At 45.3% G+C, this 243,793-nt stretch overlaps 2 protein-coding genes across 2 annotated transcripts; one reads left to right on the top strand and one right to left on the bottom strand.

Moving 5' to 3' along the window:
• Window positions 1-4,379: 4,379 nt before the first annotated feature.
• Window positions 4,380-18,006, bottom strand: LOC138669763 (uncharacterized). The gene is made up of 4 exons (XM_069756492.1): window positions 17,710-18,006; window positions 17,547-17,629; window positions 17,314-17,460; window positions 4,380-5,388 (listed from the first exon to the last, which is right to left on the bottom strand). Exons 1-4 carry the CDS (start codon window positions 17,800-17,802, stop codon window positions 4,470-4,472), a joined length of 1,242 nt encoding a protein of 413 aa, XP_069612593.1. The 5' UTR covers window positions 17,803-18,006; the 3' UTR covers window positions 4,380-4,469.
• Window positions 18,007-18,453: 447 nt separating this feature from the next.
• Window positions 18,454-136,741, top strand: LOC138669762 (choline/ethanolaminephosphotransferase 1). The gene is made up of 9 exons (XM_069756490.1): window positions 18,454-18,584; window positions 69,216-69,588; window positions 79,409-79,556; window positions 93,004-93,145; window positions 104,231-104,315; window positions 124,158-124,289; window positions 132,425-132,583; window positions 133,790-133,915; window positions 134,382-136,741. The coding sequence occupies exons 2-9, from the start codon at window positions 69,250-69,252 to the stop codon at window positions 134,499-134,501; spliced, it is 1,251 nt and encodes a 416-aa protein (XP_069612591.1). The 5' UTR covers window positions 18,454-18,584; window positions 69,216-69,249; the 3' UTR covers window positions 134,502-136,741.
• Window positions 136,742-243,793: the final 107,052 nt, after the last annotated feature.

Raw genomic sequence — 243,793 nt, 5'->3', positions numbered from 1 at the left:
GTCTGTCTTGTCCAAACACTGGCCAGTCTTGAAAACGGACCCTGTTCTCAGCCAACATCTATCAATCAACCCACTCATGACGGCCAGACGGAGCCAAAATTTACGTGACATACTGGTCAAAAGTCACTATGTGGCAAAATCCCCCACTATTTTTGGGAATAAAAACCCAAGGATAGGTTTCTTTCTATGTATGGATTGTTTGGCGTGCCAAAATCATCAGAGAGCAACATCTTTTACGTCCTCGGAAGGGTCGCAAAATTTTAAAATCAGAGAATATATTTCTTTTAAAAGTACATATGTTATATACTACGCAAAATGTACTTGCGATCTAGTCTATGTGGGACTGACCACACGTGAATTGCGTGTGAGAACACGCGAACACGTGAGAGAGATTATGGCAGCCAAAGATGAAAGTGAGGTGGATAATTTGAAAACTATCCCGAGACATTTTCGTGAGAAACACAATTGTATTCCGAATGATCTTAAAGTATGGGGGATCGACAGGATCCATGCTGGTATAAGAGGTGGTGATACTAAACGCCTTCTCTTTCAGCGAGAATGCAGGTGGATCACGGTTCTTAATACACTGGTCCCCTTTGGGCTCAATGAGCAAATTAGTTTTGCCTCTTTCCTCTAGTCTCGTTTAATTTTGGTATCTGGACTTGGTTTTTAAGTCTGTGTGTGTCCGTGTTATGTTATATTCATATTTTGTCTTTTTATCTTTATTTTTAGTTATCTAGTATGGGACTATCTTATGACCAAATGTCTACCTCACCGTGGAATATGACCATGAAAGCAGCAATTATTGTCTTACATTAATATGTGGACATCTGGAGCATGTTTTTTAGACACTGTATTTAATATTCGTTGTTGCATTTGCTTTAGTATTGTTATTATTATTATTTAATGTGTATATTTGAAGTATATGTATGTAAAATATGAATTTTTGTGATTATACATATTTTGCACAAGCACTTTAGTGAGCCATATTTAGTGTATTAATTTATATGATTTATTTACATATGAAGTGTACATTTCCATTATAGATACCTGCTCTTATGATCTCTATACTAGGTTGCACAGCACTTCGCACTTTTGTTGTATATGCAGCGTTCATCACTTCATATTGAGCGCAACACCGATCTGCTTCTGAGTTCGTAGGTACTGTGGGGACGTGTGCGCATGCCTGTGACGTCGGAGTGACGGTGCATCTTTGCCGGCGCCCATTGGGTGAGGCGGGGCTGTCATGGTTGCCATGGTTTTGGCTTCTCTGGCGTCTCGCAGCGCTCGGGAAGCCGCGCGATGATGCTAGTTCCGGCGCTGACGTCGGTAGCGCATGCGCAATTCACACGTCTCCGCAATTATTCCCAGGTGTGGTAGCATTATAAAATCCGGGTAGTGACACACGCTGTACGGCCCCCCGAAGAAGCCTACGCGAAACGCGCGTAGGGGCTGGCAATCCTCACATCCACACCACGACTGACATGGGTAAGGTCCAGTCCTGCATACTGTCTGTGACAGCTATTTCTACATATGCTCCTAGTGGGACTGAATGAGGAGTTCTTTTCACCTTTGATAGACTTGTTTTACGCTTCGAACCTTGGACCTTAAGTCACACTAACTTGTTGGTGTGGTATGTGATTGTTATCTGAACCCTTCACATAAGTAACCCTACATATACTATAGAATTTTACTTATTGCTCTGTTGATTGTATGTTACCATTTAATAAATATTTGAAATAATATTTTTCTATTTGGCAGCGTTTGGACTCCTTTTTTCTAATTATTTATAACCTGAAGAGCTGCAGTGCACATGGACAGTGCACATGGACACTTCTGTGGTGCAGGGGAGGCCCCTGCACCACAGAAGTGTGTGTGTGTGTAATACATGAGCGTATGGTATCTGTAGTGTGTGTGTGTGTAATGTGTGTTATCTGTAGTCTTAGTGTAATCCATGTGTGTATGGTGTGTAATACTTATGTGTGTGTGTGCGCTGTATCTGTAGTGTAATACTTATGTGTGTGTGTGCGCTGTATCTGTAGTGTAATACTTATGTGTGTGTGTGTGCGCTGTATCTGTAGTGTAATACTTATGTGTGTGTGCGCTGTATCTGTAGTGTAATACTTATGTGTGTGTGTGCGCTGTATCTGTAGTGTAATACTTGTGTGTGTGCGCTGTATCTGTAGTGTAATACTTATGTGTGTGTGTGCGCTGTATCTGTAGTGTAATACTTGTGTGTGTGTGCGCTGTATCTGTAGTGTAATACTTGTGTGTGTGCGCTGTATCTGTAGTGTAATACTTATGTGTGTGTGTGCGCTGTATCTGTAGTGTAATACTTGTGTGTGTGTGCGCTGTATCTGTAGTGTAATACTTGTGTGTGTGCGCTGTATCTGTAGTGTAATACTTATGTGTGTGTGCGCTGTATCTGTAGTGTAATACTTATGTGTGTGTGTGCGCTGTATCTGTAGTGTAATACTTATGTGTGTGTGCGCGCTGTGTCTGTAGTGTAATACTTGTGTGTGTGTGCGCTGTATCTGTAGTGTAATACTTATGTGTGTGTGTGCGCTGTATCTGTAGTGTAATACTTATGTGTGTGTGTGCGCTGTATCTGTAGTGTAATACTTATGTGTGTGTGTGCGCTGTATCTGTAGTGTAATACTTGTGTGTGTGCACTGTATCTGTAGTGTAATACTTATGTGTGTGTGCGCTGTATCTGTAGTGTAATACTTGTGTGTGTGTGCGCTGTATCTGTAGTGTAATACTTATGTGTGCGCTGTATCTGTAGTGTAATACTTATGTGTGTGTGCGCTGTATCTGTAGTGTAATACTTGTGTGTGTGCGCTGTATCTGTAGTGTAATACTTATGTGTGTGTGTGCGCTGTATCTGTAGTGTAATACTTGTGTGTGTGTGCGCTGTATCTGTAGTGTAATACTTGTGTGTGTGTGCGCTGTATCTGTAGTGTAATACTTGTGTGTGTGTGCGCTGTATCTGTAGTGTAATACTTGTGTGTGTGTGCGCTGTATCTGTAGTGTAATACTTATGTGTGCGCTGTATCTGTAGTGTAATACTTATGTGTGTGTGCGCTGTATCTGTAGTGTAATACTTGTGTGTGTGCGCTGTATCTGTAGTGTAATACTTATGTGTGTGTGTGCGCTGTATCTGTAGTGTAATACTTGTGTGTGTGTGCGCTGTATCTGTAGTGTAATACTTGTGTGTGTGTGCGCTGTATCTGTAGTGTAATACTTGTGTGTGTGTGCGCTGTATCTGTAGTGTAATACTTGTGTGTGTGTGCGCTGTATCTGTAGTGTAATACTTATGTGTGCGCTGTATCTGTAGTGTAATACTTATGTGTGTGTGCGCTGTATCTGTAGTGTAATACTTGTGTGTGTGCGCTGTATCTGTAGTGTAATACTTATGTGTGTGTGTGCGCTGTATCTGTAGTGTAATACTTGTGTGTGTGTGCGCTGTATCTGTAGTGTAATACTTGTGTGTGTGTGCGCTGTATCTGTAGTGTAATACTTGTGTGTGTGTGCGCTGTATCTGTAGTGTAATACTTGTGTGTGTGCGCGCTGTATCTGTAGTGTAATACTTGTGTGTGTGTGCGTGCGCGCGCTGTATCTGTAGTGTAATACTTGTGTGTGTGCGCGCGCTGTATCAGTAGTGTGTGTAATACTTGTGTATGCGGTATCTGTAGTGTGTGTAATACTTGTGTATGTGGTATCTGTAGTGTGTGTAATACTTGTGTATGTGGTATCTGTAGTGTGTGTAATACTTGTGTATGCGGTATCTGTAGTGTGTGTGTGTAATGTGTGCGGTATCTGTAGTGTCATCTAACAAAACTGCCACGCATCAGCCTGGGATGTGTCTCCTGGTAAGTGCTTCCCAGCCATAAGACGCACCCCCATTTTCCCCAAAAAATTTTTGGGGAAAAAGTGCATCTTATGGTCTGAAAAATACGGTAACAGCCGCCATCTTAATTTGTTCCTGGCGACCCTGCCGCCCTGTGCCACCATCTTGTGACCGATACTTCTGACCGAGTAGAATCAGAGGTAACAGTAAGGGCTCATACTCACTTGAGAGCAACTCGGATGAGTCTCGCACGGCAATACCAGGCACTGCACCTGGCACAGAGGAGCGGAGCGTGCAGCTGCATGTATTCCTAGGCGGCCACACGCTCCGATCTGAGAGCCGGGTTTTAACATGCGAGACTCATCCGAGTTGCTCGCAAGTGAGTATGAGCCCTAAGTGTATGAAAGACCTGTTCTAGCTCTCATAGACTTACATTGAGTTGTGACTTCTAGATTGCCCAGCACTGCTGGACACTGTCAGAATAACAATCAACTAAAATAAAAAAAAAAAATAAGAACGGAAACGAACATTCAGGTATTAAAAAGGTTTATTAACGTGACATATTTACAACATTCTTTTACAAAAAAATACAAAAAGTTTATTTTTTCTCATCTTTTTTTCAATTGTGTTCCATTCTTCTCTGCTGATCAGGCTGCACATCATCAACACAGGAGTATTGCCAGTGCACGGCACCTTCTGGACTCATGAAATAGTCAGTAAGGGCTTCTCGCACCCAGTCACTGGAGTTGGATGGCTGTCCTGGACCCACGTTGATCACTGGAGTAAATACTGCCTGCTGTGACTCATCTACCTCAGCGCTGTACTCACGAGCATAGTTATGGAGTACACAGCATGCCTTAATCACAGCGTCAACAGTGTCTGGTTCCAACTGGATGGGTGTGTGAAAGATCTTCCACTGACTAGTCATGATTCTGAAGGTGTATTCCACATATCTGCGAGCACGACTCAGCCGATAATTAAAAATCCTGCGCCGGGAATCCAGTCCCCTTCGTGGGTATGGGCACAGCAGATTGGTCATTAAGGGAAATGCCTCATCCGATACCATCACAAAGGGAACTGGAAGTGTAGAACCCGGCAAAGGTTGTGGGGCTGGAAGCGTTCCGCAATCTTCAAGAATTTGCAGACCAATCTGTGATGTACCCAACAGCCGAGAGTCCCCAGTACTGCCATAGGCACCAACATCAATGGCCACAAATTTATAATGTGCATCAGCCACCGCCATCAGGACCACGGATGAATACTTCTTATAATTAAAGACATGTGATCCTGATTGTGGTGGTTGCTGAACCCTTACATGTTTTCCATCAATGGCACCTATGCAGTTTGGGAAATCGGCCACAGTCTGAAAACCTGCTGCGACCTGCAGCCAAGTCTCGACAGTTGGGGAAGGCATCACGATGGGCTGCAACTTCTGCCAGATCACGTTACATGTGCCCCTCACAATTTGGGAAATGATGGATTTGCCAACCCTAAATTGGAGGTACAGTGATGCATAGCTCTCTCCTGTGGCCAGAAATCTATAAAGGAAAAGTAAAGATGATTAGAAACGCCACAAAACAATTAGTGAAATACAAGGCATAACTATTTAGGCCGGCTTCACACTTGCGAGTTTTACGGACGTAAGAGCGCAGAAACTACGTCCGTAAAACTCGCAAAAAATACGGCACAATTATTCTCTATGCCCCTGCTCCTATCTGCCGTATTTTACTGATCAGTATTATACGGCTTTCTACGGCCGTACAAAATCGCAGCATGCTGCGTTTGTCACCGTACTGCGCAAGAAATACGCCAATGAAAGTCTATGGAAGCGTGAAAAATACGGATTACACACGGACAAGCAGTGTGACTTGCGAGAAATACGCAGCGCTGTTAGAGAGAAAAGCCGGCAATTCAGTGCGGTATACAGTAAAATCACACTGACAGCTTACAGTAGAATAGGTAGAATAAATGTGTACACATAGAATAGGTATATATATATATATATGTCAGTGAGACACATATATGTATATATATTACTATTTTTTCCAGCGCTATACAGCTTGAAAGCCGGTAATTCAATTACCGGCTTTTTCTTTCTCCTTCCTAAAACCCGACATGATTTGAGACATGGTTTACATACAGTAAACCATGTCTTCTCTCCATTTTTTTTGCAGATTCCACACTACTAATGTCAGTAGTGTGTATCTGCAAAATTTGGCCGTTCTAGCTATTAAAATAAAGGGTTAAATGGCGGAAAAAATTGGCGTGGGCTCCCGCGCAATTTTCTCCGCCAGAGTAGTAAAGCCAGTGACTGAGGGCAGATATTAATAGCCTGGAGAGGGTCCATGGTTATTGGCCCCCCCCTGGCTAAAAACATCTGCCCCCAGCCACCCCAGAAAAGGCACAGCCTGGGAGCTTTCTAGGAAAATTCCCACGATCTATGAACAGCCAGCAGAGGGCGCCTCACCGCAAATGAAGCTAAATATAGCTCATTGATCTATATTTAGACTCATTCCCCGGGGTTTTGCAGCAAGGAGTAGCATTGCATTAGCAAAGCTCCTTGCTGCAAAATGTTTTAACCCCTTCAGAAGGATTTACATCGTTGGACGTTACAGATCTGCGGAGGGTAAGTATATTGTTGGTTTATTATGTTTTTTCTTTCACAGAACGAGGGTCTTCAGTGACTGGATTGGGCGTAGAATAAAATACTCCAACAACCATTGTTTTTATTTCATTAAAATAATTTTAAATAATGTGTTTGTGTTTTATTTAACCCTTTACTACAATTGGATTAATAATGGATAGGTGTCATAATTGACGCCTCTCCATTATTAATTAGGCTTAATGTCACCTTACAATAGCAAGGTGACATTAACCCTTCATTACCCCATATCCCACCGCTACACGGGAATGGGAAGAGAGTGGCCAAGTGCCAGAATAGGTGCATCTTCCAGATGTGCCTTTTCTGGGGTGGCTGGGGGCAGATATTTTTAGCCGGGGGGGGGCCAATAACCATGGACCCTCTCCAGGCTATTAATATCTGCCCTCAGTCACTGGCTTTACTACTCTGGCAGAGAAAATTGCGCGGGAGCCCACGCCAATTTTTTCCGCCATTTAACCCTTTATTTTAATAGCTAGAACGGCCAAATTTTGCAGATACACTCTACTGACATTAGTAGTGTGGAATCTGCAAAAAAAATGGAGAGAAGACATGGTTTACTGTATGTAAACCATGTCTCAAATCATGTCGGGTTTTAGGAAGGAGAAAGAAAAAGCCGGTAATTGAATTACCGGCTTTCAAGCTGTCTAGCGCTGGAAAAAATAGTAATATATATACATATATGTGTCAGTAGACACATATATGTATATATATTACTATTTGCTATTGTAAGGTGACATTAAGCCTAATTAATAATGGAGAGGCGTCAATTATGACACCTATCCATTATTAATCCAATTGTAGTAAAGGGTTAAATAAAACACAAACACATTATTTAAAATTATTTTAATGAAATAAAAACAATGGTTGTTGGAGTATTTTATTCTACGCCCAATCCAGTCACTGAAGACCCTCGTTCTGTGAAAGAAAAAACATAATAAACCAACAATATACTTACCCTCCGCAGATCTGTAACGTCCAACGATGTAAATCCTTCTGAAGGGGTTAAAACATTTTGCAGCAAGGAGCTTTGCTAATGCAATGCTACTCCTTGCTGCAAAACCCCGGGGAATGAGTCTAAATATAGATCAATGAGCTATATTTAGCTTCATTTGCGGTGAGGCGCCCTCTGCTGGCTGTTCATAGATCGTGGGAATTTTCCTAGAAAGCTCCCAGGCTGTGCCTTTTCTGGGGTGGCTGGGGGCAGATATTTTTAGCCAGGGGGGGCCAATAACCATGGACCCTCTCCAGGCTATTAATATCTGCCCTCAGTCACTGGCTTTACTACTCTGGCGGAGAAAATTGCGCGGGAGCCCACGCCAATTTTTTCCGCCATTTAACCCTTTATTTTAATAGCTAGAACGGCCAAATTTTGCAGATACACACTACTGACATTAGTAGTGTGGAATCTGCAAAAAAAATGGAGAGAAGACATGGTTTACTGTATGTAAACCATGCCTCAAATCATGTCGGGTTTTAGGAAGGAGAAAGAAAAAGCCGGTAATTGAATTACCGGCTTTCAAGCTGTCTAGCGCTGGAAAAAATAGTAATATATATACATATATGTGTCTACTGACATATATATATATATATATATATATATATATATATATATATATATATATGTATATATATATATATATATATATATATATATATATTTGTTTTTCTTTTTGGGACACATGGATCATTTCTATAGCGGTATGTTGGTTTTGCAAGCCTGCGAGAAAACCACGCAGTACGGATGCCATACGGATTACATACGGAGGATGCCATGCGCAAAAAACGCTGACACACCCTGCCTACGGAGTAGCTACGGACCACTATTTTCGGGACATTTCAGCGTATTACGGCCGCAATATACGGACCGTATTTTCATACGCTGAGTGTGAAGCCGGCCTTAATGTAAAGCATTTGTAGATTGCCTCTTTTGGGAAACATGACCAAAAATACATGAAATTACTGATCAGTCATCAGAGGCAGGTAACGGCTGTAAAGCAGTTACATTCTGCTATCAAACTCTAACATTCGGCGGATGAAAGCGCGTCCTGCCGGCCACCCGTCACCAATGCATTGCCATGACAGCATGGGGTCAGATGATGACATGGAGACCCTTCTCTGTACAACGGCCCGTGGGCAGCATTCAGGGGAGACGTTCGCTTCTGCTGTCCACAGCACAGATTTGCCACATTTAACCCTGGAGCTTTTTTGGATTTGCGTTTTTCGCTCCCCTCCTTCCCAGAGCCATAACTTTTATATTTTTCCATCAATATGGCCATGTCAGGGCTTATTTTTTGCGGGACGAATTGTGCTTTTGAACGACACCTTCAGTTTTACCATGTTGTGTACCAGAAAATAGGAAAAAAATTCCAAATGCGGTGAAATTGCAAAAAAGTGCAATCCCACACTTGTTTTTTGTTTGGCTTTTTTGCTAGGTTCACTAAATGCTAAAACTGAACTGCCATTATGATTCTCCAGGTCATTACGAGTTCATAGACACCTAACATGTCTAGGTTCCAAACTTTGCTAAAAAAAAAAAAAAATTCTGATACACTTAGCGTCTCCATTTTTCATGATCTCGGGTTGGGTGAGGGCTTATTTTTTGCGTGCCGAGCTGCTGTTTTTAAAGGGACTCTGTCACCTGAATTTGGCGGGACTGGTTTTGGGTCATATGGGCGGAGTTTTCGGGTGTTTGATTCACCCTTTCCTTACCCGCTGGCTGCATGCTGACTGCAATATTGGATTGAAGTTCATTCTCTGTCCTCCATAGTACACGCCTGCGCAAAGCAATCTTGCCTTGTGCAGGCGTGTACTATGGAGGACAGAGAATGAACTTCAATCCAATATTGCAGCCAGCATGCAGCCAGCGGCTAAGGAAAGGGTGAATCAAACACCCGAAAACTCCGCCCATATGACCCAAAACCAGTCCCGCCAAATTCAGGTGACAGGTTCCCTTTAATGATACCATTTTGGTGCAGACACGTTCTTTTGATCACCTGTTATAGCATTTTAATGCAATGTCACGGCGACCAAAAAAGTAATTCTGGTGTTTTGACTTTTTATTGCTATGCCGTTTAGCGATCAGGTTAATCCTTTTTTTTTTTTTTATTGATAGATCGGGCAATTCTGAACACGGCGATACCAAATGTGCAGGTTTGATTTTTTTTTTTTCCATTGCTTTACTTTGAATGGGCGAAAGATTGGCGTTATTATGTTTTTTTTAATTTTTTTCATATTTTTAAAAACTTTTTTTAAAACTTTTGCCATGCTTCAATAGTCTCCATGGGAGGCTAGAAGCTGGCACAACTTTTATCGGCTCTGCTACATACAGGCGATGCTCAGATCGCCTCTATGTAGCTGAATTGCTGAGTTGCTATGAGCGCCGTCCACAGGTTGGCGCTCACAGCAATCCGGCATCAGCAACCATAGAGGTCACAAGGAGACCTCTGGTTGTCATTCCGATGCACCGATGACCCCCGATCATGTGACGGGGGCTACCGATGCACGCACTTCCGGCCGGATAGCCGGAAGCGCTTGTTAAATGTCGCTGTCAGAGTTTGACAGCGGTATTTAAATAGTTAATAGTCGCGATTGGATCACTTTTCAACCTGCACCCATTGCGGGCACATGTCAGCTGTTCAAAACAGTTGACATGTCCCAGATTTGATGCGGTCTCACCGCAGGAGCCCGCATCAAAGCAGGGGGGTACTGTCATCGGACATACTATTCTGTCCGATGGCAGAAAGGGGTTAAAATAAAACACAAAAAAACATACCGTATATACTCTAGTATAAGCCGAGATTTTCAGCAAACTTTTTGGGCTGAAAGTCCCCCTCTCGGCGTATACTCGAGTCATACCCAGGGGTCGGCAGGTGAGGGGGATTGGGGGCTATCTAATTATACTTACCTGCTCCTGCCGCGGTCCCTGTAGGTCCCTGGCTTCCCGGCGCCGGCAACTTCCTCCTGTACTGAGCGGTCACATGGTACCGCTCATTACAGTAATGAATATGCGGCTCCACCTCTATGGGAGGTGGAGCCACATATTCATTACTGTAATGAGCGGTATATGCGGCTCCACCTCTATGCGAGGTGGAGCCGCATATTCATTACTGTAATGAGCGGTAACTGTGACCGCTCACTACAGGAAGAAGCTACGGCGCCGGGAAGCAGGGACCTGCACAGCGCCAGGAGCAGGTAAGTATAACGGCGAGGGGAGCACTGCGCTGCGTGATAGTCACCTGCTCCTCGTTCCGGCGCCGCTCCATCTTCAGCAGCGACCTGCACAGCGCCAGGAGCAGGTAAGTATAACGGCAAGGGGAGCACTGCGCTGCGTGATAGTCACCTGCTCCTCGTTCCGGCGCCGCTCCATCTTCAGCAGTGGCGCTCAGGTCAGAGGGCGTGGTGACGTAGTTAGTGCGCGCCCTCTGCTGAATGTCAGTGCTGAAGATGGAGCGGCGCCGGAACGATCAGCACGTGAATATTGAAAGCGCCGAGGCCTGAGCAACGGAGAGGTATGTGATTTTTTTTTTTATCACAGCATATGGGGCAAGTGTCTGTATGGAGCATCTCTGGGACCATAACGTTTGTGCAGCACTATATGGGGGCCATAATGTTTGTGCAGCACTATAAGGGACCATAACTTTTTTGCAGCACTATAAGGGGCCATAACGTTTGTGCAGCATTATATGGGGCCATAACGTTTGTGCAGCATTATATGGGGCCATAACGCTTGTGCAGCACTATATGGGGCCATAATCTTTGTGCAGCACTATATGAGGCAAATACTATTAGGATTATATGGGGCATATTTTAATATGGAGCATCTTATGGGGCCATAATGAACTTTATGGAGCATTATAGGGGGCTCCTGATTCAATATGGATATTCAAAAACGCTTAACCTACTGATGTCTCAATTAATTTTACTTTTATTTGCATCTATTTTTACTTTTGACATTAACCGGTACCTGCTGCATTTTCCACCCTAGGCTTATACTCGAGTCATTAACCCCTTAAGCCCCCGAGGGTGGTTTGCACGTTAACCTTTCATTCACCCCCTACATCCGATCACTGGCTCGCTCTTCTTACCTGCATCTCAAAAACATTTCTAGAATTCGCCCTTTTCTTACTTTCGACTCTGCAAAAACTCTTACTGTTTCACTTATTCATTCTCGTCTGGACTATTGTAACTCTCTACTAATCGGCCTCCCTCTTGCAAAACTCTCCCCGCTCCAATCTGTCCTGAATGCTGCAGCCAGGATCATATGCCTCACCAACCGTTACACCGATGCCTCTACCCTGTGCCAGTCATTACACTGGCTACCCATCCACTCCAGAATCCAGTACAAAACTACTACCCTCATCCACAAAGCACTCCATGGCTCAGCACCACCCTACATCTCCTCCCTGGTATCAGCCTACCACCCTACCCGTGCCCTCCGCTCCGCTAATGACCTCAGGTTAGCATTCTCAATAATCAGAACCTCCCACTCCCGTCTCCAAGACTTTACACGTGCTGCGCCGATTCTTTGGAATGCACTACCTAGGTTAATACGATTAATCCCCAATCCCCACAGTTTTAAGCGTACCCTAAAAACTCATTTGTTCAGACTGGCCTACCGCCTCAATGCATTAACCTAACGATCCCTGTGTGGCCTATTTATAATAAAAAAAAAAAAAAAAAAAAAAGGTTCCTCGCATCATGTTCTCATACACTTTATGCAGTATTAGCCCTCTGTGTCTGTACTGCTACATACTGGTTCATGCAGCTTTACATGAACACCTGAGCCTTACACTATAGCTGGTCCGAATAACTAAAGCAATTGTTACCATCCACCTCTCGTGTCTCCCCTTTTCCCCATAGTTTGTAAGCTTGCGAGCAGGGCCCTCACTCCTCCTGGTATCTGTTTTGAACTGTATTTCTGTTATGCTGTAATGTCTATTGTCTGTACAAGTCCCCTCTATAATTTGTAAAGCGCTGCGGAATATGTTGGCGCTATATAAATAAAAATTATTATTATTATAATGACCGGGCCAATTTTTACAATTCTGACCACTGTCCCTTTGTGAGGTTATGACTCTGGAACGCGATCTTGGCGATTCTGACATTGTGTTCTCGTGAGATATTGTACTTCATGTTAGTGGTAAAATTTATTCGATATAACTTGCGTTTATTTGAGAAAAAAACGGAAATGTAGCGAAAATTTTGAAAATTTCGCAATTTTCCAACTTTGAATTTTTATGCCCTTAAATCACAGAGATATGTCAGGCAAAATACTTAATAAGTAACATTTCCCACATGTCTACTTTACATCAGCACAATTTTGGAACCAAAATTTTTTTTGTTAGGGAGTTATAAGGGTTAAAAGTTGACCAGCAATTTCTCATTTTTACAACACCATTTTTTTTTAGGGACCACATCTCATTTGAAGTCATTTTGAGGGGTCTATATGATAGAAAATAACCAAGTGTGACACCATTCTAAAAACTGCACCCCTCAAGGTGCTCAAAACCACATTCAAGAAGTTTATTAACCCTTCAGGTGTTTTACAGGAATTTTTGGAATGTTTAAATAAAAATGAACATTTAACTTTTTTTCACACAAAATTTATTTCAGCTCCAATTTGTTTTATTTTACCAAGGGTAACAGGAGAAAATGGACCCCGAAAGTTGTTGTACAATTTGTCCTGAGTACGCCGATACCCCATATGTGGGTGTAAACCATTGTTTGCTAAAAGAAAGAACCTGGCACTCAACTTAATGCTCGTGAGATTTTAATGGTAGTAGCCAAAAAAACGTTTCGGTCCTATATCTGGACCTTCATCAGTTACGTACTATGATGAAAAAGTGAATGACTGTAGTGTCATATAAGGCACAGCATGGTCTGCGTCTGGTATTTGCGCAGATAGGTTTAGGCACACAGACTGGACTTATTAACGCTGATAGGTGCTGTGCTTGTGTCCAGACACGGAATCCCCGCTTGTGTCTTGACAAGCGGGGATTCCGTGTCTGGACACAAGCACAGCACCTATCAGCGTTAATAAGTCCAGTCTGTGTGCCTAAACCTATCTGCGCAAATACCAGACGCAGACCATGCTGTGCCTTATATGACACTACAGTCATTCACTTTTTCATCATAGTACGTAACTGATGAAGGTCCAGATATAGGACCGAAACGTTTTTTTGGCTACTACCATTAAAATCTCACGAGCATTAAGTTGAGTGCCAGGTTCTTTCTTATAGTATCACATGGTGTGGGAACCTACCTGGGCACCACTAGTAGTAGTGCACACGGCTTTATCTTTGATAAACCATTGTTTGGACGCATGGCAGAGCTCGGAAGGGAAGGAGCGCCGTTTGACTTTTCAATGCAAAATTGACTGGAATTGAGATGGGACGCCATGTTGCGTTTGGAGAGCCCCTGATGTGCCTAAACATTAAAACCCCCCACAAGTGACATCATTTTGGAAAGTAGACCCCTTGAGGAACTTATCTAGATGTGTGGTGAGCAATTTGACCCAACAAGTGCTTCATAGAAGTTTATAATGCAGAGCCGTAAAAATAAAAAATCATATTTTTTCACAAAAATGATATTTTTGCCCCCATTTTTTTATTTTTCCAAGGGTAAGAGAAGAAATTAGACCACTAAAGTTGTTGTGCAATTTGTCCTGAGTACACTGATACCCCATATGTGGGTGTAAACCATTGTTTGGGCGCATGGCAGAGCTCGGAAGGGAAGGAGCGCCATTTGACTTTTCAATGCAAAATTGGCTGGAATTGAGATGGGACGCCATGTTGCGTTTGGAGAGCCCCTGATGTGCCTAAACATTGAAACCACCCACGAGTGACACCATTTTGGAAAGCAGACCCCTAAGGAACTTATCTAGATGTGTTTTGAGAGCTTTGAACCCCCAACTGTTTCACTACAGTTTATAACGCAGAGCCGTGAAAATAAAAATCCTTTTTTTTTCACAAAAATGATTTTTTAGTCCCCAGTTTTGTATCTTCACAAGGGTAACAGGATAAATTGGACCCCAAAAGTTGTTGTCCAATTTGTCCTGAGCACGCTGATACCCTATATGTGGGGGAGAACCACTGTTTGGGCGCATGGCAGAGCTCGGAAGGGAAGGAGCGCCATTTGGAATACAGACTTAGATGGATTGGTCTGCAGGCGTCACGTTGCATTTGCAGAGCCCCTGATGTACCCAAACAGTAGAAACCCCCCACAAGTGACCCCATATTGGAAACTAGACCCCCCAAGGAACTTATCTAGATGTGTTGTGAGAACTTTGAACCCCCAAGTGTTTCACTACAGTTTTTAATGCAGAGCCGTGAAAATAAAAAAAATTTTTTCACAAAAATTATTTTTTAGCCCCCAGTTTTGTATTTTCACAAGGGTAACAGGATAAATTGGACCCCAAAAGTTGTTGTCCAATTTGTGCTGAGTACGCTGATACCCCATATGTGGGGGGGAACCACTGTTTGGGCGCATGGCAGAGCTCGGAAGGGAAGGAGCGCCATTTGGAATACAGACTTAGATGGATTGGTCTGCAGGCGTAACATTGCATTTGCAGAGCCCCTGATGTACCCAAACAGTACAAACCCCCCACAAGTGACCCCATATTGGAAACTAGACCACCCAAGGAACTTATCTAGATGTGTTGTGAGAACTTTGAACCCAAGTGTTTCACTGCAGTTTACAACGCAGAGCCGTGAAAAGAAAAAAATCTTATTTTTCCCACAAAAATGATTTTTAGCTCCCAAAATTTTTATTTTCCCAAGGATAACAAGAGAACTTGGACCCCAAAATTTGTTGTCTAATTTGTCCCGAGTACGCTGATACCCCATATGTTGGGGTAAACCTCTGTTTGGGCGCACCGGAGAGCTCGGAAGGGAAGGATCACTGTTTTACTTTTTCAACGCAGAATTGGCTGGAATTGAGATCGGACGCCATGTCGCGTTTGGAGAGCCCCTGATGTGCCTAAACAGTGGAAACCCCCCAATTATAACTGAAACCCTAATCCAAACACACCCCTAACCCTAATCCCAACGGTAACCCTAACCACACCCCTAACCCCGACACACTCCTAATTCTAATCCCAACCCTAATCCCAACCGTAAATGTAATCCAAACCCTAACCCTAACTTTAGCCCCAACCCTAACCCTAACTTTAGCTCCAACCCTAACTTTAGCCCCAACCCTAACCCTAACTTTAGCTCCAACCCTAACCCTAGCCCCAACCCTAACCCCAACCCTAACCCCAACCCTAGCCCCAACCCTAGCCCTAATGGGAAAATGGAAATAAATACATTTTTTTAATTTTATTATTTTTCCCTAACTAAGGCGGTGATGAAGGGGGGTTTGATTTACTTTTATAGCGTTTTTTATATCGGATTTTTATGATTGGCAGCCGTCACACACTAAAAGACGCTATTTTATAGCAAAAAAGTTTTTGCGTCTCCACATTTTGAGAGCTATAATTTTTCCATATTTTGGTCCACAGAGTCATGTGAGGTCTTGTTTTTTGCGGGACGAGTTGACGTTTTTATTGGTAACATTTTTGGACACGTGACAGTTTTTGATCACTTTTTATTCCGATTTTTGTGAGCAGAATGACCAAAAACCAGCTATTCATGAATTTTTTTGGGGGGAGGCGTTTATACCGTTCCGCATTTGGTAAAATTGATAAAGCAGTTTTATTCGTCGGGTCAGTACGATGACAGCGATACCTCATTTATATCATTTTTTTTATGTTTTGGCGCTTTTATACGATAAAAACTATTTTATAGAAAAAATAATTATTTTGGCATCGCTTTATTCTGAGGACTATAACTTTTTTATTTTTTTGCTTATGATGCTTTTTGGCGGCTCGTTTTTTGCAGGACAAGGTGACGTTTTCAGCGGTACCATGGTTATTTATATCTGTCTTTTTGATCGCGTGTTATTCCACTTTTTGTTTAGCGGTATGATAATAAAGTGTTGTTTTTTGGCTCTTTTTTTTTTTTTTTCTTATAGTGTTCACTGAAGGGGTTAACTAGTGGGACAGTTTTATAGGTGGGGTCGTTACGGACGCGGCGATACTAAATATGTGTACTTTTATTTTTTTAGATAAAAATGTATTTATGGGAATAATATTTTTTTATTTATTTATTTAGTAATTTTCTTTTTTTTTTTTTACACATGTAGAAATTTTTTTTTTTACTTTGTCCCAGGGGGGGACATCACAGATCGCCGATCTTACAGTTTGCACAGCACTCTGTAAGATCGGCGATCTCACTCACATCGCTGCAGGCTTACCAGCACCTGCAGTCGACCCGGAAGTACTCTCTGCAGGACCCGGATGCAGCCCCGCGGCCATTTTGGATCCGGGGACTGCAGGCAGAAGACGCTTCGGTACAAGGTGAGCACATCACCTTGTACTGATCGTCTCAGGGAAGCACGCAGGGAGCCCACTCCCTGTGCGATGCTTCCCTGTTTGATGCTTCATGTTTGATCGCGGTGTTCCGGGGGTTAATGTGCCGATAGGCAGCTGACACCCGGCCGCGCTCCCCCCATTAGCGCGGCCGATCGCTATGACGTACTATCCCGTCGGTGGGAATTAAGGCCCACCCCACCTCGACGGGATAGTACGTCATATGGGATTAAGGGGTTAAGTTTTCCCAGTTTTTTGTGGCATAATTGGGGGGGGTCGGCTTATACTTGGGTATATACGGTATTTGGTATCGCTGTATTCAGAAATGGCCAATCGAAAATTAAAAAAAAAACTAAATTATTCTCAAAAAATAATAAAAATAATTTGATTTACCGCAAGGTGATGAGCAGCTGTTCCTCAGCAGAAATCGCCTTTCTCATTGCTGTATCTGGATAGGTCAGCTCCGGGCCCAAGATCATTAACAGACGGTCAAATCCCTGTATGGGTATTCTGCAGAAAGAAAGAAATTTCTCTGGATCTCTGAAAAAAAATACAGAAAAAATAGTTAGGACACCATGGTGCTATTTTTTTTACACACGATCGTATCTTTACCCACGGTAACTTACCGCCTTAAATCTCTGTATAAGACATGGAAGTGCCCCTTCTTACTGCGCAGCTGCAGCGTTCTCAGCCTTCGCCTCGACTGCTCCTATAGATAACACAATGGGTCACTGCGCCACAGGGAACACGGAGACAGACTTATCACAGTAGTTACATACGTCCGCGTACCTGCCGTCTGCACCGCAGCAGTATGAGTAAGAATACGCCTAACAGCAGGTTTCTATAAGGCCGGCGGAGCCGTAATGGCTGCTCTGTGCTCATCTTCACTTCCAAAATGGAGACTGAAAAGAAAGAGGTCGAGCAAGGAAATTACATCACAAGTTTTTTTTTAATTTTTTTAAGTGTATCTTTATTTAGCTCTAAAGCATTCATGGCTGTACAAAACCGCATGCGGAAACGCAGCGTTTTTTGCTGCCAGGGGCTGCAGACATTACTGCACGCATAAACTGAGCATGCGCAGATAGCCTTAAGTTCTTTCCGTATCCCACGAATGATAGCGCGCAGTGTTACGCTGTTCCAGTCTCACACTGATGATGTAGAGCTCGGTGTTACGCTGTTTCCGTAACCCACGGATACGTAGCTTGTAGTATTACGCTGTTTCCGTAATTAACTAATTGTGCGTAGCTCGAGGTGCGCTGTTTCCGTATCTCACTAATGATGTGTAGCTCGGTGTTACGCTGTTTCCGTATGTCACTAATGATGTGTAGCGCGCAGTTTAACGCTAATTCCGTAAATCGATTGATACTTGATAATGAGACTGACGGAAACAACGTAATATGCCGAAAAAGTTTATTCGCTAAAAGGAAGCCCACTAGCCAATCCAAATGCTCGTCTCATTTGCGGGCATGATGTAGTAAATACCAGAAGAACGCTATTGGTGCTCCTTTTGAAGGCCGCTAATTGGCTGTAAGTGTGAGGTGGGCGGCACTGAGCGCAGCAGGAAAGCGTGTTTCGGAGTTGCCTGTAGCACCGCTGCTTCCGGCGTACGTACGCTGTAGCGGAAAGCGGCACTCAGCATTGTCCTGGTTGGCACAGAAGCCAAGGTAGGCGGCAGTGGACGGGCACAGGCTGTGCTGGCGGCTACACGGTGACCGCAGCAGTGGATGGCGCTGTTACTGCCCCGTCATGTGCATGCCTATTGGACGAGGTTAATGAGGTTGTTCCACCTTAAAGGGGTCCTCCACTGCTGGGCACTCCTTGCCTAATGGCTTCAGTGCCATGGAAATGCAACACCTTGGCTACTCCCCCCTCTCTAGTGATGTCAGCGCCCCTATACCCTGCAGCTCGTGTGACCGCTGCAGCCAATCGCTCGTCAGTATTCTGTTAGGAAATGCTAAGGGATGCAGCTGAGCAGTGCTCGCTGATTGGCTGCAGTGGTCACAAGGCCTGATGGAACCAGGGCTCTGACATTACTGGAATGCCAAAGCTGCAGGAGGGGAGCGGCCGCTGATTAGTTTTTTTTCTCTGTCACTGAAGTTATTAAGCAGGTGATGTGCAGATGTGGGGCGCCCCTTAATGTCACATCCTCCAGCAGACTGCTCTGGAATTCTCTGTGAAGCCCTTCTGATTGCCTGGAGTAGAGTTGGCAGGTGACGGGCCGTTCTGTCCGCTGCAGGCGATCACAGGGCGCAGTTGAGCATAAGATGAGCTGTCATCACTGCCTCTGGTGCGATGAGGGGAAGAGCTGGTGAGGATACCTGAACGCTAATGATACCCGCTGTCATTGTTATCAATGGCTTTAGATGCCTATCGGGGGCATTCTTTTTTTGGGGGGAGGGGAAGTGGCCATCATTCAAAATGTTGCCCAGTTTGCCTCCTGTAGCCTCTGTGTTGGTGTATTGGTAACTGCAGAATGAGGCAACTGAGAATCTTCCAGTCAGCGCTATCTAACTAGAGATGAGCAAAGTGATTGCAGGATCTGGTAATGTGGGGCCCACTAATTAGAAGAGGAAGCTGGCATTGCTCTGGTCCGGCTGCAGCAGGGCACTAATGTGGCCACTGATGAGGGTGCAGTCAGAAGGAGAAGCTGGCATTGCTCTGGTCCGGCTGCAGCAGGGCACTAATGTGGCCACTGATGAGGGTGCAGTCAGAAGGGGAAGCCGGCAATTACAGGAAGCTGGCATTGCTCTGGTCCGGCTGCAGCAGGGTACCTGTGTGGCCACTGATGAGGGTGCAGTCAGAAGGAGAAGCTGGCATTGCTCTGGTCCGGCTGCAGCAGGGCACTAATGTGGCCACTGATGAGGGTGCAATCAGAAGGAGAAGCTGGCATTGCTCTGGTCTGGCTGCAGCAGGGCACTAATGTGGCCACTGATGAGGGTGCAATCAGAAGGAGAAGCTGGCATTGCTCTGATCCAGCTGCGGCAGGGCACTAATGTGGCCACTGATGAGGGTGCATTTGTTTTGCTCAACTGTCTCCATAACTCCTGTTATCTGCTGATTTTTCAGATTTCCTCTACTGATTTATAACCACAAACTAAATCACATTTGAATGTGCAGGGGAAGCAAAAAGCCTATCAAATCCAAACCTTGCATAAGTTTTTGTGAAATCTAATTGAAAAATTGATTTTTAGGCCACAATATATTAAAGGGATAATCCACTACTAAGACAACCCTTTCTTATTCCCTTATGTCTGGACAAGTTAAAATAAAAATACTTTGGTTATGTTGACACGTTGTTTTTGTTGCCCTTTTTCTGCAGGCAAAACCTACTCTTGGCCGTAAAAAAAATTTGCTTACAAAGCAGGTTTTCCTGAGGTTTTTTTGTGCATATTGATAACGTTTAGTGCATAAAAAACCATGATGCAGCTTCCTGAGGTTTTTGCACTTCACTGCTTTCTATGGGTGAAAAAACGCTGCAAAAACACTGAACGAAGTGACATTGTGTAGTTTTCAAAAATGCATCAGTTTTTCAATTTAGGGTATGTGCACACGTCAGTATTTTTTCCTGACAAAATCCTGAGAATTCTGCCAGAAATCCGCGTGCTTTTTTCGTGCGGATTTCTCGCGGAATTTGCGGATTTTTAGCGTTTTTTTTTTTTGTAAATTTTCCGGAATGTCCTTTTTGAAAGGAAATCCGCAGAAAATCCGGAAAAAGATAGAGCATGTCCGGATTTTTTGCGGTATGCGTTTTTTTTTGCGGAAAAAAAACGCTAACATATGCACAAACAATGCGGAATGCATTCTAAAAGATAGGATGCATAATGTTAGCGTTTTTTTACCGGATTTATAGCATTTTTATGGCGAAATTCCGCAAAAAAAAACGCTAAAAATCCGGACGTGTGCACATACCCTTAGTCAGTAGAAGGTGTGGGTGTATGAGAATTCAGAAATCGCATAGCTTTTTCTGGGACTGTAAAACACAGCTTAAAATTTGCAGCAAAACTGCAACTTGTGAACATAGGCTTATACTCTCCTCCTGTGCTGACGTCGCTCCGCTGTTGGCATCCGGGTTCCCGGGGCTCACGTTAGTCCTGCTCCCAATCAGCATCGGCTTCAGTGTCTCCTTCAGACGTATTGATCATAAACGGGAAGCCGGGACTGCTGCCGATCTGACTTTCTCTTGATGTTGGATTTGTCAGAAGGAGGGGACAGTGAGGTCGTCTTCAAAAACACCCAATTTACTGAATGTATGTCTAGTCAGCCCCTCCTCCTCACTGCTCTCCTGGGGGCTTGCGGCTAGGCAGTATAGATGGATCTGTTCTAGCTCATGTCTTTACCACATGCAATGACTGCATATGCCAGTAGCTCCATTCTTATAGCTGACGTTCTTAAGTGACCAGGGGAATGGCAAATGCATTCACCAATACGGGGTACAGATAGTGGAGACACTGGCAGCTAATGTGGCCCTATATTCATTCAGTTAGGACTATACCTCAGTATAAAAATGTGTTTCCTAATCCGCCTGACAGCACCCAAGCATGGACTGCCCCCCGTAACGAAAAGTCTCGCCCTCTCCAATCATGTCTCCTGCCGCTGGCTAGAATGGCTTATGGCAGCCTCTGTCTCCTAGCAGATGTCCCCTGTCCAAGTCAAGGACTAGGAGGAACAAGGCTGTCTAATCAAATTGGGGCCCCCTGCAGCCATTCTGGGCAACCTCTGACTGGGACTGTGCACAAAAACATTCTCAATAACCTCTGTTTTAATACTGCTCTATATAGAATCTTCAAACTAAACACGTTTACTCTCTGAAGCCTAAGTTGGTACAAAAAAACTGGAATGTTATTTTTTCTTCTTTTTTTTCCCATGCAACCTATATGCAGTTTTTTTCCAGCCAAATCACAGCTTTAAAGGGAACCTGTCACCCCCAAAATCCAAGGTGAGCTAAGCCCACCGGCATCAGGGGCTTATCTACAGCATTCTGTAATGTTGTAGATAAGCCCCTGATGTATCCTGAAAGATGGGAAAAAGAGGTTAGATTATACTCACCCAGGGGCGGTCCCGCTGCGGTCTGGTCCGATGGGCATCGCGGTCCGGTCCGGAGCCTCCTATCTTCATGGCATGACGTCCTCTTCTTCTCTTCACGCTCCGGTGCAGGCGTACTTTGTCTGCCCTGTTGAGGGCAGAGCAAAGTGCTGCAGTGCACAGGCGCCGGGAAAGGTCAGAGAGGCCCAGCACGTGCGGACCTGGACCGCGACTCACATCGCATCGGACCGCCCGCCCAGGTGAGTATAATCTAACCTGTTTTTCTCATCTTTCAGGATACATCGGGGGCTTATCTACAGCTTTACAGAATGCTGTAGATAAGCCACTGACGCTGGTGGGCTTAGCTCACCTTCGATTTTGGGGGGTGACAGGTTCCCTTTAATAGACTTGCACAGTGGCAAATAGGGAGAGAAAGTAGCATAGTGTGATGGCCAGTAATGTATCTCACCTGCTGAAGTTGTGCAGATCAGGCACCACTCCGTGTATCTATATGCTGGAGCCGACCTGGTGTGCTGTAGGGAGGCTCAAATAGAAGGTAAAGGGTCCAGGTGCTGAGCGCTCCCAAACTACATGGGAAAATAATCCTGTTGGTGAATCAAAAATATGATAAAAAAAAAAAAAGAAAATCTTAATTAGAGCCACAATCCTATTAATGTGACCGTGCTAACGGACAGCGTTGCACGGCGAAATTAACGCCGTGCAACGCGTGCGTTAGCACGCTCATTAACAGCAATGGGGACGCGCATCACTAGCGCGTGCCATTTTCGGCACGTGCTGGCGATGTGCCGGTGTTTTGTGGCGCGCCGCGGACGCTGCTTGCAGCGTCCGCGGCGCGCCCGAGGTCCGTTTCCCGCTCTCGCAGATCGGAGATCTGCTAGAGCGGGGACGTTTAACGCGACCCCATAAAACAACATTGCGTTAGCGCAATCTGCTAGCGCTAGGCGATAAACGGATTGCACTAACGCAATATGAACCTAGCCTAAGTGCCAAGACTGCTGTAGACCGCTGGAGCATTGGTGCTGGAGCCGCAGGGGAATGATCACTTCTGTGAAAATTTGTTTTACATTCTTAGAAACCCTTCTTAAGACGTGTCTATTTCTGGACGTTTCCTACCTTGAATAAAGCTCGCAAAGCAATGAGGACAACTACAGCAGACACCCGAGGAAGGCTGTGAAAAAGGGTTGTGGTTTTAAGTTTATTCCATCATCTTTTCAATTCATCAACTTGTATTCATCTAAATGTTTTTTTTAAATTTGTTTACTAACCGTAGAATAAACCATACAACATACACATTTGCATTCGTCATTGTCAAGTACAACATGAAGTACAGATAATGATGTGCATTGTTAAGTTTCTAATAAAATGCAAAATTCTTAACCAAAATATTATTTATTATATGCAATATTTCAAGAATAGCAAATTGTGTATATCGAACTACCAATATCACTAAATTATACAGGTAGAAACATGGAACCATAAATCTTAAATTATAACGACGATTACAACAACTATTAGTTCGCCGCTTAAAAGAAAATTTAGCATTATACCTTCCTTCATGTGATGTCCTCAAAACAAGAAACCCAACGCCCTGCCCCGACATCCAATCATGGTTCTATAGAGTAAGGTTGGAAGAGTTCCATCTGCCCCAGATTTTTTTCAAACTTGCCCGGACACCCTCTATTTTGGTACAATGTACGTTCATATGGAATAACCGAATTTACCAATTCGATCCAAGCTCTAAGAGATGGGCATGAGCCACCCATCCACCGTAGTGTCAATACCTTGCGTGCCAGAAAGAGTCTCGCGTAGAAAAATCTCAAGGTAATGATCCCAAATCTCCTCATCCCATACTCCAAACAAGCACGTCAGTGGTTCAAGAGGGACAGGGATTGACAGCAGGGATGTCAATAAGTGACGTCACTTCCCTCCAATAATGAAGAATAATAAGGCACTTGCATATCATATGAATAAAATCTGCATCTAATGAGTGACATCTCAGACATGCTGATGATTGGAATCGACCCATTTTGAAAAGTTGTGTCTGTGTCATGTATGTACAGGTCCTTCTCAAAAAATTAGCATATAGTGTTAAATTTCATTATTTACCATAATGTAATGATTACAATTAAACTTTCATATATTATAGATTCATTATCCACCAACTGAAATTTGTCAGGTCTTTTATTGTTTTAATACTGATGATTTTGGCATACAACTCCTGATAACCCAAAAAACCTGTCTCAATAAATTAGCATATCAAGAAAAGGTTCTCTAAACGACCTATTACCCTAATCTTCTGAATCAACTAATTAACTCTAAACACATGCAAAAGATACCTGAGGCTTATATAAACTCCCTGCCTGGTTCATTACTCAAAACCCCCATCATGGGTAAGACTAGCGACCTGACAGATGTCAAGAAGGCCATCATTGACACCCTCAAGCAAGAGGGTAAGACCCAGAAAGAAATTTCTCAACAAATAGGCTGTTCCCAGAGTGCTGTTTCAAGGCACCTCAATGGTAAGTCTGTTGGAAGGAAACAATGTGGCAGAAAACGCTGTACAACGAGAAGAGGAGACCGGACCCTGAGGAAGATTGTGGAGAAGGACCGATTCCAGACCTTGGGGAACCTGAGGAAGCAGTGGACTGAGTCTGGTGTGGAAACATCCAGAGCCACCGTGCACAGGCGTGTGCAGGAAATGGGCTACAGGTGCCGCATTCCCCAGGTAAAGCCACTTTTGAACCATAAACAGCGGCAGAAGCGCCTGACCTGGGCTACAGAGAAGCAGCACTGGACTGTTGCTAAGTGGTCCCAAGTACTTTTTTCTGATGAAAGCAAATTTTGCATGTCATTCGGAAATCAAGGTGCCAGAGTCTGGAGGAAGACTGGGGAGAAGGAAATGCCAAAATGCCTGAAGTCCAGTGTCAAGTACCCACAGTCAGTGATGGTGTGGGGTGCCATGTCAGCTGCTGGTGTTGGTCCACTGTGTTTCATCAAGGGCAGGGTCAATGCAGCTGAAATGCTTTATGGTGAGAAGATTTCATTTTTCAGCACGACCTGGCACCTGCTCACAGTGCCAAAACCACTGGTAAATGGTTTACTGACCATGGTATTACTGTGCTCAATTGGCCTGCCAACTCTCCTGACCTGAACCCCATAGAGAATCTGTCGGATATTGTGAAGAGAAAGTTGAGAGATGCAAGACCCAACACTCTGGATGAGCTTAAGGCCGCTATTGAAGCATCCTGGGCCTCCATAACATCTCAGCAGTGTCACAGGCTGATTGCCTCCATGCCACGCCGCATTGAAGCAGTCATTTCTGCCAAAGGATTCCCGACCAAGTATTGAGTGCATAACTGAACATTATTATTTGATGGTTTTTTTGTTTGTTATTAAAAAACACTTTTATTTGATTGGATGGGTGAAATATGCTAATTTATTGAGACAGGTTTTTTGGGTTATCAGGAGTTGTATGCCAAAATCATCAGTATTAAAACAATAAAAGACCTGACAAATTTCAGTTGGTGGATAATGAATCAATAATATATGAAAGTTTAATTGTAATCATTACATTATGGTAAATAATGAAATTTAACACTATATGCTAATTTTTTGAGAAGGACCTGTATATATTATAGCTGGGGCATCCTATTATTGATTGATGGGGATACTCTAGTTGGAGATTCCAAAATATCTTCCCATTCTTCTTCTTCTTGCACATCAGAGAGAAGTCCCTCCCATTTCCCCTTAATAGATCTTATAGTAGATTCGACTCCCACTGACAGTAGATAGGTATATAAAGATGAGATAAGGCCCTGAGGACCTTGCGAATTAAAGGTACCTTCACACATAACGATATCGTTAAGGATATCGTTGCAACGTCATGCTTTTTGTGACGTAGCAACGATCCCGCTAACGATCTCGTTAGGTGTGACAGCGACCAACGATCAGGCCCCTGCTGGGAGATCATTGGTCGTGGGGAATGATCAGGACCTTTTTTTGGTCGCTGATCACCCGCTGTCATCGCTGGATCGGCGTGTGTGACGCCGATCTAGCGATGTGTTCACCTGTAACCAGGGTAAACATCGGGTTACTAAGTGCAGGGCCGCGCTTAGTAACCCGATATTTACCCTGGTTACCATTGTAAAAGTAAAAAAAAAAAAAAAAAAACACTACACACTCACATTCTGATGTCTGTCATGTCCCCCGCCGTCGTCCACAGGGTTAAAACTGCTTTCGGCAGGAGCGCTGCTAATGCACGCGCTCCGGCCGGGAGCTTCCCTGCACTGACTGTCAGTGCCGGCCGCTGTGCTCTGCTTTACGGCCGGCACTGACACAGTGCAGGGAAGCTTCTCGGCAGCAGCGCGTGCATTAGCAGCGCTCCTGCCAAAAGCAGTTTTAACCCTGTGGACGCCGGCCCTGCGCTTAGTAACACAATGTTTACCCTGGTTACCCGGGGACTTCGGCATCGTTGAAGACAGTTTCAACGATGCTGAAGTCTTTCCCCGGATCGTTGGTCGCTGGAGAGAGCTGTCTGTGTAACAGCTCCCCAGCGACCACACAACGACTTACCAACGATCACGGCCAGGTCGTATCGCTGGTCGTGATCGTTGGTAAATCGTTTAGTGTAACGGTACCTTAAGAATCCCTATCAAAGGTAAAGACGAAATAGCTCGACCTGCATCTTTACTTCTCATATGTAATTGAAGGGCGGATCTTAACTGTAAGTAACGAAAGAATTGAGGTCTCAGGATATCGTATTTAAATTGTAATTGTTCAAAGGACATGAAGGTCCCTTGGTCGTGTAGATTGGCTGTTGAAAAGACCCCGTGTGAGATCCAAAAGTCGGTGGATGGATGATTCAACAGCGCTGGGAAATAATTATTTTTCCACAGTCTAACCATTTATTTTTTTTATTTTTAACATTACTATTGATGCTGCATACCAGTGCAGGAGTAAAACCCGCAGCGGAAACCGCAAGACAAAACGTGATAAATCTGCAGGGATAACCGCAGCGGTTTTGCCCTGCAGATTTATCAAATCCGCTGCGGGAGAACCCGCAGGGACCCGAACCTACGTGTGCACATAGCCTTATAAGTCGTTCGGAGCACGAATTTGCAATATTGTGTTAGATGTATTATGCTGGCGCACCAAGTAGGCCAGAAATTTACTTGCTTGGTTTCCCAGTTCAAAATAGCATTGACGAGTAAAGAATAATTTGCGTTTAGATTTAGTATCTGCATGCTGAGTATATAACCTCTGAGAAGCTAGCCACTCGACTCTATTGCCATTAGTCTGGTTAGATATATATGCAGCCTCCGAGTCTTTCAGCCGTTGCGCCACCTCATCTGTTGTGAATTCTGTGGCTGAATTCACTCCTGTGGTCACAAGTGGTATTGCAGCCTCTGGGCTTCCTCCCTCAGGTGTTTTGGTGAGCTCGTTGGCTGCCTTGCTATTTAACTCCACCTGAGTCTGTCTTCCTTGCTCCTTGTCAATGTTCCAGTGTTGGATCTGAGCTTCTGCATCTTTCCTGTGGCCTGCTGCTCTGCTTAGATAAGTGTTACTTTGTTTTTGTTTCCGTTTTTTCTGTCCAGCTGTGCTATTCTCTTTTGCTGGAAGCTCTGAGACGCAAAGGGTGCACCGCCGTGCCGTTAGTTCGGCACGGTGGGTCTTTTTGCCCCCCTTTGCGTGGTTCTGCTTTAGGGTTTTTTGTAGACTGCATAGTTCTCTTTGCTATCCTCGCTCTGTCTAGAATATCGGGCCTCACTTTGCTGAATCTATTTCATTCCTACGTTTTGTCTTTTCATCTTGCTAACAGTCATTATATGTGGGGGGCTGCCTATTCCTTTGGGGTATTTCTCTGAGGCAAGTCAGGCTTATATTTCTATCTTCAGGCTAGTCAGCTCCTCAGGCAGTGCCGAGTTGCATAGGTAGTGTTAGGCGCAATCCACTGCTGCTTTTAGTTGTGTGAGGATAGGTTCAGGTATTGCAGTCTGCAGAGATTCCACGTCTCAGAGCTTGTTCTATTGTTTTTGGGTTATTGCCATATCACTGTATGTGCGCTGATTACTGCACACTGTGTTGCCTGATAGCACAGCATAACAGTACAAGGAGCCAAACCAATGATTCTCAATAGAGGGAAAAAAGAAGTCCTGACATCATTTTTTTTTCCTCAGCTCTGTCTTCAGTTTTTTTTTTTTTTTTTTTTTTTTTTTTTCCCCCTAGACATTAGAGTGCTTCAGGACACAGCTGTGGACATGGATATTCAGGCTCTGTGCTCCTCAATGGATGATCTCGTTATAAATGTACAAAAGATTCAAGATACAATTGATCAGAAATCTATGCTAGAACCAAGAATTCCTATTCCTGATTTGTTTTTTGGTGACAGAACTAAGTTCCTGAGCTTCAAAAATAATTGTAAGCTATTTCTGGCCTTGAAACCTCATTCTTCTGGTAATCCTATTCAACAGGTTTTGATTATTATTTCTTTTTTGCGCGGCGACCCACAGGACTGGGCGTTTTCTCTTGCGCCAGGAGACCCTGCATTGAGTAATGTTGATGCGTTTTTCCAGGCGCTTGGATTGCTTTACGATGAGCCTAATTCAGTGGATCAGGCTGAGAAAAATTTGCTGGCTTTATGCCAGGGTCAGGATGATGTAGAAGTATATTGTCAGAAATTTAGGAAGTGGTCAGTACTCACTCTGTGGAATGAATCTGCACTGGCGGCTTGGTTCAGAAAGGGTCTCTCTGAAGCTCTTAAGGATGTCATGGTGGGATTTCCTATGCCTGCTGGTTTGAATGAGTCTATGTCCTTGGCCATTCAGATCGGTCGTCGCTTGCGCGAGCGTAAATCTGTGCACCATCTGGCGGTATTGTCTGAGAGTAAACCTGAGCCTATGCAGTGCGACAGGACTATGACTAAAGTTGAACGGCAAGAACACAGACGTCTGAACAGGCTGTGTTTCTACTGTGGTGATTCCACTCATGCTATTTCTAATTGTCCTAAGCGCACTAGGCGGTTCGATAGCTCTGCCGTCATTGGTACTGTACAGTCCAAATTCCTTCTGTCCATTACCTTGATATGCTCTTTGTCATCGTATTCTGTCATGGCGTTTGTGGATTCAGGCGCTGCCCTGAATCTGATGGATTTGGATTATGCTAAACGTTGTGGATTTTTCTTGGAGCCTTTGCGGTGTCCTATTCCGTTGAGAGGAATTGATGCTACACCTTTGGCCAAGAATAAGCCTCAGTACTGGGCCCAGCTGACCATGTGCATGGCTCCTGCACATCAGGAAGTTATTCGCTTTCTGGTACTGCATAATCTGCATGATGTGGTCGTGTTGGGGTTGCCATGGCTACAAACCCATAATCCAGTATTAGATTGGAACTCTATGTCGGTAACTAGCTGGGGTTGTCAGGGAGTACATGGTGATGTTCCATTTTTGTCTATTTCGTCATCCATTCCTTCTGACATCCCAGAGTTCTTGTCTGACTTTCAGGATGTATTTGAAGAGCCCAAGTCTGATGCCCTACCTCCGCATAGGAATTGTGATTGTGCTATCAATTTGATTCCTGGTAGTAAATTCCCTAAGGGTCGTTTATTTAATTTGTCCGTGCCTGAACACACCGCTATGCGCAGTTATGTGAAAGAATCCCTGGAGAAGGGACATATTCGCCCATCGTCATCACCATTGGGAGCAGGGTTCTTTTTTGTAGCCAAAAAGGATGGTTCGCTAAGACCGTGTATTGATTACCGCCTTCTTAATAAGATCACTGTTAAATTTCAGTATCCCTTGCCATTGATATCTGACTTGTTTGCTCGGATTAAGGGGGCTAGTTGGTTTACTAAGATTGATCTTCGTGGTGCGTATAATCTGGTGAGAATCAGGCAGGGAGATGAATGGAAAACGGCATTTAATACGCCCGAGGGTCGTTTTGAGTATCTGGTGATGCCGTTCGGACTTGCCAATGCTCCATCTGTTTTTCAGTCTTTTATGCATGACATTTTCCGTGAGTATCTGGATAAATTCCTGATTGTTTACTTGGATGACATTTTGATCTTCTCTGATGATTGGGAGTCTCATGTGAAGCAAGTCAGAATGGTTTTCCAGGTACTGCGTGCTAATTCCTTGTTCGTGAAGGGATCAAAGTGTCTCTTCGGTGTGCAGAAAGTTTCATTTTTGGGGTTCATCTTTTCCCCTTCTACTATCGAGATGGATCCGGTTAAGGTCCAGGCCATCCAGGATTGGACTCAGCCGACATCTCTGAAAAGTCTGCAGAAATTCCTGGGCTTTACTAATTTTTATCGTCGCTTCATCTGTAATTTTTCTAGCATTGCCAGACCATTGACCGATTTGACCAAGAAGGGTGCTGATTTGGTTAATTGGTCTTCTGCTGCCGTGGAAGCTTTTCAGGAGTTGAAGCGTCGTTTTTGCTGTGCCCCTGTGTTGTGTCAACCAGATTTTTCTCTTCCGTTCCAGGTCGAGGTTGATGCTTCTGAGATTGGAGCAGGGGCGGTTTTGTCACAGAGAGGTTCTGGTTGCTCAGTGTTGAAACCATGTGCTTTCTTTTCCAGGAAATTTTCTGCTGCTGAGCGTAATTATGATGTGGGCAACCGAGAGTTGCTGGCTATGAAGTGGGCATTCGAGGAGTGGCGTCATTGGCTTGAGGGAGCTAAGCATCGCGTGGTGGTATTGACTGATCATAAGAACTTGACTTATCTCGAGTCTGCCAAGCGCTTGAATCCTAGACAGGCCCGTTGGTCGTTATTTTTTGCTCGTTTTGATTTTGTGATTTCGTACCTTCCGGGCTCTAAAAATGTGAAGGCGGATGCTCTGTCTAGGAGTTTTGTGCCCGACTCTCCGGGGTTATCTGAGCCGGCGAGTATCCTCAAGGAAGGAGTCATTGTGTCTGCCATCTCTCCTGATTTGCGGAGAGTGTTGTAGAAATTTCAGGCTAATAAACCTGATCGTTGTCCGGCCGAGAAACTGTTCGTCCCTGATAGGTGGACTAGTAAAGTTATCTCTGAACTTCATTGTTCGGTGCTGGCTGGTCATCCAGGAATCTTTGGTACCAGAGAGTTAGTGGCTAGATCCTTCTGGTGGCCATCTCTGTCACGGGATGTGCGTGCTTTTGTGCAGTCCTGTGGGATTTGTGCTAGGGCTAAGCCCTGCTGTTCACGTGCCAGTGGGTTGCTTTTACCCTTGCCGGTCCCGAAGAGGCCTTGGACACATATTTCGATGGATTTCATTTCTGACCTTCCCGTTTCTCAAAAGATGTCGGTCATTTGGGTGGTCTGTGATCGCTTTTCTAAAATGGTCCATCTGGTGCCCTTGGTTAAATTGCCTTCCTCCTCTGATTTGGTGCCTTTGTTCTTCCAGCATGTGGTTCGTTTGCATGGCATTCCTGAGAATATTGTTTCTGACAGAGGTTCCCAGTTTGTCTCGAGGTTCTGGCGAGCCTTTTGTGGTAGGATGGGCATTGACCTATCTTTTTCCTCGGACTTCCATCCTCAGACTAATGGCCAGACCGAACGAACCAATCAGACCTTGGAAACATATCTGAGATGTTTTGTTTCTGCTGACCAGGATGATTGGGTGTCATTTTTGCCGTTGGCTGAGTTCGCCCTTAATAATCGGGCCAGCTCGGCTACCTTGGCCTCTCCATTTTTCTGCAATTCTGGGTTCCATCCTCGTTTCTCTTCAGGACAGGTTGAGTCTTCGGACTGTCCTGGTGTGGATTCTGTGCTGGACAGGTTGCAGCAGATCTGGACTCAGGTAGTGGACAATTTGACCTTGTCCCAGGAGAAGGCTCAGCTTTTCGCTAATCGTAGACGCCGTGTGGGTCCCCGACTTCGTGTTGGGGATCTGGTTTGGTTATCTTCTCGTCATATTCCTATGAAGGTTTCCTCTCCTAAATTTAAACCTCGTTTTATTGGTCCGTATAGGATTTCTGAGATTCTCAATCCGGTGTCTTTTCGTCTGACCCTCCCAGACTCCTTTTCCATACATAATGTATTCCATAGGTCGTTGTTGAGAAGATACGTGGCACCTATGGTTCCATCTGTGGAGCCTCCTGCCCCTGTTTTGGTGGAGGGGGAATTGGAGTATATTGTGGAGAAAATTTTGGATTCTCGTGTCTCTAGACGGAAACTCCAGTATCTGGTCAAATGGAAGGGTTATGCTCAGGAGGATAATTCCTGGGTTTTTGCCTCTGATGTCCATGCCCCAGATCTTGTTCGTGCCTTTCATGTGGCTCATCCTGGTCGGCCTGGGGGTTCTGGTGAGGGTTCAGTGACCCCTCCTCAAGGGGGGGGTACTGTTGTGAATTCTGTGGCTGAATTCACTCCTGTGGTCACAAGTGGTATTGCAGCCTCTGGGCTTCCTCCCTCAGGTGTTTTGGTGAGCTCGTTGGCTGCCTTGCTATTTAACTCCACCTGAGTCTGTCTTCCTTGCTCCTTGTCAATGTTCCAGTGTTGGATCTGAGCTTCTGCATCTTTCCTGTGGCCTGCTGCTCTGCTAGATAATAATAATAATAATAATAATAATAATAATAATAATAATTTTATTTATATAGCGCCAACATATTCCGCAGCGCTTTACAAATTATAGAGGGGACTTGTACAGACAATAGACATTACAGCATAACAGAAATACAGTTCAAAACAGATACCAGGAGGAGTGAGGGCCCTGCTCGCAAGCTTACAAACTATGGGGAAAAGGGGAGACACGAGAGGTGGATGGTAACAATTGCTTTAGTTATTCGGACCAGCTATAGTGTAAGGCTCAGGTGTTCATGTAAAGCTGCATGAACCAGTTACCTGCCTAAGTATGTAGCAGTACAGACACAGAGGGCTAATACTGCATAAAGTGTATGAGAACATGATGCGAGGAACCTTTTTTTTTTTTTATTATAAATAGGCCACACAGGGATCGTTAGGTTAATGCATTGAGGCGGTAGGCCAGTCTGAACAAATGAGTTTTTAGGGCACGCTTAAAACTGTGGGGATTGGGGATTAATCGTATTAACCTAGGTAGTGCATTCCATCGATGCTAGATAAGTGTTACTTTGTTTTTGTTTCCGTTTTTCTGTCCAGCTGTGCTATTCTCTTTTGCTGGAAGCTCTGAGACGCAAAGGGTGCACCGCCGTGCCGTTAGTTCGGCACGGTGGGTCTTTTTGCCCCCCTTTGCGTGGTTCTGCTTTAGGGTTTTTTGTAGACTGCATAGTTCTCTTTGCTATCCTCGCTCTGTCTAGAATATCAGGCCTCACTTTGCTGAATCTATTTCATTCCTACGTTTTGTCTTTTCATCTTGCTAACAGTCATTATATGTGGGGGGCTGCCTATTCCTTTGGGGTATTTCTCTGAGGCAAGTCAGGCTTATATTTCTATCTTCAGGCTAGTCAGCTCCTCAGGCAGTGCCGAGTTGCATAGGTAGTGTTAGGCGCAATCCACTGCTGCTTTTAGTTGTGTGAGGATAGGTTCAGGTATTGCAGTCTGCAGAGATTCCACGTCTCAGAGCTTGTTCTATTGTTTTTGGGTTATTGCCATATCACTGTATGTGCGCTGATTACTGCACACTGTGTTGCCTGATAGCACAGCATAACACTCATCATCCTCCCTTGAGGTCACTTTAATATAAGAAATTGTGGAGGACAAACATCCCCTTAAGTATGCCTTAAGGGTGTCCCAAAACATATTGGTGTTCTGAGGCTCCGGGTGGGTAGAAATGAAACGGTTCAACTGGTCAACCGTTCTATCATTAGAATCTATTAGTTTTAACCAGAAAGGATTTAGCTACCATACCATACCATTATTTGACTGCCCATATCTAAGTTTAAGTATAAGGGTATGTGCACACGTCAGGATTTCTTGCAGAAATTTTGTTGACAAAAACTGGACATTTCTGCGAGAAATCCGCATGCGTTTTTTGACGTGTTTTTGTGCGTTTTTTTTTTTTCCCCCCAAATGCATAGAATAGCTGGAAAAACGCAGAAAATCCGCAAAATTAATGAACATGCTGCTTTTTTACCGCGATGCGTTTTTTTTTTCGCGGAAAAAAATGCATCATATGCACAAAACATGCAGTATGCATTCTAAATGATAGGATGCATAATGTATGCGTTTTTATAGCGAAAAAAAAGCAAAAAAAACCTGAACGTGTGCACATACCCTTACTAGGCTATGATCTGAAAACCCCCTATTACCATGTTCAACACTATGCACCCACATTGCTAATCCGCTGGATCCGAATATATAATCTATACGGGTCAGAGAACGCCTGGTGGATGAGTGGCAAGAATATCCCTTAAAGGGAACCTGTCACTGCCAAAATTGATGGTGAGGTAAGCTCACAGTCATCAGGGGCTTATCTACAGCATTCTGTAATGCTGTAGATAAGCCGCCGATGTTACCTGAAAGAGGAGAAAAAGAGGTTAGATTATACTCACCCAGGGGCGGTCCCGCTGCGGTCCGGTCAAATGGGCATCTCAGATCCACTCCGACGCCTCTCATCTTTATTCCATGACGTCTTCAACATTGCACCACTGCTCCCAAAGATTGTGTTCAGTATTGATTACTACATTACTGCTCCCATAGGAGTGGACATAGCAGGGTCACACATTAATTGTCCCCCCTTCCCCACCCAAAAAATATATATTTAGCGGAGTCACAAAAGCGCAGATCTCGAAACTTTGCAGTCCTTACAAAGTAATATTTGTCCTATTGAGCCCCATAATTCCCCATATAGTATAATGAGCCCCACATAGTGTTGCTCAGTATAATGGTCCCATATAGAAGTCCTGTAGATATAATTTCACATGCCCTCTACATATAATAAACTTGCACCCTTTAGTGCCTTTCATGTAGCACAAAAGGGTGTTTAGCCTTGTTTATCCTAATAAATAAAAAAAAAAAACACTCGAGAGTCCCCCCCCTATTTTTGATAACCAGCCAAGGTAAAGCAAACAGTTGTTGGCCAAAATTCAGGCTGGGAAGGTCCCTGGATATTGGGCCCATCCCAGTCTCAAAATACCAACCTGCAGTCGTCACAAAAGTGACATTTTACATTAGATTAGAATTCTGGCGCTTTGCCTGGCTCTTCCTGATTGCCCTAGTGCTTTGGCAATCGAGTAATGGTAGTTTGGGTTGATGTCTCCTGTAGGGTTGGTAATGGAAAAAAAAAGTCAGACAGAAAAATGTATTTACAGTTTTTATGTATAGTACCTGGATGATTCTAATTCTATTATAATAGTACTAGATGGTGGCCCGATTCTAACGCATCGGGTATTCTAGAATATGTATGTATATAGCAGCCACATAGTATATAGCACAGGCAACGACATATTCTTGAATACCTGATGCGTTAATACAGGCCACACAGTATATAACAGTGGCCATGCAGTATATAACAGTGGCCATGCAGTATATTACACAGGCCAAACAGTATATAACACAGCCCACGCAGTATATAACATTGCCCACATAGTATATAACACTGGCCACGTAGTATATAGCAGCCATGTAGTATATAACGCAGCCCACGCAGTATATTACATTGCCCACTTAGTATATAACACTGCCCACGTAGTACATAGCAGCCATGTAGTGTATAACGCAGCCCACACAGTATGTAACAGCCCATGTAGTATATAGAAATGTAGGCACCATATTCGTGGTTAAAGACTTAAAATAAAAAATAAACACATACTCACCTTCCGAAGGCCAATTGAAGTCCTGGCGCTTGTGTGCGGTGTACGCGGCAGCTTCCGGCCCAAGGGTTGGTATGAGCGCAGGACCTGTGATGACGTCGCGGTCACATGACCGTGATGTCATGGAAGGTCCTTCTCGCATAGCATCCTTGGCACCGGACCCTGCCGCTTGCACTGCCGAGGACACCGCGCCACGTCGGAGGGTGAGAATAACGTTTTTTTTTTTCATTATTATTTGTAACATTAGATGTTTTTACTATTGATGCTGCATACGCATCATCAATAGTAAAAAGTTGGTCACACAGGGTTAATAGCGGCGTTAATGGAGTGCGTTACACCGCGGCATAACGCAGTCCGTTAACGCTGCCATTAACCCTGTGTGAGGGCTGACTGGAGGGGAGTATGGAGCAGGCACTGACTGCGGGGAGGAAGGAGCGGCCATTTTGCCGCTGGACTGTGCCTGTCGCTGATTGGTTGTGGCTGTTTTGCCGTGACCAATCAGCGACTTGGTTTTCCATGACAGACAGAGGCCGCGACCAATGAATATCCGTGACAGATAGACAGACGGAAGTGACCCTTAGACAGCTATATAGTAGATGATTAATTGTTACTAAAATTAGCATGTACAATTAAGTAGAAGTTTTATAAATATGTATAGATTTTCTTTTAGGAAAGATAGCCAGCAAAATGTACACACCCACTTTTAGGCCTTTTTTTTAACTCATAGGATTGTTTACTACTTAGTTATTCCCTTAATGGATTTTTGTGCAATAGCGCTTGTACCAACAAGCATTTTTATAATTTAACATTTGCAGCAGTCCTTGATATGTTAAAGAGATTGTCTGATTACATGGTATTGATGACTTATCAGCATGATGGGTTCTCAATAGCAGATTGGTGGGGGCCCAACACCCGGCGCTGGCAGCGAATGTTAACACTTTGAATGGACCTTCTAAGTTCAGATCCATTCAAACTGTAGCGGCCTCTATCGGCCTACTAGTAATGAATAGGTGTCCTATAGGCACATGAATAGGTGTCCTATAGGCACCTCTCCATTAATAAGCAGTGGGCTTGATGCCACCAGACAATAGATGCGCCATTTCTGGGTGGCTGTGGGCTGCTATTTTTAGGCTGGGGGGGCCAATGTTCATTGCCCCTTACCAGCCTGAGAACACCAGTCCCCAGCTGACAGCTTTAGCTTGGCTGGTTGTCAAAAATGTGGGGGGTGGGACTTGCCTGGCTGGTTGTCAAAAATACAGAGGAAGATACAGTTGTTTTTGTATTTTCTTCTTTATTTAGAGCACAGGTGTCGGATGGTAAATACTCCCATCAAGTGCTCTTGGTGTTATTAGCTGCAACAGGCGTAGGCTGATGGACGCAGTATTCCCATCAGCCCGACGCTAAAGACCAGAGGTAAGCTTTTGCTGACTCGTGTCATTTGACAGTGTGGGAACCTCAGCTGTCTGACCAACGGTAATGATTTCACCTCCTATTAGAAGCGGTGTTTGCAGCAATATCATGCACATAATAGCGTGGCAAGCAGTGGATGTTCGGGGCCCCCATTCAAGTGAATTGGGTCTGGGTATTGTTCTGGTACCCGAATGCAAACTTTTTTTTTTTTTTTTTTTTAACTGTTAAGCCGAACCCGACTTTCCTGGGGTTTGCCCATCTCTACTCTTAATAGCTTTGCCCACAATGTGTTTAGGGCAAGCTTCTGCTATCAGATTGCCCATTGTCACTAAGGACAATGAACTTTCATTGCAGCATCTGGTCTCCATCTGGTGTCGCCCACATGCTCCTGGGATTATGGTGTTGTGGCATAATGTACAGTAGCTGAACGTAATCATTCAAAGTACATTAATAGCTCAGCATTACATCAATTTGGCGGTAGAACCAGTGGTAACATTGTGCCAAAGGGTTCCAGGAGCTGCTTTCAACATGACAACATGCTGCTGCGATCAGCCTGCATGACCTAAGTGTGCTACCATGGCAAGTAGCATCTGTTGGCTCATTTCCCATCAAGTACATCTGGAATGTCATTGGTCAGCAATTGCAAAGGTAGCTGCCAGCAGTGGATCTTGATTTGTATGTGCAAGTACATTCGTTGTTGCAAAACATTCCTGAGGCTACGTTTACATTAGCGTTGTGTGGGGCAGCGTCGGCGTTCACAACGCAGCTTTTTGTGACGCATGCGTTCATTTTTGCATGATTTTTGGCGCAGAAAAAACTGCATCATGCAGCGTCCTCTGCGCCCTGACAGTTGCGCCAAAATGAGGCATACGTCACAAGACAATGCATGTCCATGCGCCCCCATTTTAAATATAGGGGCGCATGACGCATGCGTCGCCGTTGCTGCGCCCGACGCTGCCCCGCACAACGCTAATGTGAACGTAGCCTTAAACAACCATTAATAACCTCATTAATAGCATACCACGGCGTGTGATTGTGTGTATTTTTGCACTTGGTGGTAATATTTGCTATTGAATAAGTCGATGTTTTGAAAGGTGTTTTTTTTTTTTTTCTCATCTCTTGCATATTAACATGTTTAATGATGCTACGATTTTTATAATTCCACAACCTTTCCTTGTCGGTTTTGTCATTTCAATACTGAGTGTGTGTCAAATGCTAAGAAGCATGCAGTGATCTTGGGGAAAGCAGTCACTTCATGCTCCTTAACATGCTACATGCAAGCAGTGGAGGTGTAGGCAGAGTTATCCATGTTGATACACATTATGCACGGTCATTGTTTTGTTCTGTGCTTTTTGCTTTCGTCTCCACAGCTTACATGTGAATTGTGAAGTGATCACAAGGAGAGCTCCAAGGTGTGTCAAATACAAGCTGTGATTGAAGCAGGCAAAGACCACAGATATGATTAGGAGGCAGAACAGCTGAAACGGTCATGGGGCGTGGCTGACGTTAAAGCAGGTGACGGGTAGCGGTGCACTCCCATTGATCTGTGACTTCAGGGATGGAGACGTTATCAGGGATCTGGCTTGCTTGTGGAGCAAAAAGTAAGCTACACCCCTGATCTGTGACTCCGTGTCCGAGAAGCGAGGTGGAGCAGTATCCGTGAATAGTTCTAAACTCATGATGTGCTAATTGAAAACCATAATATTGAAATAAATATATAGTTTTTTTATGTTGATAGAAATACAACTTAATCTCCCACAGTACCTCATCTATTACAAAAATGACCAAATTATGTACTGCTGCATCTGAAGTTTTAAACTCTAAACCATCCAAAATCCTCTATCCCATAGGGTGATCATCTCAAAATATTTTATTTTTCATGCCACCCTGCTTTGAAAAATAGGATAAAGAGATCAAAATGTCATATATATCTCAAATGGTAACAAAAAATACAGTTCTCTGTGTAAAACAAGACATTACAGTCTAACTCGCCCAAATAAGGGTATTTTCCCACAATCAGTAAATACTTGGTGGTTGAAAGCTGCGTCCATCCCGCAGCATCCATCCCACAGTGGCCAGATGTTACAGCACAGTGGATGTGATTTCAAGAAATCCCATCTGCACTAGCTTGCAGGGAACCCTCCGGCATCTCTGTGGAGACGGACATACGGCGTGTCTTTCCAGACCGCAAGCATGTCTATTTATGTAGAGGAGAAGCTTTGTCTCCATCACGTAAATTACCCATACACTTTAATTAGATGGGGTAAAACCGCATTATCTTCTTAGTCACATGCATATTAAGTTCGGGAATGCAGCTTACTGCACATGTGCTAATTTAAATAATGTCGTGCCTGGTTTCAGCCGTAAGTACACCTACACTGCAGTTCTCGCGATGAGCTGGCCCTCTCCGGTCACTAGCCAAGTTCTCACAATCAGCTTATCGCGAGAACTGCAGTGAATGTGTTCGCTGGGGACCAAGGTATCTCCGGTGATCATGTTCAAGCTCCGCTGTGTCTGGATGTCAGGCTGTATGGTGGCATAATGCCACCGTTCAGCCTGACATCCAGATGTAATAGAGCTGGATTCGTCATGGAACAGTATGTATATCTTCTTGGCGGACAGGTAAGGATATTGTTTTTTTTTTATTTTAATTCTCTTACAGGAGAACGAGTGGGTCGGTGGAATGGGCGATGCAGTAACTATAGTTTCATTAAAATTATTAAAGGAGTTTGTCATTATTTCAATTAGAGGACTTTATTCTGGCTGTGTCTTTGCCATGTAACTATAGGATTAGTCTGACAATACAAAGGTGACATCAACCCCACAAATATTACCCCACTTGCCACCGCTACAGGGCAAGTGGAAAGAGCCGGGTAAAGTTCCACAATTGGTGCGTCTTTGGATGTGCCAATTGTGGGGCGTCTGCGGGCTGCTATTTTTAGGCTGGTGAGGGCCAATATGCATGGGCCTCACCAGCCTGAGAATACCAGGCCGCAGCTGTCTGCTTTTTTGTTGGCTGGTTAACATACCGTATATACTCGAGTATAAGCCGACCCGAGTATAATTTTGCCACAAAAAACTGGGAAAACTTAGACTGGAGTATAAGCCTAGGGTAGGAAATGCAGCAGCTACCGGTGAATTTCAAAAATAAAAATAGATGCACCATACCGTTCATTATTGCCCCATATATGCTCCATATAAAGCTGTGCCACATATAATGCTCCATATCGTTCATTATTTGCCCATAGATGCTCCATATAAAGCTGTGCCACATATAATGCTCTGCACCGTTCATTATTGCCCCATAGATGCTCCATATAAAGCTGTGCCATATATAATGCTCTGCACCGTTCATTATGGCCCCATAGATGCTCCATATAAAGCTGTGCCATATAATGCTCCATACTGTTCATTATTGCCCCATAGATGCTCCATATAAAGCTGTGCAATATGTAATGCTGCTGCAATAAAAAAAAAAATCGCATACCTCTCTTCGCTCAGGACGCCGGCGCTTTCAATATTTACCTGCTCCTCGTGCGGCTCAGTCTCCAGCACTGACGCTCAGCAGAGGGCGCGCACTGACCACGTCACTGCGCCCTCTGACCTGAGCGTCACAGCCAGAGGACGCTGGAGACAGAGCCGCACCGGAACGAGGAGCGGTAAATATCACGCAGCGCTCCCCGTATACTTACCTGCTTCTGGCACGGTCCCTGCAGTCCCTGCTTCTTCCACCGCTGCATCTTCTTCCTGTATTGAGCAGTCACAGTTACCGCTCATTGCAGTAATGAATATGCGGCTCCACCTCTATGGGAGGTGGAGCCGCATATTCATTACTGTAATGAGCGGTACCATGTGACCGCTCAGCACAGGAACAATCTGCAGCGCTGGAAGAAGCAGGGACTGTAGGGACCGCGCCAGCAGTAGGTAAGTATAATTAGAGAGCCCCCGCTCCCCCTCACCTGTCGACCCCCGGGTATGACTCGAGTATAAGCCGAGAGGGGGACTTTCAGCCCAAAAAAATGGGCTGAAAATCTCGGCTTATACTCGAGTATATAGGGGACCCCACGCCATTGTGTGTATTTTTGCACTTGGTGGTAATAAGGAAAAAATGCCGTAAAAAGGTCCTCTTTAGTTGGAAAAATTCCTGGTTGCAAAGGCCTTGGGTTGTATGGGGGTAGATTAGTGTCGGTCTTTTTAAAGCTGTCCTTAAAATAAAGGAGGTAACCACTAAAGTAGACTAGATGGTTTACTGTAGAGTCCTTGTTCATTCTATTGCTCGCTGTTTAGTGCCGCTTTTCACTATAAAGCTTTTTACATTTTTCATTGTAGTCATTGCACCTTGCTATTTAGACTATGGTATATTCCTAATGCCCTTAGGACATTGACTGTTAAGGCCACAACTATAGGAGGACACATGCCTGAAGTGAACAGTAGTGTTGAGCCACCTCCCTAGTGTTCGGGTTCAGTTTGTCGAACAGGGACGTGTTCGACGAAATGTTCGTCGAACGTTTGATGAACACCGTCAAACCCAATTGAAACAAACCAATGGCAGGCAAAGACATGGAAAACACATAGTAAACACCCTAAAAGATGTCCAAAAGCTGACAAACTGCTCAGAAGACACAACAAACACATGGAAAAGTCACAACTACATATAGTCATGTGAAAAGAAAAGAGGTGGAGGAGTAAAAGGAGGAGGAGACACAGATATAGGCATGTCATGCCCTTCTAAAATCAAGAAAGGCTGGAGTGAAAATGTAAACTCACTCTACCAACACGCAGACGTCTTGACAAAAAAAAAAAAAAAAATCTTTAGGTAGAATGGCGGCGGGTCCATTCAGAACACTTTCCTTAGAAGACGTAGTGGTACCCCCGTTGGGAGTTGTGCCAAAAAATGAACCCAATACATTCAGACTAATCCACCATTTGTCATATCCAAGGGGCAGGTCAGTAAACGACAACATCGACGCGGAACCAAGTACAGTACTATGTACTGTACCTCCTTTGATGAGGCAATCAGGCAAGTCAAGAAGTTGGTAAGGGGCACCCTAATGGCCAAAACAGACATTGAGGGGGCGTTCCGGTTACTACCTGTGCCTCCGAATAGTGTCCTCCCATTGGGCTGCTTCTGTGAAGGAGCATACTACATAGATCGCTGTTTGCCCATGGGGTGCTCCATATCATGCTCACTATTTGAGGCGTTTAGTTGCTTCCTCGAATGTGTCGTCATGGACGTTTTGTAAGGCGGCACATATTATCCATTACCTCGACGACTTCTTATGCCTGGGCCCAAAAGATTCGCCACAGTGTGAAAACCGCGGTAGTCCACCTTTGAGGAGGAGAGAGTTGGAAGGAGAGTGGACACCCCGGAGCCGAGGGGTTAGATTGAGAAAAAAGAAGGCGGTGTAGCTTGCTTCATGGGTAGGGTACTCTGCTGAGTTGCACCAAATTCTACTAGGCCCAAAATGATTTCCTGGGCTAGATGCCATTAAAAAATAGTACTTAGGTAAACAGGCGGTGGGTGGCTGGGCTACTCTGCTGACTAGCAGACACTGAAGCTTTGGAGCAGACCTCTGAATCCCAGGCCATAGTATGAGGAAGCAACTCTGCAGATGACCTCACCCACCTGGAATTGACGATGGCAAAGTCATGTAAAACTCTGCAAGGGGACTAAATAAGTCTCCATTTTTTCCCAAAAATTTAGCCACAGACACCACTTAAGTGGCATCAATTTCGCCAGTTTTTTTAAAACAGTTGGTGAGGTGATTTTCAAAAATCAAGCTTTTATTCTCCCCAAGATGACACAGGGGTTGAAAAGTCCTTGCAGATCCAGGATTTGTTCATCTTGATGAACGTTAGTCTGTCTACATTGTCACTGGACAGCCGCGTGCGCTTATCTGTCAGCACACCACCAGCAGCGCTGAACACACGTTCAGAGAGAACGCTGGCTGCGGGGCACAACAAGATCTCCAAGGCGTGAGTGGCGAGCTCAGGCCATTTTTCAAGATTGGAAGCCCAAAATGAGCAAGGGTGCAGTTCCACAGTCATGGCATCGATGTTAACTTGGAGATACTCTTGTACCATCCTCTCTAGGCGTTGGTTGTGCGTCAGACTTCTTGTCTCCTGTAGCCTTGCAAAGGATGGTCTCAAAAAATCTTAAAACGATTGGAAAAAATTGCTGTTACCACCAGATACGATGTTACTGTTACGGTTTCAGTGATGATTCAATAGTCCCACGGTTGGCAAGTTAGAACTCAGAGATTCACTACGTGCACCACTGGTGTTTTGTGGAAAAGCAGATGTTAGATTCTGTAACAGTCTCTGCTGATACTTCTGCATGCGTGAATCCCTTTCTATGGCAGGAATTATTTTGCCAAATTTGCTTTTGTACCGGGGATCTAAGAGTGTGGCGCAACCCAGTAGTCGGCATTACTTCGGATTCTGACAATCCGAGGGTGATGTTGCAGGTAGTGCAGCAAGAAGGCACTCGTGTCTTGCGCATCCAGGAGGACCAAGTCCTTGTTGTCTTTGTGGTGGTGAGGTGAGAATCATGCTTCCTTCGTCATCCCTCTCCCCCCAAATTCGCACAACAGAAATTTGATCAAGGTCTCCCTCATCTGATGAGTCTTCCATGCCCAGCTCCAGTTTGTCCTCCACTTCTTCCTCGCCTCCTGCACCTTCCTCAACAGTTTGGCTGCTACCATGCGCCCTCGGTAATCCCTCTCCCCCAGCCTCCAATGCCAGCCGCCTTGGTGCTGCCAACCTTCTTGACCTTGGAGATATGATCCCTTCCGCATACGACTCCTCCTCCTCCTCCTCATCCTCATCTGAGACCACTCCTGCAGTGTGATTTGCCTCACCTCTTGATCTCGTTGGCCCAGGCTATACGTCATAATGTATTGCACCAGAGCTCGTCGGTGCTGCCACAGTCACTGTAACATGTGCAGAGTTGAATTCCGCCGTGTGGGCATATCGCATTTCAGCTGGTGAACTGGCAGGCCCAACGACTTCTGTAGAGATGCAAGTCGTCAAGCTGCGGGATGCGAACGGCGGAAGTGAGCACACAGCGACCGTGCCCACTGCAGAAGCCCATCTAGTCTGGGATAGTGGGATAAAAATTGCTGGACAACCAGGTTCAAAACGTGAGCCATACAAGGCACGTGTGTGCCATTGCCCCGGCGAAGGGCCGCACCCAGGTTTGCAGCATTGTCGCACTCAGCCTTCCCAGGCTGCAGGTTGAGTGGAGGCAACCATTGATGGAACTCGGTCTCCAGAGCTGACCACAACTCCTCAGCTGTGTGACTCCACGTTTCCCAGACATTTCAATGTAAACACTGCCCTGGTGACAGCATAGTGAGGTGTGCAGGATTCCTTCTGCGCAGTTACAATGCGGGTGGCATTACCAGACAGGCTTTGGTTGCAGGTGGAGGACCGAGAGGAGGTTGAGGAAGCAGAAGCAGTGGAGGAACTTCTAGATACAGAGGATCGACGAGCAACTTGTGGCAACGGCAAGACTTGGACAGCAGCCCCTTCTCCTGATGTCGCCGTCGTTAACCAGTGCCCAGTCACGGACATGTAACGCCCCTGTCCATGTCTACTCATCCAAGTGTCTGTGGTGAAATGCACCCTGTCACACACAGTTTCTCAAGGAAGCGGTAATGTTGTGTGCGACATGCTGGTGTAGCGCAGGCACAGCTTTCTTTGAGAAGTAGTGGCGACTGGGCATCTGGTACTGGGGCACTGCGACGGACATAAGGTCTCGAAAATCCTGTGTGTCCACAAGGTGGAAAGGCAGCATTTCTGTAGCCAACAGCTTGCAGATGGAGAAATTCAACCTTTTACCTTTGTCATGGCTAGGAAGAAATGGTCTTTTACTTGTCCACATCTGTGGGACTAAGGGCTGGCTGTCGTGCTTAGACGGAGTTGAGTAGGGTGTCCCCGGCAAACTGCTGGTCTGTGAGGATGGTACAGGTGGAGATGTTATGTTGCCTTGATCAAAATGTGGTGTCGATGTCCGAGAGCGCTCAACACCAGCAGGTGTTTCCACTTGCAAATGTCCTGACGACCTGCCAATCACACTGGCTGCTGCGGGTAAAGAGGTGGAAGGTCTGCATCCAAAACCATGTGCGACTGCTGTCCCCACAGTCACAGAGGATGAAGAGGACACGGATGCACTTGATGGGGCAGACGGTGGTTGACCCGGCCCACTAGGCCGCATTGTAGCACAGTGAGCTTTCCACTGCAACTTATGCCTCATATCCATGTGACGGTTCATGCATGAAGTACTCAAGCTAGTGATTTTTTTTTTGGCCTCTACTGAGATTTTGTTGACAAATCTTACAGACAACATGAGTTGGGTCATCCTTTGCGATGTCAAAAAATGCCCAGGCTATGCAAGGCTTAGAGCCTGTGTGACCTGAAGAGCCACTACGACTTCTGGTCTGAGGCACAGTTGGGGTTGAGGATGCAGTTGTTGACGTGCTTCCAGTACTCCGTCTCTGTCCAGGAAGGCGCACCGTTACCTCGTCGTCAGACTCGTCTCTAGCATCCTCCTCCACCTCCTCTGCTGACCTCATGGACTAGTAGACTGGGGGTTGACAGTAAGTGGGGTCTACAACCTCGTCATCATCATCCTGTGTGTTCTCACACCCGTCGTCCTCAGAGCCAACCTCTTTCTGCCCCGACCGAAAAGTCAAGTTTTCGTTCCAATCAGGTATGTCAGTCTCATCATCATCTTCCTCATTGTCTCCACCAACAGGTTAGTTTGTGAACGAGGGTCTACATAATGCTCAGAACCTTCTTCATCTGGGCCTTGATCCGACTCATAAAGATTCTAGGCATCAGCGCAGATCATTTCCTCATCTGGATTCACAGAAGCTCTGGAGCAGACCTCTGATTCCCAGGCTATAGTATGCGTAAACAGCTCTACAGACTCAACCATGTGTGTTACCCCATGCTCAGACGGGCAGCTGGAGACTTGGGAGCTGTGAGGATGCAAGTGCGATTGGGGTGACAACTCTGAGGACTGGAGTAGTTGTGATGTTGAAGTTGACATGGAGGAGAGCCCACTTCAACGAGCACTTGATATCCGTTCAAGCACCTGCTGTTTTTGTGCCTCGTCTGGAATGTTTGGCGATGCTTGTAGCAATGGTCGTAAGAGATCATATTAGATTGTCCACGAAAAGAAGTAGACATCTTACTTTGGCTGGAAGATGGTCTTTCTTCTGCAGATGTTACTGTTGCTTTACCACCTACCCCGCGGACACAACCTTTCCCCTTTCCACCAGCAGCAGGCCTTTTGCCACTCATTTTAGTGCTTAACTAATTGGCAACTCTGTATCTGTAGTTGTTGGCACAACAACCAATGGATGAACACCGAGCAGAACTGACTGGCCAAACTGTGGTACTAGGCCCAAAACTAATAACTGGATTAGATACAGTGAAAATTGAGATACACAGGCGGTGTAGTTAGTTTCACATGCGGGCTACCCAGATGACTATCAGACAATGCTACTAGCCCAAAAGGATTGGCTGAGCTAGATTACACCAAATGCTGTGATAAACACTTGCACAGCACTGGCACAGACCTGCCTGGCAAACAGTGCTATGAACTGCTGTAACCTACCCTGAAAAGGGCTGATATTACAACTAGTCCCGACTCTTCCCGACTCCCTAGACCTATCTCTCTCTGACAATTCACTCCAAAAAAACACTCTTAGGCTGTATAGCGCCCACAGCAGCAGCGGTGCCGTCTAACACTAAGCTGCAGCAGTGAGGAAATGGTGGCGACGGGGCAAATGGCTGGTTCTTATAGGGCAAGGAGGACATGTGACATACACAGCCAATGACACATGCCCTTGCTTGTGTGCATCACATGCACATTGCTGTGTGTGTGCACTGCTGATAGGCTGAGAGACTGCACTGCCCCACTGTAAATGCGGGAAAGAAAAAAAAAATGGAGATCGGTGTTATTTCAGCACAGATCTATCCCCCGCCCCCCCCCCCCGACCCACTATACACTGAAACAGTCTATTAACAATGATAAACCGTTTTAATGTGCAAATGAAGCGAGGCTTTTGCTGAACGAACAGTTATTAAACAGAAACTCGAACAGCTGAATTTTAAGCAAATTGTTCGGGATCGACAAACGACTCAAACACAGCTCAAAACAGCTCGAATTTGAAATTGGCTAACAGTTCGACTCGAACACCGCTCATCTCACGGTGGCACAGTGGTTAGCACTGCAGCCTTGCAGCGCTGGGGTCCTGAGTTCTAATCCCACCCAGGACAACATCTGCAAAGAGTTTGTATGTTCTCTCCGTGTTTGCGTGGGTTTCCTCCGGACACTCCGGTTTCCTCCCACATTCCAAAGACATGCTGATAGGGATTCTAGATTGTGAGCCCCATCGGGGACAGTGACGATAATGTGTGCAAAACTGTAAAGCGCTGCGGAATATGTTAGCGCTATATAAAAAATAAAGATTATTAGATTATTCTAGTGAAGAGCGCATCCTTCACTATGTTTGGAGATCTGCGTTTATGGTTCCTTTTGATAAGAGATTTCAGCTTGTGTGTGTGTGTGTGTGTGTTTTTTTTTTTTTTTTTTTTTTAAATTCTGGTGGTTAACTTTCAACCACTCCAAAGTATGTCTGTCATGAAAGATAAGGCGAGTACCCACTTGTATTCCATCTTTTTTTTTTTTTTTTTATCAAAAAAGAAAAACAAGTGTATTCCTTTCTCGGACCATTTCATTTAATAACTAAAAAGATTTTTGAAAACTGTCAATTTTCAAAATGTAATTATCCATGTAATTCAGATGGCCAGACCAAACAGAATAATTAATAAATAACATTACCACATGTTTGGTCCATCAGCATCATCAGTAAAATGTTTTTTTGTTTTCTTAGGATGTTAAAAGCTTTAAAATTGTAAAAGTAGATTTTCACTCTTTTTTTCAAGGAAATTAACAAAGCTTAATTTTTTAGAGACCTATTCCGTTGTAATGTGACTTTGGGGACCTTTAAATTGGAAATTGGCAAATGTGAGACCATTTTAAAAACCGTATCCCTCAAAATACACCAAATTGCTGTTAGCTAGTTTATTAACCCTTCAGGTGCGTTTCAGGAATTGATGCAAAATGGTATGAACTTAAAATTTTTATTTATTACAACCTAAATATTGCTAATTTCTGAAAAGGCCACTATAGCAGACAGACTCTTAAGGTCATGTCAACCATCAAAACCAGACAATCATGATCTCCGGGTTCCATTGGGGTTAAAGGGGATGTCCGATACAAATGGATATGTCTGCAGTCACTCTGTGTGACTGTAGACTTATTAATTCCCCCCTTCCCGCCCCCCCACCAGTGCACTTGCTGTGGGGATTCGCCGGCTTCTGGTCCAGGACTGGGAGGGTATGCATAAGTTAAAGTTTATATTGATCACTATGGGAAAAAAAAGTTCCGATTTTGGTCCAGAAAAGTTGGACTAGTGTCATGCAAGTACAATAAGATTTTTAACACCTAGCATCTGATTTACATGCAAGTGCGATCCAATTTGCAATGCAATTTTTAAAATGAGCTTTTACATAGAGAGTTGTTCTATGTAATTTGCACAGTTCTCCAAGGAGATATGTGCTTTGTGTGTAGTTCATTGTACATGGTTTTTTTTTTTGTTTTTTTAGTAAATTCTTTTTGGAAAACAAAAATGGAATGGGATCCATAAGATCCTCCAATTCTCGCACTCAGCCTTGCTCTTGGGGTGATATGGGGGGAGGAGGGGGTTGATGTCACCTTTGTATTGTCAGGGGATAGTAATGGAGAGGCATCTATAAGACGCCGCCAATACTAACCCCATAGTCATATTGTATAAAAAAAAAACCCTCAGATTAAAGACCTTTTAATTGAAATAACACTCCTTTAGTTTAAACCAAAGCAGCTATACTCAAATCAGTGCCCAATCCCCTGAAGCCAATGTCTCCTGTAGCAGAATCTATAATATAACGGTAGGAGCGTCACTTTGTCCGAAGCCTTTATAGACTGCGCAAGCGTGAAGCTCCTAGCGTTAGATTATAGCCAGTGTCCGTATTCTAGAAAAAAAACAAATTGCGCCGGAAAGCGCGGACTGCGCAGGCGCCGATTCTGGGAGCAGGGGGACATTTATGAACCGTAAAGAGGGGACGTGGGGACACTGTGGACGTGATCCCGCCCTCATGATGCTGTGGCAGTTCATGATACAGCAATTTCTTACTTACGCCACCTGATTCCGGGCCATGAATGTCCCCCTGCTCCCGGATTCAGCGTCTGCACAGTCCGCGCTTTCCGGCGCCATTTTCTTGGATACTGCAATGTGTCTTCAAGAAAATGGCGCCGGAAAGCGTTACTGCGCAGGCGCCGATTCCGGGAGCAGGGGGACATTTATGAGCCGGAAACAGAGGGTGTGTGGACACGATCTCGCCCTCATGACGCTGTGGCAGTTCATGATACAGCAATTTCTTACTTGGGCCCCCTGATTCTGGCCCATGAATGTCCCCCTGCTCCCGGAATCGGCGCCCGCGCAGTCCTCTCTTTCCGGCGCCATTTTCTTGGATACTGCAGTGTGGCACCACATATTGTGAGATACGCACATGTTTACTCAGGTTCTATTTTATACGAGCACCATATCACAACATGGAAGCAGCACATACAAGGATGGGGACGTAGGATGACGGCACCACATCACAAAACGAGGGCGCAGGATGGGAGCAGCACATGACCGGATGGAGGCGCAGGATAGAAGCAGCACATGACATAATGTGAGCATCACATAACAGAATGGCAACATGCAGACGCACAAAACAGGATAAGACCACAAGATAGGGGCTGCACATGACAGAAAAAGAGCGCAGGATAAGAGCAGCATATGACAGGATGGAGGTGCAAGATGGTAGCAGCACATAACAAAGTTAGGACACAGGATGGAAGCAGCACATACCAGGATGGAGACCATATACCAATATAAATGCTCGCCACCCGGGCGTAGAACGGGTTCAATAGCTAGTTAAAATAATAAGCAACCATGTTCCTCACCTGTCTGCAGAGAAGATAATCAATTTGTCACACGACGTGTCTAGTTCTGCTACATCTAGTTGGCAGGCTGCATTGTTAGGTGATACGACTAAACAGCCTGCCATCCATCAGATAAACAGCTGCGCGTTCTTGCTCAGCACCTCGCGGTGAACTCCTTTCACCTGACTGATGTCACCAGGAGCGTGAGAAAGTTATCACGCTCTTGGTGCCGTCTGAAAGGTCATGCGAGTTCACAGCCAAATTAACTGAGTTCAGTTCGCTGATGTCAGTGCGAGCACCTTTTAGAACTTTCCCCACGGCGCTTGTATGACAGTGAGTTGACATCAGTGAGGTGAAAGGAGTTCACCACGAAGCACTGAGCAGTGGTAGCATGCGCAGCGCAGTACCTCTGCTGGATGGTAGGCTGTATATTCACATCTAACAATGCAGCCTGCTATCTAGATATAGCAGAACTAGATGCATCGCGGGACAAATGGAGCGATAGGAAAGTTAGAGAGGGATGATTCCTGGTTGACCTCATACGGATCTAAAACCATATTGCAAGCAGTTTGGCTTTCACATTACTGGGTTGTTGGCTATCTGGTCTTTTTGACCCTAAAGAATGATTAACTCTATCCATATCGACATGGGTCTGACAGGCAATGCGGATGTTGCTATGGTGACTTATTTTCTGCATACAGTACTCTAGTTTTAACAAAAGGGCCATTGTAGTCATCTTCAATGGAGTCTAATTCTTGGCCATGTGCCTCCTGTACTTTAATGGTAAGTATTTAGTACAGTTCTCGAGTTCACGGATCTTCTGTGTTAGATTGGCGCTCAGGGAGGTAGCAGGTGTTGCAGGTTCCTACTGAAACATTTCTTTGAACAATTGTAGTAAGTTTGTATCTCGTAGACTGAGACAGGATCTAAATCTGGAGGTAACAAGTTAGGCTACTTTCACACTAGCGTTTTTGGGCGGACGTCAAAAGGCGTCGACGCGACGTGTCGACGGATGTGTCAAAAATAGTGAAGAACGGATGCAACGCATACAGTATTTCGACGGATCCGCTAGATGTTCCGTCAGAAAACTGGATCCGTTGTGTCCGTTTTTCCACGTTCACAGAAAGGAAAAAAATACGTCTATGGGGACCTATATCCTTAAAAAAATTCACAGATTAGTCATAAAAACGGATGAAATGGATGGTAAAAACAGACACACAAAATTCACAGAAAAAAATCCCCAGTGTTGACTAGATAAAAATTACCTTTATTGTTATTGTATTAAAACCTAACAAAAATAAGTGCACTTAACATAAACCATCACCATGACAACAACATATCATAGAAAAGACCAGGGTGGTGCCTAGCCCTGTATTGCACTACCTGCACCCTGCCTACCAGCGGAGGTTGGCACCCTATAATCCTGCACAATTGGCGCCCCCGCTCACTCCTATCCCTCCTACCCCTATTGGGCCCTAACTGGATGGGATAGGAACACATAAACAGTCATACAAAACCACAATCGTCTGTATGATTGAAAAAAGGGGGGGGTCTATGATGCTATCTACTCTGCCCCTACCTGTCAGCGGAGGTTGGCACACTACTACGGTACGACAGTGGCGCCCCCGCTCCACGACGACTATCCACTAGCCTGTCCCTTGTTAGATGTTTAAGGGTATAATATATAATAAGGTGCTGTAGTGCTTGTCAACCATGTATAAATACTCCCAAGGGTTACACGTATATGTACGGATCCCCTTAAGGCTACTTTCACACTAGCGTTTTCTGCAATCCGTCACAATGCGTCGTTTTGCAGAAAAAACGCATCCTGCAAAAGTGCTTGCAGGATGCGTTTTTTCCCCATAGACTTGTATTGACGACGCATTTGCGACGGATTGCCACACGTCGCATCCGTCGAGCGACGGATGCGTCGTGCTTTTGCGGACCGTCGAGAGCAAAAAACGCTACATGTAACGTTTTTTGCTCCTGACGGACCGCTTTTTCCGACCGCGCATGCACGGCCGGGACTCCGCCCCCACCTCCCCGCACCTTACAATGGGGCAGCGGATGCGCCGGAGAAATGCATCCACTACCTCCATTGTGCAATGCGTTAAACGCTAGCGTCGGAATCTCTCCCCGACGCATTGCGACGGAAAGATTCCGACGCTAGTGTGAAAGTAGCCTAATATGACACTCATTCGTAATCCATGTACTCCAGACACAATGCAGTTTAATGTACAGAAGCTATAAGTATCTGGCCTAGTGCTCATCCAGATCACCCTGGTGTGCTGATTAGTCACAGAAATATGCAATCCAAAATCACTGGGTGTCACCACTAATCGGACCCCAAACAAAAAACCACAATCAATCGGTCTCCTTGCTATTAGCATACCGTCCAGAACCCTTGGACACAACAATGTATATTACTTGTATATCTGTAAAAGTATCCCTTATAAACTTAGAGTATAAGAGTTTCTATGCCTAAAAAAAAAATGGGAGTCCCTTAAATGTGATTGGCTACTGGAAAATAGGGAAAACTATATATTTACTGTTTTTACAGCCCATCTTTGACAGGGTTTAGAGAAAGTGGCAGAGATGGAAGGAGTGCTTGTGAAGATTGCAAACGAGGCAGCAGCAAGACGGAGGATTATTCTACAGCGACGTCGCCGGCGACGACTATGGATACATCCCATAAATGCACTGCGGATGACCCGGGGCGTCTATTCTACTCTCTACATAGAGTTGCGGCAGAACCCGGAGAAATTTTATAATTGTGTTCGGATGAGGCAGGAACTCTTTGATTTTTTGCTGGAACAAGTTGGGGATGTCATCCAAAGGCAGGACACTTGGATGAGGCTTTCCATCTCACCGGCGGAGCGGCTGATGGTGACACTGCGGTAAGCCTACTTGTTTTTTTTTTTTTTTTTTTTTTTTCTTTATATATCATTGTTCATATTTAATGCCACGTAAACATGTTTTAACCTATGGAAAACGACATCAGCAGTGAACATGCTGCAGAAAATAGTGCGCTGAAACACTGCGTTGCGTTTTCTGCAGCATGTTAATATTTTTGTTTGTGGCCATTCCACAGTATTTAACACCTGTTCCATAATAGGAATGCATCACAACAGAACAAAAACTTCTGCAGTGCCATTTATCGAAACTTAAAAAAAAAAAAATATATAATATTTGTGTAAATTGCTTAAGTGTTATGTTGGTCTTTGCAATTTTTACTAACATTTTTATTTGTTTTTCACAGATTCCTTGCTACAGGAGAATCCCTAACTTCACTACATTACCAGTTCCGCCTTGGAATATCGACAATTTCCAGAATTGTGAAAGAGACCTGTTTGGCTATCTGGGATACCTTGCACCAGGAGTACATTCCACAACAAAGGACATCTCGCTGCAGAGTGCTGAACATTTTGAGAAACTGTGCCATTTCCCAAATTGCTTGGGTGCCGTAGATGGCAAACACATCCGTATTGCAAAACCGGCAGGATCTGGCTCAGAGTACTTTGACTACAAAAAGTACTTTTCAATAGTACTCATGGCCAAAGCAGATGCCAACTGCAAATTTATGGCTGCGGACATTGGAGCCTATGGCCGGTCCAACGACTCGCAAGTCTTCAAAACTTCTCCGATGGGCCGTTGTTTGTATGGAGATGCGTATGATTTTCCACCAGCAAGACCACTCCCGGGAACAACTGGACCAGCTATGTCATATGTATGTGTTGGTGATGAGGCATTCCAGTTATCGCCACACCTACTAAAACCGTATGCAAGCAGAGACGTGACCCGAACAAAAAGAGTTTTCAATTACCGATTAACTAGAGCCAGACGAGTGATGGAGTGCGCGTTTGGCATTTTAACCGCAAAGTGGCGAGTTCTGCTAACTGCCATAAGACTGCACACAGAGACTGTGGATGAGGTTGTCAAGGCCTTTGTGGTGCTACATAACTATGTACTTTCCAAGGAGCCTGTTTCCATCGATGATTCTGAGACCACCTTGTGGAATTACCACAGCAGCTCTGTTCGCTCCGCAGGTTCTGTTTCCAGAATGAGGGACCACTTTGCAGAGTATTTTGTGTCACCTGTAGGCAGAGTGCCATGGCAAGACAACATAGTGTGAGATCTTTCTTTCATGTCTCGGTGATTTTTGTTTCAGCACAAAGTGTTTTTATTGACATCAAGTTTTATTCATTAGTTTGCAAATGTTTTGTAATAAACCAAATATGTTATACCTTTTAACATGTGGTGTGTAAGTTTTTTTTTACCTTTTTGTTTGTTACCATACCAGCATACCTAAATGAAGGCACTGCACCAAAAAGTAGTTTTTAAACCATAAAAAATTTTATTAAACCTTTTTCGTTTCAACAACTTTTTTAATATCGTATTTTATTTTTTTTAGAAATCTTTTTCTTGTAAACAGTTAAAACTTTTTTTTTTTTTTTAATATTTCAACATGTGATTTGAAAATGAAAAATATTTTCACATAAAACAGTTTCACAATTCTGTAAAGTGTGGGGTGGAGATACTAGCGGAGGGGCTGGAAGGTTGGACCACGTCGATAGGTGGGGAAAGCCTACTGGGTTGGGGTGTAGTGGAAAGGGGGGGGGGAACAGGAGGCTGAGCAGGGGGGGTGTTGTTGGGGTAGGTGGAATACTAAATGGGGAAGGAAAGCTTGACCAGGAAGAAAACATTGGGGAAGACATTGGGATTTGGGGTTGGGAGTTGGGCCTGGGTTTGGTATTGGGGCTGGAAATGGGGCCTGGGCTGGGAAAGTTGTAGTGGCTGTGTGGAGAGGTGTGGGTGTTGGAGGGGCTTCGGACATGACCTGCACTAGAGCAGCATGGCAGCATTGCATTACCCGCATCTGCTGGTCAAGAGTTAGCTTTTCCATGCTCCTGAGCATGGATTGAAAAAAAAAAAAGGTTGTTTGGAGATTGACTTGCATCTGAATGCAGCCTATCCAAGCGACTGCTGTGTTCACTCATGCGTGTTAGCACCATGCTGAACCCAGCAGTCACTTGCTCTTCCAAAATTTTGAAAGAGCTTTGGAAGGCTGCATTCAGATGCAAGAACTCAAAAGCATAGCTCCTTTCCTGACCCCTCTGTCGCTGCCGCCACAAACCTAACGGTGGTGTAGAGGTTGCAGAATCAGAGGGTTGGGGTAAAGGGAACGCTAACCGTTGACCAGCAACATCAAGTAACGAAGGCTGCGATGATGCTCCAGTGCTGGCGGCGGTGGAAGTGGATGGGCAGAGGTACTGGAAGGGTCAGACGAGGGGTCAGAGGGGTGGGGGTCTACCGACGTGGCCCTCGGTGGCGGACTCCTGAGAGATCACTCCAGAGGGGTCCAAGGTAGATGCAGGCGCCCGATGGCTACAGACGGTGCTGTGAAATAGGAAAAAAAGGCAATATATTGTTAGGAAAAAGCCCTGACTGAAACCAAAAAAGTTAGACGGGTAAACATGGTGATTTATTCAATGGGCTGTTGAATATTTACCTTCTACTCAACATCGTTGCCCGGAGGAAGGACAGGGCATGGCTGTATTTATACCGAGTCCTTCTCCGTCCTGCTGAGCCACTCTGGGCCTGCATCTCCTGGTTAAACTCCCTCTTGAAGCGATCCCTGAGTGACCGCCACCGCTTCCTTATCCTTTCACCTGTGAAGACAAGAATGAAATTAAAAAAAGGGTTAATTACAATACATTCCATTCAGCGCAAATTATTAATGAAAAGTGAATACTTACATTCTTGAGTCTGCTGCCTTGGCTGAAGGTCCTCCCACCTCGGCAAAAGATTTTGACAGACTAACTCCCAGCGCCGACCGGTCACATGTGTATCAGCATGCCTGCGGTCAGCCATGTTCCACAGCGGCTCCCGCTCGCGGACATCCTCGATGAGGCAGTCCACATCAATGCCGCCGTCCTCACCATCTGAGTCGGGAGCACGCTGTGAAGACTGTGAAAAGAAAAAAATAAATAGTACACTGAAACCCAAAACTACCAAGAGAAAAAAAGAATTACAACTTACTCCTGGCTGACCGCTGCGGCGATGATGACGCCGACTCTGGGAGCGGATGTGAGGACCTTCATGGCGTTGGCCGGAATGTGCAGCAGACTAAAACAAAAGAAAAAGAATTATCTTTGATGTAGGCATATGTTGTATGTGTACAGTGATGTATGAAGATCTGTTTTGTGTTGGGTGCACTGTGATGTGTGAAGCAACTGTTTCGCCACAACTTACACTCTGTGTGCCCGCTCCTAGCGTTTCTCCACCCATCTCGTACCCTTCTGAGAGGCCCTCGGCTGCTTCAGCTTCCTGTGAAAACCTAATTAATGCATAAAGTGATTAACAGAAATTTTAACTAGAACACCATAAAATAATTTTTTTTTAACTGACCGCTTTAACTACACGCTGTCGATCTGGAGGAGGGCTCTCAGAAGAGGACATTCTTGCTGTGCTCCCTGGTGGCTCTGTAAGTAAAAAGACACTTGTAATCTGCTATACACATTGAATTGGCAGATTTGTGGTTTTCAAAACTTACATCAGGAAATTGGCTTGCTGTGTGTGCATGGTCGTGGTGGTCCCTGGTGGCTTGCAAAGGTGGCTGTGGTCCCTGGTGGCTCCGTAAGTATAAAGAATTTATAGTTAGACCCACCCCCCAAACTAGGTAATCTAAAAGATTTAATAACCACCCTGCTCAAATTACCGTATGTGAGCAATGTTCATGCAGGCCAACACCAACAGTTTTGAGAAACAAACCCAAAAACAAATAGACCCAAGGCACACCAGTCTGAGCTGGATTACCTACTTCAATAGTATGTGCAAGATGTAAAACCTTTTCCACCCACCCAAACAAAAAAAACAAACAAAGAAAACCATGTTAACCCCTTCATGACCTTGGGATTTTTCATTTTTCCGTGTTCATTTTTCACTCCCCTCCTTCCCAGAGCCATAACTTTTTTTATTTTTCCGTGAATTTGGCCATGTGAGGGCTTATTTTTTGCGGGACGAGTTGTACTTTTGAACGACATCATTGGTTTTAGCATGTCGTGTACTAGAAAACGGGAAAAAAATTCCAAGTTCGGTGAAATTGCAAAAAAAGTGCAATCCCACACTTGTTTTTTGCTTGGCTTTTTTGCTAGGTTCACTAAATGCTAAAACTGACTTGACATTATGATTCTCCAGGTCAGTACGAGTTCATAGACACCTAACATGACTAGGTTATTTTTTATCTAAGTGGTGAAAAAAAATTCCAAACTTTGCTAAAATAAAAAAAATTTTGCGCCATTTTCCGATACTCGTAGCGTCTCCATTTTTCGTGATCTGGGGTCGGTTGAGGGCTTATTTTTTGTGTGCCGAGATGACGTTTTTAATGATAGCATTTTGGTACAGATACGGTCTTTTGATCGCCCGTTATTGCATTTTAATGCAATGTCGCGGCGACCTAAAAAACGTAATTCTGGCGATTCGAATTTTTTTCTCGCTACGCCGTTTAGCGATCAGGTTAATGCTTTTTTTTAATTGATCGGGCGATTCTGAGCGCGGCGATACCAAATATATGTAGATTTGATTTTTTTTTTAATTGATTTATTTTGATTGGGGCGAAAGGGGGGTGATTTAAACTCTTATATTTTTTTTTATTTTTTTCACATTTTTTTTTACTTTTTTTTTTAACTTTTGCCATGCTTCAATAGCCTCCATGGGAGGCTAGAAGCAGGCACAACGCGATCGGCTCTGCTACATAGCAGAGATCTGCTGATCGCTGCTATGTAGCAGAAATGGAGGTGTGCTGTGAGCGCCGACCACAGGGTGGCGCTCACAGCCACCGGTCATCAGTAACCATAGAGGTCTCAAGGACCTCTATGGTTACAATGGAGACACATCGCCGACCCCCGATCATGTGACGGGGGTCGGCGATGACGTCATTTCCGGTCGCCCGGCCGGATGCGGTAGTTAAATGCCGCTGTCTGCGATTGACAGCGGCATTTAACTAGTTAATAGGTGCGGGCAGATCGCGATTCTGCCCGCACCTATTGCGGGCACATGTCAGCTGTTCAAAACAGCTGACATGTCCCGGCTTTGATGCGGGCTCACCGCGGAGCCCTGCATCAAAGCGGGGCTTCTGACCTCAGACGTACTATACCGTCCGAGGTCAGATAGGGGTTAATTTTTTCAATTCTGACCACTGTCCCTTTATGAGGTTATAACTCTGGAACGCTTCAACGTATCTTGGCGATTCTGACATTGTTTTCTTGTGATATATTATACTTCATGATAGTGGTAAAATTTCTTCGATATAATGTGCGTTTATTTGTGAAAAAAACGGAAATTTGGCGAAAATTTTGAAAATTTTGTTATTTTCCAACTTTGAATTTTTATGCCCTTAAATCACAGAGATGTGTCACACAAAATAATTAAGTAACATTTCCCACATGTCTACTTTACATCAGCACAATTTTGGAACCAAAAATTTTTTTTGTTAGGGAGTTAAAAGTTGACCAGCAATTTCTAATTTTTACAACACCAATATTTTTTTAGGGACCACATCACATTTGAAGTCATTTTGAGGGGTCTATATGATAGAAAATAACCAAGTGTGACACCATTCTAAAAACTACACCCCTCAAGGTGCTCAAAACCACATTCAAGAAGTTTATTAACCCTTCAGGTGTTTAATAGGAATTTTTGGAATGTTTAAATAAAAATGAACATTTAACTTTTTTTCACAAAAAATTTACTTCAGCTCCAATTTGTTTTATTTTACCAAGGGTAACAGGAGAAATCGGACCCCAAAAGTTGTTGTCCAATTTGTCCTGAGTATGCTGATACCCGATATGTGGGGGTAAACGACTGTTGGGTGCATGGCAGAGCTCGCAAAGGAAGGAGCGCAGTTTGACTTTTCAATGCAAAATTGACTGGAATTGAGATGGGATACCATGTCGTGTTTGGAGAGCCCCTGATGTGCCTAAACATTAAAAAACCCCACAAGTGACACCATTTTGGAAAGTAGACCCCCTAAGGAACTTATCTAGATGTGTTTTGAGAGCTTTGAACCCCCAAGTGTTTCACTACAGTTTATGACGCAGAGCCGTGAAAATAAAAATTCTTTTTTTCCCACAAATGATTTTTAGGATAGACAACAGAAGCACCAAAAAAAAGCAGTCAGAGAACGTCCAGTAATGAAAATATAAACAACTTTATTGGTTAAAAAGAGACACACAGGTATGCAGCATGGCAGGCAAAACGGATCCCCTATACGAGCCCACACACACATCTCATCTCATGTAAAAGGACCGAGCTAAGGTGCACAGTTTTCCATCATGGACCATGTACAAAACACATCCATATATATTTTTAAATAGCATCAATAGTGCAAAAGTATCAATTACTGGTACTCATGACCCTAAAGACAAGTGTCAGATATATAGTACATACCACAGTGGTGGGTCAATAGAATGTGCACCGAAGTCCAGTCCTCCCCGACGCGCGTTTCGGCGGGTAGCCTTCCCTGAGGGTTAGGGTTAGGGTTAGGCATACCTGTGTTTCTCTTTTTAACCAATAAAGTTGTTTATATTTTCATTACTGGACGTTCTCTGACTGCTTTTTTTTTGGTGCTTCTGTTGTCTATCATAAGTCCTATGTCTGTCTTGGTTGATATGACTGTTATAACTTAGTGTACTACTACATGATCTAAGTAACCTAGACGGACTATGTATGCTTTTGATTTGTATCCAAATGATTTTTAGGCCCCAAAATTTTTATTTTCCCAATGATAACAAGAGAACTTGGACCCCAAAAGTTGTTGTCCTATTTGTCCCAAGTACGCTGTTACCCAATATGTTGGGGTAAACCCCTGTTTGGGCGCACGGGAGAGCTCGGAAGGGAAGGAGCACTGTTTTACTTTTTCAACGCAGAATTGGCTGGAATGGAGATCGGACGCCATGTCGCGTTTGGAGAGCCCCTGATGTGCCTAAACAGTGGAAACCCCCCAATTCTAACTGAAACTCTAATCCAAACATACCCCTAACCCTAATCCCAACAGTAACCCTAACCACACCCCTAAACCTGACACACCCCTAACTCTAATCCAAACCCTAATCCCAACCATAAATGTAATCCAAACCCTAACTTTAGCCCTAACCCTAACTTTAACCTCAACCCTAACTTTAGCCCTAACCCTAACTTTAGCCCCAACCCTAACCCTAACCACACCCCTAAACCTGACACACCCCTAACTCTAATCCAAACCCTAATCCCAACCATAAATGTAATCCAAACCCTAACTTTAGCCCCAACCCTAACCCTAACTTTAGCCCTAACCCTAACTTTAGCCCCAACCCTAACCCTAACTTTAGCCCCAACCCTAACCCTAACTTTAGCCCCAACCCTAACTTTAGCTCCAATCCTAACCCTAGCCCCTAACGGGAAAATGGAAATAAATACATTTTTTTAATTATTATTATTTTTCCCTAATTAAGGGGGTGATGAAGGGGGGGTTTGATTTACTTTTATAGCGTTTTTTTATAACAGATTTTTATGAATGGCAGCTGTCACACACTAAAAGACGCTTTTTATAGCAAAAAAGTTTTTGCGTCTCCACATTTTGAGAGCTATAATGTTTCCATATTTTGGTCCACAGAGTCATGTGAGGTCTTGTTTTTTGCGGGACGAGTTGACGTTTTTATTGGTAACATTTTCTGACGTGACCGTTTTTGATCGCTTTTTATTCCGATTTTTGTGAGGCAGAATTACCAAAAACTAGCTATTCATGAATTTCTTTTGGGGGAGGCGTTTAGACCGTTCCGCATTTGGTAAAATGGATAAAGCAGTTTTATTCTTCGGGTCAGTATGATTACAGCGATATCTCATTTATATAGTTTTTTTATGTTTTGGCGCTTTTATACGACCAAAACTATTTTATAGAAAAAATAATTATTTTGGCATCGCTTTATTCTCAGGACTATAACTTATTTATTTTTTTGCTGATGATGCTGTATGGTGGCTCGTTTTTTGTGGGACAAGATTACGTTTTCAGCGGTACCATGGTTATTTATATCTGTCTTTTTGATCGCGTGTTATTCCACTTTTTGTTTGGCGGTATGATAAAGCGTTGTTTTTTGCCTCGTTTTTTTTTTTTTTCTTCTTACGGTGTTTACTGAAGGTATTAACTAGTGGGACAGTTTTATAGGTTGGGTCGTTACGGACGCGGCGATACTAAATATGTGTACTTTTATGTTTTTTTTTTATTTAGATAAAGAAATGTATTTATGGAAATAATTTTTTTTTTCTTTATTTAGGAAATTTTTTATTTTTATTTTTTTACACATGTGGAAATTTTTTTTTTTTTTACTTTGTCCCAGCGGGGGGACATCACAGATCGCTGATCTGACATTTTGCACCGCACTCTGTCAGATCAGCGATCTGACTTACAGCACTGCAGGCTTACCAAGCGCCTGCTCTGAGCAGGCACTTGGTAAGCCACCTCACTCCCTGCAGGACCCGGATGCCGTGGCCATTTTCGATCCGGGCCTGCTGCAAGGAGGAGAGGTAAGAGACCCTCGCAGCAACGCGATCACATCGCGTTGCTCCGGGAGTCTCAGGGAAGCCCCCTCCCTGCGTGATGCTTCCCTGTACCGCCGGCACACTGTGATCATGTTTGATCTCGGTGTGCGGGGGGTTAATGTGCCGGGAGCGGTCCGTGACCGCTCCTGGCACATAGTGCCGGATGTCAGCTGCGATAGTCAGCTGATAACCGGCCGCGATCTTTATCTTTTTCTTTATTTTTATTTTTTATACAGCGCTAACATATTCCGCAGCGCTTTACAGTTTTTGCACACATTATCATCACTGTCCCCGATGGGGCTCACAATCTAGAATCCCTATCGGTATGTCTGTGGAATGTGGGAGGAAACCGGAGTCCCCGGAGGAAACCCACACAAGCACGGAGAGAACATACAGCGATTGGCCGCGCTCCCCCTGTGAGCGCGGCCGATCACATATGACGTACTATCCCGTCACTGGGAATTAAGTCCCAGGTCACCTTGACGGGATAGTACGTCATATGGGATTAAGGGGTTAAAAATTACTAAAAAAAACCTTTTAAAAATGTTTAATTACCTTTTTTTTAACCATCACAATTAGGAGCTAAAATGCTCTTTATTTTAAATACAAGTATATCAACTGGAAATGGTTTTAACAGTAAAACAAAAAAAAAATTGAAAAAAACAAACACACACCCAAGACACACGCCACACACTAAAACCACATGCTGCACAGACCACAATACTTGGTAAATACATAACATTAAAAAAAATGCCCGGGCACTCACCAAGTTGCATGGATGTATGCACCCGCAATCACCCAGACGCACGCACGCACACATGCATGAAAGCACACAGGTGCCTGCACAACGAAGCACACGCACACAGGCACAGGCATAACACAGGCGCAGGCATAACGCACGCACGCACACGCACACACACACACACACACACACACACGCACACAGCCGTACGCAAACACACACAGATGCGCACACACAAAAAAGCACACAGGCTTATGCAAACACATACAGATGCACAAAAGCACACAGGTGGACCAAAACACAAAGACGCACACAGACACACACATACAAAATGGCAGGACTCCCACTGTCTGGATGCTGGCAGGCCTCAGGCTGGAGCTGGACGCTGGCTGGCTTCACAGTGGCAGGCCTTAGGTTGGCGCTGGACTCTGGCAGGACGCTGGCTGGTGCAGGATGATGGCAGGCCTCTGGCTATATTTAGGTTTGGCTCTGGCTGTGTTCAATACATCATACAGACACAAACACATGCACACGCACACACAGACATGCACACAAAGACACACGTAAAAATGGCAGTACTGACACTGGCTGGAAGGCTGTAGCTTGATGCAATCTTCTGGCAGCACAGTCAGGCCTCTGGCTGCCTAGGTTCTATAGCTGGCAGGCCTCTGGACGCTGGCTGTCTTCAGGCTGGCTGGCTGGCTGTCTTCAGGCTGGCTGGCTGTCTTCAGGCTGGCTGGCTGTCTTCAGGCTGGCTGGCTGTCTTCTTGCTAGCACATTTGGGGTTGAAGCCCCAGGCCGGGTTTATATAGATTTGGGGGTGTCTGGCCAATTAGCTGCAAAATCCGGATTCTGAGCATGCTCAGTGTAAAAAAAACAAACAAAAAAAAACGTATTGCAGCGCTGGATTCCGTCATACGACGTGTCACGACAGATCCTGCGTCCATAGGCTTCCATTCTAGCCAACGATGCATGCCGCAGGATGCGTCGCGACACGTTTTCCCGACGCAGACAAAAACCGTTACAATCAATGTTTTTTCCAGAGGACGGGCCGCCAAATTCCGATGCATCCGTTACACGACGCGTGACAATCCATCGCGATGCGTAGCCAATACAAGTCTATGGGAAAAAACGCATCCTGCGGGAGATTTTGCAGGATACATTTTTTTCACAAAATGACACATTTTGACGTCCGCCCGAAAACGCTAGTGTGAAAGTAGCCTTAGGCTATGTGCATATGTTGTGGATTTGCCTGTGGATCCGCAACGGATTGGCCGCTGCGGATTCTCAGCAGTTTTCCATCAGGTTTACAGTACCATGTAAACCTATGGAAAACAAATCCGCAGTGCCCATGGCGCAGAAAATTCTGCGTGGAAATGTTGCGTTGTATTTTCCGCAGCATGTCAATTCTTTGTGCGGATTTACACCTGCTCCTCAATAGGAATCCGCAGGTGAAATCTGCACAAAAACAGCGGGTAATCCGCAGGTATAACGCAGTGCGTTTTTACCTGCGGGTTTTTCGAAAACTGTGCGGAAGAATCCGCACACGAATCTGCAACGTGGGCACATAGCCTGAAGGCCATGGCTTGAGAAGCCTAGCATATACTCTGAAATAAATCCCTGATAAGAGGGAGGGAAGGCAGGTGGTCCTCATAAGGCCTCTTTCAGTTGTTTGGCGTCATTTTCCTCAAATAACGGATCCGTCAATTTTTTTTGACTTATCCGTTATTTTCCCATAGACTTGCATTAGCGACGGATTGTGATGGATGGTCGTCCGTTCCATCCGCCATGCGACGGATCCGTCGAAATTTGGCGGACGTTTTCTGAAAATAGACGGACATTGAAACATTTTTTGTCAACGCCGAAATGGCGGATCACGACGGATCCGTCGCGTCCGCCATTCCATAGAATGGCCGCCTATGGGCGACGGATCCGCCGCAACCGTTTTTTCGGCTGATCCGTCGCCCCAATCCGTTTTTTCAATTGCGCATGCTCCAAAAAGTAGATACTTTTCCCAGACAACCCCCAAGTAACGGATCCGTCAAAAAAACGGATCCGTTAGAACCGTTTTCTCAACAATTGTGACGGATCCGTCAATCCGTCACTATGTCGGTAGTGACTGACGCCAAACAACTAAAGTGTGAAAGAGGCCTTACCTGCTGTCAGATGTCTGAAGTTTGGAATCTTTCTTGGCAATTCATTTGCTTTCTATTGTGAGACACTGTAGATGAGAACGATTAAGGATGGTGGGAAGTCTGATTTTGGTTCTCGTACTGTGTATAACAGATGGGTGCAAAAAGAGAAGAGCACTCTTAACACGAGTTTTGTCTGAATTGCTTAAAATTAACCAACACAGTTCCTCCTCTCATTTTTCATTTTGTCCGTTTTTAACATGGTTCTTGAAGCTATGGTTTACATGGATAGAACATGTTCGACAAAGTAGAAAACAAGTAAACTTATGTTAAACATATACAAAACACAAATTGAATTTCAATTAAAAGGAGATAAAGGACAGAAGGGGGGGACATGGCAATCCTGCTTGAAAAATGTCAATCTCATTGACAGTTAAAGATACATGATAAAAGAGCATTGCTGCATGTACAGTTGTGGCCAAAAGTATTGGCACCCCTGCAATTTTGTCAGATAATACTGAGTTTCTTCCTGAAAATGATTGCAATCACAAATTCTTTGGTATTATCTTCATTTAATTTGTCTTAAATGAAAAAACACAAAAGAGAATGAAGCAAAACAAGCAAAACATTGATCATTTCATACAAAACTCCAAAAATGGGCCAGACAAAAGTATTGGCACCCTCAGCCTAATACTAGGTTGCACAACCTTTAGCCAAAATAACTGCGACCAACCGCTTCCGGTAACCATCAATGAGTTTCTCACAATGCTCTGCTGGAATTTTAGACCATTCTTCTTTGGCAAACTGCTCCAGGTCCCTGATATTTGAAGGGTGCCTTCTCCAAACTGCCATTTTTAGATCTCTCCACAGGTGTTCTATGGGATTCAGGTCTGGACTCATTGCTGGCCACCTTAGAAGTCTCCAGTGCTTTCTCTCAAACCATTTTCTAGTGCTTTTTGAAGTGTGTTTTGGGTCATTGTCCTGCTGGAAGACCCATGACCTCTGAGGGAGACCCAGCTTTCTCACACTGGGCCCTACATTATCCTGCAAAATTTGTTGGTAGTCTTCAGACTTCATATGCCATGCACACAGTCAAGCAGTCCAGTGTCAGAGGCAGCAAAGCAACCCCAAAACATCAGGGTACCTCTGCCATGTTTGACTGTAGGGACCGTGTTCTTTTCTTTGAATGCCTCTTTTTTTTTTCTCCTGTAAACTCGAAGTTGATGCCTTTGCCCAAAAAGCTCTACTTTTGTCTCATCTGACCAGAGAACATTCTTCCAAAACGTTTTAGGCCTTTTCAGGTAAGCTTTGGCAAACTCCAGCCTGGCTTTTTTATGTCTCGGGGTAAGAATTGGGGTCTTCCTGGGTCTCCTACCATACAGTTCCTTTTCATTCAAACACTGACAGATAGTACGGGTTGACACTGTTGTACCCTCGGACTGCAGGGCAGCTTGAACTTGTTTGGATGTTAGTCGAGGTTCTTTATCCACCATCCGCACAATCTTGTGTTGAAATCTCTTGTCAATTTTTCTTTTCCGTCCACATCTAGGGAGGTTAGCCACAGTGCCATGGGCTTTAAACTTCTTGATGACACTGCGCACGGTAGACACAGGAACATTCAGGTCTTTGGAGATGGACTTGTAGCCTTGAGATTGCTCATGCTTCCTCACAATTTGGTTTCTCAAGTCCTCAGACAGTTCTTTGGTCTTCTTTCTTTTCTCCATGCTCAATGTGGTACACACAAGGACACAGGACAGAGGTTGAGTCAACTTTAATCCGTGTCAACTGGCTGCAAATGTGATTTAGTTATTGCCAACACCTGTTAGGTGCCACAGGTGAGTTACAGGTGCTGTTAATTACACAAATTAGAGAAGCATCACATGATTTTTCGAACAGTGCCAATACTTTTGTCCACCCCCTTTTTTATGTTTGGTGTGGAATTATATCCAATTTGGCTTTAGGACAATTCTTTTGTGTTTTTTCATTTAAGACAAATGAAATGAAGACAATAATACCAAAGAATTTGTGTTTGCAATCATTTTCAGGAAGAAACTGAGTATTATCTGACAGAATTGCAGGGGTGTCAATACTTTTGGCCACAACTGTACCATATAAAAATATCATATGGAAAAAGAATTGGAGTATTCGTTTGGCAAATTGTAATACCGCAATGATGGAACCCCATGTACGAGATCGAATATGCAGAACTAAAGTGATGATATAATAATAAGTATAATTAAATGGTATATCTAAAGGCTCACGTGCACATAAGGCAAAAAACTGTTTTAAGCGCTAAGACAAAGTTGCCATGTTCTGTATATTTGTTTCCCTTATGACCAGTGTCACCTTGTGGCAATAACTCTGGAACGCTCCAGTATATCTATTCTGAAATTATTTTTTTTCGTGACACATTGTACTTTGTTAAAGGGAACCTGTCACCCCGTTTTTTGAGATTGAGCTATAAATACTGTTAAATAGGGCCTGCGCTGTGCGTTACTATAGTGTATGTAGTGTACCCCGATTCCCCATGTATGCTGAGAAATACATTACCAAAGTCGCCGTTTTCGCCTGTCAATCAGGCTGGTCTGGTCAGGTGGGCGTGTTCACAGCGCTCTTTTCTTCCCCAGCTTTCCGTTGGTGGCGTAGTGGTGTGCGCATGTCCAGAGTTCCGACTTCCCTGCGCCCACGTGAAGACACAGCGCGCGATCTGCGCTGTAATCCCTTGCATCGGTGGGGCGGCCATCTTCCTGGGGCCGCGCGTGCGCAGATGGAGTGCTCTGCTGCACGGGGCTTCAGGAAAATGGCCGCGGGCAGCCGCGCGTGCGCATTAGAGATCGCGGCGGCCATTTTCCCAAAGCCGAGATGCAAACTCGGCTTTGGGAAAATGGCCGCCGCGATCTCTAATGCGCACGCGCGGCTGCCCGCGGCCATTTTCCTGAAGCCCCTTGCAGCAGAGTACTCCATCTGCGCACGCGCGGCCACAGGAAGATGGCCGCCCCCACCGATGCAAGGGATTACAGCGCAGATCGCGCGCTGTGTCTTCACGTGGGCGCAGGGAAGTCGGAACTCTGGACATGCGCACACCACTACGCCACCAACGGAAAGCTGGGGAAGAAAAGAGCGCTGTGAACACGCCCACCTGACCAGACCAGCCTGATTGACAGGCGAAAACGGCGACTTTGGTAATGTATTTCTCAGCATACATGGGAAATCGGGGTACACTACATACACTATAGTAACACACAGCGCAGGCCCTATTTAACAGTATTTATAGCTCAATCTCAAAAAACGGGGTGACAGGTTCCCTTTAATGGCAAATTTGTTGATCTTTTCTGCGTTTTATTTATAAAAATATTATAAATTTGACATTCTAAAAAAAATTAGCAATTTTCAAACTTTGATTATCCCTTTAATCCAGAAAATCATACCACATAAAATACCAGACTATAAGACAAACTCCCAAATTTGGGAGGGTCTTATAGTCCGAATGTAGTTTACTGGGGCTGTGGCAGTGAAGTGGGCTCACAGGAGGCATTGTCGCTGCTGCACTAAGACGGTAGCAGCAGGAGTGGGGCGATACTGCCCGGTCTTGGGATGGGAGGAGGGGGCAGCGCAAGAATGTGGACCCTGGGTTTCAAGAAAATGCCGGCATTGAGGCAGGAGTCCCCTCTCTGTACGTGGATTTCCCTGTGATGGGCGTAAGGAAAATGGCTGCTGGAGGCGTTGTATGCACAGATTTAGATCTTGGCTCATCAGTTTAGATGCACATGACAGCCGATCAGATCAGCTGTCACATGCAGGGAAAGATGTGGGCTCAGCGCCGGAGCCCGCATCAAAGGCAGGAACACGACTGATGGCATATCTATACATCATTGGTCATGAACGGGTTAAGGTAGTTTTAAAAAAAAAAATTCCTCCCCGGAAGGTTGTGATGCGTCTTGTGGTCTGAAAAATACAATAGTTAATAAATAACATTACCTTATGTCTGCTTTACGTCAGCACCATTTATAAAATGTCATTTTATTTTATGATGATTGGAGGTTTAAAATTGTAGCAGTAATTTTCAAGGGAATTTACAAAACACATTTTATGGACATATTCAATTTTGAAGTCACTTTGTGGGTCCCATATGTCGTAAATTCCTCCCTAAAGTGAGACCATTTTGAATGTGGCACCCCTCAACATATTAAAAACTGCTGTCACATAGTTTATCAACCCTTGAAGGTGCTTTTCAGGAATTAATGCAATGTCACATGACATTTAGCATCTAAAAGTTGCTAACTTCTGAACAGGCTACTATAGTTAGCAGATTCTTAAGACCGACATTTGGCAATTAATGGTCATGGCAATCGAGGCTTTGTAATCAATAGCAGGCGGATGTGCAGTACCCCGCAGCACAGTCCCTGCAGCGGCCACTATCGGACTGCCAGCTCCACAAGTGAGTACTTCTAGCCAGCAAGCGTCGGACATCGGTAGCAGCTGATTGGTGGGGGTGCTGGGTGTCTGACCCCGGACGATCAGACATTGGTCATAAATGTAAAAGTAGTGGACAACCTTTTTAAATGGATGTATCCGCTAGATTTCTTTTATGTTTAATACAAATTTATGAATGTGATGTCACTTTTTTTTGTCTTGACTCCAGATTTCTTTGGATTTTGGTTTGAAGTGTGTACTCCATGAGTGGGCAAAGATCATCAAGAAAAAGATGTGGAGAAATCCACTCCGAACTTCCTTCACACTGTGAGCAGGTCTCCAGAACAGCATGTGTCTTAAGCAAGCTAATTGAATTGCCAACACCACCTCTGTCCCGACACCAGTTAAAGAGGTTGGAAGAACATCGGTATAAGAGCTGCGGGAAGTCACTTTTGGAGCCGTTAATGCAAGGATTTTGGGAATGGTTGGTCGGTCAGGTCCCTTCATGGATTGCACCAAATCTTATCACCATAATAGGACTTTTCATCAATATATTGACAACAGTAGTGTTAGTATGTTACTGTCCAACGGCAACAGAGCAGGTAAAATATAACATTGTGCTTGTTTTCCTCCCCCAAATGCACCATATGAAGATATATTATCGAAAATGCTTCTAGAATTTATATATATTGTATGTCCTATTGAAGGAGTATTCAAATCTCAAACATAGGATACTGTATATGGCATAAATGTGTAAGTACAGATGATTCCTATTTTGGGTAAATGGAGATCCTGTGATCCCTGATGCTGTGCAGCTGCTTTCACCATTGTATTCAATAAAGATGTGACCCTCTGCAGAAGTCTGTGAGGCTAATGGACTGGATGGACAGATATCTTTTTTCGGCCTTGTTAACTATGTTACTATAAGGTTATACACATGGGAAGAAGGAATCAATATCACCGTTACACACTGAACAGGAAACCACTGGGTAAATCTGTCACGGAGAAGGATTTGGGGATCCTAGTTAATTATAAGCTTACCTGGAGCAGCCAGTGCCATGCAGCGGCTCCCAAGGCAAACAGGATCATGGGGTGCATTAAAAGAGGTCTGGATACACATGATGAGAGCATTATACTGCCTCTGTACAAATCCCTGGTTAGACCGCATATGGAGTACTGTGTCCAGTTTTGGGCACCGGTGCTCAGGAAGGATATAAAGGAACTAGAGCGAGTACAAAGGAGGGCAACAAAATTAATAAAGGGGATGGGGGAACTACAATACCCAGAGAGATTAGCAAAATTAGGATTTAGTCTAGACAAAAGACTAATGAGGGGCGATCTAATAACAATGTATAAGTATCTAAGGGGACAATACAAATATCTCTCCGAGGATCTGTTTATACCAAGGAAGGTGATGGTCACAAGGGGGCATTCTCTGCGTCTGGAGGAGAGAAGGTTTTTCCACCAACATAGAAGAGGATTCTTTACTGTTAGGGCAGTGAGAATCTGGAATTCCTTGCCTGAGGAGGTGATGAACTCAGTCGAGGGGTTCAAAAGAGGCCTCATATCTTCTTGGAGCGTAACAATATTGTATCTTACAGTGATTAGGTTCTTTAGAAGGACATAGAGCTGAGGATTTATTCTGACAGAATATAGGCTGAACTGGATAGACAAATGTCTTTTCGTCCTTGCTAACTATGTTACTATGAATGGACTGGCTGAGCAAGTAGCACTAGAATTTCCGCATTTACACGCACTCGCTCACTCACAAAGAAATTTTTATTTATTTCCACCCCCTAATTGATTTGAACCTGTCCAATTGTTTATATAAATACTGTTCAGCAATACTACCATATTGCCTTGTTGGCATCATCTTGGAATGTAAACTAGATACATGCATGTAATGGCGCTAATGTACAGATTACATTGCTACCTTTTGGTTCTGAAATTCGCTTTACTCTTTTTTTTTTTTTTTTTTTTTTTTTTTAATCACCATTTGATGTTTTCTGCCAACTAAATTTTATGCACAGGGCCCGGAATGTACACGGGGTCTTCTCCTCCCTTTCTGATTCCTAAGCCCCTCCACCTTTCTCCAGCCTTAAATACTTGCCTCCTCTGTTTGAAATCTTAGCACTGACCTGTCATTCAGATTGGAGGGGCCAGGGAATCATAGACTGTGAATAAAAGACACCAGTCTACATTCTGTAATGCTGTAGATAGACCCCCGATGTATCCTGAAAGATAAGAAAAACAAGTGAGATTATACTCACGCAGGGGCGGTCCCGGTCTGGTCCGATGGGCGTCACGGTACGGGTCCAGCTCTTCCCATCTTCATACGATGACGTCCTCTTCCTGTCGCGGCTCCTGCGCAGGTGTAAATCTCTGCCCTGTTGAGGGCAGAGCAAAGTACTGCAATGCGAAGGCCCGGGAAAGGTCAGAGAAGCTTGGTTCCTGCGCACTGCAGTACTTAATGCTGCCCTCAACAGGGCAGGGAAGAGGACGTCATCGCATGAAGATGGGAAGCGCTGGAACCGGACCGCGACTCCCATCGGACCAGACCGCACCTGGGTGAGTATAAACTAACTTGTTGTTCTTTCAGGATACATCGGGGGCTTATCTACAGCGTTACAGAATGCTGTAGATAAGCCCCTGATGGCGGTGGCCTTAGCTTACAGGCGAAAAATGGGGTGACAGATTCCCTTTAAAGAAGATCATAGAGCAGATTTCTTCACCAATGTATCAGTTTAATCAGTATGAGGCTGCCGTCACACTATCAGTATTTGGTCAGTATTTTAGATCAGTATTTCTCAGCCAAAACCAGGAGTGGGTGATAAATACAGAAGTGGTGCATATGTTTCTATTATACTTTTCCTCTAATTGTTCCACTCCTGGTTTTGGCTTACAAATACTGATGTAAAATACTGACCAAATACTGATAGTGTGACGGCAGCCTTAGGCTGTGTGCACACATTGCGGTTTTTTCATGGTTTTTCCCGATAAAAACGCTATAAAACTGCAAAAAAAGCATACAATAAGCATCCCATCATTTTGAATGAATTCCGCATGTTTTGTGCACATGATGCGGTTTTTTTTCCGCGAAAAAAAAACGCATCGCGGTAAAAACTGCAGCATGTTCATTATTTTTGCGGGTTTCCCACTACAAAATGCATTGGGAAGTGTCCGGAAAAAAACGTGGCAAAAACGCATGCGGTTTTCTTGAGGATTTCTTGCAGAAAATGTCCGGTTTTTCTCAGGAATTTTCTGCGAGAAATCCTGAACGTGTGCACATAGCCTTACAGCCCCGTTACCGCAGTGTCTTTACTTTTTACATTACAAAATCGCACTGACAACGTCTCCTTAAGAACTATTTGTAGATCTGAAGATACTGTCACTCCAGCTCTATTCCCTGCCCAGTGCCACCTCCTCCTGTTTGACTGACTTCTCCATTGCCTAAAGTCACACCGCATAGAGGCCGCTAGTCAACACGGAGGAGGAGGTGCTGGGTTGAATTCTCATTCATTCTGGCTGCTTTGTATTTGCCCTGTAGATGTTATAAGTCAAAAGCCTCAATTATGAAATCATTGAAAAACTTGTCATTAAAATGGAGTCTTGAAATGCACTTGCAGGACAGTGAGCAGGCTTGATGTAACGTCTGGTTCATACAGCTGTTTGAAATATTGGGCCATGCCTGCAGAATGCATTCTTTTGATTGGCTCCGTGTGCTTGTCTGCTTTGTGGACAGTTGCCGGTCCATAAAATGACCAGAATGTTGCATTCTGCAAATGTTTTCCACATGCATCATTAGTCCGTGTGGAAAATTGCTCATATGCCCAATCACATTGGTACCATTGGTCCATTTGTAGTCTGGTACACACTAGTCTGAAATTCCCCTGGGGCTACATGCCCATGATCAGGAATAGTAATGCTGCGTTCTATAGCCCGCACTTGTCTTTTACGACTTTGCAGATTTACCACATCTAGTGACAGTCTAGTCATGGAAAGTATGCAGATGAGCGTCTCCGCTACAGAAATTAACATGCTGCGGCTCAGAAACCTGCACCGCAGGTCCGTTTACGAAGCGTTAAAAAGAAGCACAGTGGGCATGGGATTTCTATAAATCTCATCTCCTGCTCTTGTAATGTAGAGCGCAGCGAGAATACGTGGCGTCCAAAACGCTACTGTTCCAGATCGTGGGCACATAGCCACATAGAAGGGGACGAGTCCACCCAACATGAGCAGCATGTTTTCTAAGGTGCAGTGCAGAACTTACTGAAATCATGAGCATCTCCCTTCACGTCGAGCCCACCTTCTTTGTAAGAAGGCTGACTGGGTTGGAGTAAAAATACCAAAATTAGCTGCAAAATGAAGGTTTGATTAAAAAAGAATTGCAACCGTTTTAAGCGAGAGAACTGTCATTTGACGATTCCTTCTCGTTTTTGTGTTTTTATTTGTTCGGCAGGTTTCTTAATCCTGTGTAAAGTGAAAGGAGTGTTCTTTGTTTGTGAGCGCAGTGCTCCACTGCCTCCCATCTCCCTGTTTGCCAGGGGCGGGGCGCTTCTGAGGACAGTTCAGACCAGCCGTACGGGCACACCGATGGTCTGAACTGGGCACGCTCCTGTGCTGCTCCAAAGGCACATGCCCAATATAGCATCAATTTGAGACCAAATTCTGCCACATTTTAGTAAATCTCCTCTAATGCTCTGTTCTCACTGACCTTATTGCTCCTGATTCTGCTCAATATAATGTGTTTTTTTTTCCCCTAAAATTAATTGATCTATTAGTCTCCTTTAAACTCTTATGTTGTAAAGTGTCCTGCTTGGATTAGACTCTTGTCCTCGGATGTGATGGTGTTGTTTTTTGTTTTTTTTTAGATTAAATTTACATAAGTGGCCATGAAATTAAAGGACTAGGTAGCATGCATTTTCACTATGTGCCAGAAGCCTGTTTGTAATGGAAGTATATGGGTTTAATAATGATTTATTGGGCAACTCAGGTTTGAAATGGTTACAAAAAAATCACTGTTACCAGTGGTGCAAGGTTTCCAGGTACCCAGATAAAGAAATAGTAATATTTGTAGGCAGTTATAGCAGGAAAAAGGATAAGCCATATGAGTATGTCGTATATACACTTCAAAGAAAAACAGTGTCGGCTCTTTTACACCAGTGTATAGCAGCTGGATTTTACTGTCTGCATTATGGATGCCATTTTTTGCCTAAATGCAGGTTGCCTTACCTGAGTTAACAGCTATGCCCTTGAACCTGTTTGTTCAGGTCAGGAGACCCTTGGTCTAGATGGAAATTGCAGCTGCCATTAGGCTATATGAGACCTTTTCATTCTCTGGATCACAGTAATCTGACTACTACATATCTATAATATAACGCTGGGAGCATCACTGTCCGAAGCCTTTATAGACTGCGCAAGCGCCGGCGCAGTCTGGACCCCACAGAGTGACGCAGCCCAGGAGATCGTGGTATGCGTAAGCACTGAACGCACACCGCGATCTCCAACGGAGAAGCAGGGACGTGCCAGGAGGGTGAGTATGCTATATTCACCTTTCCCTTTCCAGTGCTGCGTGCCGCTCCGTCTTGCGGGTCCTCTGCCTGTGACGTTCAGTTCAGAGGGCGCGATGACGCGCTTAATGCGCGCCGCCCTCTGACTAAACAGTCAGTCACAGCCAGAGGACCCAGAAGACGCACGCAGCAGTGGATCGGGGCCAGGTGACTATAGCAAGTGCCAGGGGCCTGAGCTAGTGGCGACTCCGGCACCTGACCCCCACAGCGCGCCGGTGTCCCCGCCTGCTCAGGCCCCCAAGCACTCGGCGCTCAGCGACGATAGGTGAGTATGTTATTTTTTTTTTAAATATATATCGCAACAGCATACGGGGCATATAATACTATGGAGCATTTTATGGGGGCCATCAACATTTATGGAGCAGTATACGGGGCATATACTATGGAGCATCTTATGGGGGCCATAAACCTTTATGGAGCAGTGTACGGGGGCATATACAATGGAGCATCTTATGGGGGCCATCAACCTTTATGGAGCAGTGTACGGGGGCATATACTATGGAGCATCTTATGGGGGCCATAAACCTTTATGGAGCAGTGTACGGGGCATATACTATGGAGCATCTTATGGGGGCCATCCACCTTTATGGAGCAGCATACGGGGCATATACTATAGAGCATCTTATGGGGGCCATCAACCATAATCGAGCAGTATACGGGGCATATACTATGGAGCATCTTATGGGGGCCATCAACATTTATGGAGCAGTATACGGGGCATATACTATGGAGCATCTTATGGGGGCCATAAACCTTTATGGAGCAGCATATGAGGCATATACTATGGAGCATCTTATGGGGGCCATCAACCTTTATGGAGCAGCATACGGGGCATATACTATAGAGCATCTTATGGGGGCCATCAACCATAATCGAGCAGTATACGGGGCATATACTATGGAGCATCTTATGGGGGCCATAAACCTTTATGGAGCAGCATACGGGGCATATACTATGGAGCATCTTATGGGGGCCATCAACCATAATGGAGCAGCATATGAGGCATATACTATGGAGCATCTTATGGGGGCCATCAACCTTTATGGAGCAGCGTATGGGGCATATGGATGGGAGCAGCAAATTACAGAATAGGGTAGCACATGACAGGATGGGGGTACAGGATGGGAGCAGCACATGTCAGAATGGGGGCGCAGGATGGGAGCAGCACATGACAGAATGGGGGCGCAGGATGGGTGCAGCAAATGACAGAATGGAGGCGCAGGATGGGTGCAGCACATGTCAGAATGGGGGCGCAGGATGGGAGCAGCACATGACAGAATGGGGCCGCAGGATGGTAGCAGCACATGAAAGGATGGGGCGAGGTGCAGGATGGGAGCAGCACATGACAGCATGTGGGTGCAGGATGCAAGCACTACATGACAGGATGAAGGCGCAGGATGGGAGCAGCACATGACAGCATGGGGGTGCAGGATGGGAGCACCACATGACAGCATGGGGGCGCAGGATGGGAGCACATGACAGAATGAGGGCTCAGGAAGAGAGTAGCACATGACGGGATGGGGGCGCATGATGGTAGCAGCACATGACAGGATTGGGGTGGAGTATGGGAGCACCACATGACAGGATTGGGGTACAGGATGGGACCACCATATGACAGAATTGGGGTACAGGATGGGAGCACATGACAGGATGAGTGCTCAGGAAGACAGTAGCACATCACAAGATGGAGGCACACAAAACAGGATGGGGGCTGCACATGACAGGATGGTAGCAGCATATGACAAGATTAGGGCGCGGGATGGAAGCAACACATACCAGGATGGAGACCATATACCAATATAAATTCTCGCCACCCGGGCATAGAACGGGTTCAATAGCTAGTCAGAATATAAGGGCACTAGATGGTGGCCCTATTCTAACACATCGGGTATTCTAGAATATGTATGTATGTATATAGCAGCCACATAGTATATAGCACAGGCCACGTAGTATATAGGAGTACTATGTTGCCTGTGGTATATACCATGTGGCTGCTATATACATACATATTGTAGAATACCCGATGCGTTAATATAGCCCACGCAGTATGTAACGCAGCCCACGCAGTATGTAACGCAGCCCACGCAGTATGTAACGCAGCCCACGCAGTATACACCCCTCCCCCTATACAGTTCAGATAATGGCCGGTATACACCGCTTCCTCCCTGCAGTGTCCGCACATTATTTACACCGCCGTGCACACGCTGCGCCATCTCACCATGTAATCTCACCCACACACAGGCCCACCCCCGGGCCTCCTCTGCCAGAAAATGGTGCCGGTTCAGGGCTGCTCTCCAGGCCCCTGGTATTTCTCTCCGTACTCGGTACCTATTAAGTGTCCGGCGCACATGTAAGCAGCAGGGGAGCTCCTCGGTGAGGAGAACGAGTCATCCTCGTGCCGAGGGTGCGCCACCGGTGGCCACTTTCCAACCCGTCCGACACAGGGCCCGCCAAGGAGAACCGGCGTCACGAAAGTTGCGCAGTGGCGCTGGCCGGATACATAGCTGCAAATGTAAGTGCTCTATTCACGACGACAATCAGCGCAAATGGCGTGGCTACGTGACGGATCAAAGGACTGAGCCGTCGCTGATTGGTCGTGGCTGTTTTGCGGCGTCAAATCAGCGAGTTGGATTTCCATGACAGACAGAGGCCGCGACCAATGAATATCCGTGACAGACAGACGGAAGTGACCCTTAGACAATTATATAGTAGACTAGATGGTGGCCCGATTCTAACGCATCGGGTATTCTAGAATATGCATGTCCACGTAGTATATTGCCCAGCTACGCAGTATATTGCCCAGTCACGTAGTATATTGCCCTGCCACGTAGTATATTGCTCAGTCACGTAGTATATTGCACAGCGACATAGTATACAGCACAGAGCCACGTACTATACAGCACAGATACGTAGTATATTGACCAGTCCCACGTAGTATATAGCAGCCAAGTAGTATATAGTACTGCCCACATAGTATATAGCAGCCATGTAGTATATAGTACTGCCCATGTAGTATATAGCAGCCATGTAGTATCTAGTACTGCCCACGTAGTATATAGCAGCCATGTAGTATCTAGTACTGCCCACGTAGTATATAGCAGCCATGTAGTATCTAGTACTGCCCACGTAGTATATAGCAGCCATGTAGTATCTAGTACTGTCCACGTAGTATATAGCAGCCATGTAGTATCTAGTACTGTCCACATAGTATATAGCAGCCATGTAGTATCTAGTACTGTCCACGTAGTATATAGCAGCCATGTAGTATATAGTACTGTCCACGTAGTATATAGCAGTCATGTAGTATATAGTACTGCCCACGTAGTATATAGCAGCCATGTAGTATATAGTACTGCCCACGTAGTATATAGCAGCCATGTAGTATATAGTACTGCCCATGTAGTATATAGCAGCAATGTAGCCCACGCAGTATTTAGCAGTGTGGGCACATATCCCTGTTAAAGAATTAAAATAAAAAAGTTACATACTCACCCCTGGGATCCAACGGCGCTGTGGCGATGGGCGCGGGGCTGCCGCCATCTTCCGTTCCCAGGATGCATTGCGAAATTACCCAGAAGACTTAGCGGTCTCGCGAGACCGCTAAGTCTTCTGGGTAATTTCGCAATGCATCGTTGGGAATGGAAGATGGTGGCAGGCGCGAGCGGCTCGGCTGACTTCGGAGGGTGAGTATAACAGGTTTTTTGTTTATTATTGTTAACATTACATTTTTTTTTACTATTGATGCCGCATAGGCAGCAACAATAGTAAAGAGTTGGGGACACACAGGGTTAATAGCGGCGGTAACTGAGTACGTTGCCCGCGGCATAACGCGGTCCGTTACCGCCGACATTAAACCTGTGTTAGCGGTGGCTGGACGGGAGTATGCTGGCGCCGGGCAGTGACTGCGGGGAGTAAGGAGCGGCCATTTTCTACCGGACTGTGCCCGTCGCTGATTGGTCGTGGCTGTTTTGACGCGACCAATCAGCGACTTGGATTTCCTTGACAGACAGAGGCCGCAACCAATGAATATCCGTGACAGACAGGAAGACGGAAGTGACCCTTAGACAATTATATAGTAGATAATCTAGCAAAGTGCTAGGAGTTTAGACCGGACACCCCCCTCCATCCCCCTGCTCTTTTAGCTTTTGATATCTGATAATTACCATAATAGATCAGTCACATCATTAAGAACCACTGACAGGTGCCAGATAACTGGGCTTCATAGGAGACCAGTCATTTTACAAAGTAATTGCCACCTGTTATACAGGCAATCAAGAAATCTCAAGTTCAAGACTAATAGTGTAAAAAGGCATTGAAACTGCTTTTAAACAATGTGTATTAATATCGCCTTCCTTTTCTTTTCCTAACTCTAAATGACGAAATCTAAAAAAAATTTGGTATTGCTGCCCACACCATAATCTTATGTAATGAAATATTTTTAAAAAATTCCAAAAAAATGCAAAATAGAAACATTGTGGATGAAGTGCAGTCTGCTGCACCTCCCCTTTCTTTTCTTGGTGGGGGGGGGTTTCAAAGTTCCACTTTTTCTTTTAACCACTGATACATTTTAGTTGGTAACATGAGCAGTATCATTCAAAATTACACTTGGTCCTGCAAGAATACATGCCCAATTTTTATTGGAAAAATAAGAATGTTATGGCTATTGGATGTAGTGGAGGAAAAAAAAATTGTCCAATTCTTAATGGGTTAAACCTGCAATACCAGACTTGGAAACTTGTACTGTCCTTCATCTCAAGCTGGTGGCAGTCATTACAGTGTTAAATAATTTTTCTTTGGATGTAATGAAATTGGTGTCTGAAAGTTAATTGCAACTCTCTATCGTCCCCACAAGGCCCCAACGTGGACGTACCTGTGTTGTGCCGTTGGGTTGTTTATTTACCAGTCTTTGGATGCCATTGATGGGAAGCAGGCGAGAAGAACCAACAGCAGCACACCCCTAGGAGAGCTCTTCGATCATGGATGTGACTCTCTTTCTACAGGTATTTTTATCTCTATTCTGAGATAATCTGCTATTGTTTACAGGGCTGTGGAGTCAGTATAAAATGGGCAGACTTCGACGATAAATAATAAATTGGGTACATAAGTTCAGTGCAGGATGTGCTTTTTTTCATAAGTTTGTGAAAGTAATGTCCTTTAAATGTCTGTTCTAATCCTGATCTAAGAATCTGCCTTTAGTTCAGGTGAATCTGTGCTGCACTTTGCTCACTAGTGAGGTGTGCTGTGGAGTCGGGAGTCAGAGATTTTGCTTACCGACTCCACAGACCTGATTCTTTATGGGAATAGTGATCATTTTACATTTTGTTTTCTACATTTTAATGAGGACCATGGTTTACAGCCTTCTCTGAACTACTTGTGTGTTGTGCCACCACCAGTCAGCTGTGGTGGGTAGAGATAGGCGAACCCAAACGGTAAAGTTCATTGTTCATACCGAACACCTACTGTTCGGGCACAGACACTGAACACGGACTTCACCAGGAAGTCCGTGTTACTGTCCGGGTTCGGCCTCACGAGTACCGGGTGTTTGTGGTGCTGTCAATGCCGGTCAGACAGACGTGGTTCCCACTCTGACAAGAGAGTGTGAGAGCGCAACTGTGATTTGGAGGTATAAAGTTTACCTCCAGTCACTGTTGTCGACTCGTGGGACTACTGCTGTCATGGGACTACTGCTCGGCATGAAAGTGTGGCAAACCCTGGATGTTTGGGCCCCCCAATCTAGTGAATAGGGTTCGGGCCCGGGTACTGTTCTGGTACCCAAATCTTGCAATAATAATAAGTTCCACAATTGGATGTGGTTAAATAAAATGTCCCTGTGCTGAGATAATCTTATACATGTGCCCCTTCTGTATACTTTGTAATGGCTGTGTCTGACCGGGCAGGAACATGGTCTGATCATATCACAGCTCCTGGGCAGGAGAAGAAGGAAATAAATATACAGGCATTACAGCAGGGGATCACAGCTGATTCTTTTTGTGAGGAAAACACTTCATTGCCTGTTTTTTAAACAATGTTTTACCTCAAAGAATTATTTGTGATCCCGTGCTGTAATGTCTGTATACTCATTTTCTCTGATCGCCCATGACTGCACCACGGAGAGAGGGGATCCGCCCACCAAGGACAGGAAACCTACGGATAAAAAGGTGGTACCACTCTCCTGCATCAGTTGATTTCCTGTCCTTGATGGGAGACCTACGGACTTACCGGTTCAACGTTGGAATTCCGGGGCCAACCAGTCCGACTCAAGCAGCTGGGGTCCCTCTGCCTCGGCTGGGGTGGTGACCCGAAGCACCAACGCTGGGGGCTAGTGGGCCTCCAGGGTGAGTGGGGGAGGTGATAAGGAGTTCGCGGTCACCTCCCCAGGTAAGATGCAGCAGCGGCAACATCCAGGGGGGTCCCTCTGTGGTTGCGGGAGGTGCGGCGCGGCCCTCCCCTAGCACGCGTCAGCCTGCACACTGCACGCCATCGGGCATGCAGAGCCGCGCGGTAGGGTCTGCATAGGACCGGGGGTGCCGGTCAGCAGCGCCATATCTGCACTCCGGGCGGCCATCTTGAGAGTACGGCGCATGCCCGGAGTTGCGCTGGTCTCGCGAGACGCTGGGGCTTGGATCTGCGCAGGCGCCGCTGGAACCCGACTGCGCAGGCGTCGGCGTTCGGCGCTCCTCGCCGTTGTCTGGACGCCACAGCGCAGGTGACGCCGACCTGACGCTTGGGCGTTGCAAAGGCGCCGCAGAAGCGTCTGCGCAGGCGCCGGCGTTCAACGCTCCTCACCGTCGGCTGAGCGCTACTGCGCAGGCGCCGGGGAAAAAGAAAAAAAAAAAAGAAAAGCGGCGGGAGCTTTAAAAGGGAGGATTTACTTCCTCCCAGTGGCTCTGCAGTATATCGGCAAGAGCCTTAGGAGCTACTAGTTGTCGCAGCATCAAGCGCAGCACGCGTTATTGGCAGTGACAGCAGACCAGCAGCAGTATGAGCGACCCGGCATCTCCCTTGCCTGAATCACCTCCACCTATAGCATCGCCTCAGCAGCAGCAGCAGCAGCAAAAAAGGCGACAGCAGAAAGGTCACCAGGACACCAGCAAAGAACGCCAAAGGTCTCAACACAGCAAGGAGTCCAGCATGGCGTCAGGGAAAAAGCCAGAGGCAGAGAATCCCCAACCGGTATTTATGGGTCCTGGAGGTGGTAAGTTGATCTTCGTGAAAGTTAGAGACAGTAAGATTATTATTTGTCTTTTAGGGGAGGAAAAGCGTAGGTAAAACAAAGCACAAAGCCTGTGCCATCTGTAAAGAGGATCTTCCACCCGCATGGGAGAAGCAGCTATGTAATTCCTGCATACAGCAGACGGTATCTGAAAGCCTGCCCGGGTTTGCAACAGATCTTAAAAACCTGATTAAAGAGCAGGTGGAAGACACCTTTAGATCTCTTAAAAGGGGAAAAAAACGGAGAAGGACCAGACACAGGTCCCCGTCCACAGTCTCTAAATCTGACAGCGATAGCACGAGTTCAGCATCCTTCGACTCCTCCTCCTCATCCTCATCATCCACTTCTTCCTCAGGAGGTCACAATTGTTTCCCGCTAGAGGACACCGATGGCCTCATAAAGGCAGTGAGGAGTACTATGGGATTAGTAGACTCCCACCCTAAAAAGTCAGCACAAGACATCATGTTTGGGGGCTTAGAACAAAAAAAGAGAAGAGCTTTCCCGCTTAATGAAGCAATTGCAGCGTTAATTAAAAAGGAATGGAAAAAACCCATGAAAAAGACTCTCCTAACCCCAAAAAGGAAATACCCCTTCGAGGATGAATCCTGCTCCTTTTGGGAAAAAGCCCCCAAATTAGATGTGGCAATAGCTAAATCATCAAAAAAATTCGCTCTCCCGTTTGAGGACATGGGGGTCCTAAAAGACCCTATGGACAAGAAGGCGGACGCCTTCCTCAAGGGCTCTTGGGAGTCAGCGGGAGGAGGCCTGAAACCGGCAGTGGCAGCAGCTTGCACATCCCGCTCCCTAATGATCTGGTTAAATCAACTAGAGGGTCAATTAAAGGGGAAAACTTCCCGAGACTCGATGCTGAAGACATTACCTGTAATAAGGGGAGCGGCGGCTTTTCTGGCTGACGCCTCGGCAGACTCTATCAGATTAGCTGCCAGGTCAGCAGTGTTTGCTAATGCGGCCAGGCGTGCCCTCTGGCTTAAGAATTGGCCTGGCGATCTGCAAACAAAAACAAAACTGTGTACTATCCCCTGCGAAGGAGAGTTTTTGTTCGGTTCCACATTAGACGACATCTTGGAAAAAGCCGGGGACAAGAAAAAGTCCTTCCCCTCTCTAGGTCTCCCCTCTTACCGGAAGCCCTTTCGGAACAAGAGGTTTTTCCGCAAGAACCCTGGGAGAGGCCAGGGAAAGTGGGAGGATAAGAGGAACAAAAACAAGGGGTTCATCTTTAACAAAAACCCCAGCGATAACAAGAAACCTTCTCAATGAAGGTTCGCCCCAGGTGGGAGGGAGGTTATCTCTCTTTCTTCCAGCCTGGAAAAAAGATTACCTTCAGTCAATGGATTCTGAACATTATAGAATCAGGCCTGAGGCTGACATTCAAAAGATGCCCCCGTCCCTCTTTTACGATGACATCTATAAGATCTTCGGCAGAAGAACAGCTGGCACTGGAAAACGAGGTCATCGAGTTAGTAAAAAAGGGTGTACTCCTGGAGGTTCCCCCACAAGAAAGAGGGCAAGGGTACTATTCCCCTCTATTCCTGAGGAAGAAACCAGACGGTTCCTTCAGGACTATTATAAATCTAAAGAAACTAAACGATTACCTGGAGGTTCAAGCATTCAAGATGGAAACGATAAAATCATCCATCAAGATGTTGTTTCCCCAATGCTTCATGGTGGTCCTGGACCTAAAGGATGGTTATTATCACGTCCCAATACACAAGGATCACCAGAGATTCCTCAGGATGGCAGTTCACATCAGGGGAGTCCTAAAACACTTCCAATTTTCAGCCCTACCATTTGGTCTTGCCATAGCCCCGAGGGTTTTCACAAAGCTGATAGCAGAGGTAATGGCTCACCTCAGGGAAGAAAATACCCTAATCGTTCCATATCTGGACGATTTCTTGGTGATAGGCTCCTCCCCGCAACATTGCGAGGATCAACTGGCAATAGTGATGCATTCTTTGAAGGAATTGGGCTGGCTAATAAACATGGGAAAGTCCAGACTAATGCCTTCTCAGGTCCAGGAGTACCTGGGTCTCACTCTGGACTCCAAAAAGATGGAATGTCGACTCCCGGAGAACAAGATACAAAAACTAAGGAGTTTAGTATCGAGAACCCAATCTCTCCCCTCCATAACACTCCGTCAGGCCATGTCCCTCTTAGGCTCTATGACCGCTTGCATCCCCGCAGTCCAGTGGGCCCAATTACATTCGAGAACTTCAATGGCAGATATTGTCGGAGCAAATCCATCTAGGAGGGCATTTAGACGGGCAGTTAACTCTATCTCCTCGCACCAATCACTCTCTGACATGGTGGAAATCGCAGGAAAATCTTTCCCAGGGAGTCCCGTGGGTAATTCAGATCTCGAAAGTCCTGACCACGGACGCAAGCCCTTCAGGGTGGGGGGCTCATCTGGGCGACCTAGTAACCCAGGGCACTTGGTCTCTGTCTACAGTGAACAAATCCTCCAACATGAAGGAGCTCCTTGCAGTAAAATTTGCCCTTCAGGAATTCTTGGGGGTCCTTCACTCTCACCATGTAAGAGTAATGTCGGACAATCGGGTGGTAGTATCTTACCTAAATCACCAGGGGGGTACCCGTTCCAAAAATCTAATGGAAGTGACCAAATCAATCCTGCAAATAGCCGAGAGCAACCTCTTATCCCTAACAAGCCTACACATAAGGGGAGTAGACAACTACAAAGCAGACTTCCTCAGCCGCTCCAGTCTAAAACGGGGAATGGGAACTAAATCAGGCGGTATTCACCCAGATCACAGAAAGATGGGGTGTTCGCAAAATAGATCTCTTTGCGAGCCATCTAAACAAAAAAGTAGCCTCCTTTTGCTCCCTATCTCCCCTGGGGAACCCAGTAGCTGTGGACGCCTTCCTGATATCTTGGGGTCACCATCTGGTCGATGCCTTCCCTCCTCTTATTCTGATTCCAGCAGTGCTGAGGAAGATTCGGGAGGACGGGGCGCTGGTCATCTTAATTGCCCCGTTCTGGCCGAAGAGACCTTGGTTCTCATGGATGAGGAAGTTATCAATATCCGACCCTTGGGTATTACCAGACCTCCAAGATCTGTTTTCACAGGGCCCAGTCTGTCATCCACAGGTCAAGAACTTGCACTTGACAGCTTGGCTCTTGAAAGGAAATTACTAGAAAGCAGGGGGTTCTCTCCGGGCTTAATCTCAACTCTGTTACAAAGTAGGAAGCCTGTTACAACAAAACAATATGGCAAGATATGGAAAAAGTTTCTGTCATCATCAGGTGCAAAAATAGGGAAATAAATTCCCCTTAATTCCATATTAGAGTTCCTACAAAACGGGTTGGAGATGGGTTTAGCCACTAACACCCTAAAAGTTCACGTGGCGGCTTTGGGAGCCCTATTCAATTTTGATTTAGCCTCAAATAGGTGGGTCTCTAGATTCATCAGGGCGGCAGGAAGATCAAGGCCTCTTCCAGTAAAAGTTGTTCCTCAATGGGACTTAAACTTGGTCCTTAAAGCCCTGACTAGTTCTCCATTTGAACCATTACACGAATCTACAATAAAAAACCTATCTCTCAAAACAGCTCTATTAGTCGCCCTTACTTCTGCCCGTAGGGTTAGCGATTTACAGGCTCTCTCAGCTAACCCTCCCTACACACAATTCCTAGAGGATAGGGTCATTTTAAAAACAGACCCAGCATATCTCCCGAAAGTGGCTTCAAAATTTCACAGGTCTCAAGAGATATCTCTCCCCTCCTTCTGTCCTAATCCTAAAAATAAGGAGGAACAAACACTACATACACTAGATGTAAGAAGATGTCTCTTACATTACCTAGAAGTCACTAGAGAGAGTAGGGAGGAATCCTCTCTGTTCGTGTGTTTCCAGGGTCCCCGGAAGGGGAAAAAAGCATCTAAAGCCACCATAGCAAGATGGATCACGGACGCCATCAGTCTCTCATACTCGGCAAGTGGGATGTCCGTCCCCGGGGAGGTTAAGGCTCACTCAACAAGGGCAGTAGCGACTTCCTGGGCGGAGAAGGCCGGAGCTTCCATTGACCAGATATGTAGAGCTGCTACCTGGTCTTCACCATCCACATTCTATAGGCACTATAGATTGGACCTAATCTCCTCTTCAGACCTTACTTTCGGTAAAAGGGTTCTGGAGGCGGTGGTCCCTCCCTGAATGTACTATCTATGCAATTCTCTCCGTGCTGCCGTCATGGGCGATCAGAGAAAAATATAGTTCTTACCGATAACGGTATTTCTCTGAGCCCATGACGGGACCCGTACATTCCCTCCCTTCACTCGTGGGTGCTCACATCAAAATAGTGCCATAGTCTACTCATAGTGTTAAAAGTCACGCGGTATCTAGTTATGATAAACAGTTAAAATTTAACAAATGTTTAGTAGTCTCCCATCGTTCTCTATGTAAAACAACTGATGCAGGAGAGTGGTACCGCCTTTTTATCCGTAGGTTTCCTGTCCTTGGTGGGCGGATCCCCTCTCTCCGTGGTGCCGTCATGGGTTCAGAGAAATACCGTTATCGGTAAGAACTATATTTTTCTACCCCGCTGCCAAGGAGCTGTGTATGATCAGACCATGTCCCTGTGCGGTCAGATACGGCCATTACACAGTACACAGCAGGGGCACATTTATAAGATTAAATAAAATGTCCCTGTGATGAGATAAACGCATCCAATTGTGGAACATATTAATAATATTATTATTCCAAGATCTATTGATTAAAATTACCTTTTGTTTGTGGAAAAGCCCCTTTAAGCCCTCCTCTGTAACCAAAACTTTTAGGGAATTCCAGCGCAGGTACCATGTAATATTACGCATGCTTTTACTGGTTTATTAACGTGTAGATCTAATCCTCTCTATTTATATGTAATTTTATATTGAACAACTGTCAGCTTCATGACGTGTGACAGCTGGAATATTTCCATTATTTCATGTGCAGCATGACAAATGTTTTCTGGCCGGCTGACCACTTAGGCCTGTAGGACCGTCACTTGTGCCTCTGTGCCCTTCTTGGAATGTATGCTGGGAAAGCTCCTGATGCACATATTAACCTTGAGGGTATGTGCACACGTCAGGATTTCTTGCAGAAATTTTCCTGACACAAAAACGGACATTTCTGCCAGAAATCCGCATGCGTTTTTTTTTGCGTTTTTTCATGCATTTTTTACGCGTTTTTGGTGCGTTTTTTGCATGTTTTTTCCCAAATGCATAGAATAGCGGGAAAAACTTAGAAAATCCGCAAAATTAATGAACATGCTGCTTTTTTTTTTACCGCGATGTGTTTTTTTTCACAGAAAAAACGCATCATGTGCACAAAAATTGCAGAATGCATTCTAAATGATAGGATGCATGTGTCTGTGGTTTCTAATACGTTTTTATCGCAAAAAAACCTGAACGTGTGCACATACCCTTAGGCTATGTGCACATGTTCAGGATGTCTTGCAGAAAATTCCTGAGAAAAACCTGAAATTTTCTGCAAGAAATCTGCATGTGTTTTTTGCGCGTTTTTGGTGCATATTTGATGCGGTTTTTCCGGACATTTCCCAATGCATTTTATAGTGGGAAATCCGAAAAAAAAAAAAAAAAACGCAAAATTAATGAACATGTGCTTTTTACAGCGATGCGTTTTTTTGCGGAAAAAAACGCATCATGTGCACAAAACATGTGGAATTCATTCAAAGTGATGGGATACATATTGTATGCTGTTTTTTTGCGGTTTTATAGCGTTTTTATCGCGAAAAATCAGCAACGTGTTCACACAGCCTTACAGCAGGACGTCTGCTGAGCTTATAGTTCTACTAACACAACAGCCAGCCGTACCATCTTGTTGGAGACATTTTTTTTTTTTGCTCTGGCAAAATGGCGCCGATGGTGGTGCCTGGGCAATAGCATCTATCGCGTTCAGAATTATGCTACTGCGCAGGCACGGCCGGCGCCATTTTGAGGAAGAAATCTTTTTTCCCTAAACAAATTTATATAACTAAATACAATTAAAATATGGATATTATAGATTCGATCATGCCACAGCATAGGTGCCGACGAGGGCGCCTGAATGATGATTTTTTTTTTCCAAACAAAAACATATACAGTATGTAAAATAGAGGGCCAGTCTGTGAGGGATCAGGGACCTGTCAGAAGCCATACAGATGAATTGGTCGTGACTGTTTTGCCGCGACCAATCAACGATGGGCACAGTCCGGCAGCAAAATGGCCGCTCCTTCCTCCCCGCAGTCAGTGCCCGATCCATACTCCCCTCCAGTCAGCCCTCACACAGGGTTAATGGCAGCGTTAATGGACCGCGTTATGCCGCGGTTTAACGCACTCCATGAACGCCGCTATTAACCCTGTGTGACCAACTTTTTACTATTGATGATGCGCATGCAGTATCAATAGTAAAAAGATCTAATGTTACAAATAATAATAATAAAAAAAAAGGTTATTCTCACCCTCCGACGTGCGCGCTGTCCTCGGCAGTGCAAGCGGCAGGTTCAGGTGCCAAGGATGCTATGCGAGAAGGACCTTCCATGACGTTACGGTCATGTGACCGTGACGTCATCACAGGTCCTGCGCTCATACCAACCCTGGGACTGGAAGCTGCCGCGTGCACCGCACACAGGCGCCATGACTACAAAGGGCCCTCGGAAGGGGAGTATATGTTTATTTTTTTATTTTAAGTCTTTTTTTAACCTGTTACATACGTGGCTGGGCAATATACTACGTGACTGGCCAATATACTACGTGACTGGGCAGTATACTACGTGGCTCTGTGCTGTATACTACGTGACTGGGCAATATACTACGTGACTGGGCAATATACTACGTGACTGGGCAATATACTACGTGGTTGGGCAATATACTACATGGGCTGTGCAATATACTACGTGAACATGCATATTCTAGAATACCCGATGCGTTAGAATCGGGCCACCATCTAGTTTAGTTATAATCGTGTTTCATTTTCTGTTTAGGTTATTTCACACTAGCGTCGGTACGGGGCCGCCGCCATGCGTCGGCCCGACATAGGTTGTGAAATAAACGAACAACGGGGGCAGCGGATGCAGTTTTTCAACGCATCCGCTGCCCCATTGTAATGTCCGGGGAGGAGAGGGTGGAGTTCCGGCCGCACAAGCGTTGTTGGAAATGGCGGACTCAACGCACAAAAAAAGTTACATGTAACTTTTTTTGTGCCGACGGTCCGCCAAAACACGACGCATCCGTTGCACGACAGATGCGACGTGTGGCCATACGTCAGCTAATGCAAGTCTATGGAGAAAAAACGCATCCTGCGGGCAACTTTGCAGGATGCGTTTTTTCTCCAAAACGACGCATTCCGACATACGTCACACAACGCTAGTGTGAAAGTAGCCTTAGTCACGAGCGGCCACTCAATTTGATTTCCATAATTGCTCCGACATCACTAGATTACTATGTTTGCACAGTGTGTAGTGTGGAACCAGACCAAGTTTATATGATAATGTCTTGGTCTTGTCAACTGAGAATGACAGGATTAGTACAGTTGAATTAAATTAGTGATATGTGCAAAGTAAACATTTGCTGACCAAGGTGTGAGATTGAACAATACCTGAACAACTCATGGGTTGACCAATGTGTGAAAGTAAACTGTGTCCAACAAACTCAACAAAACTCTGCCAGTGTCTTAAGGTACCTTCACACTCAGCGACGCTGCAGCGATACCGACAATGATGTCGATCGCTGCAGCGTTGTTGTTTGGTCGCTGGAGAGCTGTCACACAGACAGCTCTCCAGCGACCAACGATCCCGAGGTCCCCGGGTAACCAGGGTAAACATCGGGTTACTAAGCGCAGGGCCGCGCTTAGTAACCCGATGTTTACCCTGGTTACCAGCGTAAACGTTAAAAAAACAAACACTACATACTTACCTACCGCTGTCTGTCCCCGGCGCTCTGCTTCTCTGCACTCCTCTGCACTGTCTGTGAGCACAGCGGCCGGAAAGCAGAGCGGTGACGTCACCACTCTGCTTTCCGGCTGACCGACGCTCACAGCCAGTGCAGGAGGAGTGCAGAGAAGCACAGCGCCGGGGACAGACAGCGGTAGGTAAGTATGTAGTGTTTGTTTTTTTAATGTTTACGCTGGTAACCAGGGTAAACATCGGGTTACTAAGCGCGGCCCTGCGCTTAGTAACCCGATGTTTACCCTGGTTACCAGTGAAGACATCGCTGGATCGGTGTCACACACGCCGATCCAGCGATGTCTGCAGGGAGTCCAGCGACGAAATAAAGTTCTGGACTTTCCTCAGCGACCAACGATCTCCCAGCAGGGGCCTGATCGTTGGTCGCTGTCACACATAACGATTTCCTTAATGATATCGTTGCTACGTCACAAAAAGCAACGATATCGTTAACGATATCGTTATGTGTGAAGGTACCTTTAGGTAAACTATTTTCGACCAGTTCAATGCCAATTCTGTTACATTTATAATTGTGTATTTTTTCATGAACTCATGTGAATGTTTTTGTTTAGAATGGTTTCTGTTTTTTCAGACATAAAAAGCTTTTTCCACTAAATATTTTGATCAAATTTCCCTTTTTTCCCAAAAATGATTTCACTTATGTCTTGCATGGGTTCACCTATGTTTTTGCTTCTGTTGTGGAAGCAAAGCTGAACTTTTGTGATCCTGAAAAACACAGCAAAACTTGCTTTTTATATGCAGCTTCTTTACTGCCAAGAGAGCAGGTTTTGCCTGCAGAAAAAAAAATGCAGCAATAACGCAATGTGTGACCATAGCCTAAGTGTGTTAAAGGGACTCTGTCAGCACAAATGACTGTTTAAAGGGAACCGGTCACCCCCAAAATCGATGGTGAGGTAAGCTCACCGTCATCAGGGGCTTATCTACAGCATTCAGCAATGCTGTAGATAAGCCCCCGATGTAACCTGAAAGAGGAGAAAAAGAGGTTAGATTGTACTCACCCAGGGGTGGTCCCACTGCGGTCCGGTCAAATGGGTGTCTCAGGTCCGCAAAGCAAAGTACTGCAGTGCGCAGGCGCTGGGCCTCTCTGACCTTTCCGGCGCCTGCGCACTGCAGTACTTTGCTCTGCCCTCAACAGGGCAGACAAGGTACGCCTGCGTCGGATCCGCGGCGTGAAGACCAGAAGAGGACGTCATGGAATGAAGATGGGAGGCGCTGTTCCGGACCTGAGACACCCATCGGAGCAGGACCGCCCCTGGGTGAGTATAATCTAACCTCTTTTTCTCCTCTTTCAGGCAACATCAGGGGCTTATCTACAGCATTACAGAATGCTGTAGATAAGCCCCTAATGACGGTGAGCTTACTTCACAATCGATTTTGGGGGTGACTGGTTCCCTTTAAGCCAAGTACAGGTGGTCGGTTCTTCATGGCAGGGCCAAATACTTCAATGCATTTTCCCAACTGCTTCTTTTCCCTCAATCCCCACCCTTTCCTCCCCCTACCCTTACTTTGACAGCTCTGGCTTCAGGGTGGTTCACTTGAATGTTTAATTACGCCATGTTACAACGTGTGCCTGTACTTTGAACAGTCATTCCGTGCTGACAAAGTCCCCTTTAACTCCTTCATGACCTTTGACATACCCATACATCTTAGTCGGGTTGAATGTATGCGGCACAGGCGTTGTGCCAGCGAGAGCTTGACTTACATAATAGCAGAGCTGCGGCTGTCACAGCATTGCCCACACTGCCCCTGGCCATTTAAGAGCCATACTCAATAGCGAGCACAGCATTTGGGAAACATGGGTTCCTCTTCCCTTCCGATCATCGCCGATTGTTGCCAGCCATGGCAACCCAAGGTAGTCATGTGATATCCGTGTCAGCCCGTTATGGCAAGCCTGTTGGACTGTGCCAGAGGTTTCATTAGGAAAGGCCAGGTGATTTCAATTTCCCCAGCTTTATAAAAACCCAGCTACCTCTAACCTTGTGCCAAAAAACAGCAGCCAAGGGTTCTTCTAAGCAGCTGCCTAGCATTCTAAAAATGGTGGAGTCCCACAAAGCAGGAGAAGGCTATAAGAAGATGGCAAACCTTTTTCCAGTTGCCGTTTTCTCAGTTCAAAATGTAATTGAGAAATGACAGTTACATGGAACAGTGGAAATCAAAATGATGTCTGATGGCTTCTACAAATGGATAATGATCATAAACACACATCAAAATCCACAATAGACTGCCTCAAAAAGAGCAAGCTGAAGGTTTTACAATGGCCCTCACAGTCCCCAGATCTGAACATCATTGAAAATGTGTGGTTAGACCTCAAAATAGAAAAACATGCAAGATGACCCAAGAATCTCACAGAACTAGAAGTTTTCGAAGTAAGAATGGATGAAAATGGCTCAAATGAGTTGAAGGACACTTGGCTACAATAAGCGTTTACAAGCTGTGCTACACGCAAAAGTGAGTGCTGCTACTAGGTACTATTATAACCATAAAAAAGACCCACCTACTATATACACCATTTTTTAAACAAAAATATTGAAAAGGAGGGCTCTACAGCAGAGATAAGTCAGACGTGTGGGTGGGGATATTGTAGGGAAATGGCTAGATCTTAACTAGGGTCAATATCTCCACCCACCCATATGTCTGACTTCTCTGCTGTAGAGCCCCCCTTATTAATATTTCTGTTAATAAAGTTGTGTTTATAGTAGGTGGGTCTTTTTTTATTATCTGTGTTATTGGGATCCTTATTGTTATTTGGAACTATTTTCTGCTACTAGGTAGTAACCCTGCAGGGTACCAAATTTTGCATCAGCCCATTTTTCTTTTATCATTTTTAAAATGTAAAAAATGACTTTGCGTTTGTAAAATAAAAAAAAATGTCATCTTGACATCTTTAACGTTAGGCCTTGAAATTTTGACCCGGCGTGCATAGACTTTTACATGCCACTGTATGTGTTTATTCATCTTCGTCTCTTGTTGCACGTATGCGGTAGATAATTTTAGATATTCTATGTTGAACCTGTTGGGTGGGTTGGTTACTTTCTGTATCACTTCTGTTTTATGGTTTACTGTTGCTTCATGTATGGAGATTTAATCCCTTTGTTCCTTGGCAAACACAAATCTTGACAAGTTGACTTTTACTCTGGGGAAAAAAAATAAAATGTTACACAAAATATGCTACTGAATTTGCTTTGGTGAAGACTTTGACTAGTACTGTAACTATGAATACCTGTATATTTGCATGTGTTAATATATGTATTCTTTTTTACAGTATTCGTGGTTTTGGGAACATGTATTGCAGTACAGCTTGGCACACACCCAGACTGGATGTTCTTCTGCTGCTTTGCTGGCATGTTCATGTTCTACTGCGCTCATTGGCAAACCTATGTTTCAGGAATGCTGCGGTTTGGCATGTAAGTTACTGAATGTCACGTTCAATAATGTAAGCTTGCATTGTAATTTATTAGCTTACTAGATGGTGGCCCGATTCGAACGCATCGGGTATTCTAGAATATGTATTTATGTATGTCTATAGCAGCCACATGGTATATAGCACAGGCCACGCAGTAAATAGGAGCCATGTAGTATATAGCAGACAAATACTACATAGCTTGTGCTATGTACTATGTGGCTGCTATATACGTACATATTGTAGAATACCCGATGCGTTAATACAGGCCACGCAATGTATAACAGTGGCCACGCAGTATATAACACAGCCACGTACTATATAACACAGCCCACGCAGCATATAGCAGCCACTCAGTATATAACACTGGCCACGTAGTATATAGCACAACCCACGCAGTATATAGCAGCCACGTAGTATATAACACTGCCAACGCAGTATATAGCAGCCACGTAGTATATAACACTGCCCACGCAGTATATAGCAAATACTTAGTGGGGAGCATGCCAATCACTAAACATATATCATAAATCAAATAACAAAGAATATCTGATTGACTAGGACCACCTGGACAAACTGCATATACGTAAAACACACAAAACCCAGAAGAACACAGTCATAAGTCCAAATATACAAAATATATAAACTTTATTAAATACTAACTGATCGGTATACAGTAAAAGGAGGGAAACCCACCCATGTCATCAACAGCACATACCGAACGGACAAGCCCTAATGCACTATACCCCATAATATAAATATCAAAGCCAGGTAAATATACAGCATATATCAGAACATCATAGCCATATCTTGGCAATTAGTAACAATATTCTAGTCCATACATACCGGTAGTAAATGATTGGTGTACACGTGCAATCAAGACCCGTCCCCCCCAACGCGCGTTTCGGCAAGGTGCCTTTCTCAAGGGGTAACTGGTGTGTAGATACGGTGACCTATATACTCACAAACCCGGAAGTACAACAGTACCTGTAATTACCGGCAGCTGTCCCGCATGGCCGTCTCACCCGGAAGCACAGGGGCCCCATGTGATCACGGGCAGCGGCACCGCGGTGACAGGAGCCGGAAGAAGCATGTGTACTGTGGGAGTGAAGCCGCCAAGCCGCCATCTTGGTAGAGATAGAGGGCGGACATGCGCACATGGATCCCCGCAGAAGGAATAAAGGGGAAACTGCCAATGCCGACCGCGCGTGCGCAAACAGCCAACTGCGGCCATATTATTGGAGACTAATAGTCGCCACTGAGGAGGAATTACGGCGGCCATAATAATGGAGACAAATACAGAATATCGCATGCGCAAATGACCAACCACGGCCATATTGTCAGAGATTAATAATCGCCACTGCAAAGACCCCATAGCGGCCATAATAATAGGGACAAATCTAAAATAACATATATATATATGTATATAAAGAGGAGGTGAGGATGCAGAGTAGATATAAACATGGCCACCCTACAAAATAGCGGATTGACCAAGGAATGCATAAACAGTAACAAAAACCAATATCCACCATTAGTATCAATAAAGTATCACTCGTGGATAATATATATATATATAGACGTTAGTAAGTGTGCTACATATGTATATACCTCTCCTATACATCCTCATCCCACTCCATGCATGGATACAAAAAATGCACATATGTTAACAGGAAAACAGTATAATGTATACACCATATCAATACTCATAATATAGCAACTATCCCATATATATACACACTAAAGTGTCCAATCTTCGCATGGCCACCATCTGAAATGGTAAGCAGTGCTGTAAACTATGACATATAGCACAAGGCAGTATCTTCATCTCCCTATATGTCATAATAAGATGTCCATTATATCCTCTCCAAAAGCTCCGAATAAAAGTCCATGTAGATGATACGCTTCACTTTCCAACCACAGAAGTCACCAAATGTTTACTGTCGTAGTCCGTAATACTAAAAAGGAATAAAAACAATTAAAATAAAATAAAAACACACACGTATGCGGATGACGTACACAGGGAGGAAAAACAGCAGGCGGTGGACTACAGAAAGGGGGCAAAAGACAGGTTCTCATTGAGTCCGTCAGGATAAACGGTTTGAAGACGCCAAATCCATTGCGTCTCCAATTTCGCTAGTCTCTTAGCCAGCTGACCGCCCCTAATATTAATATGTAAGGCTTCAATGCCTCTCACCCTCAATAATGCCGCGTTACACTCATGATGTTCCCTAATCTAATGCGGATTTTTAGTTGGCGGGTGGTAAGGCCAACATATATTAACCCGCATGGGCACGTGGCATAATAGACTACATACCTCGTAGTACAAGTAATATGCTGTCTAATGTGGAAGGATTTAGTGCCCTTTGAGTTAGAAAAAGAGACACTCCTTTCAATGTTGGGGCACCCGCCAACTAAAAATCCGCATTAGAGAGCATGTGTTGGGGATACAGGCGGCCTCTGGCCACATGGACGGATCTACATTAAAGACTATACCGAGACATTTTTGGGAACATCATGAGTGTAACGCGGCATTATTGAGGGTGAGAGGCATTGAAGCCTTACATATTAATATTAGGGGCGGTCAGCTGGCTAAGAGACTAGCGAAATTGGAGACGCAATGGATTTGGCGTCTTCAAACCGTTTATCCTGACGGACTCAATGAGAACCTGTCTTTTGCCCCCTTTCTGTAGTCCACCGCCTGCTGTTTTTCCTCCCTGTGTACGTCATCCGCATACGTGTGTGTTTTTATTTTATTTTAATTGTTTTTATTCCTTTTTAGTATTACGGACTACGACAGTAAACATTTGGTGACTTCTGTGGTTGGAAAGTGAAGCGTATCATCTACATGGACTTTTATTCGGAGCTTTTGGAGAGGATATAATGGACATCTTATTATGACATATAGGGAGATGAAGATACTGCCTTGTGCTATATGTCATAGTTTACAGCACTGCTTACCATTTCAGATGGTGGCCATGCGAAGATTGGACACTTTAGTGTGTATATATATGGGATAGTTGCTATATTATGAGTATTGATATGGTGTATACATTATACTGTTTTCCTGTTAACATATGTGCATTTTTTGTATCCATGCATGGAGTGGGATGAGGATGTATAGGAGAGGTATATACATATGTAGCACACTTACTAACGTCTATATATATATATTATCCACGAGTGATACTTTATTGATACTAATGGTGGATATTGGTTTTTGTTACTGTTTATGCATTCCTTGGTCAATCCGCTATTTTGTAGGGTGGCCATGTTTATATCTACTCTGCATCCTCACCTCCTCTTTATATACATATATATATATGTTATTTTAGATTTGTCCCTATTATTATGGCCGCTATGGGGTCTTTGCAGTGGCGATTATTAATCTCTGACAATATGGCCGTGGTTGGTCATTTGCGCATGCGATATTCTGTATTTGTCTCCATTATTATGGCCGCCGTAATTCCTCCTCAGTGGCGACTATTAGTCTCCAATAATATGGCCGCAGTTGGCTGTTTGCGCACGCGCGGTCGGCATTGGCAGTTTTCCCTTTATTCCTTCTGCGGGGATCCATGTGCGCATGTCCGCCCTCTATCTCTACCAAGATTGCGGCTTGGCGGCTTCACTCCCACAGTACACATGCTTCTTCCGGCTCCTGTCACCGCGGTGCCGCTGCCCGTGATCACATGGGGCCCCTGTGCTTCCGGGTGAGACGGCCATGCGGGACAGCTGCCGGTAATTACAGGTACTGTTGTACTTCCGGGTTTGTGAGTATATAGGTCACCGTATCTACACACCAGTTACCCCTTGAGAAAGGCACCTTGCCGAAACGCGCGTTGGGGGGGACGGGTCTTGATTGCACGTGTACACCAATCATTTACTACCGGTATGTATGGACTAGAATATTGTTACTAATTGCCAAGATATGGCTATGATGTTCTGATATATGCTGTATATTTACCTGGCTTTGATATTTATATTATGGGGTATAGTGCATTAGGGCTTGTCCGTTCGGTATGTGCTGTTGATGACATGGGTGGGTTTCCCTCCTTTTACTGTATACCGATCAGTTAGTATTTAATAAAGTTTATATATTTTGTATATTTGGACTTATGACTGTGTTCTTCTGGGTTTTGTGTGTTCCACGCAGTATATAACAGTGGCCACGTAGTATATAGCACTGCCCACATAGTATATAACACTGCCTATGTAGTATATAGCAGCCACGCGGTATCTAACACAGCCCACGTAATATACAGCAGTGTGGGCACCATATCCCTGTTAAAAAAAATAATTAAAATTAAAAATGGTTATATACTCACCCCTGGGATCCAGCGAAGCTCCGGCGATACGCGCACAGCTGCCGCCAGCAAGTTTTTTTTATTATTATTTTTAACGTTACATTTTTTTACTATTGATGCCGCATAGGCAGCATCAATAGTAAAAAGTTGGGGACACACAGGGTTAATAGCAGCGGTTACGAAGTGAGTTACCTGCGGCATAACGCGGTCCATTACCGCCGGCATTAACCCTGTGTGAGCGGTGACTGGAGGGGAGTATGCGGGCGCCGGGCACTGACTGCGGGGAGTAAGGAGCGGCCATTTTCTTCCGGACTGTGCCCGTCGCTGATTGGTCGTGGCTGTTTTGTCGCGACCAATCAGCGACTTGGATTTCCATGACAGTCAGTTGCCAATGAATATCCGTGACAGACAGACAGAAGGACAGACGGAAGTGACCCTTAGACAATTATATAGTAGATTCATTGACAAATTGTTTGGAAATTTCTACAATTTGGCCATTGTGAATGTTACACCTATGAGTAATAATGATCCCCTAACCATAGGATATATGATAAATGTGTGATTGCTGGCTGCCCGACTGCTGTGGACCCCAAAGTCCTCTGTGTGAATGAAGCACCCTTAGAGCATGTGTGCGCTCTCCTTTAATAACTATATATTACTGATATTGGAAGTTTATGTAGTAGTAGTCACACATGCTTTGTAACATTTCATATATACAGGAGACTTAAACATCAGTTCTTGTGATCATTTATCACCTATGCTGTAGTTTTATATGTTTGAGATGACCCCTTTAAATATTAGGAGCATATTAAAGGGCAAATGGGCAATCATTGCTCCACGCTATATTTAGACTTGTACATGTCTTTCAAATGTGCACTAATTTTGTGGACTTCCTCCCACATTTGGCAAAGTTAATTGCCTAAAACTTGAGACATCTCCGTAGTAATAGTGAATACTGTATATGATACTCAGCCCAGTGATTGGCTGCAGGTGTGACATAGTTGCTGCAGACTATCAACAAAGACCGGGGCAGCAGCAGTGGGCAAGTAGACTTTAGCTCTTGCTTTTCTTTTAAATTATTATTATTAAGCACACTTGGTAGCACAATAAACAAAAAAAATGTTCTTGAAACGCTCCTCTAAAATCGCTCATGAGTTACCTGTTTTTCTTGTTGTTGAAGTTATAACCCAGTCATATTGGGATTGTTAACTTTGGCACATGTAAGCTGTTACAAAAAAAATTGTCATTTTTGAATCTAGGATTAAGAAAAGGTAACCTAGTCAGGTGAAGACTGGAACTCCATCAAAACTTTCCAACCACGTCTTGTTTTTAGAGTAATACACCACCCTCATATTTTCCTGCGAAAACTTCATGAAATCAGCTTTGAAATTGTCTTCAATGTGCCTTATCCTCCTTTTTTGGCCCTGTCTGATTCTCTTTCCAAAACCAAAAAAAATCAATGATGGGACTATATATATATATATATATATATATATATATATATATATATATATATATATATACATACATACATACATACATACATACATACATACATACATACATACATACATACATACATACATACATACATACATACATATATATATATATATATATATATATATATATATATATATATATATACATACATATATATATACACATATATATATATATATATATATATATATATATATATATATATATATATACACACACACACACACACACACACACACACACACACACACACACACACACACACACACACACACACACACACACACACACACACACACACACTCTCCTAGAAGGCTATTGGGTTGGGATGGTCCTCCATTACGTTATACATAACATATCAAGAGAGATTCTTACTACCAGAATGAAGGTAACACTTCAGTGTTATATAGCTACTAGATGGTGGCCCGATTCTAACGCATCGGGTATTCTAGAATATGCATGCCCACGTAGTATATTGCCCAGTGACATGGTATATTGCCCAGCCACGTAGTATATTGCCCAGTCAAGTAATATATTGCCCAGTCACTTAGTATATTGCCCAGTCACGTAGTATATTGCCCAGCCACGTATGTAACAGGTTAAAAAAGACTTAGAATAAAAAATAAACATATACTCACCTTCCGAGGGGCCCCTTGTAGTCCTGGCACCTGTGTGCGGTGCACGTGGCAGCTTCCAGTCCCAGGGTTGGTATGAGCGCAGGACTTGTGATGACGTTGCGGTCACATGACCGTGACGTCATGGAATGTCCTTCTCGCATAGCATCCTTGGCACCAGAGCCTGCCGCTTGCACTACCGAGGACAGCGCACACGTCGGAGGGTGAGAATAACCTTTTTTTTATTATTATTATTATTTGTAACATTAGATCTTTTTACTATTGATGCTGCATACGCATCATCAATAGTAAAAAGTTGGTCACACAGGGTTAATAGCTGCGTTAATGAAGTGCGTTACACCGCGGCATAACGCGGTCCATTAACGCTGCCATTAACCCTGTGTGAGGGCTGACTGGAGGGGGGAGTATGGAGCGGGCACTGACTGCGGGGAGGAAGGAGCGGCCATTTTACCGCTGGACTGTGCCAGTCGCTGATTGGTCGTGGCTGTTTTGCCGCAACCAATCAGCGACTTGGATTTCCATGACAGACAGAGGCCGCGACCAATGAATATCCGTGACAGACAGAAGGACAGACAGAAAGACGGAAGTGACCCTTAGACAATTATATAGTAGATCACAAGTTGAGAATAAGAAGTCATTGTTACATTAACCACTAAAGAAGCAATGGATCCTGATATAGTAACGCGAGTGTAAATTTTCCTCTATTTTGCTGCTGTAAAGTCCGTACAATTCCAAGATCTACTATCCCCTGAAGATTGTCTAAGGTGCAAATATAGAGCATATAAGGTACAGTATATCACAAAAGTGAATACATCCCTCACATTTTTGTAAGTTTTATTATATTGGTTAATTATGGATTGTACAATATAAGCACAACATATCTCCCCTGTTTCCTCATAGATTGTAGCAGGTGTGGTAAATGTGGTGTTATCGCGCTCACACTCTTCACTTGAACTTCATAATGGCATTTCATGGCAAAAAAAACCTCTGCGAATTAAAAAAAAAGAAAATAATAGATATAATGCTATACAGAAAGATGGCCTAAGTTATAAGAAAATTGCCAACACCCTGAAATTGAGCTGCATCATGGTGACATAGCGGTTTAACAAGACAGGCTACACTCAGAACTCGCCTTGCCATGGTCGATTAAAGACGTTGAGTGCATGACCTGCTCGGTGTCCTATCCAGAGATTGTCTCTTCAAAATAAACATACAAGTGTTGCCAGCATTGCTGCAGAAGTTACAGGGGTTGAGGCTGTCAATGCTCAAACCATACACTGCATCAAATTAGCCTGCATAACTGTCAAACCAGAAGGAAGATTCTTCTAAAGATGATGCACAAGAAAGCTCGCAAACACTGTACTGAAGACAAGCAAACATAAGGACATGGATTATTGAAACCATATCCTGTGGTTTGATGGGATCAAGATAAACTTATTTGGTTTAGACTGTCAAATTTGTGCAGCGGCAACCAGGTGAGGAGTACAAAGACAAGTGTGCTGTGCCTACAGTCAAGCATGGTGGTGGGAATGTCATGATTTGGGGCTGCATGAGTACTGCCAGCCATAAGGAGCTACAGTTCGTTAAGGGAATCATGAATGCAAACATGTACAGTGACATACTAAAGCAAAGCATGATCCCCTCCCTTCGGAAACTGGGCCGCACTATTCCAACATAATGACCCCAAACACACCTCCAAGACTATCATTGCCTTGCTAAAGAAGCTGGCCAAATGTGACTCACGACTTAAACCCTATTGAGCATCTGTGGGGCATCCTCAAATGGTAGGTGGAGGAGCGCAAGATCTCTAACATCCACCAGCTCCGTGATGTCTTCAAGGAGGAGTGAAAGATGATTCCAGTGGCAACCTGTGAAGCACTAGTGAACTCCATGCCCAAGAACATTAAGGCAGTGCTTGAAAATAATGGTGGCTGCACAAAATATTGGCACTTTCAGCACAATTTGGCCATTTTCACTTAGAGGTGTAGTCACTTTTGTTTCCATCGGTTTAGACATTAATGGACACCCAAATGTACACTGTTATACAAGCTGTACACTGACTACTTTACATTGTTTCATATATGTGTCATATTTTCAGTGGTTTCCCATGAAAAGATGTAACAGAATATTTACAAAAATGTGAGGGTGTACTCACTTTTGTGAGATAGTGTACATAGGCCTGTGACCTTTTCAGATGAGATTGCAGCTGATTTACAGATACACCCTTATGACAATTTAAAATATGTTTGAGTGCCAAACGACAATTACATTTGTTAGAGGCCTTGACTATATATAATGCAAATTTTATATTACAGGAATTAATAGAAACCGATGCGAAGCATTGGTAATGATTCTACAGTACTATCAGCTATGGAGAGCTACCAATATTAAAACTTAACCTTTAATGGAGATAACCTAAAATATAAGAACCCAACAAACAAACACATATACATATATATATACAAAAAGTGCCCAAAATAACCAGTGCTCAAAATATAAAAGAATGGAACGGTCTCACCATTCAGAACGGACACTTGGATCTTTCTCAGCCAATGGGGCTATGATGAATAATGGTCCAGGGGAGAAAGACGACGGGCTAGGGCATAAGTCCTGTCTACCCTGTAAATCCTGTGTAGCTCCTCCGCGTCTCCGAGTTTAGTGCTTCACCTATTTTGATGTATCGCACTATGAATAAGGGGTGCAACCTCACCATTTTGTGAGTCCAACTTTTATCCAGTTATGTTGTTTCCTCACTTATTTTGTGTGTTTTTTTTACTTAATAGGCTGCCCTATATATTTATATACTGTTTTGGGTTTGCAACTTGACTACTTATTTTGGGTGGTATTAGCATGACTATCAAGTAGTGCCCCCCCCCCCCCTATATACAAACAACTACATCTCCCCCGCATTGTCATATATAAGTCCCACGGTGTGGGTTACACTCACCTGGCAGGCTATGGTTGCCATTACACCGCTGTAGCGTTCTTAGTGTTACGCCCATATCTATGCGACTTCTGTGCGTTCCACGGTGTGGGGCGTTTATTTATGCACAGTTGTATTACGCATGTTATCTTGGCGCCGTTGCGGGGTGTATATCCTGTGGTGCGTCCCTACTGTGACGCCCACAGGACGACTATCGTTACGCCCACATGGCATGTAGCGTACACTACACATGTCATCGTGGCGTCGCTACGGTACATATTCAGCTACGCCTCCCGTGGGACGTCCCTATTGTGACACCCACATGATAACTACTGTGACGCCCACAGGATACTAGTGACTATGTTATATCTAGTTGGCGTCGCTCTTGCGACGCCCCTAATACGGCGACTATGCGTTCCAGTTTGGAACGCACTTCTCTGGCGCATGTGCGGAAGTTACGTGCGCAACATGGCGGCCGTACATCCGGCACACACACCGCTGCACGCCGTGTACGTCCAGTTGGCGTCGCTTATGTGACGCCCACAATATGGCGACTATGCGTTCCAGTTTGGAACGCACCTCTTTGGCGCATGTGCGGAAGTTACGTGCGCAACATGGCGGCCGCACATCCGGTACACACACCGCTGCACGCCGTGTACGAGTGAGTATTGACAAATGGTGATCTGGGCCACATTAGCCCACTACAGGTGACTTAGATATGAGGGGAGGTAACCAGTATTGTTATAAAAGGATGTTCTTGTAGGGGTTAGAGTGAGGACACATTATTGACTGCAAACACAGACAGCCATACCTTGCCTATGGGTACCCAGCCACTGCGGGACCCATTCTGAAAAAACGGACTCTCTCTTCTTTGTCTTTTGCATGGACTCTTGTGCCCTGTGGCACATACATATATATTTTTTCAAACTCCCCTGATGAGTCTCCTACATCGGTGATGAAACCCGTAGGGAGAAGAGGAAATTCATTTACCTACACCCATTCATCTGGTGGTTGTCCATAGCAGGGTCCACTTGGGGCCTGTCCTTGTAAGGACAGGAGCTACACAGGGTTTACAGGGTAGACAGGACTTATGCCCTAGCCCGTCGTCTTTCTCCCCTGGACCATTATTCATCATAGCCCCATTGGCTGAGAAAGATCCAAGTGTCCGTTCTGAATGGTGAGACCGTTCCATTCTTTTATATTTTGAGCACTGGTTATTTTGGGCACTTTTTGTATATATATATGTATATGTGTTTGTTTGTTGGGTTCTTATATTTTAGGTTATCTCCATTAAAGGTTAAGTTTTAATATTGGTAGCTCTCCATAGCTGATAGTACTCGTTTTCCCAGAGGGTGTTATATGGTGCAGATTAGTCTGCACTATTGCTTTTTGCGTAATGATTCTACAGCAGCAAAATGGTAGGATAATATTAAAGGACCATTTTTTATTGTCCCCTTTGTTAGCAATTGGAATGTGTGTAGCACGTGTACTACAATATATAGCAGTCACAATCTTTTGGCTCTACCAACTGCAATCCGCTCCAGCATCATATGACTGCAATTGTGACCTGCCTGCTCATACTGCACCTTCTATGTAATTCCACTTTATCATTCGATGAAAGTCTGTTTTTATAGCAGTATTCACTATTTAAGCAAAGATCAACTTACCTAGAATGAAATATGTTCTAATCATTTGCTTTGTCTTTTTGACTTCTTGCATGTAATCAGAATTGATGTGACTGAAGTGCAGATCTTCATAATTATCATGCACTTATTGGCTGTGATCGGTGGACCAGATTTGTGGCAATCAATGGTAATTTGCTGATTATAATTAATTAAAAATTTAATTGTAATTTACCAAATCAGACATGTTCTTTACACCAAACATACTTGTACCCATAATCTAAGACCAAGGTTCTCAACGCAGAGTCTCTAGTGTAGGTTATATGTGCCCTCATCTTCTTCAAAACAAAAACCTTATTAGTAAGTTGAGTAAAAATAGGTACTAATTAAATTAATGGGGTTCTCTGACAATGGAATTTTTTTTTATTTTGTGTGGGGTTTTTTTTTAAAGAGGTATAGATGGTTTTTAAATAATAAACGAAGGTGTACTCGCCTTCTGGCGCCCCAGCAGCTCTAGTGCAGGCTTCTCCGGATGTCTGTCGGCTCTAGAAGCGATATCTGCTCAATTCAGAAGATCACTGCAGCTAGATCCTCAGGGATGCTGGAAGGTGAGTATGCCATAGTTATTTTAAATCGAACATGCATGAGTTGTTTATAGGTTTTTTGTTTTTTTGCTTTTTTTTTGTCTCCTATCTATAGAGCCATAATAAAGGTTTTTTTTTTTTTTTTTTTTTTTACATGTGACCTTTTTGGTTACTGCTTATTGCGTTTTGGTTTTTTTGTATGTCTGCATGATAAGGCTACATTTTGCCATGTTTTTTATTTTTCGGTTTTCGCCAAACAGGGTTTTAATAACATAACTGGTTTTTATAGCTTACGTAGATCTATAAGCAGCGCCTTCAATTGTGTACTTTTTGTTTACTCTTTTTGCATAAAACCAGCCTTTTTGGTGTTCACAAAATGTTAATATTTGTAGTTTTTTTTAATTTTACTAATTTTGTTGGCTTTTTTTTTTTTTTTGGATCACTTGACTTGAAACCTTGTAATACTTCTGTATTGCACGTTATTAGACTGTCAGTTTTACACTTACAAGAGAACTGTTAGGCCCTGCCATAATTGTGTCTAAAAGGCCACTGTGGTTGATTCCAAGGCCATTACTTGGCTTTAGGTTGCCATGGCAACAACTGGATCACCACAATCGCGATGTCACTGAAAATCCTCCCTGGCATCTTCTGATTCTGTCTTAACAACTTGCACACTGTCATGCTTGCTTTTGTGTTGAATTTTTGCTCACAAGTCGTGTGAACCCAGAATATCTCGTGCTCAGTACTCTCTGCTTATTAATGAACATCATGTAAAGAAGTGCGAGATAAGGTTTTCTGATGACTGGGGACTGAGCACATGCTGGTCTCAGGAGTGTCCACTCTTGGCACTATGATCACATATTGGAATATATGAACAAAGTTACCGTATATACTCGAGTATAAGCCGAGATTTTCAGCCCATTTCTTTTTAGGCTGAAAGTGTCTTTCTCGGCTTATATGAGTCACCCCCACTGTAATGACTCTCTATAATATATGGGTTTCACTTTTTGTATTAAAGAGCTGAAATTAACTTTTTTCCCGTCTCCTATGACAGCACACATGAGAGAGGGGATCCGCCCAGTCAGGACAGGAAACCTACTGAAATAAAAAGGCGGTACCTCTCCCTTTCTTCTGTTGGGCTTCCTGTCCTGATGGGAACCCTAGTGCTGAAATCACGGCGGTTTTGAAGACTCACCCACTCCTGTCCCGGCACTGGAAGAACAGGCAGGATGCCTGTATGCCGGCCTTCAGGTTGTGGAAGCGCCGTTCACAGGTCCTGGGGCCTTTGCGCACGTGCGGGCGTTAGGCAGCGCAGTCCGGAGTCCTGTGGCTCCTCTTCGGCTGCCACGCCGCTCTCTGCCCCCTCTGCTGCTGCCTTCAGCCCTGGCCTGGCGGGTGCGCGGCAGGAGTTGCGCGCAGGGCACGCTGGGAATGGGCGTGCCCGCGTGACGTCACTGCTGTGCGCCGATCCAAGATGGCGGCGCCCATACACAACGCTGCCGATTCTCATGGACCTTCTGGTGGGCGCAGAGGTGGGGGAGGAGCAATGTTTTTACCGGATGAGGCGGTGAGCAGTGTGGATCACCCTTGAAAAAGGGGTGAGTCCACAGGAAAAGCGCTCAATCTACAGAGCTTCGCTATGGAGGATTGTATGGAGCAGCGCTCACATCAGTCATCACCACAGCAGCAGCAGCAGCAAGAGATCTTACCAGGTGCCATGTCTGCTCACCAGCATACTAGGAGGAGAAGCGGCAGTCGTCCGGATCGAAAGTCGCAGGACTCCTCAGCTTCTAGGAGGGACGTTATCCGTACTCCAGATCAGCCTCAAAATCCGGTACCCTTGAGTGTCAGCGGGTGGTGAGTGATCTTCGTGAATGTCACATTGGTGGTAATGGGCTACATTTCTCTGCTTGCTTGTCAGGCGCCGAGGAAGGCTAGTGCCAAGTCCAAGAACAAAGAATGTGCCTTCTGCAAAGCCCCGCTAGCAGTCCAATGGCAGAAAAGCCTCTGTGCGGACTGCATTCAAAAAACTATTCAGGCTGAATCCCCTGACTTTGCCGCTAGCCTCAGGGCCATGATTAGGGCAGAGGTTAAAGGGTCCTTAAAATCCGTTCTTAAAAAGAAAAGTAGCAAGATCCTAGAGACTATTTCGGATTCTGGTACCCGTCAGTCTGACGAGGAATATCAAGAGGGACCTCTATCTCCATGTTCATCCTCTTCTGTGTTCTCTGGTTCCTCTTCAGATAGTGATGTTGGGGGCCGACCATGCTTCCTAACTGAGAATACAGATAAACTGGTAAAATCAGTAAGGGCTACAATGGGCCTTAAGGATGAGAAAGAGTCCAGATCGGTAGAGGACGTTATGTTTGGCGGTTTGGAGGAGAAGAGGAAGCGTACCTTCCCAGTAAATGCTAAAGTTAAGACCCTTATAGAAAAAGAGTGGAAGAAGCCTGAGAAGTCTGGTAGTCTTCCCTCAGCTTCTAAGAGACGATATCCTTTTGCGGAAAAGGATTCAGAAATATGGGATAGAGCCCCTAAAATTGATGGTGCGGTGGCTAGGTCATCTAAAAGGTCATCCCTACCCTTGGATGATTCAGGCGTCCTAAGAGACCCTTTAGATAAAAAAGCGGATGCTTTTTTAAAACATACCTGGGAAGCAGCCGCAGGAGGTCTAAAACCGACAATAGCTGGAACATGTGTTGCCTGCTCCCTTATCGTCTGGCTGCAACAAATAGAGGATCAGCTGAAATCTAAAGTGCCGAGAGAAGAGGTCCTAGCCAATATGGCAATGGCACAAGGGGCGGCAGACTTTATAGCGGATTCCTCAGCAGACTCTGTAAGGCTAGCAGCTAGGGCAGCAGGATTCTCTAACGCGGCAAGACGTGCCTTGTGGTTAAAGGGGTGCCCAGGGGACTTACTCTCAAAAAATAGACTCTGTTCCATTCCGTGTGACGGTAAATTCCTCTTTGGTCAAAAGCTGGAGGACATTTTAGAAAAAGCAGGCGACAAGAAAAAAGGTTTTCCTCGCTTTCCAGTGGATATCAGAAGGCCTTATTTTCGGAGAGGAAGATTCAATAGAGGTCGCCCTCCTGGAGATATAAGGAACTGGTACTATAGAGATAGAAAAGGATCTGGGTACATGTTTAATGGCCCCTCCACATCCACAAAAAAGCCCTCCCAATGACGCCAAGCCAGAAGTAGGGGGAAGGCTCTTTCTTTCTTCACGCCTGGTTAAGTATTTCCCCCAGTCATTGGGCGTTAAATGTTGTCAGCGAAGGACTAAAAATAAAATTTATTCATCCACCTCGACAGACTTTTGTGTTGACACCACGCAGAAAACTTCCAGAGGAACAGCTAGCTCTGGAAACAGAGGTATTGGGGCTAGTTCTAAAAAAGGTCCTAGTAGAGGTTCCAAAGGAAGAAAAGGGAGAAGGGTTTTATTCCCCTCTCTTTTTGATACGAAAACCAGATGGCTCACTAAGGACTATTGCCAATTTAAGAAAACTCAATCGATCAGTAATAAATTACTCCTTCAAAATGGAGTCGGTAAGCTCAGCGATAAAGATGCTTTTCCTGGACTGCTTCATGGCAGCTATAGACTTAAACAATGCTTACTACCATGTCCCAATTCATCGGGACTATCAAAAATTTCTGAGGGTAGCAGTGTTTGTTCAAGGACAACTCAAACACTACCAGTACGATGCCCTTCCATTTGGTCTACCGGTAGCGCCAAGAATATTTACAAAATTAATGTCAGAGGTCATGTCCTTCCTCCGTTCCCGGGACATAGTCATCGTTCCGTACCTAGACGACTTCCTTGTAATAGGCAGATCAGTGGATCACTGTCTTGCACAAATAGAAGAAGTGACTACGACCCTAGCAGTGCTAGGTTGGGAAATAAATGTCGCCAAATCGAGGTTAACACCAGAGAAAGTTCAGTCCTTCCTGGGGTTGGTTCTGGACTCCACGCATCAACTCTGTCTCCTGCCGGAGAACAAAATATCCAAAATACAAAGTCTTGTGGAATTGGCGATACATCAGCCTGTAATGACACTAAGAAAGGCGATGTCCCTGCTAGGGTCACTAACATCCTGTATTCCCGCTGTAAAATGGGCACAGTTTCACCTGAGGCAATTACAGTGGGAGGTCCTGTCAACACAAAGGTTGTTAGAAGGGCGTTTGGAGGGAAAAATTCACCTCTCGATACGCGTCAGAGATTCCCTAGTCTGGTGGTCAGTAAGGGATCACTTGAGCTCGGGGGTTCAGTGGCTAACTCCGATAGAAGACGTAATCACAACGGACGCGAGTGGTACAGGATGGGGTGCACATCTAGGGACCCTTTCCATACAAGGATCCTGGTCCCATACAGAAAAACATCACACATCCAATATAAAAGAGTTATGGGCTGTAGAAAGGGCAGTAAGACATTTCCTTCCGATCCTTCAGGGTCGTCATACCAGAGTGAATGTCCGACAATTACGAGGTAGTAGCCTATATCAATCATCAGGGGGGAACAAGGTCCCTTTCACTCATGAGGGCAACATCGGTGCTTCTTCAGTTAGCAGAATCTCACCTTCTGTCCCTTACAGCTTTGCACATAAAGGGGGTCGAAAACACGAAGGCGGACTACTTAAGTCGCAAAAAGCTAAGACAGGGAGAATGGTCGCTGAATCCCAGGGTGTTCCATCAAATAGTGCAGGCCTTGGGCGAGCCGGTAATAGACTTGTTTGCCACGCTTCACAACAGGAAGGTGGAGAGGTTCTGCTCGTTAGACCCGGGGGGAACCCGGTTGCAGTAGATGCCCTCCGAATACCGTGGGAATTCAGCCTCGCTTACGTGTTTCCACCAATAGCATTAATTCCGGTAGTGGTAAGGAAGATCAGGATGGAGCAAGCAAGAGTGATTCTGATTGCTCCATTTTAGCCGAAGAGACCATGGTTTTCTCTTCTAAGGCAAATGTCGGTAACCGATCCATGGATCCTACCGGAGGTTCCGGAACTGCTTACCCAGGGTCCAGTATGCCACTCTCAAGTGAAGGGCTTCCATCTGGCAGCCTGGAATTTGAGAGGGCATTACTAAGCCGACAGGGATTCTCGTCAGGGCTAATCTCCACCCTGTTGAGAAGTAGGAAGCCGATTACATCAAGAATTTATGGTAGGACATGGAAGAGGTTTCTTGAGTTTTTAGGACAACCTTTGTCAGACAAGGCTCCTGTGGGTGCTATTTTAGAGTTTCTGCAAGCAGGCTTACAGCTGGGATTGGCTACTAATACGCTTAAAGTTCAGGTGTCAGCATTAGGAGCTTTATATCATTGTAATCTAGCCTCCAACAAGTGGGTAGCCCGTTTCATTAAATCATGCAGTAGGTCTAGACCTGTTGTAATTCAGAAAATTCCTCCCTGGGATTTAAATCTGGTGTTAGATGCTCTAACTAAAAGTCCCTTTGAGCCTTTGCAAGAGTTATCGATAAAATTTCTCACTCTAAAAACAGTGCTATTGGTAGCTTTGACATCCGCACGTAGAGTGAGTGACTTACAAGCCCTGTCCGTTTGTCCTCCATACACTCAGATATATGATGACAGGGTGGTGCTAAAACCAGATCCAGCTTATCTACCTAAAGTAGTTCTTAAATTTCATAGAAGTCAGGAGATTGTTTTACCCTCATTTTGTGTAAATCCTAAAAATCCAGGCGAGGAGAGGTTTCACACTCTTGATGTAAGAAGATCTATGTTACAGTACATGTCCTTAACTAGTCAGTGGAGGAAAGATCAGTCTCTATTTGTAGCGTTCCAGGGTAGCAGGAAAGGTCATGGGGTGTCCAAAAGTACTATTGCCAGATAGATTCGGGAGGCCATTAGCTTATCCTATGCTGCATGTGGCGTTCCGATCCCTGATGGCATCAAGGCTCACTCCACCAGGGCCGTGGCTACTTCCTGGGCTGAAAAAGCAGAGGTATCGATTGATCAGATATGTAAGGCCGCTGCCTGGTCCTCACCGTCTACCTTCTTTAAACACTACCGACTGAATTTATCTTCCTCTACTGACCTTACCTTTGGTAGAAGGGTGCTGCAAGCGGTGGTCCCTCCCTAAGGTGTTCCTTTCTCCAAAAATCTCTCATGTGTGCTGTCATGGGAGACGGGAAAACACCAAGGTTACTTACTGGTAGCCGTTTTTTCCGGAGCCCATGACAGCACCTGTATATTCCCTCCCTTTTTTCACCCTTTGGTGTGCACTTTTAGTTGGGTGTTTTTTTATTATTATTATAATGTGGTGGTAGATTACCATGTGAACTAACCAAGGGGGCCTCTCATGCTCTGAAATCCAACTGAAGCGATGGAGAGGTACCGCCCTTTTATTTCAGTAGGTTTCCGGTCCTGACTGGGCGGATCCCCTCTCTCGTGTGCTGTCATGGGCTCCGGAAAAACCGGCTACCAGTAAGTAACCTTGGTGTTTTCCAACTTTATTCCAACTCAAAACCAGGCTGATTCATTTACATTGTTTGCTCTTGGGTCCTTTTTAGCGTTAGGCACCATGATAAACAAGAAGCTGATGCCAGGTAGCTGGTTACTGTCAAGAGGTGAAGACGAAAAAAAAAGGTGTCAGTTTTGTTTTTTATGTCTATCACTGCAGGTAAAGGCAAGTATAGAATAAGAATGTGAACCCAGCAAAGTTGGTACAATTCATAGCATCTTTATTAACCTCTTAACGACATATGACCTATTTGTCATATGTCATGTCCCTGCCTTTGGTGTGGGCTTGCACGTCAAGCCAGCATCTTTCTGGGCAGATGATGGCTTATTTAATCAGTCATCATGTGCCTTTAACTGCCGTGGGTCGAGCCAAGCTGTTAAGCTGTTAAATGCCACTGTCAGCGGCATTTAACGCGCTGGCTGAGGCATTCTGTTTGTGTGCAGCATTATAGATTCCTTTGGTTCGCGATCTAGGTCAATCATTATCAGTTCGTGGCCCTTCCTTTCGGCCTGACGTCTGCCCCCAGGATGTTTCACCAAGGTCATGGCAGCGATCATGGCCATTCTTTGCTCCTGGGGGATCCTCATAATCCCTTACCTTACCTGGACGACCTATTAATCAATGGGCCGTCCCGTCGAGACTACGATCAGAGTCTTCAGGACACTCTGGTCCGTCTCGGCTGGATAGTCAACAGAGCGAAATCCTCTTTGATCCCAACTCAGCGCCTGCTGTTCCTGCGCATGGAGTTTGACATGACCCACGCTCGTGTTTTCCTTCCAAAAGACAAGTTCTCTTCTTTCTGCCAGGGAATCCACTCTCTAAAGCGACCAGTTCCTCTCCCCCTACGGTCCTGCATGAGCGTCCTGGGGAAGATGATTGCATCCATGGATGCCGTGCCTTTCGCCGAGTTCCACACTCATCCTCTTCAGCTCTCCTTGTCGGTCTGGGACAAGAGAACTGTCTCCGTGGACTGACCTATTCTTCTGCCTCTCAAGGTGAGGCAATCCCTGACCTGGTGGACGCTATCCGCCTCAGTCCTGCGTGGGAGGTCTTTTCTTCCTCTCCTGTGGCAGGTAATAACCACCGACGCCAGTCTCCTCAGTTGGGGGGCGGTTTTCCTTCAGAATACGGCACAGGGTCGCTGGAACGCTCAGAAAGCCCTTCTCCCCATTAATCTTCTGGAGATGAGGGCTATCTTCCTTGCTCTGCTTCCTTGCTCTGCTCCTGGCATGCAAACCGGTCCGCATTCAATCCGGCAATGCTACGGTCGTGGCTTACATAAATCACCAAGGCGGGACACGCAGGTCGTTTCAGAGGTGTCAAAGATTCTCCGATGGGTGGAACGTTAAGTCCCTGCCATTTCTGCCGTTCACATTCCGGGGATGGAAAATTGGGCAGCCGATTTTCTAAGTCATCAGGGCGTCGCATCAGGCAAGTGGTCTCTCAATCCCGCAGTCTTCAACCAAATATGTCAGAGATGGGGCACTCCGGGCGTCGACCTCATGGCGCCTCGGATGAACCACAAGGTTCCCCTATTCCTAGCCAGGTCCCAGGCTGCGATATCCTAGTGATCCCGTGGTCACAGTTTCAGCTGTCTTATCTTTTTCTGCCTCTCCCTTTGATTCCGAGAGTCGTGAAAAAGATAGTCAGAAGGATTCCCGTAATCCTTATAGCTTCAGACTGGCCAAGACGACCTTGGTATGCAGATCTGGTAAACATGCTTTTGGACGTCCCCTGGAGGATTCCAGACTGTCCAGATCTTCTCTCGCAGGGCCCCATCTTCCACCAGAGTTCTCAGTTTCTGAGTTTAACAATAGTGCCGTTAAGGCTGCAGTCCTGAAGGAGGCTGGTTTTTCTCAACAGGTCATTCAGACCATGATTAGGCCAGGTTCATATTGCATTAGGGCAGTCCGTTCAATGCATGCGTTAAACGGGCAGCGTTAACGCAAGTGCCAATAAAGATCGCGCTAGTGCAGATGCTCCATCTGCGCTAGCGGTGACGGACCCCGAAACGCTGCAGACCGCATCCGAGGGTCCGTCACAGAATGACGGCACATCGCTAACGCATGCCGATTTTTTTTTTTATGCGTTAGCGATGCGCTACATAATTGCAGTCAATGGGTGCGCTAATGCATCCGTTACATAGCGTTAGTGCCGCTGTGTAACGGATGCAGTCACAGCATTGCCATTAACGCAATGTGAACCCGGCCATAGAGCGAGAAAACCAACATCCTCGCGCATTTATCACAGATATTGGAAGGCTTTCTTCCAGTGGTGTGAGCAGAGCAACTTGTTTCGAATGTCCTTTTCCCTTTCTTCCATCCACCGTTTCCTTCAAGCGGGTCTCTCGCTCAGTACCCTCAAGGGTCAAGTTTCCGCTCTGTCTATCCTCTTCCAGAAGGATCTGGCATCCCGTTACCAAGTGAAGACCTTTCTTCAGGGTGTCGCCCACCTTTCTGACCACAAGCTACTCCACTCCTTGTCTACGGTCTCCACCCTACAAACTTGCACACCCTTGCAGAAATATTAAACGCCTCGATCTACACTCACTCTCTGAAACCCTCCTCGCTCTTACAGACATAAGTTCCCTACACAATGCGGATGCAGCTCTATATAACACCACAATAGCTAATACAATAGCTAATACAAAATCTCAGATACAGATACCATAATAATAGTCCTCGGAAACCATCCATAAACTACTTGGGATAATACCCTGTGAAGCTTCCCAATAGCATAGAACACATGACTTGAAGCATAAAAATCACAAAAAAGGTACTCAGACCGCATAGTAAGAAACCCATCATATAAAAAAAACATACTGGCCCCCCGAGGAAGCCGACAGCAAAACGCGCGTCGGGGCGCGTATGTGCAGTTCTGGAAAAGCATATGGGTAAGAATATATAAAATGGAACACTTGTTCTTTTATATGATGGGTTTCTTACTATGATGTCGGAGACTGATTTTGAATTGAGGGATATGTGTTTCCCCATATCCATGTGTTAGTAGGGGACTATAGCCACTTTGGATATTATGTCACTTTAGTATTTCAATACTGCTGACTATATTGAAAAATCTTCTTCTGCTGTATTACCTCTCTGCCCATACCCTGTTTCTTTGGTGCAACACATTTTTTCATGGGTGCACCTGTACCGTATAGCCAAATAGCTCTGTTCATGATACTTGGATTTTGATTGTCATTTTATTGTATTTTATGGTAATTTTCTAATATACCTTTTTTGCTTAGCACTTTTTTGTGATTTTTAAGCTTCAAGTTGTGTGTTCTATAACACCACAATAGCTTTAGCTTTGGAATCAGTTGCCCCTCTCACACATACCAAAGCTCGCAAAATCAACAGACAACCCTGGCACACCAGCCTGACCAAAGAACTGAGGCGAGCTTCCAGGGCTGCTGAGTTGAGATGGAAAAGATCCCACTCAACGAGCACTTCATCACATTCAAACAGTCCCTCACTACTTTCAAGGCCACACTTGCCACAGCTAAACAAACCTACTTCTCGTCTCACATATCCTCCCTGTCTCACAAACCTAAACAGTTATTTCAACACCTTCAATTCTCTCCTCCGTCCCCCAGCACCTCCTCCCTCCCCACTCCTCTCAGCTGAAGACTTAGCCTGATTTTTCAAGCAGAAGATTGATAACATCAGAGACCGTTTTGGTCGACAACCCTCAGAGCCCTTCCACCTAACTGCCCAGCCTCCTCCTCCAGATCCAACAACTTCTCCACCATTACAGAAGATCGACTCTACTCTCAGGATCGCATCTCACCACCTGGACACTTGACCTGATCCCATCCCACTTCATCCCAAACCTCACCACAGTCTTCATCCCAACCCTAACCCATCTCTTCAACCTATCACTAACAACTGGTGTTTTCCCCTCAAGCTTTAAACATGCCTCCATCACACCTATCCTCAAAAAGCCCTCTCTTAACCCATCCTCTGTATCTAGCTATCGCCCTATATCACTTCTCCCCTATGCCTCAAAACTACTGGAACAACACGTCCATCTTGAAGTGTCCTCCCACCTTTCTTCTTGCTCCCTCTTTGACCGCTTACAATCTGGCTTCTGGTCACACCACTCCACTGAAATGCCCTAACTAAGGTCACCAATGACCTATCAACCGCCAAGAGCAAGCGACACTACTGTCCTCCTCCTCTTGGACCTGTCCTCTGCCTTTGACACAGTGGACCATTCCCTATTATTACAGACCCTCTCATCCCTTGGCATCATAGACTTGGCCCTATCCTGGATCTCGCCATACCTAACAGACCGGACATTCAGCATCTCCCACTCGCACATCACCTCCTCACCTTGCCCCCTATGTGTCGGAGTCCTGCAAGGTTCAGTCCTAGGGCCCCTGCTCTTCTCCATTTACACCTTTGGCCTGGGACAGCTCATAGAATCTCACGGCTTTCAGTATCACCTCTATGCTGATGACACAAAAATCTACATCTCTGAACCAGATATCACCACTCTACTAACCATGATCCCTCAATGTCTGTCCGCAATTTCATCCTTCTCCGCTAGATTTCTATAACTTAATATGAACAAAACAGAATTCATCATCTTTCCCCTATCTCACACGACCGTCCCCCCCCCCCCCCCCCCAACGGACCTATCCATTAAAGTAAACGGCTTCCCATTCTACCCAGTCCCACAAGCTTGCTGCCTTGGGGTAATCCTTGACACTGATACCTCTTTCAAACCACTTATTCAAGCCCTTTCCGCTTCCTGCCGACTTCAGCTCGAAAATATTTCATGGATCCGTACATTCCTCAACCAAGAATTTGCAAAAACCCTAGTCCATGCCCTCATCATCTCCTGCCTTGACTACTGCAACCTCCTGCTCTGTGGCCTTCCCTCGAACATTCTCGCACCCCTCCAATCTATTCTAAACTCTGCTGCCCAACTAATCCACTTGTCCCCCTGCTATTCCCCGGGCTCTCCCCTTTGTCAATCCCTGCACTGGCTCCCCATTACCCAAAGACTCCAGTCCAAAACCGTAACCACAACATACAAAGCCATCCACAGCCTGTGACCTCGTCTCCCGGTACTTACCTGCACGAAACCTCCGATCCTCACAAGATCTCCTTCTCTACTCCCCTCATCCCCTCATCTCCTCTTCTCACAATTGCATACAAGATTTCTCGCGCGCATCACCACTACTCTGGAACTCTCTACTACAACATATCAGTCTCTTTCCTACCATCATAGTAACATAGTTAGTAAGGCCGAAAAAAGACATTTGTCCATCCAGTTCAGCCTATATTCCATCATAATAAATCCCCAGATCTACGTCCTTCTACAGAACCTAATAATTGTATGATACAATATTGTTCTGCTCCAGGAAGACATCCAGGCCTCTCTTGAACCCCTCGACTGAGTTCGCCATCACCACCTCCTCAGGCAAGCAATTCCAGATTCTCACTGCCCTAACAGTAAAGAATCCTCTTCTATGTTGGTGGAAAAACCTTCTCTCCTCCAGACGCAAAGAATGCCCCCTTGTGCCCGTCACCTTCCTTGGTATAAACAGATCCTCAGCGAGATATTTGAATTGTCCCTTTATATACTTATACATGGTTATTAGATCGCCCCTCATCAAAACTTTCAAAAAGAACCTGAAGACCCACCTCTTCCAACAAGCCTACAACCTGCACTAGCCACCCATCCACCAAACCGCTGCACGACCAGCTCTACCCTCACCTACTTTATCCTCACCCATCCCTTGTAGATTGTTAGCCCTCGCAGGCAGTGTCCTCTCTCCTACTGTACCAGTCGTGACTTGTATTGTTTAAGATTATTGTACTTGTTTTTACTACGTATACCCCTTCTCACATGTAAAGCGCTATGGAATAAATGGCGCTATAATAATAAATAATAATAATAATTAGTAATTCCATGCACTTGGCATGATTGTGGGGTGCCGATGTGTTGTGACAGCCAGAGGTCTGTCGAAGACCCCCGTGTTTATCATGACGATTCTTCTGTGAAAGCTTCCCTGTGGCTGCTATTCATAGATCGCGATATTCAAAATCAGGTTTGGAATAGTCAAAAGAAAAGTATAATAGAAACACGTCACAATTTCTGCACTTTTTTACCCACTCCTGGTTTTAACTTACAGATACTGAGGTAAAATACTGACTAAATACTGAGTGGACTCATTCTGTTTCGCAGACTCGAACACACAAACTGATGACCAACATTTGATCTACGCTTCTCTCCCCATGTAGCAACCAAGGCCCTAAAAAAGTGAAAAGTGGTGGCTGATTCCAGCCAAGTATCTCAGCTGTTAATACTCTGCTCACAACAGTGGAATTATTTTTTAAAAACAAATGTTTTTTTAATCTTGTACTACTATTTTAAAGGGATTGTTCATCAGATAACCCCTTCTTAACTGCTTAAGTGCCCCACATAATAATAATAAAAATTGCTCCCATACTGATATTGCTTCTGCGATGTTGGCACTGCTTTTCCTGTCAGTCACGTGACCGCTGCAGCCTCCAAATTTCCATCATCTCTTTGATCTAGTCTTTCCAGTTGACATTGTTCCAGAATTCTTGCGGTTTGTTCCGATGCATTTTGGCAAACAATAGCTGGCCTGCCAATGTCTTTTTAAAAGGAAAAAGTTTCCTTCTGGTGACTACCGGTAATTTAAACAAACCAGTAAAACTAGAAGACTGAATAATGTAGTGAACCTGGACATTCTACGTACATATTAGCTGAAGCCTTTAGAGTCTAATCTGTAGTTCTTAGGTCTTTGCAATGTGTCTGAGCATCTCCTAATCTGACCTTGGAGTGAATTTGCTGGAAGTCCACTACTGGTAAGATTGCCAACTGTCTGAATCTTTACTACAGAAAGAAGGAATAATCTTTCTCTTCAAATTGATGGTCAGCAACAATTGCTTCTCCAAGATCATTGCTTATGTTTTCCTTCCTTGGCACTGTGGTAATACATACCTCAAAGCTCCAGAACCACAAACTGCCAAACCTCAGATTTTTATAGAGCTGGTCAGTAGTGTTCAGCATTCCGATACTGTAAATATCGGGTATCGGCCGATATTCGCTGTATCGGAATTCCGATACCGAGTTCCGATACTTTTGCGATATCGGAAACCGGAATCGGAAGTTCCTATAGTGCAATGATGCACTATAATAAAGTGTAGGTGGTGCGTGGGCGGAGACTGCGTGCAGGCGGCTCTGTGCGTGCGTGCCGGGGCTCTGTGCGTGCTGGGGCTCTGTGCGTGCCTGCCAGGGCTCTGCAGCGTGCGGGGCTCTGTGCATGTGTGCAGGCATCATCCGATGTGACTTGTAGATGTAGACTTGCATCGGACGATGCCTACTACAGTGACAGTGATTGACACATTAGCCAATGATGGGACAGTAGTAGTCCCATCATCCGGCTAATGTGTTGAATGATAAAAGGCAAAAAACAAACAAACATGCGCATGCAACATGCCGCATGCTGCATGCATGCTACACACCCTCCTCCCCGGACTTCAGAATGGGCAGTGGATGCGTTGAAAAACTGCATCCGCTGCCCACGTCGAGGCACAAACTTCACAACGTGCGTCGGTACGTCGGCCCGACGCATAGCGACGGACCCGTACCGACAAGTGTGAAAGAGGCCTTAATGAGCGTTGAATTTAAAAAAAAGAGAAAAATAGCGTGGGCTCCCGCACAATTTTCTGTGTCAGAGGGGGAAAGCCGACGGCCGGGGACCATGGATATTGCGCCACAACCCCCCCTCCTCCTGGCTACGAATACCAGTCCGCAGCCGCCCAAGAAATGGCGCATCTTACAGGTGCGCCTATTCCGGCACTTAGCCCCTCTCTTCCCACTCCCATGTAGCTGTGGGATATGGGGTGATAAGGGGTTAATGTCACCTTGCTATTGTAAGGTGACATTAAGCCGGGTTAATAACGGAGAGGCGTCAATAAGACGCATATCCATTATTAATCCAATAGTAATAAAGGGTTAATAAAACACGCACACATTAGGAAAAAAGTATTTTAATATTCTTCATTTAACCATACTTACCATACTTCAGTGCCTGCAAAAAACGTAAAATAATAAACCGTATACTACCTGTCCGCCGTAGTCCAATTAATAACAAGTGTCCCACGACGATCTCCCCTATAGAACAGTAACATCGGGTGATGTCACTGCTCTATAGGACCTTCAGTGACACACTGACAGGAGACAATGCATCACTGAGGTTCCCTTAGGACAAAGTCTCACTTTATGGCAATTGCTGCGTGGGAATGCCAAAAGTGAGATTAGGGACTATTTTTATTACAGCGTCCGAGGAATACAGTGCGGAAGGATACCTTCCTCTCGTCATTGTGTTCCTGGAGCCCCTGGAGAGCGGTCGCAACCTCTGATGCTGCTGTTCTCCACGGGAGATCGTCATGGGACACTCGTGGATTTCTGCGGGCAGGGAGTATATTGGTTGTTTATTTTAATCTACTGTCCCATCATTGGCTAATGTGTCAATCACTGTCACTGTAGTAGGCATCGTCCGATGGGACTTGTGCCTGCACACACGCACAGAGCCCCGGCACGCCGCACAGAGCCCCGGCACGCCGCACAGAGCCCCGGTACGCCGCACAGAGCCCCGGCACGCCGCATAGAGCACCGGCACGCTGCACAGAGCCCCGGCAGGCCTGCAAAGAGCCCGGCACACCCGCACAGACCCCCCGGCAGGCACGCACAGACCCCCCGGCAGGCACGCATAGACCCCTGAGAGGCCCATACAGATCCCCAGCAGGCCCGCACAGACTTCGCCCGCACACACAGACACGCACAGTGTCCGCCCACGCACCGCCCACACTCTTCCCCCCTCCGGAACAGGATGTAGAAGGACAGAAGGGGCTTATTTACATTCCGATATTTTGGTCCCATTGACTTGCATGGGTATCTGTATCGGCGATATCCGACATTTTTTGGATATCGCCGATCCAATCCGATACTTTTGGATATCGGAAGGTATCGCTCAACACTACTGGTCACACTTACTGAGAGACAATCATTGGCACTGGGCTGCTACTTTCCTTCTTACTTCCTTTGAAAGCTGAACTGCGTTCTTCACACCTTGCTTCTGCATTTTTCCCTAAACAAATAGCACAATATAATGTGACATGTCCATCTGTGGCTGTGTGTACCTAATTGTAAGACCTTCTACCTAGATTTTTTTTAATGTCCCACTATCTCTAACAATAAAATTCAAAGTATTCTTACTTTTTTAAGGTTAAAAAGAACAAACAAACACTGTATACTATCATACAGACTAATAGAGAGACATTCATATATATGCGATGAATACGCTTATGTATTTAGATGTGTGCATTCTGTTGTATAGTAGAAAAATAAAAAGTTCCCCTGCATCCATGCAAAAACAGGAGTTGGTTATGTGGGCACTGTGATAGACTTTACACCACGTATTGGCCTGCGCAGAGGCACTGGAGAGTCCTCCATGCTGGCCAAATCGTGGTGTATTTTCTATCACTGAGCACTAATAAACTCCTGTTCTTGCATCGATGCTGGCGAGCGTCCCTATTTTAGGTTTGATATACTTTGGGGGCTAGGACTGTGTGCATTTGCATCCTGGCATATTCTATTGCCCCTGACCTGTTAGTGCAGTCAGATGAAGGGTGCCAGTGCCTCATTGTATATATTCTCTGACCTCTAGCAATAAATCTACTTCTCAGAACACTGTACTATATAGTGTATTGTGCCTGCTGCAGTGGAAGGCTCACATGTTACAATGGCCGTGACAACTAGAAATAAGGCTTACTAGACAAAACCATTCCGGACTGGGAAGGCTTATGTCAGTCATGTGGCATCCATTGTATGCATCTGCACCAAGCTGTGTAAGCCACAAACTAAGCACAGGGTTGAAAACCGTGTTGGGAGGAGACGTGAAATGAAAAATAAATGCAATGTATTCCTTTACATGGAGGCATTCTATATTATGTTCACATCGTGTTTTTAACATACATTTGACGCATAGGTTTTTACTGCAATTTATTCTATATATAAGGATATATGTCGGCAGGTTTTTGCTGTTTATTCTGAGATCGGCATAACATAAGGCAAGAGAGTCTTACTCCAGGGGTTTATCACTTACTCAGCTGTGTATTATAGTTCCAATACAATCAGTGTTTTATCAGCAGGAGATTATCACTGCTTGGCTAGGCCTCACATGCACTATAGTCAGGTTAATCTCTGATCCCGACCCTACCACTGATTTGGCAGCTTTTATCAGGACAGAAAAACTTGGCACACTGCCGCAACAGTTTGGCAATACAGTGTGAACATAGTTGGATGTGGGATGTGGCGCTGTGCAATGTCATAGTGAACACATGCACTAATATTCCAGCTGTATCCACTACACTAAACCTCGGTGTTTAGAGCCATGTTTCCCAAATCCAGTCCTCCCAACGCCCTAACAGATCATGATTTTAGTATTTCCTTAGTATTTCACAGGTGAGGGACCTGTGGCAGTGTCTGATGCATTGATTTATTCATCTGTGCAGTATTGGGAAACAGAAAAACAGGTGTTCCAGCTCCTTAAATAAAAAATCTTTATTGATCCATTTAAAACTACATAGTGGGCTTAAAATCCTAGTATAAGATGGATGCAAGCATATAAGAAAAGAGATATAAGCGATGTGTTTCGATTTAAACAGATCTTTGTCACAGCTGCACGTCCAGTCAAGACGGAGTTGCGCTCCTGTGGTGGTCGGTGAGCTGGCTGTGGATGTTGCCTCTTACTTTATTTTATTTAGCCCTGGGAAACGCTGGTTTAAAGGTACACCTCCATCAAGTGTACAACCCTTTTCAGGATCAAGGAGGGGCAACATCCATATAATGTAAAAGTAGTATTCACAATAATGAAAAATAGTTTCTATAAAAGAATAATCAAATATTGTTAAAAGCTGCATTCATGCATTGCATAATGGCTTATAACATCTATGCCACAATAAATGTTGTTGTGCCCAGTCATCTGTATTCTACATCAATATATGTGTGTATGAGATATATACTGTACAGGAGCCAATTATTCGTGTTGTTGTGACACAACTCCCTTTAGAAATCCCTTTTCTCATTTGGCTTACCCTCAATAAAGACCTGTTAGACATTTACTCAGTAATCCACTCAGACTCCTTAAAAATGACAATAACTTATTGTTAATAAACATGTCACATCAATCATTGCAATGAAATTCCTGCCATTATTCTTTCCTTTTGCCATTGTTGTAATCCCATGAATGCAGTTAATTGTTTGTTTCTTGGTAAACTACCGGCACATTTCATGGCGTGCACTCTCTGGGGATCTGGAATGGATCCAGCTGCTGTGTGCTGGATTATGCACATATGTTCTGCACAGATTATTACCCCGTCCTGAAATGGCATTAAAGGGATTATTTTAGAAAAACATTTTGATCTTAGAAAACCCCTTGAAACAGGACTAGTTGACCGGTCTTATTCATATTCCAGGTAGATTTACGATCCCAGCATAGTGGGCACACAGAAGAACTATCCCTAATTATAGAGGAAAAAAACTTAAAATAGGCTGATTAAATCAATTATTTTAACTGATCAAAATTAATGATATTGCAAAAAAGTGTACAAGTATGTTTGGCTAGTGGTGAAATGTATCCTTTTAACAAATCATTTTAAATCCATTTATTGAGTTGTGTTAGTACATGAAATGTTTATTTTAATTCCTATTGTTCATTCTCATCAATTTGAAAGGATAGAATTGCAAAATGCTTTTAGAAACAATTAATGTTTCAATTCTCTTGTTCAAAATCCTATCTGTTCTAATGAGCAGTAACTGAATCTGAATTGCTCTTACAAGCTCTTTCCATAGTGCTTGTAAGCACTGCTCAGAAGCTGGCTGGAGCACACTGTTGGCTCATGATTTGGCCAGGATTAGTGCCTCTGCCCTGCTCCAAAGCAAAGGTGTAGCTGCCTCTGCTTGTGTCACTGGAGGGCGGCACCATTCGGGTTCACTGTCAACAAATGCTCCTGATCCCAACTCACTAAAACAGGATGATGTTGAGAGAACCCCTTTAAGATGTTCTTCACTTATTCTAGCACAGTGATTCTCTTATCTTTAAATATTTATCTTATTGGCCTTATAATTCCAGATTGCAGCATAGAATACTTGTCTTCCATGGAAACAATGCACTGAAATGAAAGATCTTACTACTTTTCATGTAGAAGCTATGCTTGCCAGCTATTGCTGTTACATACTTATTATGGCATCCCCACTGTTTGTTTTTTCACTCCCTTTCAGAATGGCTAAGTAATGTGTCCAGGATTGGGCGAGAATAAGTCAATTCTTACCTTTTTGTATATAGTACATCTGCAAAATTCTCTCCCCCATGTACAGGAGAATCAAGGTTGTGTGACGGATCTACTGAGCATGTGTGACCTCCAGCACCGGAGGGGGACGTTCTGACAATTGGAGATCAACAGGGGTGCCATAACTGCTACATAGCAGCCATAGATCTAGACAGTGGAGAAATTTTTTAAATTATTGCAAACAAAAATTTTTTTTACATGGTTTTTACAGAGAAATAAAATAATGATTGTGTGATGGACCCAACATATTTTTTAAAATAATGATGACTTTGCAACCTCTTTAAGGAATTGCATGAACTGAAATGCGCTAGTACCTTGTGTGGATAGTCTCTTGCGTGTCTAATTTCAGCCCTTGCAGCTTTAATACTTTACACTCTGTATTTATAAATGAATGGTGCACTATGAAACAGCCTGGATTCAGCGCATGAGCTCCTGGAAAAGCTTCTGCAATAACACTAAGGAATCTTTGTGCCATGTCTAGTGTGTTTACTTCATATGGAGCCAGGTTGCTATAAGGCTTGTGGATATTAAAAATCATACTAAGTCCCATGTTGATTATTCTGCTTTTTTTTTTATCTCCAAGATTCCCGTCTTGAATGTACAAACAAAACTTGTTCCTGCGTTCTGCACTGTTGCTGGCACCATATTTTCCTCAATCAATTACTTTCGAGTTATCTTCACAGGTGGAGTAGGAAAAAATGGATCAACCATAGCTGTAAGTACAAACTCTGTACATTTTTAGATTCATAGTTTTTAGTTTTTTTTCATGGATCATGGCGAAATATAGCCAGAAATGTCCTCTGTAGAAACAGTATTATCTCACGCAAACGCCAACAGCAGAGAAACATGAAAAAATCAGAACATAACATAAGGCTTACATAAATTATTCATATTGGATATCCCCCACCAGATCCCACTGCACAAGCTTCACCGAACGCCAAAACTGATCCCAAGAGTCCAGCTAGGTCAGCTCGCTGACCTCAAAAGCCCATACCAAGGCAGCCGCCATGCATCCTAGAGTAGCCGCATGGCTGGAGATTTTAACAATGCCCATACACAATTTATTGAGAATATCCGCATGTAAATTGGCGGCTGTGCAGAGTTTAATCTGCTGTTTCAGCAGATTTCACTGAACTACCCAATTTCCATGACAGAAAGTTTGTAGTGAGAATATTCTGCATGCACGTACCCTAAGCATAGTTCATAGATGTGTATTCTAAGCTTGGCAAAGGTTAAATGTGACCTGACCAAATATGTGAAAAGATGCTTGGCCCGATACAACTCCGGATGAGCTCCTGCATTTTGATGATTATGTTTCCAGAGCTGCTTTTATATAAAATTTCCGTGGTCCTGACTAGATATGACTTGACACATCAGTTTAGGAGAGAGGACAATGCTGCTGTGACACCAATGAAATAAAATGGCGCTCCCCCTAAACTCGGCGAGGCAGCGATCCCGCTCTAGTGGTTTACCTGCACTACATCTCTGACATCTGTGACTGACTTGCCTACTGAAGGTATCGATGGAGGTGGAAGAAGTGCAGCAAAGACAAAATGAAGGCTCTCCAGCACCTCCCTCTGAGTCCATTCTGTAATGGATCATAGTTAGATCTACTGTAAACCTTAAAAAGTATCAAAGTTCATGAAGTGCAACCTATAGCCTAACCTGTTGGTCCAGTGGTGGACAGAAACCTCATGATACAGATGTGTTCGAATCGCGCGTTGGGGTAGAGGGACAAGAGCAAAAAAAGAAAAAAAGAACCACTCTTAAAGACTGCACACCACAATATATACTTGAACATATAAGCAGGTAAACTTTTATTGACAAACCAATAAAAACATCTAAAACCAATGAAGTACAAAAATCCTCATAATAATCCCTATAAATAGCAATAGCTGAAAAAAATAGCACGTATATGAACAATATGGAGGTAAATATATCACATTTAACACTGAATCATAATAATAAATCAGTATAATAATTAAGATACCAGATATGGCGCAAATATAGGGATTTTTGTGTACTCACCGTAAAATCCTTTTCTCCGAGCCATTCATTGGGGGACACAGACCGTGGGTGTATGCTGCCTGCTGACAATAGGAGGCTGACACTAAGTGATGCAAAAAGTTAGCTCCTCCCCTGCAGTATACACCCTCCTGCTGGCTCTCAGCTAACCAGTTCGGTGCAAAAGCAGTAGGAGATCAATAACAATATATGAGCGTATAGAATGTCATATTATAAAAAACAAGCATAAGCTAATAACAGGGTGGGAGCTGTGTCCCCCAATGAATGGCTCGGAGAAAAGGATTTTACGGTGAGTACACAAAAATCCCTATTTCTCCTTCGCCTCATTGGGGGACACAGACCGTGGGACGTCCCAAAGCAGTCCCTGGGTGGGGACAACAATAGATCAGGCCCTGTGTAACTTACTACTTACAAGTGCGCCACCGCGGCCTGCAGAGTCCACATGCCCAGACTCATATCTGTGGAAGTGTGGGAATTATAGTGCTTCAAGAATGCATGCGGACTGGACGAATCCGCAAGCTTGCAGGCGTGCCTTGCCGACGCCTGGTGCCTAGAACCCTTGATAGACAGGGAGATAGGCTGACATCTAGCACGGAAGGACTCCTGGATGGTGAAAAGAATTCAGCATGTTATCATGGTCGATGAAACGGCTAAACCCTTCCTGAAAATGTCAGGAAGCCTTCCTCTACCGTCAGGAAGCCCAAATAAAACGTCCAACCTTCAGAAGGACGCCGTCCTCAAGACGTACCTACTCAGAGCACTCACTTCGTCCAGAATATGGGGGATCTTATTCCATTTTGTGGACTGGAGCCAAAAGAGATGAGGGAAGAACTGTGCCCTCATAACAGTGGTAATACAGTACCACCTTGGTAACAAGGGATGGAGATGGCCTGAGGACAACCTTGCCTCGAAGGTAATAAGGGAAAAAAGTCTGAAAGAGCAGAGAAGCTAGCTCCGAAGACTCGTCAGAGTGAGAATATCGCAGAGGAGAACGGGACGACTTTCCCTAATAGTAAAGTCTGCCCAGATGAAAAAGGAGCCTACTGTAAGGCTCCTAGGAATAATAAGGTCCCAATGATCTAACGGTATGCGATAGGGAAGAACTACGTGTGAAAACTCCCTGTGAGAAAGTCCCTACTTGCAGTTGTGCTGCGATAAGGCGAGAAGATACTAGCTCCGCAAACAAAAAAAAAAACGGACGTGGTCAGTGCGGATCTCTGAGGATCACTGGGGCCCCTTTCTGCTTCCGAAAGGCTTTCGGAAGCAGTGGGAGTTACGGAAACTGGTACCACGGCAGAACCAGAGCATGGAGAGCCATGGCTCTTGGATCTCGAGGCCGAACCACGAACTCGAGTACATTGGCCTTCAGTCTGGATGTCATCCCACCTACAACTGGAGAGCTCCAGTAAGGACAGATCTGATGGAAGACTTCGGGGTGAAGTTCCCACTGACTTGAGGCGGAACCCTGACGGCTGAATTTGTTTGCCGTTCAGAGTTCTACTTCTGGGATATATCCTGCCGAGATCACCGAATAATAGACTTCGGCCCATCAGAGAAAGTGAGGTACCTCGGTCATGGCGCCTGACCATGGGTACCTGCTAGATGACTGACGTAAGGCACCGCCGTGGCATTATCCAATTGAATTCGGATAGAGTGACCCGCCAGAAGGCAGTGGACCTGCTGTAAGACTACCGTTCGGATCTCCAGAACAATGATGGGGAGAAGAAGACTGGCATTGGTATTTACTAATAACCATTGAACCGGGAGAAAGGCCCTGGATGAAGAAGGAGCTCAGAGACTATTGTCTGAAAGTCTGTTTGACTTGCTGAAAACGAGCGGAGCGAAGGAAACCGCTTCCATAGTCGTCACCATTTTTCCTCAGAACTCTCTTAGCAAATCGAATGAAATGAGGGGGTGAGTAATCAAGTCCTCAGAACTCTCCTTGCGCGAGCTCCCTGTTGAAGGGCCATGACCTTGTCTCGAGGAAGAATTACCATCCTTCTAGAAGTGTGCAGGATCATCCTCAAAAAGGATATCTGCTGGGCTGGAAATGAGGAGAACTTGTCTAAGTGTAGCTGCCAGCCCAGGAGAGAAGGTATCGCAAGAGATATAGACGACTCAGCGTAGTCCTGGAAGGGCGGCTAGACAGACCAAACAGGGCAGGACGAGCACGCTTCTAGAGTGCAAGAGAAACATGACATCCGCCATGACCCGAGCGAACACTCTGGGTGCGGAAGCAAGGCCGAAGGACAAGGTTGTGACTTGAAAATGCTGTTGACGAATGGAAAGGCGAAGGAATTTTTGCAGAGGGCAAGCAACCCGAATGTCGATGGATGCCGGAAACTGCACCTTTTTCTGTTGAAGTAATGGCTGAGCGGAGGAACTCCATCCAAAGAAGGAGGACCATGTCAAAGGTTGTTAGAAGTTTGAGGTCCAGGGTCGATCTTACTTTTCGTTCCCCTGTTTGGAACCAAGATCCCTTAGATCTAGACTGTGCTGGACAATCCTTATACAATCCTTTGTCAGACTCCCGCTCAAAGGATTTGATTGGCCAGTTGTTGCTGGTGTGAATCAAGGTAGTTAAGGTCTCCAGCTAGGAGACCATTGCTCTAGCAATCCATGCGGCCGCTAGGGAGGATAGAGCGCTGGACCCGAAGCCGCAAGACGGAACGAACCAGATTTGCTATCTGACAGTCCGTGGTATTTTTAATTGATGACCCATCGGGTAGGGATACTGGTAGGTATACCACAGGAGATTCTACCCGGTTAATCTGCCCCATGGCAGAATGTGCGGCTGCATCCAGCAGGTCACAGTCTCTTGCCATCTCCTCTTTTCACGGTGCAGAGATAAAAATTAGGAACCCTCGATCCATCAACCTCTTAACAGGGAAGTGGAGAGGAATTGTCCGCCTTCTTGCATCATCCGCTAAATAGTGGTGATGCAGAGGGGGGAGCTCGTACGCCAAAAAGGGTGCCTCTATATGTCCACAGAGTTCAGGTCTCCGGGTGGACAGGACAGGTTGTCTGGCGTTAGGCCTGGATGCAGAAGAGGAAACATGGAGACGACATTCCGTGTGCTCGTCTGTTGATGGTGTGGGGAGATCGGTGCCCTTTAAAGGACCCGTCGCCCTTAAAAAACAGGCCAGGCATGGCATCCCACGTAGAGGCTTCTGTCCAGTGAATCGCTTATCCGAATTGAATGGCAAATGCTCTCGAGGGAGTTTAGTCTCTGAAGCTCTGGCAAGCTCAGGCAATATCCAATCCATATTCAGAGCCTTGTTGTCATCAAATCATTGGTGAGGGAGCAGGAATCGAAAAACTTCCGTTTTCTAGATGACTGTATGTTTCTAGACGCCTGCACGTTTCTAGAATACTTGCGGCCCCTGCTAGTCGACGGCTCCCATGTAGGATAGGGACCATGTATATTGGTCTGGTCCTGCGAGCACTCCAAAAACAGAGGGTACACAGAGGGATTCAATCTCTTGGTCAGGGAACCATGGATTGGTCAGTGAAGAAGTCCACTGAGGGGAACTAGAGGATAAAGCTGGGGTCGGCGGCAGAGGGCTCCTCGGATTGATCAAGCGCCTTTAAGACCAGGGAATACTGGTCATTCGCATTTAAGACCGGGAAATACTGGTCATACGCCTGTAAGACCAGAGAATACTGGTGATGCACCTTTAAGACCAGAGAATACTGCTCATGCGCTTTTAAGACCAGAGAATACTGGTCATGCACCTTTAAGACCAGGGAATACTGGTCATGCACCTTTAAGACCAGGGAATACTGGTCATGCACCTTTAAGACCAGGGAATACTGGTCATGCGCCTTTAAGACCAGGGAATACTGGTCATGCGCCTTTAAGACCAGGGAATACTGGTCATGCGCCTTTAAGACCAGAGAATACTGGTCATGCACCTTTAAGACCAGGGAATACTGGTCATGTGCCTTTAAGACTGGGAATACTGGTCATGTGCCTTTAAGACCAGGTACTTCCTTACCCGGGTACTGATGTAGAGTCGATGTGCCCCTTTAATGCAAAAAAACTGTCACCCCCAGTGTGAGCTGGCCGGGTGGACCAAGATGGCCACCGGGAGCTGCAGAGTTGATAAAATCTCGCAGAGAGCGAGAAGCGCCAATTTGGGGGGCGGAGCCACAGACACGATGTTGAATAGGCCTAAGCCGGGGCCTAAATTTCTGTAGCCGGCGGACGTCACCAGTGGGTCGTTCCAGGATGCGGCCTACAAATCGGCCGAAGCCGGGGACTAAATTTTTGCAGCCATCCAGAGCGTTACCTCAGAGAGGTGGGCCACAGGGAAGTGGCTGAGGCTGACTGTCAGCATGTGGATATCCCTCTGAAGATGGATCCACTCACCATTGGTGCGCGTCCCGGCATGGAGCCGCCGCGGATGTGTGTTTCAGCGCTGTTCTGTGCAGCGTGGACGGTGCAGGGATAAGCCTCAATCCATCACCCCTTTGTTTGGGAGGTGGAGAGGAACCGTTCGCCTCCTTGTGCCATCCGCTTTCACAGTGGTGGGACAGTAGGGGCTGCTCGGACGCCATAGAGAGGGGCCTCTGTACAGCCACGGAGTTCAGTCCGGGTGGACAGGGCCAGTTATCCGGCATTAGGCCTGGCTCCAGGAGAGGATACATGGAGGCGACACTCCATGTGGTCGCCTGCTGCTGGTGTGGGGAGATCGGGACTCGAAGGAACCGTCGCCCCTGAAGTGAGCTCAGGCATGGCTTCCCACGTCGCAGGAGAGGGTACGGGGAGGTATATCCGCCGTGCTCGCCTGTTGATGGTTCGAGGGAGATCGGAACCTTGAAAGGAACCGTCGCCCCCTTCACTCCGTTAATTAAAAAATAAAAATAAACAATAAAATTAAAAACGTTGGGGTCTGAAACAGACCCATGTGCCTCCTACAGACACTAAGCAAGAACTGGTTAGCTGAGAGCCAGCAGGAGGGTGTATACTGCAGGGGAGGAGCTAACTTTTTTTGTATCACTTAGTGTCCGCCTCCTTTTGGCAGCAGGCAGCATACACCCACGGTCTGTGTCCCCCAATGAGGCAAAGAAGAAATGCCCTATATATATAAAGCCTCTTGAATACTCACAAACCTCCAATATAAGGAGTATGAACGATGCCCGTAAAAGCCCAAATGAACAAAACGGTATTTAAGCTTCTATTGTCAGCGTTTCCCTCACTCTTCCCCTGACGAAGCCGTCCTTGTAACGGCGATACGCGTGGGGTCTTTCCCCATATTTATCCCTGCCTCTTTACACCTTGCCCGTTTGGTGGCATTTCTTCATCTGCCTTGTATTATCTTTTTGGCTGGACCTGGGACCTTTGCATACCTTATTGATATGCGGCTATTATAGTCCCACATACGGGACATTAAGCGCATCTGCATACATTTGTATGGATTCTGGGCTGTTCACCGCTGCTTCATATATAAGTGGTCCATCAGATTTGCTGGCATACAGGTACCGGTTGTACTTTTGTTTTTTGGGGGCTAATTAGCCTTTGTGGACATAGCGTTTTGTTCATTTGGGCTTTTACGGGCATCGTTCATACTCCTTATATTGGAGGTTTGTGAGTATTCAAGAGGCTTTATATATATAGGGCATATTTGCGCCATATCTGGTATCTTAATTATTATACTGATTTATTATTATGATTCAGTGTTAAATGTGATATATTTACCTCCATATTGTTCATATACGTGCTCTTTTTTTCAGCTATTGCTATTTATAGGGATTATTATGAGGATTTTTGTACTTCATTGGTTTTAGATGTTTTTATTGGTTTGTCAATAAAAGTTTACCTGCTTATATGTTCAAGTATGTATTGTGGTGTGCAGTCTTTAAGAGTGGTTCATTTTTCTTTTTTTGCTCTTGATCTAGTATGTCACCACTCTTCTGCACCCCTTGATACTTAATGGTTGTTATTGGTAGTGCGCTGGTGTTTTCAATTTTGTAATTATTGGGGTAGAGGGACGTCTTACAGCCCTGGCCACTGCCCTGCACTAACTCATATCACAGGTAAAAGCTCTCACCCATATCATCTTGTTCAGCAAGCTATTTCTCCAAATGCATTGACACTTTATTAGCCACTGGCAGATATTAGAGGAATCTTAGTTTATTTCTAATGCACTTGCACTATAGCTTCTACCCTAATATAAATATTATAGTGGGATAGTTTATTACCCACTTCCATTTGGAGGCAGATACTATATATGCTATTTTATTTAAATACATATCAAGTGTTCACTATTGCTTACCCATCACTTCAGTCTTGAGTTTTTGGGGTAAGCAAGATTGATTTCACATTGTTAAATGGAGTTGAGAAAAATGTCTGGAAAACTGCAGTAAAAAAGACTCCCAAAAACAATACAAAAAAAAGTCTGCAGTCCAAAATATGAAAAAAGCTCTCCGAAAACGAACCAGAAAACCCAGCTGCTAATAAGAGCTATAGAAAAAAAGAATCCAGTGTTTCCTAAAAGTTTTTTTCATTTTGGAACACTTAGCGGGTTTGCCTGTCTGAAAACCACATCCGGTGTACATACCCCTGGAATGCAGCAGCAGAGCGCCACTATTCATTCACTGTAGTGGATTTTCTTGCAGCCTTATAGAGAATGATTGAAGCGTCGGTCGGGAGCAAGTGCCCTACTCTGCTAATAATTTCAGGTCCCTGCAGTTGGACCCCACAATCCATGAAGTTATTTCACCACTTTACAAATTCTGATACAGACATTACGGTGCTTAGCCTTTTGAAGAATTCTATGCAGTGTCACAGTCTAACTTGGTATTTTTCCGCTTCTATTTTAGGGAACCAGTGTATTATCTCCAATGTTACATATTGGAAGCGTGATTGTTCTGGCTACTATGATATACAAGAAATCTGCTGTACAGCTGTTTGAAAAGCACCCATGCCTTTATATTCTTGCATTTGGATGTGTTTCTGCCAAAGTAACAAATAAATTAGTGGTAAGAATTTAGTTTTTATTTTCTGTGAATTGACAGCATGTTGACAGTTCTGCCCTTATTTGTGCTGTTGTAGTCGAGCATGTATATGTTCTGCCGAGGACATACAGAGGAGCTAGGAGGGTAGAATTTGGTTGGCTGGTGGGGGCCAATGGATAAATGATGGGATCTTGTAGTTACTAGAAAGTCTCCACTGTATGGATGACTTACTCCCTCTGTCTACACCAGACCTAGACAACATTCGGTTTGCCAATGGGTTTGCTCCAGTCAGCAGAGCGGAGTGGCCCAGGAGATGCTGCTCCCTCGTTCCTATATTAAAATGTATTTGTCAGATCTGGGACAGAAGAGTGCCTGTCAGCCCCCTCCCCGAATTGCAGTGGTGTGATGAGGTCATCACATTGCTGGCATTTTAGATGGGGGCACGGTGAGGATTGTGGTTACTGCCAAGGCGCAATATAGTGGGAGAGGAATTGTGAAAGGCGCGACAGTATAGCAAGGGGCTGTGGGGTGGAGGGACTTTATGTAGAGATGCAGTATAGGGGGAATATTATAGAAATAAGCAGTTTGGAGAGGGGCAGTGTGTGTGGGGGAGGGGGGTGACATTATGGAGAAGGGCTATGTTGGGAAAGGGGGATATTATAGAGATGCTCAATGTTGGGAAAGGGGGATATATTATGGAATGGGATTCTGTGGGGTATATATGCAGTGGGGCATTGTGTGTGGGGAGGGTGATTTTGTGGAGGGGATATTATAGAGAAAGGCACTGTGGTGAGAGGTTATGTAGAGGGACACAATAGGGGATTATTATGGGCTGAATGTTGCACTCCTTTTGATCTGATATTAATGGATATTTAATCAACATTAGATTCTTGGACAACTCATTTTATAGTTTCTAATGTTGGTATATGCCTATCAGGATTGGTTATAAGTAGGGACAAGCGAATACCTTCGGTTAAGTCCTTATCCGAATAGCTATAAGCGCTTACCCAATAGCGGCATGTTGGGCTCTCCATGCATGTGGTGTTACTGTCACACAGCCGCGACACATGCAGCTGCGGAGCCGGACAGCTGATTATCGGGAGCGATCCGTGTTCGGTATGTGCTACAGTGATTCTGATACGGGCTTATCCCTAGTTATAAGTAGATGTATTGTTATATTGCAGAATGAAATGCGGAATAAATTGCATTGTTTCCATGTTTTTGTGATAGGTTGCTCATATGACGAAAAGTGAAATGCATTTGCAAGATACAGCTTTTATTGGACCTGCCCTTTTATTTTTCAATCAGTATTTTAACAGTTTCATTGATGAATATTTAGTCCTGTGGATTGCACTGGTAAGCTTCCATTACTGCTTCTTTTGTTTGCCTGTGTAGCTTGTTTCTTAAGCGCTTTCCCCACCTAATGACCACCAACATGCCTTTTTACTGTACTGAGATCATAAAATAGCATTCCATGACTGTTTAAAAAAAGCACAAAAAAAAAAAGCAGATGTTAGTTGTACATTATAGCACACACCATGCTGCATCAGCCAACACATCGGTTACTTCTCACACGACTCTGATCAGCTCCATGGATTCAAGACATCTTCAAAGTTTGGTTATGAAATAAACTAGTAAGCGTGCTGTCCCTGATGATGTCCTGTTCCAGGCTGGGGAATTGGGAGAAGTGTTGTGTATTTTATAATGAGGCAGATTACAAAAGTGATTAGGGTACAAAATATACTTAGAACATTTTAGGTATTGGACAACAGTAATGCTCCAAGATAAAACCCAGTAATGCAGTTGTATTTCTCTATTTCAGGTTCTGTCGATGGTTGACTTAGTCCGTTACAGTGTGAGCATCTGCAATCAAATAGCCTCTCATCTTCACATTGAAGTCTTCAGAATAAAGACACATGCTGCACATTCTAATCACCACTAAGTGTCCTAAACTTTTACTTTCAAAAATGCATGTTTCATAAGGAGAAGTTTACAAATCCAATATAGATTTTCAGCATTTTAGAAATACAAACTGGAACTCGCCAAATTCCGATTTATTGTTTCCTATGCTTGAAATGATGTTGCCGTAGCTATATAAGAATTCTGAAAGTATTCAGGCGTGATAAAATTAACAAACTTTTGGCTATTAGAAAGATTTTAATATCCAGTATTTTAAATTTAACAAATATCAAACCTTGGTTTATAAAGTGTAACTCCATCCAAAAGTAAAATAGGATGAGAGGGAAAAGCAAAGTCTTTCTAGCCTGGCAAGTATACTTGTAGCAGAGCAGAGGGTTACTAATGTGGCACAACGGTCTGTGGTTTTACACAGGTCTGCAGTTACTTCATCATCCCGAGGGGCGAGTCGTATAGTGAAAAGGCCGTGTTTCCCCAAAAGTCGAGGATTTTTTGCCCTGCAGTCTTATCAGAACAATTTTTGGCCAGTGGAGCTTATAGTCACATGTGGCTGATAATTTGGTAATGGCATGAATAGGAGAAAATATTCTAGCCAAACCCATCACCTGGAAAAAAAATCATAACTCAATTTAGGATAGAATTTGCCTTTTATAAGTTATGAAATGCACATATCAATGAATCATGGAAGTTCTCATACATTTTTTTGTGCTGTTAACAAAGTGACAGTTTATATATTCTGCTAAGGAAATGGCTGCACTGAGGGAGAGCTTTAAAGGGCTTGTCTGGTATTTTTGAAATGTAGGCTAACAAAACAAGATGTATTAAAAAAAAAAACATTATTCACATATTCAATCACCACTGCTCTGGTTGGTCCTCTTTAGTCCTGCAGAGATGTTTCATTCATCACTTACCTGACCTCTGCAGCCAGTCATGGCTTAGGCAGTAATGTTTGGCACGTTTATGACCCTGCTGACTCGAGTGATTGGCTGAAATGGTCGTAGTGGATGATGGACTCCATTTATGCAGAACTGGCAGGGAATACTAGAGCAACAGCAGTGGGGGACTGAATAAAAAAATTAATGTTTCTTAGTATTTTGATATATTTTGCCATGAGCCCAATTAAAAAAAAAAAAAAAAAAGCATACCATACAACCATTTAATAACACATCCAAGCATACATTTCCCATATATTTCCAATATATTGAGCCTGACAATCTAAAGAGAAGACCCAACCTGTTGTGCAAACTATATTTGCTTATATGTAACAACATGGCATTAACAATATGGTAGCCATATAAAAAAAATATACACAAACAGATCTCATAATTGAACAAAGTGATTACCCCTGGAACCTTCTTAAAAAATAATGCTGGCATTCACTAACTAGACTGGTCTATTGTTATGTAGGGAAAAAAGTATTTAAACCACTATTTTCCTATTTTTTTTTTTCCTCGCTTAACTCCGGTTAGATAACTCTATTGCAACCCTGATCCCCAGAAGTTGGAGCCCCGGGCTTATTGTCCAGACTAAAGAGTATAAGATAATACTTTGTTACACTATAAATTCTCCGTTTCTCCCAGATCAGAATGATGGTATCACATTAAAACATGGCTGCAACTTTCAAAGTATAAAACCTTACAATATCATGATCACTTTTTTTTATATTGTTTGTGGCATAACCCCTTTAATTAAATATGATTATTTAGTGAGTGTGGGTCGCACGTCTGTAACCCACATCTCTCCCAGAATTTCCCTTCCTCTCATATTGATAGGGGAGGCATTCATGCCTGTGCTGTTCCCTACGTTCATCTTTTATGGAATTTGGAATATAAATGTAATTTCTAAGACAACCGCTTTACCGATTTTTATTCTGATTCCAGGCCACTTGCCATACAATGATGGTTTACAGACTATTCATAACCTAACACATGTTCCCTCAGGAAACTCTTCATGCATTTTTCCAAGGTTATTGCAGATAACATTTTGGGAGCAATGTAATTCCAGGAGCACTTAACAAAGCTGAAGCTTTATACATTGGAGTGTGCTATGTTTTTTGCTTTCTTTTATTGCATTTCATTGCATTTTCTTTAACAATAAGTGCAAATTCTCTTTATTGACTTCAATTTCCCATCTACATAATACACGCTGCTTCTTAAAGTTTCTTGTACATTTTCAAATCATGAAGTTTTATTTTTACTGTATTTTCATTTTCTTTATAGATTGACTAACTGCCAAATAAAAAAAATAAAACCCATATGAAAACTAGCATGGTTATTCCCAAGTTATTGTATATGATCTATTATATAATTTTTGTAATTTCAAGGTTGTCTGAGCCATTATAGATGTATCTAGATCTTCCTGGGAAACTCCTTTTAACTTTGTCAGCTGTCGCCATTGTTGCAGCTAATATGAGCTGATTAGACGAACCCTTTATGGTCAATAATCACATGCCTCACTAATCACAAAGTGTTAGTATATCCTAGTGATGTCATCCGTCTGAAATGAAAAATCCTCTTTTACGTAAAACTTGATTTATTTTTTTAACTGCTCAACAACTCTTTCCATACACATGGACGTCTTCCACCACTGCATTGAGTGTGCTTAGATGTGCCTACTCCATACATCGCAGATGCTGACTGTGTCAAGCTTAACAGTGGCATTTATAAAGCCCCCAACTTGGTAGCCATCACTCCAAAGCCCATTAGCCTCATACACAACAAGATTGCGAGTCGCCAATAGATTTCTTTTGCAGCTAGGAGCCTTGTGAAGGCCTATGCAATGGCATTTCCCTCTATGAAGCCCTGCCTTCGGCTGTGCTTTGTAGGAGAGCAATAATTATACAATAGCCTCTAACATTAATGGTGAAATAGAAAAGTTAGCATATTTAGTATTTGCAAGTAAGGAATTGTCAGAATAATTATAATTTATTTTGTCACATATGATGAAAAAAAAAAAAAACCCTGTAAGCTCCAGAATTGATGTTTTATCGATTACCCTTGAGAGCACCATGAAAGGGGAGCCACCCATCAAGGACATGAAACCTACAGGCTAAAAAGGGCAGTACTTCTCCCTCACATCAGTTGGTTTCCTGTCCTTGATGGGGAACCTCTTGGCAGGTGTACCTGAAAACAGAAGACTGATGTTACTTCCCAGGCCTGACCAGCCGGCTCATCCCTTCCCTGCCTCAACTTATGAGGGTCCCTGGAAGCACCACGGAGGGTCCAAAGGGAGTTTCTTGTGGGCGAAGGTGAACACCACGCTTTTGCGTGGCTCGTTCAAAAGCACACTCCTGGAGTGGCTGGATGGTGCTGGCTGAGGAGTTGTCCTTGGAACGCATTGCCAGGTGATGCACTGCTGTGGGTTTGCTTCATTGCTTAGTGCCAGAGGCGTGTCAGTAGGACGCAAGCCGGTGGCACGCCTGGATGACGCGTGGGCAGGAACAACCAGAAAGGGTGCAGGCAGAAGCGCAGGTCCATTATATAAGTTAAACATGACCACTGGACAAGCGCTTCTGGGTTCAGCTGTCCCCTTTAGGAGAATGGAGACTGAGCAACAGCCTGATGGAAAGCCCCAGGAACAGATGGAGAGGCAGCATCCCTGTGGCAGTGGGGGGTGACAGTTGTGTCACAGAAAAATGTTTTGTTTTTTTTATGTAAAAGTTCAAATCACCCCCCCTTTCGCCCCATTCAAAATAAAACAATAAAAAAAATCAAATATACACATATTTTGCCATCTCCACATTCGCCTGATCTATCAAATTAAAAAAAATTAACCAGATCGCTAAATGGCGTAACGAGAAGAAAAAAAAGTCAAAATACCAGAATTATGTTTTTTTGGTTGCTGCAACATTGCATTAAAATGCAGTAACGGGCAACCAAAAGATCATATCTGCGCCAATATGGTATCACGTTAAACGTCAGCTCGGCGAGAAAAAAACAAGCTCTCACCAGCCAGAGATCACAAAAAATTGAGACGCTACAAGCCTCGGAAAATGACACAATTTTCTGTTTTTGTTATTTTTTTTAAACAAACTTTGGATTTTTTTTCTTCACCACTTAAATAAAAAAGAACCTATGCGTGTTTGGTGTCTGTGAACTCATAAGGACCTGGAGAATGATAATGGCTGGTCAGTTTTTGCATTTGGTGAACATGGTAAAAAAAAATCCCAAAAAAACATTGTGGAATTGCTCTTTTTTGCAATTTCACCGCACTTGGAATTTTTTTCACGTTTTTGAGTACACGACATGGTAAAACCAATGGTGTTGTTCAAAAGTACAACTTGTCCCGCAAAAAACAATGATGGTGTTGAAATAGGTTTGTTTGGAGAGGTGAAGGGCAGAGTTGTGTGTTTTAAATATAAACTTATAATGGATCTTTAGGCAGACTGGATTTTCTCCATAGACTTTTGCACACCTGGAGCATCGCTGTAGGAAACGTGTTTGCAGCATGTGCCAGGGTTGTCTCCATGTTTGCGGAGTTGTTCTATGTATAGGAGGTGCAGCTTTATCCAGGGCACTTTGCAGTGTTTCTTTATAATGTTTCAGTGCAGAGTCAGAACATGAAAAAGAGGAGATTGGGGCCAATGATGACTGCAAATTCTTCACAAATTTCTGGGTGTTAACGGCACATATATTTCTGTAAGTGTGGAAAGAGAGGGTGTCCTGAGAGGCGTGACAGTTTCCAGCAGAGAAAGAAAGAAGATTGTGGTCAGTGCGGGTTAGGGGAGTTGGAAAAATCATGTACTGAGCAGAGACGGGAGAAGACCAGGTCAAGGGAGTTTCCATCTTCATGAGTAGGAGAGCTAATAAGTTGTGAAAGGCCGAATGTGGAGGTTAGAGATAAAAAGATGAATGTCAGATGGGGAGAGGGGAAACCAATGGGGATGTTAAAGTCTCCCATGATGAGGGTGGGGATGTCACAGGAGAGAGAAAATGTGGAAGCCAGATGGCAAAGTGATCAAGGATCTGACAGGAGGGAACCAGAGGATGATATGCAACCACCACTCACATGGAGAAGGGGATGTAGAGTCTGACAGTGTGTACCTCAAAAGAAGGGAAGATAAGTGAGCGTATTTGGTGGGGATAACCTGAAAGGTTGATAGAAGCAGTCCAACGCCTCCTGGTCCGTTGTCCGATCTTGGGGTATGCGAGAAAAAGTCCACCATATGAGAGAGTAGCAGTAGCGGTGGTGCCTGACTGCTGGATCCATGTTTCAGTAAGAGCCAGAAGGTTAAGAAAATCAGAAAGGAATAAGTTGTGGATGAAGGAGAGTTTATTACACACAGAGCACCAATTTGAAAGGGCACAGTTAAGAGACAGAAGGCATGCAGGGAATATTAATGAGATTTGAGGGGTTTCTGAGTGTAGTAGGTGAGGGTTTCAACTTACTATAACATGAATGGCCAGAGTTGGGAGAGATCTGCGACTAGGAGGATAGAAAGAGTGAGCAGATAGTTAAAGAAGTTGTCCACTACTATAACTTTTTTTTCATAAATCTTGCTATTATGTGCTACTCAAAAAATCCACTGTGTTTATTTTAGCAATATTACCTTTTATCATGCTGTAGCAGCACATCCTCAGTGCTGGCTCCAGCTCTTATGGGGTTAATCGACCACTTCCTTTCTCCTGACTTATTGTGCTCTAATACTACAAGTTCCATGATGCATTGCACTGGCCTGTAAGCCGGAACCTAGCACACCCACTCCAAAACACCCCCAAACCCCTCCCTCCTCTACCTTCAATAAGATTTGTGATGTCATTTCTGTCTAACCTCCTCTTTTACATTTGTCCAACCCACACTCCATTACACACAGATAGATATGGGATGGATAGATATGGGATAGATAGATAGATGACGTCATCCAAAGCTCCTGTGAAGGTCAATGGAAGGAGGACAGCCTATTTCCAACAGAACCAAGGAGTGAGACAGAGCTGCAGCCTCTGTCCAATGCTCTTTAACAACTACATCAATGAGCTGGCGGTGGCCCTAGAGTCCTCCTCAGCACCAGGACTCACCCTCCATGACACCCAGGTGAAATTTCTGCTGCATGCGGATGACCACGTGCTGTTGTCGCTAACTGAGAAAGGCCTCCAAGATCATCTGAAAATCCTAGAGACCTTCAGCAGCACATGGGCACTGCCAATCAACCAGAAGAAAACAAATATGGTGTTCCAGAAAAGAACGCAGAAACCTCCTGGCCATCCTACCTTTATGATAGACAACCGTCTGCTTACAGAAACCAACAGGTACACCTACCTGGGAATAGAACTCAGCCAGTCAGGGAGCTTCAAGCAAGCCATAGAGTTACTAAAAGACAAGGCATCCAAAGCCGCCTATGCCATCAGAAGACGTCTGTGCCATCTCAAGGCACCAGTAACCGTCTGGCTAAAAATCTTTGACTCCTTCATTGCCCCAATCCTTCTGCATGGCAGTGAGGTCTGGGGCCCAGTCTCATACCCAAACTGGTCAAAGTGGGACGCTGGACCAACTGAAATATTCTACTTAGAGTTCTGCAAGCATCTTCTCCAAGTACATCGGAGCACATCAAACAGCACCTGCTGAGCAGAGCTGGGCAGATTCCCACTACACATCGCAATAAAAAAGAAGGCGCTGTCATTCAAGGCTCATCTACAAAGTAGCAGTCCCAGTTCCTACCATCACAAAGCCTTCCTACACCAGGAAGCCTCCCAACAAAAAGTACCCAAAGCCAGTCTGACCAAGCCATCAACCTACATGGCCTGACAAAAGGTGAAATCCAGAACATGGTACACAAAGTCGAAAAGGAATATCTCAGCATCTGGAGGAAAGACATAAACAAATCAAGAAACTGACGATATACCAGAACCTACAGAGGGAGTACAAAACTGGCTCCATATCTAGAGAAACTAGAAAACCCCAAAGAGCGTCAGATCCTGAGTCGATACAGACTGAGCACCCACAGCCTACTCATCGAATCCGGGCGGCACCTCCATGGAGGAGGAAGAGAAACTACCGATAATACTGGGGGAAGAGGAAAGTGCAGCGGCCATAGCGGTGGAATATGTCAGTGCCTGCCACAGACTAAGAGTAGCTTGATATGTCATGGTCTCCTGTACCCCACCCTGGACATGTCCCTATCCCCCGGCTAAAGAGCCTGATATGTCATGCACTCCTATACCCCACCCTGGAAACATCCCCTATCCAAAAAAAGGAGCCTGATACATCCTGAACCTCTATATGCCTCCCTTTCTCCCTTCCCCCCCCCCCATCCACCTATTTTTACCATTTGCTTTGGCAATGCTAACGTACTTAGTCCTGCCAATAAAGCTCATTTGAATTTGATAGATATGGGATGGATAGATAGATATGGGATAGATAGATATGGGATAGATAATAATTTTTATTTATATAGCACCAACATATTCTGCAGCACTTTACAATTAAGCAGGGACATGTACAGACAATAAATTCAATACAAGTTAAGACAATTTAAACAGTGACATTAGGAGTGAGGTCCCTGCTCGCAAGCTTACAATCTACAAGGAAATGGGGGGACACAATAGGTGAAAAGTGCTTGTTATTTCAGGTCTGGCAATTATAATAAATAGGGATTTTCATATAAAGCTGCATGATCTGGTCATCAGCCCGTGTGTTTAAGTGCAATAGTTAAGTATCAAGTGCAGTTATCGTGTGCATGGAGGGTGTGGAGACATGAATAGTAGGGTGCAGATTCAGAATAATATTTGGAAGGAGGGAACAGGGCAAAGTTAGTTTACTGAGTAGTTGATGTGGTAGGCTTGTTTGAAGAGATGGGTTTTCAAAGCGCGCATGAATAGGTCGGGGCTAGGTATCAGTCTGATCATCTGGTGAAGTGCATTCCAGAAAGCTGACACAGCATGAGAGAAGTCTTGGAGACGGAGGTACGAGGTTCAGATTATGGGGGATGTTCGTCTTAGATCATTTGTAGAACTGAGGGCACATGTAGGGTGAAAGACAGAGATGAGAGAGGAGCTATAAGGCGGTGTAGAACTGTGGAGAGCTTTGTGGGTGAGAGAGATGAGTTTATACTGGACCCTGTAGCGAATGGGTAGCCAGTGTAATGACTGGCACAAGATGGAGGCATCGGTGAAGCGGCTGGACAGAAATATGACCCTGGCTGCCGCATTCAAGATTGATTGCAGAGGAGAAAGTTTGGTAAGAGGGAAACCAATCAGAAGAAAGTTGCAGTAGTCCAGGCGAGCATGAATAAGAGCGACAGTAAGAGTCTAAAGGTACCTTCACACATAACGATATTGTTAACGATATCGTTGCTTTTTATGACGTAGTAACGATATCGTTAATGAAATCGTTATGTGTGACAGCGACCAACGATCAGGCCCCTGCTGGGAGATCGTTGGTCGCTGAATAAAGTCCAGAACTTTATTTCGTTGCTGGACTCCTGCTGACATCGCTGGATCGGCGTGTGTGACACCGATCCAGCGATGTCTTCACTGGTAACCAGGGTAAACATCGGGTAACTAAGCGCAGGGCCGCGCTTAGTAACCCGATGTTTACCCTGGTTACCATCCTAAAAGTAAAAAAAAAAAAAACACTACATACTTACCTACCGCTGTCTGTCCCCGGCGCTGTGCTCTGCTCTCCTCCTGTACTGGCTGTGAGCGTCGGTCAGCCGGAAAGCAGAGCGGTGACGTCACCGCTCTGCTTTCCGGCAGCTGTGCTCACACAGACAGTACAGGAGGAGAGCAGAGCACAGCGCTGGAGGACAGACGGCTGTAGGTAAGTATGTACTGTTTGTTTTTTTTTACTTTTAGGATGGTAACCAGGGTAAACATCGGGTTACTAAGCGCGGCCCTGCGCTTAGTTACCCGATGTTTACCCTGGTTACCGACATCGTTGGTCGCTGGAGAGCAGTCTGTGTGACAGCTCTCCAGCGACCAAACAGCGACGCTGCAGCGATCCGGATCGTTGTCGGTATCGCTGCAGCGTCGCTTAATGTGAAGGTACCTTTAGCAGTTTCAAAGGTGAGAAAAGGTCGGATTCTGGAGATGTTTTTAAGATGCAGGTGACAAGAGCTAGTGAGTGATCGAATATAGGTAGTAAAGGAAAGTTCGGTGTTGAATATGACCCCAAGACAGCGGGCATGTGTTATGGAAATTTGGTTTGGATAAATCTATCCCTGTGTGTGCTGCGGCCGTTCCCAATAAGACTGAGTATTTTGAGCGCTCATCAAGAATGGACTGTACACCATTGTGACAGAAAAACATTCCATCAATACTGATGATTTATTGTACATACATAGTTTTATAATTGCATATAGAAAGGAGGTGGTTAGGGGTGGTTAGTTAATTACCATATTGTCTAACTCCTCTGTTATTGGTTATCTAAATATATATGGAATATTGTGATTAATGCACATATGAATGCTGATTAAGCAACTAAAATGTAGCTCTCTGCATCTAGGACAAAGTTGAGACATCTGATCATCACTTAATACATCTGGTGCTGTTTTGCTTTTTTGGGTGTCTGGAAAGTACCGAGGAAACATCTGGCCTAGCTCATATGGTCAAGTTGAGCAATTGATTATAAACTAACTGAGTATATAGATATATTTGCGTTTATATGAGTATATATGATTATAACGGAGTATACATGCAAGTGAGATCTAGATGATATATATATTTCCATCACAATCCTCCCTTAGATATCACTTGCCCTAATCCTAGCCTCCTGTCCCAAAGCGCTGCAACTCTTTTGTGCTGCCGGTGAACTGACTCATGCCTAGCGCATATGCCCCACTCCGTACAGACTTCGCAAATGGGCGGTCAGGAGATCTGTCCCTAACGGGGGTTCGTTGCAATAAGTCTCTTAGTCAATAGCATGTGTAATGTATTCTTTATCAGGTAGGTCATCTATTTGGTCAGGCAGGGCATCCACAACATCATTCTGGCTTGGGTGTCATCCTCTGGTAGGGGAGCTTTCTTGCAATGCGATGCGTGGATCCAAGTGGGTCTTCCCTCCAGCTTCACAGAGGTTGGTGTCATCAGCGGCACTTGGACAGGACCATCAAATCTGGGATTGAGGTGGTGTTCTTCTTACAAACTTTTTTCACCAACACCCAGTCTCCTGGCTTCAAGGAGTGAGTACCGGACACTGAATCTGGATCTGGAAATGAAGAAGAAAACTCGAGAATGGATATTAGCAAGTTTTCTTGGTGAGTTCAATTACATAAGCAGACAAAGTATCATATTGCATAGTCAGCTGCTGAGGGAAAGAATACCCCTAACCTGGGACTAGACCCAAACAAAATTTTCATATGGTTACAGCTTTTCTGGGCCTCTGGGAGTGTGCCTAACACTAAATAGTGTGATTAGGAGTGTCTCAAGCCATGGTTTGTTTGTCTCTTGGGCAACTTTCAACATCCTGTTCTTAAGTGTCCCATTCGGTCTTTCTACTTTATCGCTGCTCTGGGGACTGTAGGGAGTGCATAGGCCTAAAACTGACCCTACTGCTGACCAGATCTCCCGTGTGATATTTGCTGTGAATGCGTGTCCCTGGTCACTTTCTATCACTTCTGGGACCCCATATCTGCATATCTCATCTCTGAGAGTAGCTTCTTTGCAGTAGTCTTTGACTGGTTCCTCACTGGGAAAGCTTCTGGCCATCCTGAGAACATGTCCATGACCACAAGGGCATATTCAAATCCTTTATTTGGTGGCATTTGGATGTGTTCTATCTGGATTCTCTGGAAGGGGTACAGTGGTCGGGCAAGATGATGTGTGGGAACTTTCTCCATTCTTCCAGGGTTGCATTTGCCGCAGGTCAAACAGCTGCTAGTGCATTTCAAAAACCTGACCGTCACATCCAAACATAGACTAAGTGTGAACAGGTGCTGGTTAAAGGCAAGTTTAGGACCTGGAATAAGAGAGATGCCCTAATGTGGCTACCAGGTACACATAAAATTGGCCATTTTTATGCGCTAAACGCTCTCATTTTGCATATTTCTAGTGCAGTAATGCAGTTCAATTTTCGTGTTTCATGTTTGCATGTTTTAGCGCTGCATTGTGCTGCCTTATTTACTTAACTATATATACTAGTTGGCAACTTTAGCAGCACCTGTTCACACTTAGTCTATGTTTGGATGTGACGGTCAGGTTTTTGAAATGTATTCTCTAGTCTTCTGATTGAGCACACAGTAGAGGCACGGGATAATAACATGGCAGATATGGCAGCCAAAGAAGCTGCCAAAGGAAGACAATATGGAGAAGTGGGAGAGGTCGTAGAGCCGGACGGCTACTACATGACGACTGAAGACAAGAAACCTGACCAGATGATATCTTTGGATCTGCTCAAGAAGCTGCAAGAGCAAGCCCCAAAAGGACAAGAAGGAATGCTGGATGCGAAAGGGAGCAACACATGAAGAACGAAGGGTATAAGCAATGGATTACAAACCCTGTTTACCCCGAAGCATGTACCCTATGATGGTCCAGTGGGCACATGGTCCCACACACAGATAAAAGACCCAGATTAATGATCTGATTGGTGCTTGCTGGTTTGCTCCAAGGATCTCCACCCTAACAGCCAAGTTCACTAGCAGCTGTTTAAGTAAATAAGGCAGCACACTGCAGCTCTAAAACATGCAAACATGAAACACGAAAATTGAACTGCATTACTGCACTAGAAATATGAAAAATGAGAGCGTTTAGCACATAAAAATGGCCAATTTTATGTGTACCTGGTAGCCACATTAGGGCATCTCTCTTATACCAGGTCCTAAACTTGCCTTTCCTCGCTGAGAATAAACGTCTCCATCTGAATGGGTACATGTGAAACCTCTTCTTAAACTAAAATTATCTCTCTCTGTGGAGGGGTATGGGACCTGCTGTAATTAAAACACATGTGGCTAGGAGGCGGAGTGTTTTTGGTTTTACTATTCTCTTTTGTGTCTTCAGGTTTCTTGGTGGTGTGTGAACATGATCCTACAGACTTGTTCACTGTGCAAGTAGCCCATGTGTTCCTGTTTCCATAATTGTTCTCTTGTGTCTACAAGACTGGGGAGCTACCCACCACTCCTCTTGGGCTATCTGCACAAAAGCTGTTCTACTCTGTATGCACACATGGATTTTTCCTCTCTGAACCCTGTTCACACAGGTAATATACAGATGATCAGGTTTTTAAATACATCAGATAGGGATTGCATACATTAGTTAGGACTGTGTTATGAAAGGCAATTCAGAATCACAATGGACATGGAGGTCAGAGCACATACAGTGAACTGACAATAACCCAAAATAATAGAACGAGCTCTGAGACGTGGGAACTCTGCAGACCGCAATCCCTAAGCCTATCAAAGCACACTAAAGGTAGCCGTGGAGCGCTCCTGACCAGAACCTAGGCGCTTCGTCACAGCCTGAGAAACTAGCTAATCCTGAAGATAGAAAAATAAGCCTACCTTGCCTCAGAGAAATTCCCCAAAGGAAAAGGCAGCCCCCCACATATAATGACTGTGAGTAAGATGAAAATCCAAACATAGAGATGAAACAGATTTAGCAAAGTGAGGCCCGACTAGCTGAACAGAATGAGGATAGGGAAGATAACTTTGCGGTCAGCACAAAAACCTATAAAAAAAACCACGCAGAGGGGACAAAAAGACCCTCCGCACCGACTAACGGTACGGAGGTGGTCCTTCTGCGTCTCAGAGCTTCCAGCAGGCGAGAAAAACCAATAAAGCAAGCTGGACAGAAAAATAGCAACAAAATAACATAAGCAAAACTTAGCTTTGCAGAGCAGCAGGCCACAGGAATGATCCAGGGAAAAAACAAGTCCCACACTGAAACATTGACAGGAAGCATAGATCAAAGCATCAGGTGGAGTTAAGTAGAGAAGAAGCTAACGAGCTCACCAGATCACCTGAGGGAGGAAACTCAGAAGCTGCAGTACCACTTTCCCCCACAAACGGAAGATCCCAGAGATAATCAGCCGAAGTACCACTTGTGACCACAGGAGTGAACTCTGCCACAGAATTCACAACAGGACTGCTCTGATAAGGGTATACCGTGAAGTTTGGTAGAGCAGCTTAGTATACATGTTTTGCAAAAAACGTATCAACCAAATACCCTGTTTTTTACATCTTTTACTAGCACTTGCGGATTACTGCAACATTTTTTTTCAAACTGAGTGTTTTTGGTTTTACTATTCTCTTTTGTGTCTTCAACTTAAATATATTGTCTGAGTGCGGTTGTTTGTCCAAATTTTTGTGACTAGTTGGGGTTGTCAAGGGGTACATAGTGACGTTCCTTTGATGTCAATTTCCTCTTCCCCCTCTTCTGAGGTCCCTGAGTTTTTGTCGGATTTCCAGGATGTATTTGATGAGCCCAAGTCCAGTTCCCTTCCTCCACATAGGGACTGTGATTGTGCTATTAACTTGATTCCTGGTTGTAAGTTCCCTAAGGGCCGACTTTTCAATCTGTCTGTGCCAGAGCATGCCGCCATGCGGAGCTATGTTAAGGAATCTTTGGAGAAAGGGCATATTCGGCCCTCTTCGTCACCATTGGGAGCGGGTTTCTTTTTTGTTGCTAAGAAGGATGGCTCCTTGAGACCCTGTATTGATTATCGTCTTCTTAATAAGATCACGGTCAAATTCCAATACCCCTTGCCTTTGCTTACTGATTTGTTTGCTCAGATTAAGGGGGCTAGTTGGTTTACTAAGATTGACCTCCGAGGGGCATATAATCTTGTTCGTATTAAACAGGGTGACGAATGGAAGACTGCATTTAATACGCCCGAAGGCCATTTTGAATACCTTGTGATGCCATTTGGGCTCTCTAATGCTCCATCTGTGTTCCAGTCTTTCATGCATGATATTTTCCGCAATTATCTTGATAAATTCATGGTCGTATATTTGGATGATATTTAGATTTTTTCCAATGATTGGGAGTCTCATGTGAAGCAGGTCAGGATGGTGTTCCAGATCCTTCGTGATAATGCTTTATTTGTGAAGGGGTCTAAGTGCCTATTCGGAGTTCAGAAGGTCTCTTTTTTGGGTTTTGTTTTTTCTCCCTCGTCTATAGAAATGGATCCTGTTAAGGTCCAAGCTATTCATGACTGGATCCAACCCACATCTGTGAAGGGTCTTCAAAAATTTTGTGGCTTTGCTAATTTCTATCGCCGTTTCATTGCCAACTTTTCCAGTGTGGTTAAGCCCCTTACTGATTTGACGAAGAAAGGCGCTGATGAGACGAATTGGTCCTCTGAGGCTGTTGAGGCCTTTCAAGAGCTTAAACGCCAATTTACTTTTGCCCCTGTGTTGCGTCAACCAGATGTTTCTCTTCCTTTTCAGGTTGAGGTCGACGCTTCTGAGATTGGGGCAGGGGCCGTCTTGTCTCAGAGGGAGTCTGATGGTTCTTTGATGAAACCGTGTGCTTTTTTTTCCAGAAAGTTTTCGCCTGCGGAACGCAATTATGATGTCGGCAATCGGGAGTTGTTGGCTATGAAGTGGGCGTTTGAGGAGTGGCGACATTGGCTTGAGGGAGCTAAACACCATGTTGTGGTCCTGACCGATCATAAGAATCTGATTTACCTCGAGTCGGCCAAGCGGCTGAATCCTAGACAGGCTCGATGGTCCCTGTTTTTCTCCCGTTTTGATTTTGTGGTCTCGTATCTTCCGGGATCTAAGAATGTTAAGGCTGATGCCCTCTCTAGGAGTTTTTCGCCTGATTCTCCTGGAGTCCTTGAGCCGGTTGGCATTCTTAAGGAGGGGGTGATTCTTTCTGCTATCTCCCCTGATTTGCGCCGGGTGCTTCAGGAATTTCAGGCTGATAGGCCTGACCGCTGTCCACTGGGGAAGCTGTTTGTTCCTGATAGATGGACAAGTAAGGTAATTTCTGAGGTTCATTGTTCAGTGTTGGCTGGTCATCCTGGGATTTTTGGTACCAGAGATTTGGTTGCTAGGTCCTTTTGGTGGCCTTCCTTGTCTCGCGATGTGCGTGCTTTTGTGCAGTCCTGTGGGACTTGCGCCCGGGCCAAGCCTTGCTGTTCCCGCGCTAGTGGGTTGCTTTTGCCTTTGCCGGTCCCTGAGAGGCCCTGGACGCATATTTCCATGGATTTTATTTCGGATCTTCCTGTTTCCCAGAAGATGTCTGTTATCTGGGTTGTTTGTGACCGGTTCTCTAAAATGGTCCATTTGGTACCTTTGCCTAAGTTGCCTTCCTCCTCAGATCTGGTTCCATTGTTTTTTCAGCATGTGGTTCGTTTGCATGGCATTCCGGAGAATATTGTGTCTGACAGAGGTTCTCAGTTTGTCTCTAGATTTTGGCGGGCCTTTTGTGCTAGGATGGGCATTGATTTGTCTTTTTCTTCGGCGTTTCATCCTCAGACTAATGGCCAAACTGAGCGAACTAATCAGACCTTGGAGACCTATTTGAGATGCTTTGTGTCTGCTGATCAGGATGATTGGGTGTCTTTCTTGCCGTTAGCCGAGTTTGCCCTTAATAATCGGGCTAGTTCGGCTACTTTGGTTTCACCTTTCTTTTGTAATTTTGGTTTTCATCCTCGTTTTTCTTCTGGGCAGGTTGAGCCTTCTGATTGTCCTGGTGTTGATTCTGTGGTGGACAGGCTGCAGCAGATTTGGACTCATGTGGTGGACAATTTGACGTTGTGTCAGGAAAGGGCTCAACGTTTTGCTAACCGCCGTCGGCGTGTTGGTCCCCGGCTTCGTGTGGGGGATTTGGTTTGGTTGTCTTCTCGTCATGTTCCTATGAAGGTTTCTTCTCCTAAGTTTAAGCCTCGGTTTATTGGTCCTTATAAAATTTCTGAAATTATTAATCCGGTCTCTTTTCGTTTGGCTCTTCCAGCATCTTTTGCCATTCATAATGTTTTCCATAGATCTTTGTTGCAGAGATATGTGGTGCCCGTTGTTCCCTCGGTTGACCCTCCTGCCCCGGTGTTGGTTGAGGGAGAGTTGGAATATGAGGTTGAGAAGATTTTGGATTCTCGTTTTTCGAGGCGGAGGCTCCAGTATCTTGTCAAGTGGAAGGGTTATGGCCAGGAGGATAATTCTTGGGTTGTTGCCTCCGATGTCCATGCTACCGATTTGATTCGTGCTTTTCACTTGGCTCGTCCTGATCGGCCTGGGGGCTCTGGTGAGGGTTCGGTGACCCCTCCTCAAGGGGGGGTACTGTTGTGAATTCCGTTCTTGGGCTCCCTCTGGTGGTTGTAAATGGCACTTTTGTGAGTTCTGCCCTTGGGCTCCCTCTGGTGGTTTTGAGTGGAACTGCTGCTCCTTGGGTTTAGCTTTAGCAGCTGCTTTCACTAATCGTCTCTCCTGGCTCTGCTATTTAACCTGGCTCTAGTCTTCAGCCTATGCCACTTGTCAATGTTTTCTGGCTGGATTCACATCTCTGCTTGGATTCTCCTGGTTTCCTGACCAGTTCTGCAAAGATAAGTTCTGGCTTTGCTCATTTCAGTCCACATGTTGTGGACTTATTGTTCTGTGCATTCTATTTTTGTCCAGCTTGTCATTATGGATTTTTTCTGTTAGCTGGAAGCTCTGGGAAGCAGATTTACCCTCCACACATTTAGTCAGGTGTGGAGATTTTGTAAACTCTGTGTGGATTGTTTTGTCGTTTTTATACTGACCGCACAGTATCCTTTCCTGTCCTATCTATCAAGCTAGACTGGCCTCCTATGCTAAAATCTGATTTCATCTCTGTGTATGTTATTTTCCCCTCCTCTCACCGTCAATATTTGTGGGGGGCTATCTTTCCTTTGGGGATTTTCTCTGAGGCAAGATAGGTTTCCTGTTTCCATCTTTAGGGGAAGTTAGATCTTAGGCTGTGCCGAGGGGTCTAGGGTGCGTCAGGTACCCCCCACGGCTATTTCTAGTTGCGCTGCTAGGTTCAGGGTCTGCGGTCAGTACAGATACCACCACCTTCAGAGCTTGTCTCATGTTGTTCCTAAACCACCAGATCATAACAGTCTGTCAGAAGGAACAGGGTTACGTTGACGCCATCTTACAGAGGCTGCATTATGACTGGGGCATCAAGGATCCAGTGTTGTGAATTCTGCTTTTGGGCTCCCTCCGGTGGTTGTAGGTGGTAATGCAGTTGTCCCAGGGCTGCAGTCCTGGTCAGGTGTATCTGCTGATTGCAATTCTGACTGGGGTATTTAGGTTTGCAGGATTCATTAGTCCTTGCCAGTTGTCAATGGTTCTTGGGAGGTGTTGGACCTCTGTCTGATTTCTGCTGCTTAGCTGCCAATTCAGCAAAGATAAGTGTCTGTTTTTTTCTATGGCACACATGCTGTGTGCTGGATTTTTGATTGTATTTCTGCTCTGTGTGTAGGATTCTCTGGAGTTGCAGATATACGTTCCACGTCTTTAGTTAGATGGAGGAATTTTTTGTATAATCGGCTGTGGATATTTTTGGAAGGGTTTTATACTGCCCGCACAGTATTCTGTCCTATCCTTTCCTATTTTAGCTAGAGTGGCCTCTTTTGCTAAATCCTGTTTTCTGCCTACGTGTGTCTTTCCTCTCCTACTCACAGTCAATATTTGTGGGGGGCTGCCTATCCTTTGGGGTTCTGCTCTGAGGCAAGATAGTATTCCTATTTCCATCTATAGGGGTATTTAGTCCTCCGGCTGTGACGAGGTGTCTAGGGTTTGTTAGGCACACCCCACGGCTACTTCTAGTTGCGGTGTCAGATCAGGATTTGCGGTCAGTACAGTTACCACCTACTCCAGTGAAAGTTATTCATGCGGCTCCAAGGTCACCGGATCATAACGGTTCAACTGGCCCATAATGAGTTAAATGCATCTCAGAAGAAGGGAAGAAAGGTGTTGAGCAATTTTTTTTTGCAGTCTGCTTTGTCTTCTCTTCCCTCTTTATCTCTGGGTGGCTGAGGAGGCTTGTGCTAGCATGAATGTTCAGGAATTAGTTTCTCGTGTAGACCAGCTTCCTGCTAGGGTACAGGGTATTTCTGATTATATTGTTCAAACTCCTGTTTTAGAGCCGAAGATTCCTACTCCTGATTTGTTTTTTGGTGACAGGTCCAAATTTTTGAGTTTTAAAAACAACTGTAAACTGTTTTTTGCTCTGAGACCTCGATCCTCTGGTGATTCCATTCAGCAGGTTAAAATCATCATCTCCCTGCTGCGTGGCGATCCACAGGATTGGGCATTTTCCCTGGAATCTGGGAATCCGGCTTTGCTTAATGTAGACTCCTTTTTTCAGGCTTTAGGATTATTATATGATGAACCGAATTCTGTGGATCAAGCGGAGAAGACCTTGTTGGCCCTGTCTCAGGGTCAAGAGGCGGCAGAATTGTATTGTCAGAAATTTAGAAAATGGTTTGTGTTGACTAAATGGAATGATGATGCTTTGGCGGCAATTTTCAGAAAGGGTCTTTCTGAATCCGTTAAAGATGTTATGGTGGGGTTTCCCACGCCTTTCGGTCTGAGTGATTGTATGTCTCTGGCCATTCAGATTGATCGGCGCTTGCGGGAGCGCAGAACTGTGCGCGCTGTGGCGTTGTTTTCAGAGCAGATTCCTGAGCCAATGCAGTGGGATAGGATTCTGTCTAGAACGGAACGACAAGGTTTCAGATGTCAGAATAGGTTGTGTTATTATTGTGGCGACGCTTCTCATGTCATTTCAGTCTGCCCTAAGCGGACAAAGAGGATCGCTAGTTCATTTACCATCAGCACTGTACAACCTAAATTTCTGTTATCTGTGTCCTTGATCTGCTCATTGTCATCATTTTCTGTCATGGCGTTTGTGGATTCAGGCGCCGCCTTGAACTTAATGGACTTTGAGTTTGCCAGGCATTGAGGTTTTCCCTTGCAGCCTTTGCAGAACCCTATTCCTTTAAGGGGCATTGATGCTACACCCTTGGCTAAAAATAAGCCCCAGTTTTGGACACAGGTGACCATGCGCATGGCGCCAGCCCATCAGGAGGATTGTCGATTTCTGGTGTTGCATAATTTGCATGATGCTATCGTGCAGGGTTTTCCGTGGTTGCAGGTACATAATCCTGTGTTGGATTGGAAGTCTATGTCTGTGACTAGTTGGGGTTGTCAGGGGGTTCATAATGATGTTCCTTTGATGTCAATCTCCTCTTCTTCCTCTTCTGAAATTCCAGAGTTTTTGTCTGATTTTCAGGATGTATTCGATGAGCCCAAGTCCAGTTTCCTTCCACCGCACAGGGACTGCGATTGTGAAATTGACTTGATTCCAGGCTGTAAGTTTCCTAAGGGTCGACTTTTCAACCTGTCTGTGCCTGAACATACCGCCATGCGGAGCTATATTAAGGAGTCTTTGGAGAAAGGGCATATTCGGCCATCTTCTTCACCGTTGGGAGCGGGATTCTTTTTTGTTGCTAAAAAAGATGGCTCCTTGAGACCCTGTATTGATTATCGCCTCTTGAATAAGATCACGGTCAAGTTTCAATACCCTTTACCTTTGCTTACCGATTTATTTGCTAGAATTAAGGGAGCTAGTTGGTTTACGAAGATTGACCTTCGGGGGGCATATAATCTTGTTCGTATTAAGCAGGGTGATGAATGGAAAACTGCGTTTAACACGCCCGAAGGCCATTTTGAATACCTTGTGATGCCATTCGGGCTCACTAATGCTTCATCTGTTTTTCAGTCCTTCATGCATGATATCTTCCGGACTTATATTGATAAGTTCTTGATTGTATATTTGAACGATATTTTGATTTTTTCCGATGATTGGGAGTCTCATGTGGAACAGGTCAGGATGGTATTTCAGATCCTTCGTGACAATGCCCTGATTGTGAAAGGGTCTAAGTGTCTCTTTAGGGTGCAGAAGGTTTCTTTTTTGGGCTTCATTTTTTCTCCCTCGTCTATAGAGATGGATCCCGTTAAGGTTCAGGCCATTCATGATTGGATTCAGCCCACATCCGTGAAGAGCCTTCAGAAATTTTTGGGTTCTGCAAATTTTTATCGTCGTTTCATTGCTAATTTTTCCAGCGTGGTTAAACCCTTGACCGATTTGACGAAGAAAGGCGCTGATGTGGCGAATTGGTCCTCTGCGGCTGTCTCTGCCTTTCAGGAGCTTAAACGTCGTTTTACTTCTGCTCCGGTGTTGCGCCAACTGGATGTTTCTCTTCCGTTTCAGGTTGAGGTTGACGCTTCTGAGATTGGGGCAGGGGCCGTTTTGTCTCAGAGGGATCCTGTTGGTTCCTTAATGAAACCATGTGCCTTCTTTTCCCGTACGTTTTCGCCTGCTGAACGCAATTATGATGTCGGCAATTGGGAGTTGTTGGCTATGAAGTGGGCGTTTGAGGAGTGGCAACATTGGCTTGAGGGAGCTAAGCATCGTATTGTGGTCTTGACCGATCATAAGAATTTGATTTACCTCGAGTCTGCCAAACGGCTGAATCCTAGACAGGCTCGATGGTCCTTGTTTTTTTCCCGTTTTGATTTTGTGGTCTCGTACCTTCTGGGTTCTAAGAATATTAAGGCTGATGCCCTCTCTAGGAGTTTTTTGCCTGATTCTCCTGAGGTCTTGGAACCGGTCGGTATTCTGAAAGAAGGGGTGGTCCTTTTTGCCATTTCCCCTGATTTACGACGGGTTCTTCAGGAATTTCAGGCTGACAGACCTGACCGCGGTCCTGTGGGGAAACTGTTTGTTCCTGACAGATGGGCTAGTAGAGTGATTTCTGAGGTTCACTGTTCCGTGTTGGCTGGTCATCCTGGCATTTTTGGTACCAGAGACTTGGTTGGTAGGTCCTTTTGGTGGCCTTCTTTGTCGCGTGATGTGCGTTCTTTTGTGCAGTCCTGTGGGACTTGTGCGCGGGCCAAGCCTTGTTGTTCCCGTGCTAGTGGGTTGCTTTTGCCATTGCCAGTCCCTGAGAGGCCCTGGACGCATATTTCTATGGATTTTATTTCTGATCTTCCGGTTTCCCAGAGGATGTCTGTTATCTGGGTTGTTTGTGACCGGTTCTCTAAGATGGTTCATTTGGTGCCTTTGCCTAAATTGCCTTCCTCTTCGGATTTGGTTCCGTTGTTTTTTCAGCATGTGGTTCGTTTGCATGGTATTCTGGAGAATATTGTGTCCGACAGAGGTTCCCAGTTTGTTTCTAGGTTTTGGCGGGCCTTTTGTGCTAGACTGGGCATTGATTTGTCTTTTTCTTCGGCGTTTCATCCTCAGACAAATGGTCAGACCGAGCGAACTAATCAGACTTTGGAGACTTATTTGAGATGCTTTGTGTCTGCTGATCAGGATGATTGGGTGGCTTTCTTGCCATTGGCCGAGTTTGCCCTTAATAATCGGGCTAGTTCGGCTACTTTGTTTTCACCTTTCTTTTGTAATTTTGGTTTTCATCCTCGTTTTTCTTCTGGGCAGGTTGAGCCTTCTGACTGTCCTGGTGTGGATTCTGTGGTTGACAGGTTGCAGCAGATTTGGGCTCATGTGGTAGACAATTTGGTGTTGTCTCAGTAGGAGGCTCAACGTTTTGCTAACATTCATCAGTGTGTTGGTTCCCGGCTTCGGGTTGGGGATCTGGTCTGGTTGTCTTCCCGTGATGTTCCTATGAAGGTTTCTTCTCCTAAGTTTAAGCCTCGGTTTATTGGTCCTTACAGGATTTCTGAGATTATTAATCCGGTGTCTTTTCGACTGGAGCTTCCGGCCTCTTTTGCGATCCATAATGTCTTCCATAGATCTTTATTGCGGAAATATGTGGAGCCCGTTGTTCCCTCTGTTGATCCTCCAGCCCCTGTGTTGGTTGATGGGGAGTTGGAATATGTTGTTGAAAAGATTTTGGATTCCCGTTTTTTGAGGCGGAGGCTTCAGTATCTTGTCAAATGGAAGGGTTATGGCCAGGAGGATAATTCTTGGGTTTTTGCCTCTGATGTCCATGCCGCTGATTTGGTTCGTGCCTTTCATCTGGCTCGTCCTGATCGGCCTGGGGGCTCTGGTGAGGGTTCGGTGACCCCTCCTCAAGGGGGGGTACTGTTGTGAATTCTGCTTTTGGGCTCCCTCTGGTGGTTGTAGGTGGTAATGCAGTTGTCCCAGGGCTGCAGTCCTGGTCAGGTGTATCTGCTGATTGCAATTCTGACTGGAGTATTTAGGTTTGCAGGATTCATTAGTCCTTGCCAGTTGTCAATGGTTCTTGGGAGGTGTTGGACCTCTGTCTGGTTTCTCCTGCTTAGCTGCCAATTCAGCAAAGATAAGTGTCTGGTTTTTTTTTCTATGGCACACATGCTGTGTGCTGGATTTTTGATTGCATTTCTGCTCTGTGTGTAGGATTCTCTGGAGTTGCAGATATACGTTCCACGTCTTTAGTTAGATGGAGGAATTTTTTGTATAATCTGCTGTGGATATTTTTGGAAGGGTTTTATACTGATCACACAGTATTCTGTCCTATCCTTTCCTATTTTAGCTAGAGTGGCCTCTTTTGCTAAATCCTGTTTTCTGCCTACGTGTGTCTTTCCTCTCCTAATCACAGTCAATATTCGTGGGGGGCTGCCTATCCTTTGGGGTTCTGCTCTGAGGCAAGATAGTATTCCTATTTCCATCTATAGGGGTATTTAGTCCTCCGGCTGTGACGAGGTGTCTAGGGTTTGTTAGGCACACCCCACGACTACTTCTAGTTGCGGTGTCAGATCAGGATTTGCGGTCAGTACAGTTACCACCTACTCCAGTGAAAGTTATTCATGCGGCTCCAAGGTCACCGGATCATAACAATCCAGGCTTTGCTATATGAAACTAGACCAAGGAAGGCCTGTAGCACCTTTGGAGTTGTTGGAGGAACCATCTTCTCCACTGTGGTCTTGGTGTTTCGTCTGGTAAGCAATACAGTGTCCCTGGAACGTAACTCGCTTCAGACACCACTGGACTTTGCTCTTTGAGACCTTGCAGTGCTGCTCTGCCAGGTAGAGTATAAGAGACAAGGAATGAGCTTTACACGTTCACAAAGGAGTAGATTGTCCACGTATTGTAGCAGTGTTACTTCTGCATGTTCTGTGACCCAGTTGGCGAGGACTGTGGACATTACTTTGGTGAACCGTGAAGGGCTGTTCCGGGCCCGCTGTGGCATCACTGTTCATGTGTGCTTCGCTGCGGAGACACCATCACGTGTTTCTCAACGCAGGCAGTGAATAGCCAGGCCTTTCCCTGGGAAGGAACAACCAAGGGATGGGCAGCATCCAATAAATTAAAACCACCTATGCCAAGCATGGTATCCATCCACAGACAGCTGTTTCGCGGTTTTTGCCCCTCATCAGTGTGGAGTAGGAAACTGGCTATCAGGAGCAGTGCCTTGTAGAAAGTCTATAAAGGCACGGATGATTGACCTTGTGGAGACCAAAACATCCAACATTGCGGAGACACCATCACGTGAACTGGTCATCCGGGTGAAGGGGAACACTGAAGAAAACATTGGCCAGGTCGGTCACTGTGAACACTTTTGCTGTGGCAGGCACATTTGAGAGCAGAGTTTGTGGATTCGGCACAATTGGAGTTTCAAACACCGTGGCGTCATTCACATTTCTCAGGTCATGTACCATTTTGAACTTGGCTGGCTCTCCTTTTACAGTCTTTTTCTTGACCGGGAAAAGCGGGGTATTGCAAGGCGATGTGCAAGGAACAATGATTCCTATTTCCAGGTAGATCTTCAGTTGGTCAGAGACAGCTTGACTCTAGGTGATGGACAGGGGATGCTGGGCCTTACGAGGGTACGGGGTACCTGGCTTTAGTGACACCTGTACTGGTGCAACTTGAGGTTTTCCCATGTCCTGGGGTCCCTTAGACCATAGACTTTCCAGTACCTCCTTGGGTAGGCCTCTGTCGGTTGTTTGAGGTTCTTGTAGGGCCGCCAGCACGATTCTTCTTGGGTCAGGGATGAAGAAAGTGTCACAGTCCCATCTTCCTGGAACACTGTGGTCGCCTTCAGCTTCTGCAGTAGGTCCGCTCCCTGCAGGTTGAGTGGCAGGTCCCTGACACCACAAACTGGGACAGGATAGAGTGTCCTGGCTGAGTGTACACACTCAGAGGCTTTATAATATGAATATGAATGTCTGACTTGACCATCAATGCCCATGCAAGACACAGAGGATTCTGATAGGCAGGTGGGATCGGGGAGTTCTACATGTCTCATCACACTTCTGGCTGCACCGGTGTGCAGAAGAAAAGATCTGACAGCGCCATCCACTTTCAGAGTAATTTAAGGTATTGGTCCTGCAGATGGGGTTTTACATGTCAGGAGCGTAGTGTCTTGTGGACCTGGCTTGCTTGCCCCTGTCCTATCGACGGGGTACTTTACTGCTTTCTGTACTTCTTCCTTGACCTGTTTCTCTGGACCAACTCTTGGGTTGCATGGGTGCTCTGCACTAGTTCCGGAAATGGCCAAACTTGCCACAGTTGCAACACGTGACACTTCTTCTGTCTTTGTAGGGTGGTTGCGCTTCCAGGTCAGTGGTCACCATGAGAGGGGCCGTCTTCTGCACTCCTGGTTGGGACTCAATCCCTTTGGCTACTGTGGACAACGGCATGATGGGCACTGCAGCGGCAGTGGGGTCCGGCCTGCTGATTGAAGCTGCGGGCCCTGCGGGGCCTGGTGGTAAGATGGGGCCTTGAGACCAGCAGCTGCATTCAACCCGAGGTCTTGGGGCATTACAGGAGTTGCGGCTGCATCTGCCACCACTTCTTCCCCCTGGTTTGACATAGCTTCTCCCATTTGCTAACCTTATTGAGGTCGATGTCTCCTCTCCGGAGTCTGCAGTGGTTCTTCCGGTGTGTCACTTGGCACTTTGCAGCGTCTTCAAGGCCTTCCGGCATTCTCAGCAGCACGGCACCCGTTTCCTTCTTCGCGCTCTTTGTGGCGCAATGATGGCGGCAGTTTTGGCGACAATCAGCAACAATCAGTCTCCTAGGCGCACATAACCCGTTTTGCTGGGTCAGTCCACTGCTATCGACCTGTACTCGTGCCTAGCCACTATCAGTGGCTTCCTGATTGGCTCTCTGAGTTCATGCACAAAGGCCTGTGCCAATATTTGCCTGTGTATCTGGTCATGAATGGTGAAGCCCAAGTCTTGGAATACTTGCATTACTCTGCCATGAAACTTCTTTACAGACTCTGTCTTGTCTTGGCTCATGTCATGTAAGCTGAGGGCTTGTACTGCCAATCTGCCTTTGGCCCACTCTCTGAGCTGTTAAATTAGCTGTGGCCCTAACTCCCAAGTGTGTACATCTAATTTTGCTGGAAGTTTGAACTGTTCCTTCATGATTAGCCAGAGTGCATCACCTGCTTTTATTTCCATTTATGGCCCAGAGATCATTGCCAGGTTGCTGCATATGTTCGCTAGTTCTGCTACATTCTTCGGTAAAATGGCATGGGATGCATCCCTGGGTCTCGAAGATTGTTGAGAATGCTGGTCACCTGACTTAGGGAGAAGTGCACATAGTATAATGGGGGTGCCTCTATCTGCCCCTGCATTCTTGGTGCCTGTGGGTTTCTTTTCCTAGTACTGGGCAGCATGTATGATGTTCCCTCATCTTCATCAGTGGAATAGTTGTGATAGCGTGTGCTGGGGTCATATACTGGCTGATTTTTGGACTTAGAAGTTGCCTTTTTGTCTGAGGATGTCTCCCCCCTTGCTGAAGCATAGGCTTATAGTTCTATGTTGGTGTGAATGTAGGGAGCTCTGACCAGTGCTGAAGTTGTACATTATCAGCAGATGGTGATGTCAGTCCTCCCTCCTCTGCACCCACGGCTGAGCTGTCTGCTGCCTGATGTGTCTGGGGGCTGCCTACCACATTGTGTGTAGGGGGATTTTCACCTTCTTTACCCTATATCACAACTGGCAATGGCTGGACAGTGCCAGGGACATAGAAGGGGTGTCTTGTGCTGTAAGCACCACATTGTTTGAATTGGGCGTTGGCCCAGCCGGCAACAAAGAAGAAGAGTGTGAAACAGGAGGAGATATATGGGGCAGAGAAGAAGGAGGAGGAGACGTGTAAGGTGCGCAGTAGGCGGAGGTGAGGAGTGAGAGAAAGGAACTGACAGAGGGAAAAATGGGAGGTGTGGAGAAGGATGTGGAGAAGGAAGAGCAGGAGGAGATAGGTGTGGTGGGGGAGTGAAGAAGGAGAAGAGAGAGGGTGAGTGAAAAAGGAGGAAAGAGGTGTGGAGAACAAGAGATAGAGGGAGTGAAGGAGGAGAGAAAGAGTGACAGAGAAAAAGGAGGATAGAGAAGAGAATTCCTCCTCCCTCTGTGCAGTCTTAGAGGGCATGGTTGGAACAATGATGCCTTCTCCCTGTAGGGAGGGACGGGGCGCACCACACACTGCAAAAACTCCCTATACCATGCATTCTGTTGAGAGCAGACTGCGCATGTCTAATATCTCTCGTCTTATACACATAAAAATCACTTCCTGGTTTGCTCACATATCTTTCTGTACCACCTAAGTGATGTAAGCTCTGCTGCTACTCTACACCATGTATTAGTTTTCAGCAATTTAACATCAGCTAACTTCCCTTATTTTCCTTTCTACGTCATGCCATTCCACAGCTTGAATTCTGCCATTCTGATGGATTTCACATACTTTATACCTTCTAAAATTCTTCACATACTTAACACCTTTGTGTTCTGCCACTATCTGGGGGGCTGTTCTCTCTTCAAGAAATAAAAGATCCTCCTGTTGCTTGGCCACCTTATACTCCATGGCATAAACAAAAATGAAAAACAAACAAAAAGGAAAAAACACAACAACAAAAAACTTGGTATATAAAAACACAAAAAACAAAAAGAAAAGGAAAACTTTAAAAAAGATGGTGCAAGAAGTTGAAACCAAAAGAAAGGAAAACCATCAAAAACTTGGTACACAACCAAAAACTTAAAATTTTGATACAGAAAGAAAAACTTTGAAAAGTAAAAAGACAGAAGGAACATGTTCACACACCACCAAGAAACTTGAAGACACAAAAGAGCATAGTAGAACCAAAAACACTCAGTTTCAAAAAAATCACAGTAATTATTGACAGTATACCTTGACGTTTGGTGGAGCAGCTTAGTATACATTTTTTGCAAAAAACGTATCAACCAAATACCCTGTTTTTTACACCTTTTTACTAGCACTTGTGGAATACTGTGATTTTTTGAAACTGAGTGTTTTTGGTTCTACTCTGCTCTTTTGTGTTGTCAAGTTTCTTGGTGGTGTGTGAACATGTTCCTACAGACTCATCAGATAGGGATTGCATACATCAGTTAGGACTGCTCTGATATGGGTACACCTTGACATTTGGTGGAGCAGCTTAGTATACATTTTTTGCAAAAAACGTATCAACCAAATACCCTGTTTTTACATCTTTTTACTAGCACTTGCAGATTACTGTGATTTTTTTGAAAATGAGTGTTTTTGGTTCTACTATGCTCTTTTGTGTCTTAAAATCATGTATCTGACAACAAGTAGGTCACAGCAAAAATGATACCATTTAGTTTCACTTCTTCAAAAATTGCTACACTGTAGCACTACTCAGAATGCAGAAACAGGAAACAGATGTGACAGTGTGATTTACAATGCATATATCTTTACCAGCAGCAGAAGGGGAAGGAAAAAAACCTTCTCTATACAATTGTATGCATTTAAAGCAGCAATATGTGACATGAACAAGACAGATACAGACGTCCGGAAGAACTGATGCCCTCTTTATTATTCTGTGACACGTGCAGGTTGCTCTGGGAACAGACTACTGCCAATCGCACTGGGCACACCTGTGCCTGGGCCGCCTGAGTGAGAAACACAAGCGGGAAATCTACCACCCTGGTCCGGTCATCCTAACTGGCTCGCCGGCACTACGGGAATTTGCAGTAGCCCTCTAAGTTATCACTACCCGAGCCTGGAGCCTGGGGCCACCTGCCCCGGGACTACCTGTCCCTCCTATGCACGGGAATCCTGCAATAACTTATTGAGCGATTTGACCTCCTGCGGTCTGTTACCCAGCAACCACAAGTAAAACAGTAACTGTTCCAACTGTCTCCCGGATCTTACACAAACATGGAACACATACACGGCACACCTTGACACCTTGACTTATATCCCAGGGTTTGGATACGGACTTGGACTTTTTACACTACCTGGGAATGCGGTGGTGACCACACCTGACCGGCAAGAGGCATAGGCCCGGACTGGGCACAGGGGACCTTCAGGTAAGATGATAACATTTTCTTACCTTACTTATGGAGCTGCGCAGTCTCTGTCCCGTGAACCAAGGCCGTGGCCAACACCTCCATCTCTCCGGTCAGCAGGGTCCCTGTGCATTTCGTTCATCGCCCCGCATGCAGACGCCAGATGTTATGGAAATTTGGTTTGGATAAATCTATCCCTGTGTGTGCTGCGGCCATTCCCAATAAGACTGAGTATTTTGAGTTCTCATCAAGAATGGACTGTACACCATTGTGACAGAAAAACATTCCATCAATACTGACAATTTATTGTACATACATAGTTTTATAATTGCATATAGAAAGGAGGTGATTAGGGGTGGTTAGTTAATTACCATATTGTCTAGCTCCTCTGTTATTGGTTATCTAAATATACATGGAATATTGTGATTAATACACATATGGATGCTGATTAAGCCACTAAAATGTAGCTCTCTGCATCTAGGACAAAGTTGAGACATCTGATCATCACTTAATACATCTGGTGCTGTTCCGCTTTTTTGGGTGTCTGGAAAGTACCGAGAAACCATCCGGCCTAGCTCATATGGTCAAGTTGAGCAATTGATTATAAACTAACTGAGTATATAGATATATTTGTATATATGAGTATATATGATTATAAAGGAGTATACATGCAAGTGAGATCTACATGATATATATATTTCCATCACACATGCTGCTTGGGAGTTATGGTTGAACCCTCCAGGGTAATTTCGATGTTAGGTACAGTGAGGTTAGTTTAGGGTAGAGATAGATATGGGATAGATAGATATGGGATAGATAGATATGGGATAGATAGAAACATACAGATATATCTATCCATATATATCTATATCTATTTCCATAGATATATCCAAATAAAGCGCTGCGGAATATGTTGGTGCTATATATATATAAATAAAATTATTATTATCCATGTTTCTTAACCCCTTCATCCCCGGAGCTGTTTTCGTTTTCCGCTCCCCTTCTTTCCAGAGCCGTAACTTTTTTATTTTTTGTCAATATAACCATGTGACAGCTTATTTTATACGGGACAAGTTGTACTTTTGAACAATACCATTGTCGTGTAACAAAAAATGGGAAAAAAATTCCAAGTGCAATGAAATTGCAAAAAAGGGCAATCCTACACTTGTTTTTTTGCATGGCTTTTTTGCTAGGTTCACTAAATGCTAAAACTAACCTGCCACTATGATTTTTCAGGTCATTACAAGTTCATAGACACCAAACATGTCTAGGTTATTTTTTATTTAAGTGGTGAAAAAAAATTCCAAACTTTGCTAAAAAAAAAATTTGCACCATTTTCCTATACCCGTAGCGTCTCCATTTTTCGTGATCTGGGGTCGGGCGAGGGCTAATTTTTTGTGTGCCCAACTGACTTTTTTATTGATACCACATATGTGCAGATAGGTTCTTTTGACCGCCCGTTATTGCATTTTAATGCAATGTTGCGACGACCAAAAAAAACTTAATTTTGGCGTTTTGATTTTTTTCTCGCTATGCTGTTTAGCGATCAGGTTAATTCCTTTTTTTAATTGAAAACAGCTGACATGTCACAGCTTTGAAGTGGGCTCACGCCGGAGCCCACCTGAAAGTGGGGGATACTGCTAGCTGATGTACTATTCCGTCAGCTGGCAGAAAGGGGTTAATGAACAATATATTTCAGTTAAAAAAATGGTGTGAGCTCCCGCGCAATTTTCTGTGCCAGAGGGGGAAAGCCGACGGCCGGAGGGCCAATATTTGTAGCCTTGGAAGGGGGTAATACCCATGGTCCCTTCCCATACTATGAATATAGCCTTTACTGGCTATTAAAATTGGGGGACCCCCCAAAAAAATGACATGAGGTCCCCCTATATTTCATAGCCAGAAAGGCTACGCAGACAGCTGTGGGCTGATATTCATAGCCCAGAGAGGGGCCATGGATATTGCCTCCGGCTACAAATACCATACTCTAAGATGCGCCAATTCTGACACTTAGCCCCTCTCTTCCCACTCCCACTTGCTATTGTAAGGTGACATTAAGCCCGGTTAATAATGCCTATCCATTATTAATCCTATAGCGGTGAAAGAGTGAAAAAAAAAAAAAGATATAGCTAGAAAAAAAGCATTTTAATATTCTTTATTTCACCATACTCGATCGCCTGCAAAAAATTTACAATAATAAACCAACCTTATACTACCTTTCCGCCATAGTCCAATTAATAACCAATGTCCCTCAACGATTTCCCCTATAGAACAGTGACATCAGGAGAAAATGTCTCCTGCAGTGCATCACTGAAGTTACTTTAGTTCAGGCTCTCACTTTATGGCAAAGCTGCATGAGAATTTTCCCACACAGCAGTGCCGCAAGTGAGAGTAGGAACTATTTCTCACAGCAGTGGAGAAATACAGTGCAGAAGGATACCTTCCATCATTGTATTGCCAGAGCCCCTGGAGAGCGGTCGCATCATCGTGTCCCACGACGTCGTGGGACACTCGTTTTAATTGGATAACGGCAGATCAGGGAGTATATTGTTTATTATTTTAACATTTTTTGCAGGTGATTAATGGCTTCGGGTTCAAGGTGATTGGTGAGTATGTACTCTATGCTGTATGTACTATATGTCTATATGTATGTACTGTATGTCTATATGTATGTTATATGTATTGTATGTATATACTGTATGTCTATATTTATGTACTGTATGTCTATATGTACAGGTCCTTCTCAAAAAATTAGCATATAGTGTTAAATTTCATTATTTACCATAATGTAATGATTACAATTAAACTTTCATATATTATAGATTCATTATCCACCAACTGAAATTTGTCAGGTCTTTTATTGTTTTAATACTGATGATTTTGGCATACAACTCCTGATAACCCAAAAAACCTGTCTCAATAAATTAGCATATCAAGAAAAGGTTATCTAAACGACCTATTACCCTAATCTTCTGAATCAACTAATTAACTCTAAACACATGCAAAAGATACCTGAGGCTTTTATAAACTCCCTGCCTGGTTCATTACTCAAAACCCCATCATGGGTAAGACTAGCGACCTGACAGATGTCAAGAAGGCCATCATTGACACCCTCAAGCAAGAGGGTAAGACCCAGAAAGAAATTTCTCAACAAATAGGCTGTTCCCAGAGTGCTGTATCAAGGCACCTCAATGGTAAGTCTGTTGGAAGGAAACAATGTGGCAGAAAACGCTGTACAACGAGAAGAGGAGACCGGACCCTGAGGAAGATTGTGGAGAAGGACCGATTCCAGACCTTGGGGAACCTGAGGAAGCAGTGGACTGAGTCTGGTGTGGAAACATCCAGAGCCACCGTGCACAGGCGTGTGCAGGAAATGGGCTACAGGTGCCGCATTCCCCAGGTAAAGCCACTTTTGAACCATAAACAGCGGCAGAAGCGCCTGACCTGGGCTACAGAGAAGCAGCACTGGACTGTTGCTAAGTGGTCCCAAGTACTTTTTTCTGATGAAAGCAAATTTTGCATGTCATTCGGAAATCAAGGTGCCAGAGTCTGGAGGAAGACTGGGGAGAAGGAAATGCCAAAATGCCTGAAGTCCAGTGTCAAGTACCCACAGTCAGTGATGGTGTGGGGTGCCATGTCAGCTGCTGGTGTTGGTCCACTGCGTTTCATCAAGGGCAGGGTCAATGCAGCTAGCTATCAGGAGATTTTGGAGCACTTCATGCTTCCATCGGCTGAAATGCTTTATGGAGATGAAGATTTCATTTTTCAGCACGACCTGGCACCTGCTCACAGTGCCAAAACCACTGGTAAATGGTTTACTGACCATGGTATTACTGTGCTCAATTGGCCTGCCAACTCTCCTGACCTGAACCCCATAGAGAATCTGTGGGATATTGTGAAGAGAAAGTTGAGAGACGCAAGACCCAACACTCTGGATGAGCTTAAGGCCGCTATTGAAGCATCCTGGGGCTCCATAACATCTCAGCAGTGTCACAGGCTGATTGCCTCCATGCCACGCCGCATTGAAGCAGTCATTTCTGCCAAAGGATTCCCGACCAAGTATTGAGTGCATAACTGAACATTATTATTTGATGGTTTTTTTGTTTGTTATTAAAAAACACTTTTATTTGATTGGATGGGTGAAATATGCTAATTTATTGAGACAGGTTTTTTGGGTTATCAGGAGTTGTATGCCAAAATCATCAGTATTAAAACAATAAAAGACCTGATAAATTTCAGTTGGTGGATAATGAATCTATAATATATGAAAGTTTAATTGTAATCATTACATTATGGTAAATAATGAAATTTAACACTATATGCTAATTTTTTGAGAAGGACCTGTATGTACTGTACGTCTATATGCATGTACTGCATGTTGTATGTCTGTATGTACTGTATGTCTATATGTATGTTGCATGTCTATATGTATGTTGTATGTACTGTATGTCTATATGTATGTTGCATGTCTATATGTATGTTGTATGTACTGAATGTTGTATGTACTGTATGTCTGAATGTATGTACTGTATGTCTATATGTATGTTGTATGTCTTGTATTTATGTACTGTATGTCTGTATGTATGTACTGTATGTCTATATGTATGTTCTATCTAAGTATGTATGTTGTATGTCTATATATATATACTGTCTGTATGTACTGTATGTCTATATGTATGTTGTATGTCTTGTATGTATGTATGTAATGTATGTTGTATGTATGTACTGTATGTCTATATGTATGTTGTATGTACTGTATGTATGTACTATATGTTGTATGTACTGTATGTCTGTATGTATATTGTACGTACTGTATGTATGTACTGTATGTTGTATCTACTGTATGTATGTACTGTATATGTGTGCTTTAAAAGAGGAGCAAAAATGCGTCATGAAGTATTTATCATATGCAGAGAAAAAAATGAAAATGTGGCACTCACCAAGTAGTGTTGCAATAAAAGTCCTTTATTTTCCCATTCCACGGGGTGAGGACATTACAACAGGATGGCAGGTACAATCGAGGGTACACAGTGACAATGTTGGACGACGGCCGTTTCGCACCAACTGCGCTTCAACGGGTCCAGGCATGCGATTAAAACTGATGTCATATCCTTTATACAGAATACTGATCATCATGCAAATTAATAGGAAACTTTTTCCTGATAAAAACTTATATGAATATAACATACATGTTAAAAACATAATCACATTTTCAATACAATGCGGTTTTACATTTATTTTTTATAGGAAGACCGACCTGTCGTTTTATCCTATTGGACCTTGAGCGTTTGTTCTCATTATCAACCTAGCTTGGTGCTGCAGCAGTAACCTGTTGTGATTTTCTCCTTGCGGTGGATACTTAACTGTTTCTAGCCCAGCGAATTTTAATAGTGTAGGATTTGCGTTATGCTTCTGCCTATGTTTAATCTCAATGATCCTTTACCGGACGTTATTGAGTTGTAATGTTCCCTAAATCTTGTAGACATGGGACGAATTGTTTTACCTATTTAATAAAATAAGCAAGGGCAATATAGTACATACACAACATATTTACTTTTGCATGATATAAAATCTCAAATTCTATGCTTTATGAAACCAATCTGTAGAGGATTTTCTGTAACATGAAATTGGCAGTAATTGCAATTCCCGCATTTGTAATTATCTTAAGGAGAAATCTCTTTTAACCAGTTTTTCTCTATCGGTAATAAGCGGTTGTGTACTAAAATGTCACCTAAATTTTGCGTTCGCTTATAAGTGAATTGCGGGTTGGCGGTACTTATCTAATATATAATTGCCTAGAATACTACTTCCTGCAATTTGTGCCAACTTCCTGTCCGGAGCTAATGTCCGGAGCTAATGTCCGGAGCTAATGTCCAGAGATAAGTGACGTCAACAGTGTCCAGTGTCTGATTGGTTGCCGCCTGCTGCGAGCGACCAATCAGAAACGTGCCGTACTGTGACACACTCCGCCCGCCATTTTGGTGTGATTTTTGAATTTTTACCTCACAGCAAGTTTCTACTGCGTGGAGGCGGGCCCAGTGACGTTGCTCTTCAAGCTCCTGCCGAATTTCGTCAAAAAAATGATAATACCATTTACCAAAACTATATATATTTAGTTGTGAAGTGGTTCAGTGACATTTTCACACCAATTTTGAACTTTTGTTTGGTGTTTTCTCCATATACTGCCTATTATTTTTGTTCTTTGTTACTATTATTTATTAATTGTATTATTCTTACATTTGAATAAATAAAGTATATATGGATTCTAGACTCCCGATTCTTTAGAATCGGGCTGCCATCTAGTCTAATATATAATTGCCTAGAATACTACTTCCTGCAATTTGTGCCAACTTCCGTGGCTTTGTCCGGAGCTAATGTCCGGAGCTAATGTCCGGAGCTAATGTCCGGAGATAAGTGACGTCAACAGTGTCCAGTGTCTGATTGGTTGCCGCCTGCTGCGAGCGACCAATCAGAAACGTGCCGTACTGTGACACACTCCGCCCGCCATTTTGGGGTGATTTTTGAATTTTTACCTCACAGCAAGTTTCTACTGCGTGGAGGCGGGCCCAGTGACGTTGCTCTTCAAGCTCCTGCCGAATTTCGTCAAAAAAATGATAATACCATTTACCAAAACTATATATATTTAGTTGTGAAGTGGTTCAGTGACATTTTCACACCAATTTTGAACTTTTGTTTGGTGTTTTCTCCATATACTGCCTATTATTTTTGTTCTTTCTTACTATTATTTATTAATTGTATTATTCTTACATTTGAATAAATAAAGTATATATGGATTCTAGACTCCCGATTCTTTAGAATCGGGCTGCCATCTAGTTTGTGATAAGTCTCTATCCGTTTGCCAGTGTTTCCTTATAGCTGTGTGAATCCTCTTGTCCATAGGACTATGCCTGAAACTGAATCTGAATACTTTTTCTGCGTTATCTTTCTTAGGGCGTTTTTTTCTGATAAATCCTGTTCTTTTGTTTTTTTTAGCAAATCTATCTGTGTGAATTTGTTAGCTCTTTTTTCTGCCTCTTGTAGTAAGGATTTTGGATATCCGCTATTTGAGAAATGCGTTTTTAAACTTTCCATTTGTTCATTATAATTATTTTGATTATTGATAATTTTGTGGTATCTTATCATCTGACTAAAAGGTAGACCTTGTTAGTGTGGATGGGATGTGCACTATCATAACGCAACGTGTTATTTGTGGCTGTGATTTTTCTGTGCACCTGTCTATTAATATTTACATTTACTATATCAATTTTCACATCTAAAAATTCTAAGCTGTTTCCACCAAAGCATAATGTGAATAGCATATTTTCGTTATTTGCCTTATTCAGATATTCAACAAAATTATCAAATTCCATCTTGGGACCGTCCCAAATAATGAATACGTCATCAACAAATCTCAGAAAATATCGAATATACTTCAAATAGGGATTAGATATTTTATTAATGTAAGTCTCTTCGAATACCGCAAGGAAAAGGTATGAAAAAACACATGCAACCGGTGTACCCATTGCGGTACCGTTTTTTTGTAGGTACCATTTGTCTATAAACTTGAAGGCGTTTTGTGAAAGAACAAAGTTCCGTAGCTCTAAGATAAAGGAAATTAAGTTTGGGTCTTTATCACTATTAGCCAAAAATTGCTGTATGGCTTTTATACCCTTTTCTTGCGGGATTCTTGTATATAAATTGACTACATCAATCGATGCTAGTGCGAAGCTTGGTTGCCAGTCTATATCTTTTAAAGTTAAAAAGAAATCTCCAGAGTCTTTAACCCCTTCATGACCTTGGGATTTTTTGTTTTTCCGTGTTCGTTTTTCACTCCCCTCCTTCCCAGAGCCATTACTTTTTTATTTTTCCGTCAATTTGGCCATGTGAGGGCTTATTTTTTGCGGGACAAGTTTTACTTTTGAACGACATCATTGGTTTTAGCATGTCGTGTACTAGAAAACGGGAAAAAAATTCCAAGTGCGGTGAAATTGCAAAAAAAGTGCAATCCCACACTTGTTTTTTGTTTGGCTTTTTTGCTAGGTTCACTAAATGCTAAAACTGACCTGCCATTGGGATTCTCCAGGTCAGTACGAGTTCATAGACACCTAACATGACTAGGTTATTTTTTATCTAAGTGGTGAAAAAAAATTCCAAACTTTGCTAAAAAAAGAAAGAAAAAAATTGCGCCATTTTCCGATACTCGTAGCGTCTCCATTTTTCATGATCTGGGGTCAGTTGAGGGCTTATTTTTTGCGTGCCGAGATGATGTTTTTAATGATAGCATTTTGGTGCAGATACGTTCTTTTAATCACCCGTTATTGCATTTTAATGCAATGTCGCGGCGACCTAAAAAATGTAATTCTGGCGTTTTGAATTTTTTTCTCGCTACGCCGTTTAGCGATCAGGTTAATTCTTTTTTTAATTGATAGATCGGGCGATTCTGAGCGCGGCGATACCAAATATGTGTAGATTTGATTTTTTTTAATTGATTTATTTTGATTGGGGCGAAAGGGGGGTGATTTAAACTTTTATATTTTTTTTATTTTTTTCACATTTTTTTTTACTTTTTTTTTTACTTTTGCCATGCTTCAATAGCCTCCATGGGAGGCTAGAAGCAGGCACAACTCGATCGCCTTTGCTACATAGCAGCGATCTGCTGATCGCTGCTATGTAGCAGAAATGGAGGTGTGCTGTGAGCGCCGACCACAGGGTGGCGCTCACAGCCACCGGTGATCAGTAACCATAGAGGTCTCTAGGACCTCTATGGTTACCATCCTGACGCATCGCCGACCCCCGATCATGTGACGGAGGTCGGCGATGACGTCATTTCCGGGCGCCCGGCCAGAAGCGGTAGTTAAATGCCGCTGTCTGCGTTTGACAGCGGCATTTAGCTAGTTAATAGGTGCGGGCAGATCGCGATTCTGCCTGCGCCTATTACGGGCACATGTCAGCTGTTCAAAACAGCTGACATGTCCCGGCTTTAATGCGGGCTCACCGCGGAGCCCTGCATCAAAGCAGGGGATCTGACTTCGGACGTACTATCCCGTCCGAGGTCAGAAAGGGGTTAATAAACAATGGTATATCTTGCAACAATGGTTTTAATAACCAGTCCAGATATTGCGATAATGGTTCTGTTAGGCTACTTTCACACTAGCGTTTTCTGCAATCCGTCACAATGCGTCGTTTTGCAGAAAAAACGCATCCTGCAAAAGTGCTTGCAGGATGCGTTTTTTCCCCATAGACTTGTATTGACTACGCATTTGTGACGGATTGCCACACGTCGCATCCGTCGTGCGACGAATGCGTCGTGCTTCTGCGGACCGTCGGGAGCAAAAAAACGCTACATGTAACTTTTTTGCTCCTGACAGACCGCTTTTTCCGACCGCGCATGCGCGGCCGGAACTCCGCCCCCACCTCTGCTGCCTCCATTGTGCAATGCGTTAAACGCTAGCGTCGGAATCTCTCCCCGACGCATTGAGACGGGGAGATTCCGACGCTAGTGTGAAAGTAGCCTTAGTGAGTCTATTCCGGATATTATTGGACGTCCGGGAGCTTTCTTTGAGCACTTATGTATCTTTGGTATAATATACCAATGCAGGGTATTTGGGAATTCCGGTAATAAGTTTTCCCCTCTCTTTTTGGTTAGTATACCCTTTTCCAAGTATTTTTTTAGTAATACTCTCAAGTTTTTCTTTATATTTCGCAGTTGGGTTAATATCCAATTGTACATTAGTGTCTCGATCATTTAGTTATGACAGTGCTTCTTTTATATAATATTCCCGATCTAGAATCACTAGATTTCCGCCCTTATCCGCCCTGCGGAATATCAAGTCATTCCATTTTTTCATATCATGTAGCGCTTTAAGTTCTTCTTTACATAAATTCATATTAGGAGGATGATATAACATTGCTTCTATTTCTTTTATTACTAAGTCATGGAATAAGTCAATAACATTTCCCGGAGAGATACAGTGGGGCAAAAAAGTATTTAGTCAGTCAGCAATAGTGCAAGTTCCACCACTTAAAAAGATGAGAGGCGTCTGTAATTTACATCATAGGTAGACCTCAACTATGGGAGACAAACTGAGAAAAAAAAATCCAGAATATCACATTGTGTGTTTTTTTAACATTTTATTTGCATATTATGGTGGAAAATAAGTATTTGGTCAGAAACAAACAATCAAGATTTCTGGCTCTCACAGACCTGTAACTTCTTCTTTAAGAGTCTCCTCTTTCCTCCACTCATTACCTGTAGTAATGGCACCTGTTTAAACTTGTTATCAGTATAAAAAGACACCTGTGCACACCCTCAAACAGTCTGACTCCAAACTCCACTATGGTGAAGACCAAAGAGCTGTCAAAGGACACCAGAAACAAAATTGTAGCCCTGCACCAGGCTGGGAAGACTGAATCTGCAATAGCCAACCAGCTTGGAGTGAAGAAATCAACAGTGGGAGCAATAATTAGAAAATGGAAGACATACAAGACCACTGATAATCTCCCTCGATCTGGGGCTCCACGCAAAATCCCACCCAGTGGGGTCAGAATGATCACAAGAACGGTGAGCAAAAATCCCAAAACCACGCGGGGGGACCTAGTGAATGAACTGCAGAGAGCTGGGACCAATGTAACAAGGCCTACCATAAGTAACACACTACGCCACCATGGACTCAGATCCTGCAGTGCCAGATGTGTCCCACTGCTTAAGCCAGTACATGTCCGGGCCCGTCTGAAGTTTGCTAGAGAGCATTTGGATGATCCAGAGGAGTTTTGGGAGAATGTCCTATGGTCTGATGAAACCAAACTGGAACTGTTTGGTAGAAACACAACTTGTCGTGTTTGGAGGAAAAAGAATACTGAGTTGCATCCATCAAACACCATACCTACTGTAAAGCATGGTGGTGGAAACATCATGCTTTGGGGCTGTTTCTCTGCAAAGGGGCCAGGACAACTGATCCGGGTACATGAAAGAATGAATGGGGCCATGTATCGTGAGATTTTGAGTGCAAACCTCCTTCCATCAGCAAGGGCATTGAAGATGAAACGTGGCTGGGTCTTTCAACATGACAATGATCCAAAGCACACCGCCAGGGCAACGAAGGAGTGGCTTCGTAAGAAGCATTTCAAGGTCCTGGAGTGGCCTAGCCAGTATCCAGATCTCAACCCTATAGAAAACCTTTGGAGGGAGTTGAAAGTCCGTGTTGCCAAGCGAAAAGCCAAAAACATCACTGCTCTAGAGGAGATCTGCATGGAGCAATGGGCCAACATACCAGCAACATTGTTTGGCAACCTTGTGAAGACTTACAGAAAACGTTTGACCTCTGTCATTGCCAACAAAGGATATATTACAAAGTATTGAGATGAAATTTTGTTTCTGACCAAATACTTATTTTCCACCATAATATGCAAATAAAATGTTAAAAAAACAGACAATGTGATTTTCTGGATTTTTTTTTCTCAGTTTGTCTCCCATAGTTGAGGTCTACCTATGATGTAAATTACAGACGCCTCTCATCTTTTTAAGTGGTGGAACTTGCACTATTGCTGACTGACTAAATACTTTTTTGCCCCACTGTAGGTGGCATATAATTCGACTGTGTTCCTCCCTTAACCCCTTAGCGACCGCCGATACGCCTTTTAACGGCGGCCGCTAAGGGTACTTAAACCACAGCGCCGTTAAGTAACGGCGCTGTGGAAAAAGTAAATAGCGCCCCCCAGAGTCAGATTTACTCCGAGGTCTCTGCTGCCGGGGGTAGCCGAGACCCCAGAGAACATGATTCGGGGGGGTTTTAACCCACCCCGCATTTGCGATCGCCGGTAATTAACCGTTTACCGGCGATCGCAAAAAAAAAAAAAAAAAAACGATCTCTTTTTAATTTCTCTGTCCTCCGATGTGATCGAACATCGGAGGACAGAGAAAAGGGGTCCCAGGTGGCCCCCCAATACTTACCTATCTCCCCCGGTGCTCCTCGTGGCTCCCGGTGGGCGCCGCCATCTTAAAAATGGCGGGCGCATGCGCAGTGCGCCCGCCGGCCGGCCCCGCGAGAATCTTTGGGGTCTCGGCTGCCGGGGGTAGCCGAGACCCCAAAGAGCATGATCGGGGTCGGTTTTACCGACCCCTGTTTTGCGATCGCCGGTAATTAACTGTTTACCGGCGACCGCAAAAAAAAAAAAAATGTAAAGTGTAATTCTCTGTCCTCTGATGTGATCGCACATCAGAGGACAGAGAAATAGGGGGATTCGGGGACCCTACAATACTCACCTGCGTCCCTGGATCCTCCTGCTGCTCCTCCTGGCCGCCGGCAAAAGAAAATGGCCATCTGTCTCCATCTGCTGGCCAGCAGGAGAACAGCAGTTGGGGCTAAAATTAGGGTTAGGGGTAGGGTTAGGGTTAGGGTTAGGGGTAGGGTTAGGGTTAGGGGTAGGGTTAGGGTTAGGGTTAGGGCTAGGGTTAGGGCTAGGGTTAGGGGTAGGGTTAGGGGTAGGGGTAGGGTTAGGGGTAGGGTTAGGGCTAGGGCTAGGGTTAGGGCTAGGGTTAGGGCTAGGGTTAGGGCTAGGGTTAGGGGTAGGGTTAGGGCTAAATTTAGGGTTAGGGTTGGGGCTAAATTTAGGGTTAGGGTTGGGGCTAAATTTAGGGTTAGGCTTCTTTCACACTTACGTCGGTACGGGGCCGTCGCAATGCGTCGGCCCGACATACCGACGCACGTTGTGAAAATTGTGCACAACGTGGGCAGCGGCTGTAGTTTTTCAACGCATCCGCTGCCCAATCTATGTCCTGGGGAGGAGGGGGCGGAGTTACGGCCACGCATGTGCGGTCAGAAATGGCGGATGCGACGTACAAAAAAACGTTTCATTGAACTTTTTTTGTGCCGACGGTCCGCCAAAACACAACTGATCCATTGCACGACGGACGCGACGTGTGGCCATCCGTCACGATCCGTCGGCAATACAAGTATATGGGCAAAAAACGCATCCTGCGGGCACATTTGCAGGATCCGTTTCTTGTCCAAAACGACGGATTGCGGCGGGTGCCAAACGACGCAAGTGTGAAAGTAGCCTTAGGGCTAGGGTTAGGGTTGGGGCTAAAGTTAGGGCTAGGGTTGGGGCTAAAGTTAGGGTTAGAGTTGGGATTAGGGTTAGGGTTTGGATTACGGTTGGTATTAGGGTTAAGGTTGGCATTAGGGTTACGCTTGGGATTAGGGTTAGGTTTGGGATTAGGGTTAGGGTTGTGATTAGGGGTGTATTGGGATTAGGGTTAGGTTTGAGGTTAGGGTTGAGATTAGGATTAGGGGTGTGTTGGATTTAGGGTTTTGATTAGGGTTATGGTTAGGGTGGACATTAGGGTTGTTTTGGGGTAAGGGTTGTGATTAGGGTTGAGCGACCTTGACCTTTTTAGAGTCGAGTCGTGTTTCGCGAAACCCGACTATCTTAGAAGTCGAGTCGAATGGAATCGGCCGATTATCGCGAAAAGTCGGGTATCGCCCGAAACACGAAACCCAATGCAAGTCAATGGGGGAGCATAGTCGGCAGTGAGTGGAGGCCAGGAAAACACCTACACTGCCCATTTTAATGGCAAAAACATCCATTCTTTTAACTGAAGCTTGTCAATCGTAATTTAGCTTATAATAATTGGAAGGCATTTGAAATTGGGGGTCATTTGGCTAAAGTTGTGGGGGGTAGGGCTGGTTCAAGTAATTAGTGGGCCCAGGAAATCTGGAACGCATCACGGCAGTGGAGCAGGGAGAGGAAAGTATTTCAACTTTGCAAGTGCTGTGATCCTGAGCAAGCAGGGGGGGCCAACTCGTTGGCACTGGCACTGGCACAGGGCCCCTCAAAGTACAGCGGTGTGTTTGAACGGCGGGGGCGCCTCCCACCGGCAGCAACACTTTTGCGTACTATGAGGGGCCCTGTGCCAGTGACGTCGCCAACTAGTATTCCTCCCCCCACCTGATGAAAGAACCTGCACTTTCATCTGCACCTTCCTCTTTGTCCCCGTGTAAGGTGGTATGGTATGCGGGAAGAGGAACCTGACTTTCAGCAGGGTCACAATCTTGCTGTGTAGCGTGCACGGGGAATTTAGCGTTATGGGTCAATGTACTAGCAGACTCATCTATCACTGGCTGGGCAATGGGCAGGATGAGGAGGAAACACAGATATAGGCCCAAAGAATAAAGTGGGCTAAATGCAGTTCAAAATTGGTAACACAGGACTAACCAGGGGGCATTGCAGTGGAGGACAACTGGAATGAGAGGCTGACACAGAGAGTAGGCCCAAATCAGTAAGTAGTCGAAATGCAGTTCAAAATTGGCAACCGTAGTAAACAGGCGGCACAGCTTTGTTCAGTGGAGGAGAACAGCAAGGAGTGGCAGACACCGATAGTAGGCCCCAACCCAACTAGTAGGCCAAATGCAGTCTAACATTAACAACTACTTAACGAGAGCCTGAAAATGGAATTTCAGGACAGGAAACCAGGAGAACAGCAAGGAGTGGCAGACACCGATAGTAGGCCCCAACCCAACTAGTACGCCAAATGCAGTTGTTCCATTTAACCACAATTTAATGAGAGCCTGAACATAGAAGCTCAGGAAAGGCAACCTGGAGAACACCTTGTAGTGTAACACACCATCTCTCTACACCCCATACCCAATTTGTAGGCCTAATGCAGTGTAGTTTCCAACAACTACTAAACGAGAGCAGGAAGATCGAAGCAATGGCGAGGAAACCTGGGTAACACCTTGGAGTGGAACACACCATCTCTCTACACCCCATACCCAATTTGTAGGCCTAATGCACTGTAGTTTCCAACAACTACTAAACAAGAGCATTAAGATCGCAGCAATGGCGAGGAAACCTGGGGAACACCTTGGAGTGGAACACACCATCTCTCTACACCCCATACCCAATTTGTAGGCCTAATGCAGTGTAGTTTCCAACAACTACTAAACGAGAGTCGGAAGACCGAAGCAATGTGGATGAAACCTGGGGAACACCTTGGAGTGTAACACACCATCTCTCTACACCCCATACCCAATTTGTAGGCCTAATGCACTGTAGTTTCCAACAACTACTAAACGAGAGCAGGAAGATCGAAGCAATGGAGAGGAAACCTGGGGAACACCTTGGAGTGTAACACACCATCTCTCTACACCCCATACCCAATTTGTAGGCCTAATGCACTGTAGTTTCCAACAACTACTAAACGAGAGCATTAAGATCGCAGCAATGGCAAGGAAACCTGGGGAACACCTTGGAATGGAACACACCATCTCTCTACACCCCATACCCAATTTGTAGGCTTAATGCAGTGTAGTTTCCAACAACTACTAAACGAGAGTCGGAAGACCGAAGCAATGTGGATGAAACCTGGGGAACACCTTGGAGTGTAACACACCATCTATCTACACCCCATACCCAATTTGTAGGGCTGATGCACTGTAGTTTCCAACAACTACTAAACGAGAGTCGGAAGACCGAAGCAATGTGGATGAAACCTGGGGAACACCTTGGAGTGTAACACACCATCTCTCTACACCCCATACCCAATTTGTAGGCCTAATGCAGTGTAGTTTCCAACAACTACTAAACGAGAGCAGGAAGATCGAAGCAATGGCGAGGAAACCTGGGGAACACCTTGGAGTGGAACACACCATCTCTCTACACCCCATACCCAATTTGTAGGCCTAATGCACTGTAGTTTCCAACAACTACTAAACGAGAGCATTAAGATCGCAGCAATGGCGAGGAAACCTGGGGAACACCTTGGAGTGGAACACACCATCTCTCTACACCCCATACCCAATTTGTAGGCCTAATGCACTGTAGTTTCCAACAACTACTAAACGAGAGCATTAAGATCGCAGCAATGGCGAGGAAACCTGGGGAACACCTTGGAGTGGAACACACCATCTCTACACCCCAGACCCAACTTGTAGGCCGAATGCAGTGTTGTTTTCAACAACTACTTAAGAAGAGCCTGAAGATCAAAGCTCAGAAAAGGCAACCCGGGGAACACCTTGGAGCGGCAGACACTGGTAGTAGGCTGTAAACCCCAAATTTTGGTCAATGGAGTTTATGAAATGTTCCAGGGGTACACAGGCAGCATTGGTGTGGTAAGCGGAGGACAATTTATATTTGGGACTGCAGACAGACTTGGTAGGCTGTCCCCTGTGGACCATGCATCCACAACATTAACCCAGTGCGCCGTAATGGACATCTAACCTTTCGTGGACATGCCTACTGGTCCATGCATCTGTTGTCAGGTGCACCTTTCTACTATTAGATAGCCAGAGAGCATGGACAATGCAGATTTTTACATGATGCTGTAGTGCTGGGATGGCTTTTCTCGCAAAAGAAGTGACGACTGGGTAGCTCTTACCGTGGTACAGCGTAGTCCATCTGGGCTTTATAATTGTAAAATAGAGAATAAAAATTGGCTGTATGCACTTTAAAATAGGTTACAGGGGTACACGGGCGGCAGTGGTCTGGTCAGTGTAGTTGTAGTAGAAAGAAGGGACCGCAGACAGGCTTCGAAGGCCTAACATAACAAATTGGACAGGCTGTAGGCACTTTTACATTGGTTCCAGGGGTACACGGGCAGCAGTACAATGGTCAGTGGAGGCCAAGTGGAAGGAGGGACCGCAGACAGGCTTCGAAGGCCTAACATAAAAAAATAGGGCTGTTGGCAATTTACAATTGGTTCCAGGGGTACACGGGCAGCAGTACAATGGTCAGTGGAGGCCTAGTGGAAGGAGGGACCGCAGACAGGCTTCGAAGGCCTAACATAACAAAAATAGGGGTGCAGGCAATTTAACATTGGTTCCAGGGGTACACGGGCAGCAGTGGTCTGGTCAGTGTAGTAGTAGTAGAAAGAAGGGACTGCAGACAGGCTTCGAAGGCCTAACAAAACAAAATTGGGCTGTTGGCAATTTAAAATTGGTTCCAGGGGTACACGGGCAGCAGTACAATGGTCAGTGGAGGCCTAGTGGAAGGAGGGACCGCAGACAGGCTTCGAAGGCCTAACATAACAAAAATAGGGGTGCAGGCAATTTAACATTGGTTCCAGGGGTACACGGGCAGCAGTGGTCTGGTCAGTGTAGTAGTAGTAGAAAGAAGGGACTGCAGACAGGCTTCGAAGGCCTAACATAACAAAATTGGGCTGTTGGCAATTTAAAATTGGTTCCAGGGGTACACGGGCAGCAGTACAATGGTCAGTGGAGGACTAGTGGAAGGAGGGACCGCAGACAGGCTTCGAAGGCCTAACATAACAAAAATAGGGGTGCAGGCAATTTAACATTGGTTCCAGGGGTACACGGGCAGCAGTGGTCTGGTCAGTGTAGTAGTAGTAGAAAGAAGGGACTGCAGACAGGCTTCGAAGGCCTAACATAACAAAATTGGGCTGTTGGCAATTTAAAATTGGTTCCAGGGGTACACGGGCAGCAGTACAATGGTCAGTGGAGGCCTAGTGGAAGGAGGGACCGCAGACAGGCTTCGAAGGCCTAACATTACAAAAATGTCAATACAATGGTATTGTCAGTGCCAGGCATTGAAGGATGTCAGCGCATAGACTAAACATTGGTGGAGCTGTGAGAGATAATTTTGCAAGTGGTAGAGCACTGTTTGAGCTGGGGGGGGAACTGTCTTGTGGCCGGCGGTACAGGCCCAGGGCGCCTCATATTACAACGGTGTGTCTGACGTTGGGTGCGCACCACCACCGCCAGAGACACTTTATTGTACTATGAGGGACCCAGTGGCAGTGCCGTCGACCAAAAGCGGGCACACCCACCTCTTCAGAAAAAAAACAGCACTCTCACGGGTGCTGGCGCCAAGTGGCGATACCACGGCCCCGTGTGGGGAGTTTGGCCATTTAGGGAGGTGTAAACATGTCGTATGCTGGACAATCAGGTGCAGCAAATTACGATATTGGAAAAGTCATTCATAATAGTCCACAGGCAAGACCTTTTCATAGGAAAGCTAGATGTCAGCCGGGCAAGGTGGGGCAAAAGATTTCGAAATCCAGTTGTGGTTCATTTTAATGAAGGTTAGATCATCTACATTTTGGGTAGCCAGATGAGTCCTTTTTTCTGTTAGTATTGAACCTGCAGCACTGAATACTCTTTCTGATAGGACACTAGCTGCCGGGCAAGCAAGCTCCTGCAATGCATATTCTGCCAATTCTGGCCAGGTGTCTAATTTGGATGCCCAGTAATCAAATGGGAATGACGGTTGAGGGAGAACGTCGATAAGGGATGAAAAATAGTTTGTAACCATACTGGACAAATGTTGTCTCCTGTCACTTTGAATTGATGCTGCAGTACCTGTCCTGTCTGCGGTCATAGCAAAATCACTCCACAACCTGGTCAGAAAACCCCTCTGGCCAACGCCACTTCTGATTTCTGCCCCTCTAACACCTCTGGTCTGCTGGCCCCTGCAGCTCGTGTGAGAACGATCACGGGCGCTGTGTGCAGGGAATGCCAGAAGCAAACGGTCAACAAGAGTTGATTGTTTGGTTGCTAATATTAGTTCCAAGTTCTCATGTGGCATTATATTTTGCAATTTGCCTTTATAGCGAGGATCAAGGAGGCAGGCCAACCAGTAATCGTCATCGTTCATCATTTTAGTAATGCGTGTGTCCCTTTTGAGGATACGTAAGGCATAATCCCCCATGTGGGCCAAAGTTCCAGTTCTCAAATCTGCGGTTGTGCTTGGTTGAGGGGCAGTTTCAGGCAAATCCACGTCACTTGTGTCCCTCAAAAAACCAGAACCCGGCCTTGCCGCGCCAACAATTTCCAGTGGCCCCGGAAAAGCTTCCTCATTAAAAATATAATCATCCCCATCATCCTCCTCGTCCTCCTCCTCCTCTTCGCCCGCTACCTCGTCCTGTACACTGCCCTGGCCAGACAATGGCTGACTGTCATCAAGGCTTTCCTCTTCCTCAGCTGCAGACGCCTGATCCTTTATGTGCGTCAAACTTTGCATCAGCAGACGCATTAGGGGGATGCTCATGCTTATTATGGCGTTGTCTGCACTAACCAGCCGTGTGCATTCCTCAAAACACTGAAGGACTTGACACATGTCTTGAATCTTCGACCACTGCACACCTGACAACTCCATGTCTGCCATCCTACTGCCTGCCCGTGTATGTGTATCCTCCCACAAAAACATAACAGCCCGCCTCTGTTCGCACAGTCTCTGAAGCATGTGCAGTGTTGAGTTCCACCTTGTTGCAACGTCTATGATTAGGCGATGCTGGGGAAGGTTCAAAGAACGCTGATAGGTCTGCATTCGGCTGGAGTGTACAGGCGAACGGCGGATATGTGAGCAAAGTCCACGCACTTTGAGGAGCAGGTCGGATAACCCCGGATAACTTTTCAGGAAGCACTGCACCACCAGGTTTAAGGTGTGAGCCAGGCAAGGAATGTGTTTCAGTTGGGAAAGGGAGATGGCAGCCATGAAATTCCTTCCGTTATCACTCACTACCTTGCCTGCCTCAAGATCTACAGTGCCCAGCCACGACTGCGTTTCTTTCTGCAAGAACTCGGACAGAACTTCCGCGGTGTGTCTGTTGGCGCCCAAACACTTCATAGCCAATACAGCCTGCTGACGTTTGCCAGTAGCTGCCCCATAATGGGAGACCTGGTGTGCAACAGTGGCAGCTGCGGATGGAGTGGTTGTGCGACTGCGGTCTGTGGACGAGCTCTCGCTTCTGCAGGAGGACGAGGAGGAGGAGGAGGGGGTGCGAACGGCTACAGCCAACTGTTTCCTAGACCGTGGGCTAGGCAGAACTGTCCCAAAATTGCTGTCCCCTGTGGACCCTGCATCCACAGCATTCACCCAGTGTGCCGTGATGGACACGTAACGTCCCTGGCCATGCCTACTGGTCCATGCATCTGTTGTCAGGTGCACCTTTGTGCTCACAGATTGCCTGAGTGCATGGACGATGCGCTCTTTAACATGCTGGTGGAGGGCTGGGATGGCTTTTCTGGAAAAAAGTGTCGACTGGGTAGCTTGTAGCGTGGTACAGCGTAGTCCATCAGGGCTTTGAAAGCTTTGCTTTCAACTAACCGGTAGGGCATCATCTCTAACGAGATTAGTCTAGCTATGTGGGCGTTCAAACCCTGTGTACGCGGATGCGAGGCTAAGTACTTCCTTTTTCTAACCATAGTCTCATGTAGGGTGAGCTGGACTGGAGAGCTGGAGATCGTGGAACTAGCGGGGGTGCCGGTGGACATGGCAGACTGAGAGACGGTGGGAGATGGTATTGTTGCCGCCGGTGCCCTAGATGCAGTGTTTCCTACTACGAAACTGGTGATTCCCTGACCCTGACTGCTTTGGCCTGGCAAAGAAACCTGCACAGATACTGCAGGTGGTGCGGAAAATGGTGGCCCTACACTGCCGGAAGGGATGTTGCGTTGATGACTAGCTTCATTGGCCGAGGGTGCTACAACCTTAAGGGACGTTTGGTAGTTAGTCCAAGCTTGCAAATGCATGGTGGTTAAATGTCTATGCATGCAACTTGTATTGAGACTTTTCAGATTCTGCCCTCTGCTTAAGGTAGTTGAACATTTTTGACAGATGACTTTGCGCTGATCAATTGGATGTTGTTTAAAAAAATGCCAGACTGCACTCTTTCTAGCATCGGATACCTTTTCAGGCATTGCAGACTGAGCTTTAACCGGATGGCCACGCTGTCCTCCAACAGGTTTTGGCTTTGCCACGCGTTTTGGGCAAGATACGGGCCCGGCAGATGGAACCTGTTGCGATGTTGATGCCTGCTGCGGCCCCTCCTCCTCCGCTTCAGAACTGCTGCCGCCTGCACCCTGTTCCCCCAATGGCTGCCAATCGGGGTCAAGAACTGGGTCATCTATTACCTCTTCTTGTAGCTCGTGTGCAACTTCGTCTGTGTCACCGTGTCGGTCGGTGGTATAGCGTTCGTGATGGGGCAACATAGTCTCATCAGGGTCTGATTCTTGATCATTACCCTGCGAGGGCAATGTTGTGGTCTGAGTTAAAGGACCAGCATAGCAGTCTGGCTGTGGCTGTGCATCAGTGCACTCCATGTCAGATTCAACTTGTAATGGGCATGGACTGTTAACTGCTTCACTTTCTAAGCCAGGGACGGTATGTCTAAAGAGCTCCATGGAGTAACCCGTTGTGTCGCCTGCTGCATTCTTCTCTATTGTTGTTTTTGCTGAAGAGGACAAGGAAGCGACTTGTTCCTGACCGTGAACATCCACTAACGACGCGCTGCTTTACATTTACCAGTTTCACGAGAGGAGGCAAAAGAGCTAGAGGCTGAGTCAGCAAGATAAGCCAAAACTTGCTCTTGCTGCTCCGGCTTTAAAAGCGGTTTTCCTACTCCCAGAAAAGGGAGCGTTCGCGGCCTTGTGTAGCCAGACGACGAACCTGGCTCCACAGCTCCAGACTTAGGTGCAATATTTTTTTCCCCACGACCACCTGATGCTCCACCACTACCACTACCCTCATTACCAGCTGACAATGAACGCCCCCGGCCACGACCTCTTCCACCAGACTTCCTCATTGTTTTAAAAACGTAACCAAACTAACGGTATTTGTTGCTGTCACACAACTTACACGGTGAGCTATAACTTCAGTATGATTTAGCTACCCCTTTACAGGTGGGTGAGACCACAACGAAAATCAGGCACAATGTTACACACTCTGTTTTTGGTGGCACCAAATGAGAGAGATGCCACACACGCAGGACTGTCACTGAAGCACAAATGTAAATATTATTCTCCCACTGTTTTTTTTTTGTTTTGTTTTTTTTCAGGGAGACTTTAGAAACAAAATAAAATAAAATGATTTTTTCAGGAAGAATTTAGAAACCAAATAAAATAAAATGATTTCTTCAGGGAGAATTTAGAAAACAAATAAAACAAAAAATAGGCTTTCTATGGCCCACTGAGTGAGAGATGACGCGCACAGGAGTCAGGAGTGGCACACAAGCCCAGAGGCCAATATTTTTCTCCCAATGATTGATGTAGTGATTTTTTCAGGTTGATTTTGGAACCCAAATCAAGCTACAAAAATAATAGGCTTTCTATGGCCCACAATTGGAGAGAGAGAGAGAGATGGCACACCCAGGAGTCAAGACTGGCACACAAGCAGAAAGGGCAATATTAATCTCCCACTGATTTTTTTTTTTTTCAGGGAGACTTTAGAAAAAAAAAATAATAAAAAAAAATGATTTTTTCAGGAAGAATTTAGAAACCAAATAAAATAAAATGATTTTTTTCAGGGAGAATTTAGAAAACAAATAAAACAAAAAATAGGCTTTCTATGGCCCACTGAGTGAGAGATGGCGCACACAGGAGTCAGGAGTGGCACACAAGCCCAGAGGAAAATATTTTTCTCCCAATGATTGATGTAGTGATTTTTTCAGGTAGATTTTGGAACCCAAATCAAGCAAAAAAAAAAATAGGCTTTCTATGGCTCACTATCTGAGAGAGAGAGATGGCACGCTTAGGACTGGCACACAAGCCCAAAGGCCAATATTAATCTCCCTTTTTTTTTTTTTTTTTCAGGGAAAATTTATAAACCCAATAAAAAAAATAATAAATAGGCTTTCCATGGCCCACTATCTGAGAGAGAGAGAGATGGCACGCTTAGGACTGGCACACAAGCCCAAAGGCCAATATTAATCTCCCTTTTTTTTCAGGGAGAATTTATAAAACCAAAAAAAAAAAAAAAAAAGGCTTTCTATGGCCCACTATTTGTGAGAGAGATGGCACGCTCAGGACTGGCACACAAGCCCAGAGGCCAATATTAATCTCCCACTTTTTTTTTTTTTTTCAGGGAAAATTTATAAACCAAATAAAAAAATAAATAAATAAATAGGCTTTCTATGGCCCACTATCTGAGAGAGAGAGATGGCACGCTTAGGACTGGCACACAAGCCCAAAGGCCAATATTAATCTCCCTTTTTTTTTTCAGGGAGAATTTATAAAACAAAAAAATAAAAAATAAATAGGCTTTCTATGGCCCACTATTTGTGAGAGAGATGGCACGCTTAGGACTGGCACACAAGCCCAAAGGCCAATATTAATCTCCCACTGATTGATTTATTGATTTTTTCAGGTAGAATTTAGAACCCAAATAAAGCAAAAAAAAAATAGGCTTTCTATGGCCCACTGAGTGAGTGATGATGCACACAGGAGTCAGGAGTGGCACACAAGCCCTGAGGCCAATATTTTTCTCCCACTGATTGATGTAGTGATTTTTTCAGGTAGATTTTGGAACCCAAATCAAGCAAAAAAATAAATAGGCTTTCTATGGCCCACTGAGTGAGAGATGGCACAGACAGGGATGGCACTTTAGCAGAAATGCCAATCTTAATCTCCCACAAAAAAAAAAAAAAGGGACTGTCCTACAATTACTATCTCCCTGCAGTAATCTCAGCCAGGTATGGCAGGCAGCAATAAGGAGTGGACTGATGCACAAATTAAATAAAAAGTGTGGACAAACAAACAAGATAGCTGTGCAGAAAGGAAGGAACAAGAGGATTTGTGCTTTGAAAAAAGCAGTTGGTTTGAACAGCGGCGTACACACAGCAATGCAGCTATCAGGGAGCCTTCTAGGGCAGCCCAATGAGCTACAGCGCTGAGAAAAAAAAAAAAAATGTAGCTTCCACTATCCCTGCACACCGAAGGTGGTGTTGGACAGTGCAAATCGCTACAGCACAAGCGGTTTGGTGGTTAATGGACCCTGCCTAACGCTATCCCTGCTTCTGACGAAGCGGCAGCAACCTCTCCCTAAGCTCAGATCAGCAGCAGTAAGATGGCGGTCAGCGGGAACACCCCTTTATAGCCCCTGTGACGCCACAGACAGCAAGCCAATCACTGCAATGCCCTTCTCTAAGATGGTGGGGACCAGGACCTATGTCATCACGCTGCCCACACTCTGCGTTTACCTTCATTGGCTGAGAAATGGCGCTTTTCGCGTCATTGAAACGCGACTTTGGCGCGAAAGTCGCGTACCGCATGGCCGACCCCGCACAGGGGTCGGATCGGGTTTCATGAAACCCGACTTTGCCAAAAGTCGGCGACTTTTGAAAATGAACGACCCGTTTCGCTCAACCCTAGTTGTGATTATGGTTAGGGTTAGTGATTAGGATTATGGATCAGGTTGGGATTAGGGTTAGGGGTGTGTTGGGGTTAGGGTTGGAGCTAGAATTGGGGGGTTTCCACTGTTTAGTTACATCAGGTCTCCAAACACGACAGCCAATTTTGTGCTCAAAAAGTCAAATGGTGCTCCCTCCCTTCTGAGCTCTGCCGTGCACCCAAACAGTGGGTTACCCCCACATATGGGGCATCAGCGTACTCGGGATAAATTGGAAAACAACTTCTGGGGTCCAATTTCTCTTGTTACCCTTGTGAAAATAAAAACTTGGGGGCTACAAAATCTTTTTTGTGGAAAAATATATATATATATTTTTTTTATGACTCTGCATTATAAATTTCTGTGAAGCACTTGGGCATTCAAAGTTCTCACCACACATCTATATAAGTTCCTTGGGGGTTCTAGTTTCCAAAACAGGGTCACTTGTGGGGGGTTACTACTGTTTAGGTACCTCAGGAGCTCTGCAAACGCAACATAACTCCCACAGACCATTCTATCTAAGTCTGCATTCCAAAACGGCGCTCCTTCCCTTCCGAGCTCTGCCATGCGCCCAAACAGTGGTTTACCCCCACATATGGGGCATCAGCATACACTGGATAAATTGGACAACAACTTTAGTGGTCCAATTTCTCCTGTTACCCTTGTGAAAATAAAAACTTGGGGGCTACAATATCTTTTTTGTGGAAAAAAAAATATTTTTTATTTTCGCGACTCTGCATTCTAAACTTCTGTGACGCACTTGGGCATTCAAAGTTCTCACCACACATCTAGATAAGTTCCTTGGGGGGTCTAGTTTCCAAAATGGGGTCACTTGTGGGGGGTTACTACAGTTTAGGTACATCAGGGGCTCTGCAATCGCAACATAATGCCCACAGACCATTCTATGAAAGTCTGCATTCCAAAAAGGCGCTCCTTCCCTTCCGAGCTCTGCCGTGCGCCCAAACAGTGGTTTACCCCCACATATGGCACATCAGCGTACTCGAGATAAATTGGACAACAACTATTGCAGTCCAATTTCTCCTGTTACCCTTGTGAAAATAAAAACTTGGGGGCTACAATATCTTTTTTGTGGAAAAAAAAATATTTTTTATTTTCACGACTCTGCATTCTAAACTTCTGTGAAGCACTTGGGCATTCAAAGTTCTCACCACACATCTAGATAAGTTCCTTGGGGGGTCTAGTTTCCAAAATGGGGTCACTTGTGGGGGGTTACTACAGTTTAGGTACATCAGGGGCTCTGCAATCGCAACATAATGCCCACAGACCATTCTATCAAAGTCTGCATTCCAAAAAGGCGCTCCTTCCCTTCCGAGCTCTGCCGTGCGCCCAAACAGTGGTTTACCCTCACATATGGGGTATCGACGTATTCAGGAAAAAACGCACAACAACTTTTGTGGTCTAATTTCTCCTGTTACCCTTGTGAAAATAAGAATTTGTGGGCGAAAAGATCATTTTTGTGTAAACAAAAGCGATTTTTTATTTTCACGGCTCTACGTTATAAACTTCTGTGAAGCACTTGGGGGTTCAAAGTGCTCACCACACATCTAGATAAGTTCCTTAAAGGGAACCTGTCACCTGAATTTGGCGGGACTGGTTTTGGGTCATATGGGCGGAGTTTTCGGGTGTTTGATTCACCCTTTCCTTACCCGCTGGCTGCATGCTGGCTGCAATATTGGATTGAAGTTCATTCTCTGTCCTCCATAGTACATGCCTGCACAAGGCAAGATTGCTTTGCGCAGGCGTGTACTATGGAGGACAGAGAATGAACTTCAATCCAATATTGCAGCCAGCATGCAGCCAGCGGGTAAGGAAAGGGTGAATCAAACACCTGAAAACTCCACCCATATGACCCAAAACCAGTCCCGCCAAATTCAGGTGACAGAGTCCCTTTAAGGGGTCTAGTTTCCAAAATGGTGTCACTTGTGGGGGGTTTCCACTGTTTAGGCACATCAGGGGCTCTCTAAACGTGACATGGCGTCCGATCTCAATTCCAGCCAATTCTGCATTGAAAAAGTCAAACGGTGCTCCTTCACTTCTAAGTTCTGCGATGCGCCCAAAAAGTGGTTTACCCCCACATATGGGGTATTGGCGTATTCAGGAGAAATTGCATAACAAAATTTATGGTTACATTTCTGTTTTTACACTTGTGAAAATATAAAAAATGGTTCTGAATTAAGATGTTTGCAAAAAAAAGTTAAATGTTCATTTTTTCCTTCCACATTGTTTCAGTTCCTGTGAAGCACGTAAAGGGTTATTAAACTTCTTGAATGTGGTTTTGAGAACCTTGAGGGGTGTAGTTTTTAGAATGGTGTCACACTTGGGTATTTTCTATCATATAGACCCCTCAAAATGACTTCAAATGTGATGTGGTCCCTAAAAAAAAATGGTGTTGTAAAAATGAGAAATTGCTGGTCAACTTTTAACCCTTATAACTCCCTAACAAAAAAAAATTTTGTTTCCAAAATTGTGCTGATGTAAAGTAGACATGTGGGAAATGTTATTTATTAACTATTTTTCGTGACATATCTCTCTGATTTAAGGGCACACAATACAAAGTTTGAAAATTGCAAAATTTAAAAAATTTTCACCATATCTCCGTTTTTTTCATAAATAATCGCAAGTAATATTGAAGAAATGTTACCACTAACATGAAGTACAATATGTCACGAAAAAACATTCTCAGAATCAGTGACAGTGGTTGCAATTGCAAAAATTGGCTCGGTCATTAAGTACCAAATTGGCTCTGTCACTAAGGGGTTAAAAGGATCAAATGAGGGCTGTTCCACATCCACATTCAGTTGTATTTCAGCATCATTATCATTATTACATAAATTTGTCAGCAGTAGAAGATCTTCTATTTTTTTATGATCTGTAGGTGGATATGCCATAAAGCCCAAATTTCCGATAGATATCGGACTTTCTTTATTGTCAGGAATATTTCGTTTTTTATTTTTATTATTATTCGCAAAATGCTTTTGTAGATGGAGTTTTCTGATACTTTTAAAAAAAGTCAGTTTTGAAATCCACCAAATTGAATTTCTCCGGTATACAAAAATTTAGGCCCTTTGATAGAACTGCGATATGATCTGCTGTTAGTATTTTATTAGACAAATTTATGATTTGCATGCCATCATTTGTTGGTTCTATTTCATCCAGGACACTTGTTTCCGTTTTTTCCATATATTTGCATTTCCTGCCTCCCTGTCTGATCTTACTCCTAAAGGTGTTCTTGCTATTTCTTGATCTTCTAATTGTTCTTCTGTGGCACTTGATTCTGAGTCTGTTATCCATCCATCTGTGCGCGGTTCGCGTTTTTGTATGTTAGAGAAATACGACTTTTTTGTAATTTTGCATAGTCCTATAGACAAGAGGATTCACACAGCTATAAGGAAACACTGGCATGGTCTGGACCCGTTGAAGCACATACCGTGCGAAACGGCCGTCGTCCACACTCCACCTCCGCACCCTCCCGCTGACCTGATGTCCTAATGGATGTTTTATATATTTTTCTCCAATAATGAGCACGATTTCACAGCTTCAAAAAGGGTGAGTGCCGCACTGTTTTCTTTTCTTGTTTCATCGAATTTACTGTGGATTGCTTATCAGTGCTGAGCACCGTATACCCAGAACATACGTGCCACCCGTGTATTTTTCGGATGTTCTTTAAGGAGTGAATGTCCATATTGATTTGTGCTTCTCTAGTGCCGTCCATTGCTCATTTTGTGTGTTGGAAACACTGGCATGTATTGCAAACGGATAGAGACTTATCACAAATAAGTACCGCCAACCCGCAATTCACTTATAAGTGAACGCAAAATTTAGGTGACATTTTCCTACACAACCGCTTATTACCGATAGAGAAAAACTGGTTGAAAGAGATTTCTCCTTAACCCCTTAGCGACCGCCGATACGCCTTTTAACGGCGGCCGCTAAGGGTACTTAAACCACAGCGCCGTTAAGTAACGGCGCTGTGGAAAAAGTCCATAGCGCCCCCCAGAGGCCGATTTTCTCCGGGGTCTCGGCTGCCGAGGGTAGCCGAGACCCCAGAGAACATGATTCGGGGGGGTTTTAACCCACCCCGCATTTGCGATCGCCGGTAATTAACCGTTTACCGGCGATCGCAAAAAAAAAAAAAAAACGCGATCTCTTTTTACTTTCTCTGTCCTCCGATGTGATCGCACATCGGAGGACAGAGAAAAGGGGTCCCAGGTGGCCCCCCAATACTCACCTAGCTCCCCCGATGCTCCTCGTGTCTACCGGTGGGCGCCGCCATCTTCAAAATGGCGGGCGCATGCGCAGTGCGCCCGCCGGCCGGCACCGGGAGAATCTTTGGGGTCCCGGCTGCCGGGGGTAGCCGAGACCCCAAAGAGCATGATCGGGGTCGGTATTACCGACCCCTGTTTTGCGATCGCCGGTAATTAACTGTTTACCGGCGACCGCAAAAAAAAAAAAAAAAAGTAAAGTGTAATTCTCTGTCCTCTGATGTGATCGCACATCAGAGGACAGAGAAATAGGGGGATTCGGGGACCCTAGCATACTCACCTAGGTCCCTGGATCCTCTTGCTGCTCCTCCTGGCCGCCGGCAGAAGAACATGGCGGACGCATGCCCAGTGCGCCCGCCATCTGTCTCCATCTGCCGGCCGGCAGGAGAACAGCAGTTGGGGCTAAAATTAGGGTTAGGGTTAGGGTTAGGGGTAGGGTTAGGGGTAGGATTAGGGTTAGGGTTAGGGGTAGGGTTAGGGTTAGGGGTAGGGTTAGGGGTAGGGTTAGGGGTAGGGGTAGGGTTAGGGGTAGGGCTAGGGCTAGGGCTAGGGTTAGGGCTAGGGTTAGGGCTAGGGTTGGGGCTAAATTTAGGGTTAGGGTTGGGGCTAAATTTAGGGTTAGGCTTCTTTCACACTTACGTCGGTACGGGGCCGTCGTAATGCGTCGGCCCGACATACCGACGCACGTTGTGAAAATTGTGCACAACGTGGGCAGCAGCTGTAGTTTTTCAACGCATCCGCTGCCCAATCTATGTCCTGGGGAGGAGGGGGCGGAGTTACGGCCACGCATGCGCGGTCAGAAATGGCGGATGCGACATACAAAAAAACGTTTCATTGAACGTTTTTTTGTGCCGACGCTCCGCCAAAACACAACTGATCCAGTGCACGACGGACGCGACGTGTGGCCATCCGTCACGATCCGTCGGCAATACAAGTCTATGGGCAAAAAACGCATCCTGCGGGCACATTTGCAGGATCCGTTTCTTGTCCAAAATGACGGATTGCGACGGAATGCCAAACGACGCAAGTGTGAAAGTAGCCTTAGGGCTAGGGTTAGGGTTGGGGCTAAAGTTAGGGCTAGGGTTGGGGCTAAAGTTAGGGTTAGAGCTGGAATTAGGGTTAGGGTTTGGATTAGGGTTGGTATTAGGGTTAGGGTTGGCATTAGGGTTACGCTTGGGATTAGGGTTAGGTTTGGGATTAGGGTTAAGGTTAGGGTTGTGATTAGGGGTGTATTGGGATTAGGGTTAGGTTTGAGGTTAGGGTTGAGATTAGGATTAGGGGTGTGTTGGATTTAGGGTTTTGATTAGGGTTATGGTTAGGGTTGACATTAGGGTTGTTTTGGGGTAAGGGTTGTGATTATGGTTAGGGTTAGTGATTAGGATTATGGATCAGGTTGGGATTAGGGTTAGGGGTGTGTTGGGGTTAGGGTTGGAGCTAGAATTGGGGGGTTTCCACTGTTTAGGTACATCAGGGGGTCTCCAAACACGACAGCCAATTTTGCGCTCAAAAAGTCAAATGGTGCTCCCTCTCTTCTGAGCTCTGCCGTGCGCCCAAACAGTGGGTTACCCCCACATATGGGGCATCAGCGTACTCGGGATAAATTGGAAAACAACTTCTGGGGTTCAATTTCTCTTGTTACCCTTGTGAAAATAAAAACTTGGGGGCTACAAAATCATTTTTGTGAAAAAAAAAATATTTTTTATTTTCACGACTCTGCATTCTAAACTTCTGTGAAGCACTTGGGCATTCAAAGTTCTCACCACACATCTATATAAGTTCCTTGGGGGGTCTAGTTTCCAAAATGGGGTCACTTGTGGGGGGTTACTACAGTTTAGGTACATCAGGGGCTCTGCAATCGCAACATAATGCCCACAGACCATTCTATCAAAGTCTGCATTCCAAAAAGGCGCTCCTTCCCTTCCGAGCTCTGCCGTGCGCCCAAACAGTGGTTTACGCCCACATATAGCGCATCAGCGTACTCGGGATAAATTGGACAACAACTATTGCAGTCCAATTTCTCCTGTTACCCTTGTGAAAATAAAAACTTGGGGGCTACAATATCTTTTTGTGGAAAAAAAAAATATTTTTTATTTTCACGACTCTGCATTCTAAACTTCTGTGAAGCACTTGAGCATTCAAAGTTTTCACCACACATCTAGATAAGTTCCTTGGGGGGTCTAGTTTCCAAAATGGGGTCACTTGTGGGGGGTTACTACAGTTTAGGTACATCAGGGGCTCTGCAATCGCAACATAATGCCCACAGACCATTCTATCAAAGTCTGCATTCCAAAAAGGCGCTCCTTCCCTTCCGAGCTCTGCCGTGCGCCCAAACAGTGGTTCACCCCCACATATGGGGTACCAGCATACTCAGGACAAATTGGACAACAACTTTTGGGGTCCAATTTCTCCTGTTACCCTTGTGAAAATAAAAACTTGGGGGCTAAAAAATCTTTTTTGTGGAAAAAAAAAATATTTTTTATTTTCACGGCTCTGCATTATAAACTTCTGTGAAGCACTTGGGCATTCAAGGTTCTCACCACACATCTAGATAAGTTCCTTGGGGGGTCTAGTTTCCAAAATGGGGTCACTTGTGGGGGATTTCTACTGTTTAGGCACATCAGGGGCTCTCCAAACGCGACATGGCGTCCGATCTCAATTCCAGCCAATTCTACATTGAAAAAGTAAAACGGCACTCTTTCTCTTCCAAGCTCTGCGGTGCGCCCAAACAGTGGTTTACCCCCACATATTGGGTATCGACGTACTCAGGAGAAATTGCACAACAACTTTCGTGGTCTAATTTTTCCTGTTACCCTTGTGTAAATAAAAATTTGTGGGCAAAAAGATCATTTTTGTAGAAAAAATGCAATTTTTTTTTTCACGGCTCTACGTTATAAACTTCTGTGAAGCACATGGGGGTTCAAAGTGCTCGCCACACATCTAGATAAGTTCCTTAAGGGGTCTAGTTTCCAAAATGGTGTCACTTATGGGGGGTTTCCACTGTTTAGGCACAGCAGGGGCTCTCCAAACGCGACATGGCGTCCAATCTCAATTCCAGCCAATTCTACATTGAAAAAGTAAAACGGCACTCCTTCTCTTCCAAGCTCTGCGGTGCGCCCTAACAGTTGTTTACCCCCACATATTGGGTATCAGCGTACTCAGGAGAAATTGCACAACAACTTTTGTGGTCTAATTTCTCCTGTTACCCTTGTGAAAATAAAAATTTGTGGGCAAAAATATCATTTTTGTAGAAAAAATGCAATTTTTTTTTATCACGGCTCTACGTTATAAACTTCAGTGAAGCACATGGGGGTTCAAAGTGCTCGCCACACATCTAGATAAGTTCCTTAAGGGGTCTAGTTTCCAAAATGGTGTCACTTGTGGGGGGTTTCCACTGTTTAGGCACATCAGGGGCTCTCCAAACGCGACATGGCGTCCAATCTCAATTCCAGCCAATTCAACATTGAAAAAGTAAAACGGCGCTCCTTCACTTCCAAGCTCTGCGGTGCGCCCAAACAGTGGTTTACCCTCACATATGGGGTATCGACGTATTCAGGAGAAATTGCATAACAAAATTTATGGTTACATTTCTGTTTTTACACTTGTGAAAATAAAAAAAATGGTTCTGAATTAAGATGTTTGCAAAAAAAAGTTAAATGTTCATTTTTTCCTTCCACATTGTTTCAGTTCCTGTGAAGCACGTAAAGGGTTAATAAACTTCTTGAATGTGGTTTTGAGAACCTTGAGGGGTGTAGTTTTTAGAATGGTGTCACACTTCATTATTTTCTATCATATAGACCCCTCAAAATGACTTCAAATGTGATGTGGTCCCTAAAAAAAAATGGTGTTGTAAAAATGAGAAATTGCTGGTCAACTTTTAACCCTTATAACTCCCTAACAAAAAAAAATTTTGTTTCCAAAATTGTGCTGATGTAAAGTAGACATGTGGGAAATGTTATTTATTAACTATTTTTCGTGACATATCTCTCTGATTTAAGGGCATAAAAATACAAAGTTTGAAAATTGCAAAATTTTAAAAATTTTCGCCATATTTCCGTTTTTTTCATAAATAATCGCAAGTAATATCGAAGAAATGTTACCACTAACATGAAGTACAATATGTCACGAAAAAACATTCTCAGAATCAGCGGGATCCGTTGAAGCGTTCCAGAGTTATAACCTCATAAAGTGACAGTGGTCAGAATTGCAAAAATTGGCCTGGTCATTAAGTACCAAATTGGCTCTGTCACTAAGGGGTTAAGGTAATTACAAATGCGGGAATTGCAATTACTGCCAATTTCATGTTACAGAAAATCCTCTACAGATTGGTCCCATAAAGCATAGAATTCGAGATTTTATATCGTAAAGGATCATTGAGATTAATTAAACATACGCAGGAGAAGCATAACGCAAATCCTACACTATTAAAATTTGCTGGGCTAGAAACAGTTAAGTATCCACCGCAAGGAGAAAATCACAACAGGTTACTGCTGCAGCACGAAGCTAGGTGGATAATGAGAACAAACGCTCAAGGTCCAATAGGACTAAACGACCGGTTAGATATGTCGGTCTTCCTATAAAAAATAAATGTAAAACCGCATTGTATTGAAAATGTGATTATGTTTTTAACATGTATGTTATATTCATATAAGTTTTTATCAGGAAAAAGTTTCCTATTAATTTGCATGATGATCAGTATTCTGTAATAAAGGCTATGACATCAGTTTTAATCACACGCCTAGACCTGTTGAAGAGCAGTCGGCGCGAAACGACCGTCGTCCAACTCTGTCACTGTGTACCCTCGATTGTACCTGCCGTCCTGTTGTAATGTCCTCACCTCGTGGTATTCGAAAATTAAGGACTGTATATGTGTGTATGTGTTTTTTTTTACATTCAACACATTAGCTGGATGATGGGACTACTACTGTCCCATTATTGGCTAATGTGTCAATCACTGTCACTGTAGCAGGCATAGCCGGATGAGACTTGTAGTCCCATCGGACGAAGCCTGCACACACACACACCAATGACCCCCCAGGAACAGTCCCGCAGTGTTCAAAAGAACTACTGGCAGTAGAACTTGCAGTAAGGAAGCTCCTACAGGGTCATCAAGTCAGAATCCAATAAAGTGTCAGTGACATATATAAATCACTTGGGGGACCTTGATTCAAACCCTTGATGGAGGTGGCAGATCGCTTATTCCAACTAGCAGAGGGTCATCTCCTTTGACAGCTCTTCATATAAAAGGAAAAGAAAACATCAAGGACTTCCTAAGCCACAGTCAACTAAAGCAAGGGTAACTTGGAGCTACCTCAGGCCATCTTCCATCATATAGTACAGATGCGGGACGTCCCAGACACACACCTGTTTGCCAACAAGCTAAACAGAAAGGTGAAAAAGTCCTGTTCCCTGAATTCCAGGGAAGATCCCCAAGTGGTAGGCACTTTTCTGATTCCGTGGGATTTTAACGTGGCATATGGCTTTTCCACCAGTATCCCTAATCCCGGTATAAGGAAAATCAGGGAGAAGCAGGCAAGGATTGTCTTAATTACTCCCTTTTGGTCCAGAAGACCATGCTTCTTATGACTAAAGGTACCGTCACACTTGACGATATCGCTAGCGATCCGTGACGTTGCAGCGTCCTGGCTAGCGATATCGTCCAGTGTGACAGGCAGCAGCGATCAGGCCCCTGCTGTGATATCGCTGGTCGGGGAAGAAAGTCCAGAACTTTGTTTTGTCGCTGGATCTCCCGCTGACATCGCTGAATCGGTGTGTGTGACGCCGATTCAGCGATGTCTTCGCTGGTAACCAGGGTAAACATCGGGTTACTAAGCGCAGGGCCGCGCTTAGTAACCCGATGTTTACCCTGGTTACCATCGTTAAAGTAAAAAAACAACCACTACATACTTACCTACCGCTATCTGTCCCCGGCGCTGTGCTTCTCTGCTCTGGCTGTGAGCACAGCGGCCGGAAAGCAGAGCGGTGACGTCACCGCTCTGCTTTCCGGCTGCCCGGCGCTCACAGCCAGAGCAGAGAAGCACAGCGCCGGGGACAGACAGCTGTAGGTAAGTATGTAGTGGTTGTTTTTTTTACTTTAACGATGGTAACCAGGGTAAACATGGGGTTACTAAGCGCGGCCCTGCGCTTAGTAACCCGATGTTTGCCCTGGTTACCGGCATCGTTGGTCGCTGGAGAGCTGTCTGTGTGACAGCTCTCCAGCGACCAAACAGCGACGCTGCAGCGATCCGGATCGTTGTCGGTATCGCTGCAGCGTCGCTTAGTGTGACGGCACCTTAAGGATAATGTATGTTTCTGATTAATGGGTACTTCTGGAGATTCTGAATCTTCAAGTAGACAACCTGCATTTGACAGCGTGGAATTTGAGAGGGCGCTGTTAAGTGAGGTTTTTTCTCTTAATCTTGTTTCCACCCTACTTCAGGGTAGGAATGCAGCCACATCTAGAATATATGCTTGAACTTGAACGTTTTTAAAGCTCTTCAGGGTCTAGGTTAGAGAATGGGGCGCCAGGGTGTATTTTGAATTTTTTGCAAAAAGGTCTCGATTTACAGTAGTGTTCAAAATAATAGCAATGTGTTCAAAAACATGAGTTAATCACAAAATCTTTATACTAGTTTTTACTTCCATGCATTGTTAACATTGCACACTGTGATCTAATTCAAAACATGAAGAAAAACGTACACTGCTCAAAAAAATAAAGGGAACACTCAAATAACACGTCCTAGATCTGAATGAATGAAGTATTCTCATTTAATACTTTGTTCTGTACAAATTTGAATGTGCTGATAACAAAATCACACAAAAATCATCAATGGAAATCAAAATTAATATCCCATGGAGGTCTGAATTTGTTTGGAATGATACTCAAAATCAAAGTGGAAAACCAAATTACAGGCTGATCCAACTTAAGTGGAAATACCTCAAAACAAAGAAATGATGCTCACTAGTGTGTGGCCACCAAGTGCCTGTTTGACCTGTATGGCCTGGGCATGCTCCTGATGGGTCTCATCCCAGACCTGGACTAAAGCATCTGCCAACTCCTGGACAGTCTGTGGTGCAACGTGACGTTGGGGGATGGTGCGAGACATGCTGTCCCAGATGTGTTCAATCGGATTCAGGTCTGGGGAATGGGCTTGCCAGTCCATAGCTTCAATGCCTTCATCTTGCAGAAACTGCTGACACACTCCAGCCACATGAGGTCTGGCATTGTCCTGCATTAGGAGGTACCCAGGGCCAACCGCACCAGCATATGGTCTCACAAAGGGTCTGAGGATCTCATCTCGGTAGCTAATGACAGTCAGGCTACCTCTGGCGAGCACATGAAGGGCTGTGCAGCCCTCCAAAGAAATGCCACCCCACACCATTACTGACCCACTGCCAAACTGGTCATGCTGAAGGATATTGCAGGCATCAGATCGCTCTCCACAGCATCTCCAGACTCTGTCACATGTGCTCAGTGTGAACCTGCTTTCGTCTGTGAAGAGCACAGGGCGCCATTGGCGAATTTGCCAATCCTGGTGTTCTGTGGCAAATGCTAAGCGTCCTGCAGGGTGTTGCGCTGTGAGCACAACCACCATCTGTGGATATCGGGCACTCAGACCATCCTCATGGAGCCGGTTTCTAACTGTTTGTGCAGACACAAGCACATTTGTGGCCTGCTGGATATCATTTTGCAGGGCTCTGGCAGAGCTCCTCCTGTTCCTGCTTGCACAAAGGTTGAGGTAGTGGTCCTGCTGCTGGGTTGTTGCTCACTTACGGCCCCCTTCACATCTCCTGAAGTACTGGCCTGTCTCCTGGTAGTGCCTCCAGCCTCCGGACACTACGCTGACAGACACAGCAAACCTTCTTGCCACAGCCATCCTGGATGAGCTGCACTACCTGAGCCACTTTTGTGTTGGTTGTAGAGTCCATCTCATGCTACCACGAGTGTGAAAGCACAACCAGCATTCAAAAGTGACCAAAACATCAGCCTGAAAGCATTGGTACTGAGATGTGGTCTGTGGTCCCCCCCTGCAGAACCACTCCTTTATTGAGTGTGTCTTCATAATTGCCAATAATTTCCACCTGTTGTCTATTCCATTTGCACAACAGAATGTGAAATTGTCAAACAGTGTTGCTTCCTAAGTGGACAGTTTGATTTCACAGAAGTTTGATTTACTTGGATTTATATTCTGTTGTTTAAGTGTTCCCTTTATTTTTTTGAGCAGTGTATATAATTTTTAACTACTTTACAGAAAATAACAAAAATGAACATTGGCCTGTTCTAAAAAATAGCAATGTCTGTATGTGTCTTTACAACTCACGATATGTACTTTTTTTTGTTAATTTAGCATTCCTGTGAATCTCTAACCTAATATTTAGTTGCATACCCACAGGTTTTTGTTTTTTTTTAGAACTGCTTCACATCTATGTTGCACAGAGTCAACCAACTTCTGGCACTTGTCAACTATTAATTTAGCCCAGGATGCTTGGACTACATCCCACAATTTTTTGGCATTTGTTTGCTTTGCCTCAGAAATGGCATTTTTAATGTCACCCCACAAGTGTTCTATCAGATTAAGGTCCAGGGATAGAGCTGGCCTATCCATAACCTCAATCTTGGTGGCTTGCAACCAAGATTTTGCTAGTTTTCTGGTGTGTTTAGGGTCTTTGTCTTGTTGAAACACCCATTTCAAGGGCTTATCCTTTTCAGCCTAAGGGGACATGACCTCTTCAAGCTGGGCACAATGTATGGGGGTTCTACATTATATGGGGGCTCTACGCTGTATGGGGGCACAATGTATGGGCATTAAACTAGCAGATTTGCATTTCTTCAGAAAAAAGCCTGGCGTGGATGTTACAAAATAGTAATTGCAGCCGTAGATGAATTCATTGAGAGGTGCAGTTTCTACAATGGGGTCACTTTTGTTTTTTTACTACTGTTCTGGCACCTTCAGGGCTCCGCAAATGTTTCCCTTAAACTATTCCAGCAAACTCTGTGCTCCAAAAGCCAAGTAGCGCTCTGTTATGAAAGGTAATTCAGTACCACAATGGACATAGAGGTCAGCGCACATACAGTGACCTGGCAATAACCCAAAAAACAAGAACGAGCTCTGAGACGTGGGAACTCTGTTGACCGCAATCCCTAATCCTCTGCAACCACACTAAAGGCAGCCGTGGATTGCGCCTAACGCTCCCTATGCAACTCGGCACGGCCTGAGAAACTAGCTAGCCTGAAGATAGAAAATAAGCCTACCTTGCCTCAGAGAAATACCCCAAAGGAAAAGGCAGCCCCCTACATATAATGACTGTGAGTTAAGATGAAAAGACAAACGTAGAGATGAAATAGATTTAGCAAAGCGAGGCCCAACTTTCTGAACAGAGCGAGGGTAGGAAAGGTAACTTTGCGGTCAACACAAAACCCTACAAAAACCACGCAAAGGGGGCAAAAAGACCCTCCGTACCGAACTAACGGCACGGAGGTACACCCTCTGCGTCCCAGAGCTTCCAGCAAGCAGGAAAAAACAAATAGACAAGCTGGACAGAAAAAAACAGCAAACAAATAGCAAAGAATAACTTAGCTATGCAGAGCAGCAGGCCACAGGAACGATCCAGGAGGAGACAGGTCCAATACTAGAACATTGACTGGAGGCCAGGATCAAAGCACTAGGTGGAGTTAAATAGAGCAGCACCTAACGACTTCACCATATCACCTGAGGAAGGAAACTCAGAAGCCGCAGTACCACTTTCCTCCACCAACGGAAGCTCACAGAGAGAATCAGCCGAAGTACCACTTGTGACCACAAGAAGGAGCTCTGCCACAGAATTCACAACAGCGCTCCTTCCTTCTTAGCCCTGACGTGTGGCCAAAAAGTCATTTCTGACAACATATAGAGCAGTACTGCGTTCGGGAGAAATTGCGCCATAAATTGTGGCATCTACTTTCACCTATGAACCCTTGTGTACCTGACAAATTTGCAGCAAATACAAAAATTACACTTTTACCGCTAAAATGTCATAGATCCATGTCTGAATGTTATAAAATTCTTTGAGGCAATTATGGGTTCAAAATACTCACTATACCCCTTGTAAGATTGTAGTAGCATCATACGTAGTGAAGAGGCAGTGACCTACAAAGTTCAAACACAAAAGTCTCTTCAATGTGTTTCCTCACAGCATTAAAGTCCAATTTACATAAATGTATATAACTTCAGTGTATATTATCAGTATTCAGTTTACTCCAGTTCATAGCAATACAAATCATATGGCTTTAGATTGCGGTCTCTTAACAGGCCAGACTTCGCTTGTCCAGTTTCCCTGGGCGACCGCACACCATATTACAGTCTCCATACGTATCCATACACACAGCCTCATATGTTGCAAACACTACACATGCCAGCCCTCCTCTGACTGACTAGTTCTCTTGGGTGTCCTGCATCGCTGTATCACAGTCTTTTACTCACACAGTAGAACACAGTCCAGGATATCCTCCGGATAGCAGCCGGGCACCATATCCACCATAGCCTGTTTGCAATCGTTACACATGCTAGTCCTCTTTCGGGCACAGGACATCCACCTCTGGGCACAGCACTGTCCACAAACGAGACCAGTACCATGGACGACTTGCATCACTGTATACGCTGCACGTGCCAGGCTCTTCAGCTGCCCTGGGTGCTGGCTCTGCTGGCCTGTGCCTCCATGCACTCAACCAGCACTTACCCAAAAAGGTAATTTTGAAGGTGTGTTTGGCAGCCAAAAATAGTGATAGGAAGCAGTATTTACAACCTTCTCCCAGCAGGCCTGCCAAACCACTTAGTCTTATCACCACTTACAACAACCAGTGGCATGACATTCATTGGATCCTCTCTAAGCATTGGGGAATTCTAATGAGTGAATCAAGGTTAAAACCCCGCACATCTCCTCACAACCCCATTTGGTGCCAAGGACAACTTAAGTCACGGCCATTTTAAAAGACCTACGCAATAGAGGCTTTCGCCCTCAGGGTACCTTACCTTGTTGGGGGCTGTACGGTGTGTCAGTTTGCTATCAGCTGTGACACGTTTGTGCTTTCTATTTTTCCTTTTCAGATCCACTTCAAATCTTATTTCAACTGTAAAACCCGGAATTTAGTGTATGCATTGTTATGCCAGTTTCTGAAGATTTATGTAGGACAAACCACTCAGGAACTAAGAAAGAGAATAAACATCTCTGTAACATTGCTACGGCTAAGAAGGACAAGGATACAGGTAAACCTCTTTCCTCTGTGGCCACACATTCTAATATTGGGGGGTTAACATTACCCTGGAACTTCTTAGATGTGAGTCTAAATGGATTTTCAATCGGCACAGTTTGACTCCGTCTGGCTTAAATGAAGACTTACTATTTACTGGTTTATACAGACAGACTCAATTTCTCCTTCTTTTTACTTTTATTTATTCTCCTTATTCTCTGTTCCTATTAGGTTACCCATTGCTCTCGGATTATTGTTGGACATGAATTCACTGATTGTGACCTTCTTTCACCCATTTGGATGTGGCTCCCTGGACTTGCAACTTACTCCACTCTTCATCTACTTACCAGTGTGGCTAAATTCCATTGCCATTGCTCTAATAGTTGTGAATGATTTAGTATGTCTTATATGATGTTAGGATGGGGGATACGAACAGCACACCACCAGCCGCTTGGCTATTATACTACATCTTCTTGATATTACCATTATTCCATCTCTCCATAGTACTTAATCTGGACACCCTGGATGATACTTACCTGTACCTATGGTTTGGACCACAGGGTTTCATGTTTTGAATATTTTTTCCATTTTGGTTGATAAAAATTTCTTCTTCAGGTATAGGATCTCTTTCTTAACTAATAAGAATCCTCATTCATATGACTTTACTGCAGTCATTTGCTTTGGTTGTTCATACAATAAATAGCCTCATAGGACAGTTTCTCTTCGTCATCTTTATAATACCTTTCCAACAGTATCATTAAGTTTTTGCTGTTACTATATTTTTTCACAGCATCTTTTATTTCTCTTCAGCATTTGGAATTATTTTTCTGTTCCCATTTGTGGGCTTTGGTTTCTCTAACACTTTTATGTCATATTCAACATTTGCATTGGTTACTTTCTAGGTGGCGTTGTTTTGCCGCTTACTCTATATGATATCCGTAGTTTTCTCTCTTAGACATAATCTATATGATATCTGCCTTTTCTCATAGATAATTATGCTATTTGCATACTGTAGCGTTTCCCTTAATTCAGGTCTTGGGGGACACTCGCTTGGCACGGGATTAACTCATACAGGCACGGTTTTTCACACATAATGGTCCATTCGGTTTCTTAAATACAGCATAAACCGTATCTCAAACAGTTTATTATGTCGCCATATCAGAATATCACATACGGCTTTACATATCCGGCCCTTCAGTGGTCACACTGGTATCTCTCCCCAGACACCAGATGACTACACAGTTCAGCAACTGCCCTATGTTAGCGCACACAGTTCTTTTCCCCGCACCAGGGGTTACCTCTAGAGTGGGCTCCTGCTCCACAGGTTGACTCCACATCAGTCCAAGGTCCACAACAAAACCGTCCAGGTTAACGGTCTCACAGTGCTTCCAGGATGACTCCACTCCCAGGAGCCTCCAACACTGACCGTCCAGGTCAACGGTCTCACAGTGCTTCCAGGACGACTCCACTCCCAGGAGCCTCCAGCACTGACCGTCCAGGACCTACAGCACACAGGCTACTCAGTGCCAAAGCCCAACCATGTGCTATTCAGGAATTCCCAGGATTTCCAATACAGGCTTTCAGGGCCTTGCACTTGGACCATTCAGATCCAAACACAGGAACATGTGACCCACACCCTGGTCACATTATATACCTTTTAACCACTCCCCTGGGTGGGAGTGTGGATGTGTGGCTAGCTTGTCCCACCAATGTCACATAACTAGCCTAGTAATTCTCCCTTCATAACTATACAAACTCTTGAGGGACTACAGGTCCCAGAACAACAACATTGCATCAGACTTACTCCGCAGACTCCCTCTGCGACACATATTGGCCATTCACAACTCTGCCAGTCACTGTTTCATCACATATATGCCTCCAAGCGCATCTTGAAGCGCACACACAGCTCCCCCTGGCTGTAACACTGGTCACTGCACCACAATACATTAAGGATTTTTTATTTTGGTATTTATACGACACATGTACACTTCCCCTTCTTTTACTTGTATCTTTGGAATAATGACTAAAATCGTTTTTGCAAACATATCGAGTGATTGTACCCACCAATGGCATTTTCGGGGTATGTGTTACTCTTTACCATGTGTCGCCTTCAGGTTTGCACCATCTTTTTTCTGAGTGTCAATACACTATTATACATTACCATTGCTATGTTTAGTGCCTGCGCACATGTGCTTTTATTTGATCATGCGTGAACTTATTTGCATACGGCGTCTGCATATCTGGTATTTAGATGATCTTTTTAGTCACACATGAGCCGCTAACCTAGTATCAGTACAGCTGTGATCCTCCACGCTTCGCCGGTAAACATCACAGCTGTTCTAAATCTCTGTATCATTATCTTGCATGTAAACTGGGTACTTGACGATTTGAGCAACCGGCCCCTGACGAAGCCACCAAGAGTGGTGACACGTGTCAGGCATCTTTTCAGCCCATTCCATCGAACACTTCATTATCGATGTGCGGTATCAGCTATTTGGCTGTTTTGACCCTCTATATAGATGGGTCATTCAGGTCCTTGAAATTGATATCGGGCCATTCCTGCCCATGTATGGTACACTGCTCAAAAAAATAAAGGGAACACTTAAACAACAGAATATAAATCCAAGTAAATCAAACTTCTGTGAAATCAAACTGTCCACTTAGGAAGTAACACTGTTTGACAATCAATTTCACATGCTGTTGTGCAATTGGAATAGACAACAGATGGAAATGATTGGCAATTATCAAGACACACTTGATAAAGGAGTGGTTCTGCAGGTGGGGACCACATACCACATCTCAGTACTAATGCTTTCTGGCTGATGTTTTGGTCACTTTTGAATGTTGGTTGTGCTTTCACACTCGTGGTAGCATGAGACGGACTCTACAACCCACACAAGTGGCTCAGGTAGTACAGGATGGCACATCAATGCGAGCTGTGGCAAAAAGGTTTGCTGTGTCTGTCAGCGTAGTGTCCAGAGACTGGAGGCGCTACCAGGAGACAGGCCAGTACACCAGGACATGTGAAGGGGGCCGTAGGAGGGCAACAAGCCAGCAGCAGGACCGCTACCTCAGCCTTTCAGCAAGGAGGAACAGGAGGAGTCAGGGCCAGCGTCAGCACCCGGGTAAATGCCGGGGACCTGGCGAGACGGGGGGCCCTGTTATGATTAGGTAATTCAGAACCACAATGGACCTTGAAGTTCAGAGCACACAAAGTGACCTGACAATGACCAAAAGACATAGGACAAGCTCTGAGACGTGGGAACTCTGCTGACCGCAATCCCTAATCCTATCCAACCACACTAGAGGCAGCCGTGGATTGCGCCTAACGCTCCCTATGCAACTCGGCACAGCCTGAGAAACTAGCTAGGCCTAAGATAGAAAAATAAGCCTACCTTGCCTCAGAGAAATACCCCAAAGGAAAAGGCAGCCCCCCACAAACTTACTGAACAGACCGAAAATAGGAAAGATAACTTTGCGGTCAACACAAAACCCTACAAACAACCACGCAGAGGGGCAAAAAGACCCTCCGCACCGACTAACGGTACGGAGGTGCTCCCTCTGCGTCCCAGAGCTTCCAGCAAGCAAGAAAAACCAATTAAGCAAGCTGGACAGAAAAAATAGCAAAACAAAAATAACACAAGCAAAACTTAGCTTATGCAGAGCAGACGGCCACAGGAACGATCCAGGAGGAAGCAAGACCAATACTAGAACATTGACTGGAGGCCAGGAGCAAAGCACTAGGTGGAGTTAAATAGAGCAGCACCTAACGACTTCACCACATCACCTGAGGAAGGAAACTCAGAAGCCTCAGTACCACTCGTGACCACAGGAGGGAGCTCTGCCACAGAATTCACAACAGGGCCCATTTAAGGTAGTAACTGATCGGTACTATACTACACTCAGGGGCGTAATTACTGCGGCCGCAGCTGCGACGGGGCCCGCTCAGTCCATCAAAGAAGCAGCCGACTCCTGCGTCCGTGTCATTTCCGGTCCTGTGCATTGTGGGGGAGTATTGGGTGTACTCACCAGCTTCAGAATGTGCAGTGCGCATGCTCCGGAGCCGACCAGTACACCCCCACAATGCACAGGACCGGAAATGACACACTGCAGTGTAATATCAGGTAGAACTCTGTTTGCACATCCTTCACTGCTGTGTCCACCTTTATTCAGCTGGTAAGTTGGCAATCACCACAGAGGACAGAGACAGAGGGGCAAGAAGCCAGTACAGTCTGTGTAGGGGGGCAGGAGTCAGATGTCAGACACAAGCCTCCTCTCAGGGATATTCCGTTTCCCTGAATGAAACAGTCCAGAGAGAACCTTTCCCACATTTGTATCCAGAGACTGGAGTAGGACAGTGGGGGGCAGAGACTGTCACCTCCATCTGCAGAGGACAGAGATCTCCTCATTTGATTGATATCAGCTTTAAGGGATAAGTCTGTAAAAAAGGGAAAATCTTTAGTAATTTGACCAGAGGGAGGTGACCTGTGAGGAGAAGCCCACCCCGCCTGCTCACAGGCTCCTGGTGGAGGGAACAGGAAGGAGGGGGTGTCTACTGTGCTTATTGGAATGAGAAGCTGGAGAACTTGTCCATCTCCAAAATCCACACCACCACCTTCAGGGAAGGCTCTCTAAAAAAAAATTAACACCCCCCTAATTCTGTGGAGCTAATGCAATAAATAGAAGTAGCTGCGGGGCCTCAGAGTGCGAACTTGTAACTTCCCAGCCTACAATGAAGGCAGAGACCCCGATGTCTGACATTGCCCTGACCTGTGGCAGATAATGTGGCTTTGAGCAGACTGCAAACCCTTTCCCCCAAAAATCTGCAACCCTGGGAGAAGTAGGAATGATGGCTCCATCTCTTCCAGAGCGGCTTCTGCTCCCAGCTCTAGTGCCCATGTGGGGGCTGCTGCTGGCGGCTTCACCGAGGGGTGCAGCAACAGATGGGACCCAGCTGCAGCCCTACATGTGAGTATTAGCCTGGCCATGTAGAAGAGCTCAGCTAGTCCTTTGGTGCAAGTCGGAAATTGGAAATAATCATGTCTTACTGACATAGCAGAGCTGAGTTTGGCCTTTAGTACAAGTCTGTGCATTGTATATCATCTATATTACAGACAGCAGAGCTGAGTTTGTCCTTTAGTACAAGTCTGCTTATTGGAAACCTCAAACTATGGCTGACATAGCAGAGCTGAGTTTGTCCTTTTAGTACAAGTCTGTGCATTGGAAATCTCATATGTATGAGTTTTTTCTTTATACCCCAGTGAGATACAGACACAGCCGAGCTAAGTATCATTTATTATCTGACCAAAGTCATCTTGATATCACATGAAGTTATAGATGTACCAGAGCTGTTTGTCATTTGGCATACATGGCAAAAATCTCAGGGAAAATGTGAATCTGGGTGGAAAATATTTTGGCATGGGGGGGGGCCCCATTTGAAAGTTCGCACCGGGGTCCATAACTTTGTAGTTAAGCCACTATACGTGACTGTGTTATATAGTACGTGGGCTGTGTTATATGCTACGTGGCTGTGTTATATACTATGTGGCTGTGTTATGTACTACGTGGGCTGTGTTATATGCTACGTGGCTGTGTTATATACTACGTGGGCTGTGTTATATGCTACGTGGCTGTGTTATATACTACGTGGGCTGTTATATGCTACGTGGGCTGTGCAATATACTACGTGGCTGTGTTATATGCTATGTGGCTGTGCTATATGCCACGTGGGCTGTGTTATATACTACGTGAGCTGTTTTATATGTTACGTGGCTGTGCTATATTTCTCTGCTGTATCTGTGCATCATGAATCGTGGTATGTGTTAAAGGGGGGGCCCACTGAGACTCTTTCGCCCGGGGCCCTCAAAAACCTGGAGCCGGCCCTGGGAGGAGTACTGCCAGAGCCCTGCAAAATGACCTCCAGCAGGCCACAAATGTGCATGTGTCTGCACAAACAGTTAGAAACCGACTACATGAGGATGGTCTGAGTGCACGACCTCCACAGAAGGGGGTTGTGCTCACAGCCCAACACCGTGCAGGATGCTTGACATTTGCCACAGAACACCAGGATTGGCAAATTCGCCACTGGTGCCCTGTGCTCTTCACTGATGAAAGCAGGCTCACACTGAGCACATGTGATAGATGTGACAGTCTGGAGACGCCATGGAGAGCGATCTGCTGCCTGCAACATCCTTCAGCATGAAAGGTTTGGCAGTGGATCAGTAATGGTGTGGGGTGGCATTTCTTTGGAAGGCCGCACAGCCCTCCATGTTCTCGCCAGAGGTAGCCTGACTGCCATTAGGTACCGAGATGAGATCCTTAGACCCTTTGTGAGACCATATGCTGGTGAGGTTGGCCCTGGGTTCCTCTTAATGCAGGACAATGCCAGACCTCATGTGGCTGGAGTGTGTCAGCAGTTCCTGCAAGATGAAGGCATTGAAGCTATGGACAGGCCCACCCGTTCCCCAGATCTGAATCCGATTGAACACATCTGAGACATCATGTCTCGCACCATCCCCCAACGTCACGTTGCACCACAGATTGTCCAGGAGTTGGCGGATGCTATAGTCCAGGTCTGGGAGGAGATCCCTCAGTAGACCATCAGGAACATGCCCAGGCTTTGTAGGGAGGTTATGCAGGCACTTGGTAGCCGCACACACTACTGAGCATCATTTCCTTGTCTTGAGGCATTTCCGCTGGAGTTGGATTAGTCTGTAATTTGATTTTCCACTTTGATTTTGAGCATCATTCCAAATTCAGACCTCCATGGGATATTAATTTTGATTTACATTGATCATTTTTATGTTTTATTCTTCTCATCGCACTCCACTATGTAATGAATAAAGAATTGCAACTGGAATTTTTAATTCAGTGATATCTAGGATGTGGGATTTTAGTGTTCCCTTTACTTTTTTGAGCAGTGTAGTTTTACTCTATTAAGAATTTTCTTTGTTTCAATCTTGCTTCATAACGCCTACCTTTTAGGCATTGGCAATTTGGTCACATTCTTATTGGTACACCTTTACTCTTATGGGTTTATGTGCGGGTTTCATATTGATTTATATTTTTCTTGCATGGTACTGCTTGTGCATTTGTTTACATCCTGAAACCAGTTCCATTGATCTAGAGCAGTCTATATAATCTTCAACATATTTTTGAGATACATGCAAATCCCCTTCCTAAATCCTGTGGTGTGCTGTTCGTATTTATCTGCATATATATTATTATGTATGACCAGAGTTTTGTGCATGTCACCTGGTTCTGGGCTGCAGCTCTATTGTGAGCATAAGTCTATACTTTTATGTCACATGTGTGACTTTTAAATGTTTTTAATCTGTGTTGTTCTGCTTTTTGTACCCAATAAAGTTATGTAATATTTTACAAAGGTGATCCCTACTTGTATGGCCTATAGTCTTTTTCTTTTGGTATATATAAACCTGAGGATCAGGTGACAGCCGAAGTGAATAGGTGAATCCTAGTAGGTTGAGGCGTCCTCACCGTTCGTTATTTCAGGTGTAGTCTGGGATTAAGGGTGCAGAGGCCCTTCATTGAAAGGTGGGTACTGTCATGACTAGCGATGAGTGAGTGTACTCGTTGCTCGGGTGACCTCCGAGTATTTGTTAGTGTTCGGATATTTAGTTTTCATCACGGCAGCTGAATGATTTACAGCTATTAGTCAGGCTGAGTACATGTGGGGGTTGCCTGGTTGCTAGGGAATCCCCACATGTAATCAAGCTGGCTAATAGCTGTAAATCATGCTGCTGAGGCGATGAAAACTTAATCTCCGAGCAGTCATAAATACTCGGAGACCACCAGAGCGTGATCGGGAAAACCCGAGCAACGAGTACACTTGCTCATCATTAGTCACGACTCATTTTGTGGAAATCGTAACAGCTTTGGTCCTGGTTTAATTTAAATGTGGTTTTTCCTTTTGGGCCAGCAAGAGTTAATGTCAGTTTCCTTGCTGGCAGCTGCTGTTTGCCGATCAGCTGATGTGGGTGGTGACCACTCCCACCAGCCTTTAAATAGTCACCTGACACATCAGCTGACTGTTGGTGATAGAGTTTTTCTCTGGAGTCCACCTGATGAGTTGGGAGCTCTCTGGTGCCAGCGTATATCAGCTGTTTGAGCTAAGTTTTCTTGTTCCCTGTCTGTCTGTCTCATGCTTGTCACTACACTGTGTTTACACCATCTGCAGTGGTAAGGCTAGCATCCTTGATGACCATTGCACTAGCCAGGCTATATTGAGGTGACAGCTAGGGACTAGGCACGTGACGGCGGTGGGGGGAAGGACCTACATAGGGCATTATGCAAGCTTAGGAATAGGCACAGGCTGTGTTAGGTGATGCCCCATCCCTCATTCCCTACTGATAGGGCCTTCCTCTCCCCTTTTCCATCTCGTTGTTGGTGTTTGTTGTGCTGTCAGCTGGACCAACCCTTGTCAGTCGTGACAGTGCATCTCTGCACCTACATGTTTGCACCTACATGTTTTCCATCTAGAGCTTCTCTGGCTCTATAAAGCCAAAGCTTTCAATCAAAAAAGGGGGTGGGGGTGGAGATAGAGAAAACAGGTGGGAAGGTGCACCTAAATATCTGGCACAGCCATTATGCAGAGTCGGTTGAAGCTAATTAAATACAACACCATATGAACAACAGGTCATTTTTCAACAAAAGTGAATAGGAAAAGTCTTTCAAACATTTTTGTTCATGGACCTGCTCCAAAAATTAAATGTGCACATATCATTACATTGTCACATTTTTTAACCCATAAAGTATATCTTCCCTCGCGTGATCTCCGGTCCTCCCAAGACCTCCTTCTCTCCTCCACACTTATTCGCTCCTCATCCAACCGCCTCCAAGACTTATCCCGAATATCCCCCATCCTCTGGAATTCTTTGTCCCAACACGTCCGACTATCACCCACATTCGGATCCTTCAGACGGAACCTGAAAACCCATCTCTTCAGGAAAGCCTACAGCCTGCACTGACCCCGCTGCCGCCTCATCACTACCGAAGCTACCGCCTCACCAACACCGGAGCTACCGCCTCACCAACACCGGAGCTACCGCCTCACCAACACCGGAGCTCCTGCAACCCTCAACCTACTGTCTCCTTCCCCATAATCCTGTAGATTGTAAGCCTGCAAGGGCAGGGTCCTCGCCCCTCTGTATCAGTCTGTCATTGTTAGTTTGTTTACTGTAAGTGATATCTGTAACTTGTATGTAACCCCTTCTCATGTACAGCACCATGGAATCAATGGTGCTATATGAATAAGTAATAATAATAAAGTAATACCATAAAAAATAAACCTAAAAATTCTGGTTTTACATCATACTAATGTACAATAAGTGGAATCAAATTTGATAACGTTATCTGTAAAGAAAATTGTATCACTAAAAATGTAATTTAACCTGCAAAAAATCCAACTTTCACTCCGCTCGGTTGGCAATAAAGTAAAAAAAATAGTTCTCCTATATAATATGGTGGTGGAAAATAAATGTTTATTTTTGTAAAGCGTTCAGAGTGTGCAGAGGGAATAACAAATTCAGTCTCTAAGTGTTGGATGGAGATGTTTCCTGAGGTCACTGTAGTCCACACCTGGAAGGCACTGACTAAATTGTGAGGTAGGAAGTCTCATCTCTAAAGTAAGATAGTGACAGACCCACTGGGTCCAATGCTTAGTCAGAGACGCTGATCTCCATAGTAAGGTGTGTTTCCTGGAGACAGACTATATGTAACTGGATTGACTTATTTGAGAGAATGCTATCAACGTCTTGTGGGGAGTACCGAGAACCTCTTACATTCCAATATAGTATTTATGTTCATATCTGATTCAATCAAATGTCTAAGATACATAGCAAGAGTATCAAAAAATGGACAACTGTGCAAAAGGCAGATGAACTGGATAAAAATAATATTAAGCAACCACATAACATGAACGGAGGCATCGATTGTCTGCTGGAATGTGAGAATGCCTGGCAGGAGCAATGTGGAGAATACCTGGCTGCTGTAATTGCTTACCAGGTATTGGTAATCCTCTCAGGCATTAACCCGTTACTTGCCAAATTAGAAATTTTCATTTTATGGATTTTTCAGAAAAGGGCGTCCCAATATTCAATTAAAAATGACAATGACATGATTTACTATTTTGAAAACATTCATTTTACAAACACAACACAAAAAATTGGACCTAATTATAAAGATTATAAAATCTTAGTTGCTAGAAGCAAAAAAGGACATTGGTAGATAATGGGTTAATGATGTGGGGCCTAGAAAAGGAAGGAAAAGAAAGGGGAAAAAAGGTTTTGAGAGGAGAAAAATGGGAAAGATCCCAAAAAAATCAAGCATTCATCAGCTTTAAAGTATTCAGACGATCCATATGAGAAGGAGCATCAGTTGGAAAATGAAGAAAAATTCACTTCAGCGCTTGTGAGGATGGATTCAATCCTGAACTTCTGTGGGAGAAGTGAAGAAAAAAGATTTAGGCTAAGTTCAGACTGGGCATTTTTGCTGCGTTTTTTTATGCTAATTCTCAGCTGCGTTTTTCAGTACCAGCTATGTCTATGAGATTTTGGAAATCTGCACAGCTTCATTTTTTGTCATCAGTATTTTGTGCTTTGCATGGTTTTTTGGACATAAAGCGTGTCACTTCTTTCAGTGTTTTTCACCCATTGAATTGAAAGGAAAAAAATGCATGAAAAAACGCACCAAAAATGCAACAAAAAATATAGTAAAACCTGCGTTTTTGCTGCAGCTTCTTTCCTGCCAAGAACTCAGGTTTTGCGGCAGGAAAAAAAACACCCTGTGTGAAGCTAGCCTTACTATCAACTATAATCTGCAGGTGAGCAGGATATGCTGTGGAGTAATGAATGCCGCATGCTAATTTTGTAACTCCACCAAGAAATCAGGAAAAAATTTAATTGGTCCATTGTTGTAGGAGATCTGACATATTAAAACCAGCCAAGAACGGTGTAGGAGGTTTGGCTGGGACCCAAATTGTCCGCTCTACTACACAGATATCAGAGAATATGGTATCGCCAAGAGTAGAATTTAGCCTCTGTTCAACAACAAAATATTCAGGATGTTGGCTCTCTGATTTTTCAGCTAATAATGCAGAGATTGTTGTGCCTCTACTAAGTTTCAAATTCATCCACTTTTTGCTGCCAGGTCTCTATTTTGCTAGGGGTAACAGCAAGACTGACAGTGAAAGGATTCAAAGGATCCTTCATATTAGCCATCCTGCTCTCTAACCAATCCTGGCTTTTCAGTTGTGCAAGTCTTGATGACTGGGGCTCACATCTTGACCACTGAGGGAGGTATTACAGGCCTCTAAAGCTGCAAGCATCTGCATGGACATCCTAACACAGTGTAGGTTCCTCCTCTTGCTTAAAATCGCTGTTCTAAATCGACTGAAGGAGATCTCACTTGTTTTTAGGAGAATGTTCTGAGCAGCTCAAAGTAACAAGGCCTTTCTTCGGGTCAGTGTCTGCGAATTGCTTGATGCTTTCAGCCGTGCCCTTGCTCATAGAATGCCTCATCCTGCATGAGTTTAGGGGGCAGTAAGCAAAGCAAGGAATCTGGGAAAGGTACGTATTCATTCCAAGTGACAGGAGATACAGCAGGATGATGAAGCCCACAGGTCAATTTAAAACTAGATCTGTGTAAAAATATGCTGGGCAAGTACTTTTAGAAATGTTCAGTAGAGATTCACGACTATTAAATGCCCACTAGGTGGTAATAGAGGACAAATATTTCATATGAATTCCTGTAAAATGGAATATGTAGAGTCTCAGAGAAGATTTAGGTCCAGCAAATGTCCAGGTCCTCTCTCCTTCCAAAGACTTCCAAACCGCAACTCAGGAAAACCCAATCAGCGTTAATGGCTTTGGAAAGAGATCACAGCAGGACGTATGAGGAGCACCACAATCCCACCTGATAGGACTTACAGTAATCCATGACCGAATGTTAATATGACCCCCTTATGTCAATGTAATGAAACCAAGGAGGGATAATGTTTTTTTGGGTTCTGTTCATTATTGTTGGGTTTGGAATTTTTTTCAAAGAGATTGTCTTTAATTAGAGAGATGTTTTCTGGTGAGTTCCATCCTCTAAGTTGAGTCAGTTATGTTCTTAAAATGATAGTCCACTACTAGGATAACCCCATCTCACTCTAATCATTAGCCCACCTTTCCAACATGGTTGCGGAGACTCACGTGAGGTTGTTCACTGTCCCCATACTTGGACGTATAAGAAATCAAGAGGAGGTGAGGGACCAGTTGCAGCTGTGACTTCCTCTTTATTACTTATATGTCTGAAGTGGTAGACAGTTATGCCAAGCGCTGTTTGGTGCAGGACACATGTTACAACCTTACATGAGCCCTGGGAACGTGAGTGCCAACACCCCTGGAAAGGTACCGGCATGGGAGGTGACTGTAAGTGCTTTTATTTTAACAGGGGCAAACATTGAGTGAGAAGGGTCCCTCCTAATAGGAGTCAACCACTTTAACACATTTGGATTCAAATAAGTGTTCTACCCATTATCTGTCAATTCATGGTAACACAAGCCCCACAATTTGAAAATAATAAGACAAGCACACCAGATTTAGTTTGGAATAAAAATTGGCCGTGGCGTTTATTTTTGAGTAACATGAAGAATAAATTATTAATAAATAACCAACCAGAATTAAATAATAATTCATCAACTGAATTCAATTTCACCATTAAAAATCCAATCCACCCAACACCGGGCGATTTTCCCACAAAATAAACGAAACGACAAGGTTGAACAAAAAATAAAAAGGGGTGGGAGGGCGGGATCTTGAATCTTCTGAGGTAAACTGGTGATAACGGCTCAGAACAGCTGTTTTTATAGCCAGGAATTCCATCAGTTCGGTACCTGTCAACCAATCAGCATGCCAGAAAAAACCGGGAATGACAGTAGGGAAAAACCAGAAAAAAACAGAATTAACCTGCTCGTGCACAGCACAGCTTACATAGCTATTAATAGCTTTTCTGACAGAACCAATGTAATGAGGATAATTTTAACTTTAACCATAAAAATACCATTGGTGGCTGTGTTATCATGCGACCCCCCATAGATTAACTACGGGGAGGGCGTTCATTTTAACACAAGCCCCACAATTTGAAAATAATAAGACAAGCACACCAGATTTAGTTTGGAATAAAAATTGGACGTGGCGTTTATTTTTGAGTAACATGAAGAATAAATTATTAAAGGGAACCTGTCACCCCGTTTTTTCAGATTGAGATAAAAATACTGTTAAATAGGGCCTGCGCTGTGCGTTACAATAGTGTATGTAGTGTACCCTGATTCCCCACCTATGCTGCGAAATACATTACCAAAGTCGCCGTTTTCGCCTGTCAATCAGGCTGGTCAGGTCAGGTGGGCGTGGTGACATCGCTCTTTTCTTCCCCAGCTTTCCGTTGGTGGCGTAGTGGTGTGCGCATCTCCAAGTTCCGAATCCACTGCACGCACGTGAAGAAACAGCGCGCGATCTGCGCTATTACCCCTGTCATCGGTGGGGGCGGCCATCTTCCTGAGGCCGCGCGTGCGCAGATGGAGTGCTCTGCTGCACGGGGCTTCATGAAAATGGCCGCGGAATGCCGCGCGTGCGCAGATGGAGATCGCGGTGGCCATTTTCCTGAAGCCGAGATGCAAACCCACCAATGACAGGGGTAATAGCGCAGATCGCGCGCTGTTTCTTTACGTGCGCGCAGTGGATTCGGAACTTGGACATGCGCACACCACTACGCCACCAACGGAAAGCTGGGGAAGAAACAGCGATGTCACCACGCCCACCTGACCTGACCAGCCTGATTGACAGGCGAAAACGGCGACTTTGGTAATGTATTTCGCAGCATAGGTGGGGAATCAGGGTACTCTACATACACTATTGTAACGCACAGCGCAGGCCCTATTTAACAGTATTTTTATCTCAATCTGAAAAAACGGGGTGACAGGTTCCCTTTAATAAATAACCAACCAGAATTAAATAATAATTCATCAACTGAATTCAATTTCACCATTAAAAATCCAATCCACCCGACACCGGGCGATTTTCCCTTTTTAAGGCATGGCCCCCCCAATAATGGCCTGGAGATCCAGATTAAAGATATCCAGGCCAATCTCGGAGAGGTGTACCCAATCTCTCCTAAACATCCCTGGAATCACATCTTCCAAATTGACATGCCTAAAAGAGAAACCTTGGATTAATGGCATGAATTTCTGAATGTTCCGATTTACCCTTTTTCTAATTCGCTCCAAAAACCGAGTATTCTCATGAAACCAAATAAACCTGGGGATAATTTCCGAAAAAGCGAAGGTAGTGTTAAAAAATTCCATTCTTAACAAACATAAGTCCCTTTTAATAAAAGACAAAAAATCAAGCGTGTTAATTTTACCAAGGTCGTTACCACCTAGATGAAAAATTATCAAGTTCGGATGTGGTCTGGTCTCGGCCAACTTATGAAGCTCAGGAATCAAGTTCTGCCATAACATTCCTCTCCCGCTGTGCCAAAAAATCTGTAAAAAGGATTTGTTAAAGCCTAAATTTTCTGTATAACACCTGACGATTGCCCTCTTCTCGGCCCAATAAATAAATGAATGTCCGATGATCCAGACAGTGATAACACCTAAGAAATGAATAAGATGTTAATTAAGGCATAGATCAGGACGAATATACAATTTAAAACGATTAGACTCCCATCTCCCAATTCTTCTTATGCGGGATTCACTAAGGCCCAACCTGGCGGCTTCTGTGGCTGCTCCAATGCGAAAGGAATGTGAAAAAAAATTAAGTTTCTCTAAACCTAAATGTTTCAAACACTTCTTAAGGACAAAGTTAAATTGGAATACAGTTGCAGGGTCGCCACTTTTATGAATAAAAAACGGACCATCCAAAGCGGGCCGAATAGCTGACCAATTGTAAGCGTTGTAAACAGGGCAGATAGTTTTATCTGAAATGGAATTCAATCTTACAGATGACCCACGGCCCAATTGGTCTGTTTTAGACTTTTTAATAAAAATAACTAAATGATGATTACATAACTGAACGTGTTCCAAAAACAAACCCAACGGAAAAGATTTTTTGAGGGAAACCAGCTCACTTACTCGCAAAGCCGCAAAAAATGCAAATGAAAAGGCCGTAGAAAAAAGAGACGCTTCAAAAAGATCCGTGCAAACTGATGGAAGAGACATACAAATGTCTCTCAAGAGTTGGACCGAAATAGGGCGGTGACTATCCGGTTGAAAATTAGCCCTTCTAAAACCCTTTAAAAATTGTTTGACAACAAAAAACTCGGATAGCGCTTTCTTACCGAAAAGTTTCAAAAAGAAAGACACACCCGCAAAATTTTTAGCTAGAGCCGAATAGGATAATCAATTTTTAACTAAATGCTCTGCGAAACGCAAAGCCATAACACGATCACACTCAACAAAAGAATAATTATTGCAATGACAAAATTTTACCCATAAGCTCTAAGCAGTTGAATAGTCAGCCCAAGTTTTGTTCGCTAAAGAATTTTCTACAAAACATTTAATTATACTTGAATTAAATCCCATAAGTGCTGAGGACAAATTAATCTTCTTTTGTCCCCTTCTGGAATGTGATTCAAAGCTTGTGACGCCTGGCAATGACAAACAAATTCTGCATTATCTTTAAACGTATGGGAGGAAAAAACAGCCTTTAACCAAATGTTTAATTTCAAACAAGTAAGTGTAAGATGCCTAAGTATTGTTGCAGCAAACTTATTCTTAGAAGAAAGGGTGTTTAGCATGAAAACCAAATTTTGCTTCTTAGAGCGAAAGGTAATGCGCCTGTTGGAAAGATAGGAACCCCAAAAATGAATGGCTAACAAAATAGAAAATAGATCCAATAAAGCGGGAAGTCTAGTAACTCTATTAAGAACCCAAGACTCAGGCCAGGTTTCAAAGGCCCAGTTAGAATCAAAAGTCAATCCCAGACCTAATTGTTCGTCAGTAAAATATGACAAGCCAATTTCATCAGAAAACGTGAAAGGGGCCTGCCACAGATTTTTTCCATTGAACTCTAACAAAAATTGCAACCAAATACGCAAGTCGTCCTTGACTCCGCTGCCCAAACGTAAATGGGCGTGAGGAGAAGAATGACCTGACGTAAGATCGTAAAGACGTTTAGAAAAGACCTTGCCCATGGGGATAATTTTCAAAGCGAAATTTAACATACCCAACAAGGACTGGAGCTCCTTAAGGGTAACCTTGTCTCTTGATAAGAAATAATCAATTAGAGAGCAAAGCTTAGAAATCTTATCCACTGGAAGGGAGCAAGACATGTTAGCAAAATCAATATGAATACCTAGAAACTCTAAAGAAGTGCAAGGAGAAACTGTTTTTTCTTCGGCGATAGGGACACCAAACTTATGACAAATGTTCCTAAACCTGAGCAGCAACAAAAAGCAGATATTGGAATCCTTAGGGCCGACAAACAAAAAGTCATCTAGGTAATGAAGAACCCCCCCGTCCGGGAAAGAAAATTCAACTACCCAATGCAAACAGGAAGAAAACAACTCAAAATAGTAACAAGACAACGAAAACCCTATAGGGAGGCATCTATCAAAAAAGAATTTGTTATTAAAAGCAAAACCGAGGGAGTTAAAACCGTCCGGATGTACCGGTAAAAGCCAAAAGGCAGATTTTATGTCTGATTTAGCCATCAGAGCATGTGTGCCAAACCATTGTAAAATAACGATCGCTTCGTCAAAAGAAGAATATTTCACAGAACAGATGTTAGTCAACCTCATCATTCAGAGAAGAGCCTCTGGGAAATGACAAGTGGTGTATCAATCTAAAGGAGCCAGGCTCCTTTTTGGGAACTACACCGAGAGGGGAGATCCTAAAATTAGTGAAAGGAGGTGAACTAAAGGGTCCAGCAACTCTACCCGATTCCAACTCCTTTACGATCTTTTCTTTAACTACTAGGGGAAACTCAAAAGCGGATGGTAAATTACGAACTACAGAGCAACCAACCCCTTTAAATTGAGGTACAAAAAAACCATATAAAAACCGGTTAAAAATCTCAGAGCTAATCCGTTGATCTGGGTACACCTCTAACCAAGGGACCATGTTTAGCACTTTCACTGGAATCGGTGCTCTTTGAAATAGATTCTTTAGATAACACTTGCTGTCCAGATTGAAACTGTTTCTTGTAGCACTTTGACATGGAGTGGTTGCCCCCACAAAATGAGCATTCATGTCGAAAGCGGCAATTAAGAGCCCACTTACAATTACCTTCATTGAATTCAAAGCATACCCCTTTCTTGGCATGGGGATTCACAGGCTGCCTGGATGATGAGAATTTCTGGGGTAACATTAAGTTGATCCACAACCCTATATCCTTCTTACCCCATGAAAGATCAGAGTACATAGCTAGCTTCTGCCTGAAAGACTCATCATACTGGAGCCAAGCCATACCCCCAAAATTCCTATAAGCTTCCAAAATAGAGTCTAAATGCTGAAAAAGGCCTGAACATAAGTTAGGAAATTTTTCCCCCAGAACAGCAGCATAGATAGAGAATGCTTGCAGCCAATTATTGAATGATTTAACATTAATAGGCCTTTTTTATCATCATTATCCTCCCTCTTGTCATATTTATGCTGCTGCTCTTTTACAGATAGTAACATAGTAACATAGTAACATAGTAACATAGTAACATAGTTAGTAAGGCCGAAAAAAGACATTTGTCCATCCAGTTCAGCCTATATTCCATCATAATAAATCCCCAGATCTACGTCCTTCTACAGAACCTAATTGTATGATACAATATTGTTCTGCTCCAGGAAGACATCCAGGCCTCTCTTGAACCCCTCGACTGAGTTCGCCATCACCACCTCCTCAGGCAAGCAATTCCAGATTCTCACTGCCCTAACAGTAAAGAATCCTCTTCTATGTTGGTGGAAAAACCTTCTCTCCTCCAGACGCAAAGAATGCCCCCTTGTGCCCGTCACCTTCCTTGGTATAAACAGATCCTCAGCGAGATATTTGTATTGTCCCCTTATATACTTATACATGGTTATTAGATCGCCCCTCAGTCGTCTTTTTTCTAGACTAAATAATCCTAATTTCGCTAATCTATCTGGGTATTGTAGTTCTCCCATCCCCTTTATTAATTTTGTTGCCCTCCTTTGTACTCTCTCTAGTTCCATTATATCCTTCCTGAGCACCGGTGCCCAAAACTGGACACAGTACTCCATGTGCGGTCTAACTAGGGATTTGTACAGAGGCAGTATAATGCTCTCATCATATGTATCCAGACCTCTTTTAATGCACCCCATGATCCTGTTTGCCTTGGCAGCTGCTGCCTGGCACTGGCTGCTCCAGGTAAGTTTATTATTAACTAGGATCCCCAAGTCCTTCTCCCTGTCAGATTTACCTAGTGGTTTCCCATTCAGTGTGTAATGGTGACATTGATTCCTTCTTCCCATGTGTATAACCTTACATTTATCATTGTTAAACCTCATCTGCCACCTTTCAGCCCAAGTTTCCAACTTATCCAGATCCATCTGTAGCAGAATACTATCTTCTCTTGTATTAACTGCTTTACATAGTTTTGTATCATCTGCAAATATCGATATTTTACTGTGTAAATCTTCTACCAGATCATTAATAAATATGTTGAACCCCACTGGTCACAGCGACCCAGTTAGAGACTATACCATTTATAACCACCCTCTGCTTTCTATCACTAAGCCAGTTACTAACCCATTTACACACAATTTCCCCCAGACCAAGCATTCTCATTTTGTGTACCAACCTCTTGTGCGGCACGGTATCAAACGCTTTGGAAAAATCGAGATATACCACGTCCAATGACTCACCGTGGTCGAAACTATAGCTTACCTATTCATAAAAACTGATTAGATTGGTTTGACAGGTAGCGATTTCTCATAAACCCATGCTGATATGGAGTTAAACAGTTATTCTCATTGAGATAATCCAGAATAACATCCCTCAGAAACCCTTCAAATATTTTACCAACAATAGAGGTTAGACTTACTGGCCTATAATTTCCAGGTTCACTTTTAGAGCCCTTTTTGAATATTGGCACCACATTTGCTATGCGCCAATCCTGCGGAACAGACCCTGTCGCTATAGAGTCCCTAAAAATAAGAAATAATGGTTTATCTATTACATTACTTAGTTCTCTTAGTACTCGTGGGTGTATGCCATCCGGACCCGGAGATTTATCTATTTTAATCTTATTTAGCCGGTTTCGCACCTCTTCTTGGGTTAGATTGGTGACTAGTGTTGAGCATTCCGATACCGCAAGTATCGGGTATCGGCCGATATTTGCGGTATCGGAATTCTGATACCGAATTCCGATACTTCCCGCGTATCGGATACCGGAATCGGAAGTTCCCAGAATTCAAACTGAACGCAGCAGCCAATGAGGAATGATTGGAAGTGTGGGCACATCCTGTTTAGCATGGTGGGCATGTAAGTACTGGCAAGGCTGTGATTGGCTGTTGAAATGATGTCACTCTGCACTATAAAAAACGCTGCCGCCATTATGCGCTCACTCTGCTGTGATTTCAGTTAGGGACAGGACGCTGTGTTCTAACTCAGGGCCAGTTGAGCTAGCTAATTGCTTTATTTTCCTTTCCAAAGGCTAATTTAGCAAAACGCTGTGTGTTCTTCACTGTTCACCTTGCTCTTGCCTTGCAGCGCTGTTTTAACAGCGTTCTGCAAGGTCTCTGTGTGTGTGTGTGTGTGCAGCTCACTCTGTAGTCTGTGTGCAGCCATATACCCGGTTGTATTCAGCTCAGGGGGGGGTTCACACTGCCTCACACAGTTGTCCTTTTTTGCTCATAGTGCAGCCTGCTGCACATTTTTTCTCAAATTTCCTATTAGTGTTTTTCCACCCGTCTCCAGCTAAATTGTGGAAAAACACTACATAGGATAACCTAGAGGGGTTTTTTTGGGCCTTGCAGCGCCGTTTACGGCTGTCTGCACGGTCTCCGTGTGAGCCCAGCTCGCCCTGTAGTCTGTGTGCAGCCATAGCCGGTTGGATTCAGCTCAGGGTTCGTTACTGGCTCATACCTTGAGAAAAATTTTCCTTTTTTTCAAATAGTGCAGCCTGTTTAAAAATTTATAAAAAAATTCCCTATTAGTGTTTTTCCACCCGTCTCCAGCTAAATTGTGGAAAAACACTACATAGGATAACCTAGAGGGGTTTTTTTGGGCCTTGCAGCGCCGTTTACGGCTGTCTGCACGGTCTCCGTGTGAGCCCAGCTCGCCCTGTAGTCTGTGTGCAGCCATAGCCGGTTGGATTCAGCTCAGGGTGCGTTACTGCCTCATACCTTGAAAAACAATTTCCTTTTTTTCAAATAGTGCAGCCTGTTTAAAATTTAAATTAAAAAAATTCCTATTAGTGTCTTTCCACCCGTCTCCAGCTAAATAGTGGAAAAACACTACATAGGATAACCTAGAGGAGGGTTTTTTGGCCTTGCAGCGCCGTTTACGGCTGTCTGCACGGTCTCCGTGTGATTTAAACTAGCTCTGTAGCCCGATCTGCACAAAAAAAAAAGTAAAGTTCACCAAACACAACTTAACACTTGTGTAGGCCACATTTGAAAAATAATAAAGTTTAGTCCACACTTTACAACATTAGTGTTTCTTACACCTGTTAGGAGGAGCATTTCAGGAATAAGCACACTAAGGCCTTAGTACTTTTCTGCTTATCTTTATCTGTCAACCAAGATGAAGAGGGCAGGGAGTAAGGCACGTGGGCGTGGGCGCGGAGCAGGGAGAGGAGCAGGGAGAGGACGTGGTGATTCTGTGCCTGCTGCGGGCGCCGGTGACTCGTCGTCACTCAGTTTCAGCAGGGAACAGTCCTTCATGCGCAGCTTTGTCGGAGAGCGCCGTGCACCGCTGCTGCGTGAAGACCAAATTGAAGCCGTTGTCGGGTGGATGGCAGCTAACGCCTCGGCATCGACTTCAGTTAGTGCCACATCCTCTCAGGCACAGAGCACTGGAGAGCAGCCATCTGTCTCTTCACCACCTGCCAAATTGGCCAGGCAGTCAGAGAGCCCAGGACAGGAGCCGTCTCTACTTCTGTTCTCTGAATCTCTTGGCTTGGAAACAGGGGGCCAGCCAAGCAGCATTGGAGAAATGGAAGAAGAGGCAGTGTGCAGTGATGCCCAACAGCTTTTTCTCTCTGACTCTGAAGAGGCAGGTGGGCCAGTGCCTCCGGTGACCACAGCGCAGTACGCATCTGATGATGAAACTCAGGTGCCGCTTTCTGATGCGTACTGTGCTGCCGAGACTACCCAGGAGGAGCAGTTGGTGGCAGAGGGTAGTGGAGATGATGAGGTCCTTGACCCATCGTGGCGTGAGGAACAGGAAGGTGGTGGGAGCAGCTCTGAGGAAGAGCTTCCCCTTACGGGCCAAGGAGGGAGAGGGAGGGGGAAGACTGCGGAGCCTGTAGCCTCCACTTTGGCACCCGTTAGGAGCCTGTCTCTTTCCAAAGCCAAAAAGGGCGCTCCCAAGACTTGCAGTGCCTGGTCCTTTTTTGACACAGTTGCAGATGACATTTGTTTTGTCAAATGCAAGCTGTGTCATCAGAAAGTAAAAAGAGGGAAAAATGTCAGCAACCTCAATACCACAAATATGTGGAAACATGTGCGGACCAGGCACGCGGTGGAGTTACAGAAACACAGTGAAGACGTAGGCCAACCAACAGCGGCAGCTACCACCTCTTCATCTCGTGTTGCCTCTTCCTCCACTGTTGTCCAGAGACCTAGTGTAATTCCACCCACAGCACCACCTTCCCAGTCATCCTCACACTCCCAGTCTACTCTACAGCCATCGGTAGTACAGGCATGGGAGAAAAGGCCGGCATTCTCGGCCAACCACCCCCGAGCACAGGCTCTGAATGCAGGCATTGCCAAACTGTTGTCCCTGGAAATGCTCTCGTTCAGGCTGGTGGAGACTGACAGCTTCCGTGACTTGATGGCATTGGCAGTCCCACAGTACAAGGTGCCCAGCCGCTTTTACTTCAGCAGGCAGGCTGTCCCTGCCCTGCACAGGCATGTTGAGGCAAACATAAAACATGCGCTACTGAACGCCGTCAGTAGCAAGGTCCACCTCACCACCGATGCGTGGACCAGTCAGCATGGACAGGGGCGATATGTTTCCCTCACTGCCCATTGGGTTAATGTTGTTGAGCCAGGTACAGATCGTGCGAGTGGCGCAGGACGTGTCCTGCCCACTCCAAGGATTGCAGGAATCCAGTCTGTACGCATCGACTCCTCCTCTTACACCAGTTCCTCAGATTCCTCTCTGCAGGATCCGTCACAGTCCACCTCCACATGGACCCGTGAACGTTTACCTATGACCGACATGAGCACAGCCGTGGCCAAATGTCAGCAGGCCGTCTTGAAACTAGTTTCATTGGGGCATCGAAGCCACACAGCGCAGGAGCTCTGGAATGCCATCAAGCAGGAGAGCGATGTGTGGTTACTGCCAGCGAATCTCCAGCCAGGCATGGTAGTGTGTGACAATGGCCGAAATCTGGTGGCAGCTTTGGCCCTTGGCAACCTCACTCACATCCCATGTCTGGCACATGTGCTCAATTTGGTTGTGCAGAGTTTTCTGAGGGACTATCCGGATCTTGATGCCCTGCTGCACAAGGTCCGCCTAGAGTGTGCTCACTTGCGGCGTTCCAGCTTGGCCAGATCCCGCATTGCTGCTCTGCAGCGCCGATTCCGCCTTCCGGAACACCGCATCATATGTGACCTACCTACCCGGTGGAATTCCACGTTACATATGTTGGAGCGGTTGTGTGAGCAGCAGCAAGCAGTTATGGAGTACCAGCTGCATCAGGCGCAAAGAAGTCGCAGTCAGCGCCGATCAGACTTCACAACCACAGAGTGGGCCACTATGAAGGACGTCTGCCAGGTTTTGCGTCCTTTTGATTATTCCACGCGGATGGCAAGTGCAGATGATGCACTAGTCAGCATGACTGTCCCCCTTATCTGCCTGCTTCAGCAAACTTTGCAAGGGGATGATGTTGTGGAAGAGGTGGAGGATGAGGAGTCACCTTTTCCATCAGCTTCTGGAGAGTCAGCGCCACGTGGTTCCTCACAAAGGGGTACGCAGGGGCCAATTTGTGAGGAGGATGAGGAGGAGTCAATGGAGGAGGAAGAGCTCCGTCCAGAGGAGGGAGCGACACAATTGTCCAGTGGTCAGTGTGTACAGCGAGGGTGGGGTGATGACGAGCGGGCAGAGATCATGTCTCAAGCAGGGGACAGCGTTTCTGGGCCAGTTGGCACTCTGCAGCACATGGTGGATTTCATGCTGCAGTGCCTGAGAAACGACCGCCGCATCGACCACATTCTCAACATGCCTGATTATTGGGTGTTCACCCTCCTCGATCCTCGCTACCGGGACAACGTCCAAAACCTCATCCCTGCGTTGACCCGGGAGCGTAAATTGCGGGAGTACCACGACACACTGGTGAATTCCATCATCTTCTCCTGTCCAACTGAGAGGAGTGCTGCTAGTGCTTTACAAAGCAGCTCAGTGCGTCGAGGCAGTGCGGGAGGCTCTGCCCAAAGAGGGAGCAGAAGCAGTGCCTCTGCCCAAGGCAAGCCCAGTATGGCACAACTCTGGCACACTTTTGTGTGCCCGCCCCAAATGTCTACACCATCACCGGCGGCTCCAGTCAGCAGGAGGCAACGGTTCCGTCAGATGGTGACAGACTACATGGCTTGCCCTCTTACTGTACTCCCTGACGGCTCTTCCCCGTTCAAGTTTTGGGTCTCTAAGCTGGATACATGGCCAGAGCTAAGCCAGTATGCATTGGAGGTGCTGGCTTGCCCTGCGGCTAGTGTCTTATCGGAACGTGTCTTTAGTGCCGCAGGTGGTGTACTAACAGACCGTCGCATGCGACTATCCTCCGATAACGTTGACCGGCTTACTTTCCTGAAAATGAACCAGGCCTGGATCTCGCAGGAATTTGCCACTCCTCTGCCTGATTAAGTAATTGGGTGTCATCCAGGTCTCCTGCTGTGTTCATCTTTCTACCACCTGAACTGCTATTCCTGGGCTCCAACACCGCCAGTTGCGGCTCAGAAGTGCAGGCTGCACAGTAAAAACATACGACCCAGTGTTATTGGGTTTCAGTAACGTCAGCTGATCCCCAGCTGTGTAGCCGGCAATGTGTCCTGCGACCGCCACGCTGGCACAACAACCTAAATGTAAGGGAACCTGTCCCCCCCCCCCCCCCCGTCGTTTGTTACTGAAAGAGCCATCTTGTGCAGCAGTAATGCTGCACAAGGAAAAGGTAGCTCTTTTTTTTTAGCTCCTTGCACACGCAGAACTTAACACTTATAAAATGTGTTCACTGATACCGTTATACTGTCCCGGAGCTGGGACTTTCCTTCGTAATGTGACGCAGCACAGCCGTCATTCCTACCCCCTTGGTGCCATGCGCTGCCTCCTCAGCATTGTTTTAAGCTGTCACGGAGCCTGCGCTGTTCTGTTATCCCTTGGGCATGCCCTATTTGCGCTGCCTGTCTTCTGACATAATTTGGTGTCAGGCTGGCTGCGCATGTGCGGCTGCGCTGTCCGAGATCCCGCCTCGCAGTGTCTTCTGATTGAGTCACACTGCGGGCCTGGGATCCATGGGCATGCGCAGTGCATATCTTCCCCTCGGGGTCTCGCTCATTTCCCTCCGCCTTCTTTAGACTGTGCGCCGTCAGCTGATCCCTAATAGCATGCCACGGCCGTGACACCGCACAGTCTGAAGAAGAGGGAAGAAGGGGAGTGAGAGTCGAGGATATGCACTGTGCATGCCCATGGTTCCAAGGCTCGCAGTGGGATTACGTTAGATGAGACTGCGAGGTGGGATCTGGAGCAGCGTGGACGCACAGGCACTGACAGCCTGACACCAAATTATGTCAGAAGACAGGCAGCGCTAATTGGGCATGGCCAAGGGCTAACAGAACAGCGCAGGCTCCGTGACAGTTTAAAACAACGCTGAGGAGGCAGCGCACGGCACCAAGGGGATAGGAATGACAGCTGTGCTGTGTCCCATTACGAAGGAAATTCGCACCTCCGGGACGGTTTAACGGTATAAGGGGACACATTCTTAGTGTTTACTTCGGTGTTTGCAAGGAGCATAATTAAAAGAACCACCTTTTCCTTTTGCATCCTTAGTGCTGCACAAGATGGCTCTTTCAGCTACAAACGTCTTGGGGGGGGTTAAAGGTTCCCTTTCAACTTGCTCCAATCAGGCTTCGGCCTACACTCTGTTCCTCTGCTCCTCCTGCTGTCCCTGGGCTCTAACACCGCCAGTTGGTGCCTGGAAGTGCTGTGTGCACAGTCAACAGTCGCTCCTCTGTTATTGGGGTTCAGTAACGTCAGCTGATCCCCAGCTGTGTGTGCGGCAATACCTCCAATCTGCTCCTCCTGCTGTCCCTGGGCTCTAACACCGCCAGTTGGTGCCTGGAAGTGCTGTGTGCACAGTCAACAGTCGCTCCTCTGTTATTGGGGTTCAGTAACGTCAGCTGATCCCCAGCTGTGTGTGCGGCAATACCTCCAATCTGCTCCTCCTGCTGTCCCTGGGCTCTAACACCGCCAGTTGGTGCCTGGAAGTGCTGTGTGCACAGTCAACAGTCGCTCCTCTGTTATTGGGGTTCAGTAACGTCAGCTGATCCCCAGCTGTGTATCCGGCAACGTGTCATGCGACCGCCACGCTGGCACAACTAAAATGTAAGGGGACCTGTCCCCCCCCCCCCCCTAGGCGTTTGTTACTGAAAGAGCCACCATGTGCAGCACTAATACTGCACAAGGGAAAGGTCGCTCTTGAAATTATGCTCCTTGCAAACGCTGAACTACACACTCATGTAATGTGTCCCCTCACACCGTCCAACCGTCCCAGGGGTGGGACTTTCCTTTGTAATGTGACGCAGCACAGCCGTCATTGCTACCCCCTTGGCACCGTGCGCTGCCTCCTTAGCGTTGTTTGATTCCGTCATGGACCCTGCGCTGTTATGTTATCCCTTGGCCATGCACAGTTTGCGCTGCCCGTCCTCTGACATCATTTGTTGTCGTCCTGGCTGCGCCTGTGCGTCCACGCTGCCCGAAATCACACCTCGCAGTGTCGTCTAATGTGATCCCACAGTGGGCCTGGTATCCATGGCCATGCGCAGTGCATATACTAGCCTCTCACTCCCCTTCTTCACGCTTCTTCAGACTAGGCGGCGTCAGCTGATCCCTAATAGCATGCCACGGCCGTGACGCCGCACAGTCTGAAGAAGCAGGAAGGAGGTGAGTGAGAGGCGATGATATGCACTGCGCATGCCCATGGATCCCTGGCCCGCAGTGGGACTACATTAGATTACACTGCAAGGTTGGATCTCGGGCAGCTTGGACGCACAGGCACTGCCAGCCTGACACCTACATGATGTCAGAAGACGGGCACCGCTAACTGTGCATGGCCAAGGGATAACATTACAGCGCGGGCTCCGTGACAGAACCAAACAACGTTGAGGAGGTGGCGCCCGGCACCAAGGGGGTTGGAATGACGGCTGTGCTGTGTCACATTACAAAGGAAAGTCTCACTTCCGGGATGGTTTGACGGTGTGAGGGGACACATTATATGAGTGTGTACTTCAGCGTTTGCAAGGAGCATAATTTTCGGAGCCACCATTTTCCATGTGCAGTATTACTGCTGTACAAGATGGCTCTTTCAGCAACAAATGCCTGGGGGGGGGTTAAAGGTTCCCTTTCAACTTGCTCCACTGCAGGCTTCGGCCTACACTCTGCTCCTCTTTGATTCCCTGGGTTTCAACACTGTCAGTTGCCACCTGGAAGTGTTGTCTACACAGAAAAAAACACTAGGTGATGTGTCAGTGGGGTTCAGCACCGCCAGCTGTTCCCCTGCTGTGTAGTCGGCAACGTGTCCAGCACAAGCCACGCTGGCACAACAGAACAAAAGCTGCCACCAGTGCAGGCTTCGGCCTAGACTCTGCTCCTCTCCTCCTCCTGCTGACCCTGGGCTCAAACACCGCTAGTTTTTGCCCGGAAGTGCTAGCTGCACAGAGAAAAACACCAGCCAATGTGTTAGTGGGGTTCAGCACCGCCAGCTGTTCCCCTGCTGTGTAGCCGGCAACGTGACCTGCAAACGCCACGCAGGCACATGAACTGAAATTAAAGGGAACCTGGCAGCACCCCCCCAGGTGTTTCTATGTATAACAGCCACCTAGTACAGCAGTACTGCTGCATTTGTACAAGGTGGCTGTTTTTTTATCCTTGCCCACGTAGAATTAAACACATAAAATATGTGTCTCATTACAGACCATTACAATGTCCCTGAGGTGTGAATTTACTTTTTAATGACACGCACCACCCCCCTTGGTAGCGCTGCCCGTCTTCTGACATCATTGGTTGGCTGCTTGTGCCTGTGCGTCCGCCCTGCCCGACACAACCCCCCTCGTTTCATATATTTTGGCTGCGAGGGTGTGCTTGATGGCCATGTGCAGTGCATATGTTCGCTTGTCTTAACTCATCTCCTTCCGCCTTCTTCAGACTGTGCGGCCTCCTGGCCGTGGTAGGCGATAAGGGATCAGCTGAGGCCGCCCAGTCTGAAGCAGGTGTAAGGACATGTGTGAGCGGCAAACATATTTACTGCACAAGGCCACGAATCCCAGCCACGCAGTGTGATTTTTTGAAAACACACTGTGGGCCTGGGATTCATATCCATTGCTAACCGCAACGGCCAACATGAAATGAGGTGAGAAGACAGGCAGCGCTCAGAGCGCATGGCCAAGGGATCACAATAGCGCAGACTCCTGTACAGCTAATACAACGCTCAGGAATCTGCGCCCACCACCTAGGTGTAAATTTTGACACCTGTGCTGCGTCTCCTTAAAAAGACAAGTCACGCCTCCACTACTGTTTGACAGTTTAATGGGCTAAATAGTGTACGTGTTTTATTCAGCGTGTGCAAGGAGCAAGCTAAATAGAGCAACCTTTTACTTGTGCAGCATTAATGCTGCACAAGGTGTGGCTCTTCTACCTTGCAACACCTGAGGGGGGGTTAAAGGTTACCTTTGAAATTGGTTCAACTAGGCTTCGGCCTACACTCTGCTCCTCTCCTCCTCCTGCTGACCCTGGGCTCTAACACCGCTAGTTTTTGCCCGGAAATGCGAGCTTCACAGAGAAAAACAACAGCCAATGTGTTAGTGGGGTTCAGCACCGCCAGCTGTTCCCCTGCTGTGTAGCCGGCATCGTGTCCAGCACAAGCCACGCTGGCACAACCGACCAAAAGCTGCCACCAGTGCAGGCTTCGGCCTACACTTTGCTCCTCTCCTCCTCCTGCTGACCCTGGGCTCTAACACCGCCAGTTTTTGCCCGGACATGCGAGCTGCACAGAGAAAAACACCAGTCAATGTGTCAGTGGGGTTCAGCAACACCAGCTGTTCCCCTGCTGTGTAGCTGGCAACGTGTCCTGCAAACGCCACGCAGGCACATGAACTGAAATTGAAGGAAGCCTGCCCCCCACCCCCGGTGTTTCTATGTATAACAGCCACCTTGTACAGCAGTACTGCTGCATTTGTACAAGGTGGCAGACTTTTTCTCCTTGCCCACGTTTAATTAAACACATACTAAATGTGTCTCATTGAGACCATTCTACTGTCCCTGAGGTGTGACTTTCCTTTCTAATGATACGCAGCACCACCCTTGTTAGCGCTGCCCGTCTTTTGACATCATTGGTTAGCTGGTTGCGCCTGTGCGTCTGCCCTGCTCGAAACAACTCCCCTCTGTGTCTTATTTTTTTGGACAACGAGGATGTGATTGATGGGCATGTGCAGTGCATATGTTTGCCTGTGTTCACTCATCTCCTTCCGCCTTCTTCAGACTGGGTGGCCTCATGACCGCGGCATGCGATAAGGGATCAGATGAGGCCGCCCAGTCTGAAGCAGGTGTAAGGACATGTGTGAGCGGCAAACATATTTACTGCACAAGGCCACGAATCCCAGCCACGCAGTGTGATTTTTAGAAAACACACTGTGGGTCTGGGATTCATGTCCATCGCTAACCGCAACGGCCGACATGAAATGAGGTCAGAAGACAGTAAGCGCTCACAGCGCATGGCCAAGGGATAACAAGAGTGCAGACTCCTGTACAGCAAATAACAACGCTCAGGAAGCTGCGCCCATGCACCAAGGTGTTATTTTTGACACCTGTGCTGCTTTTCTTTAAAAAGACAAGTCACGCCTCCACTACTGTTCTACAGTAGAATGGGCTAAATAGTGTACATGTTTTATTCAGCCTGTGCAAGGAGCAAAATTAAGAGAGCAACCTTTTACTTGTGCAGCATTAATGATGCACAAGGTGTGGCTCTTGTACCTTGCAACACCTGAGGGGGGGTTAAAGGTTACCTTTGAAATTGGTTCAACTAGGCTTCGGCCTACACTCTGCTCCTCTCCTCCTCCTGCTGACCCTGGGCTATAACACCGCCAGTTGTAGCCTGGAAGTGCTACGTGCACAGAGAAAAACACCCGCCAATGTGTTAGTGGGGTTCAGCACCGCCAGCTGTTCCCCTGCTGTGTAGCCGGCATCGTGTCCAGCACAAGCCACGCTGGCACAACTGATCAAAAGCTGCCACCAGTGCAGGCTTCGGCCTACACTCTGCTCCTCTCCTCCTCCTGCTGACCCTGGGCTCTAACAATGCTAGTTTTTGCCCGGAATTGCTAGCTGCACAGAGAAAAACACCAGCCAATGTGTCAGTGGGGTTCAGCAACGCCAGCTGTTCCCCTGCTGTGTAGCTGGCAACGTGTCCTGCAAACGCCACGCAGGCACATGAACTGAAATTGAAGTGAGCCTGCCCCCCACCCCCAGGTGTTTCTATGTATAACAGCCACCTTGTTCAGCAGTACTGCTGCATTTGTACAAGGTGGCTGACTTTTTCTCCTTGCCCACGTGGAACTCAACACGTACAAAATGTGTCTCATTAGAGACCATTACAATGTCCCTGAGGTGTAACTTTACTTTTTAATGACACGCACCACCCCCCTTGGTAGCGCTGCCCGTCTTCTGACATCATTGGTTGGCTGCCTGTGCCTGTGCGTCCGCCCTGCCCGACACAACCCCCCTCGTTGTCTCATATATTTTGACTGCGAGGGTGTGATTGAAGGGCACGAGCAGTGCATATGTTCGCCTGTCTTCACTCCCCTCCTTCCGCCTTCTTCAGACTGTGCGGCCTCATGGCCGTGGCAGGCAATAAGGGATCAGCTGAGGCCGCCCAGTCTGAAGCAGGTGTAAGGACATGTGTGAGCGGCGAACATATTTACTGCACAAGGCCACGAATCCCAGCACCGCAGTGTGACTTTATGGAAAGGCACTGTGGGTCTGGGATTTATGGCCATCGTTAACCGCACCGGCCAACATGAAATGAGGTCATAAGACGGCCTGCACTAACAGGGTATTGCCAAGGGATAACACAAGAGCGCACTCTCCTGTACTGCAAATAACAACGGTAAGGAGTCTGCGCCCAGCACCTAGGTGTAAATTTTGACACCTGTGCTGCGTCTTCTTCAAAAGAAAAGTCACGCCTCCACTACTGTTTGACAGTATAATGGGCTAAATAGTGTACGTGTTTTATTCAGCGTGTGCAAGGAGCAAACTAAATAGAGCAACCTTTTACTTGTGCAGCATTAATGCTGCACAAGGTGTGGCTCTTCTACCTTGCAACACCTGAGGGGGGGTTAAAGGTTACCTTTGAAATTGGTTCAACTAGGCTTCGGCCTACACTCTGCTCCTCTCCTCCTCCTGCTGACCCTGGGCTCTAACACCGCTAGTTTTTGCCCGGAAATGCGAGCTTCACAGAGAAAAACAACAGCCAATGTGTTAGTGGGGTTCAGCACCGCCAGCTGTTCCCCTGCTGTGTAGCCGGCATCGTGTCCAGCACAAGCCACGCTGGCACAACCGACCAAAAGCTGCCACCAGTGCAGGCTTCGGCCTACACTTTGCTCCTCTCCTCCTCCTGCTGACCCTGGGCTCTAACACCGCTAGTTTTTGCCCGGAAATGCGAGCTTCACAGAGAAAAACAACAGCCAATGTGTTAGTGGGGTTCAGCACCGCTAGCTGTTCCCCTGCTGTGTAGCCGGCATCGTGTCCAGCACAAGCCACGCTGGCACAACCGACCAAAAGCTGCCACCAGTGGAGGCTTCGGCCTACACTCTGCTCATCTCCTCCTCCTGCTGACCCTGGGCTCTAACACCGCTAGTTTTTGCCCGGAATTGCTAGCTGCACAGAGAAAAACACCAGCCAATGTGTTAGTGGGGTTCAGCACCGCCAGCTGTTCCCCTGCTGTGTAGCCGGCATCGTGTCCAGCACAAGCCACGCTGGCACAACCGACCAAAATCTGCCACCAGTGGAGGCTTCGGCCTACACTCTGCTCATCTCCTCCTCCTGCTGACCCTGGGCTCTAACACCGCTAGTTTTTGCCCGGAATTGCTAGCTGCACAGAGAAAAACACCAGCCAATGTGTTAGTGGGGTTCAGCACCGCCAGCTGTTCCCCTGCTGTGTAGCTTGCAATGTGACCTGCAAACCCCACGCAGGCACATGAACTGAAATTGAAGGGAGCCTGCCCCCCACCCCCAGGTGTTTCTATGTATAATAGCCACCTTGTACAGCAGTACTGCTGCATTTGTACAAGGTGGCTGACTTTTTCTCCTTGCCCACGTGGAACTCAACACGTACAAAATGTGTCTCATTGAGACCATTCAACTGTCCCTGAGGTGTGACTTTCCTTTCTAATGATACGCAGCACCACCCTTGGTAGCGCTGCCCGTCTTCTGACATCATTGGTTGGCTGCCTGTGCCTGTGCGTCCGCCCTGCCCAACACAACGCCCCTCGTTGTCTCATATATTTTGGCTGCGAGGGTGTTATTGATGGGCATGTGCAGTGCATATGTTCGCCTGTCTTAACTCATCTCCTTCCGCCTTCTTCAGACTATGCGGCCTCATGGCCGCGGCATGCGATAAGGGATCAGATGAGGCCGCCCAGTCTGAAGCAGGTGTAAGGACATGTGTGAGCGGCAAACATATTTACTGCACAAGGCCACGAATCCCAGCCACGCAGTGTGATTTTTTGAAAACACACTGTGGGTCTGGGATTCATTTCCATCGCTAACCGCAACGGTCGACATGAAATGAGGTCAGAAGACAGGAAGCGCTCACGGCGCATGGCCAAGGGATAACAAGAGCGCAGACTCCTGTACAGCAAATAACAACGCTCAGGAAGCTGCGCCCATGCACCAAGGTGTTATTTTCGACACCTGGGCTGCTTTTCTTTAAAAAGACAAGTCACGCCTCCACGACTGTTTTACAGTAGAATGGGCTAAATAGTGTACGTGTTTTATTCAGCGTGTGCAAGGAGAAAAATTAAGAGAGCAACATTTTACTTGTGCAGCATTAATGCTGCACGAGGTGTGGCTCTTGTACCTTGCAACACCTGAGGGGGGTTAAAGGTTACCTTTGAAATTGGTTCAACTAGGCTTCGGCCTACACTCTGCTCCTCTCCTCCTCCTGCTGACCCAGGGCTTAAACACCGCTAGTTTTTGCCCGGAAGTGCTAGCTGCACAGAGAAAAACACCAGCCAATGTGTTAGTGGGGTTCAGCACCGCCAGCTGTTCCCCAGCTGTGTAGCCGGCAACGTGACCTGCAAACGCCACGCAGGCACAACAGAACAAAAGCTGCCACCAGTGCAGGCTTCGGCCTACACTCTGCTCCTCTCCTCCTCCTGCTGACCCTGGGCTCATAACACCGCCAGTTTTAGCCTGGAAGTGCTAGCTGCACAGAGAAAAACACCAGCCAATGTGTTAGTGGGGTTCAGCAACGCCAGCTGTTCCCCTGCTGTGTAGCCGGCAACGTGACCTGCAAACGCCACGCAGGCACATGAACTGAAATTAAAGGGACCCTGCCACCCACCCCAAGGTGTTTCTACGTATAACAGCCACCTTGTACAGCAGTACTGCTGCATTTGTACAAGGTGGCTGACTTTGTCTACTTGCCCACGTTTAATTAAACACTTAAAAAATGTGTCTCATTACAGACCATTACAATGTCCCTGAGGTGTGACTTTCCTTTTTAATGACACGCAGCACCCCCCTTGTTAGCGCTGCCCGTCTTCTGACATCTTTGGTTGGCTGGCTGCGGCTGTGCGTCCGCCCTGCCTGAAACCACGCTCCTCGTTGTCTTACTTATTTTGACTGCGAGGGTGTGATTGATGGGCACGAGCAGTGGATATCTTCGCCTGTCTTTACTCATCTCCTTCCGCCTTCTTCAGAATGTGCGGCCTCATGGCCGCGGCATGCGAGAAGGGATCAGCTGAGGCCGCCCAGTCTGATGCAGGTGTAAGGACATGAGGGACAGGCGACAAAATTTACTGCGCAAGGTCACGAATCCCAGCTCTGCAGTGTGACTTTATTAAAAGACACTGCGGGTCTGGGTTTCATGGCCATCGCTAACCGCAGCGGCCAACATGAAATGAGGTGAGAAGACAGGCATCGCTCACAGCGCATGGCCAAGGGATAACAAGAGCGCAGACTCCTGTACAGCAAATAACAACACTCAGGAATCTGCGCCCAGCACCTAGGTGTAAATTTTGACACCTGTGCTGCATCTCCTTAAAAAGACAAGTCACGCCTCCACTACTGTTTGACAGTATAATGGGCTAAATAGTTTACGTGTTTTATTCAGCGTGTGCAAGGAGAAAAATTAAGAGAGCAACCTTTTACTTGTGCAGCATTAATGCTGCACGAGGTGTGGCTCTTGTACCTTGCAACACCTGAGGGGGGTTAAAGGTTACCTTTGAAATTGGTTCAACTAGGCTTCGGCCTACACTCTGCTCCTCTCCTCCTCCTGCTGACCCTGGGCTCTAACACCGCCAGTTTTTGCCCGGACATGCGAGCTGCACAGAGAAAAACACAAGCCAATGTGTTAGTGGGGTTCAGCACCGCCAGCTGTTCCCCTGCTGTGTAGCCGGCATCGTGTCCAGCACAAGCCACGCTGGCACAACTGATCAAAAGCTGCCACCAGTGCAGGCTTCGGCCTACACTCTGCTCCTCTCCTCCTCCTGCTGACCCTGGGCTCTAACAACGCTAGTTTTTGCCCGGAATTGCTAGCTGCACAGAGAAAAACACCAGCCAATGTGTCAGTGGGGTTCAGCACCGCCAGCTGTTCTCCAGCTGTGTAGCCGGCAACGTGACCTGCAAACGCCATGCAGGCACAAGAACTGAAATTGAAGGGAGCCTGCCCCCCACCCCCAGGTGTTTCTATGTATAACAGCCACCTTGTTCAGCAGTACTGCTGCATTTGTACAAGGTGGCTGACTTTTTCTCCTTGCCCACGTGGAACTCAACACGTACAAAATGTGTCTCATTGAGACCATTCCACTGTCCCTGAGGTGTGACTTTACTTTGTAATGATACGCAGCACCCCCCTTGGTAGCGCTTCCCGTCTTTTGACATCATAGTTAGCTGGCTGCGCCTGTGCATCCGCCCTGCGTGAAACAACGCCCCTCGTTGTCTTATTTATTTTGTCAGCGAGGGTGTGGTTTATGGGCACGAGCAGTGCATATGTTCGCCTGTCGTCACTCATCTCCTTCCGCCTTCTTCAGACTGTGCGGCCTCCTGGCCGCGGCATGCGAAAAGGGATCAGCAGAGGCCGCCCAGTCTGAAGCAGGTGTAAGGACGTGTGTGAGCGTCGAAAATATTTACTGCTCAAGGCCACGAATCCCAGCACCGCAGTGTGACTTTATGAAAAGGCAGTGTGGGTCTGGGATTTATGGCCATCGTTAACCGCAGCGGCCAACATGAAATGAGGTCATAAGATGGGCAGCGCTAACAGGGCATTGCCAAGGGATAACACAAGAGCGCAGACTCCTGTACAGCAAAAAACAACGCTCAGGAAGCAGCGCCTAGCACAAAGGCGTTATTTGGGACACCTATGCTGCGTCTCCTTAAAAATACAAGTCACGCCTCAACTACAGTTTGACTGTAGAATGGGCTAAATTGTGTACGTGTTGCATTCAGCGTGTGCAAGTAGACAAATTAATAGAGCAACCTTTTCTTGTGCAGCATTAATGCTGCACAAGGTGTGGCTCTTGTACTTTGTAACACCTGAGGGGGGGTTAAAGGGTACCTTTGAAATTGGTTCAACTAGGCTTCGGCCTACACTCTGCTCCTCTCCTCCTCCTGCTGACCCTGGGCTGTAACAACGCTAGTTTTTGCCCGGAAGTGCTAGCTGCACAGAGAAAAACACCAGCCAATGTGTTAGTGGGGTTCAGCACTGCCTGCTGTTCCCCCACTGTGTAGCCGGCAAAGAGTCCTGCAAACGCAACGCAGACACAAAGCTGACTCCAGTGCAGGCTTCGGCCTACACTCTGCTCCCCCTGCTTACCCTTTGCTCCAACACCGCTAGTTGGGGCTGTAGGAAGACAATGTTTGATAGGCAAAGCATCCGGGTTCCAGCACCACCAGCTGGTTCTCGGCAGCGTTTTTGTCACAGGTACTCTCTCGTGCCAAACCTGCTTTCAGCACCGTCAGCTGTTTCCGGGTTGTGTCAAGTTCACTGAGACGCCTATGCTTGCCCCGTCGTGGTGCTGTCGGGTTAGCCAACTCCAGGGTGCCTCCAGTTTAGGAGCTTCCTATGTGGGCTGCGTGAACTGGTAGTCAAGGCTGGTTCTGTAGTGCCAGTAGGCCCAGCTCCCCCTGTAGGACTGTTGGGGTTCGGTAACTGCGGCTGCCTCGCGGCCTAGCTGTTCTCTCCTCTCCTGTGGGCCTTCGGGTCCACCTCCTGGTTCCAGCACCGTCAGCTGGTTCCAGGCCGAGCCTTTGGCTTAGGTGCCTCCTCCTGGGTATCCGAGTTCCGCCAACGCCAGGCGGTCCTTGGTAGTGCTTTTAAGCGCGGGCACCTACAGCTTAGTAACCGGGTTCCAGCACCGCCAGCTGGTCCTCGGTGCCATTGGCTCTTGCACACTGGGGCAACGCATCTGGGTTCCAGCACCGCCAGCTGGTTCTCGGCAGTGTTCTTGTCACAGGTACTCCCTCGTGCCAAGCCTGGTTTCAGCACCGTCAGCTGTTTCCGGGTTGTGTCAAGCTCACTGAGACGCCTATGCTTGCCCCGTCGTGGTGCTGTCGGGTTAGCCAACTCCAGGGTGCCTCCAGTTTAGGAGCTTCCTATGTGGGCTGCGTGAACTGGTAGTCAAGGCTGGTTCTGTAGTGCCAGTAGGCCCAGCTCCCCCTGTAGGACTGTTGGGGTTCGGTAACTGCGGCTGCCTCGCGGCCTAGCTGTTCTCTCCTCTCCTGTGGGCCTTCGGGTCCACCTCCTGGTTCCAGCACCGTCAGCTGGTTCCAGGCCGAGCCTTTGGCTTAGGTGCCTCCTCCTGGGTATCCGAGTTCCGCCAACGCCAGGCGGTCCTTGGTAGTGCTTTTAAGCGCGGGCACCTACAGCTTAGTAATCGGGTTCCAGCACCGCCAGCTGGTCCTCGGTGCCATTGGCTCTTGCACACTGGGGCAACGCATCTGGGTTCCAGCACCGCCAGCTGGTTCTCGGCAGTGTTCTTGTCACATGTACTCCCTCGTGCCAAGCCTGGTTTCAGCACCGTCAGCTGTTTCCGGGTTGTGTCAAGTTCACTGAGACGCCTATGCTTGCCCCGTCGTGGTGCTGTCGGGTTAGCCAACTCCAGGGTGCCTCCAGTTTAGGAGCTTCCTATGTGGGCTGCGTGAACTGGTAGTCAAGGCTGGTTCTGTAGTGCCAGTAGGCCCAGCTCCCCCTGTAGGACTGTTGGGGTTCGGTAACTGCGGCTGCCTCGCGGCCTAGCTGTTCTCTCCTCTCCTGTGGGCCTTCGGGTCCACCTCCTGGTTCCAGCACCGTCAGCTGGTTCCAGGCCGAGCCTTTGGCTTAGGTGCCTCCTCCTGGGTATCCGAGTTCCGCCAACGCCAGGCGGTCCTTGGTAGTGCTTTTAAGCGCGGGCACCTACAGCTTAGTAACCGGGTTCCAGCACCGCCAGCTGGTCCTCGGTGCCATTGGCTCTTGCACACTGGGGCAACGCATCTGGGTTCCAGCACCGCCAGCTGGTTCTCGGCAGTGTTCTTGTCACAGGTACTCCCTCGTGCCAAGCCTGGTTTCAGCACCGTCAGCTGTTTCCGGGTTGTGTCAAGTTCACTGAGACGCCTATGCTTGCCCCGTCGTGGTGCGGTCGGGTTAGCCAACTCCAGGGTGCCTCCAGTTTAGGAGCTTCCTATGTGGGCTGCGTGAACTGGTAGTCAAGGCTGGTTCTGTAGTGCCAGTAGGCCCAGCTCCCCCTGTAGGACTGTTGGGGTTCGGTAACTGCGGCTGCCTCGCGGCCTAGCTGTTCTCTCCTCTCCTGTGGGCCTTCGGGTCCACCTCCTGGTTCCAGCACCGTCAGCTGGTTCCAGGCCGAGCCTTTGGCTTAGGTGCCTCCTCCTGGGTATCCGAGTTCCGCCAACGCCAGGCGGTCCTTGGTAGTGCTTTTAAGCGCGGGCACCTACAGCTTAGTAACCGGGTTCCAGCACCGCCAGCTTGTCCTCGGTGCCATTGGCTCTTGCACACTGGGGCAACGCATCTGGGTTCCAGCACCGCCAGCTGGTTCTCGGCAGTGTTCTTGTCACAGGTACTCCCACGTGCCAAGCCTGGTTTCAGCACCATCAGCTGTTTCCGGGTTGTGTCAAGTTCACTGAGACGCCTATGCTTGCCCCGTCGTGGTGCGGTCGGGTTAGCCAACTCCAGGGTGCCTCCAGTTTAGGAGCTTCCTATGTGGGCTGCGTGAACTGGTAGTCAAGGCTGGTTCTGTAGTGCCAGTAGGCCCAGCTCCCCCTGTAGGACTGTTGGGGTTCGGTAACTGCGGCTGCCTCGCGGCCTAGCTGTTCTCTCCTCTCCTGTGGGCCTTCGGGTCCACCTCCTGGTTCCAGCACCGTCAGCTGGTTCCAGGCCGAGCCTTTGGCTTAGGTGCCTCCTCCTAGGTATCCGAGTTCCGCCAACGCCAGGCGGTCCTTGGTAGTGCTTTTAAGCGTGGGCACCTACAGCTTAGTAACCGGGTTCCAGCACCGCCAGCTGGTCCTCGGTGCCATTGGCTCTTGCACACTGGGGCAACGCATCTGGGTTCCAGCACCGCCAGCTGGTTCTCGGCAGTGTTCTTGTCACAGGTACTCCCTCGTGCCAAGCCTGGTTTCAGCACCGTCAGCTGTTTCCGGGTTGTGTCAAGCTCACTGAGACGCCTATGCTTGCCCCGTCGTGGTGCTGTCGGGTTAGCCAACTCCAGGGTGCCTCCAGTTTAGGAGCTTCCTATGTGGGCTGCGTGAACTGGTAGTCAAGGCTGGTTCTGTAGTGCCAGTAGGCCCAGCTCCCCCTGTAGGACTGTTGGGGTTCGGTAACTGCGGCTGCCTCGCGGCCTAGCTGTTCTCTCCTCTCCTGTGGGCCTTCGGGTCCACCTCCTGGTTCCAGCACCGTCAGCTGGTTCCAGGCCGAGCCTTTGGCTTAGGTGCCTCCTCCTGGGTATCCGAGTTCCGCCAACGCCAGGCGGTCCTTGGTAGTGCTTTTAAGCGCGGGCACCTACAGCTTAGTAACCGGGTTCCAGCACCGCCAGCTGGTCCTCGGTGCCATTGGCTCTTGCACACTGGGGCAACGCATCTGGGTTCCAGCACCGCCAGCTGGTTCTCGGCAGTGTTCTTGTCACAGGTACTCCCTTGTGCCAAGCCTGGTTTCAGCACCGTCAGCTGTTTCCGGGTTGTGTCAACTTCACTGAGACGCCTATGCTTGCCCCGTCGTGGTGCGGTCGGGTTAGCCAACTCCAGGGTGCCTCCAGTTTAGGAGCTTCCTATGTGGGCTGCGTGAACTGGTAGTCAAGGCTGGTTCTGTAGTGCCAGTAGGCCCAGCTCCCCCTGTAGGACTGTTGGGGTTCGGTAACTGCGGCTGCCTCGCGGCCTAGCTGTTCTCTCCTCTCCTGTGGGCCTTCGGGTCCACCTCCTGGTTCCAGCACCGTCAGCTGGTTCCAGGCCGAGCCTTTGGCTTAGGTGCCTCCTCCTGGGTATCCGAGTTCCGCCAACGCCAGGCGGTCCTTGGTAGTGCTTTTAAGCGCGGGCACCTACAGCTTAGTAACCGGGTTCCAGCACCGCCAGCTGGTCCTCGGTCGTGCCATTGGCTCTTGCACACTGGGGCAACGCATCTGGGTTCCAGCAATGCCAGCTGGTTCTCGGCAGTGTTTTTGACACAAGTACTCCCTCGTGCCAAGCCTGGTTTCAGCACCGTCAGCTGTTTCCGGGTTGTGTCAAGCTCACTGAGACGCCTATGCTTGCCCCGTCGTGGTGCTGTCGGGTTAGCCAACTCCAGGGTGCCTCCAGTTTAGGAGCTTCCTATGTGGGCTGCGTGAACTGGTAGTCAAGGCTGGTTCTGTAGTGCCAGTAGGCCCAGCTCCCCCTGTAGGACTGTTGGGGTTCGGTAACTGCGGCTGCCTCGCGGCCTAGCTGTTCTCTCCTCTCCTGTGGGCCTTCAGGTCCACCACCTGGTTCCAGCACCGTCAGCTGGTTCTCGGCAGTGTCTTTTGCTCTTGTACCTTCTGCTCCCCATCCTGGTTCCAGTACCGTCAGCTGGTTCCGGGCAGAGCCTTTGGCTTAGGTGCCTCCTTCTGGGTATCCAAGTTCCACCAACGTCAGGTGGTCCTTGGTAGTGCTTTCAGGCACGGGTACCTCCTGCTTAGTAACCGGGTTCCAGTAACGTCAGCTGGTCCTCGGTAGTTCCATAGGCTCTTGAACCTTCGGGTAGCCATCCGAGTTCCAGTTCCATCAGCTGGTTCTTGGCATTTTCTCAGCCTTCTTGTACCTTCTGCTACATTTCCAAGTTGAAGACCCTAAAGTCGACGACCCGGAAGACCACCCCGATGACGACGACGACGACCCGGAATACCACCCCGATGACGACGACGACGACGGCGGAGACGACGACGGCGGAGACGACGACGGCTGAGACGACGACGGCGGAGATGACGACACTGGAGACGACGACCCTGGAGACGACGACATGGAAGACCGAGAAGCAGAAGAACAAGAGGCTGCAGAACAAAGAGCAGAAGAACATTAAGCATAAGACTTAATATCAGAGCAAAAGATATTATCTAAATTATATGCAGAAGAAGACTAAGCAGTGTATGGGGGTGAGTCCGTTCCTCCTCGTGGTGCCCCTGGATAAAGCCTGATGCTGCAGGCCAAACTGAACGCGGACAAATGTAACTTTTGTGACTGGCAGAACGGAAGGTGTAATCTTCAAACTTTTATAGATAACAACTACGGGAATGCCTGTCACAAATGAGAATATGATGAAGAAGTAGAATAGGAAGAATAATAACAGTGGAATAAAAAGAAAATGTAGAATAGGAAGAATAATAATAGTTGAATAAAATGAATATGAAGAATGTAATCAAAAAAAAAAAAAAGGTAAAGGATGAAGAAGAAGATGATTAAGGTGAAGAAGAAGTTGATGTCAAAGATGCTGATGATGATGATGAAGATGAAAGTGTGGGAAAAGTAAAAAAAAAAAAGAAGGGGAAGGGCGTGGAATAGTGAAACATCAATATCTGACAAAATAAAAAAAAAATTTACGTAGTCAATATCTTTGTCACTCCGAACGTCTTAAAAAAAAACAAAAAACATGCTATTCTATTTGATTGTGATAAACCTCTATGACTTTAATGTCTCCGCCACCTCCCCAAATACATCCGGCATTATTCTTAGTTGTTTTCCTTCATGTAGAATGAACCTACAAGGCAAGAAAGGGTTTATTTTAATTCCGATATTTTGGTCCCATTGACTTGCATTGGGATCGGGTATCGGTATCGGCGATATCCGATATTTTTTGAATATCGGCCGATCCTATCCGATACCGATACTTTCCGATATCGGAAGGTATCGCTCAACACTATTGGTGACCCTTAATATAGGGTTTTCATTGTTTCTTGGGATTTCACCTAGCATTTCATTTTCCACCGTGAATACCGTGGAGAAGAAGGTGTTTAATATGTTAGCTTTTTCCTCGTCATCTACAACCATTCTTTCCTCACTATTTTTTAAGGGGCCTACATTTTCAGTTTTTATTCTTTTACTATTGATATAGTTGAAGAACAGTTTGGGATTAGTTTTACTCTCCTTAGCAATGTGCTTCTCTGTTTCCTTTTTGGCAGCTTTAATTAGTTTTTTAGATAAAGTATTTTTCTCCCTATAGTTTTTTAGAGCTTCAATGGTGCCATCCTGCTTTAGTAGTGCAAATGCTTTCTTTTTACTGTTAATTGCCTGTCTTACTTCTTTGTTTAGCCACATTGGGTTTTTCCTATTTCTAGTCCTTTTATTCCCACAAGGTATAAACCGCTTACACTGCCTATTTAGGATGTTCTTAAACATTTCTCATTTATTATCTTTATTCTTATTTCTGAGGATATTGTCCCAGTCTACCAGATTAAGGGCATCTCTAAGCTGGTCAAACTTTGCCTTCCTAAA

Source organism: Ranitomeya imitator, chromosome 3 (assembly GCF_032444005.1).
Source record: "Ranitomeya imitator isolate aRanImi1 chromosome 3, aRanImi1.pri, whole genome shotgun sequence".
Taxonomy (NCBI): Eukaryota; Metazoa; Chordata; class Amphibia; order Anura; family Dendrobatidae; genus Ranitomeya; species Ranitomeya imitator.
Note: the sequence above shows the minus strand (reverse complement) of the source record. Positions and strands in the feature narration are given on the sequence as shown.

Bases quoted from the DNA above. Each gene is read 5' to 3' on its own strand.
- LOC138669762 (XM_069756490.1), top strand. From the start codon at position 69,250: ATGAGTGGGCAAAGATCATCAAGAAAAAGATGTGGAGAAATCCACTCC. The intron at 69,589-79,408 runs GTAAAATATAAC...CGTCCCCACAAG, and splicing joins GTCCAACGGCAACAGAGCAG to GCCCCAACGTGGACGTACCT. The intron at 132,584-133,789 runs GTAAGAATTTAG...TTTTTGTGATAG, and splicing joins AAGTAACAAATAAATTAGTG to GTTGCTCATATGACGAAAAG.
- LOC138669763 (XM_069756492.1), bottom strand. From the start codon at position 17,802: ATGAGCACAGAGCAGCCATTACGGCTCCGCCGGCCTTATAGAAACCTG. The intron at 17,461-17,546 runs GTAAGTTACCGT...ATTTTTTTTCAG, and splicing joins TTATACAGAGATTTAAGGCG to AGATCCAGAGAAATTTCTTT. The intron at 5,389-17,313 runs GTAAATCAAATT...TTTCCTTTATAG, and splicing joins CAGCTGCTCATCACCTTGCG to ATTTCTGGCCACAGGAGAGA.